The sequence below is a fragment of the Zootoca vivipara genome, chromosome 2, assembly GCF_963506605.1.
Source record: "Zootoca vivipara chromosome 2, rZooViv1.1, whole genome shotgun sequence".
Taxonomy (NCBI): Eukaryota; Metazoa; Chordata; class Lepidosauria; order Squamata; family Lacertidae; genus Zootoca; species Zootoca vivipara.
In genome coordinates, this window is record NC_083277.1 from 120,769,296 (window position 1) to 121,039,477 (window position 270,182).

At 46.6% G+C, this 270,182-nt stretch overlaps 5 protein-coding genes across 19 annotated transcripts in view; 1 reads left to right on the forward strand and 4 right to left on the reverse strand.

Annotated features, from left to right (window-relative positions):
* Window positions 1–1,807: 1,807 nt before the first annotated feature.
* Window positions 1,808–98,682, reverse strand: ARHGEF25 (Rho guanine nucleotide exchange factor 25). 10 transcript variants are annotated; one of them, XM_060272161.1, is made up of 18 exons: window positions 92,402–92,528; window positions 91,757–91,848; window positions 84,961–85,096; window positions 39,071–39,384; window positions 29,678–29,755; window positions 28,213–28,340; window positions 27,615–27,681; window positions 22,792–22,895; window positions 22,319–22,388; window positions 20,900–20,989; window positions 19,255–19,362; window positions 17,409–17,459; window positions 16,908–16,985; window positions 14,991–15,185; window positions 14,006–14,186; window positions 11,567–11,787; window positions 8,868–8,972; window positions 2,290–6,060 (listed from the first exon to the last, which is right to left on the reverse strand). In XM_060272161.1, exons 3-18 carry the CDS (start codon window positions 85,058–85,060, stop codon window positions 5,950–5,952), a joined length of 2,001 nt encoding a protein of 666 aa, XP_060128144.1. In that variant the 5' UTR covers window positions 85,061–85,096; window positions 91,757–91,848; window positions 92,402–92,528; the 3' UTR covers window positions 2,290–5,949. The 10 variants fall into 10 exon arrangements, with proteins under 10 accessions (XP_060128147.1, XP_060128142.1, XP_060128141.1 ...); XM_060272158.1 differs by lacking the exons at window positions 91,757–91,848; window positions 92,402–92,528 and adding an exon at window positions 91,407–91,726 and having other exon boundaries at window positions 2,288–6,060; XM_060272162.1 differs by lacking the exons at window positions 91,757–91,848; window positions 92,402–92,528 and adding an exon at window positions 98,498–98,682.
* Window positions 98,683–111,961: 13,279 nt separating this feature from the next.
* Window positions 111,962–135,023, reverse strand: DTX3 (deltex E3 ubiquitin ligase 3). Of its 2 annotated transcripts, XM_035102556.2 has the most exons (5): window positions 134,750–135,023; window positions 129,046–129,120; window positions 123,078–123,811; window positions 119,828–120,045; window positions 111,962–119,009 (listed from the first exon to the last, which is right to left on the reverse strand). In XM_035102556.2, the coding sequence occupies exons 2-5, from the start codon at window positions 129,056–129,058 to the stop codon at window positions 118,934–118,936; spliced, it is 1,041 nt and encodes a 346-aa protein (XP_034958447.1). In that variant the 5' UTR covers window positions 129,059–129,120; window positions 134,750–135,023; the 3' UTR covers window positions 111,962–118,933. The 2 variants fall into 2 exon arrangements, with proteins under 2 accessions (XP_034958447.1, XP_034958452.1); XM_035102561.2 differs by lacking the exons at window positions 129,046–129,120; window positions 134,750–135,023 and adding an exon at window positions 128,574–128,936.
* Window positions 135,024–136,403: 1,380 nt separating this feature from the next.
* PIP4K2C (phosphatidylinositol-5-phosphate 4-kinase type 2 gamma) lies at window positions 136,404–172,226 on the reverse strand. 5 transcript variants are annotated; one of them, XM_035102537.2, is made up of 11 exons: window positions 172,014–172,150; window positions 162,150–162,294; window positions 161,319–161,416; window positions 159,419–159,515; window positions 156,498–156,641; window positions 154,040–154,186; window positions 147,978–148,016; window positions 146,831–146,944; window positions 141,534–141,789; window positions 139,825–139,928; window positions 136,404–139,272 (listed from the first exon to the last, which is right to left on the reverse strand). In XM_035102537.2, the coding sequence occupies exons 3-11, from the start codon at window positions 161,381–161,383 to the stop codon at window positions 139,192–139,194; spliced, it is 1,047 nt and encodes a 348-aa protein (XP_034958428.1). In that variant the 5' UTR covers window positions 161,384–161,416; window positions 162,150–162,294; window positions 172,014–172,150; the 3' UTR covers window positions 136,404–139,191. The 5 variants fall into 5 exon arrangements, with proteins under 5 accessions (XP_034958428.1, XP_034958437.1, XP_034958410.1 ...); XM_035102546.2 differs by lacking the exons at window positions 162,150–162,294; window positions 172,014–172,150 and adding exons at window positions 167,269–167,366; window positions 168,220–172,007; XM_035102519.2 differs by lacking the exon at window positions 162,150–162,294 and having other exon boundaries at window positions 172,014–172,226.
* A 7,318-nt stretch (window positions 172,227–179,544) lies between these two features.
* On the reverse strand, window positions 179,545–242,274 carry KIF5A (kinesin family member 5A). Its single transcript, XM_035102492.2, has 29 exons — window positions 241,805–242,274; window positions 215,833–215,920; window positions 215,636–215,709; window positions 215,169–215,273; window positions 213,421–213,469; window positions 213,177–213,232; window positions 212,463–212,550; window positions 209,761–209,885; window positions 209,467–209,571; window positions 207,132–207,280; window positions 206,682–206,830; window positions 204,855–205,030; window positions 204,364–204,432; window positions 200,601–200,807; window positions 199,222–199,368; window positions 198,263–198,451; window positions 196,876–196,993; window positions 196,264–196,322; window positions 195,304–195,413; window positions 193,758–193,859; window positions 192,014–192,074; window positions 191,837–191,908; window positions 191,032–191,136; window positions 184,619–184,835; window positions 183,842–183,995; window positions 183,003–183,085; window positions 182,702–182,729; window positions 182,386–182,512; window positions 179,545–180,688 (listed from the first exon to the last, which is right to left on the reverse strand). Exons 1-28 carry the CDS (start codon window positions 241,931–241,933, stop codon window positions 182,434–182,436), a joined length of 3,093 nt encoding a protein of 1,030 aa, XP_034958383.1. The 5' UTR covers window positions 241,934–242,274; the 3' UTR covers window positions 179,545–180,688; window positions 182,386–182,433.
* Window positions 242,275–249,352: 7,078 nt separating this feature from the next.
* The window catches only part of DCTN2 (dynactin subunit 2), a 32,469-nt gene continuing 11,639 nt past the window's right edge, over window positions 249,353–270,182 (forward strand). The window contains 4 exon segments of the mRNA XM_060271076.1: window positions 249,353–249,458; window positions 251,762–251,862; window positions 252,304–252,379; window positions 267,305–267,392. Coding sequence (XP_060127059.1) covers window positions 249,423–249,458; window positions 251,762–251,862; window positions 252,304–252,379; window positions 267,305–267,392 — 301 coding nt within the window. The 5' untranslated portion in view covers window positions 249,353–249,422.

Genomic DNA, 270,182 nt, shown 5'->3' on the forward strand with positions numbered 1-270,182 from the left:
ATTGAGAATTTTTATTCCCATTAGATTCTGACCCCAGTATGAGTCCTGTTCTCCCTCTCTCATTGGGAGAACAATGTTCCATACTGGTTCTTCTTCAAAGACCTTTTGTCCCAAGCATGGGTCTTGCCCCCACCCCACTGAGTGAGCAATGTTCAATGCTGGATCTTGATAATTCTTTTCAACAATTTGGTCCATCCCTTCCTCTTCTTCTTTGAAATCATTTGCAATGTCCAAAACAAATAAATATTCATTTTTCTCCTCTGGGCTCTCTGGTGTCTCCATTCTTTTTTCGATTTCCACGCATTTCTGGTTTATCTTTTCAATCTGTATTGTGTTCTGTTGTACCTCGCTTCTAGTTTCCCGTAACAATTCTAAGAGTTCCTCTTGGAAATCAGAAAAGTCAGGTTTTATATATGCCTACTGGCGTCTTGCTCGTCTCAAATTTCATGGGTACAGCCAGGGTTGCAAAATAGGAAATGGCGCAGTTTATATCTCCAAATTTCAAAAGCAGAAATTATATCCGAAATGGTTGCAAACTAGCATTTTCAGTTCTTCTTTGTACCTTAATACTTTTATAACCAATTACAAAAAGAGCAGGCCTGGCTCTAGGTAGACCCCCGGTGGCGCAGGGCACCATGGCACCGGCCCGCCAGAAAGGCGCCGCGAGCTGCGTCCGCCAGCCGGCTGATCCGCCGGTCCGCCGCGCAGCTGCGCCTGTGGGAGCCGCGCTGCGCGCTGCGCCCACCTGCCCACCGCGCTGGGAAACTGGGCGGGAGGGCGCCGGAGAGATCACGCTGTGCCTGCCCGCCCGCCCGCCGCTGCGCCCACCTGCCCACCGCGCTGGGAAACTGGGCGGGAGGGCGCCGGAGAGATCTGGTGCACCACAGCGGCAGGGGCGTTTAAGACGGCCCTGAAAAAGAGCATTTGTCAAGCTTCTTGTTCACAGCCATATATTTTACGCTCTCTTTAATACTGACAGTTCACAACCTCAGAGAGGTAAACAAATTCCCCCCTTTTTTGACACCATAATGGCGGCTCGCCGTTCCCTCCAGGGACCCGACTCCAGCTTACAGGGGGACTTTCCCTGGTCCAAAAAAAAATAATACAGGGATTTTACTGAGTTCAACCCTTCTCCCCTTTACCCTGACTCAGGGGAAGGATTTAATCCAATCTTTGGAAATTGAAAGCTTCCTGTCAATCTTTGCAGCTTTGGGCAAGATAACTGTGTCTCAGTTCACCCAATGGGGGAGATCGACTTCCATTTTTTAAATCTCCTCCCGTGGCTAATGATTTAAAATTTCCTTTTCTTTTACTCACGGTATCCAAAGTCTTCAATTCTTTTTAAATTGGAAAAATCTACCGCTCAACAGGCTGTTGGCTCAGAGCTTCACGCTGCAAAGGTAGCGATTTGACTCACAGGCACCCACTCCGCTCACTCTCGGGGCTCTTAAAAGAGCTTACCGTGGAGGATACGTTTCTGGGCGCAGCTGAGTCCCCACGACCCCAGAAAGCTCGATCTGGGGTTCTTTTGGGGGTCCGCGGCACTCTCGCGGCTCTCCCCTCCTTCACAGCGCCAGGAAACCTCGGAGCTTGAGATTTCCTCGCCGCTCAGCAATGGCAGTAGACCAGAAGTCCCCTTCATAATAGTTATAGCTGTGCCTCCTCAACAGCCGTGCCCCCTTCTAAGATAAGGCAATGACCTCATAATTATACTATACAACAGTGTGTTCCCAAACTTGGGTCTCCAGCTGTTTTTGGACTACAACTCCCATCATCCCTAGCTAGCAGGGCCTGTGGTTTGGGATCATGGGAACTGTAGTCCAAAAACAGCTGGAGACCTAAGTTTGGGAAACACTGCTCTAAAACAATAATTAGGGATGCATTGTGATGATGGATGCTGATCTCCATGTGTTGCCTTTCAGCTAGACTTACTATTTTCTGTGCCCAGGGCTCAAATATCTTACTTCAGGGTGACTTAAATTGTGTCTTCTGTGAAGTTCCATTGTATGTGGCAGAACTTGCACACCATTCTCTTGAAACTGAAGTGGCCACTGCCAGCCTGAGTCGGGGGGAAAGAGGTGTGTGGGCCTGGCGGCAGCAATGCTACTAACAGGTTGAAGGCAGAGGCAGGATCCTCTGATCTCCCTGATCTTCGCTGCAGAAGGCCTTGCTCCAGAGGGCAGCCGCTGCAGACCTCCTACGCACTCTCCTCTGGCCCCACACGGCACTTCTGCTTCCAGGGCACAGCAGGTCAATGTTGCCCTCCCGAACATGCATGTGCCCCCCCCACAAAACAAAACCCCAAACCCAGACATTTCCTGTTAAATGTAAAAATCTGCCAATGGGCATGTTGGCCCCCTAAAATAAGACATGTCTAGGAAATCCTGGACATCCCCAATGCTGGCAGCCCTAGGGTTACAGGGTTGGGCATCACCATTCCTTACTCATAATCTGGTCTTTTGCTTCCTTTCCTTTTTTGCTGTTCTAACCAAAACATCATATCCTGATGTGAATCTTATTTCTCCCGGATGCCACACAGGAGGAACCAAAACCTAAAATTATGAAGCCAGCAAGTGCCACAGTAGACACTATCCCATCACATGTATTTTGCCTGGGCCCATTCACATGTAAAGCATGGGGTGAGGGGCGTCTGCCTCAGGCAGCTAAATTTGAATGTCATAAAAGGGTAGCAAATTGTCAACTCTTTAATGTAATTATTGAATTTTAACCCCCAGGGAGAGGAGCTTGTGGGATTTTCTGCCTCCGGTGACAAAACAACTTGATCAGACTTGGCACTAGACACCTTTGACATTGGGGGAGGCACACTGGTTGCTGCTCTGCCTCAGGTGGCAAAATGTTTTGGGCTGGACACAGGTGGGGGGGGGGCTACGCTTCAACACAAAATGGAAGCACAATCTTGCCACCACCACCATCCTTTTCCTTTCCTCAGTTCTAAGCAGTTTCCTCTCAGCCAGCTCCTGACACCTGAAGGGAACCAGGCAGGTGGGGAACAAATTAAGGCTACAGAGGTGGGGGAGGGGCACATTTGGCTCCCTCCCCCGCCCCAGTTCTGGTGTAAGGAGTATTTCTGATTTTCCTGCCCTGAATTTCCTCTGCCTTTCTATGTCAACAGGACAAACACATGTTCAACATATGCACTGTTTCCCCACCTATCTAGTTTGGTCTCAAGAGAAAACAAAGATATTGTAATGAAAAAGACTACAGAGTGACATTTTGTTTCTTCCTAGAGCCACAAAGAAGACAGGAAGACCCACACATTAATCCTTTAATGCAGGTGCTCTCTACAACATTACATAGAGAGGCATCGTGTTGCTTGAGGTGAAGTCAGTGGGCAGTACACCATGCCTTCCTCAGCCCCCATTTTGCCTCTCTGTAACATCTTATAAGGGACCTCTACCAGAGTGCAGTGTGGGCCCCATGTTTTTAAATACCCCTCCAATTTTTTAAAAAAGCATCTTTTTAAAAAGTAAACACGCAAGGGGTAGCGCTATTGCTAATTCTTCCTGCCTGAAGTGCTAGCTAGTACTTTAAACAAGGAGCATTCAAAAACCTATTCAGCCAGATGTGGTAGTACACTCTGAAACCAGCAGTCCACCACCTCATCCAGTCTAATGAGCAAATCGCCAGAACACGCATCTCATCTGAAGAGAAACTCTAACACAGCACACTTTTGAGTATTTTTCTCACATGGCAGAGCTTTTCACCTCTCATTATTTGTGTAGGGCAGTGCAAAATAAGCCAAACAGCCATTGTAGCCAAGGAAGGTTCTACGTTCCAACTGCAGGAAAGAAGTGCAAAACTGCTTAATTGAAAATAGCTTTTTGTGTGTTTCTTGCTGCAGACTTCACAGGCAGGTCTGTAACACCACCAGCATCATTTGAGCAGATCCTCCTTTGTTAAAATAGGCCGAGCTGCCTTTGATGTGTGAAAGAGCCTAGTTTCACTCATTTGCATCTCTGCACTTCTGTCTTTTCCTCTGTTGGGTAAAGCCAAATCCTATTAACAGGTAACAGCACAATGGGATTGCCCAGATTTGGGAGTTTTATGTCTGTTCTGATGTTAATGGGAGATAACAGAGAAGTCCCTTAGCATGACCATTCCAAAACATTTTTCCTCTTGAAGTAGAACAGCCAGTGGTGTCACCGTGCTGAATATTTTGGCACCTGAGGCTGGAAACCCGTCAACTGCTTCTCCTTCAGAATGAAAATGCAAGACCAATAAATGAAGGACTGTAGTAACAAAACATGCTGACCTGCCTTGTGAGCCCAAATCAGCTTCCAGTGAGGGGCAAAAATGGACTAGAATGGCAAAAGGATATTTGGAATCAAGCTAGTAACCTGATTCTGGATGTCAGATATATTCGTAGGCAGCGCTGTGTGTCTGTTGTAGGCTTTCCTATACTCCACACAAGTTGTCATCCCACAAACATTTTTAAAGGTGTTTAGTCCTTTTGGTTTCAAAGTGTAACTTGAGAACCTGGGGGCAGTGTCTGCTGAAACTGAAGGACCCACAAGGAGGCTTTTGGCTTGGATCGAGCTTCCACCCCCTAGATATGGTCTTTTACCCTGTCTCAAAGAACTGTAGTGGAGAAAGTGTTGCTTGTGGGTACAAGCACCAAATAATGGTTCCTGCTTATTACCACAGTGTCTGTGCATGCAGAAGAGAAGACTTGCCTAAAGCTTCATGCGTGGATATAAACACACACTACTTCCTAATATTTTTCCTTAACACCACATTTGCCCATGAGAATTGTTCTTCACCTTCACCTTCAAATATGCTTCCTTCTCTTGCACTTTGTGAATTTTCTGGGATAGGTTTAATATAATTATAATAATGCCATGGCTGCACACAGCCATGCAGGTACCTATACACATGTACCACACAATACAGATTTGCATTTTCAGAAGTTGGGCAAAAAAGTACAAATGGCAAAATTTTAAGTCCTCAACTGTGAACAGCAAACACAAGCTTAACGTAGCTGGACTAGTCCACAGGAAACTTGAAGCAGCGATTGGAAAAGGGTGTCTGCTTCTGTGTTTAATGCTGGGAGAACCAACCAGCCATTTTAAATGTACCTGCAACGTTCACAACTTGGCAGTATCACATATGTATCTTGACACTTATTGTGAGTTCAAAAGTAAACTTTGAACTGGGTCTACCTTCCTTAGGCTATCCCGTTCTTTCAAAAAACAGTGGGGGAAAACTCTTTTGGGCAAGATTCTGAAACTGCTAATAAAGATGGTTCCTTTCTCAGTGTGTCAGAGCCTAAGGGCCATTTTTCATTTCAATCAATTACAGGTATATGCATGTGTTCTCTCTCTCTCTCTCTCTCTATATATATATATCCTCTGTGCTAGGAGGGGAAGCAGTGTAAAGGAAGATGTTGTGAAACTGGCCAACAAGGTATTAGCGTTTGCCCTAAATAAAGTGCAAGGCCAAGAGAAGGGGACCTAGCACATGGTGCACAAGTTACTCACGGAAGAGCCTGCATGAAGATGGAGGTGTCCTGGAGCAATTTGTCTCCTTGTTTGTTTTAACTAAAATCTTTATTATTACAACAAACAAAATAAAATTCTCAGTTCACACAATGCAACACCCTCGTCCAAGAGCCCCGACCTGAAGCCCCTACAGCCCCACAGCATGCATATACAGGGGTCTGGAGAAAAGGAAAGGGCCACCAGTGGCATTCTCTGGTTCCAATGTGGGGGTTCTGCGCCCCTTTCATAGGATGGGGGGGTGTCTGGGCAAACAGAGCAGGACCAGAGGGCAGCAAGAGTTTCCACCATGAGCTGCTGCTGTGTCTCTTTCCCATGGAGACAGCAGGAGGAGGGAGGGGAGAAGAGGAGGAGGGAAGAGCTAGATAGATTTCCCCAGTCAAAGCCCCCCCCCCCCCGCTGGTCTGACAGCGGCTTTCCCACAGTCCAAGAGTCACAGCTCATCCTCATCAAGTTGGGCAAGTTGAGCACAGCCTTGAGGGAAACTGATTTCCGGGACTTCAGGATCAGGGAGCAGCGGCCTGGCGTCGTCATCACTCGGGGCCTGTCGGGGACAGAGGAACAATGAAAACTCTGGAAAGGTTCCTGAAATGTATTTTGCAAGACTCCCACCGCACACCCTTTGGCTTTATCTTATCAACAGGTAGGACAGTGTAATACTTTGGTTTAATATATCTACTCTGGGGTAATCCAATTCTATGCTGCGAAAAGCTGCGTTCTGCATTCTGTATCAATTATGCAAATTAATCATCTTAAGTACTGCCTTGCTGGATCAGGCCAAGGTGCATCAAATCCAACATTCTGTGTCTCAGCAGCAGCCAACATGATGCCTCTTTGAAACACGCAAGGCAGGGAATGAAGGAGATGATTTTTTCCTGTTGTTGCCAAACCTTAGATCTAGTGTTCAGAGATATTCTGGTACAGTATTCTGCCTCTGTCCACAGTGTGAGGTTTGCAGCCAAATCACAAATGCATGTTTTGCTAGACAAGACAGGTCTAGTATACAAAAGACTGCACTTAAACTTCCTAGAGAGGTCCCTCTGTGTGCTTACTTACTTCCCCTGCCTCCTCTGGCCGGAATTATGTAACCACGGAGATAATCTTTTATACTTCATCCTGTCTCTGAGAAGACTCTCTTTTTACCATGTTTCCAAACTGATCAAATGTGTGTCTGGGAGGCCCAGACAGATGCAGCCTATAGAAGCCAACTTTTGTATTTTGTACCTGATAAGTTTTATTACCTGTATTGTATCTGCTGCCTGCATTGAAATGTAATTGTTTATCTTACTAAAAACATGTGGATCATTCTCTGCAACAGGGTTGAAGAGGGGGAGGTCAGCAAACCTCAAATAAAGGGATAAAAAGCTGCAATTGCCCAATTCCTAAACATCAGCAAGCTGCAAAAATGTATACGTGTTTAACTTTCCTAAATGGCTTAGAATCATAGAATCATAGAGTTGGAAGAGACCACAAGGGGCATCCAGTCCAACCCCCTGCCAAGCAGGAAACACCATCAAAGCATTCCTGACATATGGCTGTCAAGCCTCTGCTTAAAGACCTCCAAAGAAGGAGACTCCACCACACTCCTTGGCAGCAAATTCCACTGCCGAACAGCTCTTACTGTCAGGAAGTTCTTCCTAATGTTTAGGTGGAATTTTCTTTCTTGTAGTTTGAATCCGTTGCTCCGTGTCCGCTTCTCTGGAGCAGCAGAGAACAACCTTTCTCCCTCCTCTATATGACATCCTTTTATATATTTGAACATGGCTATCATATCACCCCTTAACCTTCTCTTCTCCAGGCTAAACATACCCAGCTCCCTAAGCCGTTCCTCATAAGGCATCGTTTCCAGGCCTTTGACCATTTTGGTTGCCCTCTTCTGGACACGTTCCAGCTTGTCAATATCCTTCTTGAACTGTGGTGCCCAGAACTGGACACAGTACTCCAGGTGAGGTCTGACCAGAGCAGCCCACTTTTTGTATGTCTCCCACATATGTGGAATACAAAGTTTAACTTTTAATCTATAGATTTAATCCTAAATTCATCTCCTACATCAATGATTTTCATCCTTTTTTCCTTTGGATTGCACTTTCAGAATAGATTTTTTTGCACCACACTAATTTTTTTATTGATAAGAAATATATTGGAATGGCAATTATAGATCACAACTATGATTGTTCTCAGCATCACCTTATGCTCTTGCTCTCATTTTGGAAATATATCTATCCATACATTGCAAGGTTTTTTTATACTATGCTATAATGAAATGTTTCTTTTATTCTCCTTGAATCTTCCTGCCTTGAATCTTCCTTTTCGCTAATAGCTATGGCTAGATCAGTTGTGTATGACAAATTTGCCTATACAGTATATACTCAGGCTTACTCTCAATCAGGGATGAGGAACCCGTGGTCCTTCAGACATGTTTGACTCCACCTCCATCCTGGTCAAGAAGGGTCTTAATGGCTACTAGTTATGAACCTTGGAATACCAGTATCTGGTATCTCAAAAGCACAAGTGGGGAGAACATGCTATTGCGCTTAGATCAGCTTATGCATTTCCCAAAGGGTCCTGATTGGCTGTGAGTACAGGATGCTGGGCTAGAAGGGCCCTTGGCATCAAGCAGGGCTCATTTTATGCCAGGCATATAGGCAAACTCTGCCCTCCAGATGCTCTTACATTCCCCTCAGCCCCAGCCAGCAAAGCCAATGAGATCAGAAACAGTGGGAGTTGCAGTCCAACAGCTTCTCAAGAGCCACAGTTTCCTCATTTCTCTTTAAAGCAAAACCAATGATAAGAGCATAAGACAATTCATTGGGCAATGTCTGCCCATGTTGTCAGCCTGAGAGTGAAGCAGATTGCAGGTAAATGGAGGAAGAAAAGTGTATATGGCATGCTTTCAAAATCTCTTGTGGGAAGGATAGCACAGCATCAAAAAGCTTGCCAAAAATAAAATTACTGGCATATGAATGCATCAGCAATGGTAAACAACGCAAGAGATGAGAACGTACTCTACTAACACAGCAATGAATTTCAGACTGTGTTCTGGGGAACCCTGGGGTTCCTTTGGAAGAATGTCAGTGGTTTCTCACAGAGAAGAAGGCCACTATAGGCAGAAGCTTTGAATTCTGCAGCCAGTGCCAGATTCTGCATTTTTTCCTAGGCTTCTGTGGCACGGCGGAAACATGTGGTCAAGTGGTGGGGACATGTGGGGACGTGTGTGTGTGTGTGTGTGTGTGTGTGTGTGTGTGTGTGTGTGTGTATAAAACATCAGTCCCAATGAAAGTTAAATAAATGTGAATATGGAATCCTCACTCAGATTAAAAGGAACACTTCCTCTCCCCTACCAAAACTCACTGTGTGCAGGGACTCCTGCTGGGAGGAATTGGAGAGATGCACCTCAGAGCCATTGGAAGGTATGTGAACTGGTCCAGGCCCTGGAGAGCTTTGGCTGCGAGATGGCTGGGGGCAGAAAGCAAACTGGGTTTAATATGGGTGGGGAGTAGACAACACTCCAGCACAGAAACCAAGCCTAGCATTTTAGAGACGGGTGCTCTCAATTTCGTGTCATATTATGTGAGAAAGCATGCATAGTTTGTCCTGAAGTCAAACAACATCTCACACTGAAAGCACGCCATGCAAGCTTCATAGTTTCACAAGACCCCTGACCTGGCAGGGATTCTGGCAATCCAATTCATCAAATGAGGGCATCTAATCTCCCAAAGGACAAAACAGACAGACATCCTCTTGCAAATCTCTCTCTGCCTCTATTAGAGATCAGTCTGATCATCTTTTCATCTAATCTGGAATCAGAAACCTGTAGAGTTCTGAAGCCTACTAAGCCAGCACAGCACTCTTCCTACCTCCTCCTCCAACTCATATCTGAGAACAGAAATCAGCACTCTTGTCTTCACCAGTGTCTTCACAGAAAAGTGTTCAGTACCTCGGGCTCCTGGTCTCCCCCCTCCCCATTTACTATAGGTTTTAGTGATTAACATTTTTAAAAATCACAACAACAGATAATCCTCATCAGAAATAATACAATATAACCAAGGAAAAAAACCCATAACTACTGAACGATTATTTATCGGATAGACGACTCCAACGGTTATCATGAAAAATTAAAACAGAGGGAAACTGAAGGAGAGGCAGTCAATGTAACAAGAAGAAAAATGATTATGATATTGGCAGTGGTTAATGAACACAAACAATATTTGGATGGTTTCAGAATGGGTGAAGCTTGCTTATGTATGAGTAACAAACCTACTCTGAATTTTCTCTACCCTCCCCTTCCCTGCAACATGTTTGGAGGAGTGTGTGAATATCTTCACATGTATGCATGCAAGGATCTATGGGCTGGATATTAAAGGCTTGTTTATCAGCAGCAGACACCCCTACTTCTCTTCTCTCTTGCCTGGCTCCAGTTCTACCTCTCTCACCCATCACCTCAGCGACAGAGCAAGCCACAGAACCAGCCTGGCTGAGACCATGATGCTGGAGAAATGGTTAGCAGCACACCTGTCCATCTGGAGGGTCTGGCAGGTGAGATGATGAAGACGTCATCTCACCCTGGCAGCCTGGGAAAGAATTAGCCGTCTCCCTGGCTGCTCTCCTGTTAGTCACCCAAGGGGAACTCAAAAGTCCCCTCCTCTGCCCCTCTCTTCCTGAATACCTGCTGCCCAGTTTGAAGTTTCAGAACAGAGGCCCTAGACCCAATTCCCTCCCACCCCATTACTCTTGGCAACAGATAGTGTCCAGACACAGGTTGCTTCGGTGATTGTTTTGTGTGTACATAGCCATTCAGATGTTAAAACCTTCTTTTTTTAGTGAACATTTAAACCTTTCACAAAACATTGTGGTCTCTGCCCACCCTATGCTTAAAAGCCAAGCCACACACTACCTACCGCTAAGTGTGTTTTTTGAAACCCAGGTGAGCTTAGATTGTTTGGTGGAGGCAACCAGAAAAATACAGACTTCCACCTGGTGGCAGCGGAAGGGCCACTAGCCTGGTCTCCACTTCCTCACATGGCCCATTTTGGGGAACTGTGACACACTGTGTTGCATAAGCTCACTTAACAGAGGCCATACACTCCCGAACATCCCTTAAGCACACTCAGTTATATTCTTAGTGTTGGAGCAGCTTATGCATGGGTTGCTCAACACATGCTTCTGCAGGAAGCGGATGATTCTAATCCATTAGCAGTTACCACTCTGGATTAATCAATGAAGGGTACAAGGAGAAAATCTATCTGCATGCGATGAGGTCAATATCCTCTAGCTTAACAGATCCTAAGATTTTTTCCCAAACAGGAAAACATGTCTCATCTATTTCCTTCTTATTTTTAAAGCTATCTACACTGCCCCTTGATATAAGTATTTGTGGGATGGCTTACAAACGAGACTAAAATACTAACTGAGCATTGAGCTCCAATTTCTCATTTTTGTTGTTGAGCAGCAGTTAACAAGGAGGTTCTCAGTAATGCTGACGCAGTAATGCTCCTGAATACCAGTGGGTGAAAACTGCAAGAAGGGAAGAGTGGGTGGTGTGCCCAAGTTCTGCCTGTAGACTTCCCATAGCCCTCTGGCTGGCCCTTGTGAAAATAGGATGCTGGTCTAGGTGGGCTACTGGCCTGATCCTGCAGGCCCTTATTGTGTTCTGAAGAGGTTAAATGCCTACATTTTTTGAACATGTCCCCTTGGCCATTTTTTAAAATGAAATTTTGTTAGACAATAGTGATATGAATTGTGTGGGAAAGATAAGCTTCTTTTGTCTCTGTGACAGCATGTGTACAATGCAATCTCAAGGCAGCACACACGGAGGATTGTTTTAATGACAAATGATTGTTTTCATGCTCTGCTTCACATAGCTCTTGCAAACTATACATGTGTTAATGAGGTTTAACAAATGTAAGCACCGAATTTCAAATTCTTGTTGCCAATTACCGTACTAGCCCCTTTCACTCCAAAGCTAGAACAGGAACTTCACCTGTGCCAGCCAAACCTCTCAAAGCTGTCAATTCAACAGGGACCATCCATTTAAGACCTTCCTACCTTACCTCAACATAGGCCTGTTGCTCAGGCTGGCCTGGGCCAGGAAGGTAGAGGGAGGGGAGAGAGGCATTGTGAGGCTGGAGGCTGGATCCCTTGCTCTGGTCCATGGAGACGGAGGAGCAGGGCCGGCTGGGTCCACCAGGCAGTGAATGATGCGGGACGCCAATACGTCCTAGGCTATGGGTTTTGCTTTCTCGGCGCTGGTACTCTATGGGCGACTGCAGTGCTGGCAAGAAAACAGAAAGGGGCAATGAACTGCAGGGTCACACACTGGAAACACAAAAGGCTCTGAATTCCATTAGTGAAACTTAATCTTCTGCAAGAAAGAAAGAAAAAGACTTCTTAGGGGAGTGATGCAGGAACCACTGGGTGAAATCTCACAGCACCCCCCACAGCCCCACCTGCTTAGGTGTGCTTCAAGCAGCTTCCAATGCTTCTCTCAAAAGCCACTGTCAAAAGGTGTCTCAAGCACCCTCATCCTTCCTTCCGTTGCAAAAAGCAGGAGAGGTGAGCTGCATCAGGAGCCACCACTTCAATGTGCTTGAGGTGCCTGAACACAGCAGCTCCTGGAAACTGCACAGCAGGGACAGGAGGAAGCCCAGCAAGCAGATGAGGGGCCACAGGCCACTCTAGGGGGCATTGCAGCTCTTAAGAGCAACACCACCCCATGCACAAACCCCCTCCCCCAACTCCCATTGCTTAATATCATCACTACCCCACGCTCTTATTTCTCTCTTTTGAGAGATTAAGGGGCAGTGAATATCTTAAGGGGGGGCAGCTCTGCCCCTGCCCACACTGGCATGTGGTCTCCAACAGATTTCCCCATGGGGAACATGGCCCTTGGTGGAATAAAGGTTTCCTAAACATGGTCCATGCATTCAAGTTAAGAGTTATTCAGAACTGATCTACACATGATGCAAAATGGCAGGGTAGAAATCTTTACTATCCGACTTCAAGCTGAAGGGTGAGAATCCTATTTTTTTATTGCTTCCATGTGTGTGTGTGGGGGGCATACTACCTTTTCTCAACACAGCAAATCAGGGAGCAAGATTTAGAATATACCGATAGATCTCTCAGCTTTTTATTTGAGAAAGTGTTAAAAAATGTGACCTCCTGCTTACTGGCAGTCTGAAGTCATACAGTCCACTTCAGCTCTGCCATCTACTTTGGGACTCATCCCACCCTTCCAAAGTTGTGTTGGCTCGATCTGCAAAGCTTGCGCTTCAAGTAAAAATGTATGGCTAGTTGAGACATGTGTGTACATCACTTGATTGCACAATTAAGGCCTGACTTGCACATATGTGAGAAGATGGTAATGTAGTATTAGAGCTGGGGGTCGGGCGCTGGTATATAGAAGGAGACAGACATAGAATGGATTGTTCCTCCAGATGACCTATTTAATGAACATTCCTACTGATTTTGCAGGAGTGATTCAATTGTATATCAGAACTGTAGGTTTGCACCATTTAAAGTGGATTAAAGTGCTCCAAAACCATAGCAAATAAATGGTCCTTGACATTTAACATCCCCACACACAAATAATCAGAATGAATACTCAATAAAAAGCTAAATGTAATCCAATCTCTGCATAAGCTTTGTGCAAGCAAATCAGGATGAGTACTCAATAAATATCAGGGCCCTTATTATGGTTTTATTCCTGCTGATATGATAGGGTGGCATGGAATTGGGGTGTTTATCACTTTAATTATTATTTTTTGTACTTGGGATCAATTTTGAAAATAACTTTAGAAATAACTTAAAGCAAACTTAAGCAAGCCTATTGCTAGGTCATTTCTTTCACTCAGAAAGAGCCAAACTGTATTTAAACTCACTGAAAGGCAGTAGCCTCTAATTCACATTATTCTTTGAAAATTGTCTATTCCCCACCCCCGCTCCACCATCTAGAACAGGGGTCCCCAAACTTACCTGGCTTCGGGCCGGATGCCTGCTGCGCTGATTGCGTGGTGGGCCAGAGGGTGGGGGGGGGCGCGCGGGGGCGCAGAGCATGCAGCTGTGTGCGCGCATGCGCAAACGCTATTTCTGGCACACTCCCGACCTAGAAAGTGCCGGAAATAGCTTGTGCGCATGTGCAGAAGCCTTCTCCAACCTGGAAGTACACCGGAAATGATGCTTGTGCGTGTGCACAAGCTATTTCCGTTGCTTTTCCAGGTCGGAAGTCGGCAGCCGCGCCGGTAAGAGCGGGCAGCGGGCGTCCCCGGGGGCTGCATAAAAGAGCCTCGGGGACCCCTGATCTAGAAGTGAGCTGAAGTTTCCCATACTTCTGCAAAGCATTGTAGAAATATTTTAGCTTTCATATTCCATCCAGACCAGGAGTGAGGAAAATGAAGAAATATTGAGGCATCACTCCTTGAAGAAGGCTGGTTGTTGTTTAAAGGGTAGTGGGTGCCCGAGTTAGGAACAGACCATCTCTTTGAACCCCCTACCATTGAGGAAGTCACGTTGTGTCTCCAAGATGAGGCTGATGTCAGCCACCCAGGCCTGGGCAATCTCTGACGTTGCTGCCTGCAGTACGTAACGGATGGTGCCCCGTTCTGCGCCGCGAGAGATCAGTGCAAATTTGCAGGGATCATTATCCACGCAGGGCTCCAGGCCCAAACAGCTGACCTGGCAGTGAGATGGATAGTGGGTAGGTAATGACCATTCAAAAGCAAGAAAAGAAGAAGATATTAGCAATAAAACAGACAAACAGGGAGGGCCTGTGCAGTCAAGCAAAAGGAAGAGCCTGTATTAATTAATTAATTTAGTAAACAGATTTGGGCACATCTGCACATTCATGAAGTCCTAGAAATTATGTGGTTCTCTGGATATAACCAAGTTCTGCACACCAAGCCAGCCTATATTCTTGTGCCAAGAAAAGCTACATTCTGAAACCTGAGCAAAGAATGGAAAGCCAGCTAATTTCCATATTTGCTTGCTTCGCACTATAGTCCCCTGCTCTCTGCTCCCGAGATTACGCCAAGCAATACCCCCACACTTTCAATCCTATCTTCACAGCCATAAGGCTATAAATTTATATAAGGTAGGATTCAGCTACTGAGCCCATCAGTGGAAGCCCTTTTGCAATGGGCCTCCTCCCTCCCCTTGCACGCACCCCAAAATTGGCTCTGAGGAGGGGAGTCAGAAGAATCCCCGTAACCGTGCATTGGGGTAGAAAAGGGGGTTGTTCTGTCTCACAAGCTGAAATACTTACACAGACGGAACGTTTGCAATAGCCCACCACGTTGAATTTCACTCACAATTTCTAGCCATATAAAATTTAAACACATGCATAGACGCTCAGGATGCCAAATTCAGTGCTCACGATTACATTCTGCAGATGCACAGCGCAACCGCAGAAACATGGGGTAAAGAGCCATAGGTAGGGGAATACAGGCTTGCCTGAGTTCTCTGCTATTAGCTCTGTAATACCTTGATGCTGCTCTTGAAGGCATATGTTGGAGCGGCATATGGACCGCGCCGCCGCTCCAGGGTCTCACTCAGGATGACAATCTGCTCAAAGAGAAAGATGCGCCGCTCACGGCCCCGGGCCAGGATCCCGCCTGCCTGCTCCATCACCCAGAAGGTGTTCTGCTGCAGCAGCTTCCCCTGCGCAGTCAGTTTCCCCTGGAGAAGAGAGGGCGGGTCCTGGTTACTCAGCTGGGGAGAAGGCACAAAACTGCCCTGTTCTTAGAGCAGAAGACTCAGAATTACCACTTGCAGATGACGGACTGCACCTTTGAATTCTGACCCATCTCAAAAACTGCCTGCCTGTAGAAACCTGCCAAGGAGAAGCTTTACATGGCAACTTTCTATATGCAGAGAGGTTTGGGTTCTTTTAGATCTGCGGCAGCACTGAAATGTGCACTTGCATTTCAAGCCGTGCATTCTCAGGAAGGGCTGTGCCACATGATATTTCACAACATGTCTGAGGGCTCGCCCACACTTCTGCTTCTGCCGTGCCGAGAAAGGAGGGGGCCAAGTGGTTTCCCCCTTGCCCCACTCCTTTCCCAGGGAAAGCCGCTCTTTAGCTTTAAATCAGGGCAAACAGCAATCCAAAGAAAACAACAAAAGAGCAGTTTTCCTCAGGACAAAGCAGTGGGACAAGGGGTGTGGATTAGGGCAAATTGCTTCAGTGAGGGGCCTTAAAAATATGTTTCTGGGTGTGAGGAATTCAAATCTGCTATAATTTTTGTGACTGGGCAACATTTGGCTTGAAACGTCTACTGTACATTGTTTTCGGAAAGCCAAATAATTTTTTATTTTACCTTCAAAAAATGTCATGTAATGCTTAATAATTAACAAACAAACAAACAAATGCAAGTACTTGGCAATCGTTTTTAATAATTTCTATGCAATTTTACACACATTTTCATTACTAAACAAAACTATATTAATTTAACCAAAATATCTTTTGAATTTCCAAGTCATGTTTCCAACTTTTCAGTACCCCTCATTTTTGGAATTTGAAAGCTGAAAAATTCAACACGCCCTGATGTGCTAGGGTCCTGAGACCTAATTCTTTTAATTACCTCTCCCTTTTCTACCCACATGAAGGGACCCAGGTGGCTCTGTGGGTTAAACCACTGAGCCTAGGGCTTGCTGATCAGAAGGTCGGCAGTTCAAATCCCTGTGACGGGGTGAGCTCCCGTTGCTTGGTCCCAGCTCCTGCCAACCTAGCAGTTCGAAAGCACGTCAAAATGTAAGTAGATAAATAGGAACCGCTACAGCGGGAAGGTAAACAGCGTTTCCATGTGCTGCTCTGGTTTGCCAGAAGCGGCTTTGTCATGCTGGCCACATAACCTGGAAGCTATACGCCGGCTCCCTCGGCCAATAATGCGAGATGAGCGCACAACCCCAGAGTCGGTCACGACTGGACGTAATGGTCAGGGGTCCCTTTACCTTTACCTTTTTTCTACCCACATATTCCTATTATTTTAAGCTCACGATTCCCAGATCAACATACACAGAACAGAGGTGGAGGACCCTCATTTTAAAATGCCTATTATTATTATTATTATTATTATTATTATTATTATTATTATTATACTGCCTTTTATCTGAAGATCTCAGGGCGGTTCACAACATTAAAATACAGGATAGAAGCACAAAATAAATAGTTAAAACAAAAATAAAACAATAACCCCCTCTCCCACATTTAAAAGGCCATAGAATATTAACCAGCCCAAGGCCTGGGTTCAATGCCCCAATGCAAAAAATGTATTTCAAGGCCCCAATGCAAAAAATGAAGGTGCCTTCTGCAGTAGAGTTGGGAAAATCAGGGCTAAGAGCCTAGCTCCCATGGGATCTGTAGAATCTCCAAGCCAGCCATTGATTCCCAGGGCCTACCTCAAAGCCCTGAAGACGCCCCACATTCATCATGTCATTGCAGCGCTTAGGAACAAAACACATCACCTCCACAGCTCTCTGAAAGGCAAAGGAAAGCAGTCGGGCAAAAGCGGTGGACCAGAATGGCATGGTGGCTGGCTGGCTGTGCCCGCCCCCATGGTGAGCAGCACCAGCATCATCAAACCCAGGAGATGCAGGGCAGGTGAAACAACACTGGACAACCTGCCCCATTTAGACTGATGGGCCATAGTTCCATGTAAACACTCTTATGAGATATGGATTCAAGACCCCTGTCAGCTATGAGTGCAGCCTCGGGAACATAATGAAGCCTCTCCTCCCTCTCTCAAGGCACACCCAGAATGAAAAGATGCCCATACCATGTGGTAACCCTCGTGGGACAGTTCTGCAGATCCTGGTTTGCAAGCAGCAGTGTAATAACATCCAGTCCATACATAAGGGTGGGACTGGGGAGCAACAGCTACAAGTGCCTCCTAGTCCTACCTCCAGCTGTTCTGTGTCCTTGCCAGCTTTGCCATAGTATTTCAGGAAATCCTGGGAGGGAAAAGAGGAAATGAACAAGTGCATTCTTTACTGGTAGGAGTCCTTGATGAGTGAGTGGGATTTCACTGGAGCAAAGCCATGCAACCAACTCCAAGTGGCAGTGTTGGCCACCAACCTTGATGGCTCATCCCTGTGACTCCCCCCACACTGTCCCAACCCATGACCTATTCTGCCTCCCCCACCCCACCCCACCCAGTTTATCCCTCTGACTGTCCCCACCCTGTCCCGACCCATAAGCCATCACTCCCCCTCCCCTCTCCTCCGGCACATCCCTGTGACTGGTCCCAGTCCCCTCCCTGCACCTCTCCTCCCCCCACCCTTCGGCTCACCCCTGTGATTCCCCCCACCCCCTGCCCACCCCCCTGGCTCATCCCTGCGATTCCCCCGGTGCCAGTGTCAGCGTATCCCAGCCTGTATGTCAGGTATTCGGCATTGGGGGGGGGAGGCAACGGCGGGGCATGGGGTGGTTTTCGGCGTGTTGTCAGCGTGGCACACTCTGTCTGTGACGGTTGGATGTGGGGGGCTAGGGGCAGGATACTGGCGTTGGGCTTTGTGGAGGAATGGCTTTTGTGGCAGTTATAGAATGTTGGTAGGTGATGTCACGATCTTGCCCTGGCCTTGGAGACGCAGCTTCTGGCGTCTATTTCCCAGCATGCACTTTCGTCTGAGTTGTGAGTTCCGGAACACGGGGTTTTTGAGGTTTTACCTGGCCCAGGTGTGAAATCTGTCTACGTGAACTGTATATGGTCACTCGCATATTCGCTTGAGACGTTGTGTCCAAATTTGAATGCAATTGGTCAAGTGGTTTCAGAGAAAAGTGGAGACCCACCCACATGGCCAGTTTACATTTTTATATATATAGATGATTCAGACTGTGCTGTCTGCTTATAGGAACACACCTGCCTTCACTGATGCCCTCCTTGCATATTTGTAAATAAAGCAGGTATTATGCATAAGCTGACTTCTGCTTGCACATCAGGACTTCACCTTATCCTCCTCCTCCCCCACTACAGCCCCCCCAATTCCCCCTAAATCTGTCCCCCAATCTTCCAGAACATATTTTGGGGGTGTGGGGGGATGCATGGAAGGAGCAGAGTAAGGTGAAGCAAGCAGGAGTCTGTTCCACTTGTGCATGGACAACTTTGGGTACAACCTGAAGTCTCAAGAGCTCTCTTCTTCCAAGGGGAACTAAACCTAGCAGTGCTATCTTTCAAACCTTTCATTGCTTGGGGAAATGGGGAGCAAGTGGGACTCTGCAAGGAACTGTAGCCACCAAGTGCCTTCATATGACAACTACCATGTAAACTGGAAGCTGCCCTAACCCTGGTTCCAGCTCTGGAGGTAAATACATCCATTACCCATTAGGTGGTGCTAGGCAGCCAACAGAGACCCCAGCTACTCCTTTTGTGACATTGGGATGGTTTGCTGTCCTGCAGGTGACTTCAGCCTGCAGGATCTCTCCCTTAAAATGGAAAATAATATAGTCCAACTGACTTTCGGGGTTGGTATGTTCTGCGACAAGCACACAGAGTGCAATGAGACTGAGTGTGGAAGGGGAGGGAGGCTCAGCTAATTTCATTGTACACAGGTTGTACATTGACAATAAAGGTATTATTATTAAACAGACCACTGTTCTGCACTTGTCCCCACTGCCAAAGACTACTATAGATATCATACCCAGCAGAAGACACATTGGCTGCTGTCTCTGCTTAGCTACAGGTCAGGAACTTGTTGGTCTCACCCCCTACACACACACACGCCTTAGATTTGGAAAGCAACACTCCACCTCCCACGTTAGCACCTTGAGCAGCAGCTGGTATTTCATGATCCGCTGTACGGGTTTGATGAGCAAGTCATTGAGCTGCAAGCGGTGCCCCAGTTCCTGCTTCAGTTCCTGGAAAGGAGAGAACAAAGCAGCAGATCGGACCCTGTGGATCTGTGCATGGGAGATCAATCATGCCTATTAAATTCCTGCTCACTCTATCAGGACACCTCCAAATCTTCCTGTTTCTCCCAAAGCACCCCACTCATCTTCCCAGAAAGACCTCAGATCCCTTCCCTTTATCCTATGCGTCAAGTCTCACCAGGCTGTGTACACACTGTAACTTTAAGGTATATTTAAAGCACGCACACCCCTTCACGGGATTCTGGGCACTGCAGTCTGATAAAGTTTTCTGGGAATTGTAACACTGAAAGGGACATATAACATAGTGATCTCAATCTCATGTTATCTGTGGCCCATTAGCAGTAGGAATCCACTATGGGTTCGATTTTCAGACACCTGCATATCTTAGAAATTTGTCTGTACCAACATACCTTTTCACCAAAGCCAGATTAAATGTATTTCCATCAGAAGTGTTAAATGGCAGGCTGAGAGGTATCCCTTATCAAAATAGGATCTGTGTGTGCTCTCAGGATGTCGACTGCATGAGGCATATTTTATTGCATTGCGGACAATATGACCAAGCGAGGGAACTATTGATTAAACCACTATTGGCAAATCGGCCGGGTCAATCCGAAGCCTACTATATCAAATATCTTCTGGAAAAGTCCAACGATATCACAGTGGCCATGGCAAAGTTTATATCAGTAGTCATATGAATCAAAGATCAACATACCCATGACAAATAACACTTCGGTCTCCCTTCCCTGGGGGGTTGTCTATATGAGTCTGTATTTCATTCTATATCTATGGGTCGTTGGAACGCAATAAAGATTATTATATAACTCTGAAAGGGGTAAACTGCAGTGCCCATAATTCTTTTAGGGGAAAAAATGTGCTTTAAAGGTATTTTTCAAAAACATGTATTTTTGCCATTTTGTCACCCCCCCTTCAGTGATGACACACAGAGCAGTCCGCACCCACTGCACCCCCCTTCCTACGTGACTGCTTGTACGCTGACAGTTTCATCCCTGCCTGGTATATAAATGTAATATAATAATAATATAAATGATCTCAAGTAGCAAGATTCAGAAAGACCTCTATCTGACCCTCTGAGAGACACCTGTTGCCAAAAAGAAGAGCCAATATTGGCCCAATAATCCAATAGAGAAAAGGCAATTTTGCATCTTTACTCGTGTTTGGAGTACAGCTTTGAATGAATGAGCCCTGGGGGGGGGGGGGCAGGGGGCAGTGAAGGAAAAAAAGGAGGCAGGAGGATTCTAGCAGGAGTGAGACTATACCTTCAAAGAATGTTCAAAGCACATTTCCCCCTTCAAAGAATTCTGGGTGCTGTGGTTTGCCAGGAACTACAACACTGTGAGCGATAAATTATAGCTCCCAGAATTCTTTGAAGGGTAAGAATGTCCTTCAAACGCACTCTGAAGGTATTGCATATATGCAGTCAAGGACAAGACAAGCCATTGGCAGAAGCTTCAGGGAGTGAGGCGGCAGAGACAACAAGGCTGCAGCAAATCACCTGGCCCCTTACCTCAAAGTAGTTGTCAATGAACTCGGACACAATATGCTCAGATTTGGGTTTGTTCTGACAGTAAACAACGTACATGTGCAAACGGCGCTCCTGAAAAACAACAGGGGAACAATTCAGCAGAATACTTGGGGCAAAATCTAAAGTGTGTATTCTTGCCGGCACTGCGACTTGATTCTAGGGAAGGTATGTCAAAGAGGCAGGTTCAAATCCCTGCTCAGCTCTGATGAGTGCTTCATCTTACCACAGGATACAGGTACTCCAAGTACAAAATAGGCACACTTCATATCTATTTATCTGGATATGCATGACTATGACTTATTTACAAGAATTAATGCAGAGCCCTGCAGTATCTTCAAGGCTACCAAGGCTGCGATCCTAAGAATACTTACTAGGGCAGTCAAGCTCCAAGGAACACACTGAAACTGGTAGCTGTGTTGAAGGATTCTGCTGTAAGGATAGTACTGCAAAATTATTTTGGGAAAAGCTTTCCATGGCTAGAGTCTATTTTGTTAGATGTGTGAAGTCATCTCTTAAACAGGTTGTCTTTTTAAAGCAACCTTCCAACAACAATATTTATTCTGACATATGAATAAATTCCAGAGGAGGCAGCCCTGTTAAATCTGTTGCCTCAGAACCAATGAAGACTCTTAGGGCACCTTAACAGGCTAACAAATATGGCTTAATAAACTTTCATAGATCACTTCATCAAAGTTTGACAAAATAGAGCCAGAAAATGCAGGAGATGGCAATGGGAGCATCTCATTTCTAGGCAGACCACTAATAAACACAATATAAAATCAAGGACAGAATAGTTAGGGGGGCCTCCTGGAACCTGAAATTATTCACCATGTAGCACTTTACAAATAATAATAGTACAAGCCTATCTGTTCTCATACAACAATGTTCCTCCATGTCAGGATTGTTGATGATGATATTTTTAAAACTTTTTTTAAAAAAACCCAGTGTACATCCTTCCTCTCTATCTCATTCAAGAAAAAAAGTATAGATTTTTTCCATCAGAGCCTTGACCTTATGCTCCAGCCTAGTAAACTGCACAATTTTCTTGACATGTTTTGGGCCAATCACCTAATTAACAAAAAGGTAAGCTGCTTTTCCCTTCACAACAAACCTCCCCTTCATTACTTTTGTAGTTATATCATTTCATTTGGAATCTGGGTTTGTATCACAAACAATCCTAGAGGTAAAAGCAGAAGTCTGCAAACAGCTTACAGTACTTCTAGCTCAATGAAAAGCCCCTGTGTTCAAAGGAAACATGCATTTGGGATGAACAACAGAGGATTGATACCACTGTCACCTCCTGTGCCTAGAATATCACGGAGCCCTGTTCATTTATCCACCACCCATTGTGGCTCAGCTTGACAGCTCTTCTGTTCTTATTTAGCAATGCCAGGGACTCACGTGCTTTATGAACAGTTCAGCCAGAAGATCAGGGTCCTCCAGACACTTCTCCAGCTGCTTGAGTAAATAACTGGGATCAGGGATAAGAGGGAACAGAAAGAGTGTGAGATCTGCAGGACAAGATATCTTGCTTCCCAGCCATTCCTCCTCTTGCACTGCATCCCATGGACTCTACTTCAAATGTTTCCCATGGAGGGCTCAAACCTACTTTGACCTCTTTCAGGATTGGACAGTGGGTGGTTGGGTACAGGAGGAGAGCAGCCACCCACCAATTCCCAATGATGGTGGACCACTGCTGCTCCCCCTCATCTTGTCTGTTCCACACTGGCCACAAGCACCTGGGCCAGGTAATCCAAGAGGAGTCACTACCAGCCGTCAACAAAAGGCGTCCCTTGCCACATCACGTTCGGGCCCCATTGTGAGGTTTCCACAGCCAATGCATGACCTGCACCCAGGAATAGGTGCTTACTTACTCTTTGTGCCAGTCATAGATCTGGTGGATGTTCCCAAAGATTATCTTGTCCTTGCCCTTCATGTCCTCTGGGATACCACGGGCATTCATGGTCACCATGTAGCCCTGCAGAAGTCAGAAGAGCAGGCTAGAGAAGGTTGCCTGCCTCCTCTTTAAGGCCATGGAGGCAGAGCTAGGGTGGTGGCATTAAGGTTAATGTGTCTGGGCTAAGTTAGTGCCCAGAAGAGTGCAGAAGATTGACAGGACCCTGGTGTAAAGCGCTGTGGCCTGGCAATTGCAGAGGAAGCAATGGCTTTCCAACTGTGCTCAGGGGAACCCTGGCATTCTTCAGAAGCTGATCAGGGATTCCACGAGGAACATCACAGCAATGGCAGACAAGCTTCCCCAACAGACAGCTTGCCATTAACCAGATTTCCCCCCTGACCTGAACAGCTGCAGAAGACTTTTGGTGCATCCAGTCCACAAGGAAGGGCGATGGAGCAGCTCTGCACAGAGAGCCTAGCCTAGAACACACCCTCCCAACTCTTCTGCAACCCCATCAGGTGTTTGGCCACAAAAAAGCTGAACACTTGAAAAACCACTGCCTTGCAGAGCTGAAAAGAGGGCCATTGCATTAGATGCAATTAAACCCCAAATCGGCACCCAATATGTATTACGGAAATCCAATTTAAAGTTGCTCAGCTTACATCATTTGTTCTGAAACCCAGTATCTCAGGTCCTTAGCAACATTATGCTCCTGTGTGGATGAGCCCTACCCAAGGGCTCTTCCCTGAATTTTCAGCATCTCCCCCCCCCTTTTAAAAAAAGTCTCCAGCCCTTTCATTTATGGAGATATAGGGGAAAGAGTGGAGGCAGAATTCTACTGACGTGGTCAGTAAAAAGCAAATCTGCTCCTGCCTTCCAATATTTTGGCCAACTCTAGAAGGAAAGAAAAATGCTGGGATGATTGACAAGCCAGGGAAGCAGTGCTGTCCTGCTACCTTTCCCCCATCTCCTTCTACCGACCAATGGGCAGCCAGTATTTCTTCACTTTTCAGTTAAAGCAGTAATTTTGCTCCAGGTGACCATGGTTGCATTTATTTCCTAGGCTGGCAGGTTGGACCCTGATTTTCCTAGCTTGAGAACAAATTGGTGAGCACAGGGCATTGAATTTTTCTGTCTTGCGGACATTGTGGTTGGCACATTGCATTTATTTTGGCAATTGAATTAGAATGAGCCTGCAACAAATTATTTTAATTTAAATCAATGTACTAGAGTGCAGTGGTTATTCTCCCCATTTCACACTGACTGGCATTGGTTCCTCCCCGCCCGCCCCGCCCACTGTTTTGGGTTATAGGGTTGGGGTGGGGAATCTTGAGTTTCTGCATAATTTGGGATGGCTTAACCAGGAGAAGCTAGGTGGCAGAAATGGTTGAAATGGCTGGTGGCCTGATTTTGAGTAAGAGGCATGCTCAAAATGGAAAAATAAGGTTGACATAGCAAGTCATATTAAATATGTAACAATAAAGGCTCAAATAAAATATGTACCACGGATGAGCAAAAAAGCACAAACAAGCTCAACAGTAATCCAACACAGTCAAACAGCAGAGCCAAAGAGACTATAAAAGGCAAAACTATTTTCGTTAAAGGAGGAACAGTTGCCCAAATGAAGGAGGAGCACAAATGAGCAAACCAAGACACAGATACAAGATACAAAAGGAACATCAAGCACAAACTGCTGGAGATATCAATACATTATTTCTTTAAAGATGCTAGAAGCAGAAAACCAGAAAGAGGCAGGGGGACCTTTATATGGCAAGGAAGCAAAACAAGACCTTTTTGGAAGACAGAGAAATTGCAGAGAAACAGAAGGAATTGTTTGCTTCAGTCTTCAAAACATGCTGGAAGGGTACTCAAGGCTGAATCAGTCTGTCTTACAACCAAGTAAAAACATTAAGAAGGAACAAGGTTTTCCGGCCAGGTGGCATTCACCCAATAGTTCTTAAAGAACAAATGAAGAACTGCTGAACTATTATATTAGCCTCCTTACAGAGAAGACTTGGAAGGCAGTCAATATCTTTCTAGTCTTTTAAAAAGGAACTAGGGAGGAAGGGAAGATTCGGGAAATGGCAGCCCTGTCCCAGGTACACTGCTGGAAAGCATCATTAAGGCTAAAACAGTTAAATACAGAGGGTTACCTTTGCTACCTTTCTGCTTGCATAACAAGACTTCCACTTGGACAATGCAACTCCCCCCTCCCTTTCCCTGCAGCCCCTTCAAAATCTGCTCCAGAGGGTTTGAGGATCTTCCGAACCAGATTTTGGAGGCATGTGGGAAGAGAAAAGGAGGTTCTGTTGCATGAGAGGAACCCTGTTCACACAACTTTGTGAACATAAGACCAATGCTAAGGATGTTTTCCCCACCATTAATCCTCAGAGCATTCACAGCCCCCTCCAGAACACCAGGCTCCTGCCCTTGGACCCCAGACCCCCAACTGATCTTAAGCCTGGACTGAGGACAACCTCCCCCCTCCCATCCCACCCCAAAAGCACATTAAGGATTCTCACACTCTTACTTCGAGAGGTTTCCCTGCTTCTCTCCTCATCCAGTTTTTAAAATGAATGAGTAAATAAAAATTTAGGAAATGAAGTATAAACAAGGCTTTTGCAAAGGGAGGTTTTGTCTCACCAATCTTTTGGAATTCTATGGAATCATCAGCAAACATCTCTCTCATTCTCTGTATATAGGCTACAGGTAGGCCAGTGGAGATTTGTATCTTTGGCTTTTCAGAAAGAGATTGGGCAAATACTTTCACCAAAGGCTTTTAAGGATATTTAGCAGTCAAGATAGATGGACCCTTCTACAAAGGAGCCTCCAAAAGATCCGTATAAGAACCAGAGCTGCTGTCTTTTTCTAAACTTCTGTGGCACCGGGGGGGGGGGGGGGGTTAAAGAGTTAAGTGACCAAGGTGGAGAATTGTTAAGGATAGTGAAATCCAAAGCAATTTTGGAAAGTTCTGAAAGAATCTCGGCAACAAACAAAAATGCAATTTAAGGAGCTAAAAAATTATGAAAAACCTACAACCCATACAGAAATGAAGTCTAAATTGATTTAGGCCACCCAGCAAATAGATCTTGAAGTCAGAACAGAAAGCTGACTAGTTTAGTTAGTAGAAGCAATGAAAGAGCTAGTTCAGTATTTGAACTCAAGTGGGATGGGCAATGGGATGTTCAGGGTGCCTGCCTGCCTGCCAGCCAGCCAGGCCCACTTCTATTCCATTCCCTTTCCCCCATCAGTTTGCCATCTTACACCAACTGTCAGCCAGTCAATATTCAATGCCCAAAGAGCATGCCCAGTCCTCACTGAGCTTTTTTTTTTTTTTGGACAACCCCCCTCTCCAAATTTTTTCTCCCTGAATATTTTTTTTAACTTCTTGCAAAGCCTGCAGTTCTTCCAACCTCCTGGTAGCTTCCTCTTGTGTGTCTAGCTACACAGAATGAGTCAAACTTTTATGATTCCTGGTGTCAGATTGTAAAGATTAGAGAGTGTCCCCCCCCCAGTTTTTTCAGTAGTTGTAAAGATTAGAGAGTTTTTTTTGTTTTTCTGTTTTTTCTGCCATCAGGAATCATAAAACAGGGAAACCAATAGGAGAGCACTTCAGTCTCCCAGGACATTCTATACAAGATCTTAAAGTAGCTATCTTATTCCAAAAGAATTTTAGATATACACTTGAAAGAGAAGTTGCTGAATTACAACTCATTACCAAACTAAAAACTATGGAGAGACCTGGTCTGAATATTGGATTCATGTCCCATTATACATGCTAAAGCTAATTTTGGTCATCTATCCCTTTAAAAATCCCTTGCCTTTCTCTGTGGAACCAACTGCCATCATTAACAGTCATCAACAGTTATAAGGTTGTAGTGACCTCTGCTTCAGAGTATCTGAAGAAGTGTGTATACACACGAAAGTTCATACCTAGAAAGCTTATACTTAGTTGGTCTTTAAGGTGCTACTGGAACATCTTTCAATTTTTTTAAATCTTCCGTCATTGTTATTGATTGACAGCAAGTTCAGCTCAAATAAGGGGGACTATTTATCCATGTAAAATCAAGTTATGGAAATAATTTCTACAATATGTGACTAGAAATCATGGGACAAACTTGAGTGTGGGTGAGCCCTTAGTTAGGTCCCCTTAGTATACACTGACGGAAACTTAGTTAAATGTCACATTGATCTTCCCTTGTTTTTAAAACAAAAAAAGGAAGAGCAAGAAGCCTAAGATACTTACTGGGTCCAAATACTTTTTTCAGGTTAAACTCTGCCTAACATTAATGTCAGTGGTCAATGTTGCTGCCAGGCAAAAGTCATTTGGGCAGCAGTGTGTGAAAAGCAGGGTGATTTCTGTTCACAGAAGATACCAGTGGGTTTGGATACCAGAAGGAACACTGTATGGGCAAGGGTGGAAACACAGTGAGTTCCCCCAGTGGCCACTGGGGCTCTTATTTCTTTCAGAAAGGGTGGGGCATAGAACTACTAAAATAACAGCATATGGAACAGACTGGTGGGATGTGGCAAGAGCCAGCAGCCCAAGGGGCTTGGATCCATAGAAAGCCCACTGTGGGCTCTTGGGATTGATCCTGATCCTTAATCCACCTTTCCTTCCTAGGTTCCTAGGACAACAACGGGGAGGTCGGATCAAGAAACACAGAGGTGAGCAGCAAGCAGTGTGCTCTCTCAGTGGAAGACAGGCAGGTTCTTGCCCAATGTCCCACAAAAATCTGGAGACGGCCCCATTGGTGGACAGAGGGGAATCAGTGCCTAAAATGGAGTGGATGTTGGCACCTCCACAATCTGGCCCAGGTCTTCCACGTACATCTTCTCCGTCTCAATCAACTCCCTGAGAACAAACCTGCAGGCGAGAGGAAGTAGCAATGTCTGAGGGGAAGGAACCTCACTGTGTGACCCCCTTCCCTTCTATTTCCCCCTCCAATCTCCCTTTTCAGTGCCACAGGCATGCTGCCAGGCTCCTCAGCACAGGCCCATGCCTAACCCACAGGAAGGCCCCTGCCAGCAAGCTGCTCAACATGTTACAGAGGGAGCAGGCATACCACCAGGACAACATTATGCGGCCATGGTTCACCCGTCATACTCAATAGATCTTTAGGCTTGAATATGCAGACAGCCAGGGGCCACTCCACAAACACAGAATGTGTGCAGTGAGAAAATGAGGCATACAGCTGCCTACCTTTTATGGGGCGTGTGTTCAACACACTTGGCGCCAGGGCCCTGAATCTGCTAAACTTGTGAAATAGTGTCTGTGTTTGTGGGTGGGTTTTGGTACCCACCAGGTCTGTGCATCTGCTCTCCCCAGCAGAGGCTTCACCTCCCCCTGCCCTTCCCACTGCTGCCTGGAAGCTGGTGCACAAGAGAAATCACTTACATACTCTTTTCTAAGGCACTGAGCCTCTCCTCCTCTTCCTGTTCCTCAGAGGCTGGGGGTGGCACAGGAGGGTCTGAAGTGGGCTCGGGGTTTGGAGGGTCACTAAGGAGCAGAGAAGAGTCAGGGTCCTGCCATGAGAGAAGGGGGGGGAGAAGAGCCTATAACATCTTAGAACATTTCACATTGGGTGGATTAACTGGCGAAAGGGGCACTGGGGACCCAGGATGAGACTCAAAATATATTGCGTGGGCCAGGAAGGTGTAGCAGGATCTTCTATTTCCCCTAAGCTCACTCACAACACATGATGCTCTGAAAGATCGGGGGAAGGAAAGAATGTTGATCATAGATCCTGGAACACTTCTCCAATTTGGAGCAGATATCCTGTTTTTGGAAATGATTGACTGATTAAGTGCATGAAATAGAGCTGAAAACTAGTTTTGGAGGAAAGCATTTCAAATAAACAGCAAGTCAAATAACATTCACCTAAACATATTCTCATTGGTTTGTTTTATTCAAAATGCACACACACACACACACACCAGCTATGTAGCCCTATATACTGCCTCTACATTGGAAAGAAACAAACCATTCAAATGCATTCATTTACAGAACCGTGAAGAACCAAGCAATGTGTCTTCATAATCCTCCAATCAATTCCAAAAATTTATCAACACATGCCATTTGTTTTCATAGTTACTTGATTTCATCCTCTTTACCGAGTCATACTCAAAAAAGTCATTTTCATTAACTGTACCACATTCCACAGTTGTTTTTATTTTTAATCCGTTTGTGTTGAAATCTGCAGCATTTTCCATCTTGCTATTTTTGCTAGCATTAAAACAATCTGGTGCTTTGACTGGCATGTTCTAGGATGGCCAGCTATGTGTTGCACACACACAACCCAGCCCCCAAAAGATTTGCATCACAAAAAGGGACACCAATTTGCATGAAATTGTTTGTGGAAATACAGTCCATCTCACCATGGTGGGGAAGACATAAAGTGACTTGTGTGCCCCTCTCCACACTTCCACGTTTGCTGCTCCCGCCACCCCCCAAAAAACCACTCTTTAGCATTCAATCACAGCAAACAGCAATTTGGGATTTCTCTGGACTGGCATTTGCCTGGGAAAGAAGTGGGGCAAGAGGAAAATCACTGGTAGTGTCTGCTGACCAGGAGCTGATAACATTTGATGGGCAACTTCAAGGCCTCTGCTTTATCCCCTTTTATGGTCTTTTGCCCTTCAATTAGACATGGACTGGGAAGCCCTCAGAAAGAGAACACTTTCAAACATAGGACTGCTCCCCCACCTTCAAAATAGAGAGCTGTTCTCTGTAAAGCAGGACACATAGCTACTGTAGGCCTCTCTGGGGTCCCATGGAGAAGAGGGAGGATTGTTGCCTCCTCAACCTGGTGCAAGACAACGTTGCTTCCTACTTTGCTCCCATCCCTCACCCTCCAGCTCACCTGGGTGTGTTTTCCTGAGCCATCCCCTTCTAGCTGGCTGGAGAACAGGGAAACGTCTGGGAGATGAGCAGTGCTATCCTGTAATGCAAGAGAAGAATGTTAGACAAGGGTGGCAGCCCAGCTCAGCCTTCCAGGGGCCACAGGGAATTCTCTCCCCCCCACAATCCCTGTCCAAATCATCAGTCATCCTATGAGAACTGCATTACTAGAACCTGCCATCCAAATACCCTGTTCGTAGTGTTAGGGCAGAAGGCATGGAAGCTAACAGTAGGAGGTGCCAGAGTCAATGACAGGCAGAGCTAACTACGTAATTCTCATTTTCTCCCCATCCTTCTCTCTTGCTCAGTTGTGCACGACCCAATACTGAGACCAGGGGCTTATCCATGGTTCCTTAGGTCCTGCTGTTTGGGGGGGGGGCAGCCGCTCAGACCTGTTCCTAGAAAGTGTGGGTCAAGTGGAAAACCCCTTGGACCTGCTCTAGGCAAGGGCCAAGCGGAGGTGTGGTGCTTTCTTTTGTGCCACACTATCCAGGCACAGGCCTGTGCTTTAAATATCCATTTCTGAGCAGCCCCTCTTTTTTCACCCTGATCTTTCCCGGAGAAAACCTGCATTTTACCACTAAATCAGAGCAAACTATGATTGTTGTTTGCTCTGATTCAGTGGTAAAACAAGGGCTTTCCCGGGGAAAGTACCAGGATGGTGACAACAACAAAAACTGCTGGGATGTGGAGCTTTGAAGGTCAGACCTAGAAGCCTAGCAGGAAAGGAAGTCTGGATGAGCCCTAAGGAGGATGAAGCCAACAGCCAGTGCCGCTCTTTGGAATAAGTAAAAAGGCAGACAAGTGGTAAGAGCAAAGTGAGGTTGGTGCAGCAGTGCCTGCCCGGCTCTACTGGACCAGCCACTACTGTAAGCATTTGCCAGTCCGTACTACTTACAGATCAAACCAGAGTTCCCACTGTTAGCACCTTTCCACAAATGTGTACAGTGGTACCTTGGGTTACAGACGCTTCAGGTTACAGACACTTCAGGTTACAGACGCTTCAGGTTACAGACTCTGCTAACCCAGAAATAGTACCTCGGGTTAAGAACTTTACTTCAGGATGAGAACAGAAATGGTGCCGCTGCGGTGTGAGGCCCCATTAGCGAAAGTGGTACCTCAGGTTAAGAACAGTTTCACGTTAAGAACAGACCTCCAGAACGAATTAAGTTCTTAACCAGAGGTACCACTGTATAGCAAAATTCGAACAGCCCCTCACCTTCTGAAGGCCAGTGCACAAGGCTCCTAATTGTGCAGCTGTCGATGGAGGCGCAGGTCAATTCTGTGTCCAGGGCAGCTGTCTACCAGCTCCTTCGGGTACGCAGGCTGAGACCCTATCTGCCCGTGGACTGTCTCACCAGAGTGGTGCATGCTCTAGTTATCTCCCACTTGGACTACCACAATGTGCTCTATGTGGGGCTATCTTTGAAGGTGACCTGGAAATTACAACTAATCCAGAATGCGGCAGCTAGACTGGTGACTGGGAGCAGCCGCCGAGACCTACATTGGCTCCCAGTACATTTCTGGGATGCAGGTGGCGCTGTGGGTTAAACCACTGAGCCTAGGGCTTGCTGATCAGAAGGTCGGCGGTTTGAATCCCTGCGATGGGGTGAGCTCCCGTTGCTCGGGCCCAGCTCCTGCCAACCTAGCAGTTCGAAAGCACGTCAAAGTGCATGTAGATAAATACTGTAGGTACCTGTCAGGGGATTGTTGGAGCAAGACGCTCCAGTCTGCTCTGTCTTTAAGAGCTTTATTGTGCATACTTTTTACAGTGCAGAGACATCAGAAAACATGACTGCCTAGTCTGATTCAGAACCCGGCAATGGCGCTTGTCTGCTTTTGCGCCAGCATAATAGTCTGGGAACCCCAAAACGCCACCCCCTTGCCCTACGTCTGGGTGCATGACCCAATGTGGGTGCCAGAAGGGGCTGCGTTCCTTCTCCCGTCCCTTGGCTGGAGCGTTGCTGAGGCTCCGACACTATCCTGTGCTGCCCTTCCTCTTCTGGCCAGCTTGGTCAATGTTGAGGCTTTGATACGTTTTGGAGCCCCCTCTCCACTCCGCTCCATTCCTCATTCCCTCCTCCTGACTCGCTGCTTGTGCTGTCACTGGGCGAAGTGCTGGTCAGGATGACTGGGGGAGGGTCCCTGTAGGGAGTCCCCCTGACAGTACCTCTCCAAGCAGGAAGGTAAACAGCGTTTCCATGTGCTGCTCTGGTTTGCCAGAAGCGGCTTTGTCATGCTGGCCACATGACCCGGAAGCTGTACGCCGGCTCCCTCGGCCAATAACGCAAGATGAGCGCCGCAACCCCAGTCGGTCACGACTAGACCTAATGGTCAGGGGTCCCTTTACCTTTCTGGGCACAATTCAAAGTGTTGGTGCTGACCTTTACAGCCCTAAATGGCCTTGGCCCAGTATACCTGAAGGAGTGTCTCCACCCCCATCGTTCTGCCCGGACACTGAGGTCCAGTGCTGTAAGAGAGAGGGCTTGCAGAGAGCAGCCCACTCTGCTTACTTCCACCAGATGGGAGAGCAGCAGCAAGTCTGGGAGTTCAAATCAGGAACAGGAAGGGTTAAGACGGGTCCAGGGCTCTGCAGAGTCCTGGTGGCTCAGCTCCAGGTTGGTAGCAGGGAAGCAGGGGAGGAGCTAGCTTCAGCAGGGGCTGGAAAGGAGGGAGGAGAGAGAACGGCACCTCAGGAGCCTGGTTTGGGACCACGGAGGACCCATAGAGCAAGGAGGAGGGGCGTTTGGAGTCTTAAAAGGGGGGTCAGAGCCCACGAGACGCCATTGTGGGCTTCTGCCCCATGCAGAGCAGACATGATTTGAGACATCTCACCACTGTATATAGCATGCACAATAAAACTATGAAAATCCAGAGGATGTGTGGAGTGCTTACTCGGGAGTAGCCAACACCCCATCTGTGACAGCAAGCCCACAATCTCTTGATGGCTACCCCGAGGGAAGAGGGCTGCAAATGTAGCAGCCGGCATGAAGTTGGCAGCATCTAAAGCAGAAGAGAGAGATGCCGAGGGAGGATTGGCATGAGTTGCCAGCACCCTGCAACTATGGAACGGCTCAAGCACCAGGTAGGCACCCGGGCACAGGGGAAGCCAAGCTTAGTGAACCGAGCAGCTCGGAACACAGCCAAGCCAGAGGAGCGGAGGCTGGACAAGCAGAGAGGACACTCTGGACGGGCCAGCACTTTGTAGGGCGACCCTCAGCACAAGCTGGCTCTAAGACTGAGAGGCATGGTGGCGTGGAAGTGCAGGAGGCTGAGAGGCGAGTCCGGGCAGAGGGGACAGACGGAGGGGAAAGGCAGCGGCCACAAGTTCCCATACAGTCCCGGGGAGGCAGCTGCAGCACAGCACAGCCCCCTCCAGCCAGATGTGATGCAGAGGGACAAAGCCCGCGCGCGGGTACTTTCAAACGCTGACGCGGGAAAACAGAGGGAAGAGAAAGGCGGGAGATGCCTTTACAATGCACCCAGCCACTGGGTGGAACACTGCCCCCAGAGGAAGGAATGGCGAGAGCAGGCAGGCACAGACACAAGCCTGGATGCCAGATCAGGAGGGGAGGGGCCAGGCAGAGCACCAACAACTGAGCCCTCCTGTAACACCCCACAGCACGACAAAGAGATGGAAGTGAGTCTGCAGCTGCCAAGAGGCCAGACCCAGGAGACAGTCGGGCTTCTCCGCAGGGGCAGCAGCAACGATTTCCTATCGGTGGACTTGGCTAAGCAGGATCAGATTCCCATTTTCCCAAGGGAGCTGCCCATGAGCGTCTTGACCGTAGGCGACCGGGAATTGCAGGAGGGTGAGGTCACGCAACAGACCCCCTCTCGGAAGATGACAGTGAACAAGCACGCAGAAGTGCTAGCTTTGGACTTAATGGACAATGACCCTGTGGGCAGCCAGCGCCGGGGAGATCTCACCTTTGGAGATGCAGACGGCAAGGAGCACTGCAGGAAAGAAGGAGAATCCTCAGGATCGCACCACATCAGCTCCCCAGGCGGATGGAACGACGCAGAGGCGGGGATGCAGGAAGAGAAACTGAGCCAACTCACCAAAGAGGACACTTTTACCCAGAACATACGGAGGGACTTGAGGGAGAAAAAGGGGGCAGGGGAAGGGCTTGCCGAGAAAGAGGGGTTACTCTTTAGCAATGATGCCCGGTATATGCCCCAGGACTCCCTCAGAGGGAAGATTCTCAAGCAATATCATGACAACCCCACGGAGGGGCATGCAGTACATGTCTTCACGAGGCTCACACCCAGTAAGGCCAGTCTTGGGCGAAACCCCAGAGCCTTCCCAGAGCAGGGGGAGGGGGAGATTGGGGGACCTCCTATTGAGGCATGGGGTGAGAGGAGGGAGACAGTACACCAACAACTGGATGGAGACGTGGCAAGGGGCAATGAGGCTTACAAGGAGGGGGCAGACCATCACAGGGGACTGGAGAAGGTCTTCCACGGAGGGGACAGGGTCTGGCTGTGGTCAGAAGGCCTTCCCATGGGGGGAAGGGGGAAGAAGCTGGCACCCAGAAGGCTGGGGCCCTTCAAGGTTCTGACACAGATCAACCCTGTCACCTTCAGGGGGGAAGCACCTACAGCGAGAAAGGTCCATCCCGTGGGTCACAGGTCTTTGCTCTCACACTTTAGGGAAAGCCCAAGGTTCAGAGGACGTGACACACATCCAACACAAGACGCTGACAGGAGGGAGGGGGAGGAAATCACACAAAAGACACTAGACAGAAGGGTGGAGGGAGAAGGCAGCCAAGAGGTTCCAGAAAGAAAGGAAGAGGAGGAGGTCTACAGTGCCACAGCGAGCCCGGGCTCCCGGTGGGGGGAGGGGGGGTTAAAATGTCTGATGGCCAGGCAGGGCACTCCTGCTTCCCAAAACGCGGAGGCAACCACGCACACCATGCAAGGGGAGGACCGCACACTGGAACTGCACGCTCCTTTCTCCCACAGACCCAAACCACCACACGTCAGTAGCACAGGGAACACAGAGGGGGAGGGCGATCCCAGGTGGGGAGCAGGGGAGACGCAGACCCAAGGAGCCCTCCGGGAATCGGAAGCAATTTTCCAGAGGGAGGAGGAGGATGACAACGGAAGGAACTACACGGACCAGCCACCCAGCACCGACGGGGAACAGGATTTTACACACACTACAGAGGAGGAAGACCTGTCAGGCTTCCAGCCCTCTTTACAGACATCAGACCAGGCAAACCAGGCCTCAGGAAGGGGGGGGAGCCTGGAGGGGGGGTGGATGTAAGAGAGAGGGCTTGCAGAGAGCAGCCCACTCTGCTTACTTCCACCAGATGGGAGAGCAGCAGCAAGTCTGGGAGTTCAAATCAGGAACAGGAAGGGTTAAGACGGGTCCAGGGCTCTGCAGAGTCCTGGTGGCTCAGCTCCAGGTTGGTAGCAGGGAAGCAGGGGAGGAGCTAGCTTCAGCAGGGGCTGGAAAGGAGGGAGGAGAGAGAACGGCACCTCAGGAGCCTGGTTTGGGACCACGGAGGACCCATAGAGCAAGGAGGAGGGGCGTTTGGAGTCTTAAAAGGGGGGTCAGAGCCCACGAGACGCCATTGTGGGCTTCTGCCCCATGCAGAGCAGACATGATTTGAGACATCTCACCACTGTATATAGCATGCACAATAAAACTATGAAAATCCAGAGGATGTGTGGAGTGCTTACTCGGGAGTAGCCAACACCCCATCTGTGACAAGTGCCAAGGGCCTTCTGGCGGTTCCCTCACTGCGAGAAGCCAAGTTACAGGGAACCAGGCAGAGGGCCTTCTCGGTGGTGGCACCCGCCCTGTGGAACACACTCCCACCAGAGGTCAAAGAGAAAAACAACTACCAGACTTTTAGAAGACATCTGAAGGCAGCCCTGTTTAGGGAAGCTTTTAATGTTTGACAGACTATGGTATTTAATATTTTGTTGGAAGCTGCCCAGAGTGGGTGGGGAAACCCAGCCAGATGGGCAGGGTATAAATAAATTATTATTATTATTATTATTATTATTATTATTATTATTATTATGTTTTTTTCCTTTGCCTATATACATGGGTAGGGAAATCTGCAGGGGACAGCTGGTGGGTGGGCAAGGCATGTTTTCCCCTACCCACCAATTAACCCCTCCCTGACCATTTTTTATTTATTCCACCCCCCGCTGGGTTTGACAGCTTGAAGTAAGCCCTGCAGAGGGGCAAAATGTCCTGGGAGAGGCATGGGAGGGGTTAAACCCTCCCCTCATGTAGTTTGACCCTAAGGCAGCAAGAATACAGTGGTACCTCTACTTACGAATTTAATGCGTTCCGAACACACATTTGTAAGTCGAAAAAAATTGTAAGTCGAATCCCATAGGAATGCATTGGGAGGAAAAATTCGTAAGTAGAAAAAATCCTATCTAAAAATTCGTAAGTAGAAAAAATCCTATCTAAACCGCATCCAAGATGGCGGACGGAGCTCCATTCATAAGTAGAAACATTCGTAAGTAGAGTTATTCATAAGTAGAGGTACCACTGTAAAGTAATATTAGCCTTTAAGAGTAATCAGAACTGTTTATTCTGCCTCCTCCAGTACTCTTTAAAAATCCAAAATTTCCCACTGGGATACTTAAATCCTTCAATCAGAATTATGTAAATCAAGTGCAACTGCTTAATTATGCACCATCTATTCTCTTTTCATTATTTGGGATTTTAAGTATCTTGATGGTGTTTGGTTTTAAAGCAAAAAGGCTCCATGGGGTGGTGGTAACAAGGAAATGGAACAGACACTAGTCATGTAAACTTAGAAAATTTCTGTCAAAAACTGAAAAAATAGAGTGTTTAGGGTTTGCGTATGGGTGTTCTGATTTATATCCTCACTTTACTCAAAAAGAGTCCAATAACTATCAGGTAAAACAATGAAAGAAAAAACCAACACCTTAAAAAACTAATCCCCCCCCCAAAAAAAACCCAGCAGCAGCAGAGATTTCTAAATGTCATCCAAAGGAACCTGATAAAAACAACCAGCTTCCAACAAAATAAACAAAACCCTTAACAAAAAGGGTTATAAATGGAATTTACACTGGGGGGGGGGGACAAAATAAGGTGTTCAGGCAGGCTTCCCTTAGGAGTTACCAAAGTTTGGGTGCAGCTACCAGAAAGGCCCTCACTTTGCTTCCAACCAAATATTTCAGGGACCGTTGCTACGCACAAGATAACTTCCGTTTAAGATCGCCTTAGAAAGGTAGTCTCGTATTAGAAAAGGCAATCCTTTGGATTAACTTTACAGTGGTCCCTCGACTTACGAATTTAATCTGTTCCGAATGCACATTCGTAGGTTGAAAAGTTTGTAAGTTAAAAAAGCGGTTTCCCCATAGGAATGCATCGGAAACGAAAAAATTCGTAAGTCGAGTAAACCCCATCTAAACCGCAACGGTTTTCCTTTCGGATGTCGAAAAAAATGTAAGCATGCGGCCATTTTTTTTCATTCGTAACACGGAATTTCAAGTACTTCGTAAGTCGAGGGACCACTGTATTTTGTTGTTTATATGAAAGCACTTTCAGGTGGGCCCAGAAGCATTTTTTGTTTTTTCCTCATCTGGTGCCAGATGAGGAAAGAAATCAGGCTGTGGCTGCGACACACACAAAACCTTTATATTTGGAGCACGTTCTTTCCCTCAAAACTGTAGGTTGTTGTTGCTGGGAACGGCAACTCTGCAAGAGGCAAACTACATTGCCCAGAATTCTTTTGGAGAAAGGATGTGCTTCAAAGATATCCGCCGGGAAAACCCCTTTTTTCTTACCGTTTCCCGGCGGTCTCCCGTTTGGCGGAAAATCCTGGCATTGTCCCTTTAATTTGCTTCTTCCTGGCGGCCATTTTTCTGGTGCCGCTTTGCCCTTCTATGGGCACCAGAAAATGGCTGCGCCGGCGCCGGAAGTCGCTTCCGCGCATGACCGGAAGTTGCGTGACGCGACTTCCGGTTGTGGTTTGCCCTTCTATGGGCATCAGAAAATGGCGGCGCCGGCGTCGGAAGTCGCTTTTACGTGTTTCCGGTCATGCGCGGAAGTGACTTCCGGCGCTGGCGCCGCCATTTTCTGGTGCCCATAGAAGGGCGAAGCACCACCGGAAGTTGCGTCACGCAACTTCCGGTCATGTGCGCGCTGCGGATCCCGGATCTTTACGATCCGGACTTGGCAGCTATGAAGATACAGTATGTCAGAGGACACCCACATCGTCTATCACAGTACAGAGACGAGCAAATTATAAAATGGGGGAGAGGAAGAGAGATTGTTTTTTCAGCCCACAAACAGCAAAAGGTCTAATAGGTACTATGGACCTTTGGCTTCCCCTCCTGTTCCCCCTACAACTGCGTCTACAGCAGGGCTAGTCAACGTGGTGCCATCCAGATGTTGTGCACTACAACTCCCATTATCTGGGGGACACCAAGTTGACAACCCAATTTGCAGTGCCAGAGCTAAGTGCTGCTGCTAGGTACACAGTGCCAACCAAGCTTTACAGAACAGACCTTCACATTCCCCAGCCTGGTTCCATATTAAAATGAAATTCAGTGACCTCTCTGCAGGAGAGGGGTGAAGTTGCAGGGGAGAATTAGTAACCAGGGGAGATTCATGCAGGGGAAAGTGCAATAGCTCTGGTGCTTCAGTAGTTACCAGCTGGGATGAGAAAGGAGAAACCCACACCCTCTCCTTCACACACACATACACAATATATTGCGGACATAAAGAAAAGCTGCAATGAAGCAAGAATGCTGGATGGCGCAGAGGTCATTTTACATATTCCTTCGGACAATTCAGTGATGGGTGTTGTCAATGAGTTCTGCTCATGTTCAGGATTTCCCCAATGACCACATTTGGCCTTGCAATTTTCCTCCCCCCTGCTCCCTTGGGCAGATTATGGTGGTGGTCTTCTCTTACATCACGTGACTTGGCTTACTTGTCCTATGATATCATAGAATTGTAGAGCTGGAAGGGAGCACAAAGGTCATCTGGTCCAACCCCCTGCAATGCAGGAAACCTGCCCACAGCGCTGGGTGGGCTCAAACCCTTCTGGTTAATGGCCAGAGACACTGACCCACTGCACCACAGAGAGGTGCTCTGTTTGCTTTGTGACAGCCTCTGCCAACTCGGAACACCCTCCAGATGTTTTTTCCTGCCACTCCCATCAGATAGCATGTCTAGTTTGGTGGAAGCTGATGGACACTGCTCTATGGGCATACTTGTGTAGGATGTTAGCCCCCCTGCTTCTGGCATGTTTCTGTCTCAGTTGCCAAAACTCATCTGCAGGGGGCTTGTGGGTAGCTAGTCCAGAAGGGAAACAAGATAGCTTCTAGCTCTGCATTTTTCTGCTCTCACCGTGCCTACCGACTCCTGCGGCGGGACAGCAAAGGGCCCCTCTGTTTGCCCCAGAAGGCCCAAGTCGATGCTCTTGCGATCTTCCTGGCGCCCATGCCGCCGAGCCCGGCCATCTTGTTTCCTGAGTGGGCGTTCGCCCCGAGGTAGCCCGCCAGCACTTAGCTTGCGCACGGGGTTGGTCAGCCATTTCTTGAGGGTGCTGACCGAGTGGCGGGAGGCGGGGGAGCTGGGAGCTGAGCTGCTGGATGCCTGTGGCTGGATGGAAGCCACGGAGGCAGAGAGGCTGCCATCGCTGCCTGCGATGGAGTAAGGATCTGCAGGAAGAGGACAGGCACAACCAGTGAGAACATGGACGGATTTTGTAACGTACTCAAAGCACACACAAATCTGGAAAGGGGAAGGAGGCTGGTCTCGAGGCTTCCCAGACGAAGGCACACCCTTTGGTCTGGAAACCCTTCCTCCCAAATGCATGCACAAGGCAGGGCACGGAACACTTTGCAGCCCTCACAGGCATCCTCTCAATGGAACATGCAACTCTTAACTTTGCACAGTAAGCTACACTCCATATCCACCCATCTCACTCCAACCAGGCAAGCCTGGTTGTCATTACAGTTCAATGGCACATTCTGTCAGGGACTGGGCGGAGGAGGAATGGTGGAGGTGACCTCCCCATCCTGAGCCTTCCATGGAGGAGGAGGAAGAAAGGATAGACAGTGGTTTGAGGGAGGTCACAGCTCAGAGGCAGATGAGGGGAAAAGCTGGGAAACCATGGGAGAGCCGGAGCAACACCTGGCTGACATATCATTGAAAGCATTCCAGACCCTCCATCTCCCAGAACCCGGTGAGCCTTAAAAGTAGGAGAGCAAAGAGCTCAAAGACAGAGGGCACATAGGAGCACCCATAGGGGAGGTGATGATGACGACGAATGAAGACACCTCATTCACTCGGGACAATGCCATTAACCAAGAGGCTGGGTTCTATAGCCTCTCTCTGTAAAGACTGAAATAAAAAACATGTAAGAAACATTTTCTTGTCTTATACTTTCCTGGGCAACCAGCCAGGAGCCGCTGACAGCATCCTGACAATTCTGGACATGCAAAAGCAACTGAAGAGGGTCTACAGAAGGACCAGGGGCAAGTGTGGCCTGGGAGAGGCTGCATTGGAGAGGCTTGGAGGACCTCATTGACCTGAAGTGCTCCACCTGAGATCCAAGGCGTTAGAAGGAGCAGGCCATAGCTCAGGGATGAAAACACATTATTTGCAGGCAGAAACTCCCAGATTCAAGCCCCTGGTATTTCTAGTAAAATGGATCTCAGACAGCAAGCCTGTAGAAGACCTTTGCTATTACAGTACTTTTATTTCCTGACCTGCCTGGGATTCCCAGGCAGTCTAAATCAAGGTACTGATCAGACCCAGACCCCCTTAGCTTCAGAAAATTATTGTTTATTAAATATGCATACTGCCCTTCAGCTACAGATATCAGAGCAGTTCACAACAAATAAATACAATATAAAAGCACAAAATACATGATAAAAACTACAACAAAAACAAGCAAACAATCCAATACACACACATACCCCCAAGACTGCTGTACTGTGAGCCTCTCCAGATCGTAGCCCTGGCCTGTGAGACCTGCTCTGCATTTTCAGATAGCTGCTGGAGCTTACAGCCTCTGCCCAATCAGTGTGAGAATTCAAAGTGAGTACAGAAGTGAACAGAATTACATCACTTTTGATGGTTCCCCCCCTCCACCCTGCTAAAATGAATATCTCCACTTTGTAGAACAGAGACGTATTGGAATGCACAATATGGTTAAAGAAGCCATGGGAAGGAGGTGGGTGGTTTCTGCTTCTCTCAATTCACTGCTATTCACAGGGCAAAACCCCACATGGCTCCTTCAGCAGCTAAGATTACCTCCTTCAGAGCCATTAACACTTTATTAAGAAGACATCACCTTGCACTCCCCTTGTCAGAACTGAACATCGCTAAACTTTGCTAAGCTCCACACCTGCACTGTTATGGGGCATGGCCTTTTGGGTTCTTATACACATGATGCCTGATCAGGCTACAAGGTCAGCTCTGCATCCATCTCCTTGGCAAACTCAGTTGGAACAACGTCAACACAGTTTGGAAGTGGTCAAAAGCATACAGTATATTAGTGTCACTCCAGCACTGTTAGAAAATGGTAATGCCCAATCTCAACATTTAGAATGAAAAGCTGGAAATTGCAGGGTTATGTTCCCTTGAAAGCTGTGATAAACATAGCAAATGGCCTTAAAGATTTGGTGTGAGGAAAGCTGTTCTATTAGAAAATGGTGGTGTAAGCTGGAGAAACAACACAGGCATACAGATCTATGACAGCAGGTTCAAGCAGCTCACATCTCAAGATACCCACTTACTGTTTAACATCATGCAGACACTTTGCTCTTCCTCCAAAGGGGCTGTGCCTACTTCACATATGCATGTGCCCCACTTGGTATTTCTCTACCCTTCATTATTGTATGCTTGGGGTACGATTTAGTAATTATTTGGAACTACTTGTGAATGGGACCATCCCAGATACACTATCCGCAGGTGAAACTTTCATTTCACTTGACATCATCTCACAATGCAAGGCTTTTATACATAATCATTTCCCACATTCAGCTACCAGTCATCAGATTTAAGAAAAATGACCGTTGCATGCATGCACGCACGTACACACACACACACACACACACACACCAGGCACTGATGACTGGCAGCGTAATCCATTTATGACATTTTGATCCCATCCTGCCACCAGGAGTGCATATAGTACTTCTGTATCCACTTCTCTTCCTCCCATTTTAGCCTCACAACAACCCTGCTGAGATAGGTCAGGCTGAGAGAGGAGATCACCCAGTGGGCTGCATGGCCAGGGAAAGATCTGAACCTGGGTCTCCCTAGTCCTACTCAGAGACTCTCTCACTTAACCATACCGAATTTGTGAATGGACTTTCATGAAAGTTGCCAGTAATGTTCTAATGGGTCTGAGATTGCCTGTTTGCACATGCAAATCAACCCCTTGATGTTGCAGTCATGAAATGATCAACAGGAAGATGCAAACTAATCCTCTTATCATATGTAATAGCGGCTCAGGTGTGGGTCCAAGTCAGTGTCCCATCTAACTAACTTTAGAGGGACAGATGATCTGCTTAACGTCAACAGCAGAAGTTTGCCTTTAGCCCATTTTCTGTATGGTCTTGTGAAGTGGCCCCATATGCCTAGAAAGATCATGAATGCACGCAGGTGGGCATGTGCTGAAAGATGTCCACATAAGCAAAGCGATGCAGGCAAAGGTGAGCAAAGGGGCAGCCATGCTCCCCCAGAGGAACTCTGCAGGAACAGCCTAGCAAGCATCCAGCAGAAGGCAATAATGCAATGCAGCGGGATGACACTTTCTCCTGAAATAACTACCTGCATCAGGAACCCGAGATGTGTCAAGCCACAGGCACCTGACCCCACCTTGGAAACTGACATGTCAGTGTGAGGGATGTTGCTATGGCAACTGGCCACAGTACACATGTCTATGACATTGCTAGGACCAATTGCTAGGCTTAGAAATAACCAATTAGCACCTGCAAAGTGCAGCAAACAATGCCTTCTCTGCAGCCTGCGACCTCATTCTCCCAAAGTCTTAGGCCAACTGCCCACACAGGTGGTGAACCTGCATCTGGGCTAAACTGCTTCAGACTGCAGATGAGAGGTCATATTGATTGAATACTCCTCCATATTAAAAAATCCCACCACATAGAAAGCTAGTCTCCACCACCAACACCACTCCAACACCCTAAATTTCTATGTGGAGATAATTATTTTTTTAAAAAAAAATCTATGTGGAGAAAATTATTTTGTCTGCAAGAGCATTCAGTCACCCAAGACTCCCCATCTACAATCTGGGTCAGCCCAGAAACAGACCAACCACCAGAGTAAGAATGAGACTCTAGTAAAGCCCTGCCTCATCCTGTTTGTTTATTACAAGCATACAATCTCTAGTTCCAGGCTCTTTAAAGAAAGTATCAGAAAGACCAGGGGTCCCCAGACTACGGCCCCCAGGCCGGATGCGGCCCAATTAGCCTCCCAATCCGGCCCGCGACGACCCCCGCCGCCCGCTGCCGCCGCCCGCTCTTACGGCGCGTGGCGCGGCGGCGATCTTCAAAATTGGCAAAAAATCGCCGAAAATCCTTTGTGCGCATGCGTATGGGCCTCTCCCAACCCAGAAGAGGTCATTTCCGATGCACTTCCGGGTCGGGGGAGGCCCATACGCATGCGCACAAGTGATTTTCGACGATTTTCCCCCGGCCGTGTGCGTGTGCGCATGCGCACGGGCGCGCACTCCCCCGCCCTCCGGCCCGCTGCGCGCGCACTCCCCTACTCTCCGCCGCGCGGTCGGTGCGGCGGGCACCGGCCCGAAGCCCGGTAAGTCTGGGGACCCCTGAGAAAGACTAGCTAACACAAGACCCAAGCATGCCGGCAGTCTAGAATGACACCTGGAAAGAGTGTGTGTAGCCACTCTCTGTACTCTCAACTAGAGCACTAGGTTTAAATACTTCTTTCTCAAAATTGGATCTATCACAGCTAAACTTAATTCACATCTCATGTTGGTATGAAGCACATACAGTATTTTGGAGGAGGTACAAACAAACAAACAAACAAACAATTCTGCCCATCTGACTGGGTTGCCCCAGCCACTCTGGGCGGCTGCCAACAAAAAATAGTAAAAACACAATAGAAAACAAAGCCCTCAAACAAAGGGCCAAACGACATGTTATACATGGGCGCAGTTTGCAAATAACACCCAGTCCAACCATGGCTTAGTTTAAACTGTGTAGACTCCCAGTGAGATCCCAGTGAGATCGCTGCCATGTTGCTCCTCCCTCTGGTACTCTTGCTGCTATGAGTGAAGCCATGATTTAGTGTGTTGTCTGAATTGGGGCTCATAGTTTGTCTCTTCAAGACAAACCATGAGCAGTAAGCCATAGAACAAACCTTCGTTCAGGGAAGTTTTTAATGTTTGATGTCCTATTGTGTTTTAATTTGTTGGAGACCGTCTAGAGTGGCTGGGGTAACCCAGTCAGATGGGCAGGCAAGCAAGCAAACAGGTACAGGTTGAGGGACAAACTGTGAGCTGGGGATTGAAAACCACACGCACAGCAACAAAAAGACTGGAGGAAGGGTAAATTAGCTGCCATCTCCTCTTTGAGTATCTGCACACTATTGCACTAATACGGTAGTACACCATAATTCAGCTCAGAATTACATATGAACCAGGTCAAAAGTTGCACTGCACCACCTATGCTTTTTCTTTCTTTGTTTTTAATTACAGATGCCGGGGTGGATTAGGCAGTGTGGGACCACAAGATATGGGAAGACCAGTCCTACCATTAGGCAGACAGAGCTGACCATCTCAGGTAGAAGATGCTTCAGGCCACCTGAGAGTACCGGTACTCTTTCATTGGAGACCAGAGCCATGTCTGCTGCTCTCAGGTGCAGTGGAGGACACTGTCCCTAAGATTCCTGTGAGAGTCCAGTCCACAACTATAAGAGAGCCTTGTTTACAGCTACCAGTAGCACCTTGAGACACCCTGGGGCAACTGTAATTTAGGCTTGCAGAACTTCAGGAGCTCATCATGCCAAAGGCAGTCCTCCAGAAGCTCACTAAGCAGCACCAGCCCAATATATTTTGGTGCCTGAGGCAGAAAGTCCAAATGGCACTCTGCACTGTGATAAAATAAATAATACAACATTAGCTGCTTTTTCACCATTAAATAGCTCCCCACCTCAGGCTTACCCTGTCTAATGCCAGCACTAAACTTGACAAAAAAAGAATAAGTTGCTACATATTTGGGCACAATATGTGACTAGTGTGTGTAAAGGTGGTGCTGAGCTCAACAAGTGACAACTGTTTGTACAAGTTGTCTGTAAATGCGTCATTTCCTGCAATCTGATTCTCGCTAGCTAGAAGTATCACAGGATCATCACACACTCTGGCCACGTTCAGACAAGATTTGTGCCACAAAAGAAGGCCACCCTTAGCTGCGTGCTAACCAAGCTAATGTCCCTCTGCTGCTTTCCCTCCCCACCTCCACCCCCTAGTTCCATGGGCGCCAATGGGGCAACAGCCTAATATTGGCGGAGGAGGAATGTGCACGGCACGTTCCTTGGCAAGGCCTGCATAGCTCTGGCTGCGCCATCCACCATCTGTTTTTCAGGATGTGCTGGTGGGTGGAGCCACGTGGGGGGAAGGAGAGCCTCAGAACTCAAAGGCTTATTGTTTTAAAAACACATTTTCTCCCTCTATTCAGCACCAATTTTTCAGGGATTTCTAAAGACAACAGTTCCCTCAGGCTGTACAACCACCCAGTGGGGAAATTTTTCCATTCTTTCTATTTTCAGTCAGTATCAAAAACTGCACCCAGGGAGGGTTCTGAGATGGGCTTAATCTGAGCCCAGAGCTGACTATGGCAGCACTCCAGAGCCCATTTTTCAGCATCAAGGCTCAGCCCCTAGAACATGTGAGACAAAAATAATGGAACAGAAAAACTCGCAAGCATGTGGAAAGGGTCTTTCTGTCTCTCCTTTCACCTGCTCCATAACTGGGATTGGACAGCAGGGCCTTCTTACTTATTGGGTGTGATTTCCAAGCAGGACTGAGCGTCTTCTAGGACAAAATAACTTATGGACTCCTCCATGAAACTTTGACAAATTCATTGGTGGCTGAAGCTGTCTGCAGATACTAGCCACAATGGCTGTGTACTAGACCAGTGTTTCTCAACCAGTGTGCCTCCAGATGTTTTGGGACTACAACTCCCATCATCCCTAGCTAGCAAGACCAGTGGTCAGGAATGATGGGAGTTGTAGTCCCAAAACATCTGGAGGCACACTGGTTGAGAAACACTGTAGTAGACTAGTATTGGAGGCAGTGTGGTGGAGAACAACATCAGGAGAGGGCTACTGGGCTCATGCCCTGCTCAGTTCCAGGTTTCCCAAAGGCTGGCCACTGTGGGAACAGGATGCAGGACCCATTAAATCCATTTGCTACATTTTACAGAAGACGTTCCTTTGCCTCTAGACAAATTTGTGGAAGAGAAAGCTACCAGTGGCTACTAGCCAGTGTTGGAGGCAGTATGCTCAGCACGAGACTCTTAATCTCAGGGTTGTGGGTTTGAGCCCTATGTTGGGCAAAAAATAATAATCCTGCATTGCAGGGGGTTAGACTAGATGGCCCATGTGCTTCCTTCCAACTCTACAATTTTGTGATTCTATACAGCCTCTGAGTACCTGTGTTGCTAGGAATCACAAGTGGGAAGAGTGCTGTTGTACTCAGATTCTGCTTGTGGGCTTCCCACGGCCATCTGGTTGGCCACTGAGAGAACAGAGTGCTGGACAAGATGGGTCAATGGCTCTGACATTAGCTTCATGAGCCTCAGCCATTCAAATTTGTGCTTTCACCGCCTTATCAAAGCATCTCCAAGCTGGGAACTGCCTGACCTGCAAAGGTTTAAGGCATGGAGATAGGAGATTCCAAGGGGAAATGTGTCCCCTTTCCACAGGACACTTTCCTCCATTCCAGCTTGTAAGATACAACAGTAAGCCTAGCACTAGGTGAATGGTGAATGGTTCCAGGGGATTATAATACAGTGGCACCTCGGTTTTCGAACATAATCAGTTCCGGAAGAAGACCACTCAAGTTTCAAAACGTTTAAAAGCTGAAATCTCAGTACGGAAGCCTCAAAATGGAAAACTTAATACGGAAAACTCAATACAGAAGCCACATTTCTGGTTCGACTTCCAAAGCGCGTTCAAAAACCGAAGCATTTACTTCCGGGTTTGCGGCGTTCGAAAACCGAAATGTTAGTCAACAGGGACGTTCAAAAACCGAGGTACCACTGTATTCAAGAATAAGAGGCATTAATCTAATATGAGGGGCATCTGGCAACATGAATGTAGCTATCCAGCCAGCTCTTAGATCATCAATCCCAGACTGCTGAAAACATTATGATTAAGAGATTTTATCTTAAAATTCTTAAAAACCACAAAATGTCAACTTTATGCCTCTGGGAAACTGCAGCATTAATGGCAGGCAGACTCGTATTTTCTAAACCATACCCCTGCCAAAGTATGCCGGTTTGCAATTTAATGCAGGGCCCAATTCACTGGGAGGTTTGGCTGTGGACGCTCACGAAAATGCATAGGCATACAGAAGGAGTGCCATGTGGATTGCACCCTTTCCCCCCAGTAATGAAATCCAGAATAATTATTTTATCTCAAGCTCTCACTGTATGCTCCATCCTCCTCCTTCCTACAACCTCTTGAAAGCATTCACCAAGGGTGCATACTCAAGAAGAGATTGTGCAGAATGGTATATTCTTAAAGCTCTTTAATCTCCTTGCCACTACTCAGATCATGAAAGAAATGTATTTCATTCTAAAGACAGGAGTAACCTTATCCAGATCCAGTACTATACAATGGAGGGGTGGGGGCAGTCTTGCTGCAAGGCTTCTGCTGCCAGGGCAGTAGGGAAATTGCCTGCAGAGTTCCCACCTGTTTCTTTTATTTCTGCTACTGAACATGGAAAAGAGATTTTAAAAAAAATTCCTTCCAGGTGCTACTGGAAGGATTTTTTAATTTTGTTTCGACTATACCAGACCAACACGGCTACCTACCTGTAAATGGAAAAGAGATGTGTGCACCCAATATCAGAAAGGAGCAGGGAGGCATGGGTGTAGCCAGGATTTATGTTTGGAGGGGCAGGCTTTATGGGGGTCCTCAGTTAGTTAAGTATTTTTTACTGATTTACTTGATGGGGGGCAGCTGCCCCCACCCCCTCCTTGGCCATGCCCATTGGAGGGGAGGGATTCACAAGATCAGTGTGGAGGGGGAGGAGGGAACAGCCTTGTTGGTTTTGCAAAGCTTTCCCTCCCTGTACCTTAAGATGCTGTGCAAGAACTCTGGCTGAACAGTGAGAGATCTTCAGTCTCCAAGGCTGCAGCCCTATACACCCTATACCTTCAAGAGGAAGTCCCCCCCCCCAAAAAAATAATAATAATTTGCATCACAAAAAAGAGGACATCAGTTTACAAAAAAAAATGCACATGGTTCTTTCTATGTACAGATGCAAATTTTGAAATAATCGCTAAAATTTCAATAGAGTTCACAACATCTCACCCTAGTGAGGAAGACACCAGGTGATCAGCTTCTGAGTCTGCTGACCAGGTGGTGCTGTTGATGGGCAACTTCAGGGCCCCTGCTCTCCTTTCTTATGGCTCTTTATCTGTAAAACAGACCTGGTCAGGCAGCCCTCAAACAGAAGACACCTTAAAAGTAGGACGCATGGCCACTCTAAGTCCCATGGAACTCAATGGGTCTTACTTCTTAATAAACATGTAGAGAATTGCATATAAAACCAGTAAACAAACAATAGCAATTATAAAAATAGCATGAGCTGAAGTCGTAAAGGCCAACCCTACCTCAAATACCATTATCTTGCCCCGAGGGAAGAAAAAGCAGATACAGCTTATTTGAGGCAAGCAGTCCTTTTTGGTTTTAATGTATGTATATATTTTTAATTGATGCTCATCACTGTAAATAATTTTATTTTCTGATAAGAGCGGTTTGACAGGGGAACAGACTCCCCCGGAAGGCAGAGGACTCTCCTTCCTTGGAGGTTTTTAGCAAAGCCTGGATGTCCATCTGTCATGGATGCTTCCACTGAGATTCCTGCATTGCAGGGGGTTGGACTAGATGACCGCCGAGATCCCTCCCAACTCTACAATCCTATGATTCTATGTACAATTCCTTGCGAGGTCAGCCTGAAATGTCAATATATAAACAGCATATATAAATAAGACAGAATGAGGCAACTTGCCTCAGGCAGAAGACTTTAAGCTACCAATAAAAGAAAAGCAAATGGTCAATTGTTTGTTTGTTTTTTACCACTGGGTGGGGAATAATTTGGATTGTCTGCCTCAGGCACATGGGCCATTTCTGAGAGGAGAAGTGATGAATGATCATGGGCAACAGTCAAACTAGTTGCACGCCAGAAACTCCTGTTCAGGGCCGTCTTAAGCCTATCCAGCACCGTGGATCAAACATCCCTCTGGAGGCCCACCCCCCCGTTTCCCAGAGTCGGGATCTCACTGGGAACACATTTAAAAAATTGTACATACATATCTGCCCTATTAGGTTTTATTTAGGATATATGGGTCTGCTTGGAGTAAAATATAGTGGAATAAACAAGACTTTCAAACTACCACATCAGTTACTTGGGGCGTTTCTTTAACAAGTTATTCAACTGAAAGGTATCTGAAAACCTAGTAGGGCTTTCCTTGTAAAAATGTGTTCCAAAGCCGAGAGATCTATTTTGCATGACAGAATCAACGCTTCGAAAGAATCCTCGTTTAGTATTTCATTTCATGGACATTAATGAACGGGAAGCGAGTTCCACAGTCTTAGCAATGCGTGAAGAAGGCCTTTTCCACTTATCTCTGTCTGGAATCTCCCAATATTCAGCTTTGTGGGATGTCTGCGAGTTCGAGTGTTAGGTGAGAGAAGTAGGAAAAAGGGATCGTGTCACTTTCCCTGCGCCTTTTCCCCAAACCAAAAGAGCCCCAAACCTTTCCTTGCAGCGGAGTGGCTCCTCCGGCCCCTTTCCTCCCACCCACTACTATTATTGCAGCAATTTCTCACTGCCCGCGCGGTGGGCACCTGCACTCTGCACGCCCCTGGGCCGAAGAGGTTCCAGGGCCAAAGGCTCCTTCCCCCTCCTTCCTCTTTCCATGTCACCTCCCCACTTCCTCCAAACCTTCTCCCTCGCCCCTGAATACCCACCCACTTCCCCCACCATCAGTCCTCCTCCTCCGATGCCATGTGTGGTACCTGCAGGGGTGGAGCGGCCTCACAGAGCAGGCAGCCACGGACCCCTTTGCACCCGCAGCAGCCCCCAGGCTTGCCTCCCGCTCCCCGTCTTACGGAGACGGCAGCAGCAGCATCGGCGACCACCACCGCCTCCTCCATCCCAACCTTGTGGCTAGATCGCCACCACGGAGCCAGCGGGGAGAGCTCCGGACTGCGGGAAAGCATCCGGAGCCTTCCCGCCACAGGGATGACCCTGCCGCTGGAGGCGCGCAGCGCAGGCACCAAACCCCTGCTCTGCTTCGATTACCTCCCTGCATTCTCCCCGGACTCTCTGGCGCCGCCCCCCCAAGACCCTAGCGCCCAGGTTCCCCGCACCACTACCCTCAATGGTAAAGATGTCCCTGCTCCTGTTCCTATCCAAGTAACCCCTAAAGAAATCTGATGGATCTCTGCCCTTCCCAGAGAACCCAGGGTGGCTCATGAAATAAATAAATAAATACAAAAACCATAAAAAACAACATTTACAATCTCCGTCAAATTTCAATTAAAATTGAACTGCAGCAATGCTGGACTAGCCTTCATAGTCCCTTATAACTCTACAATTCTATGATTCTGTGTGAACCTCAAAGACAAGGCCTCACCCCAAACTGTGCTCCAAAGGTAATATGGCCAGAAAAAAATTGTTTATACCCCAGTAATGAAAAGAAACTCAGGTATAGCAAGGGAGTTGGAGGTAAGCAGATTCTTCCCCCACCCCCCTCTAGACTCCTATGTCATACTTGTTGACCCTCCCACTCTTTGCTGTGGGTTATCCCTGTGGCTGCCCCCACCCGGTGATGATCTATGACGCGTTGCTGTGCCTGACTCAGTGTCATAGCTGCCAAGTTCTCCCTTTTGTTAAGGGAAATTCCCTTATGCTGAATAGGCTTCCTCACGAGAAAAGGGAAAACTTGACAGCTATGCTCAGGGTCAATGTTTCCCAGGAAAGGGGATGTGTCCGTTTCCCCCCGGATTATGTGTTTTTCCTCCCCCCCTCCCCCGTGGATGTGTCTCATCCCTGTGTTTACTCCCATCCTGTAGCAACCCATGAGGTATCCCGTTCCCCCTCCCCCCACCCTACGTCAGCCCATGACCTATTTGGGCCCCTCTTCTCCCTACCACCCACCCAGGGCTCCATTCGGGATAGTATTTAAAGGGCTGTAGAGCCGAGGCCTAGTCTGTAAAGTGGAGCCGAGGCCTAGACTTTAAGCTGTAAAGTAGAGTCGAGGCCTAGTCTGTGAAGTAGAGCCGAGGCCTAGTCTGTAGGCTGTAAATTAGAGCTGAGGCCAATCTGTGGGCTGTAAAGTAGAGCTGAGGCCTAGTTTGTAGGCTTTAAAGTAGAGACGAGGTCTAGTCTGTCGGCCTTGGCTTGGGCTAGTATTTAAATGTGAGCTGAGGCCTCCGCCCTGTATATCCATTCCTTGGCCCCGGCCTGACTCTGTGGGTTGTCTGGTAATGGCCGCCTTGGTGGTTTCAGTTGCTCGGTTGATGACGTCATTATTTGGCGCTCCCTTCAGAGCTTTTGCTGGTGACAGCGCATGATCTGCCTTTCTATTGGATGCTGCTGGAGTCTTCAGAGCTTCTGCTGGTGATGTATAATTTGGGTGCCACTTTTTGTGTTTAATCATTATTTTAGGTATGAAAGGTGTGCTTTTGGGGGGGGGAATTATGCAAGATCCCTCCCTAATGGGCAAGGTACGCTTCGTCCTAATTTGATGCAATTCGGTTCAGCGGTTACGGTGAAGGGCTGGGACATCCGCACACACAGTGGGAACATTTTTATATATATAGAAGATTGGATGGGGCAAAGAGGACAGTGAGGAGAGAAGAGGTCACAAGACTTCCGGTCTACCGCCAGCGCTGACTGGCGAGGAATCCTCGAGGTCCGAGGTTCCTGGCACTGTGAGGGAGGGGGGAGCTGCGAGAGCGACGTGGACCCCCAAAAGAACCCCAGATTGAGCTTTCTGGGGGCTTGAGAGCTCGGCAGCGCCCAGAAGCGAATCCGCCACTCCCCGGTAAGCTCTTTTAAGAGCCCCAAGAGCGAGCGGAGTAGAGTCGCGGGCGCCATTTTTGAGTTAATCGCTACTCTCACAGAGCGAAGCTCCAAGCCGGCAGTGGTGGATTTTCCCTAATACAAAGAGATTCGAGGACATTGGACACCGTGAGTAAAATAAAAGGATTCTTAAAATTTGAATTAATTGGAAAGAATTGGCCACGGGAAGAGATTAAAAAAGGAAGTCAATCTCCCCCATTGAGAGAACTGAGACGCAGTTAATTTGCCTGAAGCTGGAAAGATTGACAGGAACCTTTCAGTTTCCAAAGATTGGACTTAAAACCTTCCCCCTGAGGCAGGGTAAAGGGGAGAAGGGCTAAACTCAGTAAAATCCCTGTAAAAAATTCTATTTTGGACTGGGGAAAGTCCCCCTGGAAGCTGGAGTTGGGTCCCTGGAGGGATCAGTGAGCCGCCATTATGACATCACAATAGGAAGGAATTTGTGACCTCTTTGAGGTCTGGAACTATCAACATTGAAGAGAGCGCAAAATATATGGCTGTGAAAAACAAGTTTGATAATGCTCTTTTCATAAATGGACATAAGAGTTTTAAGGTGTGAAGAAGAATTAAAAATGCGAGTTTGCAACCAGTTCAGACATAATTTCTGTTTTTGAAGATTGGAAATATGAACTGCGCCATTTCCTGCATTGGAATCTGTGCTGTTCCCATGAAACCTAAGATGAGCAAGATGTCAGTAGACATAATATCATCTGACTTCGTAGACTTTCAAGAGCAACTCCTGAGATTACTTTGGGATTTAAGATGCGAAGTGCACCAGAATTCAATACCAATTGGAAAAATAAATCAGAACTGTGTGGAAACTGAAAAAGGACTAACTTTAACAGAGATTGCTGACAAGAAAGACGAACAACCATCAGGCCTGGACAATGCAATTGAACGTAAAGAAGAAGAGGAAAGTGCATGGAACATTGTGCCCCCTGTGAGAGGGGGGGGGACAAGACTCATGCTCGATTTCAAAGAAGAACCAGTGTGGAATAATGCCCCCCCCCAGTGAGAGAGGGAGGGCAGGATCCATACTGGGGTCAGAATCTATGGGGATTAAAAATTGTGATAGGGCTGAAAAGTGGAAACATAGTTGGATGGCATTGTGTATCTGCTAGAGAATTGTGGGGGGGCAGCAGGGGACGAAGAAGGAAGAGTGGTGGACAGGCCATTTGCGAAGCCAGTTGCTCACTTCCCCTATTTTTCCCCTAGATTGCTAGTCCCACTCACAAATTTACTTCCTAGGGAATTTCTTTTAAATCTCTTTAAGTCGGTTGTGGAGGTGTTCTCTCAGTGTACCAGTACAAATCCACATTTCCTACACATCCTCTCTCTGTTGGAAAGGAGCCTCAGAAGAGCATCTTGCCAAAGCAAACACACACAAAAAAGTGGATCTGGCACTGAATGGGTGCAATCATCTCTTAAAAATAAATAAATAGAGGAACACTCTGATCACAAAAGAGAGGGATGGAAAATGACCTAGGGGGAAAGAACACTGTCACCATTCTTCCCAGGTCAACTATACAAAAAATTGTGTAAACAACAACAACAAGAAGAAGAACAACAACAAGAAGAAGTGGCATTCAAACAGATAAAAAGGTATGGTGTGGATTACACCTGCATTTCATTTTTCCTTCTGTTTTTGCTGCAGACTATGCTGTTTTGGACACACCTTCAGCAAGTGAAACAATAACTGTTCTTTGGTGTAACGTTTGCACAGCAATGGAACCAATTTGCAAGCAGACTCAGCACATTAAGTTCTAAACTCAAGGGGAGCAAGTTTTTACAGCAGAAGCCAGCTGTGGATTGTACTGATGGACCTATGACATCACAAAACACACCCTGTTCACTATGCCTGGTTTATAGTAATTTAGAACAATTGTTTTTAACATATCAGTTTAAATACTATTACAGAAATTTGAAGTTTAAGCATGAAATTACAGATGAACATATAAATGGAAGGGGGGAGAGATACATGGCTGAAGCAGCAATTGTTATGCTGATATATATCTTTTATACAGTAGTTCAAACTGTAAAGCCAGGTGGAAGCTGGACTTGCCCCCACAGCTGAGGAATTCACAAGTCTTTGTTATCTATTGTGTCTGTCTTCACCATATATGCCACAATTTCACTATAAGATTGTCAGCCGTCTTTTAATCAGAATAATGTATCCTTTCTCCATTGCACTACATAGACCAGACAACCCACCCACAGAATTAGGGAGTTACCAAGCAAGGAATTTTTTTAACCATTCTTTTCAAGCTCTGCCTCCTTGCAAAACAGTGTGTCATTTTAAATTTGCATGCATTTAAATGAATTAAAATGCATAATTAGCAGTAGCACTTTCTTTTTCTCCTCAGAGAGGGATGAAAACTCAGAATAGAATAGATATCCTCTATATCTATGGGATCTCATAGGACATTGATCTTCAGCTGTGGAGTTTTGTGACCTGACCAATGTGCCATTGGCCACAGATACAAAAACAACAGCAGAGGGGCAGAAAAGGGAGAAAATAAGGTGGCGAGAAGGAGAAAGATGGAAACAGCAAAGATTTATAATTTCGGATAGAGCAGGCAAGAGTATCAAAAAAGAACTGAGAGAAGGCCCCATGCTGACACTCCGACATATGGAAAGGTTGAAAGTCACAGCCACAGAGTAGTAGGCAAAAAACCTATGTGGTCTAGTGGCTAGGGAGGGGATTAAAGACACCAGCTCAAATCCCTGTTCAGTCACAGACTAGCTAAGCGGCCTTTGGCAAAGACGCACCTGTCCCCAAACCTCAGTTTTTTCCATCTGGGAATAATTGCAACTCACCTCACAAATATGTTGGGAAGGCAAAACAGACGAAAACTGCAAAATTCTTTGCACATACAAAGCACTCTGTAATCCGTTGATAATAATAGCAGCATTACCACCACCATGGATTGAACAATAGTTTCAAGCCTTTTACTATTGTAGCAAGGAGTAAAGAGAACTGTAGTTTCAGTGGAGATCTGTGCCTTCAGAGTATTACCACTAGCAGTGCACAAAGGTCAGCTTCAGAGTCACACCAGGTGCCCTTGCTCTACCAAGGATCACAAATGTGAATAGGAAAGCTTTTTAAAGACACAGAACGCATAAGATGCAAATGCCCCACAGTTCCATGAAACCCCACAGGTGTCCATCATCTTTTAAAAAGAAAAAGCAAGCCAGCTCTCCACCATGACTAATAGGACTAGAGAGGCAATAATAATTGTTTCTCGGTAGAAGCAACCAAGCAAGAGTAAAAGAACCGACTCATGGCTGCGTAATGTCAATTACATATTCTGACATCCTTTAGCCACCCTATCATTTTAAATAGTGTAAACTGCCATGTGATCCTCAGATGAAGTGCAGTACTGTATATAAATTTAATTTAATCATCATCATCTTCTTCATCATCATCTTCTTCTTGTTCAACTCCAGCTCCCCCATCAGCCCCTGCCCTAATGGGCATACTCAGGAATTATGGTAGTCATAACATCTTGGGGGCCACAGGTTATAATTTACACAATTGTTATGCTTGCATTAAGCCACTTTACTCTGGAGTGTGTGAGAGCGAGTGAGAGAGAGGTTTTGCCAGAATGAAACCAATTTCCTCACAAATATGGTATCTGAATAGTTTGCTACAAGCGGAGTTGTATCCCTGTGCCCCATTCAACCCATTTTTGAAGGTTTGAGGCAGCGTAGATTCTGATCAAGGTCAGAAAACCCATTTCCCATGAGTGCAGCTGGATCCAGGCAGGAAAACAAAAGAAAACTGTGTGAATAATCCCTTCAAATCCCCTTAGAGGGCCACTTCATTTCCTGCAAAGAAGGCCCATATAAGTAGGCAACAGAATGACACTCGTAGGTAGAGTGTCGTAAGTTCCAATCTGATGTGCGTGATGTATTTCAAATACATGTACACAGACTGTAAGTACTTTGGGAAGATGTTTATTCTTACTGAACTGTCTCCCCATTAATGAAGAGGCACCCACACAATATCCTCCCATCTCAATTTCCCCCCAGACCTTCCCACACTTTAAATACGTTTTTACTGAATCATTGTAAAGTCAGAATAGGAAAAGCCTTGCATTTAAAAGAAGAAATGCCTGGGATGACATTGGGCCCACATTTTGTTCTGATGCAGATAAGCTTGATGTTGTGTCAAAAGCAAGTGTTATCCCACATTATACAGTCCATTTCCCCATCACTTTCCTTATTGCAAAATAGGGGGGGGGGCTGAAGCAGATTGTGTAAGAACTCCCAATGAACTATAATTGTGCAGCATGAATTTGCCAGTATGTAATTGAATCTCACCTGAAAATAGCAACAGTCTGGAAGTGCCCTTTATCCCTAATGATTGTATAAGAGAAAGCAGCAGGCCCAGTCCCCTCACTAAAGATTTTTTTAAATTGTTTTGATTGAAAGATTTTATGGATAACAAAGGTACATATCACCAGAGCTTTTTTCAGCTGGAATTTAGCGTAACTCCATTCCAGCACCTCTCTGGTGGGTGCCAATGCCATTGCCATTACAAAAGAAGAAGGGAGCCGTTCAGTGAATTCTGGCACCTCTTTTTCTAGGAAAATAGCACTGCATGTAACATCTCTGTTTTCAGTTCATAGAGTCCTATCTATAGGTCAGTTACATTTGGGGGGAGACGTTGGTATCATCATAGGCATTGTGAGGTTGAGGGGGGAAGAAAGATGTGAGGAGAGAGAAGCGGGGTAATGATTTTCCTTCTTCTGCATAGTGTATGTATAGGGCTTTTATGTCAGTGTCAAATGGGTAGGTTCTTCATCTGCTCATTCTCCTCTCACAAAGTTGTATGATCCTGCTCCTTCCTTCTTTCCCATACTGTAGGTGCCACCAAAATGGCACAAGTTTCCCTTTAATTTGCTCCCCACCCTGCCCACAATACATTGTTTGAGGTAATGAATTCTCTCTGGTTTATGGTCAGGTCAGCCAGGAAAACTACTTACTTGCTTGCTTGCTTATTACATTTATATACCACCTTTGCTCCCAAAGTGTTCTCATCCCCATTTTATCCTCACAACAATCCTGTGAAGTAGGTTAGGCTGTAGTGAGCTTCATGGCTGAGAAGAGATTCAAACCCTGGTTTCCTAGGTTACATTCCAACACTCTAACCATTACAAGACCCCAGAGCCGTTTTTGTACTATTTCTGTTAACGTTCAAACAGAATTAAAGGTATTTGTAATGTGAACAAGGACTCTGGGTAACACACCTGCAGGTGGGGGGAATGCCCAATCGGCAGAATACAATTTAACAAACGCATGCAGAGAATACTCTGATATGGCCACTCAAAACCTCAACAGTCTTGACCTTCTCAGGGCTGGGACATACACTCCCGCAAATAAGTCTCAATCAGCAGACAAGCAATACCCTGTTTCTCATATTTTAAGACATACCCATAAAATAAGCCATAGCAGGATTTTTAAGCATTCAAGGAATATAAGCCATACCCCAAAAATAAGACATAGTGATAGGCGCAGCAGCAATGCCGGCTGCCGGCAGGAGGAGGAGAAAAAAAATAAGACACCCCCTGAAAATAAGCCATATGTGGGATGCAAAGGGTTAAGTGCAGTCAAGTCACAACAATCCCTAGATAGTCCACTTGGAGGACTGAGGAGGAGGATATGACTAAGCGTAGTTTCCTCTTCCTTCACATGCAAATGAGTTGAGGAAGTGGCAGATAAATCCTGAAGGAAACAGCCATTTCCCCTCTCTTGGACCAGACCTCTTGGACTACACACATCTTAGTGAGTCTCTCCCTCAAGGCCTCCAGCCTAGAGAGAGAGATGAGATGGAGTCTCACTTCTTATAAGTGAACTTCACAATGTATATATTACCTTTTAACTAAGCAAGTCTACCTCTTGAGTGTGCTGTACCTCGAGATGCTTGTAAGTAAACATCTTTTATACTTTTAAGAGCATTGTGTTGTGTCTTTTCTTTTAAGAGGGAAAAAGGGGAAATACCAGGAAAATACACTTTATTTTAGTGGCTTAAATCAAGCCTGCGCAAACGTTCTTCTGCTGTGTATTTTGCAAAAGGGGAATGTTTTACTCTGCTAAAGTTTTGTGCTTGCTAGCGCAAGCGGGGATAGGATATATCAAACAATATCTCCTCATCCACATTCCTGAACATTCCCACATAGGGTTATTGCGGCCCAGAGTTGCGTATTTTGTGTATTTTTGAAGGATTGATTTGGATTGTGATTTTGAACTCTGTAGGATTTTTCCAGTTAGGATTTCCTGGTTGAGCACATGGTCTCTTTGTTCTGCAGTGTGCTTGGGGGATTAACTACCCCTCCCCTCCCTCAGAGTTTACAGCACTGAGAAAGCTCAGAGGTAGTGAAGATATTTTTGAGATTTTGAATTTGATTTTTGAAAGATTTTTGAATTTTGGAAATTTTTGAAGTTTTAAGATGGCAAGCTCCAGTTTTGATAGTGAGGCAAGACCAAGTTTTATGCTGCTGGATGACAATAATTTTGTGCAGTGGAAGCAGCGCGTTTTAGTTTATCTTGCTGCTAGGCGTGTTCTGCAGGCCATTAAGGAAGAAAAGCCTACAGGAACCGATGCAGAAGCTTTAGCTAAGATAGAAGCTTGGAGTATTAAAAATGATGAAGCCAAGCACATAATTTTGAGCAGTTTGAGGAATGAGCATCTATCAATGATAAATTTTGAAGATGATGCATCTAAGATCCTAGAGGACATTGAACGCATTTATGCACAATCTACAGAGAGTTCCTATAGATACTTGTTGGATAAGTTACTCAAGTTGAAGATGAATTCTAGAGAAGAGTTTACAGAGCATTTTAAGAATTTTTCTGAGATTGTTCAAAGAATTGCCCTTACTCCCAGAGCCTTTGATGATGTGACTAAAGTAACGTTTATGCTTGCATCATTGGGACCTACGTTTGCTCCATTTAAAAGTATAATGGATCACACAAAGGATTTAACTTTTAATGAGCTTATCAACCATTTAAGAGAGGAATGCAGAGATAGCCTTGATTCTCAAGAAAGGAATCCAAGGAGGAAGGATAGCAGCTATGCATCCAAGCATTTTGGAAAGTCCAGACAGACATCTAGAGAAATAATTTGTTTTAAATGCAATGGGAAAAACCACATAGCAAGGAACTGCAAGAGTCAAAATGGGGATAAAGTTGAATCCCACCCCTCAAAACCACAAGGTGTTAAGAAGGGGAGTCATGAGCAAACCATGTTGATGCAGGAGAGGAGTTTAGCTGTCCAGGATTGTGAAAATAAGCGCAATAAGTGGATTCTTGACAGTGGAGCGAGTTCTCATTTCTGTTATGAAAAGGAGTATTTTAATGAGATTAATGGGGATGAAACCTCTGAAATTGAGATTGCTGATGGCAACATTGTAAAGGCAATTGGTTCAGGAACTGTGAATTTGAAATTCAACGTAGATCATGAAACAATTAATACTAAGATAACTGAAGTTAAGTTTGCACCAAAGCTTAATTGCAACTTACTCAGCGTGTCCAGTTTGGACAGGAAAGGTTTTAAAATTACATTTGAAAAAGGACAATGTATTGTGACTAAGCATGATGAAGTTTATGTTCAAGGCACACTAAAGGATGGTGTATATGAGCTTAATGTTTCAGAGAACCAGCAGAACCAGTCTGCAAAGGTGGCGCAACCAAGTCAAAAGGACGAAGGAAGTCTGGAACTCTGGCACAAGAGACTTGGACACAGAGACACCAACGTTATTCTGGAACTACAGAAAGGTGATCTTGTGAGAGGTCTGCAGGTAAAGCAAAGCAACACAAATACACCAACATCAAAATGTATAACTTGTGTTAGTGAGAAAGCAACTAAACCTTCTTTCCCACGTTGTGCAGAGAAGAGAAGCACTAAAGTATTGGACATTGTCCATACAGATCTATGTGGACCAATGAATGTGTCTTCTCTAGGAGGTAATAAATATATTTTGATATTTTTGGACGATTTCTCGAGATTCTGCGTAGCCTACTTTATCAAGGAGAAGAGTGAGACAGTGGAATTGTTCAGGGACTATCTTAACATGGTCAAGAACAAGTTCCAGCGAGCCCCTTCCATTTTAATGTCCGATAATGGTGGGGAATTTTGTTCACATGAGATGCAGGCCGTCATGGCTAGAGAAGGCATATCACACGTGACCACAGTTGCCTACACACCCCAACAAAACTCAATTGCAGAGAGGAAATTTAGATCCATTTTGGAAATGACAAGGTGCATGCTAAAGGAAGCTAACTTGTCACACAGGCTGTGGGGTGAAGCGGCTCGTTGCTCAGTCTATCTTCAGAACAGACTGCCCACAAAAGGCGCAGAGCGCACACCATTTGAACTTTGGCATGGAAAAGCCCCAAATTTGTCACATATACGTGTATTTGGAAGTTTGTGCTACTATCATGTGCCCAAGGAGCACAGACACAAACTTGATTCCAGAGCGAAGGCAGGGATCCTAGTTGGGTACGCTTCTGGAGGAAAAGGATATAGAGTCTTGGATCCGCAAACTGGCAAGACAAGTTCGCAGCATGTAATTTACTTCGATGAGCAAGGCAAAGTTGATACAAAGGACACTGCCATTGATTGTTCCAAGGAGCCACAGGATGAGGAATTTGTGATTTTTCCTTTTGAACCAATACAAAGTACTAATCCAACTTCTAGTGTCGTAGCACCCCCTATAGGTGACACCCGAGAAGACGTGGAGGTCCAGGCCCCTGGCAGCACCAGAGACGAAGATGATGACGAGCAGCTGTATGGGGATATGCCACTGCTGGAGGAGGATGAGGAAGCTGATGCGGTCGAAAGACCAGAGGTCAGACGCTCATCCAGAACCAACAGAGGTGTTCCACCATTACGGCTGTCCTACCTTACAAGGTCGGCGTCTCCACAGGAACCTTCCAAATGGGAAGAGATAGAGAGGATGCCACCAGATGAAGCCAGTCTCTGGAGGAAAGCTGCTCAGGAGGAGATAGATGCACTTCATCGGAACAGGACCTGGACACTCACAGAACTACCTCCTGGTAAGGAAGCAATTGGAAGTAAATGGGTGTTCAAGGTTAAAAAGGGTTCAGAAGGGGAGGTGCAACGCTACAAAGCTAGGCTTGTGGCACAAGGTTTTTCCCAGAAGTATGGAGAGGATTACGATCAAGTGTTTGCACCGACAGTTCGATACAGCAGTGTCAGACTACTTTTAAGTATTGCAGCATCTAAGCAAATGTCAGTTTACCATATTGACATTGCGACAGCCTTTCTTCACGGCGAAATTTCTGAGCAGATTTATATGAAGCAGCCCAAAGGTTTCATTAAACCAAATGAGGCACATCTAGTGTGCAAGCTGCAGAAAGGACTTTATGGTTTGAAGCAAGCAGCGAGGGCTTGGAACCAGAAACTCCATGAGATGCTGGTGCAGCTTGGGTACAAGCAAGGGACTGCTGATAAGTGCTTGTACACCAAACAAAGGAATGGACAGTTTTCGTACATTTTAGCCTTTGTTGACGACCTTTTAATTTCTACGTCAAATGAGAAAGACTATAAAGACATAGTCAAACACCTCAACAGGGAAGTAGAGGTCAAGGAACTTGGAAAAGTGAAATACTACTTGGGAATTCAAGTTGAGAGAGAAGAGGATGGATCGTTCTTACTCAGCCAAAGGCAAAAGATAACTGAACTGATTGAAAGCATGCAGATGCAGGACGCACACCCAGTTGCGACACCGATGGCCACAGACTTCTTGAAGAATCAACAAGGTTCGAAGTTGCTGCCAAACAACACGCAATACAGGTCAGCGATTGGCAAACTTTTGTATTTGGTTACCACATGCAGACCTGACCTGGCAAGTGCAGTGGGGATCCTAAGTAGGAAAGTAAGTTGTCCCACTGAGCATGATTGGGCTGGAGTTAAGAGGGTTGTTCGTTATCTAAAGGGAACCATGGACTGTAAATTAAAACTGCCAGCTGTCAGAGACCCTAAACTGCTTGGGTACACTGATGCGGATTGGGCTGGGGACAATAAGGATTATAAATCCACAAGTGGCTATGTTTTTATGTATGGGGACGGAGCTATTGCATGGGGCAGCTATAAACAGAAATGTGTAGCTTTATCGTCCACAGAATCTGAGTACATTGCGGCTTCGGAAGCTTGCAGAGAGATCCCCTGGCTGGATCAGCTCCTGAAGGACTTTGGCGTGCCAAGAACGGGACCTGTCAGCTTGATGGAGGACAATCAGAGCAGTATGAAGCTGACACAAAGTGAAAAGTTCCTTGCACGCACCAAACACATTGGGGTCAGGTACCACTACATACGCCAGGTGATCGAGGATGGACTTGTTGAAATGTGTTACTGCAACACTGACCAGATGACTGCAGATGTCCTAACAAAGCCCCTGCCAAGAGAGAAGTTCCAGGATCTTCGTGGCAAGCTGGGACTCTTGGGTGGTTGATTAAAGTTATTTATGTATGTTTTTGTGTATGCTGTGAATTGCCTGAGAAGGGGTTTGTGGGATGCAAAGGGTTAAGTGCAGTCAAGTCACAACAATCCCTAGATAGTCCACTTGGAGGACTGAGGAGGAGGATATGACTAAGCGTAGTTTCCTCTTCCTTCACATGCAAATGAGTTGAGGAAGTGGCAGATAAATCCTGAAGGAAACAGCCATTTCCCCTCTCTTGGACCAGACCTCTTGGACTACACACATCTTAGTGAGTCTCTCCCTCAAGGCCTCCAGCCTAGAGAGAGAGATGAGATGGAGTCTCACTTCTTATAAGTGAACTTCACAATGTATATATTACCTTTTAACTAAGCAAGTCTACCTCTTGAGTGTGCTGTACCTCGAGATGCTTGTAAGTAAACATCTTTTATACTTTTAAGAGCATTGTGTTGTGTCTTTTCTTTTAAGAGGGAAAAAGGGGAAATACCAGGAAAATACACTTTATTTTAGTGGCTTAAATCAAGCCTGCGCAAACGTTCTTCTGCTGTGTATTTTGCAAAAGGGGAATGTTTTACTCTGCTAAAGTTTTGTGCTTGCTAGCGCAAGCGGGGATAGGATATATCAAACAATATCTCCTCATCCACATTCCTGAACATTCCCACACCATAGTGTGTTTTTTGAGGAAAAATAAATATAAGACGGTGTCTTATTTTTGGAGAAACACGGCACATATGTTCCTGGATAACTCAAACAAAGCCAACAAGATTCAGGGAGTTGTAAATCAGAACTGGGTCTGAGATGCATCCGCAGAATTTGTTGTTGCACTTTAAGTCCCTCCTCCTCCTCCTTCTCCAAGCCATATCTGTTTTCCTGCCATAATTGACTCCTTCTCCTCTTTCCCAGCTTTAACACTGCTTTGCAGTTGTGTCAACCAGCAGGTGCTGCATTGGCATCAATGTAGGGGAATGTTGACCTCAGGGAAACATAAACCTTAACCGTACAGTGCAGATTATTGGTTCTACCATGACCAAAGCCTAGTGTGACCTCATCTGTCCAGTACAGAATCATCCCTGGGCATCTGGGAAATAAAGCAGGATAGTCATATGTGGCCCCTCTGGAAAGACTGATAGGATTGTCACCTGATTTTACTGGCCCCACTCCTGTATCTTGAAAAGTAACTGGGCAAAAAGAAATCCAGCAAACAAAGCCATTCCTGCTTTTTATTGTAACCACAGTTAGTATTTATACAGCACTAGCATATAGTGTCAAAAACCATGCACCAATTCGCATTGCAGATTAGCAGGCAGTGGCTGACAAAGTGTGACTTTTCTAAGGTAATCAGACTAGTTAAAGAACTAAAGAACACCACCTGCATGGGCTATGAAGAAGAACTAGGTATTTTAAATGCAACTACACATTTAACATCATTTCTAGTTTGGACCTTCACCACTAGACTACTCTACCTTCATGTCAGAATAGCCCTTCCTTCCCAGGTCCTAAGGATGCTCCACAGACCTCATCTCCTATCAGGTTGTTAAAGACCAGAAGTTGCACACACTGAATCTCGTGGTTTAGAGTAGGTCACCAGATAAGTTTCCTTGAGGTAGAGCAACTTCAAGCACTCTCAACTTCAAATGGCTATAAGAATCTGCTTTAGCAAGAACCCCTTTTTCTCTCTATAGAACCATGTGTTAGACCAAGATTTCACATTCTGGTCAAGATGTGCATAAGGAAAGCAACTCATAGGGGCTTTAGAATTTATGTATCTGCCTAACATGTCTGCCTAATGAATTTTGGAGCAGGCTCATTGAGCAAGGCAGTTCTTATGTATCACAAACCATCTGAAAGGATGGCAGGCAGACACAAACTTGAGTCACATCCTCAGAGATCATTTTCTGGTTTAAAAAGCCTATTCATCTGCGTCCATCTCTAGACACCTCTTCAGAATACAGGGAAGGAAAAAGTAATGCTAGAGGTAACCACACACACAGAGGTCACCTTTCTATTCTTCCAGACAAAGCTCAGCAAAACTCAAAAGCTTCACCAAAATAGCTTGGGAAAGGGCTATGGATCAGTGGGAGAATCATAAAATTGTAGAGTTGGAAGGGAACCCTGAGGGTCATCTAGTCTAATCCCTCCTGCAAAACATGAATCTCAACTAAAGCATCTATGACAGATGGCCATCCAACCTCTGCTTAAAAACCTCCAATGAGGTTTGTATTTGTAGATAAAGTTCCCAGGTTCAATTCCTGGCATTTCCAGGTTAGGTTGAGACTGTCCCGTCTGAAACCCTAGAGAGCTGTCAGTCAGTTTAGACAATACTGAGCTAGATAGACCAATGGTCTGACTTGGTACAAGTCATTCCTACCTCACTGCAATGAAACACACCGTTTCTGTCATCCTATTTCATTTATTAGGACTGATATTGCACAGCTGGTCTGCTTGCTACAGCTACGTTCTTTCTTCATCACATGGCAGTTCCATGTTCACCGTGGCAATCCAAATGGCGGTTTCTACTCATCAGACAAGCCCTTCTACACAATCGGCATGATGACCCAAATAAATGACTGTTGAAAAATGGGGTCTTGTGCATTAATCCTTATTACATGGCAGCTTTGCTGGGCTATTCCTTTATACCAGGCTTCCTCAACCTCAGCCCTCCAGATGTTTTGAGACAACAATTCCCATCATCCCTGACCACTGGTCCTGCTAGCTAGGGATCATGGGAGATGTAGACCAAAAACATCTGGAGGGCTGAGGTTGAGGAAGCCTGCTTTATACTATGAAATAAAGGGACCAGCGTCCTGAATTATTTACTGTTTACAGCAATAGTTTTGGAAGGATGGAATGTGGGGTACATAGCTGCCAAGCTTTCCCTTTTCTCGCGAGGAAGCCTATTCAGCATAAGGGAAAATCCCTGTAAAAAAGGGATAACTTGGCAGCTATGGTGGGGTAATAAGCAGAGCTGCTTCCATTTCATCCACACTGCTAATAGCATCCAACTCCACTCCTGTCTGGGACAGGAATTGTAGAAGATTCTGGAAGCTTGGCAGGAGGGTACCCACCAGAGTAGAGATAGGAGACAGAGTAAGGCCAGTTCGCCTGGCTGATTCTGAACCTGACAAACAGTTTCAAGGGAAAAGAGAGATACAAATGCCTATAATGAGATTAATTGGCCATCATATGCTAAAGATCAAGCTGCTTCTAGATGGCCTGTTTACTGAGCCTTCATCCTGATTTTTTAAAAGTGAGATTAGACAACTTTGGCTAATTAAGGAGCTTTCATTCTGATTTGTTCGCAGGAAAGTTAAATGGCATTGCATCAAAGAAGGCGTTATCACATTTTCCACTTCATTTTCCCATCACTTTCCATATCACAGAAAGTCTGATCTTTGGAGGAAACAGGTTTGCTGTGCTAGACTTCCTAACCAAATATACTTGTGCAACATGAATTTGGGTAGCATGCGATTTAATCTCACCTGAAAATAGTGACAGCCTGGCTATGCCTCTACTAAGGTTTAGTTAACATGTTATCTACCACCTTGCAACCACCTTCAGCTAAAGAACTGGTGAAAGGGTTGGATATTCTCCCAGATTTTCACTGAATGCTTAGGGGCAAAGTAAGGATTCTAATCCATGTTTGTGGCAGCAGGTATGGCACTAAGTGGGTGTTATATTCTGAATCAGTTAACACAGAGCATACAGGAGTGGTATGAGGTAGAAAGTATTCGGTGCTCCTGGCTCCAATCAGCAGATCTTTGCCCAGCTGGAATTTTCATCCTGCTCAGACAGTCCGCTCCTCACTGGCAAAATGCAAAGGGAGTTTGTGCCCCCAACTGATATTCCAATTCAATGCTCCTTCACCAGAGAGAAGTAAAACCAAAATATACTAGCTGAAAAGAACAGCCAAAAGTGAATAAAGTGGCTGGAGCAACTCTCCTATGAGGCAATGTTATAAGATTTGGGACTATTTAGTTGAGGGGGGAAAGCTGAGTGATAGAGTTGAACAATTACAGTGTTACCTCAGGTTACAGACGCTTCAGGTTACAGACTCTGCTAACCCAGAAATGGTACCTCGGGTTAAGAACTTTGCTTCAGGATGAGAACAGAAATGGTGCTCCGGTGGCGTGGCGGCAGCGGGAGGCCCCATTAGCTAAAGTGGTGCTTCAGGTTAAGAACGGACCTCCAGAATGAATTAAGTTCTTAACCTGAGGTACCACTGTATGCATGGTGTGAAGTAAGTGGATATGGAGAAGTTTTTCCTCCCTCTCTCATAATATAGGGAAGCCAAATGTTTGGAGGTTCAGGACAGACAAAACGAAGTACTTCTTCACACCACAAACAAACTAAAGAATTCACAGGCTGTGGTGATGTGGCTTTAAAAGGAATTAAACAAATCCCTGGAGGATAAGGTTATCAATAGTTACTAGTCACTGTGACTATATTACCTCCAGAGGCAATATGCCTCTCCCTGCCAGTTGCTGGAACTCATGTGAGGGGAGAGGGCTGGTGTTCTCTTGCAGAAGGCTGCACTAGAGAGGCCTATGGCCTGATTCAGCAAGGCTCTCCTTATGTTCTCTCATAGCCCAAACTCTAATGCATTAAACTCCACAGAGGTAGAGAGAAGTGCTGACTGGCAATTCACTGCAATCCAGCCGGACCATGTTGGCTGCCTTGGCAGAAAGGTGGTGGCATAAAAACGCAATATTTGATTGATAATGTTTCTTTTCTTTCCCTATTTAGGGTTGACAGAAGAAACACACAGGCACACACCCCATCGCCAGAATGGAGTTTCTAAAACAAGAAATGCCAAGCCTCGGGCCTGCCAAAAACCTGATACTTTCTGACTTGGAACCTCTTCCTTCTATTTCAGATCATGTAGCCATCTTAATGTGGAGGAAAAGACGCTCTCTGCGCAAGCTCAGAGTCCCTGCCTTCTCCATGAGACCAATTCCCGGATCCAAGCCCTGGCGATACCTGGCTTGACTCAAGCCCTGAAGCCTCCTCACACCAGACCTCACAGATTTTCCACCCATTTTGTAGTGTTCGCCACAGGAAATGTTTCCATGCCTTGTTTGTTGAGGCCATGGGTGAGGGAGCAGGGAGGTGGGGAGAAAAAGAAGGGGGCAGTGTATATCAAGTGCTCCCCCCACCACCACCCGATCTGGGAGCAGCTCCAGCCATATCTAAACTGGGGGAGTTGTTGGTAATCGGAGCAGCCAGCTGCAGCGTGAATGGTGAGTCACGGAAGCCTGGGCCTGGGCCAGGATTTATTCCAGGGTCAGATTCTCAAGGAACATCCTGTGGTGTGGAGCAGGCAAGAGGAGCTGCTCTGTCCTGCCTACTCACCCTCATCATTCCACAATACTTAATTTCTAAAGTAAGGGGTGCAGAGTCGTAAGCTTGGCTGAAATATGTCTTTGTGGCAGACACATTTGCTCCTGATCCCACGAAATGTCCCGGAATTGGCTGCAGTCACTCCAAGGTTTGAGAGAAGGCATACTGCACATGCTTAAAGGCACTCTTTCCTCAAACCTCCACTCCCAACACAGAGCTCCTCTCTCTGAAATTTTAGCAACAACAACAACGATACCAGGAGGTCTAAATTGGGGGGGGGGCGCTCCTAGATAAGAGTGCCCCCCTTTTCCTCAATGGAAGCTTAGTTTGCCTCTCACTTGATCCCAAGGGGGCTTGGGAATGTGGAAGCAATGGACACTCCTGCACTTCCAGTTGACTGTGGGAAAAAGGACATGGACTAGCACCTCTGATCTCTGAAACAGGAAGAGGAAATTAATACCAGCTTTTATTCCCTCAATTCCTGCTTCTCCACAAGTCCCAACTACTCTCTCAGAGATGGGAACAGAAGTCAAGCTTCCTGGATCCCCGCAGCTTCTATTCCAGTTTCACTAAGGACCACAGCCACCATCATTACAGCCGCTCATCAGACCCAAGAGGCCCAATTCCAGTCCCATTAAATCAAAAAAACCAGACAGGAAGCCCAGCTGAAATGGAGCAGAGAACTTGAAAAGGAAAACCCACAGAGCGTCTGGGATAAGGTTACCAGATTTTTTCCCCAATGAATCTGGGGACACTTTTCAACTTCAATGGATTTTGTATGGAGACTGATTTGTAAATCTGGGACTGTCCCCGGGAAACAGGGACGTCTGGTAACCTAAGTCTGAGAATGAATGAAAAGATACAAACCCAACGTTTAGAATAAGAAGAATCAAAGTGCTTCTTACAGGTGTAGGTGCACTAGACCAGCATGTAAAAGGTAAAGGGACCCCTGACCATTAGGTCCAGTCGTGACCGACTCTGGGGTTGCGCGCTCATCTCGCATTATTGGCCGAGGGAGCCGGCGTATAGCTTCCAGGTCATGTGGCCAGCATGACAAAGCCGCTTCTGGCGAACCAGAGCAGCACATGGAAACGCCGTTTACCTTCCCGCTGTAGCGGTTCCTATTTATCTACTTGCATTTTGACATGCTTTCGAACTGCTAGGTTGGCAGGAGCTGGGACCAAGCAACGGGAGCTCACCCCGTCACAGGGATTCGAACCGCCGACCTTGTGGTCAGCAAGCCCTAGGCTCAGTGGTTTAACCACAGCGCCACCTGGGTCCTCAGACCAGCATGTATAACACTCTTAAAAAAATAAAAATCCCCAGCTCTCTCTGAGTTATTTAATACTCTTATTTAATACCAACCAAATGTTCATCTGTTAAGAGTCTGAGCATAACAATGGAATTAAGGTGGGGCTCCCCCCCAAATAAGTCACTAGTGCCAGAATTAGTCTGTCTTCCCCACACATTGTTACTTTTGGAGGGGAGCAACCCCATCCAGAGTCAACACCCAGCATCCAGATTCTACCTCGCGATCCACTTTGTGCAATGGATAGAGTGCTGGATTAGGATCTGAGAGACCAGGGTTCAAATCCTAACTTGGCCACAAAGCTGAGGATCTGAGAGACCAGGGTTCAAATCCTAACTTGGCCACAAAGCTCACCAAATGAGCTTGAGCAAGTCTGTCTCTCTGCCTAATCTACCTCACAGGATTGTTGGGAGGATAAAGTTGGGAGAGAGAAGAACCATGTACACCTCCCAGAACTTCCTGGGCAGAAGACATGAGAAGACTCTAGAGCAGGGGGGGGGTCAGCAACCTTTTCCAGCTGTGGGCCGGTCCATCGTCCCTCAGACCATGTGGTGGGCCAGACTATATTTTGAAAGGGGGGGAATGAATGAATTCCTATGCCCCACAAATAACCCAGATATGCCCTTTGAATAAAAGCGCAAATTCTACTCATGTAGAAACACCAGGCAGGCCCCACAAATAGAGATACATTTAAAATAAAAGGACACATTCTACTTTTGCAAAAACACGCTGATTCCCCCGCAGGCCAGATTGAGAAGGCGATTGGGCCGCGTCCGGCCCCTGGGCCTTAGGTTGTCTACCCCTGCTCTAGAGCCAAGTATAGGATCACAATTCACACAGACACAGAACCTTTACATTCATATATAATATGGATATACAACATCTTGCTCTGCTCCACACAAAAATAAGCCCAGTGTTCAAATTGTTTCATTTCCGAGGATTCTCCATGAGGCAAGCTTCACAGAAACAAAGGTAGCTGCTTTATACAGTGTCAGATCATTTGTCCATGGAGCTCACTAAGTGCCAGTGGCTCTCCAGGGTTTTAGACAGGATTCCCAAATGTACCTGGAGATGCAAGGGATTGATCCTGGGAACGTCTGCATGCAAAGCAGATACCCTTTGCCACTGGGCCCTTCTCAGGCTCAGATGTGGGTTTTTTTGTTTCCTGGAGCTTCCTTAGCAATGTGCAAGGGAGGAGTATCAGGTGTGCTGTGGGCGGGGTGCACTCTCATCCAGAGGGACCTTACAGGCCTGGACAGGACCCTACATGGACAGGGCACTGCACTGCTTCCAAGCACATGGCCCAGAATCCTCTGCAACTTCCTGAGGTTCCACATGGCAGGCTGAAAGCCGTTAGCAGGGAGTTCTAGACATAACGGTCAGCAAAGGAGTTATGTGTAAGAAGAGATGGTGCTTATCCTCCACCCACACTTGCAAGCATGGGTGTATCCAAGAGGGGGCAGGGGAGCAGCCCCCCCCCGCCTAAATCAAGTAAATAAATAAAAATACTTAACTGAAGTCCTGCCCCCCCCCCCAACATAAATCCTGGCTACGCCCATGCTCGCAAGCAGAGAGTCAATGGGGAAAGGATTCACTGAAATAAAAAAACCACAGACATAACCAGTGCCATAATAACCAGTGCATTTGTGTACACACTATCTGGGAACCTCAATGGCACCCCTCTGGAGGCTTTACCTGGGGCAAAAAAGCCAGCTATGCCCTCCATAGCTATGCCTCTGCATAAGGATCAGCAAAGGAGAGATTGTGGTTATCTTTAGTACAGCACGAGACTCTTAATCTCAGGGTCACGTTGGGTAAAAAATTCCTGCATTGCATGGGGTTGGACTAGATGACATCCATGGTCACTTCCACCCACCTCTAGAGTCCCATGATTCTATACCTACACATACAAGATCAGCTTTAACTCTTAGAATGCCAGGGATACAGCTCCTGGCTCTACACCACCTCCATCCCCACCATACCACTACAGCTCCTCAGGTCATAACCCTTTCATTTCCCCATCACCAATCTTAATGGCTTTCAACCCTAACCTAGACTTTCTGGGCGCTGAAGTCCAGCTGGAAACAGAGGCAGTAGCAAGCAGTGGGGAAGTAAGGCCACCCAGCAGCCAGCTCCTGATGCACACCATAACTGCCCCCCTTCTGCTCAGCAACTTCTGGAGGGCTGGCTTGGCATCTCCACATACCAAGTGCTTTGTAAACTGTGTCGCTCCTGTTTTTAAAGTGTGTCCATGCACAGTGTGCTGTATACTCTCTCCAGCCTGCACACAGAGCATGTCACACCAAAAGGGTATTGGAGCCCAACACACAGCTCCATCCATTCAGCGCCTGCTAGATGTGCATTCACAGGCACAAAGAACATACAAAGAACACACACACACACATACCTTCCTCCTGCTCAGCTGTCTCTACACACATGCAAACAGCCTCCCGCCCACATAGTGTGTGTGTGTGTGTGTGTGTCTCTCTTCACACACACACACCCATGCACACACATCATCTGTATGCACACAGCCTCCCAGAAGCATGGTGAAACACAGAGACAGACCTATGTACACAGAGATGTGCACACAGTTCCTAAAGAGATGCGTGAAGAGTTATAATTCACAAATACCTCTGCAACTCTAAATACACTGTTTTGGTGCACACACGATCACAATCACGCACACACAGAAGCAGGGATGCTCTCTTCTGCATGATGTATGCATATTTATATATGCTAAAAATAATACTTGTGTACAAAAGCAACGACCAGAACCCACAGAATGCACAAACACTTTTTCTCTCACCTCTGTCGCCACCCACCCCCAATTTGGCAGCTAAGACATAGGACCACCAGTTCTCCAAACGTTCCTGATTCTTGCCAGAAACTTTTCCCAACACCTCCCCACCCACACCCACCTCACTCCATCTTCCTGTTAGCACCCATCAACTCTGGCCACAAGGGAGTGGCACCTCTAAGATGAGCTTGGCACACGTACAGACATTGTGTTGTGCCATTCCTTGCTTGGAAGCAAAAAGTGGAAGGCTAGTATACGGGGTGTGTGTGTGGTGTCAAGGAGAGAAGCTGATCCCATCCCAGCGCCACAAGAGGAAAGTCATCCCACAGAGCCTGGGCACCAGTGAACCGCAGAGATGCCCAGCATAGAAAGCAAATGCCCTTTAGTGCCAGGAGGTAGCAGGAGAATGAAGATGCCCCAGCCCAAGGGGCCCGAGAGCGGCTCCAAAGAGATGGCAGCAGCCAGGACCACCAGGTGAGGCTGCCCAGCAGGGAGGAAGGACAACGCCCCTGCCCTGCTCCTTGATGCTTCAGGAAGCAGTGCTGGGTTATCCGGCAGGTGGCACCCACCCAGGGGGTGGGCAGGGAGGAGCGGGCTCACATTCTGCAGGCAGAAGGGCAGAATAAGAGCCCTGACCGTGCAAGGGATAGTGGACGGGGGGAGGAGGGGAGGGAGGGAGGGAGGGGAGCAGCGCCGCTGCCAGGACCACCCACCCGCCCGCCCACCCCACTCACCTCGCGCCCGGGAGGGGCAGCAGCTGCACTTGGCCAGGACTTTGCGGAACAAGTGGTGGCAGGCGCAGCCTTGCTGGCTCCCGCCCCTCATGGTGCCGCCCGGCCGCGCTGGGCTCTGTCACCCACTGTGCCAGCCATGGAGCAGGGGGCAGCGCGGCGGCGGCGGGCCGGGCGGGCGGGCGGGGAAGGGGGCCCGCGGGAGGGGGCGACTCCCGCCACCGCAGCCCTGCCTGCGCTCAGTGACAGAACAACAGGGCTGGGCTGGTGCTGCCCAGGGCGGGGAGGAGCCTCTGCAGCTTCTCTCCCGCCCGCCCGCCCGCCCGCCGCCACCCCCAGCATCTCTGCCTCCCTCCTTCTGTCTTCATCGAGATCTCCAGAGCTTCCCAGAGCCAGACCGCCGCCGCCTCCACCGCCCGCCCGCTCCTTCCTTCCCTCCCCGCTCCTGCTGCTGAGCCATTGCAGCAGACAGGGGAGCCTGCAGCGGGCACGGCGGGCGAGGGGGCGGCAGAGCTCTCTGCGTCCCCCGCCGCCACCCTGCAGGCGAGCGAAGGGTAAGGACGAGCGGGAGGCGGGCAGAGATGGAAGAGGAAGACTCCGTGGGCGCAGCGCAGGGGTCAGGAGCTGGCCTGGCAGCCACGATCATGCCAGCATTGGGAAGAGAGGAGAGAAGGAACAAATCAGAAGTGGGGTTCCGCACGTACAAGGGAAAAGAGGGGCGGATATTCAGAAATCACAAAGTTAGGGAATGCCCAGGAATGGGCAACAAACAACTCCTGGCTGCCTTTAGGCTGCGGGGCTTCAGCACCCTTGTATTTTGTTTCAGCAGGCAGGCAGGCAGGCAGGCAGGCAGGCAGACAGACAGACACACACACACACACACACACACACAATCAGGATTCCATAAATAGGTGTGGAAAGAGAGCCAGGCAGACCTACTCCCACCCCCAGGATCTATCCCATATTGAGATGGCCTCCTTGCACAGCTGTTTCCTCTCCCCACTGTGCGAGGGTGGGTGAATGGGTGCTGGGTGGGAGCTTAGGGCTGCTTGCAAATGTTCCACGTTTCCTATGCAGAAAGCAATTCCACGCAGGAAAACAGAATGCATGTGGAAACAGTCACATGACAATCACACACACACATTCATTTTGTGATGTGCACAAATCAGGAGTGCTGCGTTTATGAGCCCCAGGTTCAAGTGAAACAGATACATGTGGCGATTGTCCAAGTCAGGGTGGTGGTTAAGACTGTCAAACTAGGACTGGGAAAATCCAGCTTCAAATCCTTGCTTAACCACGAAGCATGCCACTAACTCTTAACCTACCTTGCAGGCTTGTTGTGAAGTTAAAATGGGGGGTGGTGTATGCCACCATGTGACACAAAAGTGCTTGGTGAGTGTCTGAAATGTTGGCTGCATTTTTAAGCAGTCCCAGTCCATTGCATGGTCTGTTAATTCTTCTTTTCATAACAAAGACACAGAACCCCTACCTCATTCATCTTTGGCCACCATGTCCATGCTTTCACACCGGGGTGGGTGGGTGGGTGGGTGGGGTGGGGTGTTGAGCTCATTCCCTGCCACAAGCACTGAACCACCCTCCCCTAACAACATGTATGGGGAACAGAACTCTATTTCCCTCGTGACCAAATGGATGGACTCCAAATCCCATCAGCCCTAGCTAACTTAGTCAAGACTCAAGGATAATGGGAGCCATAGTCCACCTACATCTGAAGGTCCACAAGTTCCCCCTCCCTGCCTTAGAGAGTTCAGCTGAAGCATATAGCCCTTATACAAGCTGCTTGAGTATTCACCTGAAGACATTTCCTAGCTTCTTAGAATCAGCACAATGCAATGGCTAGTGTTGGCCTTGGGAGAATGGGGTGCCCAGAGGCTAAATCTCTTCCCAGGGGCACTTTAAACCTGCCCAACTCAATTTCACATTTGTTGAGCTGGTTTACACAAGCAGCCAAATGAGGCAGTAGAACTCTGGGGAGGCTGAATTCAGATTTCAATAAAAGCAAACACATTTTTAATGTTATCTTTCATTTTTATATATATAAAAAACTCCCAGTAAATAGAAAACTAGCACATCAAGAAATAGGTTTGGGCAGAACCTTTTCCCCCTTGTGCATTTTACTTGCAGGGATAAAAGTCCTTAGATAAGGAAGCATTCAGAAAGGACACCCTTCACCTGAAATTTGATGTGGTACAATCCACTCTACCAACTCAGCATTCTAGGGCCCTTTTCTGTCACAGTAAATCCAAAAATATTGGGGGAGACAAGGACAGGCTTCTTGTGAGCATTGCTTTCAGGCATAGCTCAAAGCCTGGCTCTTTTGTTTTAAGATCCCAGGAATGCTTGCTTTTTACTGCTATTGATACTGGCAAAAGGCAAGACAACCAGAGCTGCCACTGACCTCACCTACAACTAAGAACTTGCTTTCCTCTCCTCCCTCCCCTTCTTTTTTCCTTGTGTGTCATGCCTTTTTAGACTGTGAGCCTGATGGCAGTCTCAGTACTGATTTTTGTTAGCTGCTCTGAGAGCCTTTTTGGCAAAGGGGTGGGGTACAGATGCAGTTAAATAAATTATAATTCTGGATATAAGCACCCTGACAGTCTTGGGTACTGGCCTCACCCTGTAGCCACATTGGCAAAGCTTATATTTGCTGCTGCAGCAACAAAAAGAATGCAAAAGATTAATTTCCAATATAAACATCCAGAAAGAATGAAAGGCAATCCACTATCAATAAACAAATTTACAATTGTCAACAATATTTTTTTCTAAATGATACAAATGAGAGTAAGAGCAAACAGAAAGGGGGGGGGACCAGAGAGCCAAACAGTTTTCTAATGTTCATATGGCCTTAAGATTAACACAGTATATGGCAAGTGATTTATATAAATGTAATACATATAGCTGTACATCATCCTGAGGTTTTATATGCTAACGATTCATGAATAAACTCCAATTTTCAAAGAGCTTATTATATGCTCATCAGTCGTCACTCCTCAAGCCAAGTTAGTAATGCTATGTCCCTGATCATAAACCTATTTTAGTTTTGTATTACATGAGCTACCATGGTTTCTTAGAAGGTGCTAAGAATGATCTGTTTGGAAGCTTTATTCATTTGCCTCCTTCCCCTTCCAAACTACAATTCCCAGGAGGAAATGAATGTTAAATTAATTGGGTGGCTGTTAAATTAATTAGGGAAAGGAGGGAGGCAAGGGAGATGACCAGGCTCAATGGAGCCAGAATGCCACTGGAACAGGAGAGTGGCTGGATGTCTGCTGATCAGTTATATTTGATGGCAAATCAGCTTAAATAGAGGGCAGCTTTCCCCAACCTGGTGCTTGCCAAATGTTGTTGGACTCCAACTCCCATCAGCCCCAGCCAGCATGGTAATGGTCAGGGATGATAGGAACTGTAGTCCAGCAACAACTGAGGAAGAGTAGATAAAAAGAGCACAGAAGAGTGGCGGAAAGAAGAAGCAGAGCAGCAGTGTGTGTGTGGATCGTACATCTGCTTTGGAGGCAAGGCAGGAACGAGAGTGGCCATTTTTCATGGACATATTTGGACAAGACACTTTTCTTCTAAAATGCCCACCGGGTTAGCATTGTTAAATGGGGAAAACAGAGTCCGATCAGTTTGTAGCAATACTAAGCCAGGTATGCAGGAGAATATCCTTGGGGAAAGGGACTGAGCCACACACATGACATCACAGCCTTATGCTGGGCAGACACTCCTGTTTAATCTGTATCCAGCATGCTCCCACTACGGGTTTGCGAAGCCGTGAGCTTATGACGTTAGCCCCAGTCCATATCTATTCTGTAGTTTCTTGAGAAATAATGCATTTTTATGTTTTCTACCACAACCCGGCTTTGATCTGATTTGAAAACATAAGCCACATGAAGATATCCACACCCTTTCTCAGCCCTCTGGTGTGGACACAGATGTGTAGGCAGATGTGCAAATGAGATGTGAAACATTGGGAGGGCGTGGAAACAACCCTGCCACGTACTAATACTAATATTAAAAATTATTATTTGCATGCTGCCCATCTGACTGGGTTGGGATCATCCTATGATCATCCTATGATCACTATTGCTCAAGTGGATTAGAATATCTCAGCTTTGCCCTTTTAATTAGCTGGCTATTCTACTTTCCACTTGACAAAAACCTCCTGAAGGGGTGAGAAAAAGCCTCAGATAATGGATTCACCAGAAACACAGCAGGCAGCAGCTCTGCTATCCCACAGCAGATGCAGCGATGGCCATCTGCATCAAAATAATAGCTTCAAAAGAGGAAGGTGGTTAAGGCTATCAACGGCTACTAGCCATGCTGGCTGTGAACTACCATCAGTACCTGTGGCATCCTGCCTCTGAATACAGAGTGCTGTTGCACTCATGTCCTGCTTGCAGGCTTCCCATAAAGACATATGGTTGGCCACTGAGAACAGGATGTTAACACAACCTTGTTATTACCAACACACTCTATCGACAGAAAAATAAAATTAAAACTTCATGGAGGCATCCTCGGTCAAACCACTGGCACCTCTTAGACTATGTTATTTTCCGTGCTAAAGATCGCCGTTATTTGCTCCTTACCAGAGCTAGGATGAGCGCTGGCGACTGCTGGACAGATCACCGACTAATACGCTCCATGATGGCTATCAAGAATATACCTCAATGCAGGCTTCAAGGAAGGAAACCAAGGCGCAAAATGAACACTCAAGCCCTTCAAGATCCCATTAAGCGGGATTGCTTCCAAACGACTCTTAAGGACCAACTGCTTTCAGAATTCCCTGATAACATCGATGAACACTGGACCAAACTAAAAACATCCATTATCACAGACTGTGAACAAACTATTGGATACCAGACCAAGAAACACCATGAATGGTTTGATGAGAATGACAGTGAGATTGAATGCATGATTGACAAGAAAAGGAAGGCCTTTCAGAGATAGAAACTGTGCTACTAAAAAAAAAAAAAAAAAAAAACCTATGCTAAGGCTGAGGTTCAAAGAAGAACCAGAGAACTAAAAAACACCTGGTGGATAAAAAAAAAAGCTCAAGAGATCCAGCATTTAGCAGATACTCATGATGCACAGAGTTTCTTTAAAGCCACAAAGACTATCTATGGGCCAATAAATCATGGCATATGCCCCCTACGCTCAGCAGCGGTAACACACTTCTAAAAGATAAAGAAGCTATTGCACTGCGCTGGAAAGAACATCACCAACATCTCCTTAACCGCAACTCCCCCGTAGCTGCTGAGGTCCTCTCACAAATTCTGCAAAAACAAGTTAGAGCTGAGGTTGCAGTATCTCCAAATCCGGGAGGGTTGTGTACAGCTATTAACCAAATGAAAAACCACAAAGCCAGTGGACCTGATGGGATACCTGCCGAAATCTTCAAAGTGGGCGGAATTGAATTTACACAACTTCACAAGCTCATCAAAAAAATCTGGGAAAGAGAAGGAATCCCAGCAGACTTTAGAGACGCCAAAATTATCAATCTCTTTTAAAAAGGTGACAGACTGATTGTGGAAACTATTGAGGCATCTCTCTATTAGCTGCAGCCGGCAAAATTCTTGAAAGGATCTTAGCAAACCGTCTGGTAACAATATCCGAGGTGACCCTTCCTAAATCCCAAAATGGTTTTCAGCCTTCTAGGGGGACAGTGGACATGATTTTCATCACTTGACAGCTTCAAGAAAATTGCAGAGAGCAAAACCAACCCCTGTATTTGGCGTTTATTGACCTGACGAAGGCTTTCGACACTGTAAATTGTAATGCCCTGTGGACTGTCCTTCTGAAAATTGGCTGCCCAGATAAATTTGTAAACATCATTCGGCTCCTCCATGATAATATAACAGCAACAACCGCAGATAACAATGGCTCTCAAAGTGAACCATTCACAGTGGGATCAGGGGTTAAACAGGGTTGTGTTATTGCCCCAACTCTATTCATTATTTTCATTGCCATGATCCTACACTTTGTCGACAGAAAACTCCCCACCGGAGTAGAAATTATATATCGAACTGATGGAAAGCTCCTCAATCTGAGCAGGCTGGAAGCAAAAAGTAAGGTTACCGTAACTTCCGTCATAGAGCTTCAGTATGCTGATGACAACGTAGTGTGCGCACGCTCAGAGGATGACCTCCAAACCATCCTAAATATCTTTGCAGAAGCTTACGAAAAGCTTGGCCTATCACTCAACATCCAAAAAACCAAAGTGCTGCACCAACAAGTACAAATAACCCCTCTGCAGCGCCACAAATTCAACTCAGTGGTGTAACGTTGGAAAATGTTGATCATTTCTCCTAGTTAGGCAGTTACCTTTCCACAAGGGCCAACATTGATGCCGAAATCCAGCATCGCCTGAGTTCTGTGCGTGCGGCTTTCTCCCGATTGAAGTGCAGAGTGTTTGAGGACCGGGACATTCGCAGGGAAACCAAAATGCTTGTTTACAAAGCTATTGTACTACCAACCTTACTATATGCTTGTGAAACATGGACCACTTATAAACGCCATCTCCAACTCCTTGAAAGATTCCATCAACGGTGTCTCCGAAAAATTTTACACATCACTTGGGAAGACAGGTGAACTAATATCAGTGTACTGGAAGAAGCAAAGATCACCAGTGTTGAAGGAATGATTCTTCAACATCAACTTCATTGGACTGGTCATGTTGTGCAGATGCCTGATGGTCGTCTTCCAAAGCAACTACTCTATTCCGAATTTAAAAATGGAAAGTGTAATGCTGGTGGTCAACAAAAGAGGTTTAAAGACTGTCTCAAGGCAAATCTTAGAAAATGTAGTATAAACACTGACAACTGGGAAACACTGGCCTGCGAGCGCTCCAGTTGGAGAACAGCCTTTACCAAAGGTGTCATGTGCTTTGAAGAAACTTGATCTCAGGACGCAAGGGAGAAACGTGCTAAGAGGAAGGCACGCTTGGCAAATCCACACCGTGATCAACTCCCGCCTGGAAACCAATGCCCCCACTGCGGAAGGATGTGTGGATCCAGAATTGGCCTCCACAGTCACTTACGGACCCATTGTTAAAACCGTGTTTATGGAAGACAAACTTACTCGGCTATGAGTGATCGCCAAAGAAGAGGAAGAGGAAGAGGAAGAGGAAGAAGAGGAAGAGGAAGGAGAAGGAGGAGAAGGAGGAGAAGGAGGAGAAGGAGGAGAAGGAGGAGAAGGAGGAGAAGGAGGAGAAGGAGGAGAAGGAGGAGAAGAAGGAGAAGGAGGAGAAGAAGGAGAAGGCCAGGCCAGCAGGGCTACTCTTGTTCTTGTTTAGGCCACAGCAAGCTTATGGTCAATTAAGGTTGCTTCTGGATGAGAAACGGAGGCACCAGCCCAGCTCCTGGCAGAACAAAACATTCCTCCCCAAGACCCTAATGCAGAATTGGAGGCCACCAGCCCTCTTCCAAATCCAGGTTGTTGGAGTCTGGCTTACTTCATACAACAATGAATGGGTAGCCAATGTGATACCTTCCAGATGTGGTTGGACTCCGACCCCCATCATCCCTGACCATCAGCCATGCTAGCTGGGGTTTCATGTCCAGGGCACATGGATTACAAAGAACTTACTTCTCTGCCCCGCACCCCTGGCACCCTAGATGTGAGGAGAAACTTGTTAATAGCAGTAAGACCTGGCATTTACTGGAGAACCAAGGGAGGCAAAACACTCATGTTCCCACCTCTCTGACTGCCAAGCATATGGAACAGGCTGGGTGCCTGCCTCCACCTCCATCCACTTTGAGGAAGGTCCGTAACCAAGTGGGTAGAGCATCTGCTCTGCATGGAACAGTTCCAGGTTCAATCCCTGGCATCTCAAGGTGGGCCTGAGAGCATAGAGCCACTGCCAGTCAGTGCAGATAATACTGAGCTGGGGGCGGGGGGGGGGAGGACAAACAGACCTGGCTACCAGAGTGCATAACCCACATAGTGCTGCACTGAATTCCACCCATAGTCTATGGCTCAGTACAAGGCAGCTTCCTATTTTCATCTCTGCACATAAAGAGATGTAAATGGGTCTGGAGTATTCCTATCTTGTTTTCCCCTTCCTGCCTGTTGTTCATGGAAACCATCCTGCAAGCTGTTAGTTATTCTAAGAACAAATATTCCACAGCCAACTGAAGCTTTCGCTCCTTCTCCCCATTCCTTCTTGAACTGACTCTCTTGCTTGGTCTTCCTGCCTTTTCCACCAATCCTTTTGCCTCTGCTTTTAATTATTCCACTCGCCTAATTTGTTCTGCTCGTTGCTATGATCACGTTACTCTTTCATGAATGTGTCTCCCTCTTTCTATCTTCATTCCCTTGTTCCCACTGGCTTAGATATCCCCCCCACCCGGCCATAAATAAATATATTTTTCTATGCCCGTTCTCCATCCTTTGGAAGTCTTGTGTCCCATAAAGGCAGAATCAAATCCCCAATTCCTTGACTGCACACTTTCTCCCTTGCTGCCTGCCACCGTTGGAACATCTGCTCCCCTTCTGGCATCTGTCTGGCTCCTTCCACTGTGCAAAATTCCATCTTAAAAAAATTGGCTTCTTCCCTTCATCTTCCTTGAAACTTGCCCTTTTCCCAGCATCCCCCTCATACAACATGTTCTACTCAGAATGTAAGCCTGAGGGCAGAGCCTGCTGTGTCTTTTTACTTTGTTTTATGTGCGCTGCTTGGTTTATGGAGGTCCCACAGAAAGGACAACAGCAACAACTTCTTGACGGTAATAGACCTTGAATGCCAACTCCTTTATATTGCTTACCCACACAATTGGCCCCACAAGGTGGTCCACTAATTTTGCCATTCTAGACAAGTCAGTGTTCATGAAATGTTGTTTTGCAAGAGTACGCAGCGGGCATGAGACCCCAGTCTGGATCACACCTCGGCAAGGGATAAGTAGGCTTTAGTTCCTTTCCTGCCCCCACTGTAGTCCTCATCCAGATCAGCTCCCACTCCTATGATTTACTCTAAACAAACAAACGAACTTTCACTCGAATTCTACTTGCATGTATTGCGCTGTTACTTGGACCAAGGTTGAAGGACAGAGACTTGCTCCTCATTCATCTGTGGTTCACAGGGTACATGAATTCATTTGATGATTGTGCTTAAGAGCCTCTTAAGACCCTCGTCTTGATCAACAAATGGACTGGCCAACATATAAGGCTGAGGCACTAGTTGAGTGGAGCTCAACCTGTCCTGGATGGGGCTACACTCCCCCTAAAGGAGCAGGTGTGCACCATGGAGTTACTTCTGGATCCACTTCTGTCACTTGAGGCAAGTGGCCTTATGGCATGGGGTGCCTTCCATCAGCCTCCTCTGATGGCCCAGCTATGACTCTATCTGGACAGGGATAATTTAGCCTCGGTTGTCTACGCTCTGTAACTTCTAGGTTAGAGTAACTCCACATAAACCCCAGCAAGCATGACCAACAGTCAATGAGGAGGGAGTTCAGTAACATTTGGAGGATCAGACTTTTCCCACCATCCCTACACTAAAGGCCTACCCACTTGTCAGGAAGAACCACTCACTTGCACTTCCGTGCTGCCCATTTCATCGCCACCAGTTCCCCTCCGTCCCCATTTCCTCTTCCCAGTTCAATGTTGTTGATTTACCCTTCCCACAATCTCAAGTGGTACACAGCATGCAACTGATGTAAAAAAAAACCTCCCCTGATATATCATCTCAATTAGCCTTCAGTCAATAGGAAAGCAGCAATAACACAATGGCAAGGCACGATGCACAATAAGCCTCTTGCCAATATGAAGGTGTTGGCTACATTTTCAGGAGCACCAACCATTTCAGGCAACACAGCACAGGAAGACCCAGGAGGACCCAGGAGGGGGATTTGGATTGCCAAGATGACCAGCTACCTTTACTGAGACAGTTTTGGCCCAGGGGCAGCCTGCGGCCAACTTCTATGATTATTTATATTACCGGTATTTATGCTTCCATTACAACTGGTCACATGTGACAAGCTGACAAAACATGTATTTATGCCACAGCATGGAAACAGTGTGGGGAGCAGCTTTTAGGCTATGAAGTCACAAATGTGGGGAAAATCCCTTGAAGCCAATCACCAAAATGATGCTCTGAGAGTCAGATTAATGCACTGCAATATCATTCATACATGATTTAGGGCACAACTAGGGCAATTGGTAGCTTTCAGAGAAGAGGGTTTTTATAAACTAGGGAAACAGCATGGGGGTAAAGTATTAAATCTCCCCTTCTACAGAGCTGTGGTCTCAATTGGATTTGACACCCCGCTTCCCCACCTGCACAGCTGCTATTAAGATTTTTTTATTATTATTTTTAAAGCTGACAATCTAATCACAGACCATAGTAGCAAACTACACATATGTATACCTGTGTATAACAGCTCATCAGTTTTGCTTTGAACTGAAAAGCAACCTGGGGAGGCAGATGCTTTGAAAGGATGCTTTGCCGGCCATTTTCAACTGAAACATATCCCCCACCTCCACCACTTATTGCACAACAGGATTCCAAATGTCTGTTTGCAAAGACATAGGAAGATGCCTTGTGCAGAATCAAAACCATTTGTCCGCCTAGCTCAGAAATCTGCACCAGAGTTGGGGGCCCTGTGGCCCTCCAAATACTGTTGGTCCCCAATTCCCACCATCCTTGAGTTGTGAGTTCAGCAACAACCGGACGGCCACAGGTTCCCCATCCCTGCTTTACACTGGCTGGTAGCAGCTCTTCCAGGTTTCAGACAGGAGCTTACCCTACTTGAAAAGATCGGGAATTCAATCTGTGGCCTTCTGGATGCAAAGCAGGTACTCTACCATAACCACGAGCCTGGAGCCTCTTTTGGGAAAAGGACTTTGGGGGAAATACTGGTAACTGCTCTGGATAAAAGTGGCCAGGTGAAAAGTTATCACCCAGCTTGTGCTTCATGGCTTCAAACTGCCCTCCCCAGAGCTGCTTTCCCCCAACAGAAACAGCTGCATGCATGTATCTATTTATTTCAAGCATTTTTACCTCACCCTTCAGACCAAAAACAAACAAAAAATAGCTCCCACAGCAGCATATTTAGCATTCATTCATTCCTTCGGTTTATACCCCACCCTTCCTGCCAATGAGGCCCAAGGTTTGCAGATCAATAAGGCCCAAAGTTTGCAAAACACAGGAAAGGCCCTGCCCTGGGTGAGAGGGTTCCTTCACACTCCCGCTTGCACCCTGCCTAGAAAAGATGGGTCCAAGTGGTTTTCTGCTTGATCCTCTAAATGTCAAGGGAAGAACCACTCTTTCATGAGTGGTTACCCCACCATCCTAGGACCAGCTTTAGAATCTGTTTGGGAGGTGCTGCAGATCAGTGCCAGGTCCCAGGTTCAAACCTCCAGGAAAGGCTGGGAATATTCCCTGTCTGGAACCCTGGAGAGCAACCGCCAGTCACGGTGGACAATACTGAGCTAGATGGACCAGGCTAGAAGGTTCTGATTCCAGTGATGGAGACTGTGATGCCATGCTTGCAAAAAGTCAGAGCCCAGCACCTCCATTTAAAGGAGCTCAGGCAGGGGGGCTAGAAAGAGCCTTGGGGAACCACTACTACAGCCACAATAGACAGCACTAGGCTAATGGCAATGAATGCAAAGCTGCTCCACTCATGGAGGAAGCTCCCCAGGGAAGCCTGGTAGCTTTGGAATGAGGGAACATGCCTTGAGGCCCCTCCAGAGTGGTGTTCTTTCACAGGTGTATTCAGCAACATGTCGCTGATGTAATCACAGTGTATCAGTGGAAGGTGCATTACTGGACTGTCCATGCACCATTCCGCTTTATTAGATGCTCTGTGATGCCTCCTCAGTGTTACCATGTTATTGCCGTCTGGAGGGGCACTTTTGCACTACTGCACAACCCAAGCATGGTGAAAAGAAAGAAAGAAACCACAGAAGCGTTTGCGGCATGAAACGTTACAGGATTTCAGCAGTAAGCTACGGGACACACATCTATTGGAAAGGAAGGCTTAGGTCCGTCCCAGTAAACCGTATTGGACGCACAATAAACAGGGGTGCTTGGAGCACGGTAAGTTAAGGTTACCAGATGTCCCCATTTCCCAGGGAATCAGTCCCCATACAAAATCCATTGAAGTTGAAAAGTGTCCCCGGATTCATTGAAAAAAATCTGGTAACTTTATGGTAAGAGAAAATGAAATGGCCAGGCTGCCTCTTTCCCTCTCAGCAGCCCTGGAAAGGCTGGGGAGCCAGCTTAACACGGGACAAAGCATATTCATGAGACAGTGGTGCTCACCTTCTTCTATGGCTTGGGCTGCATGCTGTACTTCCACAGGCTGCTGTTCCCTGTTGTCCTTGGAGGAAGCCTCAATGCTGCTGCTGGCCTGGGGCTGCATCTCAGCTCCCTCCTTTTGGGAGCAGAGGTCTGGCAGCTGCAATTAAGCATAGCCCGGGAGGGGGGAAACAGTTCAGGTTTTTAGGGATGGATGTGTGCAAGCTGTTTGTTATGGGGAGGATCAGCCTAGGTCCTAGACCTAGGATATAGATCACAAGCTGGCGAGCAGCCACTAATGGGCATATTTTAGATGCAGGCAATTAGCATCGTTTGCAGATCATTTTCATTAGCAGGAGGATGCCAGAACTACAGTTGGCAGACATATTGCACTCATCACACCATATTCTTATTCAAGTTGTTTGTTGTTTCCCACAAATGAGAAAAATCTGAGAGCCTGGGGAAGGGGAGGGGAGAAACTTATACAGCTTTAGACATAATGGCAGCTGAAAAACATTACGGTCTCATTTCTTTTCTACTTATTTTGTGGCCAACTCATTTTCAAACATCTTCAGCAGTGAGGACTAGAATCTTACATTTAAGAGAATCAGTGCAGATAAGAAAGCTGTGATTCTCAGAGCCTTGCAAAAGGAGGCATCCAGTCCATATTTTATATTATGCAGATGATCCCAGTTGGGATGGGTTGAGAAAGAGAAGGGGACCTGAGAAAGAGGTCTTGCCCCACAGAGATTAAGAATGAACTCTCTTTTCCCACTGAATGAGAGAGGCCTATCAGTAGCTATTAACTTGAAAGTTAAAAGGCACACCCATGTTTTGAGAAAATATACTTCTGAATACCAAATGTTGACGATAAACAACAAGGGAATGCCATTACCTTCAACTCCTGCTTTTGGGTGTCCTGGATGCATTCATCTGGCCACTTTAGGAACCTAGCTGGCCTGGTCCATCTGGTCTGACATTTTGACACCCCAATGGCCAACCAGAAGCCCACAAGCAGGACCTGACGGCAACATCACTCTCCTGCCTGTAGTCTCTAGCAACTGGTAGGGTGAGGCAGACGTCCTCTGAAGCCTGGAGGCACAGGAGCCAACCCCTAAGGGCAGATGTCTCCCCAATAATATATGTGAGTGGGCCTCCCCTCAAAGGTGATGGGCATTACCATTCAAATGGTGTGCGTGCCATGTCTTGTGCTCTTTTATGTGGAGTGGGACTTACCTGCCCTCCCTTCCCATCTTTTATTCAAGTTGGCACTCCTGCCTAGAAGTAATATATAGCCACCATGACCAGCATCTGTTGATAGCCTTATCTTCCAGGCCAAATGGACTTTTGGCATGACTGGGTAGTTTGTAATTGCAGATCTTTATAATGCTCTTTGGAGTGAGAGAAGGAAGTCAGAGCCCTAGAGTAGGTTTTTGACCAAGCAACTGGAAGATGGTATGTAGAAACTGGGATGATACAAGAGGTTTTTACAGGTAAATAAGAGGAGAGCAGAAACAAGAGGGTAAAAGGAGAGCAAACAGATTTCGGCCAAAAATATTTTATTATATCCTTTGTTAAACAGTGAGCAGGATAAAAACTGAATCTATAAAAGGCTTAGAAAAATGGAAAAGTCTTTGCCTGGTGCCAATGGGCAGCAAAGTAAGCACCAGTGGACCTCTCTGGAGTGTTCATTTCACAACTGAGGTGCCATCACTAAGAAGCCCCTGCCTGGGAGCCACCTGACTCGCCTCAAATATGTGTGGAAAAATCAAGTGAAAGTGGTACAAACATGAGAGAAATGACTCCAACGTGTTGGACTCCAACTCCCATTGGGCCCAGCCAGTGTGGCCAGTAGTCAGGGATGCTGGGAACTGTGGTCCAAGACAACTGAAAGGCCACATCCCTGAGCTGTAGCTAACATCCATCAACAGTTGCATCATCTATGAATTCATGACAATCTAAGCCAGCAGCCACCACACCTTGTGGCAAAGGGTTCCAATAGGTTAAATGTGCATGGTGGGCGGGGGAGGGGGGAGGAATAGTTTGTTCTACCTGCCATGCAGTCTATTGCTAATCACTTGACTCTGTGGTACCCCTTTCACTGTTGTGGCCTCTTTCTTGGGATCTGACATCTCCTTCAAACACCTCCAAATTAGAATGACCATATCTGAAGGAGGACAGGACTCCTCTATCTTTTAGAGGTGTGGAGAAAAAGTATCCCAGGAGATACAGTTTCTCTCAGCACTCTGGCATAATACGTTAGAATGCCTGTGCAGCCGTTAAAATTTACAGATACTCCGTCCTCCTTTGTCTATTGTCACCCTACTCCATATAGCCTGATCTGGCCCTACCATTAGGCAGAGTGGACGTGGGCACATCAGGCGGAAGATGCTGGAGAGGCATCAGGGTTCTGGCATGTAAGTAAGCCTATATAAAGCAACCGTGCCCTTCAAGAAGCATATGCTCCACCCCATGCTCCATGCTGAAGGGTCACTGTCCCATCCAGCAAAACTCAGGTGTTAGAAGACACCCACCTGCAGCATCACATCAGGCTTGCAAATAGCCCCTCACCACCATCTGGTTATCCGCAGTGAGTAAAAGTTCTCCTGTAGGTGACTACCTAGGGGAGAAAGTTTACTTCTTTTCTCTTTCTGGCCAGCAAAATGCTACAGATTACATATTCCATGGTGGTAAACTCTGGGGATGGGCCAGTGTGTGTTCATCTGTGAAAGCAAGCATTTTCAAACGTGCACCTGGAAGACGTGGCTGTGCAAATAGGCTAGGAAGGATTTCTGTGAGCTAGTAAAGTGCTACCATGCAAGATGCAGTCCACTAAGGGTGGGGTGGGGGTGGCCTTCAGTAACTCAATGGACTTCAAGGATGTTCTCCCCCACCTGTAGATACAGAAAGGGCCTTTGGGCAGGTGTCCTCAGCTGTTGGCTTGGCTTACTGGCCAGACATCATCTGTAATTGCTGCTCCTTCCCCTGAACATTGCAGTATGTTGAGAATGCAAGAACAGGAGGGGTCCCTCTCAGTACCTGGAGGAGACCCCTGGAGCAGCAGTTTCTTACCTATTCAAACTGCATCACAAATGAGAAGCCGGCGCTATTGGGGAGGGGGGGGGAGGAAGACTGCTGAGCATTAGCTCACCCTTGGCCAACTGGAAAGCACATTTGTCTTTTGGAATTTACTGTACTTTCTTTCCTCCTCTCTCTCCCTGGTCACATCCATGCCATGCACTGAAATAACTATTATATCACTTCAACAGTAATGGGGCATCCAGAGAACCACAGGGGGCACTGTTTTGTTTTGAAGGGTGTTGACCTCTCACTCTCTAACAAACTACAATCTCCAGGATTCTCCAGGATGGCTAGAGTGGTATAAAGGTGCTTCGAAAGTACTGTATTATATAGATGTGATCTCTTGCTCGACATCTGCACACCATGGGCTACTGTCATTGATGCAAATCAGAAAGTGAAAGGGAGCCAATTTGAAACAGAGAATACATTTTAGTCAATGAAGGAACAATGTCTCAATGGAGGCATGGGTTTTTCCCCCTTTAAAAAGCCTCGTTAATAAAAATGGGTCAAGATGCCCATGAAGAGGCCCTGGAACAGATGACCAAGCATTCAAAAGGAAGTGAAATAGTAGTAATGGGGGATTTCAACTATCCTGTTATTTGTTGGATGTCAAACTCAGCCAAGAGCATAAGGTCAAACAGATTCCTCACTGGCCTTGCAGACAAATTTCATTGTCCAGAAAGTGGGAGAAGCAACAAGAGGGTCAGCCATTTTAGATCTGGTCCTAACCAATAGTGATGACCTGGTTAGTGGGGTGGAAGTGGCAGGATCATTAGTTGGGAGTGACCATGCTCTTCTGGAGTTTATTATTCAGCGGAAAGGAGCAACCAAGCATACTAAGACCCAAATCCTAGACTTTAAGAAAGCCGACTTCAGAAAACTTAGGGAAACACTGGGTGAGATCCCATGGACAGAAATACTAAAAGGGAAGGGTTGGGAGTGTGTTAAAAGGGAGATATTAAAAGCACAACTTCAGGCAATACCAATGAGACAGAAACATGGAAGGTGCCTAAAGAAGCCAGGGTGGCTATCTAAAGAACTTTTAACTGAGTTAAGATTTAAAAGGGATATGTACAAAAAATGGAAAAAAGGAGGAAACCACCAGAGAGGAATTCAAACAAACAGCCAGCACATGTAGAGACAAAGTCAGAAAAGCTAAAGCACAGAATGAACTCAAGCTTGCTAGAGAGGTTAAAAGCAACAAAAAGGGCTTTTATGGGTATGTCCGTAGCAAAAGGAAGAACAAGGAAACAGTGGGGTCACTTAGAGGAAAAGATGGTGAAATGCGAACAGGGGACAGAGAAAGGGCAAAATTCTTCAATGCCTTCTTTGCATCAGTCTTCTCCAAAAAAGATGTATTCAAGTCTCCACGGCCAGATGAACTACATCCAAGAGTATTAAAAGAACTGGCAGAGGTGATTTCAGAACCACTGGCAGTAATCTTTGAGAAATCCTGGAGAACAGGCGAAGTCCCAGCAGACTGGAGGAGGGCAAATGTTGTCCCTATTTTCAAAAAGGGGGAAAGAGAGGACCCAAACAATTACCGCCCAGTCAGCCTGACATCAATACCAGGAAAGATTCTAGAGCAGATCATTAAGCAAACGGTCTGTGAGCACCTAGAAAGAAACTCTGTGATCACTAAAAGTCAGCATGGGTTTCTGAAAAATAAGTCATGTCAGACTAATCTGATCTCCTTTTTTGACAGAATTACAAGCCTGGTAGATGAAGGGAATGCTGTGGATGTAGCCTATCTTGATATCAGCAAGGCCTTTGACAAGGAGCTCCATGATATTCTTGTAAAGAAGCTGGTAAAATGCGGGCTAGACAATGCTACCATTCAGTGGATTTGTAACTGGCTGACTGACCGAACCCAAAGGGTGCTCATCAATGGCTCCTCTTCATCCTGGAGAGTAGTGACTAGTGGGGTGCCACAGGGTTCTGTCTTGGGCCCAGTCTTATTCAACATCTTTATCAATGATGTGGATGATGGGCTTGAGGGCATCCTGAGCAAGTTTGCAGATGACACCAAATTGGGAGGGGTGGCTAATACTCCAGAGGACAGGATCACACTTCAAAATGACTTAACAGATTAAACAACTGGGTCAAAGCAAACAAGATGAATTTTAACAGGGAGAAACGTAAAGTACTACACTTGGGCAAAAAAATTGAAAGGCACAAATACAGGATGGGAGACACCTGGCTTGAGAGCAGTACATGTGAAAAGGATCTAGGAGTCTTGGTAGACCACAAACTTGACATGAGTCAACAGTGTGATGCAGCAGCTAAAAAAGCCAATGCAATTCTGGGCTGCATCAATAGGAGTATAGCATCTAGATCAAGGGAAGTAATAGTACCACTGTATTCCGCTCTGGTCAGACCTCATCTGGAGTACTGTGTCCAGTTCTGGGCACCACAGTTCAAGAAGGATACTGACAAGCTGGAACGTGTCCAGAAGAGGGCAACCAAAATGGTCAAAGGCCTGGAAACAATACCTTATGAGGAATGGCTTAGGGAGCTGGGTATGTTTAGCCTGGAGAAGAGAAGGTTAAGGGGTGATATGATAGCCATGTTCAAATATATAAAAGGATGTCACATAGAAGAGGGTGAAAGGTTGTTTTCTGCTGCTCCAGAGAAGCGGACACGGAGCAATGGATTCAAGCTACAAGAAAGAAGATTCCACCTAAACATTAGGAAGAACTTCCTGACAGTAAGATCTGTACAGCAGTGGAATTTGCTGCCAAGGAGTGTGGTGGAGTCTCCTTCTTTGGAGGTCTTTAAGCAGAGGCTTGACAGCCATCTGTCAGGAATGCTTTGATGGTGTTTCCTGCTTGGCAGGGGGTTGGACTGCATGGCCCTTGTGATGTCTTCCAACTCTATGATTCTAAGTGCGATCTACCAAGATACTGGAGGACCCCAGTGACACCGCCCCCCCCCCCGTAACATCTAAAGGGCTCTCTAGCCAGTGTAGCACAAAAAACCCACTATAGACAGTTCAGAACAGAGGAGGCCAGTCCCTCAGGGCAAATGGGGCAGTTCCCCAACAACCTCAGTCTGCCCTCAGCTAAGCCGCCACCTGCCTGCCTTCCTCCTTGCAACCAGTCCAGGAGGGCCCTTTCCTGACATCTTCATCCTCCTTAGTCTCCACATTGCCCTTGTAGAACTCAGCAGGGAGGGCAACGGTGTCAAAACAAGAATGAGTTGGCACTGCTTGTCATTGGCTCTGGCCCCACTTAACTGTTGGGCTCCCAACCTTCCACCCCACCAGCCCAACAAGCGCCATCCATCGCTGATTCAGAAAAACCCCTACAAAAACCCCACTGTACTGCACAAAACCCACAGAGGCCATAGAACACTGTCATCTGCTGTGAAAAGCTCTCCCAGTAACTTACCAGCCTCGTCCAATGCAGCCCATTTAGTTCTGCAAAGACTGGAGATTTCCGAAGAGAATACATATATTTTTAAGCCCAACCTTCCAAGCTTTACTTTTCCACTAGAGCTGTGCTTGCCCCACCCTGCAGCACTGCTCCACCCCACACCCCACAAGCTGACTTTTCCATCCCAGACTGAGGATATCAGTGCTGGGGGTGGGGGAGGCACAGCTCCAGCTTGGAGCAAAAGATCAGAACAGAAATCCCCAGAGAGCACATTGCCACATCGCTGAGTCCAGCAGCCTCACAAGGGCCAGTAATAATTATTAAATAACAAGCGGGGTGGGGTGGGGTGGAATGGGAACACTCACCCCAATGCCTAGGGATCTCAGCTTAGTCTGAAGCAGGGAAAACGGGAAGCAGAGAGACTCTCACTCTCCCTTGTCCTCAGGGCTGGAGGTGTCTGGAAGATTGAGAAAGGGCCCTAGGCAGGCAGGATTGGGAAACCTTTGATCTGGGGCCAGCTGCAGACTTTCAAAACAAGCAAACAAGCAGAAGTGTCTATCTGCACCACAAGGCACCCTGACACGCCTTAGCCAAGGGATCAGTAGAGAATGTTCCTTTGGGGTTGTCTGTGTGCTAGGTGCTGTACAAAAGGCCAGATGCAACATATTAGTTTCTGGCCAGGGAGTTTCAGTTAATGTATAGCTATACCAAGCCTCTCTTCCACACTGGGCCTGGTGAGGAGCAAAGGGTTTCTGACAGGACCAGTCTGCTTTGCTGAGGAGCGGTTTGCCATCCCTGCCACCCCCCACCTTTCCGCAAATGCACAGTCAAAGCATGGCAGCAGAACCGCCTCTCAAGCAGGGCACTCCTTCCTGGGCAGACCACAACCAACAACAGAGCTGGCCCACAAACTATCCATCTCCCGCCTCTCCCAAACATCCTCCACTCTGCAGTCAGGTCTGCCCCTTTCCTTGCCTCGCTGCCTTGGCCAAGTCTTCTTTCCCCCTTACCCACTGTTGGCTGGGTAGCGCCAGCGATGTCAGGATATCCCCCATTGCCCCCAGCATCTGGTCCGTGCGCCCCCCTGCCTGTTGTGGGGTTTTCATGATGCAGCGGGTCCCGCTCACCTTCTCCCACCGCCCTTGGCTTCAGAGCCAGAGGCATGAAAGGGAGAGAGAGAGACTGGGAGGAGACTGGGCACCCTGCCTGTGTGCTGGGCGCTGGGACAGCCAAGTAAAGACCAATTCCCAGCCAGCCCGCTTCCAGCTACCATAACTTCCCTTCTACAATCTGCTCCTTTCCAGCCGCACCCCTCCCTGCCTGGACTCTAAGCCCTTTATCTCTTTAACATCATCTTTATTTACACTGGGAAGATCCAGCCTCCTAGATAGCAATGGATTAGGGCCAGGGAGGGGCAGAGAGGACACTACGGACAAAGCCTGAGTGCTTAGCCAGGGCTGGAAGCTCAGTCTATATATGGGAAAAAATCGATAGCGCTGTGGTAGAGGGAGCAACAGCAGAAGGGGCAAACCAGCTAGCCCTAGGAAACTGCAGGACTCACACACAGGAACTAGCTTAAATAAAACACGGAGGGAGCTTAGTTAACTGTAAACCCTGAAATTTGGATCCCCGCCAAACCTTTCCTCGGTCTTGTAATCGTTTTGTGCAAAACACTGGCACAGGTTTGAAGTGAATCAGACAAGTATTGCTTTCTGGGTGTTAACTACAAAACCCTGGTTTGAAGTATCAATTACTCAGTTTGGGAGGCCACAGAAAACATGGGGCTCACCCTACAAAACCCTACAATCTGACAACAAAACCCTACAAAGGGTTTGGAAGGGATCCCAAATTTGGGGGTTTGTAGTTAATGAAGCTTATTGGGGATTGCAGCAGAGGTGGGAGGAAAAAGAAGGTGGCAAAAACCAGGCATTTAATGATTCAGCCCAGGTTGCACTGAGACCCATGCAGGCAGCATTGTCTTGCTGCTTCTCAGTCCTGTCGTTGGCCACAAGGGGAATGTGTCCAGGAGAACAGGTGGCCATGTAGCTGGTTGCCAGATGCAGCTGAGCAATCATTCTTTTACAACATGCCTGGAGGTCCTCCAGAAGATGCTGGACTACAGCTCCATCATGCCTGAGGAGTAGGGGCCTCACAATGTCTGCTGGGCCACAGGTTCCTCTCCCCTGTTGTATAGCCCAGAAAGGAAAGCAAGCCGTTGTAGTCTGCCATTACTTCCTCCACCAAATAGCACTGCAGTTGGGCCCCAGACAGCCATTTAAACCCCCTCTGCCAGAATCACTGGAAGAGCAATTTCGCAGCAGCTCAACAAATTGCTGGATCTACTACCCACAAACTAAACTGGATTGCAGGAATCTAGACCAAGAGCCTCCTCTTCCCTTTCTTCTAGAACAGGCCAATACAACAGCTTGAGGGTGGCTATCGCACACAACAAGAAGGGATTGGCAAAGAACTTGTGGTGCACTATTGAGCAGCCTGAGATGCTTCAGGGGGTGGGGAGCATCTGTTTTCTCCACCTGCATCCAGAATAGCACCTTATGCTATGTATTACATCACCTCTTGGATGCATTACATCTAAAAGGACCAGTTATGGTCAGGGGGCATTTATTGCATCATCAGAATAGCAACAGCCAAGATTAGGTCACTTTGTTCCCTGTTGCTCTTTTTAATCTATGTGCATGTTTACTCAGGAGTAAATCTAACAGGGGCTAATGGGGCTTGATCCAAGTAAGTATGCATAGAACTTCAGCTCAATGTTACATTCAGAGAGAAGGAAGATTTAGGCTGTGTACACACCACACATTTAAAACACATCTCACTGCCCACCAAGAATTCTGGGAACCGCAGTTTACCCCTTCACAGAGCTACAATTCCCAGCACCCTAAACAAACTACAGTTCCTAGCATTGTTTGTGGGGCACGTGCTTTAAATGTATGGCCTATATGCCACATCCCATCCCCGCCCTGTTCCCTAGCATTATCATATGGGGGCCACTATGCCTTCTTTGCTGATGTCCTTAGTTTAAAGGGTTATAATAATGGCAATGATTACTTCTTGTAGTCTTTTCTCATTTGGGGGGTTTGCCCTACCTCCCCACCTCCCAAGGGCACCCTTACCACTGTGCAGATTCACCCAAAGTTCTCTTTTCTATATTCTCTAAGGAGCAGCTTCTGCAACTGCCCTGCCTCTTTGCATCTGCAATGCAATTACGGTACTGCAAGAGCCACCTCTGCTTCCTTTCTCTGTTGCCCACTATAGCCCTGCAAATACGGTAATGGGGCTCCCCCCATCATTCCACTCCCCCTTGCGGGATGTTCATTTCCTGTAGTTTTTCATTCCCACTTTCCAGAGAGACAAAACACATTTCTGGAGCCAAAATGCAAAGCATGAGCCATGAGTGAGAGGGGGGAGCCTTGAGGGATCGGAGCAGCAGTACCCCTCTCCCACCCCCTTGCCACGCAGCCACTAAATTCTGACCCCACCCCAGCCAGCCTAGCAAGGCTCTCTGAGTAGCTTCTCTCCCTTGCATAGCTCGGGTCCTGCCTTAAGGTTCCCATTCCAGTTCTGAACCCCCTAGCCTGCCTCTTGTGCTAAATACACAAAGACTGCCCCCCTCCCCTTGGAATTAGCACCAAAGAGCCCCCTCTTTTCCCCCTTCAGCAACCAGCTCCTCGCCCTGTAACAACAGCACATGCTGACAACAGTCGCTTCCTAGGATTAGGCGTCCAGCAGGGCTGATGCCCAGAATCACCAGGCTTGCCTTTGCAGCCACCAGCACTTGGGGGGGGGATTATTTATTTGATTGATTGATTGATTGATGATTATTTCTGTACTGCCCTTCATTTGAAGATCAGAGATCAGGTGGTTTACAATTTGACACATACCATAACACAAAAACAGCACCCCTCCCCCACATATTCTTATTTACGTCCTGCCCTTACCTAAGGCCAGGCTGGTAAACCTGTAGCGCAGTGTTTCCCAACCAGTGTGCCTCCAGATGTTTTGGGACTACAACTCCCATCATTCCTGACCACTGGTCTTGCTAGCTAGGGATGATGGGAGTTGTAGTCCCAAAACATCTGGAGGCACACTGGTTGGGAAACACTGCTGTAGCGCTCCAGAAGTTGCTAGACTAAGACTACAATTCCCATTATCCCTGACCATTGCCAGGGCATCTGGGAGTTGCAGTCCTACAAGATTTAGAAGACCACACAGTGCCATTCCCCACCTTTTCTGATCCAGTACACTATTTTATCCCAGCTTTCTCCAGCCAGGTGCCCTTGAGATGTTGTGGACATGCTTGTGAATAGACGACATGCAGGATCTCAGTTGTGGTAAGTGTGCTGCAGTAGGAGACATTTTACAACCACATCCGTTGCAAGGATCCTGCTTCCTAAGTAAGGGATCCATTAAAATTCTCCAGAGCTGCAACGCAGCACCAGCTTCAGCAGTGGCTATGTTCCAACTGTGGGGAAATTACAAATGCAGATAGCTTGCCCTGCAGAAGGAACAGCTACCGTATCTACAGTGTCAGATTTCAGCCAGAGGATTGGTGAGACCAGATTACTGCCTCTGTGCAAGAGCCTGATTGAGCTGCAGGAAAAGGGTTATGGCATGTGCATCACATGCACAGCTCCCTGGTGTCTTTTCACCCCAATGCATATCCTGCTTCTCCACAGTTAATTGGCCCATCTCATTTTCCTTCTAAGCAGGGTGTACCACCACCCAGCAACTTCATTCTGAATATGCCACCCTAAAGAGCTGAGATTGAGAGCACCTTCTAAGGTAGGAGTGGGCTGCATTCAGCCTTACGGGATCTCTAAACAGCTAAGGTAGGCATTCCCAAACTGTGGCCCTCCAGGTGTTTTGGCCTACAACTCCCATGATCCCTAGCTAACAGGACCAATGGTCAGGGGTGATGGGAATTGTAGTCCAAAACTTCGGAGGGCCAAAGTTTGGGGATGTTACAGGTAGGTAGCCGTGTTGGTCTGAGTCGAAGCAAAATAAAAAAAATCCTTCAGTAGCACCTTAAAGACCAACTAAGTTTATATTTTGGTATGAGCTTTCGTGTGCATGCACACTTCTTCAGATACAGGTTTACCACTCCCATCAGCCCATCTCCCATTCCCACCCACCCCCACCACCCTCTGTATATATATATAGGGTCTGACACTTCTGTTTCTAGTGTATCTGAAGAAGTGTGCATGCACACGAAAGCTCATACCAAAATATAAACTTAGTTGGTCTTTAAGGTGCTACTGAAGGAATTTTTTTATTTTACTAATACATTAAATATACAGTATTGAAATACCAGGTCTACATAGCTGAGCAAAGTTGAGTAGCCATTGATATCCTTCTCCTTCATAATTATGTATAAGCCTCTTTCAGAGACATTCAAATTGGTCCTTTCTGTTCTGGGATGACTACAATATACAGGTGAAATTCGGGAAATTAATATCGTCGAAAAGTGCATTTATTTCAGTAATGCAACTTAAAAGGTGAAACCAATATATGGGATAGATGCATGACATGCAAAGCAAGATATGTCAAGCCTTTATTTGTTGCAATTGTAATTATTTGTCATTAGGCGGGTCAATTATAAATGGAATGTAATTAATGAAATGTAATACCGACCTTTATTTTTGTGTATTATTGTAACTATTTATTTTATTACTGTGGAATTTCCAAAAGAAACATTTGTAAAAATTAAAAGAAAAAGAAAAAATAATAAGTTGCCATTACTGAAATAAATGCACTTTTCCATGATATTCTAATTTTTCGAGTTTCACCTGTAAATCTACTGATCTCTCCCCTCTCCTGTGCAAGGTCCCTTATGTCTGTCCTCTTTGCATACCTGGTGTTAAACCAGTTGAGTTTGCTTCTGCGGAGTGCATCTCATATAACATATCAAGTTATTGTTATTTGTAAGCTGCTTTGGTATTCATTTGAATGAAAAGCAGCACAGAAATATAATCAATCAATCAATCATTACTAGGAGCACAGGAAGATGCCTTATAATCATCCCCCCCCCCCCCGGGGCACCTAGTTCAGTAGACTGCTCACTGAAGGCTTCCTCTTGTCCTGTACGCAGAAAGCATGCATAGCTGCCAAGTTATCCCTTTTTTACAGGGATTTTCCCTTATGCTGAATAGGCTTTCTCGCGAGAAAAGTGAAAACTTGGCAACTATGAGCATGGGTCTGAGAGATTTTCTGCTTGTCTTGTGCTTCCTAGGCATAGGCTGAAGCAATTTTCCAATGGCTTGCTGCCTCTGGTTAAGAACTTAATTCGTTCCGGATGTCCATTCTTAACCTGAAACTGTTCTTAACCTGAAGCACCACTTTAGCTAATGGGGCCTCCTGCTGCTGCTGCGCCGCCAGAGCACAATTTCTGTTCTCATCCTGAAGCAAAGTTCTTAACCTGAGGTACTATTTCTGGGTTAGCGGAGTCTGTAACCTGAAGCGTTTGTAACCCGAGGTACAACTGTAAATCTTAGGATGCCTTTTCTGAGCATGTGTAGAGTGATTTTGCTTGGCCACTGAGTAACCATTGCCAACTCTTCCAAGCCAGGGGTGTGGAGGTGGTTTTCAAGAATGTAGGGTAATTAATGGTGGAGTTTTTGTGTTTTTCTTTGGAAGAATCATCCACTCTTATTTTCCCAAACGCATATGCAGTTCTGAATCCTGAAATGTTCTGAACAATTAGACATTTGCAGCAGTGGCTATACCATCTAAATATATTAAAGCAACAACTGCAAATGCACTCTCCTAAGACTACTTAACTGAAACTCCGGATTATAAGAAATGTCCGGAGGCAAGAACATTTATTTCACCCTCCAGGTGTGAAAACTGTGGTTAATATCTCAAAAGGGAGATGGAGTTCACATCTATGTTGGAATATTGCATTTCCACAAGGAAGCTCTCTTCTGTCTGTGGGAGCGGACTATGGTTACATAAGGGTGGGGGGAGTATTCTGGTAACGCACAGCTGCCTCTAATATTCCACAACCGTACATGACATTCGAGGGAGGGGGGAAAGCTTCTGCCTCTAAGGTACTTAATTTCTTTTTTCCTATCGACTGAAACCCTTACCTTCAAGTAGCTGAGGGCTGCCTTACTCGGAAGACAGTCTGCACGTGCACTGGAGCGCCCTCGCTTCTTTATTACCTGTCTACCTGGCCTGGAGCTGAGCTGGAAAGGTCCAAAAGGCCTCCCCCAGCCTCCTCAAACTGAACTCTGGCCGGCTCAAAGAGGAGCGGAGAGCCTTCGCGGAGGACCTTTCTTTGGCTTCGCGCTCTCGGCCTCCGCCCTGCGCCGCGCGGCCTGAGTGCGGGGGTGGGAGGCGCTGGCCCCCCGCTTGGCTCCCTCCGCTCTCCGGCCGCGCTCCGGCTCCATCCCGGTCCCCCGGCGCCGCGGCGGCGAAGCGGAATCCGAGAGCTGCGGTGGGAACGCGGCCAAGGCAGCTCCACCGCCCAGTCGGTGCGCGTCTCCAGACGGGACGGAGCTCATGGGCGTCTCAAGTTCCGCCCCAAAACGGGGCGGTGAAACCACGGGTCTGAAAGCAGCACTTCTTCCCGACGGCGGCTCAGGCTTTTGTAGCCGAGGAGACGATGAGAAAACCGGACACCAATAAAACACATACAGCTTGCACATCCATAATATGAGCCAACATCCATGATGTAAGAGAGAGGTTACCAGGTTGGTTATGGTTATTTTGTTTTTATTAATTTATATCCTGCCTTTTCCCCAGACAGAGACTCAAAGGAGCTTGCAGACAAAAATTAGGTAAAGGTAAAGGTACCCCTGACCATTGGGTCCAGTCGTGACCAACTCTGGGGTTGCGGCGCTCATCTCGCATTATTGGCCGAGGGAGCCAGCATACAGCTTCCAGGTCATGTGGCCAGCATGACTAAGCCGCTTCTGGCGAACTAGAGCAGCGCACGGAAACCGTTTACCTTCCCGTCGGAGCGGTACCTATTTATCTACTTGCACTGCATGCTTTTGAACATTAAGAAAAGCTAAAAACCTAGTGGGAAAACAACAGTTCAAAAACAGTTAAGACATTGATAGAATTAAAACTATGTAAATCTGTATGATCTATTAAACTATACCAATAATTACCACAAGGACAGCACAGCACCAGCCCTTTCATTAAAAGTAGTCGGTTCCCCAAAGCCTGTTGGAACAAGAAAGTCTTCAACGGCCAGTTGGAAGGACAAGAGGGAGCCAGTCTAGCTTCTCCAGGGAGGGGGTTCCAACATCTGGGAGCAGCCACCGAGAAGGCCCTCTCGTGTTCTCCTACCAAGGGTGCCAGTGAGGGTGGTGGAACGGAGAGAAGGGCCTCCTGCGAAGATCTCAAAACCTGGGCAGGTTCATATGAGGGAATACAGTCTTTCAGATAGCTTGGACCTAAGGACTTTATAAAGCCTAACCAGCACTTTGAATTGCGCCAGGAAACACACCAGTAGCAGTTGAGCTGTTGCAACAAGTTGTAGGCTCCCTTAATGTTCAAACTTTGACACGTCATGTCAGCTTTACAACAACCCAGTAAGGTTGGAGCGGATGAGGCTGAGAAGGTGGCTTGCTTAAGACTAGCGAGTGAGTTTATGTCCAAGGGAGGATTCGAACCAGGGACTTACTGATTCATTGCTCATAGCCTTTTAGCCACAATGTTACTTCAGCTCATGTGCTCTAGACTGAGCTTTCCAACTGTGTGCTGTGACACGTTAGTGTGTCAGCTACAGTGTGCAGGTGTGTCGCGCTCCTCCTGGGGCTAGAAAAGGGTTAGTTTAACTCTCCTGTTTTCTAGTACAGTAAAACTGAATTACTGTGTCGCAAAATGATGCATTTCTAAAAAGTTTTTAACCAACATGAAAAGTTTGGAAAGCTCTGCTCTAAGGGGAGAAAGTACCGGTATGATCTGGTAGATATCATCTTAAGGCCAAACCATGGTGTGGCATGGAGGCCTGGGCTCCTGGAGAGACAATTGTAGCTGATGTGCTCCTGCTGTTCAAGTGCTGCGGTAAGCTGTGTTTTGGCTTAGTGGGTCATTTAACCCCAAGCTCATTGGTTTACTTCTCTCCAAACAAAATCCACATTAGTGCAATACCTTTATTAGGCCAGTCAAAACATTGTAAAACAGTGTGCAAGCTTTCGAGGTCTCCAACACTCTGGTATCAGGCTAGATTGGGGGGGGGGAGAAGAGGCTGTTGTCCAAGTCACAGGTGGAGACTGAGTCTGTATTAAGTCACAGTCTTACGATACCTTATTCAGTCCCCACAGAATGGGGAGGGGAAGTACCCTAATCAGTGTGCTCCATATTTCAGCCCCAACAACTCCAAAATGTTTCTTATTTTAGACTTTTCCCTCTGGCAGGCCTAACGCTAGTGGGATGCATTTCCTTGGCAAGATTTCCCCAGCAGCCATTAGGGAATTGAATGGGCTGTAGGCCACACTAGACATGATGTTTGTTATGTGGTTAGCTCTGGCGTGAAATGTTTATTTAAAGATGGGTGGGAGGAACCCTGATTTTTGCAATGGGAAGAAAACTTCCATTAAGAGGAGCCGTGCTAGGCCAGGCCAATGGCCCATCTGGTCCAGCGTCCTGTTTTCACAGTGACCAACTCTGCATGCCTGCACAAAGCCTGCAAAGCAGAACCTGAGCACAACAGCACACTCTCCTCCTGAGGTTTCCAGCAACATTCAGAAACTTTGCTCCCTCTGGCAATGCTGCCATATCTGTATATATAAGCAGGTAGCTTCCAAGAATATGGTTGTAGCCAATGCACTCTACTTAATCTCAAAAAGGAAATGAGAATAGCCATGCAGCTCCATTTGACTGTGCTGCTAGAAGAGTATATTTAGCATATTGCAGAATATTGAACATATTCCATGTTGTTGGCAAATCTGCCAAGTTTTTTGCTCCTGTAACACAGAATCCTCTAGATTACAATCTCCCATCCTTCTCTATATACATGCACAAATATATTCCAAACTGATGGCTGGGGTGTGGTTTGGATTGGGGGGATCAACCAAGGTTAGTTTTCTCTTTTTTGTTTTTGTTTTTTCTGTGTATGTGTGGTTTTTACATTTTTTTATAATTTAAATTTAAAAAACAACAACCAAATACAATCCCAGATAATAACCCCTTCCTTTTGTTTATTATTGTGTAGATGGTTTCTGTTTCCGTGTTCTTGAGCAGGAAAGCAAATGTACCAGTAGGTTTGATTAGAATGGAAGGTTTATTGCAATTTTCACAATAAAAAACCAAAACCATTGGATCCTGCCCACTTGCTTCAAATTGTACATTAGTTTTTCAGCTCACTCTCTGCTGCAAACCCCACACCTTCAGTGTGGGTTCAGGGTCATGGGTTTGAGCCACACGTTGGGCAGAAGATTTCTCCAATCCAGGGGGTTGGACTAGATGACCCTTGTGGCCCCTCCCAACTCTACAATTTTATGATTCTAACAGACACCACAGTGTATTGCTTTGCTTCAGACAAAACAGCTGACCCACATTTGTCCCATCAAAGTAGGGAAAGTCTCCTCATTTGGAACTTCTCAGGCTGCCTTCTCTCACCTCTCCTCTCTTCCGATTTGAAGAGAGCTTTGTGCCTCTCACCTCCAACTTGGTGATAATGGATTCTCTGGGTGGGGAGACCCACTTTCACTTTGCACATCTGAATGCTCTCAGGCAGGTCACCTGGTAGCATGAAAGAGACCAGGGCAGGAATGTATGGCAATCCAGCTTGCTTCTAACTTTGTTCTCTCCGTTTCTCTCTCTCTCTCTCTCCTGCTTTCTCTTTGGTTCATTCAGCTCTTGACTGACCATCTGGGAAGTGAGACTATCCAGGCAAGCAGCTGTGAGGTACAGCAAGCCAGGCAGTAGCAGGAGCAGGTGCTTCCCCAGACAGCTGGCTGGATGCTCTTCAAAAAGACAGCCCTGTCCCTGGCTTTCTGGAGAAAAGTGTGAGGGATGAGAGACCAAATCCAGCTTTCTTAAGAGGCTACGGACTATACAAAGTTTTCCCTGGAAGAAGGGGGGGGGAGTTTCCCAGGACATGTCTGCAAAGTCTCCAGTGCCTGCAAGTTCTCTGTTAATGTCCCTGGATCTCAGCTCATCAGCTCATCAGCACATCAAACAGGAATAGCTGCTCTGTGCCTAAACATGTATAGGGAGAAAGGGACATGGGGGAGACTAAGACACCCATCACAAATCTCCCTTTCGGGTGTGGGAAGGCTGAGTTCAAATCACTGTTCGGCCAGGAAGTTCACTGTGTTGCCTTGAGCAAGAGACACTCCCCTCTCAGACTAGTCTACCCTGTGTAGTTATTTTCAGTATAAAGTGAGTTAACCCCCATTCAGATTGCCTTGGCACAGATACCATAGCTGTGACTGTGACACCAGTGAGGAAGCAAAGCCCATTTTAAAAGTTGCAGCAGGCATGCTTTTTGTTTTTGTGAAGCTCTCCATTCAAGGGCTTCCCTATACTCCTCTTTGGGCATAAACATTTTTTTCTGTGGCACCTGCAACATCAGAGCACCAGGGATCCATGACCTGGAAGGAGGCCCACCGACATTGCGCTCACAGGCCACCTAACTTTGATCAAAGGGAGATAATGTGGGGAAAAGTCTTTGGGAGGAGGTCATGTGCCTTAAATCTGCTTTGAATGTATGGCATGTACACGGCCCGAGTGTGCATACATCAAATGAAGCTCCACAACGCACTAGAATTACCTTCCAGATTTAACAACAAAAAACACCCCAACATAGAATTGTTTTACAATTTTGGTAACAACTCAACAACTCACTCTTAGTGTGTGTCTTGTCCAGAGTACAGCCGGGTATGTGCCAAGCAGGACATTACAGTGGTGACCTCTCAGTTTGTTCCCAGCACTTGATGTTCAGTGTTATAACTGCTTCTGAATGTTTCACTGAAACCAAGGATCTTGTCAAGTCCAGCCCTCTGGCCTTAGCCTCACTTCCCAAGAGGAGACAGCAGAGTCTTTCACTCATCCCTCTGCATTTCCCCAGCACAGTCCCAATTATAGAGAATTTCTGTGGGCAGGGCCAGGTTAATTATGATCACTTTAAGGGCTACTCTGAAGTTATCTGGAGATTCCCACTGTGAGAACTACGCCTGCCTTCTTGCCTGTCCCAGGGATTGCTCCAAGGCTTTCTGTTGCTCAGAAACACATCTACTGTCCTGCCATCATAACACAGGAGAGTAGCAACCGGATTATAAAGCCTTTGAGGACAAGGGCATCTTTTCCAGTATGATGAGATTCCCCCTTCCTCTGCTGCAGGTCTTTAGCAATGAAGCAGAGTGGACCGGGGTTGGGGGGGGGGAGAATCAGCATTAGTAGATGCCTGCATAGTGAGGAAGCAGCATACAGTATATTATTAACTGCTTTCCCATGTCCCTTGCCTAACTCTGCCCCTGGAAGGATCTTGACCTGAATACATAGCTGAGGAGGACTGTTCCAGACTTCTGGAGCCAACCTGAGTTGTGCTCCAGAAGAGAAATTGCCAAATATGGGGAAAGCGCAAGGATCAACGCCTCCTCCAAAGGAGAGGAACTCGGCTGAGACCAAACCAGCTGCAGTCTGGGTGGGGTGGGGTGGAGACTGAAGGGAACTGGAGCATCCTCTCTTCTGAGAGGCCCCCGTGAGCCCCCCCAGGCAACGACAAAGCGGGCTGGGTGCCCATTTGTGTGCGCACCCTGTAACTGCCTTTCCAAAGTGCCACTCCGGATCAGCACTGCCCATGAGCCCCTGGCGCAAAGGGAGCAGGGATAAAAATAGATGAATCTGAAGGTTAAAAATAGCTGGCCTAACTAGGCACACAATTTGCAAGGCAATGGTGGCAGGGTGGGGGAGAGGTCTGGGAGCAGTGGGGGACATAAAGCGCTTGCACAGATCAAGGCCTGCAGGCATCAGGATTCAGGTATGGAGTAAGGAAGAGGACTGGAGAGTTTCTGCCTTCAGCAACAGCTGCTGCCCTTGGAAGTGCAAAAGCCAGGCTCCCATCCCAGTTTTGGGAGTGAAGCCTCACATGTGAAGAGAGGATTTGCTCTAATGTTTACCATGTGTTACAGTTTCTCAGTCCTTGGGACGTGCTGTGACTTTCATGTTGCTGCATCCAGTGGCATAGCACAGGGTGCCAGCATCCAGGGCCACATGGAGGGGGTGGGAGGGAGGCAGGGAATCAGACAGAGTAGGCAACTGCCTTACAGCGACTGAGAAAAAGAAGAGTCATTCCATTGTCTGGAGAGGTCACTTCCTGGTTTGCATGGAGAAGCCATTTTAAACGGAGACCAGCAACAGTAGCACGCAGATAGATAGATCTTTATTTCGGCTATAAGCCCACAGAAATAAAAATAGATCAAAAACATAAAACACACATCCACATTTCTGATACATAAAATGTAACTATAAAATGATTGCGCCCCCAATATGTGGCGGTGCAATCTTTAAATATCACATATGGATGCTGATAATAAATCAAATAATATGTTAAAATTCCAAAATCATGGAGCATTCCAGTTCGCCTTTTGTGTGAAAGAACCGAAATCAGAAATCTTGCTACCTGCAATGTTCTGTGCGGGTCATTGTTTTGAAGCACGTATGCTAAATGGGACTCAGATGGTTTATCCGCCATCTCCAAAATTATTGGATTTAGAATGTTGGTCCGAGCAACAATGTGCAGGGGGCAATTAAACATTATATGGTAAAGGGATTCTATTGATTTATTATTGCAAGCACATAAAACGGAAACTTGGCCTTTGGAGAACCTGTGGCTCAATATATTAGATGGAAGCACATTGAACCTTGCTTTGGTGAATGCAAATCTATGTGACGCAACAGAAAGGGAGGACAGATATGATGGAATCTGAGGCATAGGAGAAATGCCATGGTTCAATGGAGAACAAGTTCCTCCACCCATCATAAGGTTATATTGTAGATCAGGCATGTCAAACCTGCGGCCCTCCAGATGTTTTGGACTACAAATCCCATCTTCCCCAACCACTGGTCCTGCTAGCTAGGGATCATGGGAGTTGTAGGCCAAAACATCTGGAGAGCCGCAGGTTTGACATGCCTGTTGTAGATCAACATCATCCAGTCTTTCTTTGATGACTCTTTTGGCTGAGGCGAGCTCTTGGTTCAACATATCAGACGGAGATATTCCATAAGACAAAAGTTTAGCATGGCTTTTTTTTTACCATGGGCTGGTAAATTCGTCTCGCCATAGGCATTGAATAAGATAATAGCTGGGTAGTTGATGCCAAAGGGTCAGCCAGTAGTTAAAGAGTCACCTCCATAGAGAAATTTCTAATGAAGGGACCTTGAATTCTAGACGTATAGATGAGTTGCTAATGCACAGGGGTAGTTTTAAGAGGCATCGCAGAAATTGATTTTGCAGCGTCATCAAGGGCGTGAGGTTTACTAAGGTGCCCCATAACGGGACGGCATAGGCCATTGTTGCAACCACTTTTACATTGAATACCTTTAAGGCCGATGGAATATGTAAGGCCCCATCAGAGAAGAAAAAACGCAATAATGCATGTGAAAGGGCTTTGGCCTTATTTTGTAGGAATTCAATATGTGCTTTCCATCCCATATTATATTGGAAGTAAATTCCCAGATATTGGAATTTAAGGACTTGTTCAATTGGTTTCCCATCAAGCTCCCACTTATACAGTTTCCGACTTCTGGAAAAAATTAATACTTTAGATTTAGAATGATTTATGGTAAGCAAATTTGTTTGACAATATAAAGCAAGGATCTTGAGAGCCTTCCTTAAGCCGATTCTCGAATAAGAGAAGATCATCGCGTCATCGGCATATAACAATAAAGGACAGCGGTAATCTGCAAGCCGGGGAGCATGGATAGATATTTGGAACTCAGCTAGAGGGGTTCTCATACCACTAATGAACAGATTAAAGAGGTAAGGGGCTAAGATGCACCCTTGGCGGACTCCTTTGTTTATTAATACAGAGTTTGTAAGATCGCCAGCAGGTGTTAGTCTTACCCTGGCAGCCGACCCCTCGTGTAATTGGACCATTAGCCACACAACCTTCTATCAATGCCCCATTGTGCAAGTTTTTCCCATAATAGCTCTCTGGGGATGCTATCAAAAGCTACCTTCAGATCTATGAAGGCAGCACAAAGTTGACCACGACCAGATGGCAAATATTTCTGAGCGAGATGATAAAGGATTACTGCGTGTTCGGTGGTAGAGCGATTTGGTCTGAAACCAGCTTGTTCATGACCAATCAGTTTGGTGTCGTCAGCCCATTGGGTCAGTCTGGATAACAAAAAACATGCATCAGTTTTCCCAATGATCGACAATAAACTAATATTTTGATAATTCCCAGGGTCATCTGGGGAGCATTTTTAAAGATTGGGATTATAATGGCACCCTTCCACGTTCTGGGTACAAAACCGGTGGCATTAATTGCGTCAAAGGTTTTCGCTAGGATTTTGGCCCACCATACGGGATGTAGCTTAATGGCCTCCACCGGGACCAAATCGGGCCCGGGGGCTTTGCCCGTTTTCAACTGGGATATTAAATCTATAATTTCTTCAAGGTCGGTGTTTGGCCAAATAGGCAGAAGACTAAATAAATATTCCAAATGAAGAGTAAGGGTTTCTGTCAGGAAGAAATATTTCCTCAGGAATTGTTCCCATACTGGGGCGGGAATAACCGTCAAAGATTACTTCCTTGATCTTCTGTTAATCAGGTTCCAAAATTCATGAGAGCTATGTGACTTAGAGGCAGCAATCAAGGCCTGCCAACAGCTTAGCTGCCACTCCCATTTGGCCGTTTTCTGGGCCTGCTTGTATGCAATTTTGGCCTGTAAGTAGTTTGGAGGGAGTACAAAGGCGCCAGAAGATTTATATTTGTTATATATAGTACTGTACAGAGATGGAGTCTAGCTTGTTTGCATTGGGAATTAAACCAGGGTGCGCCAAACTTAAACTGATCACGGTTAACTGAATGGGCAGGTAACGTAAAAAAGACGGTTAAATCCACAGAAAACTGAGAGAATAAATTCAGGGTCTTACTAAAATCAATCGACTCGGCCTCTGAAGCGATTTGGGATTCAAGTATCTTTTTTTGGAAAAATTCCAAATACTTTTGGGCCTGGACCACAGACCATTTAATCCCTCTTACTTGTGAATTTACATGTGAATTGGGTGTGTGCAATCAGCTGACTGCCAATCCAGGGCAAGTTTGGCAACTAGGGGTAAATGGTCACTAGATTGCGCGTTTTCTATTTTAAAATAAAAGAAACACTTGCAAAGGTCCTTTGAGACTAAAAATAATCTAGGACACTATTTGATGATATGCCCAGGTGGGTGAATTCACCGGGGATGTCAGGTGGACAGATGTCGTTCAAAATAGTTAAATTCAAGTGGATAGCCATTTGATAAGACCCAGGTGGCGCTGTGGTTAAACCACTGAGCCTAGGGCGAGACTGGAGTTTGTAATGTCTTTAGTTCAAGATTTTCTACTTTCAAGAGGAGGTTAGATACTTGGAGGGATATCTTGTCCATCCTATTAAAAATGCAGTGGAGGGTCCGGATTACCTGATGCAGCTGTTCACATCTAGGGCATTCCACCATATCAGACGCTAATCCTTCTTTCGGTGGAGTATGTTTTTCTTTAGTACACCCCTTTACAGTCTTTGTTTGTGATGAACTCTGAGCCATCAAAGTGGGAGGAACTTCTAAATCTTCTATCTAGAGGAAGGAAGCGGTTGTGAGTTTCCACTGCAAAATAATGGTCTATAGAGCCACTCCCGCTTCTGTTCAGGTGTAAATCTGTCCTTGATTGTTTTGGTTTGGGAGATGACAGGGGCTCATCAAAGTCTCTCAAGCGTTTGCCATGACTCGTGGCTTGTTTTGCAGGAGGAAAAAAATTTGTTTCTCGTAAAGAGATTAATGTCCATTAATTAAGGGCTTTTATGGGTATGTCCGTAGCAAAAGGAAGAACAAGGAAACAGTGGGGTCACTTAGAGGAGAAGATGGTGAAATGCAAACAGGGGACAGAGAAAGGGCAGAACTCCTCAATGCCTTCTTTGCCTCAATCTTCTCCAAAAAAGAAAACAATGCCCGACCTGAAGAATTGGGAGCAGATGATTCAGCAGGGGAAACACAGAACAAGTAAGGAGCTAGTACAAGAATACTTGGCGGGTTTAGATGCATTCAAGTCTCCAGGGCCAGATGAAATGGCAGAGGTGCCATTAAAAGAAATGGCAGAGGTGATTTCCGAACCACTGGCAGTAATCTTTGAAAATTCCTGGAGAACAGGTGAAGTCCCAGCAGACTGGAGGAGGGCAAATGTTGTCCCTATTTTCAAAAAGGGGGAAAGAGAGGACCCAAACAATTACCGCCCAGTCAGCCTGACATCAATACCAGGAAAGATTCTAGAGCAGATCATTAAGCAAACGGTCTGTGAGCACCTAGAAAGAAACGCTGTGATCACTAAAAATCAGCATGGGTTTCTGAAAAATAGGTCATGTCAGACTAATCTGATCTCCTTTTTTGACAGAATTACAAGCCTGGTAGATGAAGGGAACGCTGTGGATGTAGTCTATCTTGATATCAGCAAGGCCTTTGACAAGGTGCCCCATGATATTCTTGTAAAGAAGCTGGTAAAATGCGGGCTAGACAATGCTACCATTCAGTGGATTTGTAACTGGCTGACTGACCGAACCCAAAGGGTGCTCATCAATGCCTCCTCCTCATCCTGGAGAGTAGTGACTAGTGGGGTGCCACAGGGTTCTGTCTTGGGCCCAGTCTTATTCAACATCTTTATCAATGACTTGGATGATGGGCTTGAGGGCATCCTGAGCAAGTTTGCAGATGACACCAAATTGGGAAGGGTGACTAATACCCCAGAGGACAGGATCACACTTCAAAATGACCTTAACAGATTAGACAACTGGGCCAAAGCAAACAAGATGAATTTTAACAAGGAGAAATGTAAAGTACTACACTTGGGCAAAAAAAATTGAAAGGCACAAATACAGGATGGGAGACACCTGGCTTGAGAGCAGTACATGTGAAAAGGATCTAGGAGTCTTGGTAGACCACAGACTTGACATGAGTCAGCAGTGTGATGCAGCAGCTAAAAAAGCCAATGCAATTCTGGGCTGCATCAATAGGAGTATAGCATCTAGATCAAGGGAAGTAATAGTACCACTGTATTCTGCTCTGGTCAGACCTCACCTGGAGTCCTGTGTCCAGTTCTGGGCACCACAGTTCAAGAAGGATACTGACAAGCTGGAACGTGTCCAGAAGAGGGCAACCAAAATGGTCAAAGGCCTGGAAACGATGCCTTATGAGGAATGGCTTAGGGAGCTGGGTATGTTTAGCCTGGAGAAGAGAAGGTTAAGGGGTGATATGATAGCCATGTTCAAATATATAAAAGGATGTCATATAGAGGAGGGAAAAAGTTTGTTTTCTGCTGCTCCAGAGAAGCGGACACGGGGCAATGGATTCAAGCTACAAGAAAGAAGATTCCACCTAAACATCAGGAAGAACTTCCTGACAGTAAGAGCTGTTTGACAGTGGAATTTGCTGCCAGGGAGTGTGGTGGAGTCTCCTTCTTTGGAGGTCTTTAAGCAGAGGCTTGACAGGCATATGTCAAGAATGCTTTGATGGTGTTTCCTGCTTGGCAGGGGGTTGGACTGGATGGCCCTTGTGGTCTCTTCCAACTCTATGATTCTATGATTCTAATACTTAGCACTCAAAATAGAGTGCTACTAGGATTATAAATTCCAATTTAGGAACCAATTCCAATAAAATAAATTTTTAAAACCGCCAGGAGGGGGAGCTGAAGAAATAGAGGTTTCACACAGGGATCTAATAGATGGTGTTTGCCTTTACCCCCAACAATTCCCCTGATAAAATATCTTAGGGTTAAAATAAAAATCCATTCGTAGTTTTCAGGAGGGTCAACAATCTTTTCTTAGCTCACAGCTTCCTCTCAGTCATGCATTACACCACCTCCGAGGTAATGGCGAGCTAATTCAGAACGTATACTTAAAATCTTCATCACAGACCTAGTCTTAATTCTATGAGGGCATCTTAGAAAATTATAAAAATATAAAAGCAGGTAATAAACGCAGGGAAAATCTTGCTTAAATGATAAGCAGGGCGGCGCCTTCTCTGTTGGCTTTAGCGCACAGCCGAGTGGAATTTGGGCGGGGGTCTTCAGCGGCCTGTGTTAGAGGACGACGTTCTCCCTTCTGAATTAATTTCCCCCCGTCCTTTCCTTTCTCCTTGTTAATAGCAGTAAGCACTATATGGAGGGTTTGCCCAGCCCGAGGTTCTCTCTTCCCCTCTCACTCAGCACAATGGGTTTACAAACCTTTTGGGATCTTATAGCCGAGGGATCAGAGGGTGCCTGTAACAATAAGATCAAATTTCTACAGCTTCAACTGTCCCTCCTGCTCACCTTCCTCTCGACACCCTTCACTCCCAAGTAGTCAAGGCTTCTCACAGGACGGAGTTTGTGGGTGCCGGGCGCTGTACGCTGGGGCTCCGCCGGCTTCCCTCAGCCTCCTGCAGCGTGGGCTTCTTCCCCTGTAAGTGCAGCCGTCGCTGCAGGGCCGTTCGGGGCCAGTACACCAGCCGCTCCAGGCGGCTCCCTCGAATCGGACCGGGCGTCGGGGGTGTATGTACTGTAATATAGAGTTTATTATAGTGTATTACAGAGTATTTGAATTACAGGTAGGTAGCCGTGTTGGTCTGAGTCGAAGCAAAATAAAAAAAAACGCTTCAGTAGCACCTTAAAGACCAATTAAGTTTTTATTTTGGTATGAGCTTTTGTGTGCATGCACACTTCTTCAGATATGTACACTTCATGCACACTTCTTCAGAGTATTTGAATGTACAAGTTCCAGCGGGAACGTCTGTCATTTGCTGGTTCAGAGTGCAGGATTTGGATCCACTGCCAGATTGGTTTCTGCTGGAGGGAATCCTTGCCATTAGTTCCCACCAAAATGTATCTTTCCCCTGGTAGTTCTCTGTTACTATATAAGCCCCAGTTTTCCCCATTCCCTGCGTTCTGGCTCTTACCTGATCTTTGAAGTAAAGAGATGTTGTACCAGATCCTCGCCTCCTGTTTCTTATTTGCACTGAGCTGAAATCACTGAAGACCCACTACACTACAGGGGGCGCGGAGGGGAGGCATCGCCCTGACTTTCAGCCGGGCCCCCCAAACTCCCCTTGTTCGGGGGAAGCGGCGGGCGGAAAACCCGCGGCTAAAAGCCGTTCGAAAGGTGGGGGGAAGGTGCCGGCTCGCAGGACACTCCTAGGAGCTCCTCCAAAGCGTGCCGGTCACCATCTTGCTTCCGCCGGATCCAGTAGCACGCAGCTGTAGAGGCAATACTGGGTGTTGAAATTTTACACCATCTTAACAATTTTGCACCTGGGGCAAACACCCCTGTGCCCCCCCCCCATGCTATGCCACTGTCTGCATCCACACTTTTAGCCAGAGGGTAGCTGGGTGGCAGCCAGTCCCCTTGTTTTGCCACTGGGCCCCAGTCTCCCTGCAAGTCATGCACCTTGACTGGGGATTGCTTGACTTCATAGTGCCACCTGCTGATAGAACACAGCACATCAATGGGGAATGCTTAATTTATTTTGCTTCTGGTTGGCCTCAGAGGAGCAAATGCAAAGCTGGAAATGTTAGCTGGGTAGGCTAAATGAGGGGCCACTCCAGATTGCCAGGGGTTGGGGGAGGGTTAGTTGTTCTTTGTGGCAGTGTATGTAACTGACAAAATAATAACGCATTAGTGCTAAATTTATACTGGACTGTCCACACACCATTCAGTTTTATTTGTTATGCAATGCATCCCCAATCTTACTGCAATATTGCTGTCTGGAGGGACACTCCTTCAAGACTGTGCAACAAAAACAGCACAAAAAATGAACTGGGACATTTGTGGTTTAAAAAATTGCAGGACTGGAAATTAAGCAGTCTGTGATGGCTAGGGCTAAACAAAATAAAAAAATTCCTTCCAGTAGCACCTTAGAGACCAACTAAGTTTGTTATTGGTATGAGCTTTTGTGTGCATGCACACTAGGGCTGGTTCGAGTTGTAGTCCAACAACATCTGGAGCACACCCAGTTGGAGAAGGTTGGTATAATAAAACAAAATCTTGCCAGGTCCTGCTTTATCCCATATTCTTTTAAAAGTGTTATTGCTTTATATAAGTATTTATTGTCATGTGAAATGTTTTGAGAAGCAATTCATCAATTATTATTAATGGCAAGGGAATCCAGCACATGTCAGATTTTCTAAAACGGTCACATTTGCCCTATTTATTTTGGGGAAGACCAAAGCCTTTACATCAAATCCCAGAAATATCAACATAGGCCACATTCACAGCATGTCACTATGATACCACTTTAAACAGGCATGGCTTCCACCAAAGAATTCTGGGAGCTGTAATTTGCTAATGCCAATTCTCCTCACAGAGCTACAATTCCCAAGGTGAATTCCCAATCAATCCCCTGACACAGGGAACTCTGGGAACTGTAGAATAAGCAGTCTCCTGGCAATTCTCAACACCCTTAACAAACTACAGCTCCCATAATCCTTTGGGGAACCCATGACCCGTTTGGCATCATAGTGTTTTAAATGTATGGTGTGAATGAGGCTATAATGTCCAGAACTCAGAGTCAGGAATCCCTGGGTGCGTCTGAATATCACTGCATTCTCCCAGTAAGAACATGAGTCCCACTCGAATGTAGTCACATGAGTTCAATGTGGCTAATGCTCAAGTAGGCACAGAATTGCAAACTAAGTTTAATTTAATACTGAAGTGGCAGAGAGCATGTGGAAATGGATCATTGGCAACAGCTCTTCTCAGGGTACTTTCAGCAGAGGCTCAGGCAGGGTAAACAATGCAACAATTCCAAGAAATGAGAAAGGAAAGGAAATATTTTGTCACACAAGATACAATTCACTTAGTGGATTTATTGCCTCAAGATGTGGTGATGACCACACATTCAGGGACATTTGGTTTAGCTGGGTTATAAAACACAATTGCCAAAATGGTGCCTCCATGATCAGAAATAACTAGATATTCAGCTACCAGATAACGTGGAGAAATGCTGGGACCAACTCCATCTTGCTCTGCTTAGGAGGTTCCCTGGGAAATCTAGCTGGCCATTACTGGAAACAGTTCAGTCTGAAACCTCCCGAGGCAAATTTTGAATTCTTAATTTCCCCACATATGCGTGAACATCTCTCTCATTTCAAGCACATCAAGCTCACTAGTTGCATGAGGGTGGGAAGGAGACGCTCCAGGGGTTGATGTGAGGGGAATGGCAGCGGCTGTTGAGCGGAGCCACTAGTTTAAAAGAAATAATAAATCCCTTTCAGTTGAAGCTCCAAGGCTGCTGTTTGAGATTAAACATGGTCGCTGCAGCAGTGACTTCCTTTGTTGAAGGGTTTGAACTAGACAGAGCTCGAGGTCCTGTTTTATCCTGTTAACTATACACCATAGCTGCCAAGTTATCCCTTTTTTACAGGGATTTCCCCTTATGCTGAATAGGCTTCCTCACGAGAAAAGTGAAAACTTGGCAGCTATGCTATACACTTGTGTTTTAAAACTTTGTCCTGAGCAGGACTCAGCTGCTGAGGGAGGAAATAGGAAGAGCAGAGCAAAAGACGCAGGAAGTATCAGGCTGAGAAAGTGACCAGATGTCATTAATAAAGATCTCCTCGAGAATCACTGAAATCTCTTTCTCATGAAGGAGGGAGATACCAAAAGTCCCTTGCAAGTTTACTACTAGCAAGCTGCTGAATTCTGTGGTTTGGATTAGACCAGCTCCTTATTCCTAAATTAACTTCCACCTCCTGTTTAAGGTTTCTGCATAGTTTTATTGACCCCAGATCTCAACAGCCCTGAATACCTCCATTTGAAGAGTGTTCAGGCACTTTGTGAAATGGGCCTCCAGTTTGTGTACCCCCCACCCCTGCCAAACGAGAGGCCCATTTGGCAAAGATAGCATTCCCATTCCTGAAACAGCGAGATAGGCCAAGGCTGCAATCCTGTGCACTTACCTGGGAGTAAGCTCCACTGAGTAAACAGGTATAGGGCTGCACTGTAGGAAGATCATGGCACAGGTACCCTGAGCTGTGTGGAATTGGACAGGTCACCCTGGCACCTGAGGAACATGTAAGGTTAAAGGTAAAGGACCCCTGGACGGTTAAGTCCAGTCAAAGGCGACTATGGGGTGCAGTGTTCATCTTGCTTTTCAGGCTGAGGGAGCCGACGTTTGTCCACAGACAGCTTTCCAGGTCAAGTGGCCAGCAGGACTAAACCGCTTCTGCCGCAATGGAACACTGTGACAGAAGCCAGAGCGCACAGAAACACCATTTACCTTCCCGCCACAGTGCTACCTATCTATCTACTTGCACTAGTGTGCTTTTGAAGTGCTAGGTTGGCAGAAGCTGGGACTGAGCAAAGGGAGCTCACCCCATGGCGCAGATTCCAACCACCGACCTTCTGATCAGCAAGCCCAAGAGGCTCAGTGGTTTAGAAACAGTGGTTAAGTAACAGAAATTTAACACAACAAAGCTCTGCAGGCCACAGGAATTTCACAGGCCATCTGAGTGCACATTCAGCAACAAACCAGTAAGGTGTGGGGAGTGCAGACAATATGCTGAAACTTATCCCAGGAGCTAGAAACTGGAGTTTTTAGTTACTGTTTTTTTAAGGCAAGAAGCAGATACTTGCAGGGATCCAAACTGTGCAAAATATATTCCATGTGCAATGAAAGAAACAACATTGTGCCTCATATCCAAACAGCTAGGTCTTTTAAGTCTTGCTTTGCTGTTTATGAAGGATTTTTTAAGGTTTTCATCTGGCAATAAGCTATTTATTACAAGTTGCTTCCATTTTTTGCTTGCTGCTCCCTCCTTTGCATGAGACATGTAGTTCGATCTGGTGTCATGTTTCATAGAATCATAGAGTTGGAAGAGACCACAAGGGCCATCCAGTCCAACCCCCTGCCAATCAGTCTCCTTTTCAATGAGGCTTTAAGTCAGGGGTGGGCAACCTATGGCCCTCCAGATGGTGATGGACTCCAGCTGCCATCAGCCCAACCAGCATGTCGAGTGAGATTAGAGATGATTGGTGTCAAGAGCCCAGCAACTTCTGGAGGTGCCCTGGCTCTGCTTTAAGCATTCATAGGAATGCTATGCTAAGATACCCACCCACCCCCAAGAGCTGATAACATGTAAGGTGCTGGGATACTGAAGGGAAAAGAAAATTTGAGGTGAGAAATACCTGGTTTTGAAATGTTTTTTAAAGATATAAAATTTGGCATTTATATTTGGCTTTTTTATTGAAATTTGGAATGTTTTAATGTGGTTTGTATTGGATTATTAAATTGGAAAACTTATTTATTACGTGCCAGCAGGTCATCAATCTAAAAATCTATACAGCCACTCACTTGGTCACCAAGAGTAAGAATCCTCTCCAGCTGAACAAGCAAGGAGCATTTTGAAAACAAAGAACCAGTTCTTGCTTAAAAGCTGCTGGTATATCAGATGTAAGAGACCCACTCTCCATCAGCTTAGTTAGGACTGCAGTTTGTGTCCCTCCCCTCATTGATACCTGAATCTGCCTTTCCCCCCGCAGGGCAGTCTCAAGTAGGTCGCGCGCCCTGGCACTGAGGGGTAGAGATCGCTCCGGCGCCCCCGCCCTCGCAGGGCGCAGCATGGTTTCCGTGCGGCGCCCTGCCTACCGGCCCGGCGCCATGTCACACCGCGCCACCGGGGGTCTACCTAGAGCCGGCCCTGTTCCCCCTCTCCCCTTCCTGCTTCTATTATGTCTATCAGACTGTACATTACATTGTTTGAAAATGTAAGTCACCAGGTGAAGGGCAGTAATTAAGTAATAAGGAAGTGTAGGTAGGCAGGGTAAGAAGCACTCTGGGCCTTGCAAACTTATTAGTGAGGCTGAAGGGGAAAAATGCCATCCCCTTATCAAAATAATAATAAACACAAGCATAACCGCAGCACATATTTTCAGAAAAGATCAAGAGAACAAGTGTCATATTTTCAGGTAACTCTTTAAAACAGCAAAGAAAGCTCCACTGCCCAAACTGTGCATCTGAGGGGAGCTCTTGCCCAGAGGAGACAGATTTGTCTTGGAATTTGTCTCTGCCAGAGGCGACAGGCACACCTTTAGCCAAGAGATGTCCCCCACAAACACTCAACAACAGGTAGGCGCCAAAGTCCAGAGCGTACAGGCCAGCCAACAAGGGTAAACAGTCCCAAACTGGCCAAGTCCCAAACGACACGATTTGTCCCAAACAGGACTTGGTTTGAATAAATACACAACAGCTGATATGCCAGCACAGAAGGTATATATGTATATATATACACACAAGGCATGGTCCACGAACGTTGCCACCCATCCTCTCCACAGGGCAGGTGGGCATGTTGCCTGTGCCCAGAGTTGAGGAGCCGCTGCTTTCTACACGAAAGGACAGTCCCAATGTTTCCAGAAAGTTCCACCAAGTTGGGGTTGATGCCGATCCTGGAGATTAGCAGCACAGGGAATGATGGGTGGGTGGGGTGCCAAGATGGCAGAGCCACTCACTGACCAGCAAGGGGCTTGAAAGGAACAAGAGGCTGTGTACGAAAAGTCCCAGCACATAGGCCTCTTTCTCCACCTTTGATCAGTTACCCAAAACAAATCCATGCTAATTCTGCTTCCCACTCACTCCAAGCCAAACCCCAGGGACTATACATTCTGCGCCCAAATGATACAAATTCTACAAGTGCATTTTGTTTAAATTTATTCTAATAGGCCCTCCATATGTTTTGGGGATGCCTGTAATAGGCAGTCCCAAAAGTGTTAAACATTCTGCGAGCACAGAGGGCACAGAGGGAGTGGAATGAAGGTGCAGAGAGGATTTTGGCCTTATTTTGGCATCCTCATGGGAAGAACAGAACCCTACCCCTTGCCCATAGTAGGAACATGAGATCCAGTGTGATCTAGTGGATATAACAATGTCCTCACAGGTGGGAGACCTGGATTTAAAATCCAACATCTGCCATGGACACTCTGGGTAAGCCATTGATTTTTCTCAAAAAGATAGACACACTGTGCTCCTTCGCTTGCTTTCTCTCGCTATACTGCTCTCAGTTCACTCTAATTTTTATGGGTGTGCCTTCTTCACACCAGCAGTTTTCCTCCCAAACCTACTAAAGGCCAACATAATAGAAACAGGGCTGCAGAGGTCAATTTTTAACATCAACAGGGACACATAGGTGGAGTGCAGGGCATAACCCATGTGTGTGGCCAGGATTTATGTTGGGGGGGGGGGCAGAACTGAGCTATCTGTGGTGCGATTGGTCAGCTAGTCAAGTATTTTTATTTATTTACTTGATGGGGGAAAGCTGCCCCCCCTGCACCTATGCCTATGGCAGAACCCTACTGTGGCTAAGCTCCCTGAAGTTCTTTTTCCAGCCTGGCTGTTATTACCAGAATCAACCCTGGCTGAAGTAAAAAAATGCCTGAAGCATGAGGCAGGAAAGGCTTGGCTCTTCTCACCAGCAGGCTCTCTTTGATGTAAACAAACAAACAAACAAACAACTCCCCTCTCAAAATGTGAATGGTCCAAACACAGGAGCAAACCTAAAACATCATGGGCCCTTTGTCACATCTATTTTGGTCCAAGTAATGAAATTACTATGATGCAAGATGCAGTGGTAGAATTCTGGACTGTGTTACTACAGGTTGCTGGTGTCAGTGGTGATCTTATTTGCGAATGCTCTCCCATGTAAGACAACCAACAAACCTGCTTGTATTAACGTTAGGCAAGCACCGTCATTACACTGTTTTAGACATCTTTTAAAAGCAGCAAGCCTATCCAAACATATAATTTAGTTGTATTTGTTTTTAAATTTATGCTAATTTTATCTGTATATCACGGATAATTATTTTACACTGTTTGTGTACACCACTTAGGAGAGTTTTGATTAAGCAGTTTATAAATTCTTCTAAACAAATAAATGCAGCAGTCTAGCACATCAGGGGGAAAGGTTTACTGTAACTCTCTTCCTGACATGCTTGTTTATTACATGCCTGGATATGGAGTTTATTATTATTAATGTTATTTAAACCCACACAACATATTGTCATCAAATAAAAACAAGACCCCTCCCTGCAAGCATTTTGAAGTGGTACAGTCCAGGACTCCTACCAACTCACTCATTCTGTGTAATGTGCAGATTGACTTGAACTTTCTAACCCAGCCAATCCAAATGCATGTCTCTAACACAGCCTTCCCCACGCCTCTGTTCCCAACTCCTTCAAGCAAGAAATCCCATTCAAAATGTCATCTCAGAATGCCCAGCACTTTGCATCCTGGGTCAAGATCACACTGTGAGACGGTTTGCTCCGAGAGATGAGGACGCTTTCGCCACAATTGCTGGACCAGGCAGAAACAACACACCATTCCTGGAGACACAGTGGCAGGGAGCAAGATCAGTCATTGGTGATGCCCTTGGCCCGCAGTTCCTCTTGCACCCGAGCAAGGTATGTAGGATCAGGATAGCCAAACCTGGTAGGAAATGGAGATCAAATGTCATAAACTTATTAGCTGAGTTTTCCCACTTAGGCCAGTGATTTCCCAGATTTTCCACTTCTGACTTTGCATGGGGAGCTGTGGGGAGGACTCCCTGCCCAGAGAGAACTAGCATATCGGGGGCAAAAATTCAGCCCCAGGGCCGGCTCTAGGCCCGCCCCCGGTGGCGCGGGGCGCCACTGCGCCCGCTGAGAGGCGCGGCTGAGGCTGCCCCATGCGTGCCTCCGCTGTTCAGCGGCTTCAGGCCGCTCTCCGGAGGCGCGCGGGCCTGGGGCCGCCTCCACCACACGCAGGGGCATCGCAACAGGGGGCGGGCAGCGCCCCCTGGCCCAGGGCCGGCCCTACGGCAGGCTGGGTGGCGCAGTGCAGCTGCGCCTGTGGGAGGCCCCCTGCGCGCCCACCTGCCCGCCACGCTAGGAAATGGGGGGGGCGCCGGGCATGCTTAAGATGGCCCTGCTCAGCCCCCTGGGCAACCTCCCACCCTTCTTTCTCTGGGGTTCAGGAAAACCAACTATGCATCTGGAACTTGAGTAAAAGGGTCCCAGAGTGGTCATGTGACAGAAGATGAATGTTAATGAAGCCAGAGAAAGATCTTGCTTATTGCTGTCAGCTTCCTGGGGACTCTGTAGTGTCTCATAAACCCCATGGTTCTGGTTCTTGGAGTATCTTACTGAGAACCCTAACCCTTTTCCAAGCAGCCTCTACTCACCTACCCTTGGTGACCCAACCTTCAATGCCACCATGCTTATCCCCCTCCCTCTCCCCCACCCCACAACTCCATGACAGGTCCTTACAACTGTGGTCCACCGGTGCAGTTGGTTTTGTGATGGATGTCGTTCCAGGTGATGACGTTGGCTCGGCCTGTGGTCATGGAGGTGCCGATGGTGAAAGTGAGGCGTTGGTCAAAGGCCTTGCGGAACAGCGCCAGCACCTTGTTGCCTTCGGGGCAGTCGGGCAGGTAGGCCACACGAGTGGTACCTGGGTAGCGGACACCAGGGTTGGGATGCTCCACCTGCAAAAGGTGACCCAGGAAGGGCAAGGAGAATCCATTGTTAACCTAAGGAGGTTGGTGAACTGGACGGGCTGAGAAGCCCGGGACAAGTGCCTGCTCTAATCCTGAGCCCGCTGGCCCTGGTTTAGATCACCCTGCTTCCACTGAGGCCTCTTGCTCCTCTGCAGAAATCTAAGAGTTTGGGGATTCCTGAAGGCAGTAACAGGAGGGGAAATGACACACCTCAGCTACCATTTTAAATCTTCTTCCAGATTTTTTTTTGGGGGGGGAAGATGGCAGACCAAAACATTGGCTATTTATCACTTTCAAATCAGGATTTCATTCTCTGCTACAATGCAGCACTCCATGAATGCAGGGGTGTGGGCATGTAATTAAGATCAGGGCAGCTGAACAGTCAGTCACACAGAATGAGAGTGAGCATGATGTGGCAGGCTGAATTTCCTCCCCTTAGCCATGCAGCCCACTGAGAGGAGACTATTTCCCAGTCACCATCTCTCAGGCTCACTCCTACCTCACAGGGCTGTTGTGAGGATATAAGTTCCTTTGGAATATAAATGCAATGAACAACAATTAATTGGGTGGCAATAGAAAAACACCATTTGGCATATTTTCCAAAGTTCAATGAATACACATTTGCATTCCACGTACCATCAAGAGAGTTCATTGGGATCGAGAGAAATAATGCAGGGGGAGAAACTATACCTTGAACATATACCATTAAAAATGACTTTATATTGGTGCCAGCAGGGCAGGGATCCACTTAGCAGAGCCAGCAACAAAGGCAGCAGTCACATTTGGGAACAAGTGAATAAACACACATTACCATCTAAAAGAGGCTCAACACACTGTGGATCGTATGACCATTAAGTCCATAGTCCAAAATCACTTGACCAACTCTGGGACTTTATCATATTATCCTCCATTGACTTCAACAAGCATTTTTATTCCAGTAGCAAACACAACAGCTGCTAATAACAGAGCTTCCATTTGCATACTGGGAACCTGAAGAGAAGACACCGTGAAAGCCCAATAAAATATAAAACATGTCCTCAGGCACACTCATGAAATTCCACACACCGGATTCTACCTAATACAAACTAGGAAATGCCATGAAAAACCATTTTGCTTTATCCCAAAGCTGTGGAAACTTTTTAGATATTGTACTCTTTATCCCCAAATGGTGTTTTTCTTGACTGAAAGTTACTTTGGCTGGCTGGATCGCCACATGCACTTACTTTAGCAATCCATCCACTGGGAAGCCTTCTTTCTTCACTCTACTTCTCTGGTTTTCTTTTATTTTCTGTTTTCTTTTCTCAGTCACTTCTCTTTTTTCTTCACTTCCCTCTGTAGCCCCCTAGTCTTGTGCAATGGCCCCCCATTTACAATATTTTCACCTGGGGCCCCCTTGGAATATCCTGGGGCCCCCAGGGGGCCATATGGCCCCTGGTTGAGAAACACTGCTGTACCCTATGTTCCCAACCCATTCTCAGCTCCCCAGCTCCCCTCCAGGAAGGAGAAGACACCATTCACCTTCAATCTACATGCAACCCACTGAAAGGTTTTTCTTCACAACTGAGCCCCACCTCCCAGGACAATAACAGTGACCAAACTGTGGCCCTTCAAACGTCATTTGATTCCCACCAGGCCCAGGCAGTATGGCCAACAGTCAGGCATGATGGTGAGCCACAGGTTCCCTACCCCTGGCAATACAGAAACTTAACAAACTCCCCGTCCCCTTCCAATGTCCAGCTTCAAGGCTCCTCTCAAATCTTCATGTTGTCTCTACACCCTGAATTTTCCTATCACTCCAGCTCCCAAAGAACTAAGAGTCACCAGGAAGAGGGAATCCTGTCACTATAGCCCTATTTGCATGTTAGTAACACCTACAATTACCCCCAGTGTGAAGAAGAACACAAGGCTGTGCTTGCTGGCGGTTCCCACTCTGGCCCCACTTGAACTATACAATTAAAGCAGAATCATGTCCCTTTAAACAGTTATGGGTTCCCCTAAAATATCCTGGGAAATGTAGTTTGTTAGGCGACCCCTACCCCCCTCACTGAGCTACAATTTCCAGACACTTGAAGAGGCTACTCTGGAGATTTTAGCTCCCTGAGGGGAATATTGGTCTCAGCACCCTTAACAAATGACAGCTCCCAGGAGTCTTTGCAGGAAGCCATGACTGTTGAAAGTGACATGACACTGCTTTAAATGTAGAGTGCAGATGATACCCCTGTCACAATCAGAAGCAGAAACCTGCTCTGTATGCCCTAGTGGGATTTAGGAGTCTGAGCAATCAGGGGCTTAAATTGTGCCCACGCGAATACAGCAGGCTCCCCACTTTAGACACAACATGAGGACAGAAGGGAGGCTGGGCTGGCAGCCAACACAACACAACACAACACCGGACAAGAGAGCCAGTGAGTTTGGCCTTGCTCTCCCACTCAGACAATGATAATAGGTGACTAATCCTGTGCAAGTTTACACAGAATTTAGCAGGTCTCATTCCCATGTGACTGTGCACAGGATTGCATCTAAGAAATATTAAGTGTGTGGGATGGGGGGCAGCACAGACAAAAGCAGAGCCAATTGTCATCAAGTTCTATGGAGCAAAGTAAGGCTGCAAACAGTATTGCTGGGGGGGGGGGGAAGCTGCCTTCCTCTGAGTGACAAGGGGGCAACCAGGAACAGGTTTAGATTCCCATCCCAATGGTGCTTCTCAGAAACCCCTTTTAGCACGACCCACAAAAACAAATAGTTGACTCACTTATGGGGATATATATATATAAACAGTGTATGTGGGGGTACCACTGTGGGGGGAACAAAACATGCCCCTTGCCCTGACACTGGATGCCCTCTTCTCCACCCCATGTGCCACAATATATCTCAGTGCAGTGAATGCAGGCACACTCCGCTGCCTCACACACACACCCCTGCGCCCCCTGACAACACTTCCCTGGCCCTCACAACAACAGCCATCTTGCGACCCTTTTATAAATCTCTTATGAATACAGATAGAGACCAACTCTACTTACTCCTTGTATGCCAGGTGGGAAGACATACTGGATGATGATGGTGCCATATTTCTCATAGCCAGGGAGGAGCAGGCTTGAGTCCTTGGAGACCAGCATGCGCCCGTTCTCCGGCTGGTTGCCCACCAGTTGCCCATAGAAACGCCCACACATAGGGCAGGCTTTCTTGACTTGCAAGGCGCGAGTGATGCAGTCCTCGCAGAAGGAGTGCTTGCACTTCTCCAGAGTCTTAATGTTCTGGATCTCCCCCAAACAGATGGGGCACTGGCTGTCCTGTTCCTCCTCCCCTCCCCACGAGCAGCTGGCCACACCTCCGCTGCCACTGACCACTCTGGGCCCGGAGGTCTGCTGCCCTCTGGATATCAATGCAGCCCCTCGGCGGTGAAGCTCCACAGCCCCGTGCTCTCGGCTCTTCTCCATTAAGGCCATGCAGCCCATCAGCTCGCTCTGGCGCTGGGCCTTCTTCAGCTCTTTCTCCGTCTCCTTGAGCAGGGCTTTGAGGGCTTTGCGGGCCAGGTAGAGGCCGTTGCTCGGCCCGTGGGCAGGCAAGGTGATCTGCAGCACGTAGATCTCAGAGGTCTCGCCATCAATTAAGATGCCAACCTTGTTCTCCTCCTTCAGCTTAACCAGCTTGGCTGGGCTTTCCTTAGTCAAGAAGTCCCAGACGTGTTTATTTACCGTGAGCCTATTCTTGGTGGTGCCTCCGCAAGCGGCCATCCTGGATAAAACAAACGATACTGAAGAGAGAGAGAAAGGAAGAACAGAGTCATCAAAGCTGCAGAAAGTGGCTCCAGGCAGGATTAAAGACAACTGGACACTCACATTCCGCCCTTCTCATCATCGGAACAAAGCTGGTCAGGACTTGAAGGCTGTTATTTGTCTGCTCTGATAAAAGTTTTTTGGGTTTTGCTGAGCATGACATATACTAGAAACCCATTAGCAGACCCCCAGATATTCAAAATCCCTACATCTTTGTTCTGATTCAACACATCCGTACTGCCTAATCCCATCTTAATACAACCCTGTGTCGAGCACTCCCAGAATGTTTGAATAATCAGAAATCTAACTAGGTTGGGGGAACCCAGGATTTTAACAGCTCGTTTTACTATTATGAAGTGGGTGGGGAGAGGAAAGGGATGGATGTGTGCATCATGTGCAGTTCTGCCCTGACAGAAGACTTAGCCTTACACACGTTCTTGCTGGGTTTCACTTTACATCATTCCTAACCAGCATGGCCAGTGGTCAGGGATGGTGGGATTTGGGAGTCCAGTAATGTCTGAGGCCTGCAGGCTCCCCATCTCTGACTTAAGTGGTTACAGCTCTAGTGGATTGCCTGGATTTTGTTTGTTTCAAGACCAGCCTACTGCTGCACAATGTCACTGTCCTTCCTATCACCCCACCCCACCCCACCCTGATTTCTCTGAGTCCATGAAGATGCAAGGTAAGAGACATAACAAACACAGGGAGCTGCCTTTCACAAGGTCACACTCTTTGCCGCCTGGCTGACAAACAGCTCTACTGGGTCTTAAGCAGAGGTCTGTCTGCTCCCAGCCCAGGTTATATTTTAAGTGTAAATGCCAGGAGTGGGTGACAGGGATTGAATAGGATGCCTTCCCCATGCAAAACTGTGGGTCTTCCCTGGATACTGAGTCATGCACAGAGCACTTCCACTTTGTGGCAAGTGACCAGCCGTTCCCACACTGCAACTTCCTTCTAGTCAATTAGTGTAGAAAGCGGTCAAATGTTTAAAACATCAGCTGCAAAATGAGGCATGGCTTTCCTCCTGACTTTTGGACAAAGGGTAGAATTCAATGTAGTGCTGAGTGGGGTATGCATGTATGGAACGAGAGCCACTTGTGCAACAGGACTCTGCCCCCTCTCTTCTTCCCAAGTGCACTGCCAAAACCTGTTCTAGGGGTTCCCCCAACCCTCCCAAGCACATTTTGGTGGTGCAGAGGAAGGAGAGGGGGAGGGGGGAGGGTATCCCACTGTGCAAGTGAACATTGTCCCATGCATTCAACTATTAAACTATAAAGACTGCAGGGTTTTGAAATAAAGGACATCCATTCTGAAATGGCCAACAAGCCTTTTAAAATAAATCTGCACTATCTACTCCCAAGCTCCTTTAAGGGACATTTGGCAAGCTTAAGCAGAGCATTACTGGGTAATTAGAACCCACCAGCAATCCATTAGGAATAAAAGATTAGTAAAAAAGATTTCAAAGCCTTTTGAGAGACATCATATTGGGAGAGGAATCCAGAGAGAAAGCCTAACAGGACAGAGGAGGTGGAACATACCCAGCCAAAGTATATTACAACCTGAAGCATATTTATTCAAAAGACATCCTCAAAAAGTTCAGTAAGACTTGTTCTCTTATAAACTGTTTTTGAAACATCTGAAAATGGAGTTATTGTTGTATTTTTTATTTTTTTTGTAAATTACCACTGAAAGAACACCTGCAAAAAGTTTGCTTTTCAAGTGTATAAACTGCTGCTTTTTAAATGTTTGACATTGTGGAGTTGTTCCCTTTCTATAATGTCAGCATAATTTGTTGTTTTTAATTTGTTGTTTTGATGTCTTTCACTGATTTCTTACAGCACAATTCTCACAGCCAGGCATCTTAGACATAACTGCCCTTAGTATGTGATAAGATAGATGCAGCTTCATTGTTTCATCCACATCAACTCGAGAAACTGCCTTATCTCTTACATACCCAGCAAGTCACTGAGTTCCACAGGGGAGTTTTTCCTCCAAGCTCCCCACTTCAGATATCAGAAGCCTGTTCCACTGGAACTCAGAAGAGTTACTATTAGTGTGGCTGCCTCTGTTCTGTGGGAAAGTATTCCTGTCAAGACATGACAGGTGCCCACTAGCTGTACTTTCTGGGAAAATTTGAAACCATTTTTGTTTCAACAAGCTAGACAAAAAGGCCTCTGCCTAAATGTTCGTTCTGTGATGTTTTGCAACCTACACTCTGTTCTTTTGGTGCTGTGGTGCCTTGGGACATGCATGTGGAAGGTGATCCACAAATTAATAAATAACAGCTGCAAGTATCAAAGAGAATGACCCTGAATAATAGACAAAACTTAACTAAAATTAGGCAGCTATCAAATGCCTCCTATGCATGCTGGAGGAAAGAGATAAGTGGCCAGAGGACATTGCATTATGGGAATTTGTCATTTCCCAGAATATAAGAAGCAAAATAAAACTGCCCCTGCAGCTGGTCCTGTTATGGTGTGTGGAAAGTGTACTATCCTGCTTGCAGGCCTCCCATAGGTATTTGGTTGGCTACTGTGAGAGCCGAATGCTAGACCACATCAATCTGATCTAGGCAAGCTCATCTTATGTAGTCCATTGGCCCAGGACTTCTATTCCAAGCACAGAAGCCATGCAAGGTGAAGCCTGCCCCTGAATTACCTAATGCAGTCCAAGTCAAATAGCAGAGAAGTGGCTTCCCAGATGCCCTTGCTAAATCTGCCTCCACTGCCATTTGCCCTTTCTGGGCCTGATGGGGTTACAATGCAATTTTGGTGCCTGGGAGTCTAATCTCCAGAATTGGACACAAGTTCACTGGGTGTGTCTTTGGCAGTGGCAAGTGGTACCCTCAAGGCAGGGCCATTGGGCAGAAGACCAGGGCTCCACTCAGAAGAACAAGTAGGAAGCGCCGCCCCCCCGCCCCGCCCCCCCCCCCACGCAGCAGGGCTGGCTTACTTAATTCACTTTAAAATGTAAGTAATACACCAGGCATAGGCAAACTCCGGCCTTCCAGATGTTTGGGACTACAATTCCCATCATCCCTGACCACTGGTCCTGTTAGCTAGGGATGATGGGATTGAAGTCCCAAACATCTGGAGGGCCGCAGTTTGGGGATGCCTGTAATACATCTGTATTACAGGCATCCCCAAACTCGGCCCTCCTAATGTTTGGGACTACAATTCCCATCACCCCCCCTCCCTCAGATCATTAAACCCAGACTGAGGGCCACAAGTCTGAAATGACTTAACTGTACCACTGAGAATTCCCTTCCCTTTCAGACTGAGTCCAAGCCTGGCCTTGTTAAGGCTATGGTCACTTAAGATTACCCTCATCCATTTCCCCATCTTTTTTTTAGTGAATAAATGCTCAATTACAGATAGCTGTTTTCAGGAAGAATGGGATAAAGGACCCTGTGATTTTATTGTATGCCACCCTGAGGTTTATGGAGTCCCCTCTGCTTTACTGAAGGGCAGCATTGAAATTCTCAGAATAACATAGTTAAGAATGCCATGTAAAATACATGGAGAGTAACCAGCTGGCAAGGCAGGCATGAAAGCAAGGATTTAACACAACTCTGGTGAAACTATAACAGAATTGTGACAAAGTGTGAAACATTATGACCAGCATCTATGATTTGCAGCAGACTTCTTTCTACACAGTGGCCCCTATCCAGCTGGTGGTCACTGCATCTGGGCTTTATATTTAAAATGAATGAATACGGTACATTACTTTTAGTTATATGTTCTGTTCAACCACCCCATTTTCTTCTGCACTTTGGAGTTTTTGGTTTTCATTTTAATACCCCCAAGCAAAAAAAAATTCAATCACCATCACCACCCCACACCCTCAAAACTGGGCATTAAAAACAGTTCATAGGCAGACTGAAACCCTGGAACCAACAGCAGAACTCAACTTTTGTTCCCAGACAAATACACACTCAAAATAAATTAACCTGTTCAATCAGCCTTTGCAAGCCTTGTGCCCTGCAGATGCTTTGGACTACAACTTCCACCAGCCCCCATCCAGCACATCTGGCAGCAGTTGGTGGAAGTTATAGTCCAAAACATCTGCAGGGCACAAGACTGGCAAAGGCTGTGTTAGAATAATCAGCCACCTTCTTCCAACTAGACTCAAGATACACCTCTTTGGCATGACCAGGAGGGCAGTGATGGGGCCCTCCAGATGTTGCTGGTTTCCATTTCCCATCATCCCTGACCATTGACCATACTCGATGGGGCTAGTGGGACTTGGGAGTCCAATGGCATCTGGAGGGCTACAGGTTGCCAACCCTTGCAGCAAGGTCTGAGATATGAAGAAGAGCATATTGCCCTCTAAAAGCGGAGGGGGGGCATGGGCTACATGGGAGATGTGTGCCGTTACCTTCCCAAGGTTTAGAGAAAAAATAGCAAGTCTGCCTGTTGCCTTGTCTCTCTCACACCCACACAAATGTTCTCAGAACCACCCAGCAGTGGTATAGTGTTGAATTTTGAGGTTCAGGCAATCTTCATACCCATGTACCATACAACCCAAGACTATGCAACCAAAAATCAAATTTTGACCAATGCAACCAAGCGAATCCCCCCCTCAACCCCTACTCCTGCCTTGCTTAACATTCAGCCCAGTGAAGTATTCTAGTGGCCTCAAAAATTTGCTCACTATTTCCTGAAAGTTCCATTAGTCCTAACTAGGGATTCTGGAATGCCTCTCCTGCCAATTTACCCCTTGGACACACATGCAACTTACCTGCTCCTTTCCTTTCCTTTGTTAATTCGGTGGGTTTCTCTCTGTGTGGAAAAGAACACTTCCTAATCTGGCATGCAGAGGAGGATTAGCTCATAGCACCCCAAAGAGAGGACACTAGCGCCTTTGCCCTGACGCTAAGTGGCAATTTATTTGGTTCCTTCTCCGGAGTTACCCAGAAAGAAGAGGGATGCTTTTGCGTCGAGGCCTCAGGCAGAAGGATGAACCCCTACGGGCGACAATGGCAGAGTAAAGGGGCCTTTGGAGCTAATCTCCATAGCCATAGAAATGGGAGGATATGGAATTCACGTCCGTGGGAGACAAAAGAACCCCAAGAGCACAGGAGAGAGGGAGGGAGGAGGAGGAGAGAGAGAGGGGGGGAGGGAGGGAGGGAGGGAGGGAGGAGAGAAAGAGAAAGAGAGGGAGGGAGGGAGGGAGGTTCCCATCCCCCGCGCCGGAGATCGCAGTACCGTACCTGGCGAGCCCATGGGAGAGGCTGAGCGCGAGGACCAGCCGGATGTGGGAGTTCAGCTGAGCTGCGAATCAGAAACTGCAAGGGAAAGATGGGGGCGGGTTAGGTCGCGGCTGCGCCGAGAGGGAAATTGCGCGATACAGTATTTTTAGCTGCCACGGACGAGCTTCTCTTTTTGCGCCCGAGCGCAACGCTCCATCCAGAAGCGCAGCAGCCTGTGCAAGCGCTTCCTCGATCCTGAGACAAGACCTTCACCTTCAATATCCCCCCGAAAATTTTTTCGTTTTCCCTGTTTGCTGCTAAGAAGCAAATCATCCCGAGTTCAATGTGTCTCACTATGTGAGTTTTAAGATTGCCGTTTTGCCTCACATTACCTGGGCATTCCCATTTTCCTTTTGGGTGCAATCCTAGGTACACATACCTGGAAGTAAGCCACGCAGAACTCAGCCATGCACAGGATTGCACTGGAAAGGATTAGGGCAGATTAGCAGCTGCTGCTGCACTTGAATTGCAATCCTGTCTGAAGAAGTGTGCATGCACACGAAAGCTCACACCAAGTACAAACTTAGTTGGTCTCTAAGGTGCTGCTGCTGGAAGGAATTTTTTTATTTCGTTTCGACTACGGCAGACCAACACGCTACCTAATTAACTAATCCTGTTTTTGTCTACCAGTGAGTTTAAAGGGGTAACACTCTCAACTAAGAGGGTTATAGGACTGCAGCCTTACAATGCTTATGAAGTTCAATCAGAGTTAGTTGCTTGTGTGTACAAGATTGCAGCTTTAGTGATTTGTAAAATTCGGCCTAATGAAGGATTGTTTCACTGAGCCTTTTGGGATGCAGAAGTTATTTGCTCCTGAATTTGTCTTGGAGCACAAGTCCAAATTTAGAATTTATGCAATAGTTTAATTCTTATTTCACTGCAACATATATATTCTGACTTCTGTGTGATATTAAATGAGCTAATGATAACATTTTAAACTGCAAATGCAAAAATAGGGTTACAATAAGGAATAAGGGTGCCACTGTGTGTGTGTGTGTGTGTGTGTGTGTGTGTGTGTGTGTGGAGAACTCTCCCTTACCACCATGTACTGGTCACAGCTCTTTCTTACACACCCAAAGAACAAAGCTTAAGATGGGCTAGTGGTTAGATTAGAACTATCTGTAGCCCAGAAGCTGGTTTTGAATGCTCATTCTAAGGTATCTTTGCCTGTTCTGCTACCAGAGACCATTAAAATAATCACTTAAGAGCCCTCTCCCAATTACATTAGTACTGCCCCATTCTACTGCATTATTATTATTGCCTCATCTGCCCTATACATTTAAATCAGTATTGCCCCACTTTAAACAGTCATGGCTTCCAGGGCCATCTTAAGCATATCTGGCGGCATGGTGCAAAGCTCCCTCTGGCGGCGCCCACCCCACCCCCGTTTCCAAGAGTTTTTTTAGGGAGGATGGCGCTGCCAGTGGGGCTGGAGGAGGAGGGCAGTGGCTGAAAGGCGGCTCCTCCCAGCTCAGCTGGCCGCTTCGTGCCACGGTGGCCACGACAGACAGAGGCTCCAGGCACAGAGCTGCTTTGGCGCGGCATGGCGGAGGCGGGCGAGGGCAGCGAGCTGATGCCGGGAGATGCCACATCCAGCCTCTGCCTCTTCCCTGGCGCCCTCTAGAACTTGGCACCCAGTACCACCAGCCTCTGTGGGTAAGACGTCCCTAATGGCTTCCCCCAAAGTATCCTTGAGTTTGTTAAGGGTACTGAGAGTTGTTAGGAGATCCCCATTCCCACCACAGAGCTGAAAACCGATCCCCAGGGATGATGGCAGGGTCATATCAATGTACAGAGTTGCTGGAAGCTATGTAGAATACCCAGCGCAGACCTGGAAGAGTAAGAGCTCTGTTGACATCCTGACTGGAGCTCTTCCTAGTGCAACTCTTGGATGACCTCAGACATGGCTGGAAAATGCTTTTGGTGGTGTTGTGTGTGGGTGCTCCAATTCATCAAAAGTTCCTTTGCCTGGAAGAGAGCCTTGCTTTACCATTTCCAAAGCCAATCTTGCAGGAACATTAGTTGGTTCATGAGAAAAAGCCACCATTCTACCTATTTTGTGAAAGCTTGAACAAATCTGCAACAACTGCCTATGTAGCAAGCTCAACTCCCCTGGATTTCCTTCCAGTTCTGGGGGTAGACCAGGTACAAATCTCACTTGCAAGGCTGCCTACCTAAGTAAGGGGGGTGTTTTCATGGATGTAATGTTGTAACTCGCTCTTGGATCCCTTTGTAGGCATGAAGAGCAGGCTATAAATATCTGAAGTAATTAGTAAGTTTTATTGGCGAGGACTATAGCTCAGTGGTAGAGCACATGCCTTGCCTGAAAAAGGCTCCAGGTTCCACCCCTTGTGTTTGGGACTCTCCTGAAATCCTGCCTGTCAGTGTCAACAACACTGAGCTGGACTGGTGGTTGCAGCCAATGGTCTGACTTGGTATAAGGCAGCTTCCTAGGTTCCTAAATGCTAAGATTCCAGGCGCTGCAAAGCTTCCTTGTCCTGGAAGTCTTTATGGAGCTTTTGCCTGGACCAAATTGGGGAGGGGAAAACAAGACGGAATGAGGGCAAGAGAAGGTGAGCCAACTCTCTTCCTGCTGCATTGGTCACTAGGGAGCACTACACCACCCTTTCCAAATACACTAGAGTTGAGGAAACAAAACAAAAACCCATCACACAAACATCAAGTAGGCCTATGCAGTCATTTGTGGTTTGGAAGGATCTTGAAGGAACAAACCCAGCTCATAATAATGAGTTCAACTCTACAACTAAACAATTGAGAATTCTACTACAACCCCAACCAACCAACCAGTTTTCCATCACCACAGGCCAGGCACCATACAGGAAACTCTACTAACTCAATCCTAACAGCTGCACTTAGTCATTATTGGATCTTTAGTAGGGAAAAAACACCACACAGGATTTGGATGTGCCTTGAAAGATCAGAGGGGAAGAGTTGGGGTGGGGTGATCTTCCATGTCTATTTTCTGGTACCATCAGTATGGAAGCCAAGGCATTTACCCTTTGTGAACAGCAACACCACAGGTAGCCTTTAATCCTCTGTACCAGCAAATATGGGACAGCCAGTGAAGGCAGTCCAGTAGCAAAGGACCTAATCTTAGAATCATAGAGTTGGAAAGGACCCAAGGGTCATCTAGTCCAACCCCCTGCAATGCAGGAATCTCAGCTAAAGCATCCAGGACATACAGCCATCCAACCTCTGCTTAAAAGCAGACTCTCCCTGCCAAGGGAGATCGTTCCACTGTCAAATAGCTCTTACCTTCAGAAAGTTCTTCCTGATGTTTAGTCGGAATCTCCTATCTTGTAACTTGAAGCCATTGGTTCAAGTCCTACCATCCAGAGCAGGAGAAAACAAGATCGCTCCATTTTCTATGTGATAGCCCTTGAGATATTTGAGGGTGGCTATCATATCTCCTCTCAGTCTGCTTTTTCCCCAGGCTAAACATACCCAGCTCCTTCAACCTTTCCTCATAAGGCTTGGTTTCCAGATCCTTGATCATCTTGGTTGCCCTCCACAGCACATGTCAACATCCTTTTTAACTTTCCAGAACTGGAAACAGTATTCCAGGTGTGGCCTGACCAAGGTAGAATAGAGTGGTACTATTACTTTCCTTGATCTGGACACTATGTTGATGCCGCCTAAAATAGCATTAGCTTTTCTTTGCTGCTGCATCACACTGTTGACTCATGTTAAACTTGTGGTCCACCAAGACCCCTAGAACTGTTTCACATGTACTACTAGAAAGTCCGGTGTTCCCAATTCTATATTTGTGCATCTGGTTCTTCCTGCCTAAGTGCAGAACCTGACATTTGTCCCTATTGAAATTCATTTTGTTAGCTTGTGCCCAGTTCTCCAATCTGTTGAGGTCATTTTGAATTCTGATTCTGTCTTCTGCGTTAGCTGCCCCTCCCAGTTTGGTGTCATGAGTAGATTTGATGAGCATCCCCTCAATTCCTTCATCCAAGTCATGTATAAAGGCGGTGAACAACAACAGGCCCAGGACAGAACCCTGTGGCACCCCACTTGTCACTTTTCCCTAGGGTGACAAGGGACCATTAATGAATACTCTTTGGGTTCGGTCAATCCACCAGCTACAAATCCACAACAGTTACCTTGTTCAGCCCACATTTTACTGGATTCTTTACAAAAAATATTATAAGGGGGGATTCAATTTATATTTCTGCTACTTCAGAATGGGAAATTTTAGCAGGCATGGCTTTCCTCACCTCTGTGTCATGATGAGAAATCATGCTTGTTAAAAAGGTAATTTTTTTACAATAGGAGCCCTGCCCCCTATTGCACCTGGACACTTCTACCTATGTGACCTTGGGCACAGCAGGGCCCTTACATTTCAATAGGCCTCACCTGTACAATAGTAAGGATAAAAGGCCCCAGCCCACTGCCAGTGATGGAGGAAAACAAACATGGAGTGGAGGGGGGAATAGAAGAAAAGAAAGCTACTGCAATTGGGTGGGGTTGGGGAGTGAGAGAGAAAATCACCTTTCAGGATGGCTCCCTGCCCCTGGGTATGTGTGGGTGAGAGAGATTTTTATATCAATCCATTTCCCTCCCCCCACCCCCAATCTGGGTGCAGCTGCCAATCTCACCAGACTGCCTCCTCCATTCACCAGGGATTGTTTATCAAAGAGGAGGCCCAGCAGCCTTCACTTCCTTGAAGAAACCGGGATAAAAACGGAACAAAGGGGAGGGGGGCGGGGGTGAAAGACAATGCCTGGGAAAATAAGGCTTTATTTCTCCATTCCTCTTCAACACGTCCCCAGCCCGGAGTTCGCATCAATATAGCTTCATCACCATCACCGCCCCAGCTCCAAAGAGCCCACCCCACGTCCCCACCCCACTTCACCCCGCCCTATTTTTCAGACCCCTCCCCCACCATCCTCAGGGCGAAAGACCTTAAATACGACGCGCAACAGTGAATGACAAAATGTGTCCATATCCGCACCTTTGCATGGCGAGAAAAAAGGTGGGCAATTAAGTTTCATCCTCACTTGACCCAATTCTGCCTCGGACAGCACCGCCTCGCCTTGGTGGGGGCGGCGGAGGGAGGCAAATGAAAAGATCTTTCCCTGCCCGCCTCCGCGATTCGGAGACGCTTGACAGGTAGACGAGCAGGCAGCGCGATGGGCACGTCGTTACATAAAGACCCGCAAACAAAAAAGCCCCTCCGTGTACAACACCCCCCCCCCCAAAAAAGATGAGGGAACCCATTTGGTAACGTGCCTCCCGCCGATGCCTGTGTGTGTATACACAACGCAACCGCGCGCGCGCGCGCACACACACACACACCCCCTCCCCTCAAAACAATCATTCAAGGCAACCCCCCTGCTGCAAAGGCAGCTGACAACACACAATGAAGATGCCGCCGCAGCTGCTCGGATCAACGGCTGCCGGATATGCAGATGAGGCCCGATGAATTCACCACATTATCGTCCTTATTTTAATTTAACCGAGAAAAAGCAGCAGCAGCAGCATCTACAGCGCCAGCCCCGCACCCGTCGCCCGGCTAGCGCGCAATGATCTCCATCCGCCCCGCTCCCCGCGCAAAAAGCGCCGCGCTCTTGCAAGCGGGTTCCGCGCGCCCCCGCCCCGCTCCTCTCCCCCCCCCCCCCGAGGCGGCGGCACCCACCATAGCGGTGCATCCGAGGCTGGCGAGGAAACTCCGTCCATCGGAAGCTTGGCCCGGGCTGCGTTGGCGAAGGCCGCGGGCGAGATCGATCGAGCGGAGGACGAGGCGGCCTTTGGCGCGCCCGAGGTGGCGGCGCGGGGAAGCGCGCACAGGTACCGCGGGGTTGATGCTGCTGCTGCTGCCGCCGCCGCCGCCGATCACCGCCCCGCTCCCCGCCAAGCAGCCATCGCCGGGCGCATCACGTGGCGCCCGCTTGGTGCCGGAATGGTGGTCATAGCCATAGCAACAACTCGACGTGGCTGCGGAGAGAGCGCGAGGCCCGGCTGCCTGCGCGCGCGGGAGATGGTGGGCGGCGGGAAGGAGGGGGGAGTAGAAGCAGCAGCAGTAGCTTCGGGTTTCTCACGACATCCTCCTCTTAGCAGAGACCGCCGAGCCCATAGCTCAGAAGTGGCGACGCATCCCCATCCTATCGCTGCGCCCGCTTCCTCAGAAACACACACACACCCGTTACTGGGACCCGCGCCCAGTAAATTGGCAGCCCCTCTCCCGCCTGGCTCTGCTTTTATCCTGAAGTGTGATGGGGGAGCTTTAACAATAACAATAATAATCGTTACAGGTTCACTGGAGAATAAATCCCAGGGAACTCGGCAGAAATAAACCCGTAGAGATGAATGGCACACTGCTCTGTATTGCAAGTGCCATGGAGCTCAAGGCAATCTTGTGCCTGTGTGATGACGCCACTCCTGTGTAAGCTTGCTCAGAAGTAAACCTTGAGGTGTCCTGTGCAGCTTCTCTCCCAGTCGTCTTCTCCATAATCTTCACAATCCCTTCCTAAGCCTAGGTTGGTGCTATCCTTCTATAGTAAAAAAAAAAAATCCTTCCAGTAGCACCTTGTTGTTTAGTCATTTAGTCGTGTCTGACTCTACATGACCCCATGGACCATAGCACGTCAGGCACTCCTGTCTTGCACTGCCTCCCGCAGTTTGGTCAAACTCATGTTTGTAGCTTCAAGTACACTGTCCAGCCATCTCGTCCTCTGTCGTCCCCTTCTCCTAGTGCCCTCAATCTTTCCTAACATCAGGGTCTTTTCCAGGGAGTCTTCTCTTCTCATGAGGTGGCCAAAGTTTTGGAGCCTCAGCTTCACGATCTGTCCTTCCAGTGAGCACTCAGGGCTGATTTCCTTCAGAATGGATAGGTTTGATCTTCTTGCAGTCCATGGGACTCTCAAGTGTCTCCTCCAGCACCATAATTCAAAAGCATCAATTCTTTGGCAATCAGCCTTCTTTATGGTCCAGCTCTCACTTCCATACATCACTACTGGGAAAACCATAGCTTTAACTATATGGACCTTTGTAGGCAAGGTGATGTCTCTGCTTTTTAAGATGCTGTCTAGGTTTGTCATTGCTTTTCTCCCAATAAGCATTTCGTGACTGCTGTCACCATCTGCAATGATCAAGGAGCCCAGGAAAGTAAAATCTCTCACTGCCTCCATTTCTTCCCCTTCTATTTGCCAGGAGGTGATGGCACCTTAGAGACCAACTAAGTTTGTCATTGGTATGAGCCTTCGTGTGCATGCACATTTCTTCAGATAACATGCACGCGAAAGCTCATACCAATGACAAACTTAAGTTGGTCTCTAAGGTGCGACTGGAAGGTTTTTTTATTTTGTTTCGACTACGTCAGACCAACACGGCTACCTACCTGTAACGAACTCCTTCTACAGTAGTAGATCAACAAGGCAGACATAGGCCTATCTAGCTGCTTGCCTAAGGCCAGCTGGCAAGTCTGCAACTGGGACAAGATTTGAATCCAGGAACTTCTTGGCTTACATCCTCGGCTACTACACCAGCTCTCAGGCTAGCTATACTAATTTTCTGAATGGCTGTAAAGATTGGCTGCAATGAAAAGTAAGGAGGCCGTAGTAATGGGTATTTAAGCATTCTGTTTTAATTTATTTAGGCTCACTGCATTCCACCCAGGCACTCTTTGTGTTCCATGGAGGTGGGCACTTGGAAAAGCAAGAAACAGCATTTACATCTAATAATAGCACACGCTCCAGCAGCACTGGGCAGCCTCTCAGTATTGCATTCAAAGAAGTTAAGGCAGTATATGTGTTTATTTGATCCAATACACAGGCTGAGGGTTGCTTCTAGTCTGCACTAAATTCTGCACTGCCGTTGCAAAGGATGGTAGCCTTTCTAGATGCATGAACACAAGATTTATTATGTATGAAGCCTGAGAGTGAACGAGACACCATGGCACTCGGAAAAGGCAGGGCAGCCAACACCAGGGCACAGGTTCCAAAACTATTTTCAGTGAGAAAGTTCAAGTCAGGACAATTAAGCAGCACATAATAAAGGCAGGTGCACCCCAAGTAATATGTGCATCATCTTCCCCCTAATTAATCCTGGCTGCCAGCAGTAATAATGATTTTTGTGTCCAGAACCATCACCATGGCCAGTATAGGCATGCAAAGCAACCAGTATTAGGGCTTGTGTAAGATCCCTTGCCCCCCTGCATTTTCTCTTTGCTACTGGGGTACAGTTTTTAGTCCAAACGAGCAAGAGCAGCCTTGTCCTTCCACTGGGCTCCTCCCATACTGGCAGAATAGGAGCAGCTCAGGTACAGCTGGATTTTTGCATGCAGACAACTTCTGGTTCAATAATTTATTTCTATGTGATACAAGAGTGAACTGGAAATACACAACGTCTTATACAATAAGAAACATTGAAAAGGGGCTGATAGTACAACAGCCCCAGGGCACAAGCATGTTTCCATGGCACAAGCTTTATTGCATTGAAAGGAATGGCATCAAGTCCCAAAACCACAATATTGGGGGCAGAGGGGAGGGAACTGATGGAAGAGCACAGCACTACCCCAAGTTCCAGGCCTAAAGCAGCCAGCTGGGTGGCTGTGCCACTGCCAGAGCCTGCCATAAGCCCCTCTCCTTACCAGAACAGCTGCCATGGCGTGTTAAGTTGGTGCGCCAGGCCAGGAAGAGCAACTGGCCTATCATCAACCTTGACAGCTGTGCTCTGCTGAACTAATGAATACACTATTACGGAGGGATGCTCTCTTTAAGACACCTCACAGCTCCTTGGAGTATCAATTGCTTCCTCAGAGAACCCCATCACACAGCTATTGACAGACAAGTTGACATCCCACAGCATATAGGTTTGTTAGAAGGAAACATTTAGAGCCCCTTTCACAAGATTGCGCGCGCACACAAAATGCTTCTGAAAACATCCCAGTCCTGGGCATGGCATTTCCACATCATCCTGTCCCCAAAAGCTAGGCTAAAACAGGGAGCAGATAAGGCTTCCGCCTTGACATTTTCTGGAGGCTTCAACTGGACAAGCTATCTTTGGGTGGAGCTGGGAAGCCAGGACTTATTAGAGTCACAGCCTTACTGGTACATACTAAAGCAAGGGGAACAGCTGGATGCAGTATATTACACAGGGCCAGAATAATTCTGTCTCTTCTCCCCTGCACACATCCATCTCCCTCTACCAAAGCAGGCACAGCAGGCCACCTAGGGGACATTCTCAAATCCCCACTGGCAGCCCCAAAGTAGCTCCGAAACCCTGAATCAGTTCTAACCCTTTGGAGTGATGGCTGAGGGAGAATCATAGGACTGCTGAATGAAAGCAGCCCTTCGTGGAAGAGGCTCTTGTCGTAAGGAGCAGAACTTTGGCAACAAGGTTTCGTGGAGGCTGCACTGCTGGGGGTTTTGCTAGGCTCACAGGATGCTCATCCGAGTGGCAGGCCTCTGCTATTCACTAGAGTGCTGGAAGGAGCCAGCGCCACTCAGGAGGGGTGGGTTACAGCACAACCTCCAGCAAGGGGTGGGAAAGAAGAGGTAAAGAGTAAGGAGGAGGACTTTGAAACACATAGGCACTACCACTGGGTATCATGGGGTAAGTTAATATATACTATCAGTCACCCTCAGAGGGAGTTGATTGCATAAATGGGGAAGAATCCACTTGACCCCCTTCTTTCAAGGCACAAGACTAAATTCTTATTGCATATTATTCGGTCTCTGAATAAAATACCATTAAACCTTATGTGCGAGCTTAGATCCTGCCCTGACCAGAGTCACCAATGTAGTGTGTCCCCTGTACAGTTTAGAGGATAGAGAATATCAATGCTGGGATGAATCTGAAGCCAGCCATCTTTCTCCCGCTTAGGTTTAGTGCTCTGGACGGTTGTTCATCCCGATGAAAGGTCAAAGATAAGGCACTTGATTCAGCAGCCATCTCCCAGACCAGCCACAATGGGGCTCAAGTCAACCCAACTCTCCTGCTGACCCAAACAGCAGGGGGGGAACCATCCCTCTTACTGAGAATTGGGGTAGAGGAGGGAGGGAGAACTACAGGTGGGGGGAGGAGGGCAGGAAAGCCTTTGATCTTAAGCTTCAGCCAACAAGACAGACTGCACAGCTGCTAAGCAAATACATTCGTGACGAAGTCCAGAAAGCGCTTGGCGTATTGTTCTGGATGCACCGTGGAGATCTCTGCACCAGCCTGAAATGGAAGACAAAAGTGTCAACAACCACCATAAAACGCCCCTATCTTTCCACACACACACTAGGAATAACAACAGTTTGAGGAGCAAATATATTGGAAGGGCAAGGAAGAGAGAACATCTGAACAGAAGTCTGAAAATGGCCTCGATCAACCATTTCTCTCACACACATGTGCTTTCCAATGTCTGCTTTGGCATTATATAACCCCCAACCCTGGCCTAGTTTAGTTTTGATGCCACTTTATTTTCAAGGAAGTGCCTTTGGCACAAAAAGGATTAAGCCAATCATGCAATAAAAATGACTTCTGAATAAGTCATTCACAGGGTGTGACATTTTTATCACCCCACCCCCTGAACTCTGTCTCACCAGTTCGCCATTTTTGGTCTAGGTTGTGGCTAGTCACCATCATGGATGCTATGAAATTCACCTGAAGTCTGGAAATCCTCACGTAGGTGATGTAGTTGACTTTGATTTAGTAAGGCTAGCTGTGGGCCACCAGAGCCCACACCTAGGGGGGCCCATTGTAAAGAACAGTGCAGGCCAGACTCACCCCGTGCTTGACGGTCTTAGCTGCATGGGCAGCCTTCTTCTTGGCATCATACTGTGTGAGGATGTCAATCAGGCCCATGAAATAAACCTCCTTCTGGGGGCTATCTGGAAAAGTAAAGTGAGTCATGGGCACTGCTACCCTCCGCATTCCACACACACACACACACACACACACACACACCCCTCATGCTGGATTCCAACAGGGCAAAATGTGAGTTACCAAATCTTAGGACTGGGTGGGGACAGGAGGCAACCTGTCAGCACCCCCCCCCCACTCAATGCATAAAACTACATCGTCCAGGGTATATGGGACGTAAGTAGGAATTAATAGGATGCACCAAATCAAAGTAGCATAAGAACTGAAAAATGTCCAATAACCCAAGAAAGTAAAACAAGCTCAACCTGGGAGGAAAGACAAAAAAGTCACATAAGGAACATTAGATTATATCAGTTAAATTTGGGAAGAATCCCTTCCTGCCCCAAGTATAGCAAACAATTCACAAACGATTAATTCATCTTCTACATGTTTCTTCCTAATGAAGCCTGCATTTTACAGATGAAGCCACCAGTGGTAGCATCCAGAAAGTATTACAGTGGCAGGAAGTGAACTTCAGAATCCCTATTATCAAAACTTAACTCCTCTCCAGGAAGCCGATATCCACCTGACTCGCCTACAGCAAGGGCTGTGTGTGCCCCCCTCTCTCCCACAAGCCACATTTTCTGCAATCAAAACTAAGCAAGTTGAGCAGATGCACACATCTACTTATTTTTGTGTAGTTTAGTTGGCATTTAGATTCCACATTTAAGAAAGACGCAAAGGAGGAAGGAGTGATGACTTGAAAGAAGAGAAGTCTGGCTCAGAGGGCCAGACAGGACTTTCAAGACCTATTTTTTAACGGAAGAGTCTCTCAAGAAGCTCTTCAGGATCACAACAGGATCCACATAAGGCAAAACTGGAAGCTTGTTCATGGGTATCTTGTGTAAATCAGTTTTGTCATCTCAGATTGTAGCAGGCACTAGCTGACACAGCTTTTGTGTGCACCCTCAAGGGCTACAACCTTTTCTTAAAAAATCAAAAGGCATTGAAATTTGGTGCCAAAGGGTAGATAACATACTTGCACTACAATCTTGCTGATGCAAGCACACACACAACAATCTAGTCAAGTTCTGTCTCTGATTTCTGCAGTTTTCTTCCCCAGTTAACGCCACAGCATTCATGGTAGAACTCTCTTTTAGCCATGTTTGCATGTCATGGTAAAGTATAGTTAACCAAGAGCGTGTAGATGGCTCCTACTTCACTTCTCTACAAGCGGGAGCAACAAACCATGACCCCTGGATTAGGTCTAGTGTTTTATCTGAATTGGGGGTTGTGGTTTGTTTCACAGAAGCAAATAGAAGTCAAAAACAAATCTTAGCTTCATACATCATGGTTTGTTTGAGGGGAGGAGGGGAAACTAGCCACGACTCCTAGTTGAGACACAAAACCTAAAACAAGGATTGTGGTTTGTGGCTCCCACAAGCATAGGGGCAAAGGGAGAGCTGCTATAGATAGCTGCAATGTGTACTGCTGGAATTGCTGCTGGAATTTCGCCTTCGGTGAAATATACAATCAAAGTAGGTAGACTGACACCTGTGTCACAGAGGATAATTAAGGTGTCTTGACTAAAGACAAAGTTGACTTGTGGAAAGTTCCCTCTTATCCTTACTTACTTTCAGCACTTTTTATGGCATAGACATCAATGTAAGGATCAAAGTCACCAGGTCCCAAAGGCTTGTGGGAGTTGAGATAGCTGCCAATGCCCTCAGGAGAAGTTCCATAAGAACCTACTGATGCCACACCCCCAGGTTCACCCTCTCCATCCTCCTCTTCCTCTTTCACATCCTCATCTTCTTCCTGCTCAGCTCGCTGCACGTCATGGATCCCCAACAGTAGGCTGTAGTCCATAATCTTTAGTTGCACTAGGAACTGAACATATGGACACAATTGTCAGTAAACTAAGAAGTTAACAATGGGCTTGCTTTCTAGTTATTACAAGCGGAATGCCTCTAAAAAACTGGTTGTTTTGCATGAGCAAAACAGACAACGCCATGTGCAATGCATAATAATAATAATAATAATAATAATAATAATCATCATCATCATCATCATAATACCCCACCCATCTGACTGGGTTGCCCCAGCCACTCTGGGCAGTTTCCAACAGAATACAGGCAACAACCAAGATACACGTGTCCAATAGACATGTACACACGTACATTGTGGCAATCTGGAAATGGCTGGAAAGGGGTGCATAATGGGTTTATACATGCTCCGCCGTTCCACGCGATGATCCGGAATGAAACCCTTGTGCAAACTGGGGGTTGCCTGTTTTATAAACATACCAAGGATTAACTATGGATTAAATTATCTTTTGTGTAGGAATTCAGCTACTGATCGCAAGTGCAAAACCCAGAGGGCAGAATTTACTCTGGATTCATCAGGAAAAATAAAGACCAGTTCCTCTTTAAAAAGGGAGTGCAGCTTTAATCCAAAGGTGGCATGTGGCGTTTCTTTTTTGGGGGGGGGAGGTACAGGGAAGAAAAGAGAACCACCCTCTCCTGGCAGCCTGAGCCCATGATTAATTGCCTTGGCTGTTCAAAGCTGTGTACCTCCTTTGTAACTGGAATGCCTCCAGGTTTTGACTCTCAGACTCCTGTCCATGTTCTGCCTCCGCTCAGTTGACTGAAGCACCATTAGTAGTCAGTATTTTCTTCATAATGCTGAGAAAGCTGGCAAACTCACCAAAACTTTTCCAGACTGAACACTTACACAATAGTAGCCAAAAACGTCATGCACAAGTGACACGACTGACATCAAGAGGCAGGGAAGTGGCCACAAACCCTCCCACACCCCAATATGGGGCCTTACAGACCTAGAGAGCTTTGCTTTAGGGTCTCAGTCCATGCTTGTGTGAATATGTGCCTGAGTTCTTCAGATGCTTAAGGCATTCTCATTCTCACTGAAAGAGAAGTTAAAGCACTGAAGGAGCAGGGATTATTCGGTAAATGTTAACTTGTATTAATGGATGCAGTACTATTATTAATTATATATTTTTATTGATTACATTTATATACCACCTTTTTCTTCCAAGGAGCTCAATGGTACATGGTTCTCCTCCTCCCCATTTCATCCTCACAAGAACCCTGTGAGGAAGGTTAGGCTAAGAGATGGTGACTGGGCCAAGGTGAGCTTCATGGCTGAGTGGGGATTTGAACCCTGGTCGCCCAGGTCATAGGCCAACACTGTAACCATTATGCCACCCTGGCATAATAGTAGCACTACAAGTGCTAATAATTTGCATTTCTACAGTGCTTGAGAATGTTCAAAGCACTTCATGTCATTATCTCAGTACACACAGATCAGGTCAGCAGCACCTGCTGATCCCAGGTGCTGGGTCAAGGCTGTAAGATTCATATCTGAGATTTTGTTCCAAGGACTTCTTGGTTCAAATCTCACATGCTTAACCAGGATGCTACAACAGCTCTTTTGGTGGACGGACCATACGGCTCATTCAAGTTTTCTCTCAACCATGAAACTCACTATCATCTCAGCCTTACTGACCTCACAAGATTGTTGTCAGGATAAAACAGAGGAGGGAAGAATTACCTCTGCTACAGGAAGGGAAAAATGCAAATGCAATAAAATTTAATACACCGTAAATCCTTGTGCATGCGAATATTAACAACATATGGCTCAGTTTCCCCTTGTACTTCTCTGCATCCATCTTTGAAGTAACCATCATCATAAATAAAGTTATGCACATTTCAAGTATTCAAAGTTGTAGTTAGTGTCAGACTAGGCCCAGGGAAATAAAAAAAATTCCTTCAGTAGCACCTTAAAGACCAACTAAGTTTTTATTTTGGTATGAGCTTTCGTGTGCATGCACACTTCTTCAGATACAGTGAAATGGAAGTTTCCAGGCACTTATGTAGAGAAGGGGTGGGGAGGGGTGGGGATGGGGAGGGGGGATCACTCAGAAGGGTGGTGGAAATGGGTGATTGACTGACTGATAGCTGTTGATGACCGCAAACGACTGCAAATGGTTTTGCATGAAAAAGCAAGGGTTGAGATGGCTGAAGATCGCTTATCATGTATAATGAGATAAGAATCCGATATCTCTGTTCAAACCAGGTCCCTCCATGGTTTTGAGCTTGGTGATAAGTTGTAATTCAGCAACTTCTCTTTCCAGTCTATTTCTGAAATTCTTTTGTAGTAAGACAGCTACTTTGAGATCTTGTATAGAATGTCCTGGGAGATTGAAGTGTTCTCCTACTGGTTTTTCTGTCTTCTGGTTCCTGATGTCAGATTTATGTCCATTTATCCTTTGGCGTAGGGTTTGGCCTGTTTGTCCAATATAGAGAGCTGAAGGGCACTGTTGGCATTTGATGGCATACACAATGTTAGAGGATGAGCAATTAAATAGTCCTGAGATGGTATGTTGGATGTTGTTGGGGCCAGTAATGGTGTTGTCTGGGTGTATGTGGCAGCAAAGTTGGCCTCTGGGTTTATTGCAGGCTCTGGTACCAGTGTCCATGTTAAGTCTGGTGGTTGTATTATTGTGGGTGAGGAGTTGTTTAAGATTGGGTGGCTGTCTGTAGGCAATGAAAGGTCTTCCTCCCAGAGCTTGAGAAAGGGAGCTGTCATTGTCCAGGAGAGGCTGTAGATCTCTGATGATGCGTTGTACTGTTTTAGCTTGGGAGCTGTATGTGATGACTAGTGGTGTTCTGTTATTTTCTTTTTTGGGTCTGTCTTGAAGCAGGTTCTCTCTAGGTATCTGTCTGGCTCTGTTGATCTGTTGTTTAACTTCATCAGGTGGATATTTTAGTTCTAAAAAGGTTTGCTGTAGATCTCTTAGGTGAGATTCTCTGTCTGTAGAGTTGGAACAGATGCGGTTGTAACGTAAGGCCTGGCTGTATACGATGGATTGTTTGGTATGTTTGGGATGGTAGCTAGAAGCATGTAGATATGTTTGTCGGTCAGTTGGTTTTCTGTATAAGGTGGTGTCTATATGTCCATCCTGTATTTTTATAGTAGTGTCCAAAAAAATGTATTTCTTGCATAGATTGGTTCATTGTTAGGTTGATGGTGGGGTGAAAGTCATTGAATGTCTGGTGGAAGGTTTCTAGGGTCTGTTGTCCATGTGTCCAGATAATAAAAATATCGTCAATGTATCGCAGGTACAGGAGAGGTTTGAGTGGGTAGGAGTTAAGGAAACGTTGTTCTAAATCTGCCATGAAGATGTTGGCATACTGTGGGGCCATGCGGGTGCCCATGGCTGTGCCGCTGATCTGGAGGAACAGGTCATCACCAAATTTGAAGTGGTTGTGGGTAAGGACAAAGTGGCAGAGTTTGGTAGCAAAGTCCGCTGTGGTTTTATCTGAAATGGTGTTCCTTATGGCTTGTAAACCATCATTGTGTGGGATGTTGGTATATAGAGATTCCACATCCATAGTGGCTAGTATAGTATTGTTAGGAAGATTGTTCAAATATTGTATTTTCCTCAGAAAATCTGTGGTGTCACGTACGTAGCTGGGAGCACTGATAGCATATGGTTTCAGAACAGAGTCCATATTTGCGGCTGAGGTAAGTTTGAATGGGAGGCATACGCTGATGCTACAGGGTGTCTCCCTCAGGAAAGCAGAGGGGAATTTTGGGATAAGCCACTTTGTGAATCCTTTGTGGAAGCGTTATGTAAATGAGAAGACACAAGAGTACAGAAGCAGGGCATTCAAATAGAAGAATACAAGGCCTTCTTCCCCTCTCTTTGTTCATGTGAATGCGGCCTGTGCAGACGCTTTCACAGAGACCAACTAGCAGAAGGGCATCCATGCCGAGGAAAATTTCAGGCAGATTATTCCTAGGGGCCATCACTAGGCAACTCCAATTTCTGTCCTCAAAAATGCTTCAAGTTCTGTAAATCATGAAACCTAATTTTCTATCGTTTCCCTGATTTGGGTCAGAAACGATGTTCAGGGTGGTGTGGAGAGGAATGTCAGGGTGGGACTCAACTGATGGAAGGGGGAAAGGCTGTGCAGAATACTGGGTTAGAAATTAGACTCTGAGCATCTGCAGCCTTCCCACTCCCCACCTCACATGCTATTAGCAGTCATTAAGGCTAATAGGGTGAATCGTGCACTGCAGAAGCATTTTCAGTTCTGCAGACTCAGTCCCCAAGGAAATATAATAGCAGATGAGATAGTGGCTGGGAGCATTTTTCTAGTCTTGGAACCTAACCTCATCTCATTGCAGCAAATTTGGGTTTGGGGTGGGTGGGGAAGATCTGCAATCCCCCAAAACAGTCCTATCTGCACTGTACTGCTTCCGCCAAAGAATCCTGGGAACTGTGATTTGTTCAGGGTGCTGAGAGCTGTTAGGGCACCACTATTCCCCTCGCAGAGCTACAATTCCCATCGTGCTTTGACATTCAATCCTTTTTCTCAGGGAACTCTGGGAACTGTAGTCATACACCCAGTAACATATTTGATTGGTGACAAAGCTCAACATGCAGCACTTGGGAAGCCCCAGTGATCTATGGCAATCTGCTGTTTGTTGGGCCTTGCAAAGCACAGCACCTTGGCCTGCGCAACTCGATTTCCAAACTGCACGAGCATGAACAGGACAGGCAACTGTGTGGGAGATCAGGATCCATCCTGCTCACCAGATCCAATTCTCCATCCTTGAACAAATAGTTACACATAGCTCTTAGGAACTGGGGGCAGGGATGCAACCCTGCACTAGCATCCCTGTTTCTTGACACTAGCTTGAAAGCCTATTAAAACTCAACACATTTGGGGCTAGAATAAGCTCTTTATCAGGGAACATTGCTAAAAAACGGAGCCTGTTTCAAAGCATGGCTGCAAATAAATCCCTTTCTGTGCCCACGGATCATGTCCTACTGATATGCATTGACCAGCTGCTCCTGTCTTGCTGTGACTGTATCAGGGCTAGGCCCCCTAAGCCACAGTACCTCCACATCTCTCTTTAATTTCTCCATGAAATCTCTCTTGGCTTCTTCGTCAACGTACACTTTCTGGTTCATGTTTCGAAAGTCAATGTCCTTTAGGGTTGGTAGCTCCTTGCCCTAGAAAGGAATAGAAACATATTTCGAATAAAGAGGAGGCATGGGAGCTGACTCAGCCGCTGACGGAATCTAGACTTGGATGAACCGGAGCCAAAACAATGAACAAGCGCACTGAAAGTATTTTTTAATTTTGCTTTCTACCTTCTTGCAAGTCCTCGCCGAACATGGTTATAGGGCACCATCTAAATATTTCAAATAAATAATAAAACGTAAATAACTCCCAGTTTTCAGCAAGATCACTTTCAAGAGCAACAAGGACCTTTATTATGCAATAAATCTCTTGGCCAGGAGATCACTGCAGAATTACCCCCTGCCTCCTTCTGCCTCTCACTCTTTTGAGGGTGCCTCAAAAGGATTTTCAGGAAGCTGAATTCCGTGCCCATGGCTACATTATTCTGCTGTGCTTCCAACAGAATCACAGCCCACGGACTATAATGTTAAATGCTACTTAGTTCCATGAGATGCTCCCAACCATTGGTCCACCTAAGCCTGGAATCGCCTCCTTTGTGTGGTAACTGCTCTTTAAGGTCCTTTTCCATCCCCTGCTACTGGAACCTTTTTATAATTGTTGATACCAGGAATTCAACTTGGGATCTTCTGCATTCGCATAACATGCACCACCACTATGTTATAGCCCCTGTCCTCTTGATCTCTACTTTCAACACCCTGGAATTTGATGTCAATGCAAACATTAATCCTGCAAACTTATTCCAAGGAAACAACTCGCCTGTAATACCCCTTTGCTCATATTTTAAGCCTCCATAGTCTCCACTTCTTCTAGTTTAGTCAAGATCTGTTTATTCTGCCTAGCACATGCAGATACCAGGAGTGCAATGTAAATGCATATATGCCCTTGCCTAATTTTTTTAAGACATAAATATGCTCTCAGGTCAGGCCTCTATCTTCCTTTGCAACGAGGAAGGTCCATCATCATCTTGGGGTTTAAGCCAGCAAGCCAAAAATCACTCCGCAACACATCAAAAGCAGAGGGAGAGACACCACCTTTCCCCAGAAAGCCATATTCTCAAATTACCTTCTCTTTATCACTAGCTTCACGGGATACCAGGGAGCCCTGAAAAAAAGGAGAAACACAAACATTAAGAAGCACAATTCATAAGCACAAATGGGCATGGCTTTCAGGGCAAGTCTGAAATCAATGATTTTGTGTTGTGCTAAGGAGATGGTTCCATCAGGGCTCGACAAAACAATCTTCCCTCTCTTCCCTCCATGTGCTGTTCTGGGGGTTCCCCCCGGCCCCCCAAAGTAGATGAGGGAGGCGCAAGGGGCTCATAGGAGGAGGAGTGTGGGGAAAGCCCCACTGTGCCAGCACTGGCTTCTGCTAGCAGGACCTGTTGGTTGAATCCAGCCCACAGCATTCACATAAACATCAGTTAAACAAGCTGGAAACCAAAAGATCATCATTATTGGAGGGGGAAAGAGGTATATGTCTCTAAGCTAAAAAGTACCTCAAGGGCTCTCCAAAAGAGTATCATTCCACTAAACATAATTCTCTGATATTCTATGCCACGACGTTCTATTCTTCATAGTATGTATATTTTATACAACTGACTTTAATATTTTATTTTTATATTGTTGCAATACCCCCTGGGTCCTCATGGCAAAGGGTGGGTAAGAAATCCAAGTAATAGTAACAGTAAAAGCAGTGTTTTTATACATTATGATGTTGTCCTGCCTTGACCAGAGATAAGATAAAAACAATATTGTTCAAACTGTTCCTGTTACTGAGTTTCACACAGATACCTGCCATAATTCTGTCCCTGGGGCTATTACAATGGGCAAGATGAGACCTAAGGACACTGTCCTCCACCTTCTGCTGACCACAAAAGCACCAGTTCAGATGCAAGAAATCTCTGTGTCTCCATCCAGATAGGCAGAGGGCACAGTCTGGAATCAAAAGGCTGCAACATAAACAGTGGTGATGGCACACTGCATAACAGCCTTCACCCTGCAAATTACAGACTATTCATTTTATCCATATAAGGCAAGCAATTATATTCTCTCCCACTTCATAGAGGGCAGGAGGCTGAGGAAGCATGACTTGCCAAGGCTACCCAGAGAGTTTTTGATGTAGCCAAATTATGAACCTAGGTAGGTCTCACCTGCTGTAAAAGCTCTGCTTGGGCAGTAAAGTAGCTGAGTTGCTGCTGCTGCTGCTGCTGTTTTTTTAAAATAAGACTTCAGGTGTTAGGATGAAAAGCTTTCTTGGCAGGGTTTTCCTGTTGTTATTCTGTCTCTCATAGCTACAATAAACCTACCATTAAAATTATGGACTGGTCATTTCTTCATCAGAGAGCAAACAGGCAAATTTAGCAGGGGATCAAATACTTTTCCCCCTCACTGTATTTTGTAATCCTAGACCAACTGCACTGGCTGCCAATTCGCTTCCAGGCTCAATTCAAAGTGCTGGTTTTGACCTAGAAAGTCTTAAATGGCTCAGGACCGCAATACCTTAACGATCGCCTCCACCTTTTTTCTCTGCCTGTTTCATTGGCAAGCTGCTAGCCTGAGAAAGTCACATTGTTGCCCTTATGGTTCAGCAGAACCACAGCCTCCCCCTGAACCAGGGTTAATGGCTATTGAAGCCATGGCCCTGTCAACTGAAGATGTTTCACTGACCGGAGCCGGAACTACTCACCCAGACAAAGCTGTGCCTCTGTTTAAGTCTAGGTTTGATGGTTGCTGAAGCAATATTTGAAGGAGGTTTAACAAACTGAAGGACATCGTCCTCTTTCTATGCTCCTCCCGATGGAAACATGAAGAAGCCTGATAACTAAGCTCTTTAGCGACGAAATGTCGGATTACTGGAACGATGTCTGACACTGAACCATTGATATATTACAAGTGAACTATTTATTTATTGCATTTGCTATTGTTTAAGATAAAACCTATTTGGGAAAGAAACTATTTTTGCCATTTTTATGGATGTTGATTGTTTGTTTACAGATATTTGCCTTGGTGATAATATCTTGCGTTGACTGCAGTAGACATTGTATCACCACCCTGTTCATTGTTTTATTGAAGCAATATTTGAATCTGCTCATATGCCTCTCAGGCTTGAGCTTCAGCCGCAACTATGCAGGATGCTACCCAGTTTATTTGACTTTGCCTTCCCGGACCCTGGCTTCTGCTTTGCTTGAACTTTCCCTTACCAGAATCTGAACTTGTGCTTGATTTTGTCTTGCTCCCTTTGGAGCAGTGGTGGGAAACCTTTTTGGCTCCATGGGCCAGACCCTTATCAGGATCTGCTTCATGGGTCAAATCTGACACCTGTCAAAATCCCTTTTGCACTGCTCTTAAAAGGGAAGTGGGAGGAGACTTAAGAGAAGGTGACTCTTTTGCCAAGTCTCCTCCTCCTTCCCTATTAAATCCCCAGATCTTGCTCCACTCAAATCTTGCTGCCTAGCCTTGCTGAGAACAAGATTGTGCAGCCAATACAGATTGAAACCTTGTTCTCCCACCCATCAGTTTTTGGTGCACATGGTTTGGGGAGGGGGAATGGCTTGGGCAGGCAATGGCTGGCTCATGGGTCAGAGGTTCTCCACTCTTGCCTTGGAGGAAGCCAAACTTGCGCCTACAGTACACATGAACCCATCAGGCTGCAACTACATCCAGCCAAAAACTCTGCCTGGAACTAACAGCATCTCAACTTAATAAGCAGAGAGAGGAGCACCTGAATTGGGCCAATTTCTCATGTCTTACGAGCAGACGTCTTTCTTGTTCCTGCTACCAGAGATACATTAAAAGAGATGGAGGAGCTGAAGCAGGGAGCTTGTGGGTGCAAATCGCACACCCTGCCACTGAACAATGGCCTCTGTGGGTGCCACATCACACAGCAGGTGGGAATGGTGCAAGTCACAGTCACAGGACCCACCCTATTTCAGTGACTCTGTTTCATTTTTAAACTGTTTCAAACAGTTAGAGTTTAGATGACCTAACTTTAGATTGTTTTAACATGCTCTGGGACCTGATGCTAAAAGGTGCATACTAAATCTTTTTATAAACAGTTCCATGCATGCTCATATGTTTTCACAACTACCGTATGTAGTGACTATCATGTCTATTTTACAGATGGAGAGGCACAGAATTCTTTGCAAACAAGGCTTTTCACGAGAAAACCTGGATGCCACAATTCAGCACTGTGTTTCCCAGCTTCCTGCCTAATTAGATATTTCCTTTATATCCCCTGCCCTGGCTCTGTACTCTCATGGCATAGAATCATAGAGTTGGAAGAGACCACAAGGGCCATCCAGTCCAACCCCCTGCCAAGCAGGAAACACCATCAAAGCATTCCTGACATATGCCTGTCAAGCCTCTGCTTAAAGACCTCCAAAGACTCCACTACACTCCTTGGTAGCAAATTCCACTGTTGAACAGCTCTTACTGTCAGGAAGTTCTTCCTAATGTTTAGGTGGAATCTTCTTTCTTGTAGTTTGAATCCATTGCTCCGTGTCTGCTTCTCTGGAGCAGCAGAAAAACAACTTTTCACCCTCTTCTATATGACATCCTTTTATATATTTGAACATGGCTACCCCTTAACGTTTTCTTTTCCAGGTTAAACATACCCAGCTCCCTAAGCCATTCCTCATAAGGTATTGTTTCCAGACCTTTGACCATTTTGGTTGTCCTCTTCTGGACATGTTCCAGCTTGTCAGTATCCTTCTTGAACTGTGGTGCCCAGAACTGGACACAGTACTCCAGGTGAGGTCTGACCAGAGCAGAATACAGTGGTACTATTACTTCCCTTGATCTAGATGCTATACTCCTATTGATGCAGCCCAGAATTGCATTGGCTTTTTTAGCTGCTGCATCACACTGTTGACTCATGTCAAGTTTGTGGTCTACCAAGACTCCTAGATCCTTTTCACATGTACTGCTCTCAAGCCAGGTGTCACCCATCCTGTATTTGTGACTTTCATTTTTTTTGCCCAAGTGTAGTACTTTACATTTCTCCCTGTTAAAATTCATCTTGTTTGCTTTGGCCCAGTTGTCTAATCTGTTAAGGTCATTTTGAAGTGTGATCCTGTCCTCTGGGGTATTAGCCACCCCTCCCAATTTGATGTCATCTGCAGACTTGCTCAGGATGCCCTCAAGCCCATCATCCAAGTCATTGATAAAGATGTTGAATAAGACTGGGCCCAAGACAGAACCCTGTGGCACCCCACTAGTCACTTCTCTCCAGGATTAAGAGGAGGCATTGATGAGCACCCTTTGGGTTCGGTCAGTCAGCCAGTTACAAATCCACTGAATGGTAGCATTGTCTAGTCCACATTTTACCAGCTTCTTTACAAGAATATCATGGGGCACCTTGTCAAAGGCCTTGCTGAAATCAAGATAGGCTACATCCACAGCGTTCCCTTCATGTACCAGGCTTGTAATTCTGTCAAAAAATGAGATCAGATTAGTCTGACATGACTTATTTTTCAGAAACCCATGCTGATTTTTAGTGATCACAGCGTTCCTTTCTAGGTGCTCACAGACTGTTTGCTTAATGATCTGCTCTAGAATCTTTCCTGGTATTGATGTCAGGCTGACTGGGCGGTCATTGTTTGGGTCCTCTCTTTCCCCCTTTTTGAAAATAGGGACAACATTTGCCCTCCTCCAGTCTGCTGGGACTTCGCCTGTTCTCCAGGAATTCTCAAAGATTACTGCCAGTGGTTCTGAAATCACCTCTGCCATTTCTTTTAATACTCTTGGGTGTAGTTCATCTGGCCCTGGAGACTTGAATACATCTAAACCAGCCAAGTGTTCTTGTACTACCTCCTTACTTGTTCTGTGTTTCCCCTGCTGAATCATCTGCTCCATATTCTTCAGGTCGGGCATTGTTTTCTTTTTTGGAGAAGACTGAGGCAAAGAAGGCATTGAGGAGTTCTGCCCTTTCTCTGTCCCCTGTTCGCATTTCACCATCTTCTCCCCTAAGTGACCCCACTGTTTCCTTGTTCTTCATTTTGCTACGGACATACCCATTAAAGCCCTTTTTGTTGCTTTTAACCTTTCTAGCAAGCCTGAGTTCATTCTGTGCTTTAGCTTTTCTGACTTTACACGTGCTGGCTATTTGTTTGAATTCCTCTCTGGTGGTTTCCCCCTTTTCTGTACATATCCCTTTTAAATCTTAACTCAGTTAAAAGTTCTTTAGATAGCCACCCTGGCTTCTTCAGGCACCTTCCATGTTTCTGTCTCAATTGTATTGCCTGAAGTTGTGCTTTTAATATCTTCCTTTTAACAAACTCCCAACCATCATGAACTTCCTTCCCTTTTAGTATTTCTGTCCATGGGATTTCACCCAGCGTTTCCCTAAGTTTTCTGAAGTCGGCTTTCTTAAAGTCTAGAATTTGAGTCTTAGTATACATGGTTGCTCCTTTCCGCAAAGTGAGGATGATTTGAAATTCAGTATTGTCATGTAAGGCATACAGCGCCAGAAAGCTAGATAAGAACTTTATGGCCTTTTAAAAAGAACATAAGAGACACAGGCAATTACGGACTCCACCTAGATATGACTATGTCCAGTGCCACCTGGCAACTAAAGCGTATAATGACACCATCTACTCAAGCAACTTCTGAAAGCCAGGCGTGCCAAGGTGAGGGGAGACTGCAAACTTTTCAATAAATATGGGCCAAGTAAGGGAACTCAATAAGAAATTGGTAACATAATTCCATGACAACCTTTGCCTTTGGTGCAAAAACCCAGCACTGCTCTGACATATTAGCATTTTAGACACAGCATTATGCAACTACCAGGCATTACGTATTGCAACTGCCACAGCTAGTTGGTAAAGCTAACAAGGGACTGGAGATTTCCAGAGCAAACATCATGCACATACATGGGAAAATTAGGGAGAAAAATATGGATAAACAGGACCAAAACTTGGGACCCAGCTACATTGGCAAAGAAAAATCACTTTATATGTGTTGTTTATGCATTCTAACACTGTGACACCAGATGGTGCTGTGGAGTTCCATTTTTGCTAACCTGATTTCTCATACAAAGTTTGCAACACATTTGACTGAAACATTTCTTTGATGTGTCTAGGTCCAGCCTTGGCATATACTTCCCACCTGCCCTCCACTACCCGTTACCTTCAGATCGTACTTCCTGTGCACGGTGAGCCTGTGGCTGAACATGTTCCTCATGACCAGCATGTAGCTCTCCTCATTGTCCACACTGAGCCGGTACATACCCAGGAACTGAGGCAGGAGGGTGCTCCCATGACACTTCACAATGTACTGGAAGAAGGCAACAAGATGTTCAGGAAGTACTATTTGCTAAGTACTGTACTAGCGAGCCCAGAACAAAGATCACCAAAAGCTTAGACAAGACTTGTGCACAGGAGGATGACTTCAGGAAGGAAGCGGCAAATCCAGAAATGGAATCGTAAACTTCTCTGTTGGATCCCCGGTCCCCAAACCACAATTTTCCTGCATTTTGGTTTGTTGGGGCTTTCATTGGTCAGGGTGCAACAGACTCAGCTAGCTGTCTTTTGCCAATGAGGACTATCCCTCAGCACTCTGCCTGCTATCCAGCTCTTTGGGTCCTACTCCCTCTTCATTATCCTCCACCCTCTCTGGATCACAAGACCACTGTCTTTTTTGAGCACCAAGTATGCACAGCCTAGATTTAAAAGGCACTCTAGATCTTCCACCACAACGGCTCAAGGAGGACTAATACCCACCCATCCACTCACACAGAGGCAGACAGCGGAAATCCACTGTTTTCCTAGTGCATCATCTGTAATTAATCTCAGGCCTTGCTAATGCAGACATTGCCATGTTTTTCTTTACTTCTCCACTCTGCCTTTTGAGTCCTGTGCATGCTGGTTACACTAGAGACATATATAAAAAGTCAGCAATATTTTGATTTTCTTTTTTTTAAAAGGAGAGCAGCCATTGTTTTCTTCACCCCAGAACACATCAACCTGCAATCTGTTTTGCATCATAGCCTAACCTAAGGAAGTTGGTGTGAAGTTACAGGGAACCAGACAGAGGGCCTTCTCGGCAGTGGCGCTCTCCCTGTGGAACACCCTCCTACGGTATCAGATGTCAAGGAGATAAAGAACTACACAACTTTTAGAATACAATTGAAGGCAGCACTATATCAAGAAGTTTTTAATGTTTGATGTTTTATTATGTTTTTATGTGTGCTGGAAGCTGCCCAGAGGGGCTGGGGAAACCAGGGTATAAATAATAAAATTATTATTATTACAGTTCATCCTAAAGCTATCATAAATTACAAACTAGGGCTTTTCATCATGCCAGCAATATTCTTCACCACATTTTTTATAAACGCTTAACATGTAATCTGCAAAAGAGTCCTGGTGGACTCAAAAGTTTGCTCACTACTTTGTGAATTTTACTTTGTTCTGTTAAAGATATAAGAGATCATCTTCTGCTCCGGAGAGTCAAAATTGGCAAACGACCTGAATCAGTTTTATAGCAGGTTCGAAAGTCAAGCATTATCAAACAGTGCCATTCAGTCAGCACCAGAGGCATCAACAACCACCTCAACCTGTCCTGAAGTCACTCCACTGGTGATCTGGGAAAAAGATGTACTGTACAGACAACATGGCATTGCACTACATCCTGCAACATCTGGATTCCCTACGGGCCTATGTGTGAATTTTGTTTGTGGACCTTAGCTCAGCTTTTAATACGATTGTTCTATCTAAATTGTGTTTACATTGCAATGTAGCCGAAACAAAATTCCAAGTATGTTGGTACTTGGCCAATAAATTATTATTCTATTCTATTCTATTCTATTCTATTCTAAAGGTACTGCAATAATGTTGCTGTTTGGATATTTTCATCCTAGTGGACCAACATGGCTGTCCATATGGAATGCTTCCATATCGATACTGATCTCATTGTATTCTCATTGTATTCCTTCCACCTTCTCATACAGGTCTCATTGTATTCCTTCCACCTATTATTAGATGGCCCAAATGAAGAATCTGGCGCCTGAGGATAGGGCCTATTTTGTGTTTTGAACTTCTGTACAGTGCCCACATCTGTGAGGTGCTTTATAAACAACACTGGTGTTGTTCTTTGATAGCAGGGCACTCGGCATTTCTTAAATGTTAGCTTTCAGTATTTTTCCTTTTGAAAATTGCTCCTAAGGGTATGGAGAGAAGCTTGACAGCATGCAGTAATACCTGCTCAGATCTCAGTAGTAGGTGAGGAACGGAGGGCAACGGGGGCAGGAGCTGCACAAAACCCTGAAGCCCTTTTCCCTGTCCATGGCTAGCAGAAAGAACTGTGCCAACTTGCTTAATTCGCTTAAGTTTTGCTCTTCAGGGCACTAAGATTTTATATTTACTGTTATTTATTATATTCTCGTGGGGGTAAGTTCACAGAAAGAGAAAGACAGACCATTTCCTGCCCCCGCCTCCCGTCATGCACCTACCTGCCCTACTGAACAGATGTGGGGTGAGGCGCAGGTGGCACTTTGCTTCCATGAGCATCCTTCAGGTGAACTTATTTCACGCTCCAAGTCAGAGCCTACAACCCCATATAAAGAAGCACGCTTGCCTTCTTGCCTTACCTGGTGGTAGTGAGACAGAAGGCTATGCACATCAGCCACATCTTCACTGGAGATCTCCTTGATCACCAACGTTCTGTCGTAGGACAGGAGGAAGCGCCCCCCACCCTCAATCTCATAAGTGGGCGGACTGCGTGTCAGCGAGACCTGAAGAAGTCAGAATGAACCAATGACAACAAGGCTCTGTACCTATGACCCTGGCCTGGCTGATTTACGTTTTTGATTAAACCCATGTCTAACATAGGGAGGGCAACAATGGAGTTAAATATAAACCTTCCCTAGCTGTGGAGTAGCAAAAAGCTCATCAAAACTTCTGTGCTCCAGATCATCCCTCAAAGGGTCACCTTTAAAAAGGCTCTCAGGGAAATGGGAGTGATGCAGGAAATGCTGAGTCATAGAATCATCGATGTGGAAGGGACCACAAGGACCATCTAGTCCAACCCCAGCAATGCAGGAATCTTTTTGCCCAATGTGGGGCTCAAACCCACAACCCTGAGATTAAGAGTCTCATGTTCTACTGACTGAGCAATCAATAATTTTTATGAAGTCCAGGAAAGTTCAAGCTCTGTTGCTTGCTTCAGTTTGCTTCAGTGTAAAGCCAGAGCGGTGCCCTCCGGATGTTTTGGGACTGCAAAACTGACCACTGGTCATACTAGCTGGGACTGATGGAAACTGTCGTCCACAACATTTGGAAGGCACCATGTTTGTTACCCTTGCTCTCATGAGAGAAACCAGACCAAGAACACATTAAAGAGGCTAGAGTCGAATGCCACTTTGTTAGCATCCCCCGGAAGTCTCACCCTCTGGCTCTCTTTAAAGAAAAGGAGGGTTAAAATGTGCAGAGAGAAATGGCCAGTTCAAGGGGTCTGGGGGAGCTGCTGGGGGATCTTTCCTCTTCTATTGCGATCTCTCATATGCTAATCTTTCCCTCCTCTCCCTCTTCCAAAGACAGAGAATGCAAATAAGTCCAAATAATGATGTGAGGTGAGAATATTCTCGAGAATGCAAATATTCTTGAGAATATTTTCTGCTAGAAAATTCTCCAGAGAATATTTTCCACAAGCTGTAAATTCTAATGTCAGAACCAGTTTTACAACCCACTTTTAATAATAGGTCAAGCTGTGATATTGCCAGTGTAAGTAATGAATAATGGGTTTTTTTTTAATCCAGTTACATTACTGGACATTGTGTCATTCACCATTGGCAGTTCTGAAATGTGAGCTACAGAAAACATATTTTTTAAAAAAAGTTTTTAAAATGGCATTCATTTAATTTGATGAACATTTGAATCCATATGTATTTCAACTATATGTGATAGCAGTTTTTCTATTTAGGTGTGACCTTATTCTAACAATTGTATACCCTTGGCCATACAATGTGATTATAATTTTTTTTTAAAAAAAAAGAAAGTAGCTTTAATGCTTTATACACTTAAAGTACCTAGGCCTATACAATTATGTGTAACAGCATGTGAGGTGCCCTTGATTTAAACAGTTGATGTTTCTATATTTTTATTTAGTGCCAGTAACTGGTTTTGCAGTGTCATTTTTAATATTCCTTTTACTTTAAAAGCTACATTTCATACATACACAACATAATTAGAATTCAAATTTTATGGTAAATATATGGTTAGTGGCAGGCTTAGTGATTAACGTGAGTCATTCACGTTGAATTTTCTATTTCAAGTTTGGTGCAAAAAATCAAAGAATGTGAATTCACTGCATTGCCCCATTGAATAAAAGTATCTGTACAGTTTTTGGTTGGCATCTGAACAAGTTTACCCATGAAAAAACATGTATATTAACTAATTATATAATTTTCAATGCATTTTTTTTCATCTTCAATGCATTAAAATGAATATTCTCCTATTTTAAATGAAAATTCTTTAACATTCTCATTAATCAAGAATATTCTTGAAAATATTCTCAAGAATATTCTCCAAAAGATTATTACTGAATTTGTGCATGATTTTAAATTTAAAACTACCAGATACATACTAAAAGAAACTATACCACATACCAAAATCTCTAAAGCCACACACACCAACTACCCACACTACAAATATACCACAACACACAAACCCACCTCTTAAACCCTACCCACTTCTGACCCACAAACAAAAAACACCCTACAAAACTAAACAAAATACTACCTTAATAAACAAACCTCTAAAAAAAATCCCACCATAAAAAACCCATTAAGCTACATCTATCTATCTATCTGCATGTGGGAGAGGGGGAAATCAGAGGGAGAAACCGAGGGTGGGGAGAAGGCAGTAAAAATCACACGGATAAACCGGTGGCGGTGGGAGGAGAGGAAGGAACAGGAAACGTCATGAATCAGAACAGGGTGGGGGAAATCACACTTCTTAAAATTTAAAACATAAATAAAACTACCAAAGCAAACAAACAAAAATGCACAATCATAAAAAGACCAAAAAATTAAAAACCATGAATACAAGCGCAAAGTTGAAACATCCGGAACAGCATATTACATCAAAACACTAACCAAAAACAAGTTATGCAACCATTACCATTCAAAACACAAATGACATCAATACCCCCCCCCCAAAAAAACCCACAGCAACGTGTGGCCGGGTCAGCTAGTATATAATAAAATAACAGCAGCTATAAAACCTGAATGAACCCAGTAAGAAAACACCTGCTCATTAGCTTTCTTCTAAAACAGCAGAAGCCTAAAGGAAAAAGCATTAGCAATTTCTCCAAAAGCAGGCCTGGAGGGCATCTCTGGGGAAGGAGTTCCACAACAAGGAGGCTTTCAGCCTCGTGGATTATACTCTGAGGTCCAGTATATGACAGCAGTAAGGGGATCGGGACAGAGATACTGCATGCACACTACAGCTGAGTACCTAAAGTTTTGTGCAGGCTTGTAAGAGTCTGAAGTGTAAGACAAGGCCCACATACCTGGTAATCCTGGTCATCAATGCTGAAACGTTCGCGAAGATTGCGGAAGACCTGTGGGCAGTATTCCTTGAATTTGAAATGGCTGGGCAGGTTTTCTCTGCAAGAGTCGAGTGACAGAGTTAGCTGCTACCCCAAAACTCGGACTGCACATGCAGCAGGGTAAGCTGCAGGAGGGAGCTGAACAATACCATGGTCTGAACTAGAGCTGGGGCTGGGGGGAATTACATTTTTGAATTCACCTGGGGGGGGGAGTCTCCCCTCTTCTGCCCAAAAATAAGAACCTAGCACATCAGTGAAGACTACAGCCCAGCCTATTCATTCCCTGTTGCACTAGCTTCTACTTACAGGGTGGGTTTTTGGCTTCAACAAATAAAGAAGCATGATGAAGTTTGATTCTACCTACCTTGCAGCAGTCTGACATGGTACAGCACAGCCCATCACCTCAGACTCTCCTACGTTTGTGGTCCAGGCCTTACCTTCTCCTGCTGCAGATGGGACCAGCTCTCCATCAGAAGCAGCCCATTGCAACCCAATCTTATGCATAACCAAGCTCCTTCTGTTTCCTTACCAGAAGGCCAGTTTTTCTGACAAGTGAGCAAGGCCCAGAAATAGTACCAAGTCAATCTGGGCATTATCTCAGTAATCTGCGACCCATACTCCATAATCCCCTGCCCATTAGTATCCTCTACCACAGGGTGTAATCCTCCATTATTATGCAAATGGTCTCATGACCAGACAGGCAGAACAATCTTCCTTTAATACCGGTACTACGGTAAGCATTAAATACCAGGCAGAGGGGAAAGTGTGTGAGAGGGGGAATTTTTTTTTGTCCAGCTTTGCAGGTGCTATTCAATTTTTATTTTTATTTTACTTTTCCCGGAGGAAGGTTCATATCAAGCAATTGCTGGCCTTTCTGGAGTGCTACAACAGAAGTGGGTAACCTGCGGCCACATGCAGCTCCTCATACTTTCTGACACCACCCCATCCTTCCATCCCACCAGAGGTCCTTCCTCCCTCCTTAATTTCCATAGCTTTAAAAAGCTGTTCCCCCACCCTCCATTCCTTTGTGGATTCACAATAAAAGGGGCCATATATTATTTGATAGAAATAAACTGATGTGTTTAACAAATCTTTTTCCTGTTATCAGAGCTTGGGAAAAATACATTTTCTTCCTGGTTTCTGCTCTCTCTGTGTGCGGCCACACTAAAGTCAGAAAAAAATTGTTTTCACGTGTTTTCTAGAGCAACAGCTGCATTGCTCTGCTGAATTAGTATCAGTTATTTGAAAGTAAACCCTTCAAACCAAGTGCGCCTTACTACTCTTCCCAAGAGTAGGCTGGCATGGGACTGGAAATTCTGAGCGAAGGTAAAGATGGAAGAAGGGCAGTTGTCATTCAGGTTCAATAATCCATTACATTTTTGGAGTTCCCTCCATCCATCACTAACATACAGTCCCCAACCATTCCTGAAGGAATGAGGCCCTTAACAGAAAACACCTGTCCTCTAGACACCTACCCCCCCCCCAATGTGCAGGATATGCTCTTAAAATGAGTGTGTTGCTAATAGCTGACTTATGGTGAGAGTTGGAGGGTGCCATGTTAGTTTCCCCTATATTATAGCATGCGCATTCGGAGGAACTATGTCCCTGGGGTACAGCATCTGCAGTCTTCTCTCACAGATGCCTGAGGGAAGCCGACAAGCAAGAGTCAAGCATTGCAGCTCCCTCCTGCTCATGATCCCAAGCACCTGGTATATGGAGGTATACTGCCTCTGATAGTGGAGGTAATACATAGCCATCATAAGTGCAGGTGCCAAGCCTTGCACTTCCAGGTAAAGGATCTCAAGCAGCAGGAAGACCATGTGCCTTTCCGCTCTTAGACATACGCACCACCAGTCCTCACCTGTTGAAGAGATGATTGTTCACCTTTATTTTAGAATTCGCTTTGAAGTCATCAGGGAGGAGCATCACTGGCTGGGGAACTTGACTCAGTTCATTGATCTAAAGAAGGAAAGCAAATGTGAAGCCACTGGCTTCTCTTGTACGAAGCAGCGCGTGTCACCACAATGTAATAGCATCAAGGCAAGGCCTTGAGAAGAGAGTTCTTGTCTACCAAGAGCCCCCAGAGGAAGTGACATCCGGCCCAATGCCATGCCATTTGCAACCTAAGACCTGGGCACTAAAGCTATGCTGTTAGCATCTCCAAGCACAGGCTTCTTCAAACTCAGCACTCCGGATGTTTTGAGATTACAATTCCCATCATCCCTGACCACTGGTCCTGCTAGCTAGGAATCATGGAAGTTGTAGGCCAAAAACATCTGGAGGGCCGAGTTTGAGGAAGCCTGTCCAAGCATATCAGCAGGATGGCGCTTGGGGAAAGGGCCATGGCTCAGGGGGACCAGCACACCTGCTTTGCATGCAGCAGGTCTCAGATTCAATCTCTGGGAAAGATCCTGGTCTGAAATCTTGGAGAATTGCTATGAGTCGGCATAAGCAGGACTGAGCTTGACTAACCAGTGGCCTAGCGCAGTGCAAGGCATCTTTCTAAGGCAGCTTCATGTGGTCCTAGCGTGGCATACAACCAACAAGAAATTTAAGTTCAACGTTGCATCAAGAACCTATGAAAATGTATATATACTTACAGGAAGAGCATTCAAGAATGTTTGGGTTATCAACAAAGTTAATACAGCAGTTTAGACAGGATTATTTTAGGAAGCCTAAACTAGAGACTCACAGCAGGGAACCACCAGTCAAGACAATGGGCTTCAGATGGAGACAACCAATGAGGAAGGTTATGGTGAGCTCTGAAGAAAATGTTGCTTTAGTCCAGGCATCAAATAGTCACAAAATAGGTTGCCTCAAAGCATGGGAAAGGAAGACTGTAGGGTAGAAGAATGGATTTTCATAATTTTTACATGGGATTTACTCCAAGCCACCATCAAAAGAAATATCATACCTACCCCAGTGCTATTTTTCTAGAAAAATAGGTGCAGGAACTCACTATGAACAGCCCTCTTGTTCTCTTCAAATGGCAATGGCACCCACCTGAGAGGTGCCAGAACGGAGTTCTGGCGAGTTCTGGCTAAAAAAAGCCCTGCCTATCTCCATGGAATGACTCATAAAAATCACATATTCAGCACCTGTCAGTGCCATTATGGCACAAAACATGGACCCTTGGAACAAATCCATGTGCTATAGTGGCTGCAGTAAGTGCTGGATAGCTGGGGGAGGGGGGTTACAATGTAATCCACAGAAACCAATGGCAGGTTCAATTTGATGGTGGTTTGGAGATGCCTAAAAATATTGTAAGGATCCATGAGTTTTTTGCCATTACTGACCCCACCCTGCTGCCCTGAGGTCACCCTTTGCCCACACAGTTGCTTCCCTTTTATATATCTATCTTTTTGTTCCTCACAATCCCATCCACCACAGCTCACAGTTTCCTTTGTTCTAGAAAGCATTTAGAAGGGAAGGGAGGGTGTCCAATCAGAGGGGTAAAGGGCGTGTGCCAGAGGCGTGTGGCTACTCATGAGTAAAGACGCTTCACTCCGCCTTTCTTTTTATTGTGCATACTATTTACAGTGTAAAGAACTCAGCTAACATGACTGCCCAGTCCGTGTCAGAACCCCACAATGGCTTCTTCCGGGTTTTCCTCCAACATAAAAGCCTCGGCACCCCAAAGCGCCGCCCTCTAGCCCTACGGGTGACGGCTCGCCTCAATTCTGGGAGGGACCGGCCTTCCCTCCAGCTGTTCTGTGCTCTCTGGCTTTCCCAGCTCCTCCTCCCCTGCTCCTCTCTCATGGCGATGTTGTGGCTCTTTCATCTGCGACAGCCCTAACGCCTCCCTGCTCACTTCCTCATTCCTTTCTCCTTACTCGCTGTCACTGCTCGGTGAAGAGCTTGTGGGGGCTCCCTGTACGTGTGTCCCCTGACAATATGTTTTAAACTTTATGCCCACATTCATCACCCCAAGTACCAGCATCTCTCAGGATATTTCACCCCACATTGTGCTCCTCCAGTAAGTTTTCCTTCAGGGCACCTAGCTTGCCACTGCAGGAAACAGAACACCAGGCTAGGAAGATCTTTTGGCTGACCCAGCAAGGCAGTTCTTAGGGATCTGTCACAAATTCAGGAGCTATGGCCAAATTGGCCTGTCAATTCTTGTTCATGGACTTATCCCAGGATAAAAAGTCTGTGATAACGGTCTGGAGTTAATCATCTCTGAGACTTGATTATGAGGACGAGTCCAAAAGAGAAGTATCAAACTGATTGTTGTGTAGGCTTCCACATTTAGGAGCGTGAACCTCCCACAGGGACTTTCTTTCAAGTACCCTCCAGTTCACACGCCAGGAAAAACACGGAAAATGTACCAACAGCCTGGGCTGCCACAAAAGATCAGGATGTGATCTGTATTGATATGATCAAGGAGAGATGAGATAAGGTGACTCATCTGCATAAATATCTGGGCCTGGCCTCTGTGTGAGAGACTGTTTGCTGTCAAGGGAGAAGGCAATGCTGAGGGGCCAGTCTGAATTTCAATCGCCACAGCCCTTTTTCCTGCAGCGGAAGCTGTGGTACTGGGGTACCGGTACCTTAAAGACCAGTCCTAAGCTGAAGTGATAAGTATGAGTTGACCGGTTGCTAGCATCCAGCATGTCTTGTTTATTGGGGGGGGGGGACTGTGATACCTGCTTTGTTGGGGATTGTGTATTATGGAATGAAATGTTCAATTCTGCAACACATATAAATTACACAAATTAAGCAAATTTGCTCAATCTCTTCTTTTTAAACTGCAAAAAAATGGTTAAAAAAGAACAAAACGTTCTGTCTTTGCCAGTGAATGAGAGAGGAAAAAGGCAAAAAAAAATGTCTATTGGAGGACATGGAAGCTCTGCACCTGGCCACAGACTTGGCTGGCTTCTCTTATTTCCACAGGCATCACCTACACATTTTCAAGAATGTAATTGCAACCCTGGGGTCCAGAAACTTGTCTTTACAAATATTAAAGGTTAGATATTCAGGAAGTTGAATTCCACTGGATTCTGCATGTTCTCTGTGCTGCCCCAGAATCACAGCATACACACTGCATAGGCAAAGTCAGTGGGTACATAATACACATGGATGACTGAGTGTAGAGAGTAAAAGAGTAGGTATCATATACTGGCTAATGCTGAATGTGGTGTGATGACTCTGCATACCAAAGAGCGGGCACTTGTGGTCCTCCAGATGTTGCTGTTGGGCTTCTACTCCCAACACCCCCAGGCACCACAGGCAATGGTCAGGGGTGGTGGGAGTTTGTCCCATCTGGAAGCCCAGAGATTCCTGATCCCTGTAGTACACTATTCCTTATGCATTTATTCCACTTTCCTTTCACTTTCCCTCCAAAGAGTTCATAGCCATTTACATAGTTCCCATGCCTAAAAGGGCCTGACCTACTTGGCTTCAAAACCATGGAACTGCGTCATGTGCCTTTCGACTAGACTCTAATTGAGAGCACTCCAGTTATTGTCAGCCACCAACAGAATGAATGGAGTTTAGTAGCTTTTCCTCACTTCAGGCTTCTGGGAAAGATCAAAGTTATTTATTGGGCCAACAGGCATGAACCAATCTGGGATATATCCTTTGTGGCAAAAAACCCCTGCAAGACCTAATACAGTATGCTTCAGAGAAAACAGTAACTGCAGCAAAATGATTAGGCAAATTATTTGCACAGGGTTGTGACTGCAAGCTCATTCAGCTGGAAGTCTTCTGACATGAGACAGTTTGACCTATCAAACAAAGCCATAAACAGTGCATTGATTTGATCATCATATTAAACCAGCGTTAAAAATATACTATGGTTTGTATCTAACAAAATCACTGCATGTGCAGAACGATTTCCACAACCTCGCCTTCAAATCAGAACCAGTGAAGGCCCTGTGTGAGTGTCTGGAGGTGGCGGCTAACAGATTGAGGTTGAATCCTGACAAGACCGAAGTACTGTTTTGGGGGGACAGGGGGTGGGCAGGTGTGGGAGACTCCCTGGTCCTGAATGGGATAACTGTGCCCCTGAGGACCAGGTATGCAGCCTGGGAGTCATTTTGGACTTGCAGCTGTCAAAGGAGGTGCAGGTCAATTCTGTATCCAGGGCATCTGTCTACCAGCTCCATCTGGTACGCAGGCTGAGACCCTACCTGCCCGCACACTGTCTCGTCAGAGTGGTGCATGCTCTGGTTATCTCTCGCTTGGACTACTGCAATGCGCTCTACGTGGGGCTACCTTTGAAGGTGACTCGGAAACTACAACTAATCCAGAATGCAGTAGCTAGACTCATGACCGGGAGTGGCCACCAGAATCATATAACACCAGTCCTGAAAGAGCTACACTGGTCAAACGACCTCCATGGGCCACTTCTGGCCCATGGGCCTTAGGTTGCTGACCCCTGCCCTAAACAGCCTCAGTCCAGTATACCTGAAGGAGTGTCTCCACCCCATCGTTCAGCCCAGACACTGAGGTCCAGCTTCGAGGGCCTTCGGCCTTTCCCTCACTGCAAGAAGTGAAGCTACAGGGAACCAGGTAGAGGGCCTTCTCGGTAGTGGCACCCTCCTTGTGAAACACTCTCCCTACAGATGTCAAGGAAATAAACAACTATCTGACTTTTAGAAGACATCTGAAGGCAGCCCTGTTTAGGGAAGTTTTCAATGTTTTATGTGTTCTTACTATTCTGCTGGGAGCCGCCCAGAGTGGCTGGGGAAACCCAGCTAGATGGGTGGGGTATAAATATAATTACAGTCGTACCTTGGTTTTCGAACAGCGTTTTGGCTCCTGAACGCCACAAACCTGGAAGTGATTGTTCCGGTTTGCAAACTATTTTTGGAAGCTGAATGTCTGACGGGGTTTCAGTGGCTTCCGGTTTGTGGTAGGAGCTTCCTGCAGCCAATGCAGCCATCTGAAGGCAGCCCTGTTTAGGGAGGCTTTTAATGTTTAATTGTTTTATTTCATTTTTCTGTTGTAAGCCGCCCAGATGGGCGGGGTATGAATAATAAATTATTATATTATTATATTATTATAATCAGCAGCTGCGCTTTGGTTTCCGAATGATTTGGAAGTTGAACAGACTTCTGGAACAGATTCTGATCAACTTCCAAGGTACAACTGTATATTATTATTATTATTATTATTATTATTATTATTATTATTATACCCACAAATGCTATTCTGCACATGCAGTCATTTAGTTTGAGAGCAGATATGGTGAATTGAGGTCAAGAGGCAATGCCTTGTTAATGCCAGTGAACCCAGTGTGATCCAAGGGCAAAGACTGCTCCAGTTTCCTTTCCCAAACAGTAAGAAAAATCACTGTTCCATACATAATTATCAAGTTTCTCTGGTATCATTCCCAACACTGAATGAGGGTCAGAACAGAGTCAATGCTTCTAAATGAATTAATGCAGCTTGCAATTTAGTAAGCCAGTTCTAAAATGGAAACTATCTCCTATCCACATTAATAGCCATACAGAAGACGACTGCACACACGGAGTTAAGAGGTTAGAATGATCTGGAAACACCTAAGCCAAGATATATTACCAGAAAGTTTCCATCCAGGCCAAGTGAAAAGGACCCAAGACACGCAAGGCAGACTTAACTTCACCAATTCTATTTTATCTCGTTTCTTAAAAGAGAGGAGGGGAGGGAACACGAGCCACACAGCATATTATTTTTAGGCACAAATACAAGCTTTGCAATCACACTTTGGAAGCACTGAAGGGCAAAACGGAAGGAAGCAAACTGGCTTTTTGTTCATCAAGAGGCTTATGCTTGCGGCAATCAAGACAGTTTGCAAGGCAGAAGGGCATGCTATGAGGCCCACGTACCAGCCGCCTCCTTCGTTCCGGAATCTGAATTATCCTGGTGCTGCTGTGCCATAGAGCTCATATGCTCCGCCCTCCCCCAAATCTTTGGGGTCATCAAACTGTTGGAATCAGAGGGAAAGGGTCAGTTGAGCTTAGGGAGGGAAAAGAAAGGAATGCAGCCAGACAGCTCTTTAAGCCTTCCCAAGCAAGCATCTCACAAAGAGATGCCATTCTTGCTCTACAGAAAACACACTTTAAGTCTACAGGTGTTGGTTAATTCCCTTCACATCCAAGGTCTGGGGAGATGAAAAATGATGCCAGAGGATGTTGCAGAGCGCACTACAGGAACTGCAGCTTCCACTCACAATGCTTTCATACATTTTTTAGAGCACTGCACTCTTGACACTTTTGCAGTGCCCAAAATAAGGCTACCCATGTTCCTATGAGCCATGGAAAGGAGTCCCTCAGTAAGCAATCCCAGTTTGTTAATAGGAGAGCACACCAGGGCATTCATGGCCCAACTGACCTGGTCACTCCATCTCATGTGCATTCCAACTGTGGAAACAGAAGCCAAGAACACCAAGAATCTTGGCGCAAATATCCATATTCATAGCCACAAATCCTCTTCTTAAAGAGAAAGTAAGTAAATTTTGATTGAGCCATACTTGGACATGTAAAGTTCATTCTATACCTTCCCCTATTAACTCAGACGAAGAAAAGAACCTAGAGGCAAGTTCGCAGGAGACTTCAGCAAAGAACAGGAAACACCACACTTCAAGGGATTACATGGAAGATGCCTCCCAATGGGACCAAAACAAGGCTAAATAGTGTTGGTGAACCCCTTGTCATGAGGAATATGAAAACAATGGTGCTGAAGAGCAAAATGCTGACTACCATCCTGAATTTTAGACTATATGTAGTCACCTGGGAAGTACTGCCTTAACAAAGGCATGGCACTCTGGCAAGCCTTACCTGTTGACCTTGAATCATTTTGGAAAGCTGTGCTGTGAGAACAGTTTCAGGTGGCTTGTGGACAGGCAGCATTATTCAGCTGTAGGAATCTTTTACTGCTGATGTTATATAGAATGCGTCATCTGAATTGCCTTTCAGGAGTTTCAGGTTGGGTGTGCATATGCATGTTTTATGCTGTCACAGTTGATGTACTTTTCACATGCAAGCCAGCTTGGATGAATTTTTTTAATCAAAAAGACAGCATGTAAACATTCTAAAGTAAAAATTGAAAAGATATTGTCAGAGTTGTTATGACTACTCCTGAGTAACGACCTTCCACGTGCTTGTCTTTCAAAAGTCTTTATTGGTGCACATTATTTACAGTGTAGCGAGCTGCTGGTTTCATGCCTCCTCATTCCGAATCAGAATCCGGCACTGCCCCCTTTCGCGACTTTGACCAACATAAAAGCCTCGGGACAGTGAATCTCCTCCCTTTCCTCCTCCTTCTCAATACCGGTGTCGGGGGGAAGGGTCTACGGTCTGCCCTATTCCTGTCCACCCTTCCCGCCTCTCTCTCTTCCTGCCTGTGGAGCAGGGGCTCTCCAGTGCTGCCAGAGCCCTGGCACTCCTTCTCCGTCTCCTGACTCACCCCTTCAGGCCCCTCGCTTTCATGACTGCTTGGAGACGGGCTGCTTCTGATGAGGGGGGGGGTTCTCTGCAATCCCTCCCCCTTACAGATATCTAAGTGACAAAAAGGACAAATGCTAGAGAAATCAGTAGCAGCACAATCCTACAAGCATTTTCTTGAAAATAAGTCCCACTGTGTTTAGTGAAGCTTATACTCAATTAAGTGTGGGTAACAGTTTTGCTGTTCCGTCTACTGTCTAAAAATAATCTTTGCCAGAAGCTTTGTGTGCATGAGAGGGAGCCCAACTGGCCAATCAATCTTCAGCTAGTCACAGTCCTGTAAAAAATCCCCAATAGGGTGACAGGGTTTATATACCGGTAATCTCTACTGACTGATCACAAACACTCCCAACAAAGCTTCTATGGGGTTGAGAAAGCATACCACTCACTAATGAAAAGGACGAGTATGGGATACTGGTAACAGGTCCAAAACACAGAACAAAAACAGCAAGAATGGAGGATGGAAAGAGGCTTCCACAAGACAGCAGTTCAGCTATTAGTCCCAACACATCTCTGCTGTTCATGCCTCCCAGTCCCACAAGGGAGACTAAAAGGTAAATGTTAAGAGAAAAGGTGATCAACCATGGAATTGGACGCAAAAATGATTGGGGGAAATTGGGGAAGGCAACCTTCAGGTACCACTTCAATACAGAGACCTAATGACAGCAAAAAACTATGCAGGTCCCGGAGGAAGAAGTGTATTTGCTCAGTAACAATGGCAGGATAGTCAATGTTGAGTTGTTGTTTAGTCGTTTAGTCGTGTCCGACTCTTCATGACCCCATGGACCAGAGCATGCCAATGTTGAGTAACTGATGACATTTCAGCATCTCTGTCTCTTCGATGATTCCCCAAACTACCATCTCAAGGGATGATGGGTTTTACTTGTTTGGTAAGAGATTAAAACTAAGAAGTGCTGGTATCAACCAGGGATAGCCTATGTCAGGCACCCCCAAACTCGGCCCTCCAGCTGTTTTGGGACTACAATTCCCATCATCCCTGACCACTGGTCCTGTTAGCTAGGGATGGTGGGAGTTGTAGTCCCAAAATATCTGGAGGGCCAAGTTTGGGGGTGCCTGGCCTATGTGGTGCCCTCCAGATATTGTGAACTACAATTAACCCCAGTTAGCATCACCAACAGTCAGGGACCATGGGAACTGTAGACCACAGCATCTGGAGGGCACCAGACTAGCTATCACTTTATAGAGCCACAGAATCATAGAGTTGGAAGGGACTCAGGGGGTCCAATGCCCTGCAAGAATCAAATGAAAAAGCAAGCAAGTGGGTATTTTGAGAACAAAAATTTTGAGGATGGGTATTTTGAGAATGAAAAGTGACATTTTGAGAAGTAATCTGTCTACTTCATTGTTCATTCATTTTTGCTCGCTGGTGAAAATCCTTTAATGCAAAATTCCAAGATTATGATCTCAAATGGAGGGAAATATTTTTTTCATGTCAGGTTCACCCAGAGAGTTCCTTGACAGCCAGTCCGCAGATACATGACTGAAAGAGTAATATTATGCATGTTCACTGAGAAGTAGGCCCCAGTGTGTTCAGTGGGGCTTACTGCTTGGTTAAGTGTGTTTAGGACTACAACCTGGGTATTCATTTATTTATATCTGTATACTGCCTTTCACCTGAAGATCACAGGCTGGTTCACAACATAGAAATACAAAATGAAGACACAAAACACATAATCAAACAAAAACAAAACAAAACAAAGGTACCTGCTTGATATCAATAAAGTCCCACAGCAGCTACCTGACTCCTTTCCAAAACTCCACCTGCTAGTCCCAGGTAGAAGGAAATTATCACCGAGCATCAGATGAATACAGGAAAGTTTCAGGTCCGGTTACCAGAAGCCTGCTACATGCAACTACACTCTTCCAACTGAAGAAATGTTCTCTTTTTCTACTGCAAGGCTAAAGTGGTCAGAACACTTGTCTCTCCTCCACATTTTGAAGCAGCGCATGAGCTATTCACAGGCACGTAAGAAGGGTGAGATTGCTGCAGCCTTGCAGTAAATAAGGAAAATCTCCCTGAAACTATGGCAAATAGGGTACATGTGCGATGTATGGTTGAGATTCTTTCTTAGCCACCCTAGAATCAGATGGGCTGTCCTCATCCACCAGATTTGGAAGCAAGGGACAAGACAGAAAGGGAGAAAGAGATGAATGTGTTGGTTCACCCCTTCAGTGTCAACACAATGATTGCTTCAGCCTAGCCATCAAGAGCAGTGTCCCCAGAGAACATGGAGACATCAGTTTAATATCAAGATTTGACCAATGTACTTATTGATGCTGTTTATTTGCCTTCGGAATGCTTCATTTTCAAACAAATACTACATACACTTCCCTAACACACATTCAAAACAGTTCACAACAGCCAAGGAAGTGCTTACATTAACGTAAAGCCAATATAAACTGCAACAAAGCAGAAATTATCGCCAGCCAGTGTATTCACACACTGAACAATTCTTAGCACCAGGTATGGGGGAAGAATAACTGAAAAGAGAAGAGGGGCAGCTACTATAAGCTATTATATCTTGAAGAATGGTGATGGTGAAGTGATAAAAAGAAAGAGAGGTAACAAGTGGTGGTGGGAAGGAATGTGTTGGATACCAAGGGTGCCAAATATAAATATCTCTGGATCAGGATAATGCTATGTGAGGGGATTCCGGCCAGTGAAAGCATGTGCCATGATAAAGTTTTATGGTCTTTAAGGAGTTTGGGGGTTGTTGTTTTGCTACAAAAAGATTAAGCATGTAAATAATAATACTTTGTATACTGTCCTTCATCCAAAGATCCCATGGCGGTTCACAATAGAAAAATGCAAAATTATTGCAGTTCAGGACAGTTTTGTGAATGGATCCTAAACAAGAACTTACCTTCCTTCCTTCTCCCACCTACCAGGCGTAGATCCCGCCCCGCCCCAACTCACCCCACATACATGGGACAAGGGTAGAATGGGAAGAGATTCCGAAGGTCATCTAGCGTCTAGCCCAACCCCTTGCAATGCAGGAATCTTTCAGCCAACGTGGGGCTCGAACTCACGACCCTGAGATTATGAGTCCCACGCTCTACCCATTGAACACTCCATCCCAATTTGGGGTTTGACCGGGAGGCGTTACCTGATGGTTGATCCCCCAGCCCAGCACGCCCAGCAGAGGGTCGGCTGACCGCAGCACCTTCACACGCTGCGGCACGAAGTGCTTCTTCTTGGTCTTCGTGCGGGTCCCCGGCCCCACCGAGGCTGCCATCCCCGGGCGCCGCCGCTATCAGCCCTCGCCCGCTCAGCTGCCCTGCCCGCCGCTCTCTCAGCCTTGCCACCGGCAACGGAAGCAGCGATCAGCTGATGCCGCCGTCACGTGACACGGAGGGAGGGAGGGAGGGAGGGAAGGAAGTCGGCCGGGGCATAGAGGAAAAGCGCGGAGTGACGCACCGGGGGGGGGAAATGACCTGCACTTCCGGTAACAGATGAATCATAGATAGAATCATAGAGTTAAAAGGGAAGTCGATGCAAGAATCTCAACTAGAGGGCAGATGGCCATCCAAGCTCTGCTTAAAAACCTCCAAGGGAGGAGAGTCCACAATCTCCCGAGGATTCTATTCTGCTGTCGAACAGCTCGTGGCGAGAGAAAGTTTTTCCTGATATTTAGTCGGAATTTCCTTTCTTGTAACTTGAAGCCATCGGTTCGAATCCTGCCCTTCGCAACAGGAGAAAACAAGCATGCTCCATCTTCCACGTGGCAGCTATTTAGACATTTGAAGATGGCCAGGTGGCGCTGTGGTTAAACCACTGAGCCTAGGGCTTGCTGATCAGAAGGTCGGCGGTTCGAATCCCTGTGACGGGGTGAGCTCCCGTTGCTCGGTCCCAGCTCCTGCCAAGCTAGCAGTTCGAAAGCACGTCAAAATGCAAGTAGATAAATAGGAACCGCTACAGCGGGAAGGTAAACGGCGTTTCCATGTGCTGCTCTGGTTTGCCAGAAGCGGCTTTGTCATGCTGGCCACATGACCTGGAAGCTATACGCCGGCTCCCTCGGCCAATAATGCGAGATGAGCGTGCAACCCCAGAGTCGGTCACAACTGGACCTAATGGTCAGGGGTCCCTTTACCTTTACCTTTATCATATAGATCCTCGTGGGCCCAAGGGGCCGCGCCTCGCTTCTCATACAAGGCCGAACCGGCGCCAGCCCGCCCAGCCTGGGCGCCCTTTCCTGAGGGGGAGCCCGGTGTGGAGCCCGGGTCCGCCGAGGGAGATGGCTGCGCGCTCCATAAGCGCTGGGCGGGAGCCTACTGCCGAGTCCACGCATGACAGTCCTGCCCTCCCTGTCTCAGATTAGCTGGTTTGATGTAGGTTTTGGATGGCTGGTATTGTTACGTTTTCCTCACAACGACCCTGTGAGGTAGGCCAGGGGGCAGGTCCCTCCACTCTCTATTTTCTAAGCCAGCATTGCTTCCAGGAAGGTGCTGTTGGGGAAGGAAAGGAACTAACAAGATTTACCGGTAAGACAACTTCCAGAGTGATAGAACGAAAAGTCCCCCCTCCCCTGCCAAAATGTATTGGGTTAGCCCTGTTCCAAAGCCTTACGGTAATTGCGATTGTGAAGGCAAAGTATTGCAACCATGGCTAGTAGCCATTGTTTGCCTTCTCCTTCGTTGTCTGATCCTCCTTTAAAGCCATCCAAGTTGTTAATATACTGCGGTGTCCAGAATGGACTAGGACCCAGGTGTCCAGGGTTCAAGTCCCCTCTTGGCTATCAAGCTCCCTGGATGACCTTGGACCAGGTTTTGGGCTATCAGCCTAGCCTACCTCACAGGGTTATTGTGAGGATAATTTGGAGAGAGGAAATGCATCTTGCACACCACTTTGAGTTCCTCGGTGAAGATGTGGAGTTTTCATGTAATCCTATATAATAAAGTCCCCGTGTCTCTGTGTCCTGTCCCTGTGTCCGCACTAATGCGCATGTGCCCCACGGACACAGGGACTGGACGAAGAGGCGGGACGTACACGCGCGCGCTCTCCCCCCCTCAACCCTCTGCCTCCCGTTCCCCTGCGGCGGCGGCCCAAGATGGCCGATGCCGCCATCTTGGTCCGCCGCCTCCTCCTCCTGACAACCCTATCTGGCCCGTGGGAGGAGCGGCAGGGCCGCGGCCTTCCCTCCCTCTCTGCGCTCGGCCGCGGGACATGACGGGAGAGCGCTTTGTTTAATTGCGTTCCCGGCACGCCCTGCGGCCGAGCGCAGAAAGGGAGGGAAGGCCGCGGCCCCGTCGCACCTCTAGTGCCCGTTTTCTTAATGGGCTGAATGAGACTAGTAATACAATAAAGCACCAAGAATGCCTCTAGGTTTTAAAAAGATGTTTTAAAAAGATGCCTAGAGGTGGCAAATGTGGGTGAGCACCCAGGCAGAGAGAGAAGGTGGCTCCATAATACAATGAAGCCCCCCACCCCGCCATTTTTTTTTTAAAAAAGAAGATTCAACCCACTGGAACCTATAATATGCAGTGGACCACTAGCCAGCCAACATCTGAGCAAACAAGCGAGTTTTAAGGAGGTGCCAGAAACTGGACCACAGCCATGGCCTGCCTTATTTTCTTGATTATCCAGAGCAGGCATAGGCAAACTCTGCCTCCAGATGTTTTGGGATTACAACTCCCATCATCCCTGACCACTGGTCCTGTTGGCTAGGGATGATGGGAGTTGTAGTCCCAAAACATCTGGAGGGCTGAGTTTGCCTATGCATGATCCAGAGGGATGCAAAGCTGGGATAATTTGGGGGGAACTCTTTAAGGGGAGCCTAGATCCAGCTTCCTGAGCCTTCTGCTTGGGGGTAAATGCAGGGGTGGGCCAGATGCTTGGCAGCTGCCTGAAGTTGCCCAGTGGTGACATGGACCTGGCAGAGAGAGCATTCCTGGAGCCCGGAGCCCATTGGCTCCAGTCATTGTCCAGGCTCTGACCTCACAACCAGCTGCGGAATCCTGCAGAATGTTTTGTTTCCTAGGAGCCCAGGTGAGGTGGTTAAAAGGATTCCTGGGTCATCTGAAAACCAGTTGGATCAGTCAGCAGCCCATAAAGCAGCTATTCTTTTGTTGTTTTGAAAGCTGTTTGACTGACTTTCTGGGCCTTTTTGGTTCTGAAGATCTTTTGCATACGTGCCACTGGTGGCGTAGAAGGTAAAGTCACGGAAAAGAGGGGAGGCATCCTGAGGATTCGTGCCCCCACCACATGCCTAGTTTTTAAAGATGCTCCTTGGTTATTTGACCTTTCTAACCCCTTTAACCCATATGCTGTGTGTTACATGAGCCAGCAATTTTCCCAAGACCCTGCTGGGATTTGGCCTCTACCTAACGTTCTTCCCCTTCTGCCCTCTTTGCACAGAGCTGTTTATAACAGAGATGTCAGGGGGACTCCCTACAGGGAGCCTACCCCCATCATCCTGGCCAGCACTTCGCCCAGCGACAGCGCTAGCAGCGGGTCAGGCGGGGGGGGGGGATGAGGAATGGAGCGGAATGGAGGGAGGGCTCAGTGAGGCCAGCCATCTAGTGGAGGAAGGAGGGCTCAGCGATGTATCAGAGCCCCTGCACTGCCCTAGCCAACAGGTGGAAGAAGGAGCGCAGCCGCTTCCGGCGCCTGAATTGAGGCGCACGCCCAAACGCAGGATTGGGTGCGGCGTTTCGGGGTCCCCAAGCTATTATGCTGGCCCCGAAGCAGAAGGGCGCCATTGCCGGATTCTGCTAGGAGGTCATGTTTTCTGCTATCCCTGCACTGTAAATACGGTAGTATGCACAAAAGAACCTTAAAAGACAGATCGGGCTGGAGTGTCTTTACTCAGAGTAGCCACAACAATCCCCTGACAAGAGGCCTGCCACCTGCGCTCGCTGCATATTCATATTGCTCCCCGCAAGGCCCTTTCCACCTGGCCTAGGGGGTGAGGCCCACTCACCCAGCCCTATAAAAGAGGCTCCTCATGAGGCCAAAGGAACATTGTCTGGCTATTGATTTGTTTATTTATTTATTTAATATGCTGTAAACCACTTTGAGATTTTCATTAAAAATATAAAGCGGTATAGAAATTTTAAAATAAATTCTGGTGGTCCTATTTTACCAGTGGATGTACAGTGGTACCTCTGGTTAAGAACTTAATTTGTTCTGGAGGTCCATTCTTAACCTGAAACTGTTCTTAACCTGAGGTACCACTTTAGCTGATGGGGCCTCCTGCTGCCGTCGCACCGCCGCCCTATTTCTGTTCTCATCCTGAAGCAAATTTCTTAACCCGAGATACTATTTCTGGGTTAGCGGGGTCTGTAACCTGAAGCGTCTGTAACCTGAAGTACCACTGTATCAGGATAAACTATCACAGGAGGAGCTGGCTTTCATTTCCCCCAACCTATGAGAACTCCTCAAGATCCATAGTAAGACCCAGTCTGTGGCTGCCCAGGCCTCCGCTTCTTCCTGGGTGGGTCTGGAGCAGAGGGAGAAGGGTCAAATATAAAAGCACAGCATCCAAAGAGCTCTGCAGCAGGATCAGGCCCAAGGGGCCCAGCCAGACCTGCAGCCTGTTTTCAGGCAAGCAGCAGGGCAGGAACGCAAGCACAATGCCAACCCCAACCCCCCCCCCCCGGAATGGGGATTGTTCAGAGGCACCCACTGCCTTGGGCAGGGGAGAATGGAGGTGGCAGCCAGTTGCTGCCTCTAAGCCTAACCTACCTCACAGGGTTGTTGTGAGGATTAAATGAGGGAATCCATGAACACCCCCTTAAGCTCCTTGGAGGGTAAGGTGGGGTGTAAATGACAAAAATAAATGAGACACCTGGTCTCTCCACCACTGAGAAAGTGGTATTAAAAAAAGAGCAGGCCGTCCCTGTCCCTGCTGGGCTTATTCTTTATTCCCCCACTCCCGTTGCCTTGCTCAACCTCCCCTCCCATGTCTCTTCCCTCCCCTCCTAGCTTCTCTGTTTGGGAAAATGAAGGATCTGCAGGAGAAAGATCTCATTGAGGAGATCAGGGACCTGCTGCTTTCCCTGGTAAGGATCCCAGAGCAGGGCGGAGAGGCTGGCAACAACTGGGAGGGGGCTGCTTGTGGGTCTCCAGTGAACCTGGGCCTTTGATTTCCTGGTACTCACCAGGCGTGTTTCCTCTCCCCTGCCCCCCTCCTTCCTTCCTTCCTTCCCCACAGTTTGGTGTGACTGCAAGTGAGGAGCTCCAGCAGGCCATTACCAAATGCAGCTTGCAGCAGGACAGGGCCCTGGAGTTCCTTCAAACGAAGCAGCAGAGGGATGCACAGTTCCAGTGTGTCCAGGTAAGCTGTGTGAGAAGAGGAGGCTGAGCTCATGGAAGGGGCCTTCTCAGCTGCTGACTTGGCACTGTCCCTGGGGGGCTCTTTTCCCATGGGGGGGGGAGGTCTGTCCTCTTCTCCCTGCTGCTCACTCCCTGGGCAAATGCAAGAGTGCAGGAGAACCAGCCAGGTGGTGTAGGTTAGGTGGCACACTCTAGTTTCACGCCACTGCAATCTCCAGGTGGTGCGAGATTCCAGGGGATCCAGGGGCTTTCTCTAGGCTTGCTTTCCTGGAATGAGGGGCAGCCTCTGGTTCTGACAGCAGCTGCGCACCTGCCCTGAATGAGAAACCCCAAAGCAAGCAGGAGCTGAACATCAAGACTCACTTGCTTTGTTGCTTGTGATCCCGGAGGTGGCTGACTCTCTGGTGTACAGAAACATGTTGTTTGTCTGCTTCCTTCTCTGCCTCTCCCAGGAAATCAAGAGCTGCCCGCAATACCACCACCACCACTAGCTGACCGATTTCCTGGATTGTGAACTGCAGCATCTGGCCAGTTACCCTCTGCTGCTGAATAAGTTCATCCAGCACACCAAAGGTATATCTCTCTTTCTCCATATCTTTGTGTAGTGGGGAGGGTGTCTCAGGAGAGCTGCATCTCTCTATGATTCCATGTTGATATGCTTTCTAACTTTGGGAGATTGTGATCTACATTGAGCCTGCCTTACTAGGAAAAGCCAGCACCCAAGAGGGTGATGGGGTGTGTTTATTGTAGGGCAGGCGTTGGCAACATCTTCCAGCCATGGGCCAGAGCATTCCCGCGGATTTCTGGCATCTACGCAGGCGCCATTTCCAGCGCCGCTTGGTGAGTAGCCACGCTGTGCTGTGATGGTTTGCCGATGGTGACCGGGCAGCTCGTGGGCCGGATAAACGGTCTCCGTGGGCCAGATCTGGTTGCTGATGCCTGCTGTAGGGCATTGGTGTTGTTCAGCAGCCCACTTTCCTATCAGCAAACAAGGATCCGTTTGCCTTGTGCATCTGGGCTGCTGCTGCTCATCTGCCTTCCAGACCTGTTTGCTTTTAAATGCAGCCTTGTTCCTAGTTTGTGCTAGGAGTTGCTTTAAATAAAACCAACTTTGCAGGCAACCTCTGTGCCCCCCCCTCTCGCTCTCTTACCTCCTCCCTCTGCACCTTCCTCGCCCAGAGTCAACCTATGAGCACCAGTATCTCTGCCTGTCCCGTGATGAGGTCAAGGAGATCCTGGAAGGCGTCCAGGAGGAGCTGCGGCAGGCAGAGAACCACCAGCCGCTGCAAGCCTACCAATAGCGCCTGGTTGCCCAATCTCTGCGCAAGAGCAGCCACTCCACTGGCCAGCCCTGGCCTTGTCCTGCTCTTCCCCTCTGTGAGTTGCTGCCATTTTTCTGTTCCTGCTGTGCAGAACCTTGACCTCACAGAGCACCAGCTAATTCAGGAAGGGCATCTGCAGCTGTGCATCAGCAAAAAGAAGACTCTGTGTAAGTGGAAGAAAAAACCTCTCCTGCAAAGACACACCCACGTGGCTACTTTTGGAATCATAATTCTTTTTTTGCAAATATGGGACATTCTATAAGATGTCCATTATCAACAATGTAAATGCCTTTAGCCATTTTATTTTATTTCCTTACATTTATATCCCACCTTTCTCCCACCATGGGATCATGGGAGTTGTAGGCCAAAACATCTGGAGGGCCGCAGTTTGGGGATGCCTGATGTATAGCATTGTATGGAGCACTTGGTCGGCAATGTAATATAATTCTATGTTGGGAATTCCCCATCCTCCTCCTGAGGAGGGGAGGCAGCACCATCTTTTTTATTCTTTGAATATCTCAAAACTTGTTTATGCCCATCATGTATAACAAAGAATTCTGTGAAGCTCATATGACAACCTAAGTCTGACTAGCCAAAGATGCCATTTTACCTTTCACAGACTGCAGCCAGACTACCTACTGAGTTGATATTTTTTGTCTCACATGCCTTAGATACCTTTTTGTTCCTCTTGCAGTTTTTCCTGTCCAGCTATACTCCTTTAACTTATGTACAAGAAGAGATAGAATGCAAAATTGTTATTTTTTAACATATTTGTTCATTTATTTTTTAAATAAACTTCTTAATATTCTGACATGCAACATTTGGTGTGATCTGAGCAGACAGGAATAAAGTTACAGGGTATTAGCAGCTCCAGCAAGGCAGCCAAAACAAGGCTATTGCCATTAAGCATTTTGACAGCAAACAGACATGTAAGTCCCCCATAAGAGCTGCCATCTCCCCACTGCTCCCACAACCCTGTCTGCTCTGCGTGACTCAAAAGTGGTGACATTAACTGAAGATGTGCAGGGGACTCACTGTTCCCCTTAGGGACATAAATAGAAATAACAGACTAAAGGCCACTGAGCCAGCTATCAAGAGACACAAAAAAGGAGCAACCAAAAACGTGTTGATAGCAGCCTCATTTTTGTCCCACTTTGAAGAATCATTAGACCCCTAACCTGCCTACTTGGATGTGCAGTGTTTCTGGTTGGTTGGGACATGTTACAGAACTGACAACCACATCCAGTCTGTCTGCTCTGGAAACTGTATTCTTCCCCCGCTCCCCCCCAAAAAACTACTTTGTCTCCCCCTTTATAGAATGGGATGGAGCCCCTGTGTTCCTCATGCCCAGTTGCAGGCTTAAGCAGGGGCTGCCCATCTCCTCTTCCACCTCCTCTTCCACTGTACACCATTATGTGCTCCCTCCTTTGTTCCCAATGGTAAAACATCAGCTGATCACCCTTCCTCATTAACAAGGGATCGGCTCATTCACAAAAAATGGGCAGTATTTGTATTGTACCTACTGAAGGAGATGGCCAGCAGAGCTTTGAAAGCCAGGAGTAAGTAGCTCCCTTGAAAGTTGAGGCTCAAGCACCATAGTGGGCTCAAAAAAAGCTGAAGATACTTGCCCAAGTTTTATCCCCTTTGGGGAACATCCAGTAGGACTAACAACTGGGTGTTAAACATCCAGGCCTTTTGCAGAGTCAGCTAACACGACAAATGGTGATTTCAGCCCACCTAGCTAGTAACCTGGAGAGTATCAATTCTCCTAGGGCATGGCAAGGCCTAGTTGACACCAGGGTCTGGCATTGCCAGGCTAGGATCAATAAGTTTTGAGGGGAATGCCTTATTATCCCTCTCTCTTAGGCAGAAACTTGTTCCTACAGCAGGGTGCTTCTATGTCTGGGTTCTTCGGTGGCAGCCAGTCCCTTAAGGCAACTGAGGCAGGAAAGAAGAAGGGGCACCAGGCTCCTGGACTAAGGAGCAGGGGGCCCAATGAAAGAAGCAAATATAACATTGTCTAGTTAAGTGAGTAGAACTGAGAAACAGTGGGAGTGAAGCAGCAGCTGGATAAATATACAGAACATGGAGAGAGCAGGACACACAAACGGGGCCCATTTGCAGCAGAGGTCATGGAAAGCCAGGCTGCAGCATGCAGAGTTGAGGCTTCCGTCCCATTTAGAAACTAAAAGAGAAGAGAAAAAGAAGGGAGAGGGAAAAGTAAGTAGGGATGGCCTCAAGACACCAGGCTCCTGCACTCCAGCTGCACATATAGGAAAAGAGGAAGGTGCCTTGCACCAAGTTACTGGTTCCATTTATTTATTTATTTATTTATTTATTTATTTATTTATTATTGCTACTACTACTACTCCCACCATATTGGTAACACATCACTCCAAATCTCCTAATGACAGCTCAGCAGCTTCACATACATGTTAAAGTGTATGGGGAACAAGATGGAACTTTACTGGACACCAAAGGACAGCTCCCATGGCACTGAAAGGTGCCCCCCCCCAACTACTAACTAACTAGAAATGCCCCTGGAAGCAAGAGTGGAACCACTGAAGTACAGCGTCTGCAACACCACCTCCCTGAACCACTCCAGAAGGATACCATGGTAACCAGTATCAAAAGCCGCTAAGAGATCACAGAGAATGAGTAGGGCTGTACTCCCCACATCTCTCTCCTGACAAATGTCATCAAGCAGGGTGACCAAGGCAGTTTCAGTGCCATAACCAGCCCTGAAGCCATACTGGGATGCACACTCAATTTATTCCAAGCAAGCCTGAAGCTGTACTGCCACCATCCTTTCTAGCACCTTGCTCAAAATGAGGTATTAACTACTGGGTGATTTAACACATGGGTTCAGGGAAGTCTTCATAAGGAAGGAACTCACCACTACCTTCTTCAAGATGGAGTATTGACTACTCTGACTCGCAGTGGCTCTCCAGGGTCTCAGGCAGAGAGCTTTTAAAAAAGAAAATAAAGGAGAGGGCAAATATATCTCCCTCCCCAGTCTTTCAGGGAGTAACTAGGGCTGGAAATGCCGCCAAATAAGGCTGGGAATGTCCTTTGTCTATAACCCTGGAGAGCACCAGCCAGTTAGCATGGACAATACTGCGCTAGATGGACCATTGGTCTGCCTTGGTAAAAGCAACTTCCTATATCCCTATATTCCTATGTACACATTCTCTGTAATGTTACCTTTGAGGCCACATTTAAAGAGAAAATTTGAACGCTTGCATTGTCGCTGATAGTCCTGCTGTGGCTTCCTGGGTGGGTGGGAGGGATGTCAGATGGTGGGCCAGCTGTGTAATGTTAATAGTGGGATCTGTACCATCTCTAGGAGTCCCTTTTAAAGGATGCTTTAGGTATATGATGTCCTACTTGTGCCAGGCTTCTTTTTAATGAAGCAGTCTCCTAGTTCTTAGGGACTATGTTGGGGGTTTGGGCTCTCAAGTTGTACCCAATGAGAGAGCACTGGCGGAGGAAGAGGAGTGGGTGGAGCGCACCGACCCCGGCAGCGTGATCCTGGTGGGGTGCCATCGCGGCTGCCCCCCACCCGTGCTGGGAGCCACACCCCCACAGGCAGCGCACCACGCCCCAGGACGCATGCCAGCCCCCCCGCCTGCTCTGCACCCCCCCAATGCCAGAGCATGAAGCTCTGCCACTGTGAGAGAGTGCCTGTGTTCCTCTCTATGGTCCTGTGCAGCTTGGATCCCTGAAAGTGTTCCCTGAATGTGCAATAATATATAAGGATATATGGTATATCTTGAGAGAAAGTAACAGCATAGGCAGAGAGAGCTTCCTGAGAAGACACAGTATTAAAAGAGCCCCGGAAAAGAGAGAGAGTCGCTGTGGAGAACAGGGGAGAGGCAGTACCTGATGGTGTGTTGAGGCCCGATAGGGAAGTTGGTGCTGCTGCTGCTATTAGCTGGCTGCAGTCTCCTGGTGAAGCGGGAAGAGCTTGGCTTGTTCATCGGCTTCAACCCCACAGGGCAGGTCACTTCTACAGGAAAGGGAAATTTAATGCATGGCAGCTCAGACATCCCCTCTCCCACTTATTCAACTTTTCCCCACTACCCCTACACACAGAAAGTGATGGCCTTTTTTTGGCCACCCTAAATGACCAAGGGAACTATTTTATTCAGTGTATAAGGAACCTCTCTCAGTACAGTTCCACCCTGCAGTTTCTCACCTGTTATCATTGATGTCTGTGGCATTTCCTGGGCAATGGTCCAGGTGAATGACATAGAAGGATAAAAACGGCAGCATTAAAGTTAGAATCACAGAATTGTAGTTGGAAGGGACCCTGAGGTGTTCAAAGAGAAGTCAATCCCACTCCCAAGAGGATAAACGCTGTCCACAATATACCCAACACTGCTGTACGAAAGTTTACTCTTGGTTTGGTGGGCTCTACAGAGGCAACTACAGGCAGTTCATGTATCTCTCCTGCCTCATGACTGTACATGCACCTCTCCCTGCCCCAGCCCCCTTACCATTATCCACATTGAGCTTCTGATAGGAGGTCAGAGGGACATTGGAGGAGCTGCTTCCACTGCTGGAAGAGGCATTGGTAAAGCTGGGTGGGTGAAAAGCAGAGAAAGTGATTTGTGAGGGCTGAATGGAAGTCTGGGACTCTTTCCACCTATGGTCTGGTGGGGTGGGGGGATAATGGGCTTGGGGAGGAAAGGCATGGGTTATGAGTGCTTGCAAGATCTGACTAGTGAATAGGAGGAGACCATATGCCCATTGTGGGTGACGCTGCTGGATTCCTGTAAATAGCAAATAGTCTGGAAACGGGGTACCCATCATCAGTGGGAGAAAGAAAGTCCATTTCACAATTTTCCTTCCTGAACCTTACACCCCTGACTTAGGTCAAATATAGCAGCTGTCTTTTTTTTTAGCAGCTATCTTTTTGTGTCTTGAAGTCAGTGCACTTCCCTCCACTCCAATCAATTTGATCATGATGCAATAATCATTTCAATAGTTCATATCTCCATGAACATTTATTAATAATTTTTTTTAAAAAAAATCATTTTAAAGTAGGTTGAACTGGTACAAGCTACTTGTACCAGCAACATCTCAGCCTAATAAAATTATTTTATCTTTGGTATGCAGCTACTTAATGGTGAGCCAGTTTCTGATCTGATGTGAGGTGAAAAACAGAATATGATCCAGGGGACAAAAAGTCTTGACTCTTGGTTCAAAAAAGTTGGCCTGGGAATAGGACTAGGCAAGCCTATCAAGTAGGCCTTGATTTACGCCAAAGGGTAGGATTTTAGTGAGCCAGAAATAGTTTGTGCATTATTCTTCTGAACAGGCAAAGGATACTCACTAGCTGTCAGGCACAGTGCTGCCAGCATTCTGCAGGTAGACATTCTGATAGTTCTGGAAGAGGCTGTTGGTGTAGCTGATGCATTCAGGGTTGCGGACACCATAGGCATTGGTGGGGGATGAAGCTGGGTAGTGCCCTGGCCGCACCGGCTTGGCTGCAAAGGGACACAGATAGCAGACATAGCACAACATATTCATTCATTCATTCATTCATTCATTCATTCTGAGCTTCTCCTCCCCTGCGTAGCTTAGCCAAGGGCTCTTAGAACAGCCAGTGTGCAAGTTTCTTCCTACCTACCAGCCATCAGTGTCTACAGCAGCATCAACATATATGGTATTTTATAGAGTTTCATAGCTGGAACATCTGAGGAAGGGTGGGGAGGCCTCTAGCACTTTTGCTCTCCCAGTGCCTCCTGCATCTGACCCCAGAGCCACAATGAGAAATGAACAGACCAGAAGACTCATTTGGCCCCTGGGTGAGAACCCAGAGGCTGAGAGAGAAATGAATTGATATTGATTTTTATATATTAGTAACTTTGTAATAATGTAACATTTTTATATGTACCTGTGTATTTTTGTAAAATTTTGTTTAAGTTGTCTGTTGTTGCTGCTTTTTTGTACACCACTTAGAAATATTTAAAATATATTAAGCAGAATAGAAATCAAATAATCAGTTCTTCTGAACAGTGAGATGCATCATCTGAATGTGCAAACATGGGGTTACCACAGTACCAGCAATTTCCACATACACCCCCACACTTGCTGCTTGCTTGCTTACCAATCTGTGCAGAGTGGTTGCGCTTCATGCTGTTCTTGTAGCGCACTGCCTCCTTGATACGGTCCACCTCCTGCTGGTAGCGACGCTTGTCTTTCATAGCACCCTCCTTAGCCTCCCTCAGTGCACCCTCCAGGGCCTTAACTCTCTCAGCCGTAGCCCGAAGACGTTTCTCCAGTTTAGGAAGCTCACAACGCAAATCTGCATTGTCGCGAACCAGCTGAGCCCCATGAGTTCACAGGGAGAGAAGAGAAACAAGGAGGATGGATGAAGAAGATGAGGTAGAGGGGCCTCTGAAGACCCAAAACATTTGCCCTTGCCCTCACTCCAATGCATCTCTACTCTGCTAGTCCTCCAGGTATTTGCCTTCCCTTTCCAAAACAGTACTTGTGCCCTATTTTGAACCCTGTCCCAGAAGCCTCACATCCCCACTTCTCACACCATATATGTTCTGCAAGAATGTCAGAATACCCCCCTCATCTTTGGGAAGGCATCCGTGCCCTCTGAGCACCCAGATTCTTACTCTTGTCCTGTGTCTGAACACCCAGCTAGTGAATCCACTACATCTATGTGACCATACTGTGGAACTAGCCTTCGGCCTCCTAGTCTGAAGAGATGGAAGAACTCTCAGACATTGAAATAGTTGCACAGAAGGGCATTTTTAGTAAATATAGTTTCTGCCACCATAGCAGGGCTATGATAATATGGTGGGGGGATCATTCCTCCTGTTGCACATCTATTAAAGCACAGGTGGCTGACCAGTGTCACCCTCCAGATGTTGTTACACTCCCAGCTCCCACCAGCCCCCTCAACAACATGGCCAATGGTCAGAGATGATGGAAAATGGAGTTTGACAACATCTGGAGAGTGACATGTTAGCCACTCTGTATTAAAGGCAGCAATGGGGAATCTATAGCCTTCCATATATTGCCAGGCTCCAACTGCTATAATCCCTGACCACTGGTTGTTCTAGCTAGGGCAGTGGAAGCTAGAGTTCAACAACACCTGGAGTGCCAAATGTACTCGCATCTCTGATCAAAGGCATAAAAACCTGTATTCATTAGAACCTACATTCAGCCTGGATGCTGGTGACAAGCTCCTGTCCATTCAAAGTAGCAGCCATTCCCTGCTCTCTCTAAGCTGGTGGGTCCCAGTCTTTGCCCAAGTGTCACAGATCCAAGCCGTGCACCATGCTGCAGCACAGGAGAATAGCATGAGGTGCAAATTGAAGGTCTGAAGGTGAGCGCCTCCCTTCTCCAGGCCCAGGCAATCCGTTAGCTCTCCCTTCAAACATAAACTCTATAATCTACAGGCAGGTGGGTGAGCAGCATGCAAGGAGGTCAAGAGCACAGCAGCAAGAGGTGAATAAGCGCTGGGGGGGGGGGCAGCCACCAGCATGATAAAGAAAAACATAGCAGGGGAGCCACTGGGTAGAACAGCCTCCAAGGGAGAGGGAGAAAATATCTGAGGTGATAACATTTGGCTCCCACATCTGAGAGATTGATATCGGGGGTGGGGGGAGGGCTGGGGGGCTTTTGAATCATGCCTTTCCAGAAAACCACAGGGCCTTGATCTGTGAGTTTCTCCAGAGTCCAATACTAGCTATTTCCAATCTTTACAACACCCCCACCTATTCCTGAAGCAGAGGAGAGAGGGCCGCTGTTGAGAATTTAGAAAAGAGCAAATCACTTTTATTGCACTGTTTCTTTCCCTCGTAGCAGCTGCTGGTGGACAGGCAAAAACTGGCCAGTGTTGCCATGGCAGCAGAACTGCCAGATGCCATAGAAGTCACACACATGAAATTGCCAAGAATGGGGCCATGGTGTCAGCCATGCAGGCCACAGTGACTGGGGTTGCCATGGTAGCAGTGAGAGGCTAGTACCAGATGATGACACAGATGTCAACGTTGACAGGCTTGCCATGGCAGTGAAATGGTGAGGAAGAAACAGACACCTGACTCCCCCCCCCCCCAATATGCATGTGCTCCCAATTTGGTCACCAAGTGCAAACATTTCCTGCCCAGCGCAGCAGGCAGATGAACATGGGGGAGAGGCCATACGGTACCTTGGAGACCCAGCGATCCAACTAGGGTGCAGCAGCAAGGGGGAAAGGGGGACACAGACAGCGACTGAGCACCCTTACAGAGTCCCCAGCCAAACCCTGCTCTGGAGACCCAGAGAGGGACAAGTTAAACACCCCAGCAACAGAGTGTGCCTATGGCTGACTGTATGAAGACAGGACCCACCCATCCTTCCTAGAGCTGCATGCAAGGGAACTCCTCTCTTTGGGGCTGAACTGTTGGGTAGGACACACATGCCCAACATCTGCTGTGTACAGAGAATTCTATGGGGGAAAGAGATAACAGCAGGGATAACGGAAGGATGTGAAAGGATAGACATACAAACAATCCAGAGAAAGTCTGGGCTGGGAAGCAAGGCAGGAAATGAATACAGCAAATGTCAATTCAGCATCCATTCTGAGGTTCATTGCTTTCCTACTCCCACCCAACCCACCAGTCCCTTCAAGCTTTGCCACCTTGGACTGAACCAGTCCATTCCAGTGGTTAGCACACACAAGTCTCCAAAGGGGGCAGAACTGTAAAAGAGCCATTCACCTCCAAACACATGTCAACCCCTCATGATCAATACCCACTTCCTCCTTGCCCCATCATTTGATTCAGGATCTGGAGCCTGCCTCCTCCTCCTGCCCAGCTACCAAAACCCCCTCCCTCCGGTTTGCACAGGAGTCTTGTTTGTAATAGAGAAAGAAAATAAGGTCGCCTGACTCACATTAGTCATCATTAATGGCTGATCACATGGCAGCTAGGGGACAAATGAGGAACCCTGGGGTGCTTCCAGACTGCCACTGCTTTCAGGTGGGATTCTATCAACATATGGGCAAATTCAGTTTGGGCAGTTACAGAGGATTTGGTGCTCCTGTACAACAAACTCACTCCCCCTAAAAATTGACTTTTTCCAATAAGGAAAGTGGTGGGAGAAAGCATCGAAAAGGGGTGGGGTAACTCTTGAAGCAGCATCACATAACCTCACTGAAGACAAATAAGAATGAATGCTCAATAAGCAGCCAGTTTTTACTTATCTCTCTGCAAACAAATCAGGTTGGCTGCTCAATAAACAGGATGTCTGGAAGCAATTCTGGTGTCCCCCTCTACAACCCCCCCTCAAAAAAACACAGGTGATTGTAGATGATAACAATTAACATTTTGGGAGAGCAAGTGGATGGGAGGGGCGTGTGGATTTGGCATAGAACCCCCTTTCACATCTGTAACAGATCAGCACTGGGTTGGTGTTGCCCTTAGACAGCCCTGGCATCAGTGCCCTTCAGACTGCAAGTTTCCACCAGTGGATCTTATTTCCCTTGCTGTTGGCAAGCTCTTTCAGGCCACATAGGGAATTTGGACTCGCTCAACCGTGTAGCCCTGACTTCATGTTTAATACTCTGAAGCCTTGGAAAAGGAACAGAATAAAATGTAAGAAGCCATGAGGTGAAAAAGAACCAAAGATGCCTTCATGACCACACACATGCATGCAACCAGGTTAGGCTTTCTACAAAGTTCTAAGCCTATTACCCTCATCCCCATTGGTAAACACATGGTAAAAAGCTGCCTGGAGATGCTGGGAATCTAAGAACCTGGGTCTTTCTGCAGGCAAAGTATATATTCTACCTTTCCCCTACTAAGCTCCCCAAGTGCTGTCTCTGGAGCTGCAGGACTATTACGCCAGAGGTTTCCCACCTTTTAGGCCAGTGAGCACATTTGGATTTTTTCATGTGCGACATTGGCAGCACTCTCTCTGATCACTTCCCTACCCTTGTCCCTGCACTTTACACATACAGTCAGAAAGAGAGCAAGCACATGTGCACATACTTCACTTTTCTAAATAGAGTTGCCACCATTGGATGGGCAAAATAAGGGACAGGTAGGAGGAATCTGGAAAGAGAGAGAGTTGGTGGGGGGCGCTGTGGACAAACTCCTGCTTCCTTTGAGGGTTTCTCTGCTCCTGGCTACCTCAGCAAAGTTACGTTAGAGAAAGCTCTCCATGTTGTTGTTTTTTTAAAAAAAAATTATTAAAGATTTCTTAGTTTACAAAAATACGTGCATTGTCTATTTTTTCAAGCTGCGTTTCCTACAGATCACTTTCATTTGTTGTGAGATATTAGTGTTGCATACAGTATAAGGTTAGTAAGAAGAAAGGGAGGAGGGTGGAGTTGGGTGGTAATGCTTCTATTCTTCTACTTAGTGTATGTGTTGGGTTTCGTGTCAGCGTCACTTGTGTGGATTCTCTTACTATTTGCTTTTTGTATTTCCTTGGTGGTGAGAGAAGCTGGGAGCGGCCTAGAGTGCAGTTGGTTGTCTTTGGTTGGCTGTAGTGAGATTTGTTTATATGTGTGTGAGGGGTGGATTTTTGGATCTGGTTTGCCATATTTAGTCATTTGCTGTTGGCAGATTCTTGTTGTTCTCTTATTGGGTTGCGTATATGATGAAGGGGAACCATAGTGGGTTGAAAGCATCTTCTTCTGTTTGTCCCTATTTCTGTCAGTTTCAGTTCATTGGTTAGCTTTTCTAGTAAGGCTGTTTCCCATACTATTTGATACCATTGGTCCATGTTCACTCCTCACAGGTCTCTCTAGTGTCTGGCTATGGTGCTTCTGGCTGCTGAGAGTAGGTGGGTTATAAGCTCTTTATAATGTGAGTGGGCATTATTTTTTATTTTATTTTTATTTTATTTTTCAGCGCAAAAATTATTTTATTTTTCCGATTTCATTCCTTTGTTTACGTTGTGATAATGGACTCTATTTTTTTTTAATGATATTTATTCATTTTTCCCCATCACCAAACCTGAACATTGTGAGTGGGCATTATTACTATATTGGAAAATGTTCAATAGGGCCAGTTCTTGGGTAACTTCTAATACCTGTTTAAATATTTTGCACATTTATTGTAGGACTGCTGCCCCAAAGGGTCGGATTATGGGGCATTCCCACCACATGTGAAGGTATGTGCCTATGGAGGTGCAGCCTCTCCAGCATTTTGGTAAGGCTCCTGGGCATATCAGCGCTAGTTTCCATGGTGTTAGGTACCATCTGTAAGTGAGTTTCTGGGTGAGTTCTTTTCTTTTAGCTGAGATGAGCTCTCTATGTTTGAAGCAAAAGAAAACCAGTGTGAGTGAGAGAGAAGGGGGGGTGAGAGGGAGGGGTAGCTGCCTGCTTTCTTTTAGAAGAGCTCATTTCCTGGGCAAGCCACTTAGTGAGAAGGCAGAGCAAAGACTTGGCTTTGAATGAGTTGTTGCCATTGCCACTCTTTGCCTGAAGCTGCTGCGCCAGGAAACAGTTCTCTTTGAGCCACTGGTTAGTCTGGAGTGTCAATCAGCCAGTGGGTGGGCTTTTCTTCTGAGATGTCTGGCAATCATGCGGCAGGGCAGTAGGGCAGGAGGTGGCACATTCCCATTCCACCTCAGGTTGCAAAATGGGACAGGTCACCCCTGCCCACACCAGCACCCCGTACACACAGTCAGAAGAAAGATACACAAACAACACAGAGCCTTCCCACTTAGACCCAAACACCACTCTCAGCCCAAACACCACCACTGCAGGGGGGTTGCTTGGCAAGCATTTCTTGGCAGTGGCAAAGTAAGATGGGCAGAATGTTGCAGGTGGGCAAAACAAAAATGCAGAACTGGAAGTCTGTGCCTATTTTAGGAGCTGCTCAGCATCTAAATCTGGCACCATACCAGAGCCACGTTGCCCGGAGTGGCTCTGGTATGGTGGGAGGGGGAGAGGATCTAAGTCAGGGTTGGGGAAATCTGTGACGCTCCAAATGTTGATGGGCTACATCTCCCATTATCCCTGACCATAAGTCATGCCAGCTGGATCTGATGGGAGTTGGGAGTCCAACAACATCTGGAGAGTCACAGGTCCCCCAGTCCCTGATCTAAGCAAACACCATACTAAATAGTGTAAGCAAGGTTTGATTGGGGAAGGGGATAGCCACAGAGACAATATATCTAGCAAGGATGAGTGTATGAGCCACCCATGCAGTGCTTTCTGCCAAGCTGGTATTGCGAGCGGAGGGGGTGGGACTGGGAGAAAACCCAGGTAGCGTTTCCAGCAAAGTAGGAGGGTGTCATGAAGAAACATTCACAGCTGCTACAATACACAGAGACAATGTGAAGTGGGGAAGGGGGGGGAGGCTTCCCACCCAGAGGGCTGAGTGTAGAAAGATAGATAGATAGATAGATAGATAGATAGATAGATAGATAGATAGATAGATAGATAGATAGATAGATAGATAAACAGGGCTGAACTCACCAGCTGTCTTACCTTACCCAGATGGTTCTCCACCCCTCATCCACCCACTCCACTTATGATGGTTCTCCAGCTCCCATCCACCCACTCACCTGTTTGTGAACTTTTGTAAGCTGCTCCAGGTTGTTCTCAAGAAAGGAAATCTTCTGCTTCTGGGAATGAGCCCCCCCGCTATCCTCGGGTTCCAGCTCCGCGCTCTGGAAGGCAAGTACAGAGTGAGCTTGTACCTCTGGGAGGGTGAATGGGATGGGATAGGAAACCCAGACAAAGTTGTGCAGCTACACATCCAGAATCCAAACCTAATGCCCTCGTTTGATTGGCCAGCCCCAAAATAGGCAGGCTTCTGGGAGGCTTCCTTGGGTGGCTTGCTCCAGAAGAATAAGGAGGCTATTATGGTTATTACTACTGTACTACTATTAGTACTACTACTACTACTACTACTAATAATAATAATAATAATAAATATGAGCCTATAGCATAGGATTAAGGACAGTGCTACAGCATACTAGTGTATACTGGAATGGGAGACACAGCTGGCTCCGAATGGGCCAGAGCATGTGGTGTGACTTGCTGATTTTCCAGTAAGAATGGAAATGGGTTTCCACTAGCCCACTCCCCCGGTGTGCAACACAGAGCTAGCACCACTAAGGTGCCTTTAAACATTAGTTATAAGGATTTCTGAGTGTATGTGAAGGGTTCTCAACCCTCTAAAGTGTTGGTGGGAAGCCTGTCATCCTCCAGATATTGCTGGACTACAACTCCCATCATCCCTGATCATTGGGCCATGCCAGTTGAGGCTGATGAGAGGTGGAAGTCAGGAGGGCAACAGGTTTCCCAAAGGAACCCTGAATAAATGCTGAATAAACAATGAAGTTGGCTAAAAGAACTATAACGTACTTTCTTAACTCGAGTCGTGACGTCTTGAACGAACAGCTTGCGAAGGTTGTGGAGGGTCTGGAGTTCACGGGCCTGGAGGGGTAGGAAAAGAAAGGCAGGGATAAGGTGGTGAGACCAGACTGGGGGCTTCAGCCCGACTCCCTGCCCCAATCCTTCGCCTCTTCTTTAGCTACTTACAACAGTCTCCTCCAGCCCTTTGAGGTCCTGTTTGGACTGCTCATGTCGCTCATACAGAAATCTGTGAAGAAGATAGACAATGATGGTCAAAGGGGTATGTGGAGTGTGGGGAAGAAGAAGTCATTTCATGGCAGAAAAGGGTCCAGTTGTGCTCCTTGAAGCAGAACTGGTAGTGCAAGGATACGCTGTGCCATGTGTCAAGCACTAGACCCCAGCATCTGGCAAAGGAGGGGAGCAGGCACAAATCAGGCCCCTGACCACCATGATCAAGGGGTGGGCAAATTTTAGGAGGGACCTGGACATATTTGCAAACCAGATAAACTATTGCAGGTGCCACACACATGTTGCAACTCTCTCCTTCCCAGCTGTAAACCCCCAGAATTTCCCCAAATTAGGCTAGGGAGGGGAATCTTCTATTGGTAGAAGAAAACTAATTTCGGCAAGTTGGAGGAAACCCTGTGGGCACCAATGAAAGCTTCTGCAGACACGTGTGCCCACAGCCTCCAGATTGGCGACTTGCCCATTTGTCCTCATCACCCATTGATGAGGGCACTGATGTGGGGGGGGGGGGTTTACTGGTACTTGGTGGTGGAAGAAAAATGGAGAACTGAGCAGGAAACTGCTTACCCCTAGTCTCAAGCCATGCACAAGCAGCTAGAAATCTCTCAAGAGAAGCGATTTGAGTTACCGCTTTCCTAGCGAGAGCTCTAGAATGTTCCAGAGCATTCTTCCTGTTCCATAGAGGCACAGAACCTGCATGTGGAGCTATGTGCCTATCTCTAATAAGGGGTGCTTGAAGTGGAGGAGGGGGAGATTGTGCACAATGGTTTAGAAAAGCAGAATCTTGGGCAATGCCCGCTCCTAAAATCTGACAAGAGTTTCTCGACACTGGGGCAGGAAGAGTGTCAGCTCTCACCACATTTCCTGCGATTGGGTCAGTGGTGGGATAGGAAAGGTGCACAGTATAGCAGGAGTGAGAAATGAGAAGAGCATTCTGACATTTAGCTTCTACATCAGGGAGCAATTTCCCTGCTTTGCAAATTGCACTGGTATCCTCTTTTACCAGGAAAATGCTCAATCTTACACCCATTTCTATTCCTCCTTTTAAATTTACCTATCTCTAACTGCAATAGAGGACCACTCCACACAAGCCTGCTACCAAGGTTGCATGCAAAAGAGATTTGCAGGCAACTCTGCTTCAGTGGTAAGTATTCCTATATAATACACACACATTTGTGAACACGTTTCTACCTTGTCAAATATAAGGCATGGGAAATCAGCCTTTGAAGTGGCATGTCAAAGCAGGAGAAATCTAGGATATTGCCTTATATCGGGTCAGATTGCCTAGGCTAGTATTGTCTACTCTGACTGGCAGCAGCTCTTCAGAGTCTCAGGCAGAGAATCTTTCCCAACACTTTCTCCTTTTTAAAGTGAAGGATTGAAATTGGGAACCTCTAAATGCTATGCATGTATTCCACCACTTAGCTATGCCCCCTCCATCCTCTAAATACAGTAGGTCAATATCAGCTTTCCCTCTGTGGTGCCCTCCAGATGTTTTGTACTACAATCCTCATCAGCCTCAGATAGCATCGTGTGCTGGTAGGAATTGTAGTCCAAACTGGTCTAGACAGAGGTGGTTGGTCTCAAAGGCTGGCTTTTGTTTCTCTTGTGGTTTGCTCCTTGGTTGGGATGAGCAGAGTCCGCTGAAAGTGTCTGGGAAGGAGGGGCAGGAGGGTCTTCTCACGTCAGCTCCTGTAGCTTCTGTGATTTCTCCTGTTCTTCACTCTTGAGTTTCTCATAGTCAGCACGGAGTTTCTCCAGTTCAAGCTCTAATTTCTGGTTCAAGCTAAGCAGGGATAGAATAGAGAGAAAAACAGGGACACTAACACAGGGACAGCAAACATGTCACTTGACTCCCATGCTTTCTTAAAGGTCTTATCCCCCTCAGATTAACACAGAAAGCAAATGTTAAATGCTTGAGGCAGAGAGAAACGAAAGAGCCATCCATGGCCTCCAGTCCTTGAGAGCCCCCAGATTGGGACAAAGCACAGACACTGCTGCTTGACTCACTCACTGCTTAAGCCTTTCCACTGCTACCAGTCTTGTACACATTCCCAGTCCTGACAACCTGATTTTTAACTAGGTTAAACTAGGTTAAACCACCCCCCATCACTTTGTTTGAGGGGGGGGGTTGGTCAATCCAGTGGCGTAGCTAGCCACCTGGCCGCCCAGCGCAGCAAACTCGAAGGCACTCCGCCGGGGGGTGGGGTGTCCGTCACAATGCATGCGTCGTGCATCATGACGCGTGCGTCCTGACACATGCGTCACGACGCGTGCGCGCACAGAAGGGATACACCGCGGTGCTTCTGCGACACAGCAGGTAGCGGCAGGCGGCGTCTGGCAGGCCTCCCCCTCTCCCTCTGGCCCTCCCTTCGCCCGTCCTTGCCGCGTTCGAGGCGGTTCTCCTCACAGCCAGTTTGCCCTGGCTCCGCAGGGGCTGGGGCTGGTCCTGCTCGCTCACCGCCTGGCTTTCTTCAGGGCCATCGTGGAAGCGGGCGAGGGCTATGCTGCCGGCAGAGGGTGGCTCCTCCGGCAGGGAGGAGACGCCGTGGAGGAGCCGTGCTCGGAAGCCGCCAGAGCTCTTTCCATAGTGCAACCCGGTCTCACCTCCACGTGGGCGGCGAGGGGCGCTCGCAGCGGCGGCGGCGGCCATCGGAGGTGGTCACCCCCGTCCAGCCTACTGCCCCCCACCCAGCCTGCCGCCCGGGGTGGCATGCCCCCCCTATTACTACGCCCCTGTGTCAATCCCAGCTTCCTTGTCAGAACCCCAACTCCTAGAAGGGTTCAAGTTTGTGGTGCACACATGTCCCAAGCTGTGAGAGCCTGACTCAAGCCCTGAACTGGCCGCCTGGAGCTTCTTATTGGATATGTTCTTCCTAAGCACCTCCACTCAGCTTTATATCACACTAGAGGCATGGACTTTCATCACCACAACAGCTTTGAGCCTAGGCTGCTCTTGCCTCACTCCTAGTTCTGACTTTCCTTCCGGTTCCTACCTCCTATAAGCTACGTGGCTGTGGTTGGTGTGTCTTCTCCACTTCTCACAGAAGCCCAGACATTCCAAGCCTTGCCTCAGCTCCAGCCCACAACAGCCCCCCACCCAGGCCCTGCTAGTACGCCAAGTCTCCCAACTCCTGCACAGCCTGTCTCATCACGAGACTCGCCCACCCTGCGTGGTGAACCACATCCCACCCATGGAAGCGACTTGGCCCATTCTCAGGATGACTCACTCCTTGAGCTCATCAATGATCTTCTGCTTCTGGTTGATCTCATCACGGAGTCGCGCCAGCTGTTTGTGGTGGGCCTCACGGTGGCTCTCCAGTTGCACTTCCAGGGCCTTCTGTGTGATAGGGATGAAACAGGTCAGAAAGGCAGAAAGCCAAACTCAGGAACCTTGGATCCTCTCCACAAGTACAGAGGAAGCTGCTGTTGTGTATTGAGTCAAAGGATTGTATATCTGTATTACTATTGTATATGTATTTGCATTAGGGTAAAGTAACTGCCTTTTGGTTCCAGAAGGTACAGCTACTATTGGTTCACTTAAGCTGCTGTTTTTGGATCCTCTGTCTTATTGGTTTCCTCCAAAAGGCAGCACTGTGGTTGCCTCCAAAATGTATCCCTTTCTAGCTAGTCCCCTGTCCCTATAAATGTAGCTTTCCTCCCCTCAGAGCTTAGTCTTGTTTGCTTTAATAAAGAAGTGTTACTAGAGAACTGTCTCCAGCATACAGTGGTACCTCGACTTACGAACGACTCGACAACCGAATTTTTTGACTTACGAATGGGGGTAATGGACGCGCGCTTACGGGTGTCTCAACGTCCAAAAGGAAACCACAGCGGTTTTAGATAGAGATTTTTTGACTTGAGAATTTTTTGACTTACGAATTTTTCCGTTTCCAATGCATTCCTATGGGAAATCGCGTTTCCAATGGCGTTTTTCGACTTACGAATTTTTCGACCTACGAAGGTGCCTTCGGAATGGATTAAATTCGTAAGTCGAGGCACCACTGTATTATGTCAAGAGAGCTGAAATCACGAACCCCACAACAGCTGCCTTTTTCTGATTCAGATCATTGGTGCATCTAAACTCAGTAATGTCCACACTGACTGGCAGTGGCTCTTCAGGGGGCTACCTCAGCTCTACCTGGAGACGCCGGGGATTGAACCAGGCAGGCCACTGCTGTGATACGAACCTTGACTTCATCTGTATCCTGGATCAAGTCCTGCTCCTTGCCCACTTCATGAACAGTCTCTGTGAAAGAGGAAAAATAATTCTTGGGGTACAGCCAGAATTAGAGACATGGCCATCCTATCCCTTGAATTTACCCTGTCACCTCTTGAGCATGCAAGTCACTGTCACAGCTTAATCTCTCAGCCTCTGTGCAGCCATGGGGTGGAGTCCATATCCATTTAAAGAATAACACAACTAATCAACTAGCTCATCTGTACAGGGGAAATTAAAATGACCTGCCTCACAGGGTTGTTGTGAGGGTAAACAATGAAGACCATACTGGTAAAACACTTTGAAAATGAAAAAAAAGCACTTGAATCTGCTGAAGGTTGCTTGTCAGCAAACTAGATTGCAGACCCCAGTGCAATCAGATGATCAAGGATTCTGCTTTTAACAGTCAACCACATTATGCAGCTGTCTCAGTCTTTCTTCTCTCTCTCTCTCTCTCTCTCTCTCTCTCTCTCTCTCTCTCTCACACACACACACACACACACACACACCCACCATTTTCTGGCATAAATGTTGCAACCATTCACATGTTCTACATCAGATATAAGCCAAAGCATAGCCTAACCTTGGGCTTGCAGTTTAGCTAGCTCTTCACTCAGAGTATCATAGGATTCCTCCAGGTTCCGCTTCTTCAGCTCCACACTCTGCATGTACTCCGTGAGTGAGCGGATCTTTGCCTCATGCTGGGGGGTTGCAGGGAGAAGAACAAGCAAGAGATAACTTTTACAGGTGCATCAAATACAAAGGTGCATTTAACAGCATATCCAGTTTGACCTTGAGTCACCCTATAGCACCTGCCATGTCCCTTGGTCAGGACAGGACAGCAAATAGGTGTTAGCATATTTCTCAGAGAGCCAGGTTGTAGCTCCCATCAAGGGTGTACCCCACAGCAAACCTGAGTGTGCAATGGCTTTCAAAGTCAGCCTCCCCAAACATTAGTTGTGTGGAATGCAACCAAATGTATCCCTTTCAGCTGAGAGGTAAGCTAACGGACCCAACCCTGCTGGAAATGCTTTCTCTGAATTGGAAACGAACTCATCCAAGACCACAAAAGCTGCTAGAAACAGATGGAAGTCACCTGAGCAGATGGGATGGAACCACCTTAGAAGTGATCTCCTCCCTGCTCCCACTAAGAGTTGTAGGAAAGAGGAAGCCTGTTAAGTCAGATATCTTTTGGTCAGATTTACTTTCCTTTTGCACTCTGGCTTATAAGGATCTAGAACACGCAAGGGGGAACTTGTGTGGGCCCTCAAGTGATTAAGACTCCCATCATTCCTGACTGCTAACCACGTTGGCTGGGGATGGCTGGAGTTGGGAGTCCAGCAGCACTTGGAGGACCACAGGAGCCCCACCGCTGCTCTTGAAGAAGAGAAAGATGCACTACCCTAGCTGCCCCCATTTGCCCTGGATCAAAGCAAAGCCCAGCCCATCTCCCTGGGTCAAGGTAAGGGCAATCAGTGCCTATACTTCCTGATGTTTTTGTTTTTTAGTATTGGGAAACACTGAGGGCCTTCCCACAATCTTTCTACCTCAGGGCTGGGGAATCTTCAGTCCGCAGGCCAGATCTGGCCCATTCGGCTTGTGAGGCCATTTTCTCCAAACCACATCCAGCTGCCCCACACCTGTTGTCAGGTGTATAGCAGGTAGAGACATGGCTGGTTGGCTGCTCACGTAGCAGGAAACAGGATTTAACTCCTCATACATCTGCAGATGCATGAGGAGTTCAATCCTGCTTGGTTTGGATTTGCACTCTTGATGCACCCTTCAGGAAGCAGATCAGTCCTCCTTGATCACGATCTCCTTGCACAGGTCAGCTTTGAATGGTGGGCGGGATCACCAACCTGTCAAAGTTGGGGCAGGGAAATGAAGGTCTGGCCTGCCAAGCCAAAAAAGGTTCCCTAACTGGTTCCACATTCTCAAAACCCCACTTCCCCACGACTGTCAGGTCTGACCTGAGAGATGAGGAGCTGGCAGGAAGATAGTTCTCGCCCTGTCACCTCCATCTTGCGGTGACACTCAACTTGCAGTCCCTCCAGTTGCCGGCAGCGCTTCACAACAGACTTCACCTCCGATTTGATCTTGCTGATGTAGAGCCGGGCAACGGTGAATTCCTCCTCAATGGCACCACTGATCTCGACTGGCTAAGAATGGGGGTGAGGGAGAGTGGGGTATGAACACACTGACCAGCCTCTTCCAGCCAGATCTCTTTGCTGAGCATTCATCCTGACTCTTTTTCAAAATGTCTGCCCATAGGGTATAAATCATCACTTCAAGCAATTGTTATCCCATGATTTCCAGGGCATTTTCCTATCATTTTCCTTAGCACAAAAAGTTGATGGACAAGAGCACCAAAACCAGTTTAATTAAAACCCTAAATTTTATGGGATATGGCTGAAAACCACCCTGCAACACCCTGAAGCAGCCACTGTCTGGGGCACCCAGTTCAACCACATGACCCTTGCAAGCAGAGCCATTCAAACTGGTTGCTTCCACATTAGCTATTTAATATGGATTTGCCACCCTTCATTCCCTCATTTTGGACTGGGAATGGTTTAACTCAGAGGAGAACTATTGAAATTAATGGACCTAAGTTAGCCATGTCTATTAATTTAAGTGAGTTTTACTCTAAGGCTAGTACTTGATACAACACTTGGATTCCAATGGTTTTCTTTTCAGACCTGGTATGTAGCAAACCCACCTCACAACTTAACACACTATTATAGTAACAGCCTGCCCAGAGGTACCACCATCAACTCCAGTTACCCTTGTGTTGCTATTTTCTGTAATAAAAGTAAAATTGGGAAGGGCCAATACAGAAGCTAGGAATCTCTTGCAGGTCCATAATACATACATCACTATATATTCTCACCAGGTGTTTCCTGTTCTTCCCAAGTGTCCCCCTCTTTCTTACCAGCTTGATCTCACCATTGCCCACGATGACACTGAACTCGCTCAGATCCTTCATGAGGCCATTGAGAACCTCGGCAATGCGCTTGCGCTGATGCGCGCTGAACTCCTGCAGCCGCTGCAATTCTGATTCCAAGGACAGCATGGTGGCCTGCAAGGTGACAAGATGGTTCAACCAACCCAAGAAAACTGGACTTCTGACTTGCAGACTCCTCTCTTTTGGCAGGATAAAGGGTGAGGCTACAACTCCCATCAGCCCCAGCCAGCACAGTCTGATGGGATGGCGAGGGCAATGTGAGTTGTAGTCCAGAACAACTGGAGGACACCAGGTTGGCAAAGGCTGGGTTAAAGCTTCCCTCCCAGCTCTATCATTTGAAGTGGACCAGATTCTGCAAACACAAGCCTCGGAGGGAAGTAAATGCCATATCACAATGTTAGTACAATCCATTCCTGAAAGTTTAGGTCAACATTTTCTACTGAACTCTTGATTCACATGTTGCAGGACAAACAGAGGCAGGGTTAGTGTAGTGTGACAGGTGCAGTCGCACTGGGTGTTGCGCTGGAGGGGGCACCAAAACAATGCTGTAGAACAGTGTGTGAGAGGTGGAGGAGCACCGAATTTTAGCGTCTCACAGGACGCCACTGAAATTCGAGAACCCAAAGTCCACCACTGGACAAAGCCTTCAAAGGAGCACTTGCAAGGAGCACTTGGCTCAAAGCAATGGACTGAAAGTGGATCTAAACTGGAGGGTCTCAGCAATCAGAAGACTAAGGGTGAATGGGGGCTTTCCTCTGCTCTAGTTCTGCCTCGCTGAAAGACTGTTGTGAGTTTAAAATCACTCAAAGGCAGGACTGAGTGCGTTCCACACTCAAAAGAAGAAGAAAGATTAGCATTCTGCACCAAGAATAAATGAATTCTGCAATCTGTATAAATTATGTAAATCAACCTCATACTCTTAATAGTTTTTCTTTATTACTGATTTGAGTGATTTATACTGCTAGTACTAGTTATGCTGAGGAGGAAGGTGCTATGTGGAGGACTGAATCTGTGCCCAAACAACAGGAAATTTTATTTAAGTGCTCTTCAGGCTCCAGAGATTTTAGCAGACATTGGTCAGATGCTTTCAATAATATTTTTGCAGCCATAAGGGGTAGATACTTGATTCTTATTTTAAAATGAAAGCTGAAATTTTCAGGAAGGTGAATTCTGCACCGAGTTCTGCACTGTGTACTTTTCCTATGCTTTTGCAGAATTGCACACGCACGCACACACCCTATACTCTTGAGGACTACGCCAAGATTCAATGTGGTCCTGATCCTCCTCTACCAATGGATCTCAAGGTTTACTAACCCCAAGGAAGGACCTGGCACCCCAGCACTTACCACCTTTTGGGACAGCTCATCCACCAGCAGCTGATTCTGCTGGTTTTTCTCTTCGACCTCCTGGGATTTCTGGTCATAGTTGACAGCCAGCTCTTCCAGAGCTTGCAGCACCTCCTTTACCTCCTCCTTGGCTGAGTCGTTCTCTGACTGCAAGTGGCTTAGCTCACGCTGCACCTTTTCATTGTCCCCACGAGTTGACATTAGCAGCTGGTGGGGAAGAGGCAGAGAATGGGATAAGTAAGGACCCAGTAGGTTAAAAGATGTCAAGGGCAGTCAAGAAAGAAGCAAGACAGACTGAACAGGAGGGCCAAATAGTGATGATGTGGGATAGACAGGAGTCTGAACAGTGTGAGATAGAGGAGTGTCGAGAGAGAGGGCTGGTCCACACTTAGCATTTGCCCCATGCTTTCTACAAACAGTTCTGCTCTTTCCCAATCTGTGTCCAAGTGCTTTTTTGTTTTGCCATGCCACTTTCCCCAGGAAAATCCGCTCTTTAATTCTGAATTTGGACAAAGGGGAATGCAGGTTTTCCATGGATTGTCATTTGCTCTGATTCAGTGGTAAAGAGTGAGTATTTGAGGAGAAAGCTCCAGGGCAAAAAAAAAAAAAAAAAGAGTGCTCAGAGAAGTGCCTAGAAATGTGGAGCAATGGTAAGTGTGGATGAGCCCGAAGAGTAAGAGAGAGAAAATGTATGCAAGCTGGAATGGGGTTGTTGTTTAGTCGTTTAGTCGTGTCCGACTCTTCATGACCCCATGGACCAGAGCACGCCAGGCACTCCTGTCTTCCACTGCTTCCCACAGTTTGGTCAGACTCATGTTGGTGGCTTCGAGTACACAGTCAAACCATCTCGTCCTCTGTCGTCCCCTTCTCCTGATCTTTCCCAACATCAGGGTCTTTTCCAGGGAGTCTTCTCTTCTCATGAGGTGGCTAAAGTATTGGAGCCTCAGCTTCACGATCTGTCCTTCCAGTGAGCACTCAGGGCTGATTTCCTTCAGAATGGATAGGTTTGATCTTCTTGCAGTCCATGGGACTCTCAAGAGTCTCCTCCAGCACCATAATTCAAAAGCATCAATTCTTCGGCGATCAGCCTTCTTTATGGTCCAGCTCTCACTTCCATATATCACTACTGGGAAAACCATATCTTTAACTATACAGACCTTTGCTGACAAGGGATGTCTCTGCTTTTTAAGATGCTGTCTAGGTTTGTCATTGCTTTCCTCCCAAGAAGCAGGCGTCTTTTAATTTCGTGACTGCTGTCACCATCTGCAGTGATCAAGGAGCCCAGGAAAGTAAAATCTCTCACTTCCCCCTTCTATTTGCCAGGAGGTGATGGGACCAGTGGCCAAGATCTTAGTTTTTTTGATGTTGAGCTTCAGACCATATTTTGCGCTCTCCTCTTTCACCCTCATTAAAAGGTTCTTTAATTCCTCCTCATTTTCTGCCATCAAGGTTGTGTCATCAGCATATCTGAGGTTGTTGATATTTCTTCCAGCAATCTTAATTCCGGTTTGGGATTCATCCAGTCCAGCCTTTCGCATGATGAATTCTGCATCTAAGTTATAAGCAGGAAGACAATATACAGCAGGGGTAAGCAACCTAAGGCACGTGGGCCGAATGCGGCCCAATTGCCTTCTCAATCCAGCCCACGGATTGTCTGGGAATCAGTGTGTTTTTACATGAGTAGAATGTGTGCTTTTATTTTAAATGCATATCTGTGTTATTTGTGGGGCATAGGAATTCGTTCATTCCCCCTCCCCCTCCCCAAAATAGTCTGGCCCACCACATGGTCTAAGGGACAGTGGACCGGCCCATGGCTGAAAAAGGTTGCTGACCCCTGATATACAGCCTTGTCATACTCCTTTCCCAATTTTGAATCAATCAGTTATTCCATATCCAGTTCTAACTGTTCCTTCTTGTCCCACAAAGAGATTTCTCAGGAGACAGATGAGATGATCAGACACTCCCATTTCTTTAAGAACTTGCCATAGTTTGCTGTGGTCAACACAGTCAAAGGCTTTTGCATAGTCAATGAAGCAGAAGAAATAGATGTTTTTCTGGAACTCTCTAGCTTTCTCCATAATCCAGCGCATGTTTGCAATTGGTCTCTGGTTCCTCTGCCCCTTCGAAATCCAGCTTGCACTTCTGGGAGTTCTTGGTCCACATACTGCTTAAGCCTGCCTTGTAGAATTTAAAGCATAACCTTGCTAGCGTGTGAAATGAGCACAATTGTGCGGTAGTTGGAGCATTCTTTGGTACTGCCCTTCTTTCGGATTGGGATGTAGACTGATCTTCTCCAATCCTCTGGCCACTGCTGAGTTTTCCAAACTTGCTGGCATATTGAGTGTAGCACCTTGACTGCATCATCTTTTAAAATTTTAAATAGTTCAGCTGGAATATAATCACTTCCACTGGCCTTGTTATTAGCAGTGCTTTCTAAGGCCCATTTGACTTCACTCTCCAGGATGTCTGGCTCAAGGTCAGCAACCACACTACCTGGGGTGTACGAGACCTCCATATCTTTCTGGTATAATTCTTGCCACCTCTTATTGATGTCTTCTGCTTCTGTTAGGTCCTTTCCACTTTGGTCCTTTATTATGGTAATCTTTGTATGAAATGTTCCTTTCATATCTCCAATTTTTTTGAACAAATCTCTGGTTTTTCCCATTCTGTTGTTATCCTCTATTTCTTAGCATTGCTCATTTAAGAAGGCCCTCTTGTCTCTCCTTGCTATTTTTGGAAATCTGCATTCAATTTCCTGTATCTTTCACTATCTCTCTCACATTTTGCTTGCCTTCTCTCCCCCACTATTTGTAAGGCGTCACTGAACAGCCACTTTGCTTTCTTGGATTTCCTTTTCATTGGGATGGATTCGTATCAAGATCATTCTATCATTTTTGAGATTGCATCCCAGTACAGCTTTCACCACTCTTTTGTTGACTATGAGGGCCACTCCATTTCTTCTATGGGATTCTTGCCCACAGTAGTAGATATGATGGTCATCCGAACTGAATTTGCCCATTCCCTTCCATTTTAGTTCACTGATGCCCAGGATGTCGATATTTATTCTTGTCATCTTATTTTTGACCACATCCAGCTTACCTCTATTCATGGTTCTTATATTCCAGGTTCCTATGCAATATTTTTCTTTACAGCATCGGACTTTCCTTTCGCTTCCAGGCATATCCGCAACTGAGCGTCCTTTCGGCTTTGGCCCAGCCGCTTCATCAGCTCTGAATCTACTTGTACTTGTCCTCCGCTCTTCCTCAGTAGCATGTTGGACGCCTTCTGACCTGAGGGGCTCATCTTCCAGCGTCATAACTTTTATATGCCTGTTGTCTCTGTCCATGGAGTTTTCTTGGCAAAATATTGGAGTGGTTTGCCAGTTCCTTCTCCAGGTGGATCACATTTAGTCTAAACTCTCAGCTATGACCTGTCCATCTTGGGTGGCCCTGCATGGCATAGCTCATAGCTTCTCTGAGTTATTCAAGCCCCTTCACCATGACAAGGCAGTGATCCATGAAGGAGTAGTGGTTAGCATATTGGACTGAATAGAATAGAACTGAATATTGGACTGAATAGAAAGGGGTACCATACATTCCTAGAAGAAAAGGTCAGATATGAATGTAGCATGCAAGTATAAAGGTGATCTACTCAGTAGAAAGAACATAGCAATGAGAGAGACAAAGTTCATACCAGCATGCATGCCCATACATGTCAACATATAAGCAAACTCTTGTAAACAAACACATACAGCACTGCTCACCTCCTCTTGGTCCAGCATCTGCTGCTTGAGCTTCTCCATCAGTTGGCTCTGCTGATTGATTTCATCATCCTGGATGGAGAGGACACAAACATTTCAGTGGTGGTAGCCACCACGTGCTCTGCCACAGACACAAGATATCAGGTGTGGAGAGAAAGGTTCAGGGTCTGAGGTGAGGATAGGATTTCAAGCATCCAAGCAATCTGAGGGGCAGGGGAGGCTGAACAGCATAAAGCAGGCACACCTAACTCCCAAGAGACTGCCATCTACTCCCACTATAAAAATACTGGCAGTGATCTACCCATTGCCATTGCCAAGAGTTGTTGAGCTTTTTGGGGGGAGGGTTGCTCAGTGTTGTTGAGCTTTTTTTAGGGATCGATCAGGAGCACCATGGAGATCTCTTTGATCCCACAATCAACCTGGAATGCCCCTGCGATCGACCAGTAGACCTGTTGGACATGCCTGGCATAAAGGAAGGAGGGGAGGCCTCAGACCTTGTCATCAAGTTGCTTGTAGAGTTTGCGGATTTCCTCCTCATACTTGTGCCGCTCCTCATCTGAGATTCGGATGACAATGGAGGAGTTGTTATCATTCATTGGCATCTCATCACAGGTATCAGGCACGGCCTTCTCGTCATCACTCAGCTGCTCTGTTTCTGGGACATTCTCACCTGGGAGGATTATTTTAAAAAAGGAATTAAAATAATTTTTAAAAACCACTGTGTCCCATCCCCACATGATTTAAATAAGCAGCAGCACCTTATTTTGATGCTGTCATGAAGGCAGCTCCGCAGTGCCACCCCACAACATTGGCCACTCCTATTCTACTCAGTCTGTTTGCTATTTTCTGCCTTTGGCACTTTGAAGAATTGGAAGGTGGTTATATTTTGTATTAATACGTAACTGATCTGAAAAGTGCTATCATATATGACTCTAGTTTGTTTATTTCAACTTAAACAATATCAACTGATATGTGTTCCAGTAATCAATATCACCTATTTTACAGTGAATCTAAAATGTTATAATGCTAGTAGTGCTGTAACAAATTGCTTGTTTGGAATGTTGTACTATGTTTTGAAACAAACTGATATTAGGTTGCTGGGAGCAAAGATCGGCCGTGGCTGTCCCCAGATGCAGACGTGGTCATAATTCTTGCTACAAGTGTTTCTCCACCACCACTATTTTGATCTGTGTGATGGCTGCTATGATGGGAGGATGTGCAATTTTTATTGTATCATTTTAAAAGAAGGTGGGGTAGTTTCCCAAAGAGGAAACTTTCAACAAGAACAAGCCCAGTTGTGCCAGAGGACACCTCCCACTCCAAATACATGGGGTAGATGTGGATAAAGACATGAAACTTTATTATGAATCGGCTTGCTTATGTTGGCTAAAATAATGGACGACATTGCAGAACTCAGATTTACTAGATTTGGAAGGTTTCGATAATCGCTTTGGGTGGCATGCCTACCTGGGATATGAAAAAGTTAAAATTCATAGAGGCTTCCTGAATCATATCATAAGGAAGTCACTATATAAGTTATGGGAGAAGTATAAATATTTATTGGAACCAAAAAAACTCCCTGGTGGCTATTCCCTTTGGAGGCCATTGCAGTGAAAAGAAAAATATGGAAACAAACTGGGCCACATACAAAGACCTACTGGTATTAGAAGAAGAAGATAATCAATTGTAAGTGAAAAAATTTGAAAAAATCAGACATCACTAACAGACTGGCTACAATATTACCAATTAAATGAGGTTTTAAAGACAGACAGGAAAAATGGTTTTGCAACAGAAGAATCAAAATTAGATAAAGAATTAATACAAAATAAGAAAAGAGTAATATCCAGAATGTACAAGCTTCTTTTAGAGTGGGAGGTGAAATATTAAGAAGTGAATTAATTCAAAACCTGGCTTTGATTAAATTTCACAAATTATTAGTATATAGATAACAGAGGAAATGGGGAAATGACCAAAGAAGCAGGTTAACAAAAAGATAAGACAGACCCTCATTGAGGAAGACTGAAGTCTATTGGGAAAGCTATGTAATTGGAAATTAAGAATATGGTGGCATAAGTTTTCTTTTAAGAATTGATGGATTTAAGGACATATGTATGTTCTTCCTTTTTTATTATTTTCCTATTTTCTTTAATTTTTTTGTTTGCCTGTTATTTGTTAGTAAGAAATGGAACAATTTGTAAAATGTAAGAAAACTAATAAAAAGCATTATTTTTAAAAAAAGAAAGTCCCATGCCTTTTTAAAAAGATGCAACAGAAGTAGATTGAACTGCAATCCAAACACAGCCTACAGATTTCCTGCTCACCATTGCGCCAGCGCCCCAGCTCAGCCTCCAGCTTGGCAATTGTCTCCTTTAGGACCTTGTTCTTCTCCTTCTCTTTCTCAAACTTCTTCTTCCACTGCTCAGCTGTCAGTTCCAGATTTACCGATGCTGTATTCTTGATTGTCTTGGCCCTGCAGATAATTGTGTTAGGGATGCCAAATACCGTTCACAGGTATTTGCTCCCTGCAGAGAAGGAATTATTGTTAGATAAATTTCCAGCTGTAGTGCATACCAAGTGATTCCAAGTGATTAGGAATTTTGCCTTGGCATGTAAAAATCTACTTTCCCCCAATCTTTTGCTCTTAAATTTCCTGTGCCTGAAGAAAAACTGTGTGAGTTTCAAAGACTTGCAACTTTTTCAGCAACATTCATTTTTTGTCTTTCCCTGCAGCAGAACTCAATGAAAGGAGTAGGATGCGGCTGGGTAGTTACCTCTGTCCAAACATGAGTGTCGATTTGGTCTCGGCATCATTGTAGCTGGAAGGTGAGCAGCAGATGAACATGGTGGTGCGGCAGTTTCCACCAAGGGAATCCTGGAGGATGCGAGTCATCTTGCTGTCCCGGTAGGGCACATAGCTCTTCTGCATAAGACAATATGAAGCAGGCACATTTGACTTATTCATGCACTGGCAAAACTGGCCACCAGACTCCCAAAACACTCCACGGCACCCTCTTAGAAGGGAAAGGAACATTCATTTTACCAAGTCATTTTAGAATCTATTGACTACTGAATATAAATTTATCCATAAAATTTTGGATATTTCTCTACCAAAAGAGATATTTTGGGCCAATATGGTAGTTATATCTTTTGGAAAGTTGCTTTTTTGTTTATTCAATATGCATTTGAATAAACCTTTTAAGATATTGTAACCCAAAGTTTGCATGATGGTTCCTGAGATAAAACAGCAGGTTTTCATCTATGTTTGTATACAATTGGGAACCATTTTAAATCAAGATGCAAAACTGTACTGATTGGTTTCAAAATGGCAATTTTCTTTTTGGTGTCTTAGGATACCCAAACAACATCAGGTATGAAGCTGCTAGCTCATTATAGTTGTTGACCAGTAATCATTGTTCAATGGAGGTATTTAAGCAAAAAGATGTCCATCTGTCATGGATGCTTAGTTGAGATTCCTACAGTGCATGAGATTGGACTAAATGACCCTTGGGTTCCTTCCAACTCTACAATTCTAGGATTGTACAGTGGTACCTCTGGTTAAGAACTTAATTCGTCCCGGAGGTCCGTTCTTAACCTGAAACTGTTCTTAACCTGAGGCACCACTTTAGCTAATGGGTTCTCCTGCTGCCACCACGCCACTACCGCGTGATTTCTGTTCTCATCCTGAAGCAAAGTTCTTAACCTGAGGTACTATTTCTGGGTTCATGGAGTTTGTAACCTGAAGCGTTTGTAACCCGAGGTACCACTGTATATTCATAGTGATCTCAAAGTGCCAGTCCATATAGCCAAATGGCACAATCTATACACAAGGCAGAGGAATCAAGAGGTTTGGGAGAACTAAAGGTTGGCAGAATTATATATATATATATATATATATATATATATATATATATATATATATATATATAAGATATGCTAAGGGGGAACTCCCCACAAATAGTCCAATGATGTACTCAGTGGCCATAGAATGCTCAATGACTGTTGGGTGTGGGTGGGTGCATGTGGAAAAATGGGTTGGGGGGGGGGAGGAATGGCATGGTGTATTCTGATGGAAGGTATGGCTGATTAGGACAGTGAACATGAACACTCCTTAACTACAATACCCTCTATACCCTAAATCTCACAAGCACCTGCTGCCTTTGCCATGAATACATGGTGGAGAACATTCCCTCTCGAAACCTTGCATAACCAGTTAATTATCACATTCTTGCTGTTTTCCAGCTAATGGAAGGCATATGTGCTCTCTTCAAATATCATGGTACCAATATTTTTGCTGCTGAGAGACAATTCAAGATAATATGTAACTTGTATATTGGTTATGTTTCCAATTACCTTTCAGATAACATTTCAGAGATTTAATGACCTTGTTGATTCTGGATCTTAACGAGTTTGCTGCTTTGTCTGTTGAACCTTGACTACTAAATTTAGGCTTTGTACAGATGTTGGTGACTTTATTTATTTATTTATTTACCAGGTGATATACAGCTCTCTGACAGAGCTCCCAACACAAGTCTGCAGCAGGGTTTATCCTGGTCTAAGTGGACATCTGAAAGCTGGGTTGTACCGTAGTTAAGGAGACTGCCCACTGTTCTTTTCCTGTGCCTGAATACAACTAATTTGCCTCCCCATTTACACACTTACCTCTGAAAATGCACAGGATAGGTTTTGTTTGTTTCTGTGGGAAACTCTCAGAGCTCTAATAACAGCCTGTAGAATATACAAGTCTCTTGTGGAGAGCTTACAGGATGTATGCAGCCGTGCTCTACGAGGTGCTGGTAGGGAGAGGTGGTGGCAAGGTCAGCATGGTGCAAACACACTGGTGAGGCCAATCTGGTACTTCCACAGATGCATTTGCACCTCACCAAACTCTCCACCGCTTCGTCCCTCCCAGGACGACACAGTGAGGCAGGTAACAGGAGGTCAGGTAAGCACCGCTGCCCTGCCTTGCTGAGCATTACTGGTTTTATGTTGCTCTATTTTGTTCTATTTAATGCTAGACTGAACATGCTCAGACACAACAGCTTCATGTGTTTGGTGTTCCAGTCTAAATAGTGCAAAGCTATTGTCTCCCAAAGAGCCAGATCTCACCGTGCCCTCAGCCAGAGCAGAGATGACATTGCCAAGCGCTGACAGGGACTTGTTGATGTTTTTGGCCTCATCCAAGACAGCTCCCTCAGCTCCAGTCTTGCTGACCTGCCAGGAAAAAAGAGAAGCTTGATTACTGTGTTGAAGATAATTATTTCAGGCACTGCTGGGATCTGTATAGATTTCCAACATGGGACAGCTAAATCTGCTGTTTATGGGAGAAATTAGACCTTGCCTGACTCTACAACTGGGCCAGGGACACCTGGCACCTACACCCCCTTGAAAAAACCCCAGCACCTTCTCACTGCCAGCCAGATCCACCAGGTAAAGCTTCCCACTCAGTTTCTGTTCAGTCTCCATGTTTTCCTGCTTGATGTTGATGAGGAAGATGCTGTGGCTGCGGGAACTGTGCTCATTCATGTCTGCAGGGGCAAAAGAGTGAGAACATAGGAGCGCTAGAACCAAGCCGATTCCCTATAGGGAAATTATGAGCAGAGATATCCTGCACTGGAAAAAAAATACCCCAACTCGATGCCTATCTAGGCCTAGGGTGGCATTCAATTAAATAGTTGCACAGGCAGAATAGAGGTGTTATTACCCAATCGTTTGTACACACACTTGTGTGTTTTTCACTGTGGTCTCTGGACAAAACAGATGTCAACGCATTAGGAAAAAATCACTCAAAGAGCCATTTGTCCAGAGAGAAGAATGAAATGAACATGAGGGAGCCCTGATGAATCAAGCCAAAGGCTCACCATAGCCCAGCATACTGTTCTGACAGGAGACAACCAGAGCCTGTGGGAAGCCCACAAGCAGGGCCTGAGTGCATCAGCCACTCTCCTCACTTGCAGTTCTCAGCAGCTGGTATTAAGAGGCACTTTGCCTCCAGCTGTGAACCACTGCATGCACAGAAGGAGCAACAATGGCCTGATCATGTCTTGTCTAACTCTCTGGATAAAGGGGGTATTGTGTGTGGCCTGGAATCCACACATACAAATCATAGCTGCCAAGTTATCCCTTTTTTTAAGGGATTTTCCATTATGCTGAATAGGCTTCCTCGCGAGAAAAGGGAAAACTTGGCAGCTATGATACAAATGCAATAAACATTTTTCTCAAATATTTCTTACTTCACAAAGGCTGGGGCAAGGGTGGAATTACTGTGCTCAGAAAACACAAAATGTGAGGAAGAAGGCTATATTAGAACGCTTGTCTTATTTTTCTAAGAAAAATAAAGGGTTTATTTGATAAACAAGGGAATATTCAGTCATGCAGACTCACAGCTGAAATCGTAAGCCCAGGAAGAATGTTATCACAGTCTATGCTGTTTGTGTAATAGCAGGTCCATGTTTTGTGGCTTAGGCATGATTGGGAGCAAGAGGCTGCAACCCCACACACTGCCTCTAGCCGGGTGCAGCAAGATTGTTGTTTATGACTTCACAGTTGGATTAGAGTCTCTGTTAAGACTTGGCTGCAATTCAGAGAAGCCAGAACACACCTTCCCAAAGCGCTGATGTTACACAGAAGCCCCATTGCCACCACAGCTCCCTGCTATGTTACTTACCAATCACAGTCTAGCTCACTGGCCCTCTTTACCTCAAAGTCCATGGTGGGAACCTCCATCCTTTCCATACAGAATCATAGAATTGTAGAGTTGGAAGGGACCATGAGGGTCATCAAGTCCAACCCCCTGAAATGCAGGAATATTTTGCCCAATTTGGGGCTCGGACCCACAAACCTGAGATTAAGAGTCTCATGCACCACTGACTGAGCTATCACCCATCACTTCTGACTGAGAGCTAATGTGGCCCAGAGGTTGGGGTGTCAGACTAGCACTGGGAAGACCCAGGTTCACATCAGCACTCTGTCATAAAGCTTGCTGAGTGACCTCAGACTAATCAGTTTCTCCCAGCCTAAACTATGTCACAGGATTGTTGTGAGGAAAAAATTGTGGAGAGAGACTTGTGTTCACACCTTTGAGGAAAGACAAGATATAGAAAGGCAAGATATATGTGTAATAAGTGAATGAATAAACAATACTGTCTACATCTCAGGCTCCACATCTCAGACATTTCAAATTTGCCATCTTTCATTTCCATGACCAGGCTCAATTTTTTTAAAAAAATAAATAAGTAAATAGAGAAGTCCTATTTAATTCCTGGTAATTTTATTTTCCTGTGTTTGAGACACTGGAGCAGAAAGGGTATTTCCACGTCATAGATTTAAAAGGGTTCAATAGCCATTCCTGCACCAACAGTATTGAAAAAGGGGTCACATTTGATCATCCCGTTCTGAGGAAAAATAATCATGAACTCACAATAAAAAGGATGTCTGGAAGGGCCCACAACTTTGCAGTGTAGATGCTATCAAAGGTTTAACAAGGCACAAGCACATGTTGGCTGTGTTCACATTTGATATTTAAAGCATCGTGATACCACTTCAAACCTTCATGGCTTACTCCAAAGAATTCTGGTTGCTGCAGTCTGCTGTGTGGAGGTTTGTTAGGAGACCTCTGTTCCCCTCACAGAACTACATTTTTCAGTTCCTCTTCATAGATAATTCCCCTTCTGTGAGGGGAATACAGTATAGGGATCTCCTAAGAACATGCAGCAGCCTTAATAAACTCCAGCTTCCAGGATTCTTTGGGGGAGCCATGGCTGTTTAAAGTGGCATCATGGTGTCTTAAATGTATGCTGTGAATGTGGCTTTTGTTTATTAAAGTGTGAGAATCTATTAGGAGTAGCTCTCTCTGCTTCATACACCCCCCTTGAAACCTGAGCCCACCTCATTCAGGCCTTCCCTTAGCATGAGCAGAGTACTATCCCAGTGTTTCCTGGGATACAAACCAGGCCTGTAATGACTTGCAACGCACCAAACCGTATGCAGCCAGCCTGCCATGGCAGACACCACTGGGGGGTTGTACTGAGCTAGTCCAGAGCTCCCCATACACCCAACCACACCATCATAATCCCTTCGGCCCATTTGTAATTCTCAGAACTCACTGGTAACAGCCACATGACGGTTAGATTTTCCCTCGTCAATGACATCCAGGATTTCTTCAGGGCTCGAGACAAAGCGTTCAGTGCAGCCCTGGGGGGGGGGGAGAAAAGGGCATTTGTCATAGTATATATGATGATGTTGACCTCATCTCTCTCTTTTTTAATTCAGGCTGCCGCCACCACCACGCCTCATGCAGCTCAACCGTCCACCTGGCCAGCTTCCCCTGCCTTCTGGCCATAGACAGATGCCCCAGGGTAGGTTTCCCTAAACTTATCCCTTCTGCATTTTGTAGGATAATAAACCAGTGCGGCCAATGGCGAGGGATGATGGGAGCTGGAGTTCATCAGTACCTGTAAGGCATAAGCTGGGGCAGGAGGCCTGAGGATATACACTAAGGTTCCACTGAGGAAGGGAGAAAATTGTGGGGACTGCTTTTCTACCCCACAAAATGGTTAGACCATGGTAATTATACAAAAGTATCTACACCTCTAGTTATTATGAGATTTTTTTTAATGACCAGAACAGTAACTGCTTTTAAAACACACTGCCTTTTTGTAACTTATTCCTTGATGTATCCAAGCACAAGCCTTTAAATCTTGCTGCCTCCCCATCCAAAGCTTGAAAATGCACCCCTGAGGTAACCACTGGCCAGACCCAACACTCAGTGCCACTAGCGCTCTCTCCCTCCCTGTGTGACACTTTCCCAGGAATCTCACCTTCACAAATGGCACCCGGTTCTTGTCCTCGTGAACGGAAAGATTGGTCTTGGTCACTATGGGCAAGGAGAGGAGATCATTCAAAGAGGGCCCAGTTGATCCAGGAGCATACATTTCACTTCATTCCTTCACCAGGGCAGCGCCCCTGACAGTCACTGTTTCCTATCAAGCCCTTCTCCTTTACTCCTAGCTTGCAATGCCCTGTTCATACCATTTCCCCTCAACATCCCTGATGATAACTCACCATCTAACAGATCACGGATTTTGTCCAAGTAGATTTCAAAGTAGGAAACCTGGGGTGGAGAGAGAGAGTAAGCAAACAGAAGAGACATAAAGATGTGGGGGTCCTCAATTTCCCCTCAGTTATCATCCTTGTGAACACATTCCTTTCTAAGAACCACAGTGCTCAAAGTGCGAATAAGTAATACACTCTGGTCACACATCTACACCATACGTCTAATCGAAAGCATATTTATGCCACTTTTGAGCAGTCATGACTTCCCCCAAAGGATCCAGGGAGTTGTAGCTTACCCCTCACAGAACTACAATTCCCAGCATCAGGGGCGTCTTAAGCTTATCTAGAGCCTTGGCGCAAGGACCCCTGCTGCACCCCCCCCCCATGTTTCCCTCTGGGCAGGGCCGTCTCTAGGCCCGGGTCCGGTGGCGCGGGGCGCCAGGCCACCAGGGGCACTGCTGCGCCCGCAGAGAGACGCGACGGAGGCAGCCCCAGGCACGCCTCTCAGCTGTTCAGCGGCTTCAGGCCACTCTCCGGAGGCGCGCGGGCCTGGGGCTGCCTCCACCACGCGCAGGGGCGTCGCAACAGGGGGCGACAGTGCCCCCTGGCCCAGGGCTGGTCCTACGGCTAGGCTGGGTGGTGCAGGGCGCCGGCCCTCCAGGCGGCAGCCGCGGTGCGTACTGCGCCCACCCGCCCGCCACGCTGGGAAACGGAGGCTCCAGGTGGCCCCACAGCAACCCCGGCAGCGCATGGAGGAGCAGCGCAAGGAGGAGCGGCCATGGGCGGCGCCCAGGAGGAGCCCTTGCCATGCTTGGGCGGCGCCCAGGAGGAGCCCTTGCCATGCTTGCCTTCCTTGGCTCTGCTGCTGCTGCTGCACTCAGGACAGGTGCGGGCTCCTGGCGGCGAGGAAGCAGCGGCGGCGGCAACTCCGAGGCTCACGCCTGGCCATGGCCCTCGGTGCCCAGCCGCCTCCTGGCAGCCCTCACACGGGCTCTCTCGCAACCGCGCGCTGTGAGGGTCTGGTGAAGCGCGTGTCACAGTGCGCCTTGGCGCTTCGGCAGCTCCTGCCACCATGCCCTGAGGGCCCCGTTCGCCGAGGGGGAGCCAGGGAAGGTGAGAGGCAGCAGGAGCCCCCTCTGGTTGAGTAGGGAAGGCAGAGGACGTTGCCCTGCTGCGCCTTCAGCGCACTTGGAGGACTCGGATACAGTGCCGAAGGCAGAGGGGGCCCCATAGCACCTGTCCTGGGACCCCATAGCACCTGTCCCATGTCACTGCTGCCTCTGGGAACATGGGAAGTTGCCTTATCCCAGGCCAGAGTATTTTCCTGCCTAGCCCAGTTTTCTCTGCTCTGACTCATCTCAGGCAGAGAATATTTCCCAATACCTGCTATCTGATTTTTAGTTTTTACTGAAAATGCCAGGGATCAAGCTTGGGACTTTTTTCATGGAAGCCATGTGCTCTTCCACTGAGCTATGGTTCCTGTGAAGCTTCTGGATCCTCTGCACTAGTTGTGTCTAGGTAGTTGATGCCCAAGAAATATTATTGAACTTTCCCTCTACGTTCACCTGCTGACAACTACCTGAGGTCCTCTGCCAGCCCTTGAACCAGAGGATCCGACTCCCTGACCAAGATGTGCCTTTACAACCATCTCATTTGAGCATCCCACCCATTGCAAATACAGATCCTTTGTTCCCAGCACCCACCCCTGTTGGCCATAGCCCTGGCTATACCCCACTGCTATTCCGTATGCCTCTGACCTTAATGTGGAATTCCAGGTTCTCATCCATGGAGTAGATGTGGTTGAAGATGTCCTGGGCAATGCGAGGGATGATGCCCATGAGCTGAGGGTCATGCAGCTTACCCTGGAGGAACAGAAACATCAGGAATGAGCCAAACGGATCTCCTCAAATGCTTTAGAGCTCAGCTTTAGCTTTTGGGGGATAAACAGTCCCATCTCCAGGTGGTAAGGTGGCAAGGATCCCCCCTACCACTGGGGTCTCTCGAGATGTTGTTGATGTACTGCAACACCAGGACTACAATGCCCATAACTCCATGCCAGCTGAGACTGATGAGGGTTGAAGTCCAATACCATCTTGAGAGCCACAGGTTCCTCACCCCATTCCACTTTTGCTCCTTGACCTTATGACAGGGCCTTCTTGTCAGTGGCTTCCTGGCTATGACCTAGTTTTCTCCATGCCTTATATTATATTATATGCCTTCTCACCTCCATGGTGTGAGTCTTTCCCGAGGATGTCTGCCCATAAGCAAAGATTGTGCCATTGTACCCAGCCAGCACATCTGCAAAAGAAAGAAAGAGGACTCATTTATTTCCCCCGTTGGCTTTCTGCCTCACCCTTCCTGCCCCTTTGTACAACTCCTACTAAATGCCCACCATTTTACCGATACTGTACCCAGACTAACCTTTGACAATCTGCATGGCACAGGCATGGTACACCTGATCCTGGGTAGTGTTGGGTGGGAAGACACGATCGAAGGCATAAGGCTTGCCCTAGAAGGGGGGAGAAAAGAGACGTCAAGGGCTACCTAGGAACAGCCAGAGGCTTAGAGGAAATGCCCATCCCATCTAACTCACGCAGCACACACCTCACCGCCCACCTATTCTGTTTCCATACTCAACCAGCTCAACAGCAATCAAATCTTCTGCATTCTTACTTGCAAACCCAACTCCAGAGTGCCTTAATCCCAAGTAAATCTGCACAGGCCTGAATATGGAAGGATCCCCTACTACAATCGCCCTCCCAACCCTACTTTTGTTTTCCAAATGTCATGACAAGGCCTTGTCATCAGGGGCACCTAGGCTATGGTACTCTCTACCCCATGAAAGCTGGCAGGTTACATCTTTAAGCACCTTGCTATGAACCTGTTTTGATGTGGGAGGGCTTTATGAACATTTAAATTGTGATTGATTTTGGTTCTTGCTTATTATTCTGCTGTTCAGATGCTTTATGTTTTTCCCCCCATTTACTGTTTATGATTACATTGTTTATTTTGACACCCATATGCAATGGAAGGTATAGGGGATCTATAATTACATACATACATACATACTATATACATATTTCTTCCACTCCTCCTAGATAGACTTACCTTGGAATTTCCAAAGTATTACACCACAGCTCGCCTCTGGGAGATCTAATTATTTACAGAGTTTGGATAAGAAAAGTGGATTTAAACAGCCCCCATTCCCTCAGTACAGAACTGCCTTTTTGTCTTGCTGCTGTGCTACTCTGCTAGGTCTTGCCACAAAGCAAACAGCATTACGTGCTGCCCCCACACTCTTTTTTTGTGCAAGCAAGGCCCATCCTCCCTCCCAGCCAGAAGGAGGTGGAAATCCAGTGAAATCATACAAAGGCACCGGAGGGTTACTTTACCAAAGGGTATGTGTTATTCAGTCTAGACCAGCCTTTCTCAACCTTGGGCCCCCATATGCTGTTGGATGACAACTCCCATCATCCCTGACCACTGGGTCCTGCTAGCTAGGGATGATGGGAATTGTAGTCCAACAACATACGTTTGGAATCCAACATTGAGAAGGCTGGTCTAGACACTATGGTTCTGACAACTGGCAAGTTTTTTGTGTGTAAAATAAGCCAGGCCAGGCCACAAGATGGGAAGGACTGGCTGAGTTTCTGCCCTTGCACACAGACTGCTCTGAGAACAGGGAGCTGTCCAACTGCTAGATGCCTTTAAACATAGATTTGGTGGCTGTTCTTAACGCCAAGCCTCTTTGTAGTGGCCTCTGTCCCTCCATTTGCTGTACTGTAGCTCTGATTATGCTTCTCCCAAGAACTGTCAAAAGATGACTCTTAAAATCAGGTACATGCAATGTAATACTTCCCAGTACCAATCTCCAGTTCTACTTCCCAGTTCTAATCTCCACCCTGTGTAGATTAGAACACAGCCATAGCTCTAGCATCTTACTAGCGCTTGGGGCACTCGGTCCACTTCAACCTGCTGTTGCACTCATGCTCAGTTTGCAAGCTTCCCTACAGGCATCTGGTTCACCACTGTGAGAACAACACTGGCCTCATCCAGCAAGACTCTCCTTCTGTTCTTATGACTTGTGGCAGGATAACATGTACCTGAAGTATTTCTGTGCAGTAATTGCTTAACAATCTGATGCATTCTGTTTCGACTATACACAATTTTGCCTTTTGGCATGATCTCTGGAACGTAACCCTGAGTAAGTTAAGAGTTGCTTTGTGTGTGTGTGTGTGTGTGTGTGTGTGTGTGTGTGTGTGTGTGTGTCTTCAACTCAGAACACCACTTCATGCATTTGAACTCCCTGGTCCTGAATGGGGTAACTGTGCCCCTGAAGGACCAGGTGTGCAGCCTGGGAGTCATTTTGGACTCACAGCTGTCCATGGAGGCGCAGGCCAATTCTGTGTCCAGGGCAGCTGTCTACCAGCTCCATCTGGTACGCAGGCTGAGACCCTACCTGCCCGCGGACTGTCTCGCCAGAGTGGTGCATGCTCTAGTTATCTCCCACTTGGATTACAGTGGTACCTCGGGTTACATACCTAATTCGTTCCGGGGTGCGGTACATAACCCGAAAAGTACGTAATCCGAAAAATTGTGAAAATGCACTTCTGCACATGCACAAACTGCGCAGAATGCTTCTGTGCATGCGTGCACAGCAAACCCAGAAGTAAATGCTTCCGGATTTGCGCAGTACATAACCCGAAAAGTACACAACCCGAAGCATACGTAACCCGAGGTATGATTGTATTGCAATGCAATCCACATATGGCTACCTTTGAAGGTGACTCAGAAACTACAACTAATCCAGAATGTGGCAGCTAGACTGGTGACTGGGAGCGGCCGCCAAGATCATATAACACCAGTCCTGAAAGACCTACATTGGCTCCCAGTACATTTCTGAGCGCAATTCAAAGTGTTGGTGCTGACTTTTAAGAATTAAGATTACTGGAAGAAATATCAACAACCTCAGATATACAGATGACACAACCTTGATGGCAGTGAGGAGGAATGAAAGAACCTTTGAATGAGGGTGAAAGAGGAGAGCGCAAAATATGGTCTGAAGCTCAACATCAAAAAAACTAAGATCTTGGCCACTGGTCCCATCACCTCCTGGCAAATAGAAGGGGAAGAAATGGAGGCAGTGAGAGATTTTACTTTCTTGGGTTCCATAATCACTGCAGATGGTGACAGCAGCCAATAAATTAAAAGACACCTGCTTCTTGGGAGAAAAGCAATGACAAACCTAGACAGCATCTTACAAAGCAGAGACAAAGGTCCATATAGTTAAAGCTATGGTTTTCCCAGTAGTGATGTATAGAAGTGAGAGCTGGACCATAAAGAAGGCTGATCGCTGAAGAATTGATGCTTTTGAATTATGGTGCTCTTGAGAGTCCCATAGACTGCAAGAAGATCAAACCTATCCATTCTGAAGGAAATCAGCCCTGAGTGCTCACTGGAAGGACAGATCCTGAAGCTGAGGCTCCAATACTTTGGCCACCTCATGAGAAGAGAAGACTCCCTGGAAAAAAGCCTGATGTTTGGAAAGATGGAGGGCACAAGGAAAAGGGGACAACAGAGGACGAGATGGTTGGACAGTGTTCCCGAAGCCACCAACATGAATCTGACCAAACTGCGGGAGGCAGTGGAAGACAGGTGTGCCTGGCGTGCTCTGGTCCATGGGGTCACGAAGTCGGACACGACTAAACGACTAAACAACAACAACAAAACTAGCATCTGAAACCAGCAATGCAGATAGCTAAGACAATGCTGATTCACAAGAACAGTGCTATAGACTATTCCTAGTAAATAGGCATGTTTTAGAATAGGAGACTCTGTGGCCCTCCAAACATTGACTAAAAATTGCATCATTCTTGACCATTGCCCACACTGGTTGGGGATGATGTGAACTAGAGTCCAACAATATTCCAACCCTTGATTTAAAACAAAACCCATGAGTTAAGAACAAAAATGCTCTGTTTTCCGAAATGGCTTGCCAGGTGGGGCAGAGCTGCTAAGGTAGCTTCCTGGTAGGTAGGCTGCTGGTGCTTACTGGGGGGAAGAAGGGCAAGGTGGCTTGGAGGCCTTCCTGGTGCCAGTGCACTGACAGGAGCACTGGATTGGTTCCACTGCACTGCGCCAGCCCCTCTTGGTAAGCAACAGTGCCTCTTCTGCAAGCCTCTCCTACATCAATTACAAAAGGACAGTGTGCCAATAAAGTGTGCCCTGCACCTACCAGCTCTGAAACAGAGCAAAGCTGGGTGCACAGTTTCCTATGAGCCTCATGCGACCCTTTTCAGGAAGCACAGGTACATTTTGGCAGGCATCAGAATCATAGATGTCAACTCTCTCCTCTTGAGCAGTGTGGACCAAAACAAAGTTGTCTCAGGGAATAAGGCAGCAAGTCCATCAAAGTCCTCCTTTATATTTAGCAATAAGTCCACACTCTTCCTGTAGGCGAGATCATTTCCCCCCAGCTGGATAATGATGATATTAGGGGGACCGCAAGCAGCAGCTCGAGCCATCACAGCAGGCATCAGCTCTTCCCAACGCATACCACGCCTTGAAATCCAGGAAACATGCACATCCGCTGGCAAACCCAGGTTGTTGCCAAGGCCACGATCGCAAGCCCGCACTCGCGCCCAGTACACGATGCTGTGCCCACAAATCCAGATTTGAACTGAAGGTGAAGCTGCGGAACGAAGGGAGGAGAAGGAGGATTCCACTGCTGCCACGCTGATTTAAATGTCTGCAAACCCTGCCCCCAGGCCGGCCCTATTAGCCAGCCAGAGGTTTGGCACAGCAGCAGGGATTGGCTGCAGCAGGGGGCCGATACACGCCCCCCTGCTTGCCCGAGGAGCGTGTCCCGCCCGCAAAGTCTCCCCTCCAGAGGAGGAGAGATCCTACCAGCCAGCCAGCCAGCCAGTGGCAAGGGCTGATGTTGCATAACCTTCCCCACCAACTTTTTGTGGCTTGGAGACACACAGTGTCCAGAAAGCTCATCATGCTACGGAGGCGCCAGCCTCAGACCACTGAGATTCCCATTACAATGTGCTGAACTCTTCCATAGCCTCTTTGCCGTCTTTCATTGGAAAATTGTCAGCACAAGAGTTTTGGGTTTAGAGCAATGGGGATCGTCATAGGAGGTTAGCAGCTGGGGAAGCATCTTCTCCTGCTCCTTTGGGCTTCTGGCGCTTACTTATATTTCCAGGCTGGGGTAGACCCCATAGGGAAAAGGTCACAAAAGAATCATCTGGTTTGTAATCACTAAAATGGGAATAAGCACTTAGATCACTTACAGCAATGTGATTCCCCCACGGATGTTTGATCGTGATGAGATAATTCAGTGCTTGACTAATTCTCACTGTCTTGCAGGAAGCAAGTATATTCAAGCTCTCTTGTCTTCTCAGCATCTAAACTGGCACTGCTGGATGGGATGACCAACAGCTGTAAAAGGGAGCAGGACAGCCAGGCCATTGTGATGAGAGCAGCTTTGTCAGAGCAGACACACTGCCTGCCTCCTTATTGTGATGCTGTTGCCTGTGTCCAGCCAGAGGAGGGGAAAGAGCCAGGAGCCAGCTGGCTCTTATCTGCCTCTGTTGCAGCTGCTGTTCAGTAGGGCAGCAACTGGGCCCAGCCACCCAGCAGGTAGTAACTAGTAATAGAGTAATAGAGGTAGATCTTCCTAGGGCTTTGAGCTTCTGAAAGACTGGCTCCCTTGCATGACTAGATCTAAGCAACTGGAGGTGGAGTAGCCTTGGGCCACAGCTGCCACCCAACCAGATGCTTAAAGGTAAAGGTAAAGGAGGGACCCCTGACCATTAGGTCCAGTCGTGACCGACTCTGGGGTTGTGGCGCTCATCTTGCATTAATGGCCGAGGGAGCCGGCGTATAGCTTCCAGGTCATGTGGCCAGCATGACAAAGCCGCTTCTGGCGAACCAGAGCAGCACATGGAAACGCCGTTTACCGTCCCACTGTAGCAGTTCCTATTTATCTACTTGCACTTTGACGTACTTTCGAACTGCTAGGTTGGCAGGAGCTGGGACCAAGCGACAGGAGCTCACCCCGTCACAGGGATTCGAACCGCCGACCTTCTGATCAGCAAGCCCTAGGCTCAGTGGTTTAACCCACAGCGCCACTTGGGTCCCACAACCGCGCCCAACGTGCCCGAACCCATGACCCTGGTGTGAGGGACAGGGGATATCGCGAAGTCCCTCCCCTCCTGAGTTCAAGCCAATCACCGAGCACAGGGGAAAGCAGAGAGAGTTCCGATTCCAGTAGGGAAGCAGGAAGTCGGGTCCGAGGCTCAGGCAAGGTAGAGGAGCCAGGGTCCCAGGCGGGACAGGAAGGGGCGAATAAGGGAGGGAGACCCATCCCCCCAACGCCAGAACTACGCAGAAAGAGGAGGGGAAAGAGGATGGGTCTGCCAAAGCTTTTGTGTTGGAGAAAGACGCGCCAAAAGCCATTAGGAGGTTCTGAAACCGACTGATCACATCACTCCGTGTAAATAGCAATGACTTTAGCACTGTAAATACGCAGCACCAATAAAAGAATAAAATGCAGAGCTGCGTAGCGTCGTTACTCTGAAGTAGTCCGCTCCGGCCACTGTGACAGCAACCTCCTAATCCTTTTTGGGCTACTTTGGAGTTGCCGGGATGAGCGTGTCAGAGGCGGAGAAATGGCGGCAGATCGCGGAGCAAGCCCAGCAAGAACTGCAGCAGCTGTCGCTGCAGGCGCAGGGGGAATTGAAGGCAGCTAAAGAAGAGACTAGGAAGGTCCAGGACGACCGGCTACAACTTGCGGAACAGGTGAGAGCGCTACAGGAAAGAGAGCAGGAATTAAGGGCGGTGGCGGTAGACCTCCAAAACAAGCTGGATGCAGAGAAAAACAAGGCGGGAGGGGCACCCCAAGTCCAAGTGCTGCCAGGAAGGAGAGCCGGGACCCTAGTAAGCAAGTTCAATGGAGACCCGAGGGAATATCAGGGCTTTGAGACTGAGATTGTGTATGCTCTTGAGCTGCACCACGCTGAGTTCCCTGATGATGAGCACAGGGTAGCGTTTATTGTGGAGCACCTTACCGGGGCAGCCAGGGAGTGGCTAAGACCGTTAATCGCAACAAAGAATCCTTGCATGAAGAATGTCAAACTATTTCTAGAAGGTTTGAAAACGATGTATTCGTCCGATAGTCATATGGACCAGACTAAGGAGGAACTTCATAATTTACGCCAAGGAAATATGACAGTTCGCGCGTATTGGGCGAAATTCACCATGCTGGTGCACAGATTGGGGTGGGAACTCGAGTCACCCCCAATGCAAGCGGCGTTCTACTTGGGGTTGCATGAGGAGGTGAAGGATGAGCTCTCAAGAGGTCCAAAGCCCAGTAATATGGATCAGCTGAGCAAAGCGGCTCTGGCGGTGGGGGTGAGACAGGAATCCCGGTGGAGCGACAAGCAAGCAACGCGCGCAAAGCGGGCTTGGTTCCCACGGTCGCAGGAGAAGCCACTCCCCCAACAACCCTTTCAAGCCACGCCTGGGGCCAATCAGGACCAGGAACCCATGCAGATTGATAGCGCGCGCGCGCGGGCTTTTCAAACCCCAGCGGCGCCAAGACGCAAGGAGGGAAGGGGCGGGAATTGCTTTCTCTGCAACTCCCCCCAGCATCTCGTCAGAGACTGCCCACATCGCAGGGAGTGGCAAGGAAAGGCGGGAACGGTTGTGCCCTCCCCCACTGACGCAGCACCACAGCAGGGAAACGGGAAAGCCTGGCTGCAGGAGACAAGGGGCAGCAGCCAGGCACAGTCAGCAGACAGCCCCAGCCCACCCACCCGCACAGAGAGGAGCAGAGCCAGCCCACCCCTCCCAGAGCAGGAGTGGTTCTAGAAGTGACGCTCACGCTCCCAAATGGCTATCCCCTGACGGTCCTCGCCCTAATTGACAGTGGGGCGTCAGCGAACTTCTTCTCGAGAAACTTTGCAGAAGAGCACCAGATCCAGCTTCTGCAGCTGGATTTTCCTCTGCACGTGGCAACCATTGACGGCAGAGAGCTGCTGGGAGGGGCCATCACTCATCAACCCCCCCCCCCATGAGAATGACGGTGGGGAGGCACTCAGAGACACTGGCATTCAACGTCACCACCATCTCAGACCCCCCCATCGTCTTGGGCATGAGCTGGCTGGCGCGCCACGACCCCTCCATCAGTTGGCACCAAAGATGCATCACTTTTGGATCGGACTTTTGCCTGGAACATTGCATGCAGCACCAACCAGGGGAGGGGCCTCCGATAGCCACGGTGGCCACCATGCACGTCAAAGGGGGTGAGGCGATACCCAAGCCGTACTGGGACTTGCAGGAGGTCTTCAGCGAAGCGGAGTCCGACCACCTACCCCCACACAGGCCTTTTGACTGCCAGATCAACCTGGTGCCGGGGGCAACTATACCCCCAGCCAAGCTGTACGCCATGTCAGACCAGGAACTGGAGGATCTGCGCGCTTTCATCGACAAGAACCTCAAGCGGGGGTTCATCAGAGAAAGCAAGGCAGCAGGGGGCAGCCCGGTCTTCTGGGTGGACAAGAAAGACACGCAACAGCGCCGTCTTGTGGTGGATTTTAGACGACTGAATTCAGTGACAGAGCCAGTGGCTTTCCCCCATGCCCAGAGTGGATGATCTCCTGACAGCGGCACGCAGGGGCAAGATTTTCACCAAGCTAGACCTGAGGGGGGCGTACAACTTGATCAGGATCCGGGAAGGCGATGAATGGAAAACCACGATGTTCACGCCTCTGGGCTCCTTTGAATATCTGGTGATGCCCTTCGGGTTGCAAGGGGGCTCAGCATGCTTCCAGGCCTTCATGCACCACGTCCTGGGGTCCCTCCTTTTCAGGAAATGCTTGGTCTTCCTGGATGACATCCTTATCTACTCCGATGACCCAGTGCAGCATGTGAAGGATGTCAGGGAGGTGTTGCAGCGCCTGAAGGAGAACCACCTGTATGTGAAGCTGGAGAAGTGCAAGTTTCACACCAAGGAGGTGGACTTCCTAGGCTACAAGCTGTCAGACAAGGGGCTGGCGATGGACAAGGACAAGGTGCAGGCCATCCTGGACTGGCACAGCCCCAGGACGCGCAAAGATGCCCAACGCCTACTAGGCTTCGCCAACTTCTACAGGAAGTTCATCAAGAACTTCTCTCGCGTTACGGCTCCCATCACTGACTGCCTGAGAGGCAAGCAGAAGTTCAGGTGGACACCAGAGGCGCAAGCAGCGTTTGAAAGCCTCAAGAGGGTGTTCGCCTCAGACCAGAACCTGTTCCATGTGGTTCAGGACGCGCCCCTACGCGTGGAGACAGATGCTTCTGATAAAGCTGTGGGCGCCATTTTGTTGCAACTGGATGCCAACAGAGAGTGGAGACCCTGTGCCTTCTTCTCCAGGAAGTTGACCCAGCCAGAGCGAAACTACACGGTGTTTGATCGGGAACTTCTTGCGATCCACGCTGCGTTCCAGCACTGGAGACACTTCCTGGTGGGCGCCAAGCACCCCATCCAGGTGTGCACAGACCACAAGAACCTGGAGTTCTGGAGAACTGCCAGGGTGCTCAACCAGCGGCAGATACGGTGGGCAGAGTTCTTCTCGAACTTCAACTTCTCCATACACTACATCCCGGGAGAGCAGAATGTCAGGGCGGATGCCCTCTCCCGCAAGCCAGAGTACATGGAGGAGGAGGCGCCACCGGCACCCAGGCACATCTTCCCCCTGTCAGCTTGGTCCTGCGGAGCAGCAGTGGTAAGCGAGGCAGAACTCACAGCACTGACGGCAGCGGATGAGTTTGCCAACCGCATCTTCAGAGAACTGAGAGGGGGGGGAGCAGGCAAAAGACTTTGCAGAACGCAGGGGGCTGCTTTTCTACAAGGGTGCACTGTACCTGCCCACCACCCAGCTCAGACGTACGGTCCTCAAGCAGATGCACGACAACCCAACGGCGGGTCATTTTGGGAGGGATAAAACCACTCACCTAGTCATGAGACACTTCTGGTGGCCAGGGGTGCGGGAGGATGTGAGGGATTATGTAAGGGGCTGTGACACCTGCCAGCGGGCAAAGGTGGTCAGAGCGCCACCAGCAGGTTTGCTGGAGCCCTTAGCCACACCGCACAGGCCGTGGGAAGTAGTGTCCATGGACTTCATCACAGACCTGCCCTCATCCAGGGGCAAGACCGCAGTGTTGGTGGTGGTGGACCTCATGTCCAAAATGTGCCACTTTATACCGTGTGCCAGGGCGGTCTCTGCAGAAGAGACAGCCAAACTGTTTGTGGATCACGTATTCAGACTGCATGGATTACCTTTAAGGGTTATTTCGGATCGTGGCCGCCAATTTGTTTCCAGGTTCTGGCGGCGGCTCATGAACCTCCTGCAGGTGGAGGTCAGCTTGTCGACGGCTAGACACCCGCAGACCAATGGACAGGCGGAGAGGGTCAACGCCATTCTGCAGCAGTACCTGAGATGCTACGTCAGCCAGAGGCAAACGGACTGGGTGGATCGCCTGCCACTGGCAGAATTTGCCTACAACAATGCGGTGCACGTCTCCACAGGGGTGTCGCCCTTTAAGGCCAATTACGGGCGTGACCTCAGATCTTTCCCAGAGAGGGAGGGGGAGGAGGAGGAGGAGGGCCCACAGGCTGAGGATTGGGCAGAGGAACTGGAGACGGTGCACCAGCAGCTCAGAGAACACTTGGAGAGAGCCAAGGAAGCGTACAAGAAGGGGGCAGATCGCCACAGGCGACCGGGGGAGGTCATTAGGGTGGGGGACAAAGTGTGGTTGTCCTCGGAGGGCCTTCCCATCAGAGGGCGATGCAAAAAGCTGGCGCCCAGAAGGTTGGGCCCCTTCACGGTCACGCAACAGGTCAACCCGGTGGCATACAGGCTGGCACTGCCAGAGGACATGAGGGTGCACCCTGTGTTTCATAGATCGCTGCTGTCGCCGTACAGGGAAAGCAGCAGGCTCCGAGACAGCGAACAAACCCCTGAGGGAGGGGGGGAGAGGGAAGGCAGGGAGCAACTCAATGAGGCCACGGCCATCCTGGATTCAAGGTGGGGGGTGGGGGGACTGGAGTACCTCATGGCATGGGAGGATGCTCCACCGTCCCAGAATGAATGGGTCCCAGCCACTCAGATACAGGAGGAATTCCTGGTAGAAGAATTTCACGCCCTCTTTCCCCATAGACCCAAGCCCTGGCACATGGAAAGGGAGGGGGAGGGGGAGGAAGCACGGGAGAGCAGTTCACCATGGCGCTGGGAAGCGGAGTTTGAGGAACCAGAGGATGAGGTATGGGTGTCACCGAGATCCACCCAGTCAGAGGAAGGAGCAGATTGGCAGAACATTTTTACCCCCACCAGCTCTGACGCCACGGACTTTTTGGGATTCCCATCCTCCCAGGCGGAAGGGGGGGGCTTGCAGGACTGGGGGGAGGTGTTCACACCAACGGGCTCGGAAAGCACTGAGTTCTTAGGCTTCCAGTCGTCACCGACACCTGGGGGGGACCTGGGGAGGGGTGAAGGAGAGCTTGGGAGGGGGGTGGATGTGAGGGACAGGGGATATCGCGAAGTCCCTCCCCTCCTGAGTTCAAGCCAATCACCGAGCACAGGGGAAAGCAGAGAGAGTTCCGATTCCAGTAGGGAAGCAGGAAGTCGGGTCCGAGGCTCAGGCAAGGTAGAGGAGCCAGGGTCCCAGGCGGGACAGGAAGGGGCGAATAAGGGAGGGAGACCCATCCCCCCAACGCCAGAACTACGCAGAAAGAGGAGGGGAAAGAGGATGGGTCTGCCAAAGCTTTTGTGTTGGAGAAAGACGCGCCAAAAGCCATTAGGAGGTTCTGAAACCGACTGATCACATCACTCCGTGTAAATAGCAATGACTTTAGCACTGTAAATACGCAGCACCAATAAAAGAATAAAATGCAGAGCTGCGTAGCGTCGTTACTCTGAAGTAGTCCGCTCCGGCCACTGTGACACCTGGGATTAAGAGTCCCATGCTCTACCGACTGAGCTAGCCGGGCAGTATAACCAGATGCTTACTCGGGGCCTCATCAAAGCAATGCCATTGGCTCTACTGTGACTCCCTGACTGTGGAATGCTCTCGCCAGAGAGGCTCTCCTGGTGCCATTATTACATGTCTTTAGGCACCAGGTAAAAACATTCCTCTTTTACCCAGGCCCTTGGTCATTAAATAATCTATGGCTTGTTAATTTTGGTGTGTGTGTGTGTGTGTGTGTGTGTGTTATTATGGTTATGTTATTATTGTGCTGCATTATGTGTATTTATTATTATTATTATTATTATTATTATTATTATTATTATTATTATTATTATTCTGCATAATTTATGTTCTGAATGTACACCACCCTGGGATCTTTGGATAAAGGGTAGTATATAAATCAAATAAATAAATAAAATATTACAGCAATAAGATGAGCAGAACCGCAAAGAGAGGGAGACAGCAGCAGCAAGAAGGTTAAGGGAGGGGCATGCAGCAAGGGCAGGGGCTCAGCACCTCCAGAATTCTCTGTTAGGCCTTGGGATTCTCCCCAGGCCACACCATGCACCACCACTCCTTGTACACCTCTCCTTAATTGTATTTTTGGTCTGGCTCGAGTGTGTCTTTCAGCTTTGAAAAAACCTCTGGGTTGGGGCAGGGTATTGAATGTGTGGAGAAACTGGCCTGCAGTACACAGGTAAAATTTGTGTTAGATTCTCCACCCACTTTTGCCTCTGGCCCCACCCACCACTGACATGTGCCCCCCTCCAAAAGGTCTGGCATCCATTCTGAACCATGTACTATCATTCTGCCCAGCCCATAGGCTACTTGCATTGGCACTAACCATTATGAGCCTTCTGGAACCATAAAATGGCAACTGAAAACAGAATCTCCCAAGGAATGCAACAAATGTCGTCAGTTTAGTCCGATGGCTAACAATAATGAATTTGGAATACATAATTGGATTTTGAGAAGATATTTTGAGGCATATGGATGTAATAAGACTCAGCAATATTGAATATCATCTAATTTGATTATTACTTATAAAGTTGTTCATATTTTATAATAGAAATACTGCTTAAAAAATCTAGAATGAGAAAGGGTGGGCCCACATTATTTTTTACTGAGACATGGATGTTCTGCCCCTCATCCATTTCTTTAAAAAAAAATTTTTTAATCGGTATGAATTAAACTAAATAGTTGTACTATCGAGAGCCAGTACAATAGGAGTTCCTTCCTCTCTCCCCCCCCCCATTGGCTGTGGGAGGCAGGATAACACCCCGAACAGTGCTCCAGTAGGAGAGGGGAGTTTGTTCTGCCTGGCAAACAAAATGCTTGCGCTGATGGAACAATGGTGAAAGTGTGACATTGAATTCCACCCTTTTTCACTTTGCTCACAGCAATGCCAGGGAATCTGTGGCCTATCACTTTTTGTTGGACTCTAACTCCCATCATCCCTGGCTATTATGCTGGCTGGGGCTGATGAGAGCTGGAGTCCAACAACCTCTGGAAGGCCACAGGGTCTCCACCCCCAGCTCACAGAACAGCTGGGCATGCCGCAATTTGACCAGAAGCACTCTATACACTTATGCACATTTTTTTTGCGTCTCAAATCCTTCAAATACCTTGTAACTAACACACACACCAGGCCCAAAAGACAAAAAAAATGAGAATAATATTCCTTTTGGACACAAATACAAGACTGCTTATTCTGTGTCCTTTTTCTGCCTTAACTTGAAGTGGTGGAATATGTTTAGTTCCTGGTCCCTTCTCCATTTACAGCTGCCATTGCCACCACTCTCCTTTGTGGCGCCCAAAGCGGGATCTGCTAAGCTTAGAATCAATTTCCTCTTAGCCTGCTCCTCCCAGGGATGGAGGAAGCGGCAGAAATCCTCTAATCTGCTTAGCGAGAGCCCAGGCGCCTGGCGCTGAGTGGCCTAATCAGAGCTCAGCTGTGTTGGGATGCTGGGCGCAGGAAAGTGGCTTTGGGGGCAACACGGGTGTGGCATTACAGAGAGGCTAGGAAGCGACCAGAGGAGGAACTGGGAGAGAATGAGAATATACACAAACACAGAGGAGGGATTTTGAAAGAATTGCCCAGTGATGATCAGTGGGAGGCCAGTCATGGGCACACTGGCAACATTTAGAGTGGGATTCAACCAAGTTTTACTCAGAGCAGAGCTACTGAAATTAATAGGCCTAACTTTGTCATGTTCATCAATTTCAGTGGGTTTACTCTGAGCAAATCTTATACCACCCTTTATTTCTATGGGTGGAATTATACATAGCACTAAGTGGGTTATGTATGTGGGGAACAAAATCCACAAACGAAACTAGAATTTCCCCCTTTTGTCCGTCCGTCCCCCCCACATACCCCCCAATCCTACAGAGCAGATTCATGGGTATAAAGGAGGGAGGAAAGTTCTGTTGGGCGAGTGAACCTCGTTCCGCGCACACAACCACTTAACTGAAAATGAAAAGTGCTGGGGATCAAGTCTACTCTCACCCTAGATGTACGTATTGGACCTAGGCAGCAGTTATTCCATGGGGAGGGGAAATGTACTCTGCACACGCACAGAGAGGCAGGCAGCCTGTGGCTGTGGAGTGGAGAAAGAACTGGGACTGAGGCTAGAAGCTGGCTTGGGGTTTTTCTCCACCACATCCTCTAATAATCCCTTGCTGCTTCTGGTTGACACAGTGCCTTTGTCCACATAACTGTTGGTCCTCAGTGCCTGTAAAAGTCAAATGCATTGCCACCATAAGCCAGGCTCTATAGTTCTATTCCTTTTATGAGTCACAGAATATGATGACACTGGAGGATTACATCATAGAACTCTTCCTGGAATGCTGGCCAGGCAAATGCCTCCAACACTCTTGTCAGCTGGGCATGAAGACAACAGCCCTGTTGTTTGACTTCAGCCTCTGATCCTCAGAGGCAAATTGCTAAATAGCAATTGTGGCTGATAGGTAAAGGTAAAGGGACACCTGATCATTAGGTCCAGTCGTGACCGACTCTGGGGTTGCGCACTCATCTTGCATTATTGGCCGAGGGAGCCGGCGTATAGCTTCCAGGTCATGTGGCCAGCATGACAAAGCCGTTTCGTCCAAACCAGAGCAGCACATGGAAACGCCGTTTACCTTCCCGCTGTAGCGGTTCCTATTTATATACTTGCATTTTGACGTGCTTTCGAACTGCTAGGTTGGCAGGAGCTGGGACCAAGCAGTGGGAGCTCACCCCGTCACAGGGATTCGAACCGCCAACCTTCTGATCAGCAAGCCCTAGGCTCAGTGGTTTAACCACAGCACCACCTGGGTCCCTTTTATTGTGGCTGATAGCCACTGATAAATCTATCTTCCATGCGCTTGTTCCATTTTACAGCCACTTAATCTAGTGTGCATGGTCAACAAGGCATCTTCTGGGAGAACCAAAAATGAAAAAATATATATGACGAGATTAAAGAATATGTGTTGGACTGGCTAAAATTTATTATCAAAGCAATTCAAAATCCCAAGAAAGTGGGATTTGCAGAAAAACATCACAATTTGAAGAAGATATATTAAGATCTATAGTTTAAAAATTACCTAAAATGTATAGAATATTACTTGATTGGGAAACGAAAGGAGAATTTGTGAAATGTTCTATAATTAAATGGGCACAAGATGTGGGTCATAACATTGATTTGAACCTGTGGGAACAATTGTGGGAAATAAACTTAAAATTCACGGCTAGTTATGCGCTAAAAGAGAACTACAGTACTTAAATATGATCCACAAGTGGTATTTGACGCCAAGCAAATTAGCCAAAACGTCAAAATCTAAAGATGACCTGCCTTGCCCCACCCCCTAGCCCTAGGAGTCCTCATAAGGGAGCTGTTCCTGGAGGAAGGACTGCGAGGGAAGAGACTTCATCAGGCAAGGCCTCCTTCCACCTGCCTTGCTCCACCCTCCAGTCTCTGCTGCTCAATTTGTATTGTATTATTTTACGCACCGTGGCTTGCAGTTGTTTTATTGATTGTAGTTTAGAAATTATTTATTGTAATTGTTAAGAGTGCATTTCTGTTTGATTTTTATATGCTGATATTATTATTCTATACTATTCTAATGATTGTTGAATGTTACTTTATTTGATGTAGGTTGCTTATTTTAAAGTTATGTTTTAGTATTATATTTTTTTATTGCGTTAGATTGTTATAAGGTGTACATTCTTTGTTTCTTCAGCTTGTAAACCGCCTTGGGTATTGTAAGATAGAAAGACGATATACAAATTAAAAGTGATGGTGATGGTGATGCCCTATGCTGGAAGTGCAAAGAAACAACCGGCACATTTTATCATTCATGGTGGCTACAAATGTGTAGCCATACAGCCTCACCTTTTTCCCTCCACATGACTGTGGAATTATCTGCAGCATAGAGAGTAATCTCTTTGTGGTTGCTAGGCTACAAATATTCTATTTAAAAAAACATCTAAGTAGGATATGGCCCCTGCTCTTCTGCATTGGAGCTGCCTAATATTCTGTTTGCACAGAATATTGAAGAAATCCAGTGCAGTGAAAAGCGGGCACTCATTTCACATACTGCAGTAATTAACTGTAGCAAGGCACCCTAATTGGGCAGGTGCTCTGATCTGAAGTGCATTTAATGTAACTAATCCAGTCCTGCTAAAGGCCACCCCATAGAGCCACCTACCCCTCTCTCTCCAGTTTCATATTAATCCGTATGAGTGCCCCATAAGAGAATCCAGGTATCTTATGCAAGTCTTATGCCCGTGTCTGAAAGTCCCAGTCAACTCAACAGACTTTGTTCTGAGTGGAAATGCATAGAACTGCACATCCAAACTGATGATATTATGTAACAGAGAAGAAGATCAAAGAGAAATGACTTGACTCTAAAAGGCGAAAGATTTGTATGATCTGAGGCAAAGCCAGACTTGAATTTAAACCAGGTGGGACTGCATTTGAGATGGATTATAAAAATGTATTCCTGAAACCAGCTCTCTTAAGAGGTCTCCAGGTCCTGGATGTCTGATGGGACAATCTTGGGTGAATCAGACACTTCCTTTCCGCCTGACCTTTTCCACTATTAGCAAATTTGTAGCGTGATAAGACTGGAAAAGTTCCAGGTCTCCTGTGCCTTTTTAACAGGGGAAGGAAATAGATTTTTTGACAATGCTGCTTCTACAACTGCAGCCTGCTAGTTGCAGATGCTCCCCAAACAAAATTCTTTCCTCAGCCTGATGTTCTGCAGATGTGGTTGAATGACCACTCCCATCAGTCCCAGTAAGCATGGCTGGTGCTCAGGGGTGGTGGGAGGTGTGATCCAGCAGCATCTCAATGGTGCCAGATTAGGGGGTGCTGCTTTATCACTCCTCTTCTGTATTTTAAAGGCAAAGCTAGTGATGTTAAGTACACAAATAATCCTTATTTTTTATTTACTAAATAGTGACTTCAAGGGGGGGGGGAATCCAGGTTGGGGCTGCAGTATAGAGGAGAAGCAATTCAAATATTTGGCCCACCAGTGTCCCAATTCAGATTGTGGCCCCTACAGCTATTTGCCCCAGGAATAAAGTTCCTAGGGACAAACAGCAGCTGTGGTTATGAGTTAGAATCATAGAATCGCAGAGCTGGAAGGGGCCCAAGGGTCATCTAGTCCAACCCCCTGCAATGCAGGAATCTCAGCTAAAGCATCCATGACAGATGGCCACCCAACCTCTGCTTAAAAGCCTCTAGGGAAGGAGAGTCCACCACTTCTCGAGGGAGACTGTTCTACTGTTGAACAGTTTGTACTGTCAGAAAGTATTTCCCCATGTTTAATTTTTTAAAATTAGTTTTCCATTATACCCCCAATAATAGCAAAATTATAACAATAACAATTAATTCCCAAATTATACAATTATCAAAATGCCAATCAACATCAAATTAATACATTTTAATTAAAGTGGCTCCCCGCATGATGGTTTGGGTGCATTTCAGATCTTATATCATTGCGTTCTTAATTGATGTCAATTACATTTCATTTATAATAATAATCCCTTAGTCCACAGCTACATAATTAATGATTTCTATTCTTGATGTTACAATATATAAATTTATAAAGCTTCAAGTGAGGAACTCAAACTATTTTCTTTATTCTGCCCTGCATGTGAAAACTGTTATATCCATGGAGATTCCTTCTGTCCATTTATGGACAGCTGTTGTTTTCTCCCATCATGGCTTGGGGCGGAACTTAATCTTGAAGTTTCTCAAAGGTCTTATCTCTCCATCCCTTGCTTCTGTCTCGGAACAGGCAACAGTCTGCTAGAAACCATTCTGTCTCACTAGTAAAACATGTCAGATTTTCGCCATTTCCCCCTCAGCCAAGGAAAAAGTGGGCAGTTTTCAAATGCGCTGAAGATTTAATACTCCTTTCCAACTCCCAGAATCTCTGCAGTGTTCTTATCACAGCCCCCAAATTCTTTTCCTTCCAGCAAGAGATTTATGACCCAATCAAACTTGGGTCATAAATCTCTTGCTGGAAGGAGATTTATACATTCTGTCAGTAGCACACACAAATCTCAGTCTCTCTTTCCTTGTCTGTTGTTTTTAAATGGAGATGAGGAGAATTACTCTGTCTTTCCAACACAGTCATACTTGAGCTTCCCCTCCCCCTCCTTTCTTCATTTCAGATCAATTTCAATTTTTGCTTGTTAATATCAATATTACGCCAACGTCCCTTCCTCACTTGTAAATATCTTTTTATCTTATATTCCAGAGAGGGTTGCTGAATCCTAAATATATAAAAGAAACTTAGAATAAACAAACCGTGGGCTTCCCTCTCTCCAACCAACTCTCACACCAAAGAAAATCTTATCTCAATTCAAACCTTTGATCCATGTAGCTGGTATATTCTGCAGTATGTTGTTGCAGCTGTTTCCCATGACGTGCCAGTATTTTAAACCAATTAAAGATCCAATTAAACAGAGAACCTCTGCTTCTTAAGGGCTGCGTAGGAGGGTTTTCACCAGGCAAAGTGCTTTTGCACTCAGCGGCTCCCGGCTTCCCACATTCCATGCAGGAGCGAGAGCCAGGTACCAAGACAAACTGAGTGAGGCCCAGTCTCCCCATTCTTGGGGGGAATTTGCAAGGATGATTTACCTGTCATCCTTGTTTTTGTTCTCTGATGATCCTCTGCTGTTGTGGAGGCTGTCGTGCAGGCGAGACTGTGAGAAAGTATTTCCACATGTTTAGTCGGAATGTTCTTTCCGTACCATCCAACATTTCTCCAATGAAAATAGGGACATCCCATTCCATAATGATAATTATACTATTTTTACCCCACACATCTTACTGGGTTTCCCCAGCCATTCTGCTTCCAACATATATAAAAAACATAATAAAACTTTAAACATTAAAAAGCTTCCCTATACAGGATCGCCTTCAGACTGCTCAGGGGTCGGATAACTCCATATCCTCCAACATTTCTCTGGTGAAAACAGGGACATCCTAAGGAAAAATGGGACATTCCTAGATCAAATCAGAAACTGGGACAGCTTCTCTAAATCAGGCATGTCCCTGGAAAATAGGGACACTTGGAAGGGCTTTCTTGTAACTTGAAGCCATTGATTTGAGTCCTACCCTCCAGAGCAGGAGAAAACAAGCTTGCTCCACCTTCCACATGGCAGCCCTTGAGATATCTGAAGATGCTATTATATCTCCTCTCAGTCTCCTCTTTTCCAGGCTAAACATCCTTGGCTCCTTCAAGCGCTCCTCAGAAGGCTTGGTTTCCAGACCCTTGATCATCTTGGTTGCCTTGCATGTTTCAGATTGTCAACATCCTTCTTGAATTGTGGGGCCCAGGATTGGGCACAGTATTCCAGGTGTGGTCTGACCAAGGCCGAATAGAGAGGTTCTACCGGTATTACTTCCCTTTATCTGGACACCATACTTCTGTTGTCGCAGCCTAGAATAGCATTAGCTTTTTTTTTTTTTTTTTTTTTTTGCCGCTGCATCACACTAATAGGAGCCAACTCCCAGGGGCTGTAGGGGCTTTGGCTCCCACAATAAAATATTTGGGGGAACTGGGCCCCCACAAAGTTGATGGGCATTCCCTATGTCATGTGAATGATCATGCGGGGCGGGGCTTACCTGGACCCCCACAATATTTTATTCAAGTTGGCACTCTGATCACACTGTTGACTCATGTTAAACTTGTGGTCCACCAAGACCCCTAGATCCTTTTCACATGTACTGGTAGTAAACCACGTGTCCCCCATCTTATATTTGTGCATCTGGTTCTTCCTGCCTGAGTGCAGAACCCTACATTTGTCCCTATTGAAATAATTTTTGTTAGCTTCTGGCCAGTTCTCCAATCTGTTAAGGTCATTTTGGATTCTGATTCTGTATTCTGTGGCATTAGCTACCCCTCCCAGCTTAGTGTCATCCGCCAATGTGATGAGCATCCCCTCAATTCCTTCATCCAAGTCATTTATAAAGACATCGAACAACAACAGGCACAGGACAGAACCCTGCAGCACCCCACTTGTCACTTTTTCCCAGGATGACGAGGAACCATTAATGAGTTGTAAGACAAATATTTAAATCCCCTTTGCCACAACACCACAGTCCTAGTCCATTGCCTCCGTTCTCTTAGTGGATAGTTAGTACATAGAAACCAAGCCAGTCACAAGCATAATACCACAGCTATGGCTTGTCTCCTATGCCCCCAGAGATCGCCATGTGTTTGCAGCTGCCTTGGTTCCTATTTAATGTGTGCAGTGCACATTACCCTCAGACAACACCAATCTCATACAATCATAGAACTGTAGAGTTGGAAGGGACTATTCGCCTGTAAATTAAGGGGATGATCCAAGAAACTGGGGGAGAGGGATTGGGCTCCAAACCACTGCACTTAGAATCACAGACAAGTTGTTTGGGCATTTTGGTGTAGGTGTCTCAATTGTTACTTTCTGCTAGTCTCCTTCCTCAAATACTTTCATTTATTTTCTAGCCATGTACATAACTACTTCCAGCACATCTAGGTTTTTTTCTTTCTCTTATTTGCACAAAACCAAAAAACTGCAGAGGCAAATTTCCAATTCCCCACTGTGTGCTCTTACACACTTCTTGGTCAGGATTTACCAACAAAAAACAAGGTGTGCCTGCAGCTATCTGCGCACATGCCCTATCCCTATGCAACTGGCATGTTAGAATCAACCAATCAGATGGCAGAGACAAATACGAACAGGAAGGCCAAGGCCTACCAGTATGAGGGAAAGACCAAAGTTGCTCCTCATACAATTCAAATCCATGTGGGTGTGGACTACTCTGGACTTATTCAAATGGAGAAAAGGTAGATTAGCAGCTACATACTGCTCAACGGTGGTTTGGTTCTAAGAAGCATGGTATTGATGTGTCCAGCTATGTATCAGGCAGGTGATCAGGAATATCTACTTTGCCACGTAGGTCACTATTGCCATTGCAGTTGGAGCAAACACAGCAGAATGCTGTATGCACCAAAACACCACCACCACCACCTTTGGACTCTGTAGAGCAGATAATACAATTGCAATCCCACATGCAGTTTATAGCACAAGAGCAATGACTGAAAAATCTGTAGTAGAGCTGGGATTTGTTTGTTTTTAAGCGTCTTGCAGTATGGTCAATCTGCGTCTGAAGCAACAGGGCTGTTTCAGATTTCAACTGGGAGCTCCCCTGCCTAAATGTACAAACACCACAGATCCCCACACAATGAAAACTAGCATGTCAAGGGGAAGTTAGAAAACTAGGAATCAGGTGGACATGTTCTAGTCTATGTGGAGGGATCTGTATATGTGCACAGGATCATTTCAGTATGTGAAACACCAAAATGCTGCCTCTTAGTTCTGTCCCTGCCACCTGCCAGCTGAAGTACGATGTAGGCTCCAAGATCCTGCAATATCTTGTACCAAACTGGCCCCATCGCTACTCCCCTTTTGGTAGGCAGCCAAGCAAGACCCTACTTTCTAAACTAGATTCTGATTGCTGATGTTGGAACCATTTTTTTATTTTTTATTAATTGTTATGCTGTTTTACTGAGAGTTGTAATGATTCTGGGTAATTATTTTACTTTTTGTGTGTTTTGTTTGCTGCCTTCAATTTTATTTTATTTTATAAATAGAAAGGCAAGATACAGATGTTGAAATAAAATTTAAATTTAAATTAAAGTACCCTCCCACCTGTAGGCTACAATGGCATGGCCCACCGTTTGGCCCAGATGTAAGCTTAGTAGCCCTGTGAGAAGCAGGCCATACATACTGAAATCTTGTGATTGCAAAAGCACATCCCCAGATCTAGGGCAGAGGTTTTCAACCTTTTTGAGTCCATTGATCCCTTGTCCAACTACATTCTTTCTGGGGCTCCCCTGTGGGGCTCAGGAGCCCAGTTATGTCACCCCTTGCCTGCAGAGCTGGCAGCCCCTCACCTCTTTTCAAACACCATCCCATGTGGAGTGTTCCCTCATCCTCCTCTCTGCTCCCCTCTCCTTTGCAGTCTGGGCAGCCACAGCTGCTGCCCCCTGGTCTGTGAGCTGCTACCTCTGCGCCCAAAGAGAGGTGCCTCCTCACACTGCCCCACAAGGGCCTGGGAAGCACCCCATGGCCAGCCCCAGAGGCACCATTTGCCTAGGGAGCTTGTAGCCAGAGCTGCTGCAACAAACAGCTGTGCAAGACTTTGGGTGGCAGAGATGCAAGAGGGCATCAGAGGAGGGACGGAAGGAAAGAGGGACAGAGGCCAGAGTTGCCTGTGGCACCCATGACCATCATTCAAGGCACCCCAGGGTAGCACAGCACACTGGTTGAAAACTAATGATCTAGGATCATTAGATGGGATCATAGGCTGGTGAAGGCCCTGCCATTCTGATTACAGAGGTTTTGTTCCCCAGCTAACTCCACACCAGGTTAGGGTCGGTTTCTCTCTCTCTCTCTCTCTCTCTCTCTCTCTCTCTCTCTCTGTGTGTGTGTGTGTGTGTGTGTAACACAAAGCAATCTAAAGTGTGGGCTTTAGGCAGTTACACCAATGAGTGCACAAAGAATGTCATGGAAGACTAGCATCTGATTCACAGTGGAGGGTCTTCAAGTGATCCTACCACACAGACAAAGGTCTCTTGGAGAGTTAAGCTCCAATCCATGCTCAGGACATTTGTGCAGGGATTTGCAAAGACTGAACCTTGTGTGTATGTGTAGTTCCACCTGCAGGCTGGCTTAGTCACACTCTTGCTAGCAAATTGCTCTTAGCTCACCCTTAGTTGCCTGCCTGTAAAAAGGGGTATTAAGCAACCTACCTAAAATGGCTGCTCTGAGGATGAATAAAATAAGGACTCTGGCTGGGCAGGCTATTCCTCATTTTCTTTCTAGCCTCACAGGATTGTTGCAAAGATAAACAAGATGTGTTTTGTATATAAAAAAGAGCTGTAGAGAAATGAGTAAGATACCAAAAGTACCATAGCAAAGCAGACCAGAGTCCTTTTCCCCACCACACACCTATTTGAAAGCATTATTTTCCCACATCATGAGCCAGGAAACCAAACAGAGCTGCCCTTCCAAAGTAAGCAGCAGGCCCTCTCTTTCATTGGAGGGTTTTAAGCTGAAGTTGGATGGCCATGGTTATGGATGCTTTAGTTGAGATTCCTGCATTACAAGGGGTTGGACTAGATGACCCTCACGGTACCTTCCAACTATGATTCCCCTGGAGCTGTTCTGTCAGGGGTGGGGAACTAGTGGCCTTCTAGATGCTGTTGGACTCCAACTCCCATCAGTCCCAGCCAGCATGGCAAGGATGATGGGGCCCCCATTCCAGCAACATAAGACCCACCACAGGCTTCCCAACCGAGTCTGGATGCTGTAGCCCAGTTTTCCCTAACCTGATACACGATGGCAAGAGGAGACATACTGGTCTATTAGAAAATATTAGGGTCAGTGGGAATGCCACAAAATTGTGAACTGCTTTCAGGTGCCCTGTAATACATTCTCAAGTATAAATGCAAGAGCAATGAGTCAATTTCCCCCTGTGCAGCTGATGTGGTTCCCTGCAAGAGCCACCTCCAGCCTGGATATGTTTGGCACCAGATGGATAAAATCGTCCAGCCAAAACAAAAGGAAAAGAAACACTGATCAACCAGATGAGAATGGCATGTTCCCCCCACCCCACACTTTCCCTTCCAGCCCATCCATCACAAGAACCCTAGAGTACGAAGCTGGTAATGGAGCCGGGAGCCAGTGAGAAGCCATTGTTTGCAAAACACTGAGCAGCTTCGCCTGCCACCACATCCAAAGGTTGCAAATTATACAAGATCGCTTGTGTAATCTAGGCAGTAGTAGTACAGATCCCGAGGGCATTGAAGGGAGGGATCCTCATGAAAACGGGCTGTCCAGTGATGGACCACAGTCAAGCACAATGGAGGGGAGTGGTTCCTAGGAAGGAGCTGGCAGTTCCTTCCTTCCCTGTCACTGCTGGGGGGGGGGGGATGACAAAGCAGCTGAGCCCAGGCAGGCAAGCAAGACAGCACCGCATCCTGCTCCCTGCTCCCTGCAGCGGCTTTTGTGCCTTTCTGGTGCTTTGTTCCAGAGGCAGAAGAGAACATGGTTGCTGCTTCCCAGGGTAAAAAGCAGAAAAACCCAACCATGGCTAATTTGCACGCCTGAATTCCTCTTAAAACACACTGGTGTTTAGGCTGGCCTTAAACAAAGCAGGTGGGTGGACAGGGTGGTGGAACCATTCAAAATGGTTTGAGCTGGGTTGAAGTGGCCAGGTAGCAACTGCAGCCCAGGAATTGTCAAGAGAAAGAAAAATAAACTATGCTAATTGGGGGAAAGAGGCCCCTGATATTTAAGAAGCTCCATGGAAAATCTCTGCTCAAACCACCCGCAGGAATGACTTTGCAGCACAATTGTACTAAATCAAGAGGCTTTTTCAAAATACCATCTTGCTCCAAGCCCATGCATGAGAAGATACCCTTGGTACCCAGGTGGAAAATAAACTTGATATCCCAGGGCTCCATTTGCCTGTGCAGTGAGACTCCTCACTCAGGCAGTTCCATTAGCACAGATTAATAACTTTCTCTGCAGCAGAGGGATTGAGAGGCACCCAGAAACCACAGAGAGTTGTGCAACAGACTTGGAGCGGGATGGGCTGAGTTCTAATTCCCGCATATCCTCCAACAGCTGGGGTCACCTTGGGGAGGTCCTACGCCTACCCTTTTCACTTTATGAACAAGAATTAACGGGGTCAGTTGCTCATGACTACACCAGCAGATCAGTCTCTTCAAACATGATGGGTGAGATAGGGAGCCGTCTGTTGGGCACCCCACAAAATGAACACCCTCCCTTTTGACCACATACCCAAGACTGTGCAACACCTCCCACATGACACTGAACCACTGGTAGATATTTTAAAAAACCTCAGTGGCCATGGCTCATCATGAGAGGCTGACATAGCTGCCAAGTTTTCCCTTTTCTCGTGAGGAAGCCTATTCAGCATAAGGGAATTACCCTTAAAAAAAGGGAGAACTTGGCAGCTATGGAGGCTGGCATGAACGTCACTAGCCACCCTCTCAGGAGAACCAGCTCCCACTTCCCGCCCTCCTGAAATGGAGGCTGTCTTTAGCAACTGAAAGAAGCGAGCATCATGAGGTCAAAAGCCAAGCATTGTACCAAGTGATGAGCACAGAGACTATGGGGACAGGGGCGTTGCCAGTTCTGAGTAAACAACCAACAGGCTCCTCAGCAAGCCACCTGCATCACTTTGAACCCCCATCCTTTTACTGCACTGATGTAACTTAACATGGTGTAATTCACTGTGGTAGTTGGGGGGGGGGGTTAAAACCCCAACAGATGATGGTGGGAATCAAACGAGATTATCTCAACTGGTCCGTTTGCAACCCTTCAAGAGAATAACCTCAGAGGAGGCAGCATAATTTGGGCAGATTCAGAGGATTTAAGTTTTAAAATTTGGGAACAGAAGATAAATTCATGGGGTATGGAGGGTTTGTGTAGGAGGGGGAAGATATGATTGCTGCTGCTGTTTTCCTCCCAGCTCCAAGGGATCCCTCCTTTCTTCAGAGTAGCCAAACCAACAGCTCAACTAGCCACACCCAGTGGTTTTAAGGCTGCGGAACTAAGGATGGAGCAGTAGCAGCCAAACAATTGAAATAAACTCTAAAGCCACAATCACCAGCACCCATTTTCTAGGCAAATTGGTTATTTTACAGGTGGGCTTTGCTGTAATCCGGGAGATTTCGAAGGACATGATGGACCCACTTTATTAAACAGGCCTGGCTCAGGGCAGTGATGGAGGGGGTGATGCCCCTTCTTCTCAGAAGCATCCCTGCAGCTGCTCCCCAAGCGCCCCCCCCCCCAGCATTTGCTTACCCCAATGATGACGGTGTCATCCCCCTGGAAAACTGGGATGAATTTATCTCCCCGTATGATCTCCGACTGGTTCAAGGGCCGGAACCTACAGAGCACTTTGATGCTACATTCATTGACTTCTGTCGTCATGTTGGCTGGGCAATTGGGCTCCCTGTTCGTCCCGGCAGCTTTTGTGGCGAAGAGGTGGAGGAGAAGCAATTCCCAAGGGGAGTCGAGAGGCAGAGAAAGGTAAAGGCGGCGTGGAACCAGGCTTTAGCAGCAGATTGCAAAACCGGAAAGCGAGATCCCTAGATTGTCACCCCACAGCAGCAGAGCAATGGGGCTCTCTCAGCTGGGCTGGTGTGTCCTCTGTGCCTGCGTTACCTTGGGATGCTGCTTGCAGTGCCTGTTATCTCCCTCCTTCCTGCTGCAGGCAGCGGCAGCATCAGCAGCGAGCAAAGGGATGGGCAGCTGGAGCCAGGATGCTATAGCTTTTAAGGTGGAGCGGCTTCTGATGACTTAAGGTGGAAGCAAATATGTTGGTCCTAGCCCGGGGGTGAGGAACCTTTTTCAAAACAAGGGCTGCATTTCCTTCTGGGAAACCTTTTGAGGGCGACATGCAAAGGGTGGGCGGGACCAGAAGCAAAAGCGGGAGGAGCAACAAATGTGCTTTTTTTGCCTGCATCTCTGCTGGCCTCCATCCAGGCAAGCAAGACACATTCCTGTCAGGCAAAAACACTCAGGTTGTGGAGCAGACCCAGGGAGGGGTGTGACTTGGGGAGAGTCCCCAGGGCCGATGGAGAAGACTGGTGGGCTGCCTTCTGCTGGTGGGTATGATGTTCCCTACATTTGCCTTAGCCAGTGCCCCCTCCTTTGGGTTTTGAATTGCAGCTGGCACACACCAGTTGCTTTCTTCTTTTTGAACGTTGACCTGGTGCAAAGGAGGGCTGGACTCCTGGAGGCAAGGGGCAAGTGCTGCTTGGCTTGCTGGGTTTAGAAAAACAGCGCCTGCCAAAATTCCCTGGGCTTCTTTGGGAGGCAAAGCAGGGTAAAAATGGGATGAATTAGTAAATAATAAAAGTGAGGATCTGCACCCTTTTCCTAGGCACTCTTTCATTTAATTTAGGCCCCATGTCTCAAAAAGCATTCTGCACTGCCCTAATGCCTACTATGTTGGCACTGGCTATGATTATTCCCTGCCGAGCAGGGGGGAAAACATTTAGCATGCATTCTTTATTATCACTCCATAGTCCATAGGATTAGAGGGAGCTGCTTAGTAACAGATCAGGCTATTCGTTCATTTGGACCAGTGTTGTCTACGTTGCTGGCAGCAGCTTTCCTAAGCCTGTTACAGATAAATATTTTCCCTCATCTTCTACATGATCCTTTTCTAAACTGGAGATGCCAGGGATCGAATTTGAGACCTTCTACTTGCAAAGCAGGTGTTTTTCCATTGATTGAGCTCTGGGCCCCTCCTTACATGACCTCAGGCTGAGGCCAGAGTCAGTTCCAGGCATTCTGTTCATTGAGCATTCATCCTGATTTGTTTGCACAAAGTTTGTGGGGACATTAGATGTCATTGCCTATTTATTGTGCATTCATTCTGTTTGCAAGGAGGTTAGACAATGTGTCAAACAAATATTATCCCACATTTCCCAGTGCATTTCCCCGTCACTTTTCCTAATCACAAAAAGGCTGATTTGAGGGGGAAGCCAGTTTGTTGTGCAATAGAGCCCAATCAGCTTTAATTGCACATCCTAAATTTGTAGGCGCAGAATTGAATCCCACCTGACAATAGCAATGGTCTGAAATCACCCCAGGTTAAGATAAATGCCAGTCTGATTGAAGATGTCACCCACCTAAATACTAGATGACATGCATTATACTGGCTCATTTGATTTCTCATTTTTCCAAAGCACCCAAACAACCCAAACTAAGGCTGCCTCCACAAATACCCTGGGAGAGGCCACATTCTCATGCCTCTCAGGTTCTTGCTACCTGAAGGCCAAGACTGCAGCTGGAGAAACAATAAATATCTTCTTTTTTGAGATGGGGAAAGCAGAACTGTGTTGTGTACAGTTATGGTCACCTCATCTCAGAATGGACATCACAGAACCAGAAAAAATGCAGGAAAAGGCAACCAAACTATTAAGGGCCTTTCCTACAAGGAAGGAAAAGATGTGAAGGGGGTGAGCTGAACATAAGAACATATTGTTGGCTGCTTTTAATTTTTTGTTTATTTGTTTCATTTTACTTTTTGTAAAGTAAATCCTGCTTTGGATTATCTTTTTAAAAGGAAAATTAAACACTAGTGGACATTCGTCAAAAAACAATACTGAATGCATTATAAACCTGCAACATCAGATGGCACCAGAGAGCAAACAAATTTTCTATGTTATTTTTACATATGTTTCCCCCCCTTTTGTTATAACAATTTAATTTCTTACTTATTAATAGCGTTTTTTCTCTTTGTCTAAATCCACCCACTGTCTTTCTAAATTAACTATTGGGTCCTTAATATAGCACCCACAAAACAGCTAATTCTGATGGAGTTGAAAATCTAAGCTTCCTGATTCCCCAGCATAGGATCAGGAAAGATTCCTGTCTGTAACCTAGGAAACGAATCAGTGTAGACCAGGAACCAGGGCCCTGTGACCTTCCAATTGCTGTTGGACTGACTCCAGGTCCCATCACCCCATGCTGGCTGGGGATGATGGGAGCTGGATTCTCAACAGCAGCTGGAGAGCCACAGATTCTGCTTTCCTGGTGTACAAAGTAGTGAGCTATTTGGTCCAATGGCTCTTACTTGGTATATGTTTGTGTTTGGGTTTGCACCCAGCCTCTTCAGCCCTCTGCTCAGATGGGTTTTGACCAGTGAGATCTATAATTATGGTGGTTCTGAAGGGCTCCCTTTCTCAGAAGTACTCATGGGTGTCTGTGGTTATTTTGGGGGAGGGGCAAAGTAAAACACTAAAAGGATGGAGGTGGCTAGTTTCTTGGAGGAAAAGATAACTATCTGTACAGTACATGTCACCTCATATCTCAGGTTCTATCAATGCAAGAAAGGTGGAAATCTGGGGGTTGTGGTTCAGCTACCCCCCCGCCCGCCTGCCCGCCCCCAATGTCCATGGAACTACTGTTGCCTATTTAATGTGTGCCCATGTCCTATTTGTTTATAACCAATGCTGGCTTTAAATTTTAGGGTGCCCTCAGGCAAGATCTCCTAAAGAGGCCCTCTAAAATGGTGACAGGACAGTTTACAGACTCTGCTTTCTATTTGTGGCGGCAGCAGCACAAGTTTGTTGTGCAAGCAGGTTTGTTGTGTAAGAGCTCCCGACCAACTTTAGTTGTGGGAGAAATTTGGTTTGCATTTAAAGCTGAGTTTTTCAAATCCACCCTATCTGAAACACTATGGGAACCAAAGCATAGTCAATTCATGCAGGAAAAGGCACTGGATCAAACTCTGTGTGCTGGCCTGAAGTTTCTGTGGACCCTTGACATGACTTTTAGAGTTTGATCTTCTGCTGGCTCATAGTTCTAATACTGTATATGTTTAATTCTTCATTGGTATCAGATACATGTACAGTACAGAGTGCAGTCATCCTCTGCAAGGAACAAAGGAAACTGCCTTATGTATAACTGGTCCATCTAGCTCAGTATTGTCTACATTGGCTGGCAGAGCCACTCCAGAAGTTCAGACAGTCCTACTTTGACATACTGGAATTTGGAGCTTCTGCATTCAAAGCAGGTGCTCTATCACCCCTTCCCCATATACAATCTGAGATGCATACCCCCTCCTTCTATATCTGCCTTCTCTAATCCTCTGAATAATGCCTGAACCCAGGAGACATAAATCTGGTAAAACCTTTGAATCATCAACATTGCTTCCTCTTCCAGGAAACTGGGGGCCAATTGGACAGACGCAGCAAAAACTGCAGATATCAAACTGAGGCTGACATGTGGAGGGAAAGCTGTACCAGAAGTGCAGTCGCTTCTTGCATCAAGCCCCAAGCAAGACAAGAGTGCAGCAGCTGCACTGACTAAGACTTGCAAAGTACCGTAGATCCCTTTCCTTCCAGATGAGCTGAGTTGAATGAAGCTTTAAAAAGGAGCGGGTGAGGATAAGGGAGGTCAGGCCCAGGCCCTGCTTGTCAATTTCCCAGAGGCACCTGTCTGGGCTGCTGTTGGGAAGCAGGAGGCTGGATTAAATGGTACTTGATCTGAACCAACAAGGCAATTCAAAGGATGTGCTCTGTATGTTTTATCACAGTTATGTCAGTAGCAGTTATGTCATTCTCTCCGATACTTAATAGAGGGGAAAAGGTGCATCGAGAACCAGTGTGGTGATGGACTAGGATTGGGCAGAACCAGGTTCAGACCCCCACTAAGCTATCACGTTCCCTGAGCGACCTTGGGCACCATCTCTTAGACTAACCAACCTTGCAGGGCTGTTGTGAGAATAATGAGGGGGGAGAGTCCTCAATATTGTAGAAATATAGTTAAAGAGATGATACAAGCAAGGGGATGGGAGTCAGAAACAAGGAGGCAAGTAAAAACAAACAACCCCTAATTCATGATGGGGTTTTTTTGTTCTCAAAGTTTTTTGCTCATTTATTTGATACTAAGATCAAATTTGTGGTCAGCTGTCCAAAATGTTTCTTGATATATTTCTTCCTCTTTATATTTTGTTTTAAATTTAAGACTTTAAAGTATAGTTAAAATAATTGGAGCCTTGCAGGTTCCAGGAGAGATAATATTTTCTTGCTTACAGTGTGATTCCATCAATGCTTACTCAGAAGTGAGTCCCACTGCGTTCAGTGAAGCTCACTTCCAGATAAAGCATGCTCAGGATTGAAGTCAGTATTTTATGGGTTCTGCTATGAAATATGTAACTTCAGGCTTTGTTTATCTGGCAAGTTCTGGTAATTTGATTTAATTTCAACTCCACACAGACCCCGTATTACCGTACTTATATTTTTTAAAAAACAAAATGTTAATGGTTTTTAAAATTACAAATACATAACTTTTAAACACTTATCCAGCAGTACAGCTCACGGTGTTTGTTTTATCCATTATACACTTACACATTCAACATCCAAACATATTACTTAATGTATTTTATATTTACCGGTACAAAAAGAAAATGCTTGAAAGTATTAGATGCACAGATGTAATAAAAAGTCATAATGCATAATTAACAATGCACATACATCAAGAGAAAAAGGTGCAAGTATCATATATATATATAAGCCACCTTAAAAGGATTTATTAAATAGTGGGTAGATGACACAGCGATTCTTCAAGAAGCTCTTTATTCGGAAGCCAGAACAGAACTGAACTGCATTGCCGAGCTGGCCTGCTTTTATAGAGGCTGGCTCAAACAATGTATCAAACATAATTCAAAGTTCCCTCCTAAAGTTCCCTCTTAAAACAACTGTCAAGGACCTGAGGGGAAACTATATACACTAATACATGTCATAACAGGATTAGTCTTGCATTACAGTGTTTCTTGAATACCAAAACTGAAGGACAAAATGAGGAAAGACATATAAAATGAAGGATGGATGACACATTGCACTCACCAGCCTGTCCTCCAGTATTCCTGTTGAGGAATACTGAGTAGCAGCACACCTATCACAAGAATACCATCCCTTATTGCCACGCCATACATTGAAAGCAAATGGCTTTCTGCAAAAAATAAATATATCCTGGGAACCACAATTTACTACTCACAGAACTACAGTGCCCTTAGAAAACTACAGTTCCCAGGGTTCTTTGGGGAAAACCAATGTATGGTGTGGCTGTAACTTCAACTTCCCATGAGGTCAGTTTTGTTTTTTAATGAGGGGCTGAGGTGAATATTGAATCAGTGGTGGACAACCTTTTTATTGTTGTCTCAGAGGTAACCTGTTGGGGCTGCATGTTGATTGTGGGTGTGACTGAAGACAGTAGCGGGTAGAAGCAGAACCAAATTGAATGGGCAATCTCTTTTTTTTCTCTTTCTTTCTAACATTCCTTCCTTTACCTCTGTGCCCAACAGGCTGGGGGGCACAGATTGTGCTTGCTAGAGGCCTGAAGAGTGCAAGCTGTTGACCCCATGTGGCCTGACTCTGAGGGCCACAGTTTGGCCGCCCCTGTGCCAAAGCTGCAGAAGAAGATTAAAGAGGCATTTGCTGTGTTTCCACTTACAGATTGGAGCAATCAATGAATGGAGCCAATATTGCTGGCTCTTCAGGCTCTGTAAAAATTAGTTGCCACAGGGTTTTAAGCAATCTTATGTGAAGATAAGATCCACTGAAGTAAGTGAAACTCCTACTTTTAAACAGATGCATGTGGATTGGATCTTAATTCTATATTAAATTTTATTAGTGGTCCAGGCTATATTATGACCTCAGTGGGTATCACAGCCATAAATCTGGAGAAATTTAGGCATGCTTAATTCCTATTGACATAAATGCTGCTTATTTACAGAATTAACTAAATCTCATCATTCTGATATTACTGTTGGCAATTGTGTCTGCTGGTATCAGTAAAAGGCACAAAAAGGGTATATTCCTGAGTTGATAAATAATTGATATAAATAATAATTGATTAAAAGGCTCGGGGTGTCCCAAGTCATTCATCCCTGTAAATGACTGCCTGCCTAAGTCCACATGCGGAGGACTAAGAATCTTTTATGCAGTGCTTTTTTCGGGGGGGGGGGATATAGAGGTACCCATATCCCTAAACATTTTGTGAATCTTTGTACTTTTTCCATTCACTGTATTTATTTTTCCCAATTTGAACTATAAAATGGTGATTTTCTTGCGTCAAAATGAGAGTACCCCTAAACATTTTTAAAGGAAAAAAGCATTGCTTTACGTACTAAAAAGCAAAATCATTCTACAAGTGCGGAAGTAGGCTCAGGGAACCTCAGGTTTGGCAAAAGTATGAAATCGGGGAACAACGGCCCCAAAACAGCTGGATGTGCAGACCCTATTTTCTAGGGACAGCTCCAGATTTACAGGTTTCTGATTTGATCTCAGAATGTCTTGCTTTTCCTTCGGACGTCCCTATTTTCATTGGAGAAATGTTGGAGGATATGAGCGTGCTCAATGATCACAGGGAATGTTTTCTTTTGAAAGGAGGAATGGGGAGCGGGAAAAGTGTAATGGTCTAGTATACAGTACTGGAAGCAGTGGCAGACCTTTGGGTCTCACGGCCCCTCGCACGCCATTGTAGGGCAGAGTCGGGGGGCGCCTTGAGGGCAGCCAAACGGGTCACGCTCCCCCGCGTCGCTGCAGAGGGGTCGCTTTCTTGTGAGGCTCCCTAAATACCTGCGGTGGTCGAAAGGAAAACATCAATTTGATTTTTTTTAAAAAATAAAACGCTAGTTTTGCGTGATCAGTTGTCAGCATACGTCGAGAATAATAACAGCAGCGTACATTTTCCGTCCCCTAGCAACACTCAAGTTAAAAACGTCTACTCCGCAACTCCTTTGGCGACTACAACTCCCAGAAGGCACTGCGCGGTCGAACGACTACCTCATTCTTCCTTTAGTTTTTTTTTTGGCCTGTTCTCGCGATATTTGGGTTTTCTTCCTTCCCCACCCCCACCATCGCCCGGCCTAGGCGGATTCTGCCCATCCCTCTACCTGGCTATGGCCGACCCCAAGTATGCGGACCTGCCCGGCATTGTGAGTGTGCGAGGAAGGGAGCGGGGTGGGGTGGGGGGCGAGAAAGGTTCCGAGGGGCGGAGAAGAGGACGGGTGGGGTGGGGCCGCCTCGCCTCGCTTTGTTTCGTGGGGTTGTTGGAGACGGGGTGGGGTCTACACTGCAGGGAATGAGGGAAGAAACTGCCGGGGCGGGAGGATCCTGGATCCTGAATGGAAGCTTAAATGGGGCTAGGGCTTGATTCAGTGACCCTGACAACATCAAAAAACACGCGATGTAATAAATAATAATAATATTTATATGTATATTTGTATCTTCATTCGAAGATCATCCCAGGGTGGTTCACAGTAGTGTTCCAGAGGATGTGCAGAGTGCCTTTCTGCTCAGCCGCGAGAGGTTGTGACAAATCTCATAGGAAGCTGCCTTAAAAACACACACACACACACACACACACACACACACCCTTCACCCGAGGATCACAGGGCAGTTTACAAAATAAAAACAAACAAATACAGTGCTGAGTCAGGTGGTTGGTCCATCTAGTACAGTAGTGCCTACACTGACTGGCAGTGGCTATCCAGGATTTCAGACAGGGATATGAACAGGCAAAGCAGGTGGAGCCATGGAATGCCTCGCCCAAGTTAGGCATCACCCCTCCAAAAGCACCCCCTATTGGCTTTCCCCACTTCCATTGGGATGTGAATTTCCTTGTGGATTTTATCCACAGCCAAGTAGCTTTCCAAGGTTGGTGGTCTCCACACCATCCTTTGAGGGAAACTTGGGTACATTCATCCCTGCCCCAATCTCTGTAAGCTTGTAACCTGACTGTTAGCGTTTGGGCATCATTTTGCCTTGCAGTGTGATCCACATAGGAGCATCGGCCACATTCAATAAAGGGTTAGTAGATGGTGGACCTGTGATTAATTGCTGAACTGCTTCCTTCTGATGCCTGGACAGTTGTGTTTTTATTCAGTTAGGGATGCTGTACCCTGGGAATTTAGAACATTATTCATGATAGTTTTGTGTTTTGACTTCTGGGGATTTCCAAGCAATTGTTTCTTTCCCCAAACATTCTATGGAGTTTGTGTGGTAGAGCAAGCTCAGCTGTTGAGGATTGAGGTCCCATGTAAAGAGCAACATATCCTATCTATACATGCCCCATCCATTTTCTACCAATTTATATCTGCGGGGAACCTTTTTTAACCTGAGAGCCCCATTTTTTGTGGGGAACATTTCAGGGACTGCATGCCCAGAGGAAAAAGTTGTCAGAGCAGTTGGTATGATGCTTACCTTTGTACAGTAAAGTTATATTCCGGTGACACCCATCAGAGGTTAGGTTTATATGTGCTCACCCTTGGGGTTTAATGTGAGCTAATCAGGTTCCTTGACCCAGGTGGCGCTGTGGGACCCAGGTGGCGCTGTGGTTAAACCACTGAGCCTAGGGCTTGCTGATCAGAAGGTCGGCGGTTCGAATCCCTGTGATGCGGTGAGCTCCCGTTGCTTGGTCCCAGCTCCTGCCAACCTAGCAGTTCGAAAGCACGTCAAAATGCAAGTAGATAAATAGGAACCGCTACAGCGGGAAGGTAAACGGCGTTTCCATGTGCTGCTCTGGTTTGCCAGAAATGGCTTTGTCATGCTGGCCACATGACCTGGAAGCTATACGCCGGCTCCCTCGGCCAATAAGGCGAGATGAGCGCGCAACCCCAGAGTCGGTCACGACTGGACCTAATGGTCAGGGGTCCCTTTACCTTTACCTTTAATCAGGTTCCTTAGTGGTAAGTTCAGCAGTAGTACAGTAAAGTATCCTATAACGAGAACTTTACCAACACTATCATTCTTCCCTACCAAGGAACAAAGCAACAAAGTGTTTAATGTGCTTTAGGACCTTCTCAAAGTTCAGACAGGCTTGACCAGCTTCTCAAATGAGCGGAGTGTTCATCCTAGCATGTTCTCCAGCAATCCTCAAAAGATGTGTCCCCAGTGAAAGGATTCCCTTAAGATAGAAGTTTTGAAATCTATGGTTTTAGGCCATAGATGTTCTTTTAAGTTAAGGGCCAGTAGGCTAGTACCAATGTTTGCGACTTTTGTGGATTTATTTGTAATGCTGTTGTAAAGTTAGTCACAGCTTGATGTGTTTACTCAACCCATTCTAACTAATCCTAACCTGATAGCATCTTGTTTACTTCTGTTCTCCAATTATCTGGATTATGAGAATTTATTCATTCCTGCTTTGAGGGCATATCATTGCTGTAGAACACTTTTGGGTCTGTTCTGACCTTCTGTATCTTTGTCTCTGACCTTACTGGATTATCTTTGTGTTTTCCAGGCCAGGAACGAACCTGATGTTTATGAAACAAGTGATCTCCCAGAAGATGATCAAGCAGAGTTTGATGCGGTAAGATCATGTGACACTTATTCATGTCTTCAGTAGTGTTCTGGTTGTGTTCTGTGGGTGTGCCAAGCCCTCGAACCATCTCCAAATGTTTCTTTTGACCAAAGTGACTACTTAATGCTGCTGTGGTTTTGACTGGGTGAAAGGGTGTATGGGGTGGGTATGTGGTAGAATTTGGTAGCTTAAATCTTTTTTAAAAGGATCTGGGTATCTAAATCATTCTTAAGGTTAAAAAAGGTGGAAAGCATTCAGCAGCTCCCAAAAAATAATGAATTTTGTGAACGTCTGTCCACCCCAGTCACAATAATTCCCCTGTAATCGGATTTTACAAAATATGTCTAAACTATGGATTTCTAAGGAGGACTCGTGCTGCTCCTTAATAACATTCCTTTAAATTGAGATTAGATGTTTAAAGTATTAGTAGAAAAGTTGAATATTTGAAAGCTTTTGAACTTGTTCTTATTTCTGCTTGCCAGGAAAGAGCTGTGTTTGCCTTTGACAAAAGACATGAAATTGGATGCCTTTATCTTCAGAGTGCAAAGCCCTCCTGAAGTAATCTTGAAGGTTTTGGTCAAAAATCCTATGCTGGAGGCATTCATTGATTTTAAATAGCAACTCTTTTATGGGACCCTTGCTGAAATGAATATAGGGTATTAACAACTGTATGCTATGGTGACAGCCCTAGTCCAGGAAAATGGATTTCAGGAGATACAGAAGAATACATTAATTGCTTGAAAGAGAGTAATAGATGAATTGTGCCGCCTTTATTCATACACCAACATCAGTTTGGTATCTGAAATTAGAAACGGCAAACTAACCTTAAATCCTGACAGTCTACTTCTAGACTTTTGTACCCAACAATGTTGCCAGGAGTGAGGTTTGGTTTTGCAAGTGGAACAAGCTAGGCTGTTTTCACATGTATATTTTTTTGGGGGGGGGGGAGATCTGTTTGCATGTTCATGGCTGGAAAATATTTCGGATTTCAGGAGCAAACACCAGATGTTTAGGAACCAGGGCTGAGAAAATAGGTACAAGTATGTCATTCCAAAGAAACAGTGATAGTCATCAACTTGGATGACTTTAAAAGAGGATCTGGAGCAGGCACCCCCAAACTGCAGCCTACAACTCCCATGATTCCTAGCTAACAGGACCAGTGGTTAGGGATGATGGGGATTGTAGTCCAAAACATCTGGAGGGCTGAAGTTTGGGGATGCCTGATCTAGAGTAAATCCCATTGAGCTCAATTGGATATATTTCTGAGTAGACATGTATAGAGTTGTGCTGTGAGTGAACATTAGTTTTCTTGTGATTCGTATATCTCTTGGTGCTTCTACCATTGGTAACAATTCTATTTTAACACCAATCAATCTCTGAGGAAATCTAAAACCTATAATGAAAAAAGTGTTTCCAGCATTTCTTACAGTTAACCAGTGGTAGCATCAGACTGTTGCTGCCAAGCCTATACATTATATCCACCCCCATTTGTGTAGGCTTTAATTTCATTTACAGTATTTGCGGTAATTTTCTGAGAATGTGAGATGGCCAGGTCCTGTATTGGCTGGATAAATAGGTGGGTGCTTCTCTTTGTTTCCTCTCCTGGATCACTCTTTGCTCAGTCCAGATGAGCAGTGAAGAGCACCTATGTTATATTGTGGTCTTTAGTAAGAATTTCTACCAAGATCTGAATCCACCATAGTTTAGCTACAGTTGTGGGCAACTGTGGGCATAAGGATGGGCAAAAATTGTGTTTTATGGGTCAGGCTGTTTGACCCCAGTTTTAAACACAATTGGATAGTTGCTGCTGTAGCTGTACAGAGTGGTTTGTTTGGCTACAGATAATATGAAGCAGCATGAAATTTGGTTGTTCTGAGAAAGCCTGAGGAAAATTAATCTCAGCTTTCATTTTACAAAAGGGGTGTTTTGTGCAGGGGGAGGGGGAAGCTTCTGGATTTCATACCGTAGCTAAGAAGGCAATTTGTGAACAGCGCCCTTTGAAAACTGGTATGTCCTTCCAGCTGTTTTGGGGTAGCGCTGTAGCATCAGATTCACAGTTCTGGGTTTTTCACCAGGGTACAAAGTACAAAGTGGTGTGTGTGTGTGTATGTGTGTGTGTTTGCTGCGGAGAAGGAGTAGGTGGTGTGCAGGTGCTTAACCTTTCACTTGCTGCTTTCACTTGCTGTTTCCTTCTTCAACAGCTTTCCATAGTAAAGAAAATGCTTCCCTCTCCTAAATTGGCATTGAATGATTTGTCACAACAGACTGTATTTGTCACAACTAACTAGCTGGGCTGACTGATCATCATTATTTGGTCTGAACTTGGCAAGGGTCAGTGGCATCTCCATGCTGGTATGTTCCAGGTCTTGTCTTCTAATCCGTTATTTGCAATAGGACAGAATAAAGATTCAAAATCTTGTGTTGGATTACCAATCTTAAAAGAGCATAACAAAAATAAACTTGAGAAAAATGGCGCATAAAAATTACAATTACTTGTAACAATGAAGTGTAGTGAGTTAGAGTGTTGGACTAGAGGTAAGGGACTTGACTCAGCCAGGAAGCTCACTGGGTGACTTTGGACCAGCTTCTCTCTTTTAGGCTAATCCAGGCATCCCCAAACTGTGGCCCTCCAGATGTTTTGGCCTACAACTCCCATGATCCCTAGCTAACAGGACCAGTGGTCGGGGAAGATGGGAATTGTAGTCCAAAACATCTGGAGGGCCAAAGTTTGGGGGTGAGTTTTTTTAATAAAAAAAATCATAGAATCATAGAGCTGGAAGAGACCACAAGGGCCATCCAGTCCAACCCCCTGCCAAGCAGGAAACACCATCAAAGCATTCTTGACATATGGCTGTCAAGCCTCCGCTTAAAGACCTCCAAAGAAGGAGACTCCACCACACTCCTTGGTAGCAAATTCCACTGTCGAACAGCTCTTACTGTCAGGAAGTTCTTCCTAATGTTTAGGAAGAACTTCCTGACAGTAAGAGCTGTTCGACAGTGGAATCTTCTTTCTTGAAGTTTGAATCCATTGCTCCGTGTCCGCTTCTCTGGAGCAGCAGAAAACAATCTTTCTCCCTCCTCTATATGACATGCTTTTATATATTTGAACATGGCTATCATATCACCCCTTAACCTTCTCTTCTCCAGGCTAAACATACCCAGCTCCCTAAGCCGTTCCTCATAAGGCATCATTTCCAGGCCTTTGACTGGAATAAGGCTGTTCTTGTACTCGAAAGCATCTAGAGGGCACCAGAAAGGGAAGGTTGCAGTAGGCAACATTAGACCAGATGAACTTGGGTCATTGTTTTACATTCATCAAGTGAAAAACCTAATGTTCTTCAGATAGTGCTGGTCTACAGCTCCCACCATCACTGGCTATTGGCCATGTTGGCTGGTGCTGATGGATAGCTCCCACCCCTGAAGTCCATCACCTGGTGGGAAAACCACCAGTTTCCCATCACTGATCTAGTCTATCATGCTGTTTGCAGCCATGGCCGGCCATTTGCTTCTAGGACGCTTAAAAATGGGGCATGGAATTGTCGGCCTATGTAGCATATGCATTTTCTGATAATGGAGAGTCTATTTAATTATTATGCCTAACCTCCCTTGGTGCCTGAACCTGGGTGCCTGAACATTTGATACTAGTGGCTATTATGGTGCTGGAGGAGACTCTTGAGAGTCCCATGGACTGCAAGAAGATCAAACCTATCCATCCTGAAGGAAATCAGCCCTGAGTGCTCATTGCAAGGACAGATCGTGAAGCTCCAATACTTTGGCCACCTCATGAGAAGAGAAGACTCCCTGGAAAAGACCCCAATGTTGGGAAAGATGGAAGGCACAAGGAGAAGGGGACGGCAGAGGACGAGATGGTTGGACAGTGTTCTCGAAGCTACCAACATGAGTTTGACCAAACTGCGGGAGGCAGTGGAAGACAGGAGTGCCTGGCGTGCTCTAGTCCATGGAGTCACGAAGAGTCGGACACGACTAAACGACTAAACAACAACAACAACAACCTCCCTTGATAGACTTATCTTTGAAGAATTTACCATTCTCTTACAAGGCATCTTAAGGCCATGGCAGTTACCATTTCTTGTGGTTATGAATTCCATCAGTTAAATTCCACACTGTGTGGGAGCTGTTCAGCAGCAGGGAATTATAACTTCACACACACACACACACACACACACACACCAAGTAATTCCTCTTGTTTTTCTTGGTCCTACTGCAATCCAGTTTCAGTGGGTGTCCCCAAATTCTAGTATTGTGAAAAGGTGGGAGAAAAAATATTTCTTCTATATCAGTCATACTTTTAAGAGCCTATATCATGCCCACCCTTGCAGTTTGTGGAAATGCTTCTCCATGAATGCTGATGTGTAGACACCATGTTTCAGATGTGATGGTGGCTCATATTTGAGTCTTGGATGTGATTTGCCTCCTGCATATCCTACAAAATGTTTGGTTTGTGGCTTTCTGTAGTACCCACCCTCTCTGTCAAGGAGGGATACAGTACTAGTAAATAGATGCTGAACTCCAGCAGTCATGGTTTGTGTTTTAGCATTTTGTCCTATCTCCCTGTGAAAACCAGCCATGCAACCTGGTATTGTTTGCCCTTAAATGCTTTGCTGTGGGCTGCACAGAAGCTGTGTTTCCTTCTAAGCATGCAATACTCCTGAGAGGAATTGCATGAGGTACATTTAATCTCATAGTAACTGGCTCTGGGGAGGGGAGAGGAGGGTGAGGGAAGAGGGTTTGAATAATACATTACTTTGGCAATGCTAGGTGAGGGGACCAGTTGAGGTACCAGTTCCCTTACATAGTCTTGACATAAATCTCCAGCACCTGGGTGCCTGAACATTTGATACTAGTGGCTACCTAATCCATATATATAGCATTTTGAGCCTGCCCTTATGGTTGGAACATCTGGTTTTCTGCATAGGATTCAGAAACCTGGTAATCTTGCACCATATCAAATTAAGATACCATATTTAGCGTGAATAATTAACATAGTTATTTAAGGAAACTTGCACCTTTTTTATCTAGCATCATGTGCTTTGCACTAACTAAAACCACGCTTGATTTTTAAACCCCATATTGGGCTGGTTTATGAAAGTTGTTTCGCCAGGGAAGGGAATGGTGGCAGGTAAAAGGTATAGGTAATTGAGGGGTACAAAGATGTGTGTGGGAAAGCATTATTTATGTGTGTGAAGTAAACACATAAAAGCAGGAAAAATTAGCTCTGCTGCCCTGTCACTGTTCCAATTCCCCTTTGTGAGATGGGAGGGTGACCCATTGGGGCAGGAATAAAACTGCTAGCACATTTGCAAAGCTAAGCAGGTTCCAATGTGGTTTCATATTGGATGGGGACCATGTGTTGAGATTCCTGCATTGCAGGTGATTGGACTAGATGGTCCTTGAGGTCCCTTTTGAATCTACAAGAGGGGAAGCGGTGAGGAACTGGTGGACCTTCAAGAGTTGTTGGACTCCATCTCCCATCATCCCTGACTGTTGGCCATTCTGGCTGAAGCTGATGGGAGTTGGAGTCCAACAATATCTGGAGGGTCACACCAGCTAACATAACAGTATTCAATCCATTGAGTTACCTGGACATTAATGACACAGATGTGATTGGACTCCCATCACCCCTGACTATTGGTCATGCTGGCTGGGACGGATAGGAGTTGAACTTCAAAAACATCTGGAGGGCCATACATTTTCTGAGCCCACTACTTACCTGGAAAACACCACATTGGCTACGTACAGGGCAGGCTCAAAGCTTTGCTTGCTTCATGGTGACTGAACCAGCGCTTGCAGATTGGGTTGCTTGCCGATTGGATTGCAATTGGTGGCATCACAGTTTTTAATCCTGTAATTACCTTCCATGAAAATAAATGACAGGAGCTGTCATTCTCCTCCCCGCTTGAATAGTTCCTAAATGCTCAAAAATAACAGATCTCTGAGCTGGGAAAGGTAGAAGACTTCCGGTCTGTCGCGGCGGAGAGAAGGACGCAGGGACTTCGCGCGCCGAAGTCCCTGGCTTCGCGGAGGGGGGGGGAAGTCCGCAGAGCGAGCGGACTCCCCGTAAAAGCACCGGGTAGACAGTCCCGGTGACTCACGCGCCCAGCGGCTGCTCCGTTTTGCGGATCCCCCGCTGCCCGAGAGCTCAGTAGAGCGATCGAGAGCCGGCGGGGTGGAACCGCGGGAGCCATTTTGGGCTTAATCTTACCTCCGAGAAGTGAAGCTCCGAGTCCTGACCCGGCAAGCGGCGGATTCTTCCGAACAAAGTTAAAGGTTTCCATAAAGTAAGTGGAATTTTGATTACGGACTCTAAATTTAACAATTGGAAAAATAGGAGAGACTTTAAAGTAACGGAAGTCGGTCTCTTCCTAATGGAAAACTGGGAGGCGCTTTAAAAAATCTTAAGCCGAACGACGAAAAGCATTTGGAATTGTGGACCCGAAAGAAAGAAAGACTTTTTCGAACCCTCTCAACTCCCGAGTCCGGCACCCCTTGAGGTACAGCATTAAAAAGGGGGAGAGTGTTTTGACAGCTGTCAAAAGCTGTCAAACTGTCAAAAGACCGGGTGGATTTATTGCACTGTTGTGATCAGTAAAAATTGACTGAAAATGTGTTAGAACTATTTAACATTGGAACTAAGAATGGATTTGTGATTGAATCAAAAGACAAAGGAAAAGAGCAGCCAAAATGGAGTCGATCGTCTAAGGAAGGAATTTTCCAGCACCCTTTGTTCTCCACCTCCTGTTTGTCTGCGGTTAGGAAAAGTATGAAAACAAAGTACTCTCGAGCCTTCCAGGAGGCTGTGCTAAACTATCTACAAACATGGGAGGACATTTACAAGGAACGGCAACATCCCAATTTACCAGCAGATGAGGTTGAAGTCCAAGTCCAGGACTTAGAGGAAAATTTGAATTTGGAGATTGTGGAGATTGAGACTGGTTGCCAGGAGAAACAATTTGATGAAGAGGACTTGGACTATAAAAAATATGCTTGGGATGAAGCAAAGTATGGACTTCAAAAGGAAGAAAAACAAGCAGAGCAAGAAAATGAGAAGCAAAGGAACTTGAGGTTTAATGGACTTGAAGATCCTGGAGGGGTTGGAATGTGGGGTGATGTCAGTGAGGAATGGGAAAGACAGGGGCAGAGGGGGACAAGGGCCTGGAGACGGACATGGGAAAGAATGGGTGTGGGATGAAAATTTTAGTTAAAAGTGTTACTTTTAGTTTTTGAAAGACGGTTTTCGAAATTTTGGCCTGTTAACGGAAATGCTGATCCAATTGGGGGAAAAGACTTAGGGAGAGGAGATGGAGTGTAAAAATGAAAGAAAATAAGCTGGGTTTTCTGGAGGGAGACATAAGAACGGCTTAAGAAAGTATTTAAGTTAATGTAAATTTTTGTAAGTTAAGTTAGGTTTTTAGGCAGAAAGCGGCCTACTCTCCTCTCCTTACTCTGAGTTACTCAGTGGCAGGGAGTGCTTGGAGGGGTGAGGAGGGGATATAATGGAACCTTGGAAATGCTGTGCCCTACAGGTTCCTCTTGTGGCAGGAGGGGACCTGTGGGAGGGCAGCATGGAAAAGGAGGAGGATTGAGTTAATAGTATAAGAAAAGGATTTTAAACTGAAATAGAAAACCCGCCATAAGCTTTTAGATTTTGTTCAGGGAAAACCAGGAGGAAGACTATCGAGGAAGTCACAATTTTAAGGTTAAGATAATAAGAATTGGGGAGTCAAAATTCTCCCCTACTATTGTTATGTGTATGTTTGTTTAAGTATGTTTATGAAAAAGCTGGGGGAAACCAATCCTCAGAGCTCCTCCATTCCTGTCCCTTCAGTGGCAGGGGGGGGAAGAGGGGGGAGGAGGGAGGGGGGAGGTCAAACCCAGCTCACAATGGACCCCCTTTGATTCTCAAAGCGCACGGGTTTCACTGGTGGCAGAGGTGGACCAGTGGGTGGAGGGAAGACGAAGGGACAGTGTTGTATTGTATGTTTGTGTAGTTGTGTAGTTTGTTTAGTTTTGTTTGAAAATTAATAAAAATTATTATAAAAAAAAAGGTAGAAGGCTGCCATTCAGAAAGCAAAAGAGAGAAGCACTGCTCTATTTGCTAGCTGCTTCGGATTTTAAAAGCTGCCATTAAAGATGTCCTGATGAAAAGTTGGGAGCACAGGAGCTCCTCTGATAGGAGCTGGCATAAAGGTTTCGTCCTATAAATGATTCACTCCTAGAAAGTAGGCCAGTGCTTGGGGGAGGTGTGCAGTCTTCCTTCTTTGCAGGCATCACTGCTTGATAACCTGACAGGGAAGGACAGGCTGGTAGAGCATCAGCTTCTTTCCTCTGAGGGTTCTGGGGTGCGGGAAGGAACGGGAGGTTGAGGGAAGAAGAGTTGTCGGCATGAACGCATAACACTTTGTTTTCTCGGAATTAATATGTTTTGTATTGGAAAGCTTTACTATTAATGTCATCAGTGGACATGGCATTTTACAGTATAAACATAGAAGAGATTCCTAGGAATGAAGGAATGAAGTAAGGGGGAGAGAAGGACACGGACAAGAGATTAATATGAAATATGAGAGAAGAGAACCACATAGGTATTTATCATTCAGTGTCAGTCACTGGGCTTTAAAGTTCAAATTCTAAGTTTGATGGTCTTTACAAATTTGTGTAAAAAATTCATTTCATGAGGAAAACGGCAGCCAAGTGGCAAGAAGCAAGAGTCATATGTCCACTTCTGAGGAAATTTTAAAACCTCACAGCATGAATGTCCATTTGTGTGTGTGATTGGTCATATGTCAGATTTCAGATGTGGATGTACTGTGAGGGTATAAGCCATGGGTGTCAAACTCAAGGCCCGGGGGCCAAATCCGGCCCGCCAGACCTCGTCATGTGGCCCGCCGAGCGCCCCAGCCAGCGGGACCCAGCAGCGGGACCTTGCTGCTGAAGCGCCGTGCTGACAAAGCGCCGACAAACAGCTGGGGCCTGGGGTGGTAGAAAGGCGGCGGGAGCAGCGCTGCGTAGAGCGCCCCGAGCCACAGCAGGAGAAGGAAGAGGCAGCTTGCCGGGTCAGCGCCCAGCAGCGCCGCACGGAGAGTCCCGAGCCTCTGCGACGCAGCAGTGCTCTGTAGCATTTTGAATCCTCCTCCTCCTGCCACGGCTCGGTGCCTGGAAACGGCTGCTGCTGCTGCTGCTGAAGCACAGACAAAGCACCCAGCAGCGCCGCGTGGAGGAGGAGGAGGATTCAAAGTGCTACAGAGCACTGCTGCGTCCCAGAGGCTCGGCACTCTCCATACGGTGCTGCCGGGCAACGACCCGACAAGCCGCCTTCTCCTCCTCTTGCCTCACCTCCTCCTCCTCCTGCCGCGGCTCAGCCTCATGAACGTGAGCTCAGCAGCGGCTCAGCCTCACGAACGTGCAACTCTGAGGCTTTACGCACGTCTGCTAAAACGGACACCCGCTGCCTCACGCTGCACGGGAAATGCTTTTTGCCCCTGGGTCCCTTCGCGCTCTTTTCTGGCGCTGAATCAAGGCGGTGACACCCCCTTCCCTTTCTTCCTTCCTCTCTCTCGTTCTTATTCTTTCTTTCCCTCTCCTTCCTTCCTGACTATGTTTCTGCTTTCAGCGCTAGTTATTACTTACATTATTACAAAAAAACAGTAATAATTGAATGCAGTGACAATAATTTATGATAATAAAGAGTGGACACATAGTCCTACAGATACAACCGGCCCTTTGAGGGTGACCAAACTGCTGATGCGGCCCCCGATGAATTTGAGTTTGACACCCCTGGTATAAGCTATTTGAGGCCTATTTTGAAAAGAATAGGTTATGGCAGGAGTAGGCAGGCAGGTGAGATGTTTTGGGACACAGCTCTCATCATCTCTTGCCATGGACTGCTGGGAGTTGCAGTCCAGCAACGTCTGCAGGACATTGTGTTGGCTGCTCCTGAATGGGCATGGCTATATGTATTCTACTTTTGCCCAAGACAAGCTGAATTCTGTAAGCTGTCTAAATAATGCAAATCAACATATCCTATCCAGTGTGCCTCTTGTCCTTAAAGCATCACCCACATACCTTCAGCCTATTTTTTCGCAGTTATAAGGACAAAGAAACAGTCCTCAAAACAAAAACGGAAATTCTCAGGAAGTAGAATTCTGCACACAATTTAAATATTTAATGGTGTAGGATTGCAGAATACATGCAGCCCTGGTTTATGAGTGTGTGGTTCCTGGTCTACGGGGAACCCATGGGCTCGAGTAGAGCTCCATGAAACTGACAGGGTGGGTAGGTGGGTTTCCCATTCAAAATTAGGCCTGCCCTGAAGATGCTGGGAATGAGGTGGTAAAATGGGCTGTACCACTTCAGGTGACAGGTGGAGAATAACGATGCTGCACTTAGATTTAGCAACTCCCAGTTTCCACATACACCTCTGCCCATATTGTACTGTGACACAAAAGTTGGGAGTATACGTTGCTATAGTGAGAGTACCACAAGCACCTCCAAGACATTTGTTTGTTTTTAATGTTGTTTTTGAAGGTTATGTAATCACTAAGGTTTCTGGGGCCTTTGATCCAGCTCTGTTAACCTCTGCTATTAGTTCCACAGGCTTTTTCCTTTGCAGCTGCCATAGAGGATGCCTTATGATTATGGGAATTTGCCTAATAACTGTTTTAACTGTGTTTGTATTGAACTGTTGCACACTTGAACTTATCTGAGTTTTCCTAATGCTCTTCCCCTTCACCCCTCACACCACCTTGCCTGGACACTAGTTTGCACAAGTAAGACCATTAAAAATGCTTCTTCTTATTTTATTTCTCTGCATGCTTCTAGAATTTTTGTGTTTTGCATGTGGGTAACTGCACACTTTTCTATTCTTTAATTACTTCAAAATCCCTGTTTATAATATGGCAGTGGAGAAACAATGATTATTAATCAAGGGTTGTTTTGATATATACATAATATTTGTGTGTGATTCATGGTGCTGTTATCTTTTCACTGGGGCTTTTGCACAGAACAAAGGAAAGCAATAAATTCAGGGTGAAAGGTTTTTTCAAGAAAAAGAAAAGCAGAGAGAGAGAGAGAGAAGAGTAGGGAGCCTCATTTTACTTCAGCCTTCAGGAGAAAAGGGAAAGTACAATAGAAGTTGCATTAATATACTTATTTTTGCACTCTGAAAGGTAAAATGGTCACTTTGGTAGATTATGGGGTAGGGCTGGGTGATATATCAATATATTGTCCAAAACCAGTTTGAAGTGTTTCATAATATTTGAGCGGGCAATATATCACAAGTCACAATGTGTAGAAGGGCTAGGCAATACAGTGGTACCTCTGGTTAAGAACTTAATTCGTTTCGGAGGTCCGTTCTTAACCTGAAACTGTTCTTAACCTGAAGCACCACTTTAGCTAATGGGGCCTCCTGCTGCTGCCGGGCTGCCGGAGCACGATTTCTGTTCTCATCCTGAAGCAAAGTTCTTAACCTGAGGCACTATTTCTGCGTTAGTGGAGTTTGTAACCTGAAGTGTTTGTAACCCGAGGTACCACTGTATCTGGTTTTCAAAATTGCGATAACTCACCAGCTAAACATTGCAATCTACCACAATGTCTGAAATAAGGATGGAGCTATAGAGAGGTAAACTGGACAATGTCCTGGCAACTGCTACTACTTAGGTGTCTAAAACGGATAAATGACAATACTGTATTATCAATCCTCACACACTCAGTTTCATCAACAAGCAAGCCAAAATGCATCCCAACAGGACTTTTGGTTTTGGGCTTGGATACCAAATGGTGGTATTCAGGACAATCCAAAGTCCTGTTGGGATGCATTTTGGCTTGCCTGCTGCTGAAAGTGACCATGAGGTGATTGGTAATATAATCATTTATTGGTTTTAGACCCTTAAGTATAGCAGTTGCAGGACATTGTCATTTTCGCCTCTGTGTAGTTCTTTATTTCAGATATCATGATATATTGATATATTGCAATGTTTGCTGGTGATATATCACGATATTCACCAGTGTTGAAGTGGCACAAATTATAGGAGAACCAGGCAGGTTGATTGGCAGGGGCAGGATGGAGGCATGGCTGAGAATCTGCATTGGAGTGTTGGTTCTTAGTTCTGAAGTATGTCAGATGCATGACACTGAGCTCTTCCCACTCCTTGCCATACAAGCAACAGCCAAGTTCCTTCCACTTCCACATCTGATATTTAGGATCAGGGTTTCCAACTTGGAAGGGATGGTTTGGCTTGAATGCCTGGTCTGTTGCAATTTAAACCCACTGGATCTCGCAAATGTCCCTTCCCTTAAAAACTTGTTCTTGGCAGATCAGTTTAGATATGCAGCAAAATTAGAGTCATGACCCTGGGTGGGTCTGAGGCATGTCACATAGGAAACACCTAAGCCTCAGGACAGTAATTTTTACAGTGGAATGCTATATGAGACTACTGAGAAGTAATCCCTGTTGTGTTCAATGGGACTTATTCGCAGGTTAAGTGAGTATAGTGTTGCAGTCTGGTTGAAATCTGTATCTGTGCACGGAAATCAATTTTATATCAATGGCTTTTTGGTATTCATAAACATTGCCACAAGTATTTCAGAGAAAAGCATTTCAGGTACATCCATAAGTAAGTTTGCGTAGATGCAGATTAACACCCCTATAAGTACAACTCTAGGGTGCTTTCGAAAATGAGAAACTGCTCTGTTTTCAAAACATGGCTTATCAAATGTTTTGGATCATGGTTTTAACTTCTGAAGAGTAGGCATTGCCCAGAGTTTAGACCTGTCCAGCCTTCTCTTCCAATTCTTACAGTGCAATGGCTCCCCTTCACTTCATTTCTCAGCTCTCCATCCTACCTGTGATAGGAACGCATGTGCCATAGACAGTGTGGTAAACCCTGGCTTTAAAATTACATGTGTTTGCCACCATATAATATGCAGATTACATGGCAATAAGAGAAGAAGACCAAATGGATCCAATGCAGATATAATACTGGCTTCATCAAAATTGTGGTTTGCAGGAGCCAGCCATAGGAATTCACCCTCCTCCCTTCTCCAGTGTGGATTCTTCCATACTTGTTGTCAGATTTAATCACGATTTACAATTGCATCTCCAATGATGTCATGCTAACTAGCGTTCCCATCTTACCTGGAGATTGAAACCAAGGTTTGTTTTGGGTTTGCAAGCCGTGGTTAACAGTGGTGCTGATAGAACACTGAAGTTTAGCAGTTAAACCGTGGTTCAAGATGACAAGGGAAGAGAGGGGGGAAATTGTGCTTGAGAGGAGGTTGGGGACAGTTCAGGCTTTCATGAGGCTGGTTCACCAATTGCAAACTATGCATGCTTGGCAGGGAACCATCATTACACTTGTTACATCTGCACCAGATCATAAGTTATAGTTCTTTAAGACTTCTTCAATCTGTTTCTAACATTTTAAGTTTTAAAGATGTTAGCTATTTATATATTATTACATTTTTATCCCACCTTCCCCTAAGGTCTGAAAGTGGCATACATGATTTCCCACCCCCACCCCTTTCCTTATTATCCTTGGTACAACCCTATGAGGTAGGTTAGGCTGAGAGGCAGTGACTAGCCCAAGGTCACCCTGGGAGTTTCATGAGTAGGATCTGTGTGATGGACTCGCTCATTTCAGCTGTGTTAGCTTCACCCCTCACCCCTGCACACACACCCCTGCCAACCCCCCTTATTTGTGTAGCACAGATACATTGCACAGACCTAGGCTAATATCAGAATGGATAATGAGCAAGGAAGTAGAAGAGAAGTGAAGTAGAAAAATAACTGTGTTTTCAGTCTGAGGACTGAGCAGCTTTGGACTCTTAAGCCTGTTGAAAGTGTAACAGCCTGCCCTGAGTATGCAAGATCAAATCTGGAGGGGAGGAAGACCCAAACCTGATTGAAACATTGATTTTTCTGGCAGTCTTTCCCAACCAGCTTGATCTGTAAGCTGCCTTTATAGTGCTCTTGTGTCACTCTGTCAAGTCAGGGCTGGAAAAACCCTAAACACCTGATTTACAAGGGTATCTAACAATTACTTTTTAAATTTTATTTTGATTATGCATTTTTATAACTTAAATATACGTATATCTGACAATTACAATGGTATGTGCTATACATTCCAGCCCTATGCAGGGCTGATTCCTAAATCTTTAATACTGGTGCCTTGAAATTTTGATATCCTTTTTCTTAGTCCTCCTTTTCTATAAGATCACCGCATGTGAAATGCATTGTGGGAGATTAATTTGTGGGCCTGGAGGTGAAAGGGCACAAGGGAGTGGAATGTAGAAGGGAAGTTCTGAAGATGAAAGACGCAGCCCATCCTTTCTTAGAACACTTAACATTTTATTCCTATTTTCTCCTGGGTCCGCCCCCCCCCCACTCCAGCTTTGGGGGTGATTTCAGCAGAAGCAAAAAACTGAGACTGTCAGATGTCTTAATCACCCCATTGTTGCTTTTTTTAGGACTTAAAAAGAAAACTAGGCATGATTCTGCCAAAGTTAAGCATTCCTTCCGCCCCCGCCCCCCCCAAACCCATATTGATTTCAATATGGAAAGTTTAGCATGGGCTTAAAACTGCTGTAATTGAAATCCATGCTTAAACTTGGCAGGTGTCATGTCTGTGAATGTCAGGCTGAGAAAAATGGCTCCTTTCAAGCCTACCTCACAGCCCAGGAAGCAGATACCAGCCTCTTCTTTGTTCCCTCTGCCAGAGATAACTCCTTGCTTGGTCACGTGGCCTCTGTTTAGCTGCCTCTCTGCTTGCCGTAAGTGGCGAAGCCTTGTGCAGACTCTGTAGTGCAGGCATGTCAAACCTGCGGCCCTCCAGATGTTTTGGACTACAATTCCCATCTTCCCCAACCACTGGTCCTGCTAGCTAGGGATCATGGGAGTTGTAGGCCAAAACATCTGGAGGGCCGCAGGTTTGACATGCCTGCTGTAGTGGCACTGAATGCTTTGTTGATGGCTGCCCTGTATTGGAAGGACAGAGCTGGGGCAATGTAGGCCATAATACCTGTGTAGGTGCCCCCTGGGTAGCACAAGGATGCTGTAATCTTGTTATGTGTTTGGGTTAATGATGCCAATAGGTTTTCTACTAAGGAAAAAGACTCTTGGAACCCAGTGAAGCACCTGGTTCATTATCCCTGGACAGAGAGAGGATCATATCCACAGCATACAGTTAATGCACATAGCTTCCCACCAAAGAATCCTGGGAACCATAGTTAAAGGGTGCTGGGAACTGTTCCAGGATTCTGTGTGGGAGGGAAACCATGAATGGTGTGAGTGTGATCAAAGTTAGATGCCCATTAAAATTTGTGAGACCCCTGCGCTTAAGAGTGTGGGCGTCCCACTGATTTCCGTAGGACTTAAATAGACGTATGGAAGAAAGTAGAGAAGGAGAATCCTCACCCCATTCACCTTTGGCATACCAAATAGCACTCTTTTCTGCTGGCTCCTCCTCCAAGGAACATACAGGTGAGAGGTTGCACCGGGCCCCTTCCAAGGAACATACAGGTGAGAGGTTGCACCGGGCCCCTTCCAAGGAACATACAGGTGAGAGGTTGCACCGGGCCCCTTCCAACTTAGCTTGTCTAATGTGGGGGCACTTTTGTGCCTGCCAGCAGCAAGTGCTAGAGGCAGAAGTGGCAACTTTCTGTGGGCCACTTTGTTACCTCAACAAGAGGGGGGGGGGAAGGCGACCAGCAGTTGGGGCAACCATCTAATGGGGAAGAGCACAATAACACTTAGCTGATACACTGCAGCCATGCATACATATGCAAGAGGCTCACATTGCTGTAAAACATGCTTTGATTGCTCTCTCCACATTCTATCTGCATGCTCCCGAGGAGGATCTTTTCCAGTCCCTTGGGTATTCTGGAACAAGCAGTGCTCTTTGAAGTTTTTCATATTTGCTTTCTGGAGAGAATGCAACATGAGGACTCTCTGGTTCCTAAAAAACAAGCTGGCTTCTTCTGCCACCTGCTAGTCATTTCCACCCCACCCTGTCAGTCAGGTACCTAGTGAGACTAACATTAAAAAAATGCAAATTGAATCCTTGGATGGCAATGGGTGCCATCAGGCTTTGGGGCAGAAGTAATGGGTTGCAGATACAGCAGGGCCAGGTCACCACTTCTGAAGGAATACAAATTACCCCTTAAATAGTTCTCCCCCCACCTGCCGCCATCCAGTACCATTAAGTGCAAAGTCTAAAATTACATAGCTGTGTCACTGCTTGTAGAGAGTAGGAAAATGATGCTGGCTTCTGTGGCTAGCTTGCTAAAGTAGGGGGGGACTAGTTTGAAGGACTTGCTTGTTTCTCTTCACTGCCTGTCTGGCACTGAGGCACAAGGATACTTTTGAAATGTTCTCAATAGCCCAGCCTTCAGTGATCAGCTGGGATTTGAACCAGAATTGGAGTATGTTGAGCACTTTGCCAGCAAGGCAAACCAAGAAGTATATCTGAAGAAGTGTGCATGCACACGAAAGCTCATACCAATGACAAACTTAGTTGGTCTCTAAGATGCTACTGGAAGAATTTTTTAAAAAAATTTGTTTCAAGAAGCCTCACTTAGGTTAACCAGAGGCTTGTTTTGCAGCGCTCTCAGAATGTAGTGTATTTGTATTTGTGAAAAACTACATCCTAGGATAGGATAGGGACGTGAGTGGCACTGTGGGTTAAACTACAGAGCCTAGGGCCTGCCGATCAGAAGGTCGGTGGTTCGAATCCCCACGACGGGGTGCCTGCTCCTGCCAACCTAGCAGTTCGAAAGTGCAAGTAGATAAACAGGTACCACTCCGGCTGGAAGGTAAACAGCGTTTCAGTGCGCTGCTATGGTTCGCCAGAAGCGGCTTAGTCATGCTGGCCACATGACCCGGAAGCTGTACGCCGGCTCCCTTGGCCAATAGTGCGAGATGAGCGCCGCAACCCCAGAGTCGGTCACGACTGGACATAATGGTTGAGGGTCCCTTTACCTTTTTACATCCTAGGATATCCTATTATCCCACACTTCTGCTTGTCCCATGCCTAGAAAGCATGGGTCTGAGCAGTTTTCCACTTGTCCCACACTTTCTTGGCACAGATTTGAGTGGTTTTGCCTTTGCGCTGCTGTTTCCCCCTGGAAAGTCTGCTCTTTAGCTCAGAACAAATGAGCAATCTGCAGAAAACCTGGCTTCTGTTTGTTCTAATTCAGTGCTAAACCATGGGTTTCCCTGGGGGGAAGCAGGAGGGCAAATGGAAATGTGAATGAACCCTAAGAAGCAGAGACACAATTTCAGGCAACATGGGTGCATCTTGCAGCTCTAGACCTGTTTAAAGTTCAGTGTGAATTAGCAGTATCACTTCTTCACCAGTTCTTTTCAACCTCAAGCAAGCAGGTAAGAGTGAGAATTACAGCCAGACGCCCCTGAATTACAGCCAGGCGCCCCTGAGCCTTAGATACTTGGCTGCTTAAAAACTGGCACCTCATTTCCCCAAACTAGAGGGATGAAAGGAGACAGTTCTTCTCTTGGATCTTTTCCTCCCAGCTTCTGCTTTCCATAATTGCCTTCAGATGCCCCTCTTTCAAAGTGCTTGATCTGTTGGGGCGCCATCTAAAACTGCAGCAAAAACAACATTTTCCTGTTAATTATTGAAGGCCATCCACCCTCTTGGAAGGAGAGGCATTTAGGAAGGCTCTTGTTCGACTCTCACAGCAGGGTAAGGAGGAGGATACGGCACTTGCTTGGATGCTCTCTGCCAGCACTAACATGCCACTTTCACTGCTCCATCTTATTTTCCCATGCGCTTTGAGCATAGTGGCTTCACCTTAACATCTCGCTGCTGTATTTCTTAACTCAGTAACAACATAGCAGTCTTGCATGGTATATGGGAATGCATAACTTCATTACTTCCCTTCTCAAGAAACCCCCTTTGCTGCGACCTTCCCAAAAGTACCACCAAAGGTACTAGAAGCAATAAAACTGGAGTGGGGGATCAGGCTTGGCAGAGATGGGTTTTCTTGTGCTGCAAATATGTTTGAACTTGTGGTGTGTAGTGCATGTGACAACCTTCTAATACAATTTTTGTCTTTTCTTCCCCTCCTCTCCCCCATCTCTCTCCCCCTCTCCTTCTTAACTCCCCCCTTCCTTTTTCCATCTCTGGTGGAAACACAAGGAGCTGGTAAGGAGCTGCGCCTTCCGTCTGCTTTGGTGTTTGTGCTGATAAACTTCTAGTTGCTAACCTTTTGTCTTTGCCAAATCTTGCCACTCTGGGGGGCTTGAAAAAGCAGTTTTCTTTGTGTTGCAGTAAGCTTCTTCTCATGGCCTTGCAAAGACATTTTGTGGCTTGTGACACAAAATCCAAAT

What these genes read in the sequence shown, in the direction of transcription:
- ARHGEF25 (XM_060272157.1), bottom strand. Translation starts at nt 92,497, where the DNA reads ATGAAAACCCCACAACAGGCAGGGGGGCGCACGGACCAGATGCTGGGG. An exon ending in GCTCAGGAAAACACACCCAG is followed by an intron (nt 28,341 to 29,677) that starts GTGAGCTGGAGG and finishes CTCTCATGGCAG; the next exon opens with GACCCTGACTCTTCTCTGCT. An exon ending in CCTTCAAGAGCAGCATCAAG is followed by an intron (nt 14,187 to 14,990) that starts GTATTACAGAGC and finishes TCTCACTGCCAG; the next exon opens with GTCAGCTGTTTGGGCCTGGA.
- DTX3 (XM_035102556.2), bottom strand. An exon ending in TCCCACCTGGCATACAAGGA is followed by an intron (nt 120,046 to 123,077) that starts GTAAGTAGAGTT and finishes CACCTTTTGCAG; the next exon opens with GTGGAGCATCCCAACCCTGG. An exon ending in TGCACCGGTGGACCACAGTT is followed by an intron (nt 119,010 to 119,827) that starts GTAAGGACCTGT and finishes ATTTCCTACCAG; the next exon opens with GTTTGGCTATCCTGATCCTA.
- PIP4K2C (XM_035102519.2), bottom strand. Translation starts at nt 172,142, where the DNA reads ATGGCAGCCTCGGTGGGGCCGGGGACCCGCACGAAGACCAAGAAGAAG. An exon ending in AAGCTAGTGATAAAGAGAAG is followed by an intron (nt 146,945 to 147,977) that starts GTAATTTGAGAA and finishes ATTCCTTTCTAG; the next exon opens with GGCAAGGAGCTACCAACCCT. An exon ending in AATTAAAGAGAGATGTGGAG is followed by an intron (nt 141,790 to 146,830) that starts GTACTGTGGCTT and finishes CCATATGTTCAG; the next exon opens with TTCCTAGTGCAACTAAAGAT.
- KIF5A (XM_035102492.2), bottom strand. Translation starts at nt 241,933, where the DNA reads ATGACGACAGAAGTCAATGAATGTAGCATCAAAGTGCTCTGTAGGTTC. An exon ending in ACACTCATGTTTGGACAGAG is followed by an intron (nt 206,831 to 207,131) that starts GTAACTACCCAG and finishes AATTATCTGCAG; the next exon opens with GGCCAAGACAATCAAGAATA. An exon ending in GAAGCTCAATGTGGATAATG is followed by an intron (nt 182,730 to 183,002) that starts GTAAGGGGGCTG and finishes ACCATTGCCCAG; the next exon opens with GAAATGCCACAGACATCAAT.